General features: G+C 34.7%; 22 protein-coding genes and 2 long non-coding RNA genes across 32 annotated transcripts; 9 read left to right on the top strand and 15 right to left on the bottom strand.

The window, feature by feature from the left end:
* Window positions 1-12,041: 12,041 nt before the first annotated feature.
* On the bottom strand, window positions 12,042-16,904 carry LOC135844736 (uncharacterized). The gene is made up of 2 exons (XM_065363062.1): window positions 16,669-16,904; window positions 12,042-13,632 (listed from the first exon to the last, which is right to left on the bottom strand). Exon 2 carries the CDS (start codon window positions 13,621-13,623, stop codon window positions 12,064-12,066), a length of 1,560 nt encoding a protein of 519 aa, XP_065219134.1. The 5' UTR covers window positions 13,624-13,632; window positions 16,669-16,904; the 3' UTR covers window positions 12,042-12,063.
* Window positions 16,905-21,263: 4,359 nt separating this feature from the next.
* LOC135843990 (uncharacterized) lies at window positions 21,264-28,064 on the bottom strand. Its single transcript, XM_065362063.1, has 2 exons — window positions 27,930-28,064; window positions 21,264-23,649 (listed from the first exon to the last, which is right to left on the bottom strand). The coding sequence occupies exons 1-2, from the start codon at window positions 27,930-27,932 to the stop codon at window positions 21,625-21,627; spliced, it is 2,028 nt and encodes a 675-aa protein (XP_065218135.1). The 5' UTR covers window positions 27,933-28,064; the 3' UTR covers window positions 21,264-21,624.
* A 579-nt stretch (window positions 28,065-28,643) lies between these two features.
* LOC135843991 (uncharacterized) lies at window positions 28,644-33,500 on the bottom strand. Its single transcript, XM_065362064.1, has 2 exons — window positions 33,367-33,500; window positions 28,644-30,672 (listed from the first exon to the last, which is right to left on the bottom strand). The coding sequence occupies exon 2, from the start codon at window positions 30,655-30,657 to the stop codon at window positions 28,645-28,647; it is 2,013 nt and encodes a 670-aa protein (XP_065218136.1). The 5' UTR covers window positions 30,658-30,672; window positions 33,367-33,500; the 3' UTR covers window position 28,644.
* Window positions 33,501-43,928: 10,428 nt separating this feature from the next.
* Window positions 43,929-66,306, bottom strand: LOC135842536 (uncharacterized). Of its 3 annotated transcripts, none has more exons than XM_065360037.1 (2): window positions 65,933-66,306; window positions 43,929-46,110 (listed from the first exon to the last, which is right to left on the bottom strand). In XM_065360037.1, the coding sequence occupies exon 2, from the start codon at window positions 46,098-46,100 to the stop codon at window positions 44,235-44,237; it is 1,866 nt and encodes a 621-aa protein (XP_065216109.1). In that variant the 5' UTR covers window positions 46,101-46,110; window positions 65,933-66,306; the 3' UTR covers window positions 43,929-44,234. The 3 variants fall into 3 exon arrangements, with proteins under 3 accessions (XP_065216109.1, XP_065216108.1, XP_065216110.1); XM_065360036.1 differs by lacking the exon at window positions 43,929-46,110 and adding an exon at window positions 55,340-57,623 and having other exon boundaries at window positions 65,933-66,293; XM_065360038.1 differs by lacking the exon at window positions 43,929-46,110 and adding an exon at window positions 60,252-62,326 and having other exon boundaries at window positions 65,933-66,259.
* Window positions 66,307-68,359: 2,053 nt separating this feature from the next.
* On the bottom strand, window positions 68,360-86,565 carry LOC135845319 (uncharacterized). The gene is made up of 2 exons (XM_065363804.1): window positions 86,430-86,565; window positions 68,360-70,381 (listed from the first exon to the last, which is right to left on the bottom strand). Exons 1-2 carry the CDS (start codon window positions 86,483-86,485, stop codon window positions 68,575-68,577), a joined length of 1,863 nt encoding a protein of 620 aa, XP_065219876.1. The 5' UTR covers window positions 86,486-86,565; the 3' UTR covers window positions 68,360-68,574.
* Window positions 72,167-83,306, top strand: LOC135843104 (uncharacterized). Its single transcript, XM_065360853.1, has 2 exons — window positions 72,167-74,118; window positions 80,903-83,306. Exons 1-2 carry the CDS (start codon window positions 74,104-74,106, stop codon window positions 82,670-82,672), a joined length of 1,785 nt encoding a protein of 594 aa, XP_065216925.1. The 5' UTR covers window positions 72,167-74,103; the 3' UTR covers window positions 82,673-83,306.
* An 8,117-nt stretch (window positions 86,566-94,682) lies between the features above and the next one.
* Window positions 94,683-106,408, bottom strand: LOC135842438 (uncharacterized). 3 transcript variants are annotated; one of them, XM_065359902.1, is made up of 2 exons: window positions 105,992-106,177; window positions 94,683-96,778 (listed from the first exon to the last, which is right to left on the bottom strand). In XM_065359902.1, exon 2 carries the CDS (start codon window positions 96,766-96,768, stop codon window positions 94,873-94,875), a length of 1,896 nt encoding a protein of 631 aa, XP_065215974.1. In that variant the 5' UTR covers window positions 96,769-96,778; window positions 105,992-106,177; the 3' UTR covers window positions 94,683-94,872. The 3 variants fall into 3 exon arrangements, with proteins under 3 accessions (XP_065215974.1, XP_065215973.1, XP_065215972.1); XM_065359901.1 differs by lacking the exon at window positions 105,992-106,177 and adding an exon at window positions 97,415-97,734; XM_065359900.1 differs by lacking the exon at window positions 94,683-96,778 and adding an exon at window positions 100,034-103,080 and having other exon boundaries at window positions 105,992-106,408.
* A 1,639-nt stretch (window positions 106,409-108,047) lies between these two features.
* LOC135842440 (uncharacterized) lies at window positions 108,048-159,637 on the bottom strand. Of its 3 annotated transcripts, none has more exons than XM_065359903.1 (2): window positions 159,129-159,637; window positions 108,048-110,126 (listed from the first exon to the last, which is right to left on the bottom strand). In XM_065359903.1, the coding sequence occupies exon 2, from the start codon at window positions 110,114-110,116 to the stop codon at window positions 108,239-108,241; it is 1,878 nt and encodes a 625-aa protein (XP_065215975.1). In that variant the 5' UTR covers window positions 110,117-110,126; window positions 159,129-159,637; the 3' UTR covers window positions 108,048-108,238. The 3 variants fall into 3 exon arrangements, with proteins under 3 accessions (XP_065215975.1, XP_065215977.1, XP_065215976.1); XM_065359905.1 differs by lacking the exon at window positions 108,048-110,126 and adding an exon at window positions 121,826-123,718; XM_065359904.1 differs by lacking the exon at window positions 108,048-110,126 and adding an exon at window positions 132,214-135,143.
* LOC135845118 (uncharacterized) lies at window positions 113,530-114,114 on the top strand. Its single transcript, XM_065363582.1, has one exon. It carries the CDS (start codon window positions 113,530-113,532, stop codon window positions 114,112-114,114), a length of 585 nt encoding a protein of 194 aa, XP_065219654.1.
* LOC135842441 (uncharacterized) lies at window positions 123,732-130,571 on the bottom strand. Its single transcript, XM_065359907.1, has 2 exons — window positions 130,284-130,571; window positions 123,732-128,374 (listed from the first exon to the last, which is right to left on the bottom strand). Exon 2 carries the CDS (start codon window positions 128,362-128,364, stop codon window positions 126,556-126,558), a length of 1,809 nt encoding a protein of 602 aa, XP_065215979.1. The 5' UTR covers window positions 128,365-128,374; window positions 130,284-130,571; the 3' UTR covers window positions 123,732-126,555.
* Window positions 138,621-143,298, bottom strand: LOC135844805 (uncharacterized). The gene is made up of 2 exons (XM_065363161.1): window positions 143,060-143,298; window positions 138,621-140,747 (listed from the first exon to the last, which is right to left on the bottom strand). The coding sequence occupies exon 2, from the start codon at window positions 140,735-140,737 to the stop codon at window positions 138,845-138,847; it is 1,893 nt and encodes a 630-aa protein (XP_065219233.1). The 5' UTR covers window positions 140,738-140,747; window positions 143,060-143,298; the 3' UTR covers window positions 138,621-138,844.
* On the bottom strand, window positions 143,868-147,599 carry LOC135844977 (uncharacterized). The gene is made up of 2 exons (XM_065363393.1): window positions 146,992-147,599; window positions 143,868-146,061 (listed from the first exon to the last, which is right to left on the bottom strand). Exon 2 carries the CDS (start codon window positions 146,049-146,051, stop codon window positions 144,171-144,173), a length of 1,881 nt encoding a protein of 626 aa, XP_065219465.1. The 5' UTR covers window positions 146,052-146,061; window positions 146,992-147,599; the 3' UTR covers window positions 143,868-144,170.
* Window positions 148,764-151,975, bottom strand: LOC135844548 (uncharacterized). The gene is made up of 2 exons (XR_010558562.1): window positions 151,587-151,975; window positions 148,764-149,927 (listed from the first exon to the last, which is right to left on the bottom strand). It is a non-coding gene; the product is annotated as an uncharacterized LOC135844548 (long non-coding RNA).
* A 116-nt stretch (window positions 159,638-159,753) lies between the features above and the next one.
* Window positions 159,754-161,528, bottom strand: LOC135842442 (protein snakeskin-like). The gene is made up of 3 exons (XM_065359908.1): window positions 161,272-161,528; window positions 160,737-160,943; window positions 159,754-160,194 (listed from the first exon to the last, which is right to left on the bottom strand). The coding sequence occupies exons 1-3, from the start codon at window positions 161,320-161,322 to the stop codon at window positions 159,970-159,972; spliced, it is 483 nt and encodes a 160-aa protein (XP_065215980.1). The 5' UTR covers window positions 161,323-161,528; the 3' UTR covers window positions 159,754-159,969.
* Window positions 161,529-163,550: 2,022 nt separating this feature from the next.
* Window positions 163,551-167,058, top strand: LOC135843071 (uncharacterized). The gene is made up of 3 exons (XM_065360817.1): window positions 163,551-163,709; window positions 163,816-164,922; window positions 165,159-167,058. The coding sequence occupies exons 2-3, from the start codon at window positions 163,848-163,850 to the stop codon at window positions 166,994-166,996; spliced, it is 2,913 nt and encodes a 970-aa protein (XP_065216889.1). The 5' UTR covers window positions 163,551-163,709; window positions 163,816-163,847; the 3' UTR covers window positions 166,997-167,058.
* Window positions 167,059-173,004: 5,946 nt separating this feature from the next.
* On the bottom strand, window positions 173,005-186,880 carry LOC135845772 (mitochondrial 2-oxoglutarate/malate carrier protein). Its single transcript, XM_065364597.1, has 5 exons — window positions 186,417-186,880; window positions 186,086-186,322; window positions 185,706-186,010; window positions 185,516-185,615; window positions 173,005-174,278 (listed from the first exon to the last, which is right to left on the bottom strand). The coding sequence occupies exons 1-5, from the start codon at window positions 186,470-186,472 to the stop codon at window positions 174,047-174,049; spliced, it is 930 nt and encodes a 309-aa protein (XP_065220669.1). The 5' UTR covers window positions 186,473-186,880; the 3' UTR covers window positions 173,005-174,046.
* Window positions 186,881-187,310: 430 nt separating this feature from the next.
* fl(2)d (female lethal d) lies at window positions 187,311-189,018 on the bottom strand. Of its 2 annotated transcripts, XM_065364596.1 has the most exons (6): window positions 188,580-189,018; window positions 188,383-188,501; window positions 188,131-188,309; window positions 187,900-188,054; window positions 187,790-187,831; window positions 187,311-187,672 (listed from the first exon to the last, which is right to left on the bottom strand). In XM_065364596.1, exons 1-6 carry the CDS (start codon window positions 188,851-188,853, stop codon window positions 187,401-187,403), a joined length of 1,041 nt encoding a protein of 346 aa, XP_065220668.1. In that variant the 5' UTR covers window positions 188,854-189,018; the 3' UTR covers window positions 187,311-187,400. The 2 variants fall into 2 exon arrangements, with proteins under 2 accessions (XP_065220668.1, XP_065220667.1); XM_065364595.1 differs by having other exon boundaries at window positions 187,311-187,831; window positions 188,580-189,016.
* Window positions 189,019-189,169: 151 nt separating this feature from the next.
* LOC135845770 (protein transport protein Sec31A-like) lies at window positions 189,170-195,100 on the top strand. The gene is made up of 22 exons (XM_065364593.1): window positions 189,170-189,376; window positions 189,561-189,782; window positions 189,855-190,062; window positions 190,129-190,264; window positions 190,338-190,435; window positions 190,504-190,658; window positions 190,728-190,833; window positions 190,899-191,057; window positions 191,148-191,261; window positions 191,328-191,603; window positions 191,675-191,749; window positions 191,820-191,852; window positions 191,941-192,013; window positions 192,085-192,239; window positions 192,309-192,459; window positions 192,542-192,849; window positions 192,919-193,035; window positions 193,120-193,957; window positions 194,026-194,192; window positions 194,268-194,588; window positions 194,663-194,734; window positions 194,804-195,100. The coding sequence occupies exons 2-22, from the start codon at window positions 189,574-189,576 to the stop codon at window positions 194,987-194,989; spliced, it is 3,957 nt and encodes a 1,318-aa protein (XP_065220665.1). The 5' UTR covers window positions 189,170-189,376; window positions 189,561-189,573; the 3' UTR covers window positions 194,990-195,100.
* Window positions 195,101-195,637: 537 nt separating this feature from the next.
* Window positions 195,638-197,810, top strand: CSN4 (COP9 signalosome subunit 4). The gene is made up of 8 exons (XM_065360564.1): window positions 195,638-195,898; window positions 195,963-196,042; window positions 196,133-196,251; window positions 196,322-196,458; window positions 196,530-196,644; window positions 196,713-197,073; window positions 197,144-197,344; window positions 197,422-197,810. The coding sequence occupies exons 1-8, from the start codon at window positions 195,816-195,818 to the stop codon at window positions 197,559-197,561; spliced, it is 1,236 nt and encodes a 411-aa protein (XP_065216636.1). The 5' UTR covers window positions 195,638-195,815; the 3' UTR covers window positions 197,562-197,810.
* Window positions 197,811-198,025: 215 nt separating this feature from the next.
* On the bottom strand, window positions 198,026-200,101 carry LOC135842888 (cyclin-K-like). Of its 2 annotated transcripts, none has more exons than XM_065360566.1 (7): window positions 199,892-200,101; window positions 199,514-199,755; window positions 199,293-199,424; window positions 199,114-199,219; window positions 198,975-199,041; window positions 198,730-198,902; window positions 198,026-198,652 (listed from the first exon to the last, which is right to left on the bottom strand). In XM_065360566.1, the coding sequence occupies exons 2-7, from the start codon at window positions 199,730-199,732 to the stop codon at window positions 198,192-198,194; spliced, it is 1,158 nt and encodes a 385-aa protein (XP_065216638.1). In that variant the 5' UTR covers window positions 199,733-199,755; window positions 199,892-200,101; the 3' UTR covers window positions 198,026-198,191. The 2 variants fall into 2 exon arrangements, with proteins under 2 accessions (XP_065216638.1, XP_065216637.1); XM_065360565.1 differs by having other exon boundaries at window positions 199,848-200,100.
* A 508-nt stretch (window positions 200,102-200,609) lies between these two features.
* LOC135845540 (uncharacterized) lies at window positions 200,610-201,454 on the top strand. The gene is made up of 3 exons (XR_010558771.1): window positions 200,610-200,794; window positions 200,889-201,071; window positions 201,151-201,454. It is a non-coding gene; the product is annotated as an uncharacterized LOC135845540 (long non-coding RNA).
* A 10,290-nt stretch (window positions 201,455-211,744) lies between these two features.
* Window positions 211,745-214,203, top strand: LOC135842577 (corepressor interacting with RBPJ 1-like). Its single transcript, XM_065360098.1, has 5 exons — window positions 211,745-211,948; window positions 212,583-212,677; window positions 212,765-213,024; window positions 213,145-213,394; window positions 213,717-214,203. Exons 1-5 carry the CDS (start codon window positions 211,877-211,879, stop codon window positions 213,799-213,801), a joined length of 762 nt encoding a protein of 253 aa, XP_065216170.1. The 5' UTR covers window positions 211,745-211,876; the 3' UTR covers window positions 213,802-214,203.
* Window positions 214,204-226,031: 11,828 nt separating this feature from the next.
* Window positions 226,032-231,915, top strand: LOC135843289 (uncharacterized). The gene is made up of 2 exons (XM_065361119.1): window positions 226,032-226,241; window positions 229,366-231,915. The coding sequence occupies exon 2, from the start codon at window positions 229,376-229,378 to the stop codon at window positions 231,260-231,262; it is 1,887 nt and encodes a 628-aa protein (XP_065217191.1). The 5' UTR covers window positions 226,032-226,241; window positions 229,366-229,375; the 3' UTR covers window positions 231,263-231,915.
* A 520-nt stretch (window positions 231,916-232,435) lies between these two features.
* Window positions 232,436-238,482, top strand: LOC135843290 (uncharacterized). Its single transcript, XM_065361120.1, has 7 exons — window positions 232,436-232,613; window positions 232,711-232,988; window positions 233,081-233,143; window positions 236,712-236,825; window positions 236,925-237,092; window positions 237,216-237,665; window positions 237,753-238,482. The coding sequence occupies exons 1-7, from the start codon at window positions 232,541-232,543 to the stop codon at window positions 238,323-238,325; spliced, it is 1,719 nt and encodes a 572-aa protein (XP_065217192.1). The 5' UTR covers window positions 232,436-232,540; the 3' UTR covers window positions 238,326-238,482.
* Window positions 238,483-245,884: the final 7,402 nt, after the last annotated feature.

The following is a 245,884-nucleotide window of genomic DNA, read 5'->3' as shown; positions in this document are numbered from 1 at the left end:
TTTTGATTGATTTTTACATCTTGAATTTTGGTGGTGATTTTTTTCCAAAATAATTTTCCCATGATTTGCTCTGAATTTTGATGATTTTTTTCGCCTGAATTTTTGCCGAATTTTATCACCTTGAATTCTCGTGATTTTTTCATAAAAATTTTCCCTTGAGGTTTTGTGATTTTATTGCTGGAATAGTCGGGATTTCTCTTTATTTCGGTTCGATGGTGTTTTTTTAATTTTGTGGATTTTTTTCTTTGCCGATTTGGTGAGTTTTCTTTTGAATTTTTGTAGATTTTTTCCTATTCTGACGGGTATGATATTTTTTAATTTTTGCGAGTTCTCTTTTTTCAAGTATTTCGATAATTTTCTCGGAATTTCCATTTTTTTTCTCTTTTCAAATTTTGGCAAAGTTTTTCCAGTTTTGATGGATTTTTTTTACTTTGAATTTTCACAATTCTATAGTTTTGTTCTAAATTGTGGTCATTTTTTTGCCTGAATTTTGACTGCATTTTTTTTATTATATTTTGTTGACTATTTGTTTTCTCTTCTGATCTTGGCCTTTGCTCTGCTTTCTGTTATGGTCATTTCCGGAATCCAATATTCTTTTCATGCTTTCTTTTTTTGCATTTTGATCTACGAGTAGGTTACTTTTGAAACGTAGATAGGTAATTATTTTTTTTAAATCTGAAGTGTACCTAATGTTTTGTGGCACTTTTTTTTACATTAACATTTTTTTTGGTTACTTTTTCCGGCTTTTTTAGTTACTAAAATTACTTTTTTTGAGAAAAATTTGAGTACAGTGCCTGTTTTTCCTTTCTGAAGCACGGTACATTTTTTCATATTCGAATTTTTAAAATGATTTTCACAAATTAGTATTTTCCCATATTCGGATTACAAACTCCCTTCCCCATCCCCTCACTATTCATTTTAATAAGTTTTCTGTTCTAAAATATGATTCTTCTTGTTTATAGAATTTTTTACAAATTTATTGTTTACATATTTATTTCTCAACACTCAAATAATTTTTTTCATCAATTGCTCGCTCTTGTCAAAATTTCTACAATTTTACAATTCACATTTTTGTGTTTAATTTTTTGAAATGATTCCGGATAAGATTAAATTTAGTTACGCACTCCCCTCCCCTTCTTTCAATTTTGCAACTTTTGTTTTCATCAGTTCAGATGTTTTCAGAACCAATATTATTTTCATGCTTCCTTTTTGCATTATTTTGTATCCTGTTTACTTTCGAAGTGCTGATAAAATGATTTGTATTCGAATTTTGATGATTTTTCTCTGGTTACTCAAGTTACTTTTTTTGAGAAAAATTTGAATACAATCCCTGGAAACTTCAAAGTCGATGCGAACTCTGACATGATTTTTCAATTTTGTAATATGGAGAGCTCCTGAGAACTACTATAAATGTTTAGCTCAGTTTAGTCGGACGCCGGAGAGTGGGATTAAATAAAAAGCAAAGCGCTCCTGTAAAACTAGTACACCTTGCTAGTAGACCTGGACTGATATCTTTAAACCCCCTCTCCCCCATCACAAAAACGTGTTTTCGAATCGAAGGTCAATTTTTGTCATGGATTTTGTCCTGGACGAACTCCAACGACCACTTATTATCTCGAGGTACATCTACCTAGCTACCTATACAATGTATTAAAATCTAGTTTTTCAATCGCAACCGTCACAAATGGCTTCGTCGAATATGATTTCATTAATTTTCATAATCTCGACGATAATTATCGGTTTTATTAATTGTGTTGAAATTGAATTCGGTCAAATCCAGCATCATCGGTATGGAGAATCAGAATTACAATGGAAGCACGATATTGCTTTTCCATTAAAGGCAGGCGATAAGCATTATTTTTTCGCTTTAACCAATAGAACTAATTGGTTCATTCGAGAATTGGCAGAAAATGGAAGTTCAGCTTTGGAAACTAGTCGAGGTAAGTGGAATAATACGTACGAACGAGTATTTCCGTTTACCATCGACCATAAACAATTCATTTTCGGCATCAGTGATCAAAAATATTGGTTCATCAGAGAAATATTACCAGGCGGATTGATGGGTAATACAGAGACGGCGAATGGGTATTGGAAATCTATACCTACAGTAATATTTCCATTTCATATCGGCGGCAAACATCACGTGTTCAGTTTGACAGGTACCAATTGGTTCATTAAGGAGTTGTTACCAAATGGTAAAATTGGTTCGGAGACAGATAGCGGATCGTGGAAATTTAAATGCTCCTTAGGATTTGCATTTTGGATAAAAGGTAGACAATATCTTTACGGTCTTAGTCAAAGATATTGGTTTATTCGGGAACTTTTATACGGTGGTAAAATGGGTAACCAGACCGCCGACGGGCACTGGGCATCGAGCCATCAATTTTATGCTCCATTCGGTATAGATGATAAATACTATTTTTACGCTGCGAGTGGAATTCGTGACAATTCGACATCTTGGTTCGTACAAGAATTATTGGGTAACAAGATGGGTACGGAGAAAGCGAAAGGTTCGTGGCCATTTCGTGGAACATTGCTGTTTACGTTTAATATCGATGGAAGACCATTTTTCTACGGAGAAAGGGTACGATATTATATATTCGAAAAAAAGGAAACAGAAGCATATTACAATTGGTTCGTCCAGGAAATAATACAAAAGCCCAGATTACCTATCATCGACTTGGCAACGTCTAAGAAAAATTATTGCGACGTAAAGAAAGTTTCAAGAAGTAAACGTCAAAATAACAGCACAACAATCAATACCGCAGAAGTAATCAGAGCCATCGAAGAGTATTTCTTTGCACTCGAAAACGACGTTACTAATACGTATCAAGGTTTGACTTACAATTTACCTCGTCAGCCCATAACATCGGTGGTAACTTTTCGTGCTTTCGCAGATGCTAATCATAACAGTAGTATTGATTTAACAGCCCTTATACGGGCTGAAATACATCAGCATCATATGCCTCCGCAAAGAGATTCGATTCCTCAAGAGGTACACGAACATTTACGACAAATGGACAGAGCAAATGACGATGAAGCAGGCCACCTTTTAGCATCGTCGTTAGGAGGTCCTAATGTACCGTTTAATTTCGCGCCTCAAAGTCCTACAGTGAATCGAGAGGTTAGGATATCAGGTAGTACAATACCTACACCTGGTTGGTACGCTGTAGAGGAAATGCTCCGAGATTACCTCATAGAATCGCCAGTAGGTGCTTACATACGCTGGGCTTTAGCGCCGATATATTCGCTATTGGAAAATGTGAATTCGCGAAGACCGACTACCTTTTTGATGACGGTACGATTCTACGATGCGCAAAATAATTTAGTCAACTGGAGAGGCGAAGGTGCTCTTCGTTACTATAATTTTCTCAATGCTCCGACAGAAGCGTGTAGAAATCCGAGTACTCATCCTTGGTGGAGTTGGTCACAATAAAATTAAAATTAAATTTTTTGAGCAAAATCAGAAGACTTAAGGTGATTTTTGGATTATTTATAATATTCCACCCGCCATCCAATAGGTAATCATTTTTCAAAAAATCAACTTTTTTAAAAAATATTCATAGGTAGGTACCTAACTACCTACAGTAAAATGATTGCGTAGTGCTTGATTTTAAGATTTTTTTTTCAAACATTGAGTAGGTATTATTTTCTTAAGAGTAGGTAGATACATACATATTTATAAAAGATCTCCAATGTCATATAAACTTGACAATTTTAATGGAATTTTATATTTTAAAGACTCTCGTGTAATCGAATATATACCTATCTAATCTATGTATTATTAGTAAGTCAAAACAGCACGGTGTATTTTCATTCGCTTAAATTGTTAATATTTTTTTGGCTCCGTGTGGCCAGCCCCGACCATGTGGGGGTGGGGGTCGAAAATAGTGCCAATCGTTTGTGCTTCGTTTGTGCACGTTTGTGCACTAATTACTTTCGTTTGTGCTCACCCCCTTCATGGCGTATTTGAAGGGAGCCTTGGTCGGGGCTGGGGACACGCAGCCCCGACCATGAGGGGGAGGGGGTTGAAATTAGTGTCAATCGTTTGTGCTTCGTTTGTGCACGTTTGTGCACCAATTGGTTTCGTTTGTGCTTGCTCCCCTACAAAGTGGAAATGGTCGGGGCTGGGGACACGCAGCCCCGACCATGAAGGGGAGGGGGTTGAAAATAGTACCAATCGTTTGTGCTTCGTTTGTGCACGTTTGTGCACCAATTGGTTTCGTTTGTGCTCGCTCCCCTACAAAGTTGAAATGGTCGGGGCTGGGGACATGCTAATAGGAGGAGCCCATAGGAAGGGCTTTAGAGGAATGAAAACCATACGCATCGTTTGTGCTTTTGATGCTGAGGATTGTGCACTCATCAAATTGACCCATTGCGTTCGTTTTGTTATACTTGTAATTAAAAGCGTAATTATTCTTGGTCGGGGCTGGGGACACGCAGCCCCGACCATGAGGGGGAGAGGGTCGAAAATAGTGCAAATCGTTTGTGCTTCGTTTGTGCACGTTTGTGCACCAATTGGTTTCGTTTGTGCTCACTCCCCTACAAAGTTGAAATGGAAGGGGGCTGGAGACACGGGGGTGAAATGGGAATTTTGAGAAAAATAACTATCAATGAGTAGGGTATCGCTTCCATATGATTCGATACCGCTGAGCACTAATATGACCTCAGATGTTCTGCTACACTTGCTTACCCCTCTCCAGAGCCCCTAAGCCCTCCTCAATTTTCACAATTTTCGAAATAAATTTATTTTGATGACATTGGTGTCGTTTTAATATGATTCGATACCGCCGATCACGAATATGACTTCAGATTTTCTGCTACAATCACCTAGTCTTCTCCAGAGCCCCTCAGCCTCCCTCTATTTTCACGATTTTTAAAGTAGTTATTTTGATGATGTTGGTTTCAGAAGACAAAATTTTCAAACCACTAATTAACTCAAAAAGAAGCTACATATTTGGAAGTTTCCAGACACTCAGTAAATGAGTAGAATCAAAAAACTGTTCTTGGATTTTGATGGCAATTGCCCAGGTGGACAGAAAACATGAACATACAATCGGGTCATTTTATCCAAAAACAGGTTGGGTGGGTGGGGACCGATGCAAAAAAATCAGGATAGGGTATTAAAAATAAGTTCTCTTTGAGGAGGGACTTTTTGCTCGTAATGAAGGATTGCATTGAATTTGGTTTATATAGTTCCACGAATTTTTTTCTTTGGAAGATTGTTTTTTTTTCAATTTTTGTACCATTTGCAAAGTGATCAAAAATTTACTTCTGTACTGATCTCCTGGAATACCTAAGCATGTATTTTGTTAAACACAAACATCTGAGGTCATATTCGTGCTCAGCGGTATCGAATCATATGAAAACGACACCAATGTCATCAAAAAAACTTTATTTCGAAAATTGTGAAAATTGAGGGAGGCTGAGGGGCTCTAGAGTGGGGTAGGTGAGTGTAGCAGAACATCTGAGGTCATATTCGTGCTCAGCGGTATCGAATCATATGGAAGCGATACCCTACTCATTGATAGTTATTTTTCTCAAAATTCCCATTTCACCCCCGTGTCTCCAGCCCCCTTCCATTTCAACTTTGTAGGGGAGTGAGCACAAACGAAACCAATTGGTGCACAAACGTGCACAAACGAAGCACAAACGATTTGCACTATTTTCGACCCTCTCCCCCTCATGGTCGGGGCTGCGTGTCCCCAGCCCCGACCAAGAATAATTACGCTTTTAATTACAAGTATAACAAAACGAACGCAATGGGTCAATTTGATGAGTGCACAATCCTCAGCATCAAAAGCACAAACGATGCGTATGGTTTTCATTCCTCTAAAGCCCTTCCTATGGGCTCCTCCTATTAGCATGTCCCCAGCCCCGACCATTTCAACTTTGTAGGGGAGCGAGCACAAACGAAACCAATTGGTGCACAAACGTGCACAAACGAAGCACAAACGATTGGCACTATTTTCAACCCCCTCCCCTTCATGGTCGGGGCTGCGTGTCCCCAGCCCCGACCATTTCCACTTTGTAGGGGAGCAAGCACAAACGAAACCAATTGGTGCACAAACGTGCACAAACGAAGCACAAACGATTGACACTAATTTCAACCCCCTCCCCCTCATGGTCGGGGCTGCGTGTCCCCAGCCCCGACCAAGGCTCCCTTCAAATACGCCATGAAGGGGGTGAGCACAAACGAAAGTAATTAGTGCACAAACGTGCACAAACGAAGCACAAACGATTGGCACTATTTTCGACCCCCACCCCCACATGGTCGGGGCTGGCCACACGGAGCTTATTTTTTTTAAACTTGGAATAAAATCATTTCGTATCAGTTTGATTCAATGCTGAAACAATTTTTTTTTCAGAGTGCGCACAATTCCCCTTGCTCTCTCCTACCACATTTTCAATTTTGTGTGTGAAATGCATCAACGAATAAAAATGAAGTACTTAAATATTTCCCAATTCGAATTCTTTCCATGAACAACGTTGAATCTGAACCGCCGTTGGATTGCATAATACAATACGTAAGTACATATAATTGAGGAGCTGAGAATCAAAACTCACATTTGCCAAAAAAAAAAAAAAATACGGTTTTATGGCAGATTTGGATATACCGTTTTACACTCTATAATGTGACATATTCGGTTTTTTTGGATCAAAGTCATTTTGGTGTGAAATTCCCTTTCAAAACCAAGGGTTAGAATCAAAACTTAGTTTTGTTTGCAAAATTCCATAGGGAAAAGTTTGATAACAAGCTGAATTCTGTTTCCCGGGGTTTTTTTGATACGCTGAACACGAATTTGGGGTGTCCAGGTGAATCCGGTGTACGCTTCCCCCTTTTTTGTGGACCTTAAGCCCCCAAATTTGTTTTTATGCGTTTAAGTCCGAAAATATGCAATATTATGCAAAATTTATGTTTTTTGGGTCGCAGAATAAGAATTTGACAATATTTTTTTTGTAGGGGTGGGGGATGAGGGGGTGAGGGGGGCGAGAAATTCAAAATTTGACTATAATGATGTGTGATATGTCGAAATGTATGTTTTTGAGGATGTAGATCACGAATTTGACAATATTTTTTTCGTAGGGGTCAATGGTGGGGGCTGAGGGGTGAAAATGGTTAAAAATTCAAAATTTGACTATAATGATGTGTGATATGTCGAAATGTATGTTTTCGTGGTTGTAGATCACGAATTTGACAATATTTTTTTCGTAGGGGTTAATGGTGGGGGATGAAGGGGGTGAAAAATTCAAAATTTGACCATAATGATGTGTGATATGTCGAAATGTATGTTTTTGAGGGTGTAGATCACGAATTTGACAATATTTTTTTCGTAGGGGTGAACTGTGGGGGATGAAGGGGGTGAAAACGGTGAACAATTCAAAATTTGACTATAATGATGTGTGATATGTCGAAATGTACCAAGTATAAATAATTCAACTGAAAGTGAGTAATTTTCATCAATTTACTCAATTTTAGTTGTTATAAAGTCATTATAGAGGTTTAATTTACGTTAAAACTCCGTGTTTTGCCTACTCTGCTACATAAATAGGAATAGAACAAATTTTTGCACGTAGATGCACGGGAAATCCAGGGGCTAATACTGAAGATAGTGTATTTCAAGATGTCATTTGCCATTTTTGCCCCCGAATGCCCCGGCGACCTCAACAGTCAATTATAGTGAAAAATCATGGTGAATTTTGTTTAAATGTTACAAATTTTTTCTTCCAGGGACTTTGACGGCTCTCCAATAGAAAATTCTCCATCCCCCATACTTCACCTTTTCTACACCTTCAAAAACATACATTTTGACATATCACACATCATTATGGTCAAATTTTGAATTTTTCATCCCCTTCATCCCCCACCATCAACCCCTACGAAAAAAATATTGTCAAATTCGTGATCTACAACCTCGAAAACATACATTTTGACATATCACACATCATTATGGTCAAATTTTGAATTTTTCACCGTTTTCACCCCCTTCATCCCCCACAATTCACCCCTACAAAAAAATATTGTCAAATTCGTGATCTACACCTTCAAAAACATACATTTCGACATATCACACATCATTATGGTCAAATTTTGAATTTTTCATCCCCTTCATCCCCCACCATCAACCCTTACGAAAAAAATATTGTCAAATTCGTGATCTACAACCTCGAAAACATACATTTTGACATATCACACATCATTATGGTCAAATTTTGAATTTTTCACCGTTTTCACCCCCTTCATCCCCCCCAATTCACCCCTACGAAAAAAATATTGTCAAATTCGTGATCTACACCCTCAAAAACATACATTTCGACATATCACACATCACTATAGTCAAATTTTGAATTTCTCGCCCCCTCGCCCCCTCATCCCCCACCCCTACAAAAAAAATATTGTCAAATTCGTATTCTTCGACCCAAAAAACATGAATTTTGAATAAAATTGCATATTTTCGGACTCAAACGCAAAAAAACAAATTTGGGGGCTTAAGGTCCACAAAAAAGGGGGAAGCGTACACCGGATTCACCTGGACACTCCAAATTCGTGTTCAGCGTATCAAAAAACCCCCGAGTACCAAAATTCAGCTTGTTATCAAACTTTTCCCTATCGTCGTAATTAAAACAGTGAAAAAAAATTTGATCGCAAATCTTGGAGTCAAAACTCACATTTGCCATTCTTTGTCTGGATATTAAAGCAGAAGGGAGCTAGGTGAAAATCAGCCAACACACGGAATCGTGTGCTAGTAGCGCTATCTAATGATTCATTTTGGTATTATAAGTTTTTTCAACTGGCAACACTACTAACTCAGTTTTTCGCGTTTTTCTCAAAATCGTTTATGGTGGCAAATGTGAGTTTTGATTCTCAGCTCCTCAATTCCAGGTTCACTGTAGGGTCATTCCATGTCAACTCAACCAACATTTTTGAGTCATGTCTTTCGATTTCGCTCAAATTTTTTTTACAATATATATCCATCCAGTCACTTGGTCCCAGCCTCCTCAGGGGGCGGGGGGGGGCTTCCATTATTTTCACATTGTCTCATGGTACTCAACTTTAACAGCCCATTTCTCCAAAACTATGATACTTTGATCAAAACTGATAGTACAGTTCGAAAGGGCATTGCATTTACAACTTTTTTAGCATTTTGAAACTTTCAAAAAATGAAAGTTGAACTTTCAAATTGAATGTTAAAATTTCAAAATGGCGCTGTAAGTGGGAGCTACCATTTAAAATTTTGAAAAAATTTCCATAGATGTACCTTTTGATGCTTTTTCGAAATATTCAATTTTCGAGATGGGATCTCTTAATGGAGGGGAGCACCCCCACCCACAATTTGGGGCAAAACTTTCGAAAGAAAATCTGGGGCATGTGATACATCGAATTCTATGTTTTTGGTGACGCTGAACACGAATATGACGTCAGATTTTTGATAGGACACCACCCATGGCCCCCAGCACCTCCCCAAAGGGGGTAAAAGTTCAAAAGTGTTTTGTACGTGCGACACATAGAATAGTATGTTTTTGGTGACGCTGAACACAAATATGACGTCAGATTTTTGATTGGACACATCCACGGCCCCCAGCACCTCCCCAAAGGGGGTAACCCCCAAAAAAAGGATTAGGTACATTCATTTGACACATGAAATAGTATGTTTTCGATATCGCTGAACACGAATATAGCCATAGTTTTTTACAATCGACCTCACCCATGGCTCCTAGAACCTCCCTCAATAGGTAAAAGTCCAAAAAAATTGTTGGAGGCCGTGGATGGGGTCCTATCAAAAATCTGACGTCATATTCGTGTTCAGCGTCACCAAAAACATAGAATTCAATATATCACATGCCCCAGATTTTCTTTCGAAAGTTTCGCCCAAAATTGGCGGTGGGGTGCTTCCCCTCCATTAAAAGATCCCATCTCGAAAATTGAATATTTCAAAAAAGCATCAAAAGTACACATCTATGGAAATTTTTTCAAAATTTTAAATGGTAGCTCCAGTCCAAATTTCATTTTTTGAAAATTTCAAAATGCTTAAAAAGTTGTAAATGCAATGCCCTTTCGAACTGTGCTATCAGTTTTGATCAAAGTATCATAGTTTTGGAGGAATGGACTGCTGAAGTTGAGTACCTCGAGACAATGTGAAAATAATAGACCCCCCCACCCGCCCCCTGAGGGGGATTGGACAGCACATTTTTGAAACTTGCAATTCTCACCAAATTTCATCAAATGAAGTTGGAAAGCGGAAATTCATTCTGCAAACTAATTTTAATACGCTATGAAGTCGACTGTAAGTAGATTTCAAGCCGCTTTGTAGTCTTCAGCGAGTTTTTGGAAATTGCTGGAGCCTCCAGTAAATTTTTGAAACTTGCAGTTTCTACAAAATTTCATCAAAATGAAGTTGAAAAGCCGAAAGTTGATTCGGATAGATTTTGTGGCATTTTTTGAAAAACAGAAGTTTCTAAAAATCTGCTGGAGGGTCCAAAACGGATTGAAACTGCCTGCGATCCACCTCAGAGTAATGTAAAAAAATGGGGTGTCTCTGGACGGGGTGGTCGGTTAGGCGCCCCTCACGGATGCACGAAATGGGCATCTCAAAATTTTTATCCCCTTCCCTTTAAGAATCTTTCTCGACCTGTTTTTTTTCAGGTTCGGATACTTACTTGAATGTAAAGCGCTAGTGCAATTGATTTTTGCTTTTGTCTTTTTATTCAATTTCACGAAAATTAGTCAACCTGATAGGAACAAAACTAAATACTTATAGGTGTTTTTTTTGGGGGGGGGGCTTCAAATTTGCTAACTATGTAAAAAAAAAAAACAATTTTCCCGATAAAATGACGAGTTTTTAAAGTGAAATAAAAGACGAAATGATAATTTTGGCAATTGATATGATTCACATTATTATGGTATAGTACCTAAGTAAGTATAAAAAATTGTTATTTTCCATTTTGAATTTTTTAAGCTTCAAATATGGTATTTTTTTAGTTTAAGAAAGAGATAGAAATTGGTTCGAGCGAAACGAGGGCAAATTTGAAAAAAAAAAACACAGAGGTCCAAGTCAACCGAGAGCAAAAAATTTTAAAAATATTTATTTTGAGAGGTAAAAAACAATGTGTTTTTGTGATGACTTCATTTTTTTGACAACATAATTTTAAAATTTGAATGTACCTACTTGATTAAAAATTTCGATTTTTAATTAAAAGGAAAAGCAAACTGACCCAAGCGATGCAAGGGCAAAAGTTTGCAAAAATTTATGTTTTAAAGAAAGTGAAAATGGTATATTTTTTTGGATTTAAAAATGGCTTCAGCGCCCCCTTCGTGTCTTGGAACTCTCCTGCGATCGCCAGGTAACATTATATAAACCAGTCCGCCCAGCTGATTCGCTACCAAAAGGTTTTTTTTAAGCATGAAATCTCCTTTGCATTTTTTATACTGATTTTTTAATTTTTTTAAAAATGGAGGAAATGCTTCCCAACTACTTTAAGGTCGGCGAGTCCAAACCCGCTGTCCATTAGGAACGTAGGCTCTTCCTTCATCAAAAAGTCGAATTTCAAGTGCTCAATTGAAGTAGGTACCTACTACCTACCTAGACGATTTTTGAAAAATCGAATGACTCATTCTCTACGAAAAAATAAAAATCGAAGAAAACTGCGATAGGAGTTGAAATCTGGCCTACTTACTTCCGGTACTTCGATTCAAATTTCATGAAACAGTTTAAAAATCGGCCTTAAAATAGTTTTTTTTTAAAACAAATTTGTTTACATTTTCAAAAAATTTGTCATGAATCCAAAAATGAACGTTAGACCCTGAAATTTTGGTTACCGAGGTTTTAGGACACGTTCTTTCGATTTATTTTGGTTTCATTCAAATCGGAGAGCGCCAGTTCAAAAAGTTTCCTTGTCAGCATCAAACACTTAAATTTGGTTTGTACTTATCTACAAAGCAGTCAAATTCTCATCTCTTCTTTTTTCTAATTTTCAAAACAAATAAAAATTTAATTGCTGGAGTAGAATAGACCTGTATGTATAGCAAGCAAATTGCGAAATTTTCTCAAAAAACATTATATTTCAGCTAAAAATACAACCTGTAAATATCATTCGCAAAAAACGTATAAGTCTTCGAGGCCGGAACCGATTATTACGTCGATTAGCATTCACCCTATTGCGGAATTCTCTAAATTCGCTTATTCCAATATCCAATTTTCTTATACATTCTGCTTGATATTCGCGCCATTCTTCTTCCGGACATTTGGGTTTTTTTCGTGGAAAATAATACTCCACCACTCGACGCTGAACATCGAGATTTTTCTTCCTTTCTTTATAGCAGAATGTTAAGTAATCGTCCAACTCGTAGTAGCATCTTTTCTTAATCAACTCCAGACAATATTCCCTAATGAATTCAAACTCACCCATTGTGTGCTCTTTAAAATGATCTATTTCTTTCGGATCCATGCACATTTCCATCAAATCTTTCAAATAAATCGGACGACTGCCTCGAATCAACAGATTCCAATTTTTCTTCCAGAACTCATTCCTCATCTGGCGACTGGCATCGGAGATTATTCTCTTGATGAATCTTAAATCACGAGGAAGTTTTCTGAAATTCGATCCGTAATAATCGAATAATTCGGAATCGTTGAGAATATCACGTAAACAGGATTGTTTCAGTCGAGGTGGACACCGGTTCCATATTTCGATAGATGTGGAGACTAATTCTTCATCCATTGGTTGCTTGTATTCAGCTTCGAAGGTTAAAACCCAGCGAATAAGTTCCTCGAAGTGAGCCTTGTTTATTCGGTCCTTCACATAGGTCCAGGTTTCAAGAGCAATATGCTGACTATCCGGACAACACAGCAGATCGATCATGATATCGCAGCCGAATTCGCAAATCACGTACTCTAAGCGAGTCTGATCCAATAAAGGCAGCAGTTTCCTCGTATAGAAGCAACTTTTATGAGATATGATCGTCGATATGACTAGTCTTTGTTGATCCGGCTGTCTGGCCTGATTGAAGAAATACTCGATCGCGGACCAACGATCGACTTGATGATTTTTTACAATACTACTGGGTTCTAATCGGGCATCTCGAGATCCGCGAAGCGACTGTTCCCAGTAATACAGCATAGGATCTTCATCGTACGAGTACCTAGCCCAGAATATTTCAGGAGGCAAGGTGCTTCTGATTTCTCGTACGTTTTCGGCTAAACAGTAAACGCAAGCGATTCGATATTTATTAAGGGGCGATAACCTAGGCCATGTTAACATATCGCGAGCGGTTGAAATATCGTTGATGGTTCCATCGATGTTCCAAATGAGTCGGTCGAAGTATTTCTTCAATACGTCGAATACGATGCTTTGCCAGCAGAAGATCCGACAGCGGATATAATGCAGCCATTTCTTTAATTGAGAGCGAATCGCGACGATATCTTGATCGATCGAATCGGCCAGCATTTGCGGTATTGGTAGCCTGTTGTCGAATTTGAACGGCGATGGTTTATCGAAAAAGGTGCGCTCGAACGAGCCATCGATGATTTTATCTTTCCACAGGTGTTTGGTTATGGAGATGGAAGTGATCTTTTTCAAAGATGGTGGGCTGGAGTGAAACACCAGGGGGTTTATTGAAGCCATTGGGTTGATCTGAAAATTCAAAAAATAAAGTAAATTAATGATATGAAAAGTTTGAGGAACTTGGTGCTAAGAAACGTCCTCCCTCTTTAAGTTAATAGGTAGATAGGTAATTGGTAAATTCAAGTTTTTCAAATTATTTTTTTTGTTTTTTCAAAATAGGTAATTTTTTTCCTTTTATTTTCCAACATGGTAACTTTTTGAACGCACATCAAGCTAAATTGAGAGAGCACGTCTTAAAACCTCATTAATCCGAATTTCAGGTGCGCTAAAGTTCATTTTTGGATTTTTGGAAAATTTTTGAAAATTTTTAAAAATTCAAAAAATGCTCTTAAGGACAATCTGTTCAAATTTTTAATGAAAATATATAAATTTTTGAGCAAGGTGAACCATTATTGTCAATAGGGAGTTCTTCAATTCAACTGCTTAGTGGTTTTGGGTCATTCTGGAGCCTCCAGCGATTTTTTGATTTTCTCCAGAAATTTTAAATCGCCCTAGAGAGGGAAAAAATTACCATCAGCTTACGTTTGGTTGATGCTTGTGGGGCATCCTATTGGAAATTTCAAGTGGTTACTAAAAAATTCCAAGAGTGTGAGTTTGAAAGTAAATTTTCTCTTTACAATTTTGTAAATTCCAGAAAAAGTGAAAAAATTCAATTGTCAGAAAAGGTACACACCGAGCAGGATTTTCGACAAGATATTGTCTGATGGATCTACCTGATCACCTGACCCCCCCCCCAAACCTCAATTCGATCTTTTTGAAGTCTCCAGCTGGCTTTCAAATCTCACTGGAAGTCTACAAGGACCAAAAATGAACTTTGGCATCTACCACTTTGGTCAGTATTTACTGGACATCTTCTTGATCTTTTTAGGAGGCCACTGAGCGAATTCCAGGAGTGTGAGTTCAAAACTGTACTTTTGAGTTTTGACCAATTTTGTACCTTCCAGATTTGACTCGAAAACAATCTTAATTTGACCTTTTTGGAGCCTCAAGCGAGTTTTCAGATTTTTCCAGTAATTTCAAATCGCTCTCGAAGAGTCAAAAATCAACTTTGGCACCTATACCCTTGATCAGGGCTTAAAGGACACCCTCTCAACAGTTTTCGTTTCACAGTTACATTCTTCGACATTTTTTTTTTCACTTTTTCTGGAACTTAGCGATTTCAGTTTTTTTGTCAAAATTGTCGAGAAATGCATTTTTTTTGTTTGCTAAAATAACGATAAAAAGTACATACCTACCTTGACTTTTTTTTTGGTCAAAATTGTCAAAACCTCCCATTTCTTGTCAACAAATTTTAGAAAGTCTCATTTTTTGTCAACATTGACGAGGAGTTCAAAATGATGGCCAAAATTGCCTACAATAAGTAGTTTCATTTTTTGGCTAAAGTGTCCAATATCTGTTCAGTTTGATATTTTGTAAAAATTTCAAAAAGTCCTACTTTTTGTCAAAATTTCCAAGAAACTCCTGTTTTTATGGCAAAACATCGAAAAACTGTACATTTTTGCCTAAACTGCCCAACAAGAGGGAACCTTACCAGTGTGCAATTACCTATTTGACCCGATTTTTTCAAAAGAAAGAGCTATGGACCATTGGGGTAATCCACCACGAAATTTATTACAGCCCAACTACCAAAAAAAAAAAAAAAAAAAAAAACAGAACATTATAAATTGAAAGTTTTAGTTTTTATTAATTTTTAAAAAGGTTGAACTAGGTATTTTAATATCTACTTTTTAATAAAGAAGCGAAATTTTTCGGTAATTTTTGGGAACAAAGTAAGAATTTTTGCAAGTTTTGACAGAAAAAAAATTGGGTAAAAATCCAGATTCCTACAATAACAAAAAGAAGGGCTTTTTTACAATTCATGGCAAAACGTGTTTTAAAAAACAGTGACTTCTTGGAATTTTTTGCAAAAACCGTTAATTTTTAGCAAGTTTGTTAAAAGTCGAGAATATTTGAGAATTTTTGGTAAAAAAGCGAGACATTCTGGATGATTTGTCGAAAAACAAGAGTAAAAATCTTTGGTAATATTGCTACATAAGAAGCAAGAATTTCAGTCAAAAAGCAAGACATTTATTTGACAATTTCAACGAGAAGCAGATATTTTTGAGAAATATCGGTAAACAATTTTTTTTTTCAAATAGTAAAACTTTTTGGCAGTTTTTAGATAAGTAAAAAGATTTTTAGATATTTTTTAGAAATTTGAGCATTTACAACTTTTGGAAACGTCTGAAACTCGACCTTTAACCAGAAAAGATGATTTCCGAAGATATCTTGGAATTAAAAAAATCTTCCAAAATTACTATTTTGTTGCAGTTTGGATATTGTTGGCGAGAGAGGGGGGGGTATCTTAGAATAGGTCAACAATTTATACGGAGAAATTTTATTTCAGAGGTAACCAACATTTTGGCCTCGTCTTGACTACATTTCAGTTATTATCCGATTTCATCATCCTATATAGCGGAGGTTTTTTCATTCAAATACATACAACTATGTAGTTAGACCTTGGAATTGAGTTGTTGTATGCAGTTGTTTTTTTTTTTTTTAATAAACAAAATTCAAAATTTGAACATTTACTCATTTGTAGTAAAACAGTAAAAGTATCGTATCTCTCTTTAACTCACAACTCAAACCTTAGCGATTTTGAATATTGCAAAAACACCAAAAAATTGAAAACACCATGCATGACGTGACTCTTTGTTATAAAGTTTTAGGAATATGAAACGTTCTAATTTATATGTAAAGTACATCTATTTTTTGAGGAAGACTTCTCACTACCTCTCAATCTTGAGTTAGAAAGAGATGTATATACAAATCATTAAAATAATTATAGGTAGTGTGACATTTTAATTTCTGCTAAAATTAGATTTATTTTGACCTGAACAGACAATAAATTAATAAGTACAGAAGAGGCCTGATTGGATCTGGTCAGATCAAATAAGATGAAAGATATGTTCGGATTTGATCTATGATCTCATCCAACTTTCTCATAAATAATTTTTCTAGTTTTCATTTCAGTAATGATGTACCTAAGTAATGCTTCTGACTTACCTAGGTATATGTATCTACTCGCTGGAGAAATAATCAATAAATAAAATTCACAAATCACAAATGTATTTCACGAACTATTTGATACTGATGAAAATGAAATACAACCATTATAAAAACGCATGAAAAATAAAACGTTAAGCCTAAAAGTTACAGGACAAGTTGTCGAATAATTAGGTAGGTAAGGTACATATCGATAACAAACGCTGTCACCATACGATAGGTTAGGTTTTGTTGTTTCTTCTAACCTAAATGCATCTCCCCTTCCATAAATCGTAGTGATTACTCACATTCGTTTCGTTGGTTCGTTCTGTTCTAAGAATGTCTGAAAACAAATGATTTCGATAAGAATGGGTGTTTTCAAAAATAGTACAAAGTCTCATTTACTCGTACTCATTCTCAGAACAAACACAACACATTGTAAAAACGCAAGTAGGTATATTGGATTTGGCCAGATACATTACACGAGTTCTACATAAATGCGAATGCTGTATGCTAAAATAAACTACGAGTACAACTACTTGTGGGAGGGGGAGGAGGGGAGGAGGTGTCAACCAAAAATTTACCTACTTATATGAGAAAAGAATAGGTACCAATTTTGCCGAATAAAAGCCTCAAACATGGAATTCTTTCATTTTGTAGGGGAGAAACAAATTAGGCAAAGAGAACCGAGGTCAAAAGCGTTTGAAAATTTGTATTTTAATAGATGAAAGAATAATGTTTTTTTATGCGAGGATTTTGATTTTTTTGGCTTCAAAGTTCTAAAATTTGAATGATTTTTTTTAGAAATTTTATTTTTAAAAAAAGACCCAAAGGAATGGAGGGCAAAATCTCCCGAAATTGTCACAGTTGTCAACTTTGTAAGGTGAGTGATTCACCCCCTTCCCACTACCTCAGTCTCGCCTCTCTGACTAAGCACACTCAAACCAACTTGATCTATGGAATCATTGTCTGCAGTTGACCATTCACAGTTTCAATATCATTATTGACCGAGAAAATGGTTCACCTGGATTCGAAAAACATTGATCTAGCCTGATTACTTCCCCAAACATCTGTAGTATTTGAGAGAGGCTCTCAAGAGATTGAAGAAGGAGCTGAAAAGTCAAAAAACCCTCATCGATTTAGGCATACGTCTTAAGAATTCAGTTCTGCTGGTTCAAATCCTATGTTAATGTGTAAATCATGTTGAAGTGTGTAGCCTAGCTGTTGATGTTGTTATTTGTTTGGAACTAGAAAACTCAGTAGTGTGGCGGAGGCTCCAGAGTAGCTCAAAACAATCGCCAATTGATTGGGAAGATGAAAAAATGATAAAAATGAACAATAAAATTCAAATTTCTGCTTCTCATAACTTAAGCTTAATGATGAATTTGTCAAATTTGTGGATGACGATTTTTTCATTTTTTTTTCAAAAAAGATCACTGGAGAAAATTGTGAGTTCCACTCAGTAAACTGATTTTTAAAATTAGTTCTAAAATCAATAGAAAAAGCCACGATGAGAGTAAAATCTGAATTTTTAAGAAATCAATTAATTTTTTTATTCCATTTTATGACAGTTTTTTCTCAACTGAAATCCAAAAATCCGCTGGAGGCTCCATAACAAATCAGACCACCACCAATTGATCTCAGAGGGTGAAAGTGAGGTACCTATAAACCAAATTTTACCTTTCCTTTTCAATTTGGTCAAGTTTTGATTTTTTCATCGAAAATATGGTTAGGTACAAGCTTAACATTTTAAATAATTTTCAAAAATTTGCCAAAAATCGAAAAATGAAAATTATTAGCTGAAATTTGGCCTGATGATGTTAGAATGTCTTTCGAATTCACGCAGGCTGATCCAAAAATGATCGTCCTACTTCATGTGAGGTGTCACGTGCCAAGATCCCACTTCAGAAATGGGCAGCTTTCAATCCACTGGAAAATTATTGAGTCGGATCAGATCTGAACATTCTATGGATCCAATTTGACCTTATGTCGGACCAAAGTTTATATTTTGATCGGATTAGACCTCTTGGACCGGATTGATCAGACTAGCATATTAGATTTAACTTGAACTAATCACTTCAGAAATCAGATCAGATTGGAACAGACCAGATCAGAATATTGACTGACCTGATCAAACTTGATTGACTGAATCGGCCCCGATCTGATCAGATCCACACATTCCCCAGATCCATATTATAGATCTGATCACAGCTCATCAAATAAGAGTTTTTCATCGTATTAGATCTGTTCAGACCCGATAAAATTCAATCATTTTACTCCGAAAAATTTCGTATCCAGCACAAAAATTATTAACCGTTGAAGAAAAATGTGTCTGTTTTTTTTTTTAATCAAAATACCTAAATGCATGCCCAACAGCGAGCCAAACAGCAGGTATACTTAATATCAATATCTAAAAGCGGCATTCTCATTAATAAAAATTCGCAATTGAATATTGATAAGATAACGAAACGAATCTTGTATGAATGAAGATAAATTAAGCAGGAACGCGTGAAAATTATTTATAAATTACGAAGCTATTACAGAGTGTAAAAATTATCAGCATGGATGATGAGTCATGATTACGATATTGAAAATATGTAGTTGGAATGTAGTGTGATTATTCCGGTCGATTATAATTAGAAAAATAAAGAGAAATACTCATTTTTTAAAAAGAATTAGGTATCAACAGTTTTTCCCACAATTTTATGGGAGAAATGGGAAGCGGTATAGCAATAAAATGAATTCGTTAAAAACGCTTCTTCAAAACTGGAGCTTCAAAAAGGGTACTTTGGGGGAAGGGGATGTAAAAATTCATTTTTTTAATACATATTAAAATCCCATTTTGAAAAAGCCTTTTAAAAGTAAGAGGACATTTTCGTCCCAAAGAATTAGTTTAAATCATAAATTCTCGAAAATTTTTCAAAATTCGGATCATAAAATAGAAATTGCTTGAACATTTTTTGAAAAAAAAATCATTGGCAAAATCTCATTGACAGTGAGAGAGGGCAGATTGCCTCCACTGCCGAAGGTAGTGCATATATTATGAACCCCTTATATTGAAAATATTGGTAACGTCTGAAATACTTTAGAAATAGGCTAAGTACATTTATACAGTTGCGATGTACTCGCGCATATAGGGCTGCGCACCCTTCTTAGTTTAAAGGGTTCGCGGCGCCTTTGACATTTATAGCCCAAGATAGGGATTTTGGGCATAAATAAAGAAAGTCACATAAATTCACCAATTTATGTGTAAGTGAATGTACTTAGCAAGTGCGTGATTGGTCCACCACATTTGGGGGTGGGAGATTGACCATTTTACGCTGCTTTTATAATACTGATCTTCGCATCCAAGAATTTTACTTTTGGTTCGATATTCGCGATAGTTGGTTCTTAAGTCAATGTTAACAAAAGATACCATGGACGCGCTCCTTTATAGGGGAGGCCATGGTATAGTCCTTCAATTTATGCCATCTCGCGCATGGTTAATACTAATGAATAATCCTAGATTAATCGATCTTCCATCGATTAATAACGAGTGTACCTTTTTGGTGTTGGGGAATGCACCCGGGCATATCCTCATTACGCAAAGTGCTACAAGTGCCTCTTTTGGTTAAGTTCCATCGACGCCCTTAAGTATTAGGTGGGCTATAGAAGAGATGGAAAACATGTACAGTTAAAGTAAGTGGTGCTTGCACCTACTTCGTTTATTATTAAGCTTTTTTCCCATAGAAGTGCAAACCTTGGTGTCGAACTCTATGGTGACCAAATCATGTGCTTTTCGCGTAAATATTATTTATGTGTCTATTTTCGCCTATCCTATTTGTTGTGTCTGATAGGGTAAAATCTTATTATTAGGATTAATGTCTCTTTCTCAATGACCCACATCTTGTATATATGTTGGGGTCATTCTTATGTTTAAATTCATCTGGTTACTTACTCTCTATCAAAATTATAAATTATTAACTTTCGATGAATTTATGTACAAAAATGTAAATATACTTAGTAAGCATCAAAGTGTCTTGTTTATTACGTATATTCTTTTAAATGATGTATAGGGCAGATAGAACAAACTACCGCCCGTCTGAGCTATCTAGGTATTGGCAAATATTCCCCGCCTAAGGAATATTTCAAAAATTAACCACCAATGATAATAATTACCACCATTATCACCCTCAGGTAGTGATTCTGATCTCCCCTATATCAACAGTTCCGAATTTTTGATACTTTTTATTCGTAATTTTGAAAAAATGGAAAATGACTTCAGAATGAATAGGTACTTACCTGTTTCTATTTTTTTTTCTATTTCAAATTGTACAAAAAATGTCATCTCAATGTCCAAAGATTTATAGAGGAGACTGAAAATTTAACCCTAGCCATGGGATATGGCATAAAAATGACCCAAATTATAACTTTCCACCAGAAATTTTCTCAAATTTCGAATTTCTTTTGGAAAAAATATAGAAACCTATCAATTAAAAAATGTAAAAAATTCGCCAAAAATTAAAACATACACTTCAGTACTTACTTGAAATTGGACCCGGGGATAGAATTTTGGACACTTTCGAATTTTTTTCTGCCACATTTGGGATGCTTCTCCAATGGAGGAATGAATTAAGCCCTTCATTTTCAATTATATTGGTACCTATTGTATTCATATGGTGGATATAAAGAAAACTAATCTGGATCTGTCGTTAATAAATTTTTTATTACTATCAATACACGAGCTAAACAAAACATTATGTAGGGTATAAAATTAAATTATCAGCTTCATATTAATTCAAAAAACACAAACAGGAACATCGTACAACTTTCTAATCATTCATCTAGGAAATTACATAAATATTTATTTTAGCAAATTAAATTGAATCACATTAGGAAAAAATAGGGCCAGACGAGACATAAAAAAAGCCCACCTTTTTTGACTCATTAGTTTACCTTCTCAGTTGTCTACTTTTTTTAGACTCACCAAGCGTTCAGTTAAATACCCATTTTTGAAAAAATATTTCGAAAAAAAGAACTCAAACTGAACAAATTCAACTTATGATCATCTTCAACTCGTCGAGAGGAATTCCGAACAGGTTTACCAACTTTTGCAACATATTGCGACATCAATTCATCAAATCTCAAAATTGACTCTTCGTCACCATCAACAAAACACCATTTTTTCAACTTTTGAGCAAACTTTACATCATGATCGAATCGATACTTCAATTTAGACCCCCTCCACAGTACTAATAATTCGAGAAAAGAACGAGAAAACTGGCGTTTCACATCATTCAATTCATCGCCATTTTTGAACACCATTTCCACGATTTTCACCACATCATCAAAACCATCACGAACATCCGAATAATACTCGTGTTTAATATTGGCAGCGAAATTCGATATAAATATTTGTTTCATCTTCGTTGCCGAAGATAAATCATTTTCAAAAGCTTGGTCTATAAATTTACTCAAATTATCCCAATGATTGATTAGAACCTTCATAGACAAATAATTATACCGAGTCCATTCCTCTTTCAGCAGCTCTTGTTTGAACTTTCGAGCTGCAAAATCATCGAGCGAAAATATTTCCAAAATTTGGTTCAATTTTTCAAATTCCTGTTCCAGAAATAGAATCCGACAATGTGTTCTCATCGTTGGAGATTCCATGATTAATTTTTTGAACTCTGATCTATCATCGGAGTTTGGTAAGCATACGTTGAGTAACATATTCAAGGAACGAGGATCGCACCAGTAGATATTAATGTGGGGTTTACCGAAAATCAATTTTTTTCTATCAGACAAGGGCATAGTTTGAAAAAATTTGTACAAGAATTCTGATACCATAGGCAAATTGTAACTCGCTAAAAAGAATTTTTCAACGAATTCGTCAGATTTGGTCCGAACGACAAAGTTTCTTTGATGATCATAGGCTGTATCCCATATTTTATTCAATGAATTAATTGCATTTTCATTTTCCTGCAACAGATCACTTACGATTTTAGCGAATTGTTCCAAAGTCATTTCATCTCGAGACTTTCTCCATGCCCAAAAAGCACATTGAGACGAAGTGGGGTATATCGAGAAAAATACGACGATGGTTTCAGCCTTTTGGAACAATAAATCATTTTGTTGTTTGGAAGACATCGCGGAAATTATTTTTTCCAAAATAACGCAGTTACGTTCACTTCCATTTCGTAAAAGACACCAAGAAATCCAATTACCGGCGATTCTAACTTGATCTTCATCGTCATTTAACTGATTCCAGAAATATTCGTTGGCGAAGGTGATATTGTATTTGAATTTCATGGCAATGGCGAGTTTCAGTGAAGCATAGCTTTCATCTGAGATTTTACTCAGGTCATTTTTAAGATAACAAATCCAACGTGAACGGATTGGATCCGTATTAAAATCCGCTTCTGAAATAAATTCCAACGATAACGAATCCAAAGAAACTTTCTTGATCTCATCTTCCATGAAGTATTCACACATGACAAGAAATTTCTGCATTTCAGTCAATCTACTGGTATTCAATACTTTTTGGACGGTTTTTCGATGATCGATTTCACCATTCATTGACCAAACACACCAGTTCGGATTGATACCAAGGATTTGATATTTACGTCTGAGTGGTATACCAGGAGGAAACATCAAAGACTGAAATTGCAACGCCCAATCCTGCAACTCTTCACCGAGCTTTTTTAGGCAAGTTTTCAACATGTGGTCAATACACCGAGGAGTTCTCAAGTATCCTACCAATTCTTCGGCGTGTTTCTCGTAATGAAAATTGAAGCTGAAGATGCTGAAGGAAGGATCAACTTGTTTTGGTTTTTTTTCTTCAAGTACGAGGTGGTCGAGGTGTTTCGAAAAATAGCTTTCTAGTATTGTCCCAGCGACTCGGTATGAAGCTATTTCTTGCAAGCTTGGTACATTGTAATGGTATACGAAACGATCTTCGTGACTCTGGACGGTTTCATTTTTGCAGTGTGTTTGTTTAGGAGTCATCTTGCCCGGGGTAATCTGAAATTTGAAATGTTTTTCGATTATTCGAGATATTCAACAATTTGTTTGATTATTTTTGAATAGTTTTGAGTACAAAATCGAGTTTTCTTTTCAAGAAGTTTAAAAATTACGAGTAGGGTATCTCTCAATTTTTGAGCTCGAAATCTATTTTAAAAATGCTCAAAAACAATGTTGCCAAAATTATTTTCTAAAATAGGTACCTACCGAAAATTATCGTCCAATTTTGAGCTCAAAATTCTTCAAAAATGCTCAAAAAAATTCTGACGAGATTTTTTAATTTTCTCTCAAAATTTAGGTATAAGAGTCTATTTTGATTGGTTGCATGTCTCATTTTCAAAAATTCCAAAAATCATCTCCCTATTTTTGGCTCAAAAATTTCTCAAAAATGCATCAGGTATTTTTATTAGGATCGATCGTCAAAAAAAAAAGTCGGTTGACTTTAACCAAATTCAGCAGAGAGACCGAGACAGAGACCTTTATCTTGAGTTGAAAATTACTCAGAAAAAAATGCTACTAAGTGCCCTTATGGAGGGGAGATATAAGACCTCAAAGAGGGGTTTTAAAAAAAATAATCGTGTTTTTTCGATCTAGTAGTCCTTACCCATCCTGTTTTTTGAAAAAAAAAGTTGCACAGTTTCAAATGAGTAGGTATTTGAGATTCTACGATGATCTGTGCTATCGTCGTCGAAAACCAGGACCACTTTCAGGGTTCTACTGAGCGGTTTAACCCCCCCTTCCAATCTTTTTGGTACAAAACTGTTGAAAAGGCTTGAAAATCAGTGGTCATTTGGTTACTTTTTGGATTTTTGTATTTTTGAATTTTTTATTTTGCATTAGTTATGCCAAAATTCTGAATGATATTATTCCTGAAACAAAGAATGGAAAGCTAGCTGAAAGCTATAAGCTAAAAGCCGGGGATGTTTGGGGTTTTTGAAAGCCAAAAGCTAGCCAAAAGATTTATTTATTCAGCTTTCTTTCAGCTTTTTTGCAAATTCATTTAGTTCAATTTCATTTTTTTGAGTTATTTTTCGATTTTCACATTTTACTTTTCTCCTCTTTTTTTAGTTTTTTGATTTTTTTTCGTTGTGGTTGTGAATTTCCATTTTCCTTTTATTCGCCTCATTAGAAAATATTTAAAAATCCAAAAGCTAAAAGCCAAAATCTAAAAACTAAAAGCCAAAGGATTTTTGGAAGCTAAAAGCTAGCCGTTGAAAAGCCAATATCTAAAGCCAAAAGTTTCATCTTTCAGCTTTCCATCACTGCCTGAAACTGGAGACATATTTTGGAACGCAGTGGTGCCAACAACTTCACAAATTCGAGTAAAATTGCCAAAAACTTCTGTATCTATGGTCGAAAAAAACTCATAAAATGGTTTCAACTTTTTGAAATTGGGAATAGGTAATAATTAAGTTCGAAGTTTCAAAATATTTTCTCAGTTTCAGGAATGATATTTTTCAAAATTTTGGCACAATTTTTCGAAACACGAATTTACTTAATCAAAAATAAGCGATTGGCCAAGTTTCAACCTCTCATAGATTGACGCAAAATCTCAATTAGGTACTTAGAGTGTACTTGAGGGGCTTCGTGGAAAAGGGGCCTTAATAATTTTTTTTCACCGATTTTTACAAGTTCAAATGGACTTGATAATTTTTCCTACAAGCAAACATTTTCCAATTATGTTTTTTTTTCATGGAAGAACATTTCAATATCACTGAATAGTGAATATGGTGAAATTAATGCACAAAATTTTTTTCAATACATTCAAAATTGTAGAAGAAAAAAAAAACAAAAAAAAATTGACCAAGACCCCTTTTCCATGGAACCCCTCACTTTCATTTCGGACTGGACCATTTTCCCCAAAACAGGTTGAGTATGGGGTAAGTACAACGAAAAACCCACTATTTTTTCGAAAATGCCCCCTCTGTGAGGTCTCATATCTCCCCTGCAGGGGCACCTGCCGGACTAAAAAAATTTCTGAGTGACTTTAAACTCAAAGTCAAGGTCTCCGCTGAATTTGGTGAAAATTCGCTGACTTTTTTTCCTCAAGGTGATCATGATCCACCCTAAGGTATACTTTTTAAAATAAATAAAATTTCAATGGAATAATAAATTAATTAAAATAAGAACCTAATTAAAAGTTATAGAAATAAATTAATAGAAATTTTCAAAAATATTTATCAATATTTTTTCTTTTGGTATTAAGATTTTAGAATAATTAAAAATTCATGATTATTTTTGAAAATTTTGAAAGACGAATTTTTCAAATTAGATTTTTTTCGATCAATGGGATTACCTAGGTAGTTGCTGTTGTCAAATTTTACAAAATACATATACAGGGTGTTCTAGCTGGTGAGTCGATGTCAAAACTTCAGATTTGGGTATAACCAGGTACGACTTGAACAAATAAAACGTTATAGGTATGCCCATTTTTAAAACTTGAGAGGCGACCAAGCTTTGAAAAAAAATTGCGAAAAACGTATTTTTGATCTTGGAAATGGGTATTATTTTGGAAAATGAACAAATTTTGTTATTACGAATTTTTGTTCAACTTTAAAATTGAAGAGCTCTATTCCAAAGTGGGTTAAGTCTTTTTTAAAAAATGCACGTTTTACGGAGATTTTTACTTCAAAAGTGAGTTAAGTCATCGATTTTTCAAAGTGATTTTTTCAACAAGCAATTGTTCTATGTCCAAAGAAAGGAAATGTGCACCGACCTTTCGAAACAGAACAAATTTTAGCAACAAAAATTTAAACGAATTTTTTGGTGAAAAAAATGACTTATTAACTCACTTTGGAATAGAGCTCTTCAATTGAAGGGGGTAGAAATATTTTGAAAGAAAAAATTGAGAAAAACGTGTTTTTGACGTTGGGAATGGGCAGCACTTTGGAAAATGAACAAATTTTGTTATTATGAATTTTTGCCTAATTTTGAAATTGAAGGGGGTCAGAAATATTTTAAAAGAAACAAATATTTCTGGGCCTTTCAATCTCACGAGTACCTATAAAATTTCTCGTGAGTAATGAAACAAAATGTCGAGAAGCACCACTCATCTACGAGCTTTCCAGGAACCTATTCGTATTCCAAAGTTCCTAATAATAAAATGATTCACAAACGGACATCTGATGAATGAAAGCTCGAATACAGGCAACGATACTCGCTTACCAAGTAATTTGTTGTAATAATTCATCGATTATGGGTTTTAAATCTAAGATCAAGCTGTATATATAAAAAAAACATTCATCTAGCCCGGTGAAATACTTGGCTGAAAAAATGGTTGAACCCAGACATACCAATAATTGTGAACAAAGGTTTTTTTGGCGAATATTGTCTGGAAAAGTGTGGTGAACAACATACTAAAATCCCTAGTTCCTACTCCTGAAGTTAACCCCCTCTCCCCTCTCCCACAGTGGATCAAAGCCCCCCCCCCATCTGTTTTTTTTTCAAAACCTTCTGAAATACCTATCAACTTGTGAGTAAAATGAGCTCAGTGATCATTTCATCTCCTCTCAAATACCTATCAAATGAGCTATCAGCCAACTCCCTAGCCTCAAGGGGGGTGGTGCTAAGACCCCTCAAAGTGACGTGATTTTAACCTGTTCTAATTGAATATTGATCAAATAAAGTCAAACTTGGGGAATGGGATTCTTTTGAGACCTAGAGTTGACCCTTGGAGTGGGGAGGGTCAAATTTGAAAATTACAGAAAGGTCATTTTTTGGAGGGGTATAATATGGTCCCAAATGAATGAAAAGAGTTCAAAATCATATCAATTGTCAGTACCCCCATTGTGATCAGCATATCCAAATTTTAGCTTTCTAGGTCATCCCCACTCCTTTTAAGGAGGAAAAACCCGAAAAATAGGGGTAAAATAATAGGTTCATAATAATTAGTATGAAGGTACCTGCTTACTAGGTACCAGTAAAGTTCCGAGATTTTTTTTTTGTTTTTTGAAGATGAATTTCGTTTTTAGGCTTTTACTGAAAAAAATCCTCCTCAAAATGCAGCTAAGCATATTTTATATTGCAATACATCGATATCAATACAATAGGTATTTTTGAAAAAATGATAAATTAATCAGCATAAATAGGTATAAAAAAGGAACAAGAAAAGTTCATAAAAGAAAGAAAAAAATAAATAAAAATATACGCAGCGATATTATACAAAAAAACAGTTGAATAATTAGGTAGGTAGGTAACTTAAATTAAGTTTTAAAATGAGTAGGTAAAAATAAAAATTCGCTTCCAAATTACTAGATAGGTATGTAGGTAAATCAACTCACCATCTATGTACAAAGAATCGATGAAAATCCTGCATGAACGATACGCCTAAATCTTCGTTACAAGTAAATAAGTAGGTAGGTACCTGGGTTAAAGAATCACACCAGGGAACAAACGTTATTACGAACAAATTCGCGATGAATAAAACCAACTTCTTTCTAACTAATACAGTTCGCAATAAGTATGTAATATAAAAAATTACAACTAAGTACATTCATGTTATGAAAGTTATGACTAAGTCAATGAGCACCAGAAAGAGCGGCTTTGCCCGTGTATTTCTTCCGCGAATAGGAAGACGTATTTTCCAAAATTATTAACACATGAACATCGTTTTGAATGGGCATACGGATGCTCAATTCATTATCTCAAATCGCTATAATCGGTTGTGTTGTGTTGATAAGAGCATGAATAAGAATTCGCCAAAACATGTGCCTATATGCCTAATTGCCTACCGAAATCCACTACTTGGTCATAAAATCATCGTATGTTTATTATTAATCAGTGAATTTTTAGTCATGTGGTTAAACAAACCGTACATGAAAAGGTTTTAAAAGTTTAGGAATTTAAAAATTTCACTTTCGATACCCAAAAGTCTCTTTCTTATTAACACGAGGGCCACTCGAGTTGTCCAGATAGGTACTTACGATTTTAAACGAAAGTTGAATAATATAATTCGAAATGTACCTACTTTATTTACTTACATACATTATGTACTTATCAATTTTCGGAAAAAATCTTCACAGAAAAGAAAAAATCATTGCTACGAGTACGAATTCTATCAAATACAATATCACGTGATACTTGCTGGTTTCCATCGCTTGTATCCACCTCATCGTCATCATAATTACTCGAACACCATTTCATAAACTTCTGGTTGAACATTTGCTCGTTAACACCTCCCTTCGTCCTTTCTAATAATCTGTGAAACGAATTAGAAAACAGACCTTTCACATTGTTCAGTTCATCATTCGAGAATACCTTTTCTACGATTTTCTGTAGATTATCGAAACCATCTCGAACCATGAAGTAATCCAGTAGATCGATGTTGGCGGCCAAAGTTGAAAGAAACTGTTGTTTCACTTTTAACCCAGCTGAAGAATCACTTTTAAAAGCTTCGTCGATAAAATTGCACATCTGATTCCATTCGCAGCTGAAAATATCGCGAGATAAAATAATATACTTCCAATTAGTCGATACATCCTGGAGTAACTCTCGTTTAAATATTTGAGCAGCGTTTGCATCGTGTGAAAAATAAAATTCCAATTTCTGATTCAATTTTTCGAAACATCGACGACGAAATAAATCTTCGCAAGAATTCCTCACGTAACCAGAATCGATTGCCGAATGTTTGAACTTCAATTGATCTTCAAAACAGGGCAAACACAAATTCACTAAAAAGCTCCAGCAATCAGGATCGCAATTAGAATAAGGAAACTGATCTACTCTTTCGAAAATCACGTTTTTTCGCTCCTCTGTCGATATCAGCCGAAGAAATCTGTCAAAAAATTCCAAAACTGATGGGAAATGATAATCTCCCAACAGTAACCTATCGATAAATTCTTCCGAGTGGGTATTCACCGCGAAGTTTTTCTGAGAACTCGAAGCTGTATCCCAAATCTTGTTCAATAAACAGGCTGACGGTGCGGTTTTAGTTTCAGTCAACAATTCGCCAAGGAAATCGGAAAATGGCTCCACCTCCATCTGATCTTTAGAATTTCTCCATGCCCAAAATGCACATTGCCAAGCGTTGGAATAAATTGAGAAATAAATCGCAATCGTGTATGAAATTTGAGAGGTCAAATAGGTTTGCTGAGCCAGAGACATTTTGGAAATAATTTTCTCCAAAATCACACAATCACGTTTGTGTTCGCTATCCAGACATATTCTAGTGATCCAATCGATAACGATCCTTACTTGATCGTCATTAGGTAAACGACTCAGAAAATATTCTTTGCTGAATCGAGAAAAATGTTGAAAATTCGACGCAATAAAGAGATCCGAAGGAAGGTTATTTTCAGCTGGAATTTTATCCTGTTTATTTTTTAGATAACAAATCCAATAGAAAAGAATATGATCTTGATTGTTATTCACCTGTTCAATGAATCCTTCCGGAAGTAAATTCAACGAAAATAATTTGATCTCGTCTTCCATGCAATATTCACTCATGATGAAAAATTTCTGTGCTGCAGTAAAATCTTCATCATTTAGCATATTTCTCGCAGTCCTTTGATAATCAATTTCACCATTCATAAGCCAAACACACCAAGTAGGATCAATATGATGGATTCGATACTCGCGTCTGAATAATGCACCAGGAGGAAACAGCAGATCTCGAAAATGTTCAACCCAGTCTTTCAATTCTTGATTAACTAGTTTGAGGAAATGCTTGAGCACGTTTTTAATACGAGCAGAAGTTTCTAAATCATCCACTAATTTTTCGATGTTCCGAATGTAATCAGGATCGAGGCCAAGGGCTTGACGAAAAAAACCATCGTGTTTGTTTTTCCTTTTGTAAAACGTATCAAGTCCAAAATGCTGAGGTGAACAATTGATTTTACTAGTGTCTTGCTCTTTGAACGCCCTGTACTTTGAGATGTAGGCATACCATATTGCACGAGATACTCGATAGGACGTGATTTCTTTTAGGCTTGGTGTATTATAAATGTAAACAAAACGATCTTGATTGCTTTCAAACGGGATATTTTCTTGAAGAAAATGATTATCAATCATTTCGAGTGATCTGATCTGAAATTTAAAATATCTCAATTTCAGAAAACTGGCACAGAGCAGAATCATAAATGTATGCAGGGGAAAATGATTGGATCTGAACAGGTCTGCACAGATCTAATCTTATCGACACGGATCTGATCAATCAAGTTTATCCAATCAGGCCTCGCCCCTATTGCATCTGATCATGGTCTGAACAGATTCGATCCGATCAAAAGCCTTCCTTATTGGATCTGATTTGATCTGAATAGATCTAGTCTGATCAAAACTCTGATCCGGTTGGACCTACTCAGCGTAGATCTGACCAGATCTGGCTAAATACCTGCGGTCTTGAGCGGACCAGATCAGATCTGATCAGATTCGGGCACCCCACCGCTCCCCCTATCCAACTACATCTAGACGGATCGGATCGGATATTTTCAGATTTGATCAGATCCGCTCATTTCCTCTTCAGTGAATCTGATCTGTTGTGATCAATCAGGTCTAATCAGATTTATTTAAATCTGGTCGGATTTAATTGAATTTAAAGAATACCTACCCACTTGGATTTGATCAGATCTACTTTGATCTGATCAGATCCGGTCAGGTCTCTTCTATTGGATCTGATCAAGTTTGAACACATTAGTCTGAACAAACCTCGATTCAACTACAGTGGATTCCATTCGACCAAACAAAATCTAATCAGATCAGATCAGATCAAAGTTTTAATTAAATCACATCTCACATCTGTTCAAACTGAGTCAGATCCAGTACTTAGAGGAGATCAGATTAGATTTGACCAAAGCTGGAAAGGCCTGATCTGATTAGATCAGACCCAATCAGATCCGGGCATTTAACGAATCCATTTTTATCTGACTTACCTATTTTAATCAGATCTGAGTTTGTTCTGATGTTCAGATCTGATCAGATCAGATTCAATTCTTTTCTCCTAGAAAGAAGAAACCCATAGAATGAACTTTCAGTAGAGGAGAGAAGAAAGGTTTCCCTGTTCTTCCCTTCACCTCAAATTCTGAGCTGGGTTATATATTATTTTTTTTTTTTTAACCATTTTCACCAATCGGATTTTGAAACCGGTCATTAATTTGCAACCAGTTATCGAAAATTACTTAAAAATTGGAAATAGAGAAAAAAACTTGGAGTAAAAGTTGTGGAGCGTGAAAAATCACACAATCTTGTCTAATCATATTTTGAAACCGGTTCATTGGTTCGCATTTAGCAGCCAGTTTTTGACAATCACCTAAACATTGAAGATAGAGAAAAAAGCTTGAAACAAAAGTTGTAGTGGGTGAAATATTGAACTATTTTCACCAATCGGATTTTGAAACTGGTTCATTAATTCACAGCTTGTTATTGAAAGTTAACTGGTTGCGTGCGAATTCATTATAGCCAGTTTCAAAATCCGATTGGTGAAAATATTTCAATATTTCACCCTCTACAACTTTTGTTTCAAGCTTTTTTCTCTATCTTCAATGTTCAGGTGATTGTCAAAAACTGGTTGCTAAATGCGAACCAATGAACCGGTTTCAAAAGATGATTACAAACAGAATTGTGTAATTTTTCACGTCTCACAAATTATTGTTTCAAGCTTTTTTCTCCATTTCCCATTTTAAGGTGATTTTTAAAATTTCGATAACTGGTTGTAAATTAAAGAACCAGTTTCAAAATCCAATCAGCGAAAATATTTCAATTTTTCACGCTTCATGCTTCACAAAAGCTTTTTTCTCTATCTTCAATTTTTAGGTGGTTGTCAAAAACTGGTTGCTAAATGCGAACAAAACCAATAAACTGGTTTCAAAATGTGAGTAGACAGAATTGCGTAATTTTTCACGCTCTACAACTTTGGTTTAAGCTTTTTTCTGCATCTTCAGTTTTTAGGTGATTGTCAAAAACTGGCTGCTAAATGTGAACCAATGAACCGGTTTCAAAATATGATTAGGCAGAATTGTGTAGAGGTAATTTTTCACGTCCCGCAAATTTTGTTCTGCGCTTTTTTCTCTATCTCCCATTTTTAGGTGATTTTTGATAACTGGTTGTAAATTGATGAACTGGTTGCAAAATGCGAACCAAACCAATAAACCGGTTTTAAAATGTGATTAGACAGAACTGCGTAATTTTTCACGGCCCACAATTTTTATTTCAAGATTTTTTCTCTTTCTTCAATTTTTAGGTGATTGTCAAAAACTGGTTGCTAAATACGAACCAAACCAATAAACCGGTTTCAAAATGTGATTAGACAGAATTGTGTAATTTTTCACGCTCCATAACTTTTATTTCAAGTTTTTTTCTCTGTCTATAATTTTCAAGTATTTTTTGATAACTGGTTGCAAATTAATGAACCGGTTTTAAAAAATGCATATCACATTTTCGCCGCCTTAGTGTGTAGAGTACATTCCGCCAATAAAAACCGGTTTGGATTTTTTTACCAAACCTGTTTTTCAATTTTGTGGACACCCTGAGCATGGGCCCGAAATTTTCATGGTCGCTTTTGAAAGTCCTCATTTTTTGCTACCCAATACCACTTCATTCATCTCGTCAACTCTTTCCATTTAGAAATCCAGCTGATTTAATTTTTGGTTGAGGTGTACCTATTCATCTTACAGGTCGGATAAAAGCAATCTCAATGTTGATAATAAAATGCTAGGTACTTATTAACATTGAAAAAAAAAGGTAGGCACGAGTACAATATATAACATTACAAATAAATTTACCTACTTGTCACTGAAAAAGCGAAGTAATCCTTCAAAGTTGATGTTATAATGTCATATCACCACAATATACCTACGAGTACACATCTAAATATCAAAAAACTAACCTAGATTGGTATGCATGAGCAAACGAACACCACAGTTTCAACTCATATACCATAAAGCACTCCCATAGGCATTTGTAGGTACGTGGTACGTGCTACTTACATATTATGGCTGTCGGTCATATAGGGAAATAATATGTAAGTATTCAATCATATTAACAGTCTTATCTAAAATACCAATCATCACGTACTTTGCAACTGATCAGATTGCGTAAAATTCATCGGTAGACTATTAAACTTATTAGTCAACGCATGGAGAGGACTGTGGAGAAAAATTCTTGTTCACACGAAATGTGTCAAGTTACAGAATAAATACCTACCCGTTATTTCATCCCAAAAAATGGACATAGGCAGAATTCCAGCGAACTTGATCATTTTTTTGTGATACTTACGATGGGAAATTACAACGAGAATAAAATCGGTCAACTCTAATAAAAGAGGTGCCTTAATTTATTCAAGTAGGTCAGGCTTATTTTCCATGAAAAAATCGAACAAAGAAATTGAGAAAGAAAGCCAAAATTTGATTGTATCCTATTTTTGACCTTCAGAACAACTGATTGGTGACAGTTTTCAGGTGGTAAGCTTACAGCAGATTTTGGTTTTAGGAAAATAAAATTATACTGTACCTGCAAACTTGAATTAACTGTTTTTGTAACATTTCTCCCAAAGTAGGATTAAAATTAAGAATCCTGAAAAAGTTTGCAATTTTCAAAATTTGACTTTTCATGATGATGAATCCAGAATAGTATTTTTGGAAACCTTTTATCTTACTTATTTTTCGAAAAATGGCAAAAAATTCAAGAAGAACTGCTTACTTCATAAATTCTATTATACGTACGTAGAATATTTACCCAAAAGATGTAGTGGAAAGTAAGAAAATATATCAGCATAAACAAAGTATATCTTCAACTATCTACGTATGTACATATCATTAACAAGTTTGGGAAGCCCTACACTTTTCCAACGCGTAAACCGATTGATAGCCGGAAAATTTATCGCTTAAATATCCGGCTCATCATCATCATCGCGAAAAAATGATGTTTCAGGACATCCGGAGAAAGTACAGCTTGACAAAAAAAATTCTGGTTAGTCACCATTTCACGTAATATTATAATTCTTTGAAAAGGAGAACAGAATGAAGGCGATTTTCCAGTAAAAAGGGGTGAAGTGATCTCATTATAAAAAAGTGTGCAGTAAAATCGGACAACATTTTGAAAAAAATGGAAATGTACATAATTATGTTGTTTGAGATAAAATGCCCAAAAAATGGGTTATTAACATGCATCGAACACGTTCATAGGTGTTAAAGTTCCTAAAACAGTGTTGGAAACCGGTTCTATTCAATATAGAAAGCCAAAAAGAGGCTTCATACTAAATTTCAGGTTTCCAAGTCTACTTGGTAAAATTTTAATTTTTTTTCATTTTTTGGTCTAAATTTGATTTTTGAAAATTCACCAAAACTCGAAAAATGCACTTGACTAGAATCAACTTTATTGAAAGTATAACGAGTGTAGAAAGTACAAATCGTACACACGAAAAAATATTACACCTAAAGATAAGAAAAAGGAACCTAGTTAACCTATTTTAATTGGCTCGTACCACACGAACCTAACACATTTGTCATACTGCTGGCAAATTCTCCACAGATAACTTTTAAGAATATTTTCTAAACTACGAGGAATTTTTAAGCAGCTTATTAATTGCTGAGAAAGCTCGTCGTACGAATCTTTCAGATTAGAACTGGAGTTCTCGAGACTATTCGTTAAAGAAGGCGATTCGGGCGAAGGACGAATACCTTGATATTTCGAGAAATTACAGCGCCATATTGTTCGAGCTATTTCATACAATGCTATGTCTTCCAAGCTTGGCACATCGTGGAAATATACAAAACTATCTTCATCGTGACTCTCGACAAAGTTATTTTTCTCATTTGTACGATTAGCATACATCTTGAATGATCTACAATTTTAAATAAATCTTTATTAGTTGAGAATTTTTAGCAAGAATTGTAAAAATGTGCCCGAAGGTAAGCCAATTTGTAATCAGATTTGGAAAATTTTTTTTCCAAAATGGATCGACCCTGCAGTCAAATGAACTTAATTTTATTTATACAAAATTGGTATAAAAAAGAGGTAAATATCGTGGGGGTTTTTGATTTTGAAAAATTATCACCACCCCTCCCCCTCCATTTTGGGTTTTGAATTTTATACAATTTCGAGCCAGTTTGCTCCAGAATTTTAAAGTTTCTCCAGAAGGCGTGGAAATTGATTTGTCCAGATATAAAAATCGAGTGCTGACACCTCGAGAGGCTCCCCTGTTTTTATCCCATTTCTCCCTTCAAATTTCAAAAATTTTGCACTTGGCTCTCTACTTAAATTTGTATTAATTCATTAAATATCGAAATTTTCTCCGCTTTGGAAACATGCGGACTTTTTTTTCGTCAAAAATTTCCAAAAAATTCAGCTTTTAACAAATTTTTTTTTAATTTTAAAATATCATTGCAATTGTGTTGTAATGTGAAATTTTATTTACATTGGTACACTCACCATTCACTCAATAAATAATGTATCTATCAATTTTCCAAAAATCTTGATTGAATAACACTGGAGGTAGGACTAAATTTTCGCTGAAAAACTCAACACTTGAGAACAAAATTGAATCACTAAGCAAAACTTATAAGTATTTATGAAACTTTCAAAATTCGGCAAATGATTACAGCCCCATTGTACGTATTGTCGCTTGAAAACACCGAACATTAGTTGCAATGATTCACCAAAAACAGTAAAATTATCATAGAGACAACTGGCTTATCCGCTGAAAAAATGATACGGTGCAACGTAAACGGTTCCTGTTATAATTAATCGAAAATGCGAAATAAAATTCCCATCACTAATTTTCAACAAAGTTGTCCATCATTACCACGAAATAGGCAAATAGGTACATTGCATATGTAGGTATGCAAAAAAAAAAACCCTCTACGAGTATTGCATTGTTTATATTGGTCGGTGATGTGTAGGTCTGGGCTTGAAAAAAATTGGCTCAAAATAAACAACATGTCGCGGCCATTTTGGAGTTTCCAGTCCGATTTTGGAAATAAGTTTATGTCATTTCTAATGACTCTTGTAATAAATATACAATACATGTACCTATTTCTCAGGGTTTTACTTCTTATTATCATAAATGCACATTGTATAACTTACAACTAGTACAAAACTTCTTAAGTACCTACACATACACCATATATAGGTAGGTACCTACATAGTAACGTATTCTACCCCTCATTTCCCTTCCTATTTCCAGCTATTTTTCCACCGCTTGTTCTTACCTATATTTGTCTTCACTGTTTCGATTGAAATTGTAAAAATTTGCCAGTTTGCAATCATACGTACCTAAGTTTTTTGAATTTTAAAAAATTTAAAAATAAGCTCTTACGCTACATCAAAAAGTGCAAAAAAAATATTTGGGATTTTTTCTCAATTCAGGATTTTTTACACAGTGGTTTGAAAGTTTGAAAGTAGATTTCGAGGTTGTTGTTTTGATCAACAATTTTTTTAAATTCACGTCCATTGCCCTCTACCTCTAGTACTTTGCTCCATCCTCATGAAAAGTTTCATGTTGATCAATTGAAAACTGCTAGAGATAATGTAAGCCCCCAGAAAAACACATAGATAAGTACATAAGTATGTTCGCAGATACGTTTCACATCCCTGTGTATACGGATAGTAAAATCGATTATACCCTGACAAATTATCATTAGGGACTTAGGGAGCCTATTCAACTCATACACAAGCTAACATTATACTACGGCATTTGCTTGATCAGCGAAGTTGTCGTCTAAATCGAATACCACTGCTGAAACTTGGGATGAAACTTGTTATCGTCAGAATTCAAGAAAGATTCAAATCCAGTCGTACTGAAAATCAATGCCGTAGTAGGCTCAAAACGTCCTATTAACTGACAATGGTAACGAGAAAACAGCTTTTTTACAGTTCTCAATTCTTTGCCCGAAAACATCATTTCAACAATTTTCACTAGATCATCAAAACCATCACCAAGAATTCTGAACATCTCTGGGTAAACAATGGTGGCAGCAAAAGCTTCAATGAACCGTTTCTTCACGTTCAACGCAAATCCTAAGTCAGGTTCGAAAATTTCGTCGATAAATGTGCTGAATGCATTCCATCTATTGATATCGGTGATAAAAGTAATAAAATTCATATGCACACGTCGTCGTGTAGATTCCTCCTTCAGAAATGTTTGTTTGAACACTCGCCATGTATCTGGTGAAATAAAACATAATAATTGATCAACTTCGTAAAAACTTAACTCTAGGAGTGCGCGGTGTAGAGTCCATCTGAAGTCCGGAGAATCGGCCATCATTTTTCTAAATTTCAATTGGTCATCAGTGCATGGCAATAAGATATCTATAATAGGAGCATCACACTGATAAACAATATCGTGTTCCACTTTGCTGTAAATCCATTTTTTTCTCTCCTCCAAGGGCATAAGATTTAAAAATTTCTCCAAGAATGGTAAACAGGGACAACAAAGAGACTCGCAAATGAAATTGTCTGAATTTGTTTGAATCGCATGATTTCTTTGATAATCGGAAGCAGTATCCCAAATCTCACATAATGAAAACGTAAACGTAGAGGTATTGACCAAATAACCGTAATACCTGCCTTTTTCTAGTATTTGAATGATAAGCTCGGTGAATCGATCCGCAGTCATTTGATCTTTGGAATTTCTCCATGCCCACAGAGCAATTTGCGGTGAATCAGAGAAAAGGGCAAAAGCAATTATGATCATGTCCCACATTTCAGACAACAAACATTGTTGTTGGTACCACGACATTTTAGAAAGAATTCGTGCCAAAAAAATGTGGCGAATCCAAATACGATATCCATCCATCTCACGAATTTCACCACTAAAAATTCTTGCTAGACTTTCGTCATTCAAACGATTCGCGAAGTATTCTGCGACAAAGGAACTGTGAAAATAATTCGCAGCCATGTTGTAGTCCACTGAATCGGTATTTTCAACGGGTATTTTGTGGAGTTCGTTTTTAAGGTAACAAATCCAATAGAAACAAACACTGCACTTGAAAAAATCCACGTTTGAAATGATTTCCGGAGGAATCGAATCCAATGGAAATGTTTTGATTTCGTCTTCCGTGCAGAATTCGGTCATGAAGAAAAATTTTTGATACTCAGTCAGACCACCGACTTCGAGCATATTTTTCATGCTTTTTCGAAAATCAATTTCACCATTCCAAGACCAAACACACCAATTCGGATCATTATGGTGGATTTCATAATCGCTTGTAATACATTGGTGCTTCTCTGCGATTTCATATAGATGATTTCCCCAACATAAAGTCTGTCGGTTAATATTTCTTAAGGAATTTCTAAGTATCTTTTCAATAGCAGCAGGAACTTTCAAATGCTGTATCAGATGTAAAGAGCCATCCAAAAAACCATCTACACAACGGCAGCAGAACTTATTGATACAATGACAATAACAATAACTTCGTTGCCCAGAGATCCCACTCCCAGGTACAATGGGAGCATTAGTGTCGTGGAGCCATATCGCTTTAGTTACCGCATGAGACGCCATTTCTTGCAAACTAGGCACTTGATGCCGGCACACAAAACGATCTTCCTGATTGTCAATGCTATTTCTCCTGAACGTTTGATTGGCGGACATATTGAATGATCTGTAAGTCAAAAAAGTGTCATTATTTAGGACATATGTCGAAATGGGCCGAATATAATCAGCAATAAGTGATTTCAGTTTCAATAAAAATAGGCAGGAGGAGAAAAATAAAAATTTTGTGTCAAAATTGAATTCAGCGATTCAAAAATCAATCGAAAAAAATCAGGCGACGCGGTAGCGTTGCCCCCCGCCCTCCCACGGTTTCAAGCGCGTCATGAAACGCGTTCAACCGTAGGCGGCTCAACGCACACGGAGTTATATTCTGTAACTATTTCGTAATGCAATTCCGGGAGTTTTCAAACGTAATTTTCTCAAATCAGGCGACGCGGTAGCGTTGCCCCCCGCCCTCCCACGGTTTCAAGCGCGTCATGAAACGCGTTCAACCGTAGGCGGCTCAACGCACACGGAGTTATATCCTGTAACTATTTCGTAATGCAATTCCGGGAGTTTTCAAACGTAATTTTCTCAAAAACTAAGCGTTTATTTAAAAAAACGCAAATACAGTTTTTCTTATTTTTCAAAGACCTTTCAGAATATATAAGAATAATTTTTGTACGATGAAAATTCGCGAAGTTTCAAGTACCCTGTTTTTTGTCATTTTGGGTAAAATTCTTCTTCAAGTTCCACTTAAAGTTAGAAGGATTGGCCGAACCAATTTCGATGAAATTTGGAATATAGCTTTGATTTGCCAACCATTACTGACTAAAAGCAAAAAATTGTAAAATTTTTGAAAATTGACCCTGCACCCCCCCTTTTTGGGCCCCAAAAATTCTCGAAATTGACCCAAAATATCAAAAGGCACTTCTCCACCACAAACTTGATGTTCATGCAAAAATTGAGCTTTGTAGCCCAATTACATCAAGCTTGAGTGGAGTCTAAAGATGCTGAAAAATGACAAATTTTGAAAAAATGAGCAGTATATTTATCCGAAGCACAACCAAACCAAAGCTGGGATAGATGTACGTACATCAAAAGGCACATCTACGATGTTGAAAGTACATTTGAACAAAATTTCAGCGTGATTTGTGCCCTATTCGAAGCTGTAGCTTTGTCTAAAGAAACAATAAATTTATAATACTAATTTTCGCCATTTTTGATTCTTTAGACAAAGCTATAGCTTCGAATACGGCATGAATTACGCTGAAATTTTGTTCAAATATACTTTGAACATCATAGAAGTGCCTTTTAATATTTTCAAATTGATATGAGCTTTCATTCATGCGCAATAATAATTATTATTGCACATAAACGTTCAATATCAAAATGTCCGTTAAGTTTAAAGCACAACACGTGTTGCCGTTACAACGTGAGCGTTGTATGCAGTTGAAATGCGCCGTTCTCTAAGCAGCCCAAGTGGTTGCTTGGTTTAAGCAGCGGCTCGCCATGCAGAAGGCCTGGGTTCGAACCCCATCCGAACCTAAATTTTTTTTCAATTTTTCAAGTTGATTTTTTCAAAGCAATTTTTATTTTTCATGTTTAATTTATAAAAATAAATTGTGAAATCAAAAACATACGGCTCATCACAAAACAACGTTGTTTTTCACTTCTGACTTCTAAAATAAATTTTCTTTTGCCCTAGCTTGGCTTGGACCTCTTGTGTTTTTTTTTCAAAGTCTAAGTACATTAAAAAAATTCCATTACTTAAATTTTTTAAAAATATTTGAAACAAATAAGATACACTTTTCACTTGAAAAAATATTGTTTTTTCACTTCACGAAATAACGTTTTGCCCTCCCTTTGCTCAGGTTTGTTTGGTTTTCATTTTCAAATTTAAATTTTTAAAAACCTGACATTTAAAATTCCAAAGTTTTGAAGCCAAAAAAATGAACAAAGTTCTGAAAAACACATCGTTTTTCACCTCTTGTATTTTTTTCACTCGCTTCACTCAGCTATTTTTTATCCATTTTCCATTTTGAAACTTCAAAAAATTCAAAAAGGAAAATAACAATTTTTTAATAGGTATTAAATAGGTAGGTAATTATCAATTAGTGAACTTGTCATTTCATCTTTCATTTCAGTTTAAAAATTTGTATCCTCTATTCATCATTTTATTTGACAAAATTGAAATTTTTTCTTTTACTGGTTGGCGAATTTTTGGTGGCCACCCCCCCTTCCATCATCCTTGAAACCCCACTGGTTTTATTCCAGTCAGTTCAATGAAAAATGTCCGGTAATCTTTCCACTATCTGCATGCTACTGCCTACAATGCTATTTTTCATTCATCAGATTAATCACTTCATCACAATCACAACATACCTACATAGAAAAAAAAATACTGATATCCTCCAAAAAAACTCTTCAAAAAAGAATTACACCCCGCCCTCTCCACGATTCCTAATGAACCTACTCCATGAACAAAAATTAAAGCTAACTTGACCATCATCATTCAAACGATTCCAGAAGTATTCAGCGGTAAACATATATTGGGGATAACGCATAGCCATGGTAAAGTCCACCGAATTGGTATTTTCAACGGGTATCTTGTGGAGTTCGTTTTTAATGTAACAAATCCAATAGAAACAATTGCTGCAGTTGGTACAATCAACGTTTGAAATAATTTCTGGAGAAAGCGAATCCAATGAAAATGTTTTGATTTCGTCTTCCATGCAGAATTCGGCCATGAAGTAAAATTTTTGATACTCAGTCAGACCACCGACTTCTAGCATCTTTTTCATACTTTTTTGAAAATCAATTTCACCATTCCAATACCAAACGTACCAATTCGGATCAATATGGCGGATTCGGATTTCAAAATCTGTCGTAAGGTGCCATTGGTGATCCTCTGCGGTTGCACGTAGATAATTTTCCCAAGATAAAGCCTGTCGGATAATATTTCTTAGAGAATTTTTGAGTATCTCTTCAATACGACTAGGAAGTTTCAAATATTTTATGAGATGTTGAGATCTTCTGAGAAAAGCATCTTCATTATCGCGATCGAACTTGTGAGCCTTTGTACTCGTATCATGGAGCCATATAGTTTTAGTTACCGCATGCGACGCCATTTCTTGCAAACTAGGCACTTGATACTGGTACACAAAACGGTCTTCCTGGCTGTCAATGTTACTTGTGCTGTGTGTTTGATTGGCGGACATATTGATCTGTAAATCGAAAAAGTGTCATTATTTAGGATATCTGACGAAATATTCCCCCCTAATGGGCTATATAGAATAATAAAGAATCAAAGTTTCGACCAGAAGGGGCAGCAGGAGAAAAAGCAAAATTTGCTGTCGAAAGTCAAAACTGAATTTATGAGACCCAAAAATCACTTGAAAAAATGATTTATTTTTCCTCATTTTTACACAATCGCAATAGTTGCATATTTTATTTTCAAATTATGTGGAAAAAACTACCTACACTGAAAAAATTGAGAAGTTTTCTGAAAAATTCAATCTTTAGAAATAGCCTACGCGTGCGTATTTTTGTAACTACATCTTTGTGTGAAAGAATATGTAGGTACCAGAACATTTTAGGTAGGTACCTATGTTCTCCTAAAAAAATTTTTTAAAGAAAAATGAATCCAAAGTTTGCAAAGAAAATATTTCTTCCAGCTTCAGTGAATTCGTTTCAAATCATGTGATATATCGAATTGTATGTTTTTGGCTACGCTGAACACGAATATGACATCAGTTTTTGATTGGACCCAGGCCATGGCCCCTAGCACCTCCTAAATTGGGTAAATGTTCAAAAAAGTATTTTTTTTGTTGTTGCGAAACATGAAATATGTACCTAGTATGTTTTTGGTGACGCTGAACACGAATATGACGTCAGATTTTTGATTGGACCTCAATGACCTCATATATGGAAATAATTACCTATTTGTTGGGCTTTTACTCATTTGGGGAGTTTTTGGGGGTCATGGGTGAGGTCGATTCAAAAAACTAAGGCTATATTCGTGTTCAGCGATATCAAAAACATACTATTTTCACGTGTCACACGAATGAAACCATTTTTTTGACTTTAACCCCCTTTGTGGAGATGCTGGAGGATGTGGATGATGTGGATGAGGTCCAATCAAAAATCTGACGTCATATTCGTGTTCATCGTCACCAAAAACATACTATTTCATGTGTCGCACGAACAAAACACTTTCTTGAACTTTTACCCCATTTGGGAAGGATCTGGGGGCCTTAGATGGGGTCCAATCAAAAATATGATGTCATATTCGTGTTCAGCATCACCAAAAACATACAATTCCATATATCACACGCCCCAGATTTTTTTTTTGAAAGATTTGTCCAAATTTGGGAGGGGGGTGCTCCCTATCCATTAAAATATCCCATCTCGAAAATTGCAGAATATTTCGAAAAAGCATCAAAAGGTACACCTATGGAAATTTTTTCAGAATTTTAAATAGTATAGCTCCCACTTTCAGCGTTGTTTTTTTGAAATTTGAACTTTCAATTTGAAAGTTCAACTTTCGACTTTTGAAAATTTCAAAATGATTGAAAAGTTCAAAATGCAATGCCCTTTCGAACTGTGAAATCAGTTTTGATCAAAGCATCATAGCTTTGGAGAAATGCGCTACTGAAGTTGCGTACCTCGAGACAATGTGAAAATAATGAACACTCCCCTCCCCCATCCGCCCACTGAGGGGAATGGGACCAAACTGATTGCGGGTTTCTTACTTATTTGGATGGGTAGATATTGTAAAAAAAAATTTTGAGCGAAATCGAAAATTGACATGGAATGACCCTAACACAGATCTAGAGGTACATACTTATAAATAAACTCATAGGATTAAATTCATAAATTCAACTAAAATGAAAAATTTTATTCCTGAAAAAAATACATCGAGATAAGCACACTTTTAAAATTAAAAAAATATTTATTTGGTAAAAAATATCTAATATCTATAGAATAACAACTGGTTTGATTTAAGATGTTAACTGTTCAAAATGAAAAAATTAAAACCCTCCGATTACAAATGAACTGCCGATCGTCTTAGCCTATTTTCATTTCAGCAGTTTACCTACTCATTATAAAATTCGAAAATTTCTTATGTAGGTATAATGAGCGTGAGTACAAAATTTAACATAACACGATGCTTGATTGCTGATCACTGATCAGCTAAGTCATCATCTATCGAACACCATTGCTGAAACTTCGAATGAAATTCATCAAGGTCAGACTTTGGAATGATACCTTCAGTACTTCTCGTAGAAGTCTCACATCGTGCTAATAACTCACGACGATAACCAGAAAACAAACTTTTCACAATTCTCAGTTCATTGTTCGAAAACACCATCTCAACAATTTTCATCAGATCATCGAAACCACGCTTAAAAGTTGCAAAATACTTAGGGTCAGCCATGGAGGCAGCCGAATTTGTAATGAGCTGTTGCTTCACCTTCAACGCCACTATTGAGTCAAATTCGAAAAGTTCGTCAATAAATGTGCTCATTTTATTCCATTTCTTAGTATTGGTGATACATTGTTTGAACATCCCGCATGAATCAGGACCAGAAAACACCATCAAAAAGTCTTGTTTGTATTCTCGAACTACATTTGTATCTGGCGAAATAGCGACTTTTAATAATTTATCAAGATCGTCAAAAAGTAAACATTCGAATGAGGTAGATAAATTCTCATTGAAAGCCTTAGAACCAGCCATTAATTTTCTAAATGTCAAACGGTCATCAGGGCATGGCAAAAAGATATCTATAGCAGCAGCATCACACCGAAAAACAATAGACGTATAGTCTTTCAGTTCATTGAAAATCCATTTTTTTCTATCCTCCAGTGATATGCGTTGTAAAAATTTATTCAAGAATTCTAAACAACTATGTTCAATAGCATTGCTAATGATACGGTCTCGGTCTGACTTCGTTCGATTTCTCCGATTAGTATCCCAAAACTTCGCATGATTTCTCTGATAATCAAAAGCAGTATCCCAAATCTCACACAATAAAACCTCATTAAACATAAAAATTGTTTTCTCATCATAATCCCCATTAAGTATTTCACTAATAAGCTCGAAGAATCGTTCTGCAGTCATCTCATTTTTAGCGTTACTCCATGCCCATAGAACGCATTGCGACGAACAAGGAAAACCAGCAAAAGCGATTATGATCATGTCAGCCATTTCAGACAACAAATGTCGTTGCTGATGCCACGACATTTTCGAAATAACCCGATGCAAAAGGGCGCAGTACATCAGACGAGTGGCTAGACAATTTTCTCCAGAAATCCAATCCTTAACAACTCTAACTTGATCATCATCATTCAAACGATTCCAGAAGTATTCAGCTCTAAAGGTATAATCAGAATAACTTATAGCCATAGTAAAGTCCACCGAATTGGTATCTTCAACGGGTATTTTGTGGAGTTCGTTTTTAAGGTAACAAATCCAATAGAAACAAACTTCGCACTTGAAATACTCCATCTTTGAAATGATTTCCGTAGGAAGCGAATCCAATGAAAATGTTTTGATTTCGTCTTCCATGCAGAATTCGGCCATGAAGAAAAACTTTTGATACTCAGTCAGACCACCGACTTCTAGCATCTTTTTCATGCTTTTTCGATAATCAATTTCACCATTCCAAGACCAAACACACCAATTCGGATCAATATGGCGAATTTCATAATCACTTGTAAGGAAGTAGTGTTCATCTGCGGTTTTATGTAGACATTCTCCCCAAAATAAAGCCTGTCGGTTAATATTTCTTAAGGAATTTCTGAGTATCTCTTCAATACAACCAGGTAGATTTAAATATTTTATGAGATGTTGAGAGCCCTCGAGAGAAGCATCTTCATGATCTTCATCAGCGCGATCGAATTTGGGGGTATTTGTATCATGCAGCCATATGGCTTTAGTTACCACATGCGAGGCCATTTCTTGCAAACTAGGCACTTGATACTGGTACACAAAACGATCTTCCTGACTGTCAATGTTACCTCTGCTGTGTGTGTGATTGGCGGACATATTGAATGATCTGTAAATCAAAAAAGGGTCATCATTTAGGATACCTGGCGAAATATTCCCCTTTAGTGTTCCAAGTACAATAATATATTTAAAAAATCAAAGTTTTGACTAGAAGAGGCAGCAGGAAAAAAAGCAAAATTTGCTGTCGAAAGTCAAAACTGAATTTAGCAATCCAAAAATCACTTGAAAAAAGAATTTATTCTTCCTCATTTTTACACAATCGCAATTAGTTGCACAATTTAGTAGGTAGTTATAATTTCATTTTCATCTTCAAACCAAATGGTGAGGGCCCACATAAGGATCTATTGCACCCCCCCACCCACCAATGATCCTGCGGGGCAACTGTTTTCTTAAAGAGGGAGTCTTAACTTAAGGAACATTTCTAGCCCTTGTACTCAAAAAAAAGTGGCCCTACATACAAAATGGCGGCCATTTTGATTGACATGTCAGCCGAAATCGCATATTCAGGCAAAGGCAAAGGTTGATCGAAAGAGCAGGTAAAAATTCATTACCTGTCAAATTTTCAGATACCAAGGTGCCGTTATCAATTTTTGGTGAATTTTTGAAAATAAAATTAAGGTCAAAAATGAGGAGAAAAAATCAAAATTTTACCAAATTGACCCAGAAAGCTGAAATTTGGGATATACCCTATTTTTGACCGGCCAAATCGATTGGAAACAGTTTCAAATCTATTTGAGTAGTTCTGGAGCCTCCTCCAGCAGATTTTTGAAACTTGAAATTTCCACAAAATGTCATCAAATGGAGTTGTAAAGCCGAACTCCGTTTGATGATATTTTGTAGAAAATTCAAGTTTCAAAAATCTACCGCAGGCTCCAGTAATGTCTAAAAAGTCGCTAGAAGCTCTAAAACGACTTGAAATCCACCTGCAGTCGACTTCGTAGCGTATTGAGATTAGTTTGCAGAATGAATTTTCGCTTTCCAGCTCAATTTGATGAAATTTTGAGGAAATTTCAAGTTTCAAAAATCTGCTGGAGGCTCCAGAACTACTCAAAATGGTTTGAAACAGTTTCCAATCAATTTGGCCGATCGAGAATAGGGTATATCCCAAATTTCAGTTTTCTAGGTCAATTTGGTATAAAATTATGATTTTTTCCCCTTATTTTTGACCTAGGTTAATTTAATTTTCAAAAATTCGCCAAAAATCAAAGAAGGCACTTGAGCACTCGAAATTTTGACAGGTGGAAACTTGGAGCATGAAAACGTGCAGTATAATTTCGAAGTGACCCCCCCCCCCCCTCCACCCGAATTACGGGTAAGAATAAACAGAATAGTAAAATTAGGTACATTATTTTTGGATTCCTGACTTTCACATTTACCCTATCTACAGGATATACAACATGCTACCAGTTGCAATGTGAACTGGTGTGACATTTTTTCAACTCTATACCAGCTACTGACGAGTAGCGAGAATTTACAGTACGGGTACAGTAGTTACCTGCTGTTAGCGAGTACAGTTTTCAGCTCTAGTACCTACTAAAGCCCAGAACGATGGTGATAGTTGTTACAACGACATCGCCAAAAACTGTTAACGATACTGTTGGCAACAAATTTTTCTTATCAGCGTATTATTCATATAGTTTTCTAACAAGTTTATTTGAAACAATGTCGTTAATAAAACTGTTGCTATCGCCATTGTTTTTGGATACTGACTCACACACAGACACACTGGTGCTCATATAAGCATGCGCAACCATTCATGCATTCATACAGGGTGCCCAGAAATATCGAGCACCCGTAAAAAATTTTCTACTAAAATACTTTGGTTGGTCACAGTGAATGATAATAATGATAGTACATGATTGGTTGTTGGACTGGAGAGATAACATTCCACCAATCATATGCATCTATTTCACGTTGCCAACCTATATTTTTAATGAAAAACTTTCTTAGGGGTGCTCGATATTTCTGGGCACCCTGTACAACAGATAAGGATTTCTTTGCTGATGCGTAAGCAATACCAAAATAATCGTTTTATGAAAAGTGATTGTAACAACTAACAGGTTTGGGTTTTATTTGACGATACCGATTGCCAACAGTTAACAGTTTTAAGCAATGCTGAAACTGTTACAATGACATCACCAATGCCATCGTTCCAGGCTTTAGTACCTACCTATTAGAGCTGAAAATGGTTACGCTACCCGCTAACCGGTATCTCGTTAAAATACCGGCTAAACCCGCTAGCGGTTGCATCGGGTTGATTCGGATATAGATAGTAGCGTATAGTGAGTACAACCCGAACGTTTTCGCACTTGGTCTGCGCACGCACCCCAAAATTTGATAATGCGTAAGTGGGAGGAGTTACACTTCGACACCTGTCGTTCGTATATGTGTGATTGACATTTGACATTATTGATGACAATGATGATGTCATGCCGGTACACCGGCTACGCATTCAATGCGCAGTTATATCTGAACCGGTGCGACATTTTTTGAACTCGCTACCCGCTACTAGCGAGTAGCGAGAATTTACAATACGGATACGATAGTTACCCGCTGTCAGCGAGTACCGTTTTCAGCTCTACTACCTATAAACCAAATTTCAGATTTTTTTCACTCACGCGATTACTCGAACAAAATTTTCATTTTTGTTCAAATATAATCGATGGAAAAATTTTTGAATTCAAACAGGCACGAAAATATTTTCAAAATGTGCACCCATAGTTAGTTGGAAGGACCAAAAATATGGCAGATCCAAATTTATGGGTGCTGAATTTCATTTTCACCATTTATATACCTACCTACAGCGTTTACCAGTTATCATCAATTGATCAGAGAGGTAGAAAATGAAGGTAAACACCAAATTTCAACTTTTATACGTTGGTTTGACGAAATTTTAAATTTTTTCATGAGAAGTGGGTGAATCCAAGGAAGATCGACGAGAGGGAGGAAGCGATCGGAGATGTTAACAACAAACTCACCAGCCAACTCTCCCTGTAAGACCCTGAAAGAAACGATCAGATACGCTAGATACCGGCTAATATAGATGGACATAAACGCTATCTCCTGTAAAGGAGTGCGACTACGACGACGACGACGGGTGTTTGAACATTTCAAAAGTCGTCAAAAGTCGAAAACTAAATATCAGCACCCAAGATTTTTGCAAAAGATGTATTTTGGGACCCTCTGTCGATTCCCCTTTTTTCGGTTCATCAAAAATTTTTATAATGATTAGGATATGTATTTTCCTTGTAAATATGATTTAAAAAAAAAAAATGAAATTTAAAACTTGAACACTTCGATTTTTTGCAGAGATAGACTGATAAAAGTTTACAGGGCATTTTAGGTACCTATGTCCTCCTAAAAAACGTTTTTTAAAAATAAAAATTAATCCAGAGTTTGCAAAGAAAATATTTCTTCCTGCACCTTTAGTGAATTCATTAAAATTCAAAGAAGGAACTTAGCCATTAACAAGGGAAGTGTTATCCCAAACCCAAGCCGACACAAAAACTAAGAAGTTTTAAACTGGACTAAAAGGAATCTGGAAAGGACCCCAAAATACACCACTAGTAAACATTTCAAGAGCTGAAAGCCTGAAATTCCATTTTTCTACTTTTAGTGAATCTTAATAAATTCAAATTAGGCCATTTTTCAAAAAAAAAAAAAAAAAAATCACGGTGGTTTAAAATCATTCTGATGGAGGCTCCAGCAAATTTTTGGACCAAAAAAATCATTGGAAAAATTTTTGGATTTGAGCCAACAGAACCGGATTTTGAAAAGAGCCTTAAATCGTGAAAATATGAAATGCTTTGTAAAATTTCAAAAGAACTCCATTTGATGACATTTAGTTGAAATTTCAAGTTTCAAAAATCCTCCACAGGCTCCAGTAATTTCTAAAAAGTCGCTGGAAGCTCCACAACGACTTGAAATCCGCTTGCAGTTGACTTCGTAGCGTATTGAAATTAATTTGCAGAATGAATTTCGGCTTCCCAATTCCACTTGATGAATATTTGTGGGAATTTCAAGTTTCAAAAATCTGCTGGAGGCTCCAGAACTGCACAAAATGGTTTGAAACAGTTTCCAATCAATTTGACCGGTCAAAAATAGGATATATCCCAAATTTCAGCTTTCTAGGTCAATTTGGTAAAATTTTGATTTTTCCTTATTTTCGACCTGAATTTAATTTTCAAAAATTCGCCACAAATCGAAAAAGGCACTCGAGCACTCGAAATTTTGATAGGTGAAAACTTGGAGCATGAAAGCGTGCTGTATAATTTTGAATGTGACGCCCCCCCCCCAACTCGGTTGAGAATGAACAGAATTGTAAAATTAGAACTATTTAAAAATGATTTTGAAGCCTCTTTCAGTTATCAAAATGTGACAAGATTTCTTGAGAAATTCGAATAAGTATTTCATCGAAAATGTATTTTGAGAAAATAATTCTTTGTTACCGTGATTGAAAAAAAGTTTGCACCAAAATGTATGACAAAACGTATATTTACTCGTATAGCCAGGTATTCAATGAAGAAGTCAAATTAAAAATGCATATTAAAGCACATCAGTACAGAATTAAACATAAGATTATGTATCTAGGAATAAGTAAGCTTACGCGGTGGGTTATTCTTGATTAAAATCCAAAATCGATTCAACAAGCTCAATTTCTTGCCTTCTGCCCAAAACAGCTTATTTTTAAATTTTTATTGCAAATAAATAACGTACTGAAGGAACAAAATTCAAATCAAACTAATAAATAAGACATAAGTACATAGATAGATGGGCATAACGCAGATCCATAAACTCAATCATAGATTAAATTCAAAATTCAACTACATACATAAAATAAAAAATTTTATTTCTAAAAAAATAGGTACATTTAATCGAGAGATACATAATTTTAAAATATAAAAATATCTAAGGGTGAACAATGGTGGCAGCCAACGCTGTAAAGAAACTGTTGCTTCACCTCCAACGCCGAGGGTTTTTGAGGTGATGATTGGGAGGGGGGAGGGAATGAGATGAAAAAATAAAATCATGTGTACTTTTTCTTGATTTTTTTCAACTTGAATATTTTAGCTAATATTCTCATTTTGAGGGGGTTTAAAAATTACAAAGTCAACTAAAAAAAATTGCCGATTTTTTTTAAATTGAACAATTTGACAAAATTGAAATGAGTGTAAGTATTAGATTTGAAAAATGTTGAGTATTTAAATTTATACTTAACTAAAAAATAATGTAGGTACTCGTAGGTACACTAAATTGAGCCAAATAAGTTACCTGAATAAATAGGCATGGAGCGACGCACTAACTTTATCAAATGTTGGAATTTTCGGGGAAATTTGACCACGTAAATCCTAAATTGTCTGCTTTCGTCGGAAGCGTTGAAAAATTAGACGCATAATAAACGGCGTAGAAACTGGCCCAGAAAACCAATTTTCACCGGGATTTTCCTCGATCCCCCTTATGGACCATCCATCTCTGATTGCATGATTTCTTTGATAATCAGAAGCAGTATCCCAAATCTCACACAACGAAAATCTAAATGTAGAAGATGTAACGTGATATTTATATTTCTGATTCAATTCAAAAATAAGATCGGTAAATCGTTCTGGAGTCATCTCATCTTTAGAATTTTTCCATGCCCACAGAGCGCATTGCGATGAATGAGAGCAAACAGAAATGATTATGATTTTGAAGGAATTCTCAGACAACAAACGTTGTTGGTGATGCCATGAAATTTTAGATAGAACCCGTTCCAAAAAAGGGCAGCACCTCAAATAATCGCGTGGCCAATATGTAGAATTCCAATGGTCAGCAACTCTAACTTTATCAGCATCACTCAAACGATTCCAGAAGTATTCAGTCGTGAACGTGTAATTAGAATACTGCATAGCCATTGTAATGTCTACCGAACCAGTATCTCCAAGGGGGATTTTGTGAAGTTCATTTTTAAGATAACAAATCCAATAGAAACAAACTTTGCACTTGAAGTTGGAAAAATCTATTTTTGAAATGATTTTCGGAGGAAGCGAATTCAATGAAAATGTTTTGATTTCGTCCTCCATGCACAAATCAGCCATGAAGAAAAATTTTTGAAACTCAGTAAGACCACCGACTTCTAGCATCTTTTTCATGCTTTTTTGAAAATCAATTTCACCATTCCAAGACCAAACACACCAATTCGGATCAATATGACGGATTTTGTAATCACTTGTGAGATATTGGTGGTTCACTGCGGTTTTATGTAGATAATCTCCCCAAGAACAAGCCTGTCGGTTAATGTTTCTCAGGGAATTTCTGAGTACATCTTCAATACAACCAGGAACTTTCAAATGCTGTATCAGATGTAGAGAGCGTTCGAGAAAATCACCATAATTAACGGCGTAGAACTTATGCGTACAATTACAACTTTGTTCTACTTCTACAATGTGGGCATCTGTATCGTGGAGCCATATGGCTTTAGATACCGCATGCGCCGCCATTTCTTGCAAACTAGGCACTTGATACTGGAACACAAAATGATCATCTTCCTGACTTTCAATGTTATGTAGTTCTCCTACATATGCTTGATCGGCAGACATACCTATTGAATGATCTGCAAATCAAAAAAGTATCGTTATTTAGATCATCTTGCGAAATATTCCCCCTTAATGGGCTGAGTGAAGAAATCTCATTTTCAATTACAAGAGACAGGAGAACATGCAAAAATTTTGGATCAAAACCGAATTCAGCCACCTAAAAATTACTCGAATAAAATAATTTATTCTTCCTCATTTTTACACAGTTGCAGCAGAATCGCATATCGTGCGTAGTAAGGTATGTAAGGGATTAAATTCAAAATTCAACAAAAATGAAAAATTTTATTCCTGAAAAAAATAAATTGAGAGACACATAATTTCAAAATAAAAAAATATTTATTCAGTAAAAAATAGATATTTAATGGCAACTAGTTTGATCTGTTAAAAACTTGAAAGTTGAAAATAAAAAAATGAAAACTTCCTGATTACAGATGAACTGCCAATCGCCTTATTTTCATTTCAGCAGTTCATCAATTACAAAATTCAACAATTTCTTATACGTTCGAAGGGCTCCATGAAAAAGGGGCCTTGGTCATTTTTTTTCACAATTTTGACTTGATATAATTATTAAACAGTTTTTTTTATCAATTTCACCATATTCAGTGATATTGAAGTGTTCTTCCATGAAAAAAAAAACACGAATTGGGAGCATCCAGCGATTTTTTGAAAATTACTGGAGCTTCCAGTAGATTTTGGAAACTTTAAATTTCCTAAAAATTTCATCAAACGGAGATGGAAAGTCAAAATTCATTCTGCAAACTAATTTTAATACGCTACGAAGTCGTCTGCTGGTGGATTTCCTCCAGCCACTTTTTGAGAGGTCGTGTGGAGTTTTTTAGAAAATTTAAATTTCCAAGAAGTAGCTGGAAGATTCAGAACCATTTGAAACCACCATGTAGTCGATTTCATATCGTATTGAAATTAGTTTTCGAAGTTAATTTCAGCTTGCCAACTCCATTTGGTAAAATGTTGCGGGAATTTAAAGTTTCAAAAATCTACTGGAGGCTCCAGTAATTTTTAAAAAGTCGCTGGAGGCTCCAAAATGATTTGAACCCACTTGAAGTCGTCTTCAGAGGGTGTTAAAATTGGAGTGTAGAGTGAATTTCAGCTTTCCATCTCCATTTGATAAAATTTTGTGAAAATTTAAAGTTTCAAAAATCTGATGGAGGCTTCAAAACGACTTGAAATCCTCCAGCATTTGACTTTGTAGCGTATTGAAATTAGTTTGTAGAATAAATTTCAGCTTTCCAACTCCATTTTGGTGAAATTTTGTGGGAATTTCGAGTTTCAAAAATCTGCTGGAGGCTCCAGAACTGCTCAAAACGGTTTGAAACAGTTTCCAATCGATTTGGCAGGTCGAAAATAGGGTGTATCCCAAATTTCAGCTTTCTTGGTCAATTTGGTAAATTTTTGATTTTTTCTGTTCATTTTTGGCCTAAATTTGATTTTAAAAAATTCACCAAAAATAGAAAAACGCACTTTACCTCTTGAAATTTTGACAGGTGATGAATTTTTGCTTGATCTTTCGATCTACCTTTGTACAGTTTGAAAAATTTTGAGGAAGTCCTATGTTGGAACGCAAAATCTGCGATTTCGGCTGACCTGTCAATCAAAATGGCCGCCATTTTGTAAGTAGGGCCACTTTTTTTTGAGTACAAGGGCTAGAAATGTTCCTTGGGACTTCCACTTTCAGAAAAAAGTTGCCCCGGAGGATAGACAGGGGGGTGCAATTTATCCTTAAGTGGGCTCCTCGACTATTTGTTCCTACTTTTGAAAATGTCTAACAAGCGAGGTATCGAATGTAGTAGCCCAACTCCAAATTTTCAGCTGCTGAAGTTGATATTTCGATTTTTCACTTTTCACATTGCAATTCTGAAAAAATTAACCAACAATCAAAAAATCGCCATGGACGACTGAAATATCAACTTCAGCAGCTGCAAATTTCACCATGAGCTAGACCTACCATGTGTAATAAAATGCCCAAATAATATGGGAGATTTAGGCATGCGACTTGCACCGACTAAGTATTTGAGAAATTGCTCTGAAAAATTGAAATATGGACTTTAACGCCAGAAAATTTGGGGTTAGGCTGTTCGATGTTCTCTATCAAATGGTGCAAGAATCGTTGAAATCGACGAATGTCACCTGGGGCACCTCTCTTGTAAGATGAAAAAAATTCTTTCTTTGTTAATAAATTCATATAGGTATGTAGATAGCAGTAAGTAGGTAACCGTTTACTTATTAAAATTATACATTTTCAAAAAATTCTGTCCTTGCTTCGCTCATGGTACCTTTGTTTTTCTTTTTCTGAATTGGTCTGTCTAAAAATTTATTACCTATTCAACTTCAAAAAATGTTTAATAAACCAAAAAAAAAAACCGTACACTTAACACTATTCCCGGGTTCAAATTTTTACAAGCTTTCGTCATCGTTTGGCTTCGACCATTTGATTTTCTTTCATTCCAAAATTATTCAAATTTTAAAATGTTGGAGCCACAAAAATGAATCCTTCACAAAAAAAAACATTGTTTTTTTACCTCTCGAAATACAAATTTTCAAAAGCTTTTGTCCAATTGAATAATTCTCTTCCCCTCGAGGTATAAGTATTAAGTAAGCTTAGGCAATGGCTGGCGAGTTATTTCTATGTAGATTAAAATCTAAAATCGATTCAATAAGCTCAAATTCCTGCTTTCAACCCAAAAGAAATTCGTTTTAAATTTTTATTGCAAATGAATACAGTTGTGAAGGAAAGGACTTCGAATAAAACTAATACATAGGTAGGTAGGTAGGTACACACTACACACTATACAGATCTATTAGGAACCACATAGATTACATTTAAAATTTAACTAAAGCAAAAAAATTTATTCCTGAATGCGTCGAGAGAAACAATTTATTAAAATAAAAAATTAGGCCCAAGTATAGGTACTTGATCTAATAACAACTCTGGTTTTATTCATTAGCTGTTCAGAATGAAAAAAATCAAAACCTCTAATATTATTACAGATGAACTGTCAATCGGTACATTATTTCTATTTTCATTTCAGCAGTTTACTATAATTATTACAAAATTCAATAATCTCTTAAAATATGTATAGGTATGTATAGTGACTAATGAGCGAACAGTTGCTGATCAGCTAGGTCGTCATCTATCGAACACCATTGCTGAAAGCTCGAATGAAATACAGTGTCAAACTTCACAGTAATTTCAACAATAGTCGTAGCATCCTCACAACGTGCACGTAACTGGCGATGATAACCAGAAAACAAACGTTTCACAGTTCTCAGTTCATTGTTCGAAAACGTCATTTCAACAATTTTCACTAAATTATCGAAACCCATCTTGAAACTGTCGAACTTCCAAGGCTCAACAATGGTGACAGCCACAGCTGTAATGAACTGTTGCTTCACCTTCAACGCTAATACTGAATCAGATTCGAAAATTTCGTCAATAAATGTGCTCAATCTGTTCCATCTGTTGATATCGGTAATAAATGATGTGAACCTACATCGAGTAGATTCCTCCATCAACAATTCTTGTTTGAGTACTCGAACTACACTTGTATCTGGTGAAACGTAACATTTGAATAATTCATCAATTTTATCAAAATGTAATTGAATGAGTGAGCATTGTAAAATCAGTCTAAAGTTTTCAGAATCGGCTACAAATTTTCTAAATGTCAGTTGGTCATCAGAACGTGGCAAAAAAATATCTATAATGCCAGCCTCACGCAAATAAACAATGTAACTATCACTTCTGTTGAAAATCCATGTTTTTCTATCCTCCAAGGGCATAAGATGTAAAAATTTGTGTAAGAATGGTAAACAACGATGCTGAAGAGACTCGCAAATGATATAGTCCGAGTTTGTTTGAATCGCATAATTTCTCTGATAATCAGAAGCAGTATCCCAAATCTCACATAACGAAATCGTTAATGTAGAAGCTGTTTCCCAATGGTCGTAATATTTACGAAGCAGTTGATTGATAAGCTCAATGAATCGTTTTGCAGTGATCTTATCTTTGGAATTTCTCCATGCCCACAGAGCACATTGCGATGTAGAAGGAGAACCAGCTAAAGTGATTATGATTTTGATTTCGAAGTTCCTTCCAGACAACAGACGTTGTTGCTGTTGCCACGACATTTTAGAAAGAACGCATTGCAAAAGAGTGTAGTACCTCAAACAAACGTCTGGCTCATTTTCTTTAAGGATCCAATCCCTCGCAATTGTAATTTGATCATCGTCATTCGAACGATTCCAGAAGTATTCAGTGGTAAACGTATAATTAGAATAAAACGCAGCCATGGTCAAGTTCACCGAACCGTGATTTCCTACAGGTATTTTACGGAGTTCGTTTTTAAGGTAACAAATCCAATAGAAACAAGCTCCGCAGCAGCTAACATAACCCACTTTTGAAATGATTCCGGGGGGAAGCGAATCCAATGAGAATGTTTTGATTTCATCTTCCATGCAGAATTCAGCCATAAAGAAAAATTTTTGATACTCAGTCAGATCACCGAATTCCAGCATCTTTTTCATGCTTTTTCGAAAATCAATTTCACCATTCCAAGACCAAACACACCAATTCGGATCAATATGGCGGATTTCATAATCACTTGTAATATATTGGTGCTTCATTGTAGTTTCACGTAGATAATCTCCCCAAGATAAAGCCTGTTGGTTAATGTTTCTTAGGAAATTTCTGAGCATATCTTCAATACAACTAGGAACTTTCAAATGCTGTATCAGATTTAGAGAGCGTTTCAGAAAAAAATCGCGATCTTCGGAATAGAACTTATCGATACAATAACAATAACTTTGTTCCTCTTTGACAATGTGGGCATCTGTATCGTGGAGCCATATCGCTTTAGTTACCGCATGTGACGCTATTTCTTGCAAACTAGGCACTTGATACCAGTACACAAAACGATCTTCTTGATTGTCGATGTTATTTCTGCTGTTTGTTTGATTGGCGGACATATCGAATGATCTGCAAGTCAAAAAAGTGTCACTATTTTAGGACATCTGGCGAAATATTCTCCCTTAATGGTCTGAGTAAAATAAATAATACAAAAATCACAGTTTAAATCAGAAGAGGCAGGAGGGAAAAAGCAAAATTTGGCGTCGAAACCGAATTTAGCGACCCAAAAATCACCTGCAAAAAAAATATCTCTACCAACTTGTGTGAATTTATTTCAAAGAAGGAATTTAGCCAGACCTAGCTACAGTCCTATACTAACAATAAGGTAAGTACCTATCCCAATCCCGAACCGACACAAAAAGTTTCCAACCAGACAAAAGGTAACCTTGAGAGGATCCCAAAATACACCGCCAATGAAAATTGGAAGAACCGAAATTCAATTTTTAGTAAATTAAAAAAAAAATTAAATTCACCTAGTCCATTTTTTATGAAAAAAAAATCAAAATTCGATGAAATTGGCGCAAAATGCTTATGTAAATTTGCTTTCCCTCTTTATCAATCTCACGAGTCGATTGATGTTGGTTTTGAACAGGGCCTAAGGCAAATTTCATGTTGGATTCCATTTCTAAAGCAGGTAAAAGCCATATTGAAGTTTTTGAGAGGAAGGAAGTGGTTTCGACTGAAAATTTGTCGAATGATGTGGGAGAAAAAATCAATTTAGCTAACTAATATCATAATTTTCATAATATTCAATATAACTCATGAAATGAAAAATTCATTTTATTTTTAAAATATTTGGAGGCCTTACTAAATGTGAAATTTGTTTATTCTAAAAAGAGAATCAAATTGACCCAAGGCAAGCAAGGGCGTGAGCCTTTGAAAATTTTCAATTCGAGATGCCCAAAAACTTGTTTTTTTTTACATATAAAGCGAGAAGTTTATTTTTTGATCTTAAAAATTTTTAAATTGAAATTTTTTTGTTAGGAAGTCAATTTTGAAAAAGAGAAGAGAAACCGTCTTGAGTGAAGTAAGAGTGAAAGCTTTTGAAAATTTGTGTTTTGAAAGGCATAATAACAATGTTTTTTTATGCAAGGACAAACATTTTTTTTGGTTTTGAAATTTTAAAATTTTAAAAATATGTTTTTTTTTTGAAAGAAGTTAATTTTTAATTACCACAGTGATTTACCAAAAAAATACCTGTAATTTATGTACTAAGAAATAATCTGTAATTTACTAAGAAATTAGTAGTTCACCGAGAAATTACCAGTGATTCGCCAAGAAATTACCAGTTATTTACCGAGAATTTACCAGTAATTCGACGAGAATTTACCAGTAATTCGCCGAGAAATTACCAGAAATTTACCGAGAAATTACCAGAAATTTACCGAGAAATTACCAGAAATTTACCGAGAAATTACCAGAAATTTACCGAGAAATTACCAGAAATTTACTGAGAAATTACCAGAAATTTACAGAGAAATTACCAGTAATTTACCCAGAAATTACCAGTAATTTACCCAGAAATTACCAGTAATTTACCCAGAAATTACCAGTAATTTACCCAGAAATTACCAGTAATTTACCCAGAAATTACCAGTAATTTACCCAGAAATTACCAGTAATTTACCCAGAAATTACCAGTAATTTACCAAAAATTATCAATTTCAATAATTTACTGAGAAATTATCAGTAATGTAATTCAGTTCTAATTCACCAAAAAAATCATCAGTAATTTACCAAAAAATTACCTGTAATTTACCATGAAAGTTACCAGTAATTTACCGTCAAAATTACCACCAATTAACAAAAAAAAAAATCACCAATAATTTACCAAAAAAATACCAGTAATTTACCATAAAAATAACCTGCAATTTACCAAAAATTACCATTTACCATTTATTTACTATGAATGATCAGTAATTTACCAATAATTACCAGCAGTTTGCCAGAATACCAGTACCAGTACCCAAATTGCTAAACTTCACCAGTAATTCAAAATCATAGGTATATCATAATGCTTACTTTCTAAATTTTGGAAATTGATCAAATCTTTTTCTGTCAAAAGTCATACAAGATATCGCAATTATTTTCGCTCAGAAGTTGCACAAAATATTGTCGATGTCACTGACCAGTGACAAGAAAGAAGGCAAGTGACAATTTGCCTCGGGCCTGATTTTTAAAAAAAAATCGTCAACTTCACTTTTAAACAAAAAATGAAAACTTACATTTCATTTTTGAAGAAAGTATGAAAATGTTATTTTTGGATAGAAAATGTAACCTTCATTTAAAATCTATTATCTAAGCTTTGCTTGCAAAAAAAAGTCACTTGTGAAAAACTCCTCTGCAAGAGGAAAACCTAGCTCAAAAATTGTTTGACGCGAAACAAAATTTGTTCTTGACCTAAAAACTTCAAACTTCTCACTTGGGAAACCTTCTCCTTGAAAAACTTCTTTTGAAGAAACTTCTGTAATAAACTTTTCTTTTGAAAACGAATTCGTCTTTTTTTTTGGTGGGGGATCTTTGACATCGATTTTTGAGGAAAAAAAAACATGTACCTATTTGCTTCAGAGGAGGGATGAGTTTAAAAATTCTCAGGAGGCTCGAATTTTTTGTCCCTGACCCTCGTTGGCTCTCACTTTCAGCGACACTGAATATTGTACTTAGTATAACAGATGATAAAATTTATTTAAACGCATGTAAGAATTGAGCATTATTTTATTTCATGTTTCATGTTTTCAAGATTGATGATCACAAAATGATTAAATTTCTAGGAAAAAGTTCTATTAAAACTAATACGAGCTACATACATGGATGAATAAAACCTTACCTACTACAACTTGAAAAAAATGTAGGTAATATAATATTATTTATGTACAAATGAACAGATTCATAAATGGTATCTACACAGAGAACAAACGCAAACAACTCAAAAAAGGTTCACAAAGTTTAAAGTAAATTACGCAACCCTAAGTTTTTTAGAACTCAAAATCAATTCTTCATCATCGTCCACCAAAGTGTCCAAACACCACTGCATAGCTTTCGAGTTGAACGTTTCGTGATCAGATTTCACAAAAGGACACTCTACCAACCGGCGAAAATAATCAGAATACGAGCGTTTCAAATCTTTCAGCTCATCATTCGCGAATACCGTTTCAACGACTTTCGTAAGATTATCAAAACCACTCCGAAGATTAGAGTAATTTTTAGCAACAACGATAGAAGAAGCTAACATCGATATAATTCTCTGTTTCGCCTTCAGCGCTGAAATCAAATCTTCGTCGAAAGTTTCACCAATAAAATTACTCGATTCGTTCCACCTCTCGATATTCGTAATGAGACCAATATCTTCAACGCGTAGAGTCGATTCCTCTTTTAGAAACTCTCGTTTGAATATTTGAACAGCTTTCGCATCGGATGAAAAACAAAATTTCAATTTTTCGTTCAATATTTCAAACTTTTGATTGACGAATAAATGTTGTAAATGTTTTCGAAATTTAGGAGATTCGATGAGAGATTTTTTCAACGTTGATTGGTCATCGGAGCGTGGTAAACAAGCGTCTAGTAAAGGATTCAGCAAATGAGGATCACACTGATGAATGGCACTTCGATCGAATATTTTGAAAATCAATGGTTTTCTTTCGTCTTCGGGTATAAGATGCAGAAATGTTCTCGAGAACTCGAATTGGTCATTGTAAGGGAATTCATCAAAGAACTCGTCTAACTTGGTCTGGATCACGTGATCTTTTTTATCATTGGAGGCAGTATTCCAAACCTCGTTCAAGACAAACGTCGACTGTTCAGATCTACTTTCGTACATCAGAACACTGACAAGTTCGGTAAATCGTTCCATGTCCATTTGATGTTTAGAACTTCTCCAAGCCCACAGAGCACATCGAGATGAATGGGAATACAGAGCGAAATAGATGACGATCGTGTCGGATATTTCCGACAACAGACGTTGTTGTTGATCCAAACTCATCGAAGAAATAATTCGTTCCAGGATAATGCAGTCACCGCGACGTCCTTCTTGATAAGCCAGATGAATCCAATCTTTAGCCATTGTTACTTGATCATCGTCGTTTAAACGATTCCAGAAAAATTCGTTGACGAATCGATTATTCTCGGTGAAATTCATAGCCATGGCGAGGTCTGCTGAAGAATGATTATTGCCGATCAGCATCTTGTGCAGTTCATTTTTCAGAAAACAAATCCAATAGAAACAAACGTGATGGCGATGTTTCAGTTCTGAGATGAACTCTGCTGGAAGCAAATGTAACGGAAATTTTTTGATTTCATCTTCGACGCAATATTCGCACATTATGAGGAATTTCAGCGATACGGGTAAATTATTGGTTTCTAGAATCTTTCTGGCACTTTCTCGATAGTCGACTTCTCCATTCATCGTCCAAACACACCATTTCGGATCGACGTGACGAATATCGTACCGTCCTCTCAAGAATTTACAGCGGAAGAATACGCGACGAATATGGCCTACCCAATCTGTCGTCTCTTGGCAAACTTTTCTCAAGATTTTATACATGCTGTTTTCTATGCTACGGGGGCCTTTCAAATTCTGTATGAGTTGTTGAGCGTGTTGTTGGAATTCACTTTCGAGACGGGAGTTGGTGCAGCGCCACATTGATATAATTACTCCATTCAACGCTATTTCTTGCAAACTAGGCATGTCGTAGAGGCATATGAAGTCTGCAACTTCATGCTGCTCGGCGAGATTATTTTGTTCGACTGGTTGATTGGCGGACATCTTGAATGATCTGTAATTGGAAATGACTTCGTTACTTGGGATGTGGGTACGGAAAAGATGTTAAAAATAGACAGCAGTAGGTAAGAAGATTTTTTTTTCAAAAATCATTGAAATGAAAATCACCATGCCCGAACAAATTTGTTAAAATCGCAAAAAATTCCAAATTTAATCGTCACTGAAAAAATTTATTTCAAATCGCCACAAAAAATTCAAGAATTCAACACTAAAAACTCATCAAAAATCGAAAATCATCTCGGAAAAATTCATAAAAGATCCACGAAAAATTACTGACAAAAAAATCATTTAAAATCACCACAGAAAAGTTTTTTACTAAATCAAAAATAGAATTCCAAGTCACTGCCGAAAAATGTATTCTGAAAATCACCAAGAGAAGAATACTTACGTCAAAAATTTCTACAAGAAAATCATCACTCTGGAATTATCACGAAAAATTCCAAAGTACTCGTAATTCGATGAAAAGCATTATTTGAAAACACGAAAAAAAATTATAATCACCCCAAAAAGCTTTAGTAGAACTAAACACCGAATCTCATCTGAAAACCAAAATTCCAAAATTATCGTGGAAAAATTATGTCCCTTCAAATCATCTAGAGGAACTTTGAAAATTCTGAACTGAGTAAACAAAATGGAATTTTAATATCACCACTGGTCCAAAATCACCAAAATATAAAACTAATCAAAAATTATCAGGCAGCATAGGTATGTATAAAAATTTATTTGAAATCACAGAAAAATCAAAAATTAAATCACCACCGAAACACTCTTCAAAAAATTATTCAGTATAAAAAAATGTACTTTATATGAACAATCTCAAACAAAACCTCCATCGAAAAATTTATTCTAAATCATCACGAAAAAAAGTGAGGACCTTAATTTGAATTGAAATTATCACAACAAAATTCATTCAGAAAAATTTCGACAAAAGAATCCAAAAATTTTAAATCAAAACTTTTTTGAGCACTTTTGAAGAATCTTGAGCAAAAAATTTGGTCATGATTTTGGGTATTTTTGAATTCCAAAATTTTCTCTGAACTTGCTCTAAACACAAACTGGAGAAGTGATTTAAAAAAATTTTCGAAAAAGAGACATAACTTTTCAAAATGGAGAACAGTTTTAGTAGACGATCAAAATTTCTATCAAAACTGTTTTCGAGCATTTTTGAAAAATTTTGCTTCTAGTTTGAATAATTTTCCAAAAATGTTAAAGAAGTAATATGCACTTTATCAAAGTAGGTTAAAATAATTACGATAAAATCAGTGAGTTGAAATTTAAGCATTTCCAAAAATGTACCTACATAAACTTGAAGAAAATTTATGAGTAATGAATGAGATAGGTACATTGAATCCATATAAATCTTGACCCAAGTTTGGGCTCAAAATTCTTCAAAGAAGCTCAAAAAAATTCGATAGAAATTCTTAACTCTGCCAAAATTTTGACTCATTTTGAAAGGACTCTCACGGCATATTTTTCCAAATTCCAAAAACCATGATCCTATTTTGTGTTTGAAATTTTACAAAAATCTTTTTTAAAAAATTTCATTATCAAAGGTATTTGAGTTTATTGTTAAATTTCAACCCTCTTTAATTGGCCACATCACACTTTTTCAAAAATCTCAAAAACCATGACCCAATTTTGGGCTAAAATTTTCAAGTGCTCAAAAAAAGTTCAAGTTGAAATTTTTGTGTTTTTTGCGAAATTTTAAACTATTTTGATATATTACTTATAAATGATGATAATTTTTCCAAAAACCTCCAAAATCAAGAGCCAGATTCGGGCTCAAGGCTCAAAACTTATTGAAAAATGCTTTAAAAACATTTTCGTCGAAATATTTGAGTTTCTCGCTTAATTTCAACTCACATCAATAGGTCACATGACACTTTTAAAATCATGACTCAATTTTGGACTTGAATTTTTTCAAAAGTGCTCAAAAATTTGAGTCGAAATTTTTGTGTTTTTCGCGAAATTTTAAGCCATTTTGATATGTCATGTGATCATAATTTTTCCAAAAATCTCCAAAATTATGAGGCAAATTCCGGCTCAAGGCTCAAAACTTTCAAAAAAATACTCTAAAAACATTTTCGTCGAAATATTTGAGTTTCTCGCGAAATTTCAAATCACTTTAATAGGTCACATGACACTTTTTCAAAAATTCAGAAAATCATGACCCTATTTTGAGCTTAAATTTTTTCAAAAGTGCTCAAAAAAAGTTTGAGTCAAAACTGTTGTGTTTTTCGCGAAATTTTAAACCATTTTGATACAAGTCACATCACACTTTTTCCGAAAATCTCTAAAGCTATGAACCAAATTAGGGCTAACGATGAAATATTTGAGTTTCTCGCAAAATTTTAACCCACTTTAAAAGGTCACGTACATGACACTTCTTCGAAAATGCAAAAAATCATGACCCAATTTTGGGCTCAAAACTTTTCAAAAATGCTGAAAAAACTTCATCGTTGAAATATTTGCGAGTTTCTTACGAAATTTTATCACATTTTAACAGGTGACACGACACTTTCTCAAAAATTCCAAAAATCATGACTCAACTTTGGGCTTGACTTAAATTTCTTTGAAAATGTTCAAAAAACTTTCAAGTTGAAATATTCGAGTTTCTAGCAAAATTTTAGTCTATTTTGGTAGTTCGAGTGACATTTTTTTCAAAAATCCATAATTTTGTGGCCCGATCGATTTAAAAAATTGGGGATTTTTAGGCTCTATTTCCCTATTGTGCCACAGCGAAAATCTAAAATAGGTCAATTTTGATATTTTAGGCCTATCTATCAGAAGCAACTAAATTGAATTTCTTGGACTGTAAAAATGTCAGTAAAATTTGATTTTTAGAGCACTCTTTGCCATGTTATGCCACTGAATAATTAAGAGCAGAATACGTAAAGAAAAAAAAACACATTTTAGGCTACAAGGAATTGAAAAAATGGAAGGGTCCTGATGTCAATCACAAATGGTTAAACAATTCATAGAAGGTCGGAATGATTCCGAGCTAAAATTAATTTCACTAGTTCATCGATTACCGAAAGAAGCTTTGGGACTTGGGAGTCCGAGACTAAAAAAACAAATTATCAACTCGTCTTCTTCGTTGCAAATAATGTCAATATTCATCTCAATTTTTGCTACAACATGCACACGGATGCTGTTAAACTGACCTAAACGTTTATCATAGTCATGAAATTGAAATAAATCTAATTCTGTTCGGTCGTTCGTTTGAGGTTTGATCTTCGTTCAATTTTATTCGTTATTATGAATTTGAATGTTATGATGCATTTTAGAAGATGCAACAGATTATATGAGATTGGTACTTTCAATAAATACTTCGCAATTGATTGTACTGATGGAGGAAAGTTGCATGTTATTCTTGAGTTTGAAGTAGAATATATTCAGACACGACGTTGAATCATACAATTCGATTTTCAGATTTTATTCCAATGGTTGAGTGAAGACTGATTAGATAGATATAATGATAACACATTTTATAAATAATTGAAACGAAGTAATATTATCTACGCTTATTTCTGCCACAGAGTTTTGTAATATTGTAATCATTGCATTCATAATACATATTATAATTAGGTAATTTACTCACCAATCACGGGCTGAATATCGAATCAAATCTCAATGAATCTACGAGTATTAGACTAGGAGTTACGACTGAATTAGACTTATGCCGGTAATATGCATTTGTTGAAAAAATACCACAACAAGACAGTCAATTATGTTACAAAACGAACTCTTCCATAAGGCACAAATCAAACGAAAACTGATCGAAACAACACAACACAACTTTCTTAATTTCAGTTCGATGCATTCGATGCACCAAAATTCTCCCTAAATTTAAAAATAACAGATTTATAACGGAGAGCAAAAGAAATGGAATTTATTTGCCATATTCGAATTTCTTATCAACGTACAAAAACGATAACACCAACAGGTTATGGATACTTTCGCGCCCACCAGGTTCGCTAGCATCGCGTGACGTATAAGAGGTGATCACAATGCAAGAAAAGTGTTTTGCAATACGAAAATGTTCACAATTTTATTAAGTATTTTTATTCTTTTCAAAATGGTTTTTTCATTTCAACGATATTTTGAGCAATTTTTCAAAGTTTTTCTCAATTTTGTTCTGTCAACAGTCAATTACTGGAAAGAAAAAAGATTTTTTCACATTTTTATCCAAAAAGTGAGATGATTTTTTTTGCAGCTTTATGGCAATAAAAAATAAATCAAGACTTTTTTTTGGAAATTTTGACATTAGAGTGAGAATGTTTAGTGATTACTAGCAGAAAAGCGAGATTTCAACAATTTATAAATTTAAGCATAACACAGAGCTAATTTGAAAATTCTTTAATATTTTTTTACAATTTTTTTTGGGAAAATTGAAACCTTGTGTAAAAGAGCAACATTTTTGACTCGATTTTTAGCAAAAAAGTGAAACATTTTAGAAATGTTCAACAGAAAAGTGAGACTTTTTGTAGTTTTTGTTGATTTTTCATATTATTAGCCTTGAAAATTCCAAGTTTTAAAAATTTGACTCCATAAAAAAAACCGTAACCGTAACCCAAATTAACCGAAAAAATTCCATCAAAAATCTGTAACCGTAACCTTTATTCATCTATCAATTTTTACCAAAACTGTAACGGAAATAATCAACATGGAAAAAAAAATGTAACCTTTAACCGTAATCAAAATTTTTTCATTAAGGTTAGCATTCCTGGCTTTGTCTTGTCTCGGTCTTGCTCAAAAAATTTTAGTGCTGGTTGGGAAAATCTCGTCTACGAGATGAAAAAATCTCACGAGAGGATCCGGAAAAAACAAGGCGGAAGGTTATTTGAATTGAATTTTAAAATCCTGATAAGATTTAACGCAAACAGCGCGACAGTATTAAAAACATGTTAATAGATTTGCATACCCAGTTCGCCGTAAATACAGAAGATTCAAAACACAACGAGATCATACTCTGCACTAATCTGATCCAATAATAAATTATGTTCTGCGATTCGATTTGATTTTTTTTTTACAAGTTTCTTACGAAATAACCAACTTCGCAATACTTCAAACTTTGAAGGTCTGTTATCTCACAGGAGGGAAATAGCATTACACAGTTTTTTCGTTTTTCTCGAAAAAGAATAAGTTGGGGTGAATTATGAGAATTTTAAGAAAAAACATTAAGGTTAGGCTTACAAGTTATCTCCAACTCGACAAAAATTTACACTCTCTGGTAATTTTGACAAAAAACAGGAATTTTTAGATAATTTTGGCAAAACCAGGATTTTTTGGGCAATCTTGGTATAAAGAAGATTATTTGACAATTTTGGCAAAACTTGGCCTTTTTTTGGCAATTTTACCAGAAATGGACACTTCTTGACTACTTTGCCAAAAATTGACGCTTTTTCACATTTTTTTCAAAAATTGTTAGGTAATCTTGGGTTTGAACAAATTTGCCAAAAAAAAAAAAAAAAAATGAAACAAAACTTTATAAGCAAGTTTTGCAAAAGTCAGGACCTTAAATTGACAATTTTTGAACAAAAAGAGGACTTCTCGACCAGATTGGGTTTGGACAAATTTGCCCCAAAAAAATGAAACGAAACTTTATAAGCAAGTTTTCCGAAAGTCAGACCTTAAATTAACAATTTTTGGACAAAAAGAGGACTTCTCGAACAGATAAAGCAAAAATAGGGCATGATTATTCGCATACCTGGTTCTTTTATTTGACAAAATTCTTTCTGACTTTTCCAGAAATATTTCTTTCAATTTTTCCACAAAATGTACATTTTTGATGTTTCAAATAGACCAAATAGAGGTAATTGAGAAACAAAATGTTTCAAAAGAAGCAATTTGCAAATTTTCAACCGCTCATAAGTGGTTTTGCATTGAGCCCCTTTTCGCGAAACAGGATGAGGAAGTATTCCGAAGAAAAAAATTTGTGAACTTGGCTCTTCTTCAATATTCATCATCATCACCTAGGTTTAGGTAATTCAAAAAAATCATTCGAAAGCGTAAAAAAATGATTTAATCTTCTTTCAGTAACAATAAATTGAACAAAATATTATGCTTATACATTGAAAGTCAAATTGAATTAAAATTATTGACAAGTTTTTAAAAACGTACCTATAACGAATTAAGTATACTGTAGCAAATCAACGTCTCAACGTCCATGAGTCTGGCAAGAAATCTAGCGGATTTTGATTCCATAGTACATACTCTCTAATTTACGTCCAACGAGAAAATCTAGCGGATTTTGGCGGATTTTCGGAGTCCATAGGTAAGAAATTGTGAAATGGCTATGGGAACACCGATTCCTACCTTAAAAATAATGAGCTTGACACAGCAAAAGAAGCTGAACGAACGTTTCACTTTTTTCAACTCTTCGCCTACGAATACCATCTCAATAACTTTCCCGCAATCATGGAAACGATCTAAACGGCCTAAGTTTTGGACGACAGAGGGGACCATCATTTTTACTACGAACTTTCGCTTCACCTCCAATCCTGAGGTAAAATCGTTTTCAAAAATTTCGTCGATAAATTCGCTGAATTTATTCCATCTATTGAAGTTGCAAATCAGATCAATTTCAGAAGAGTGTTCTGTTAATTCATTTTGCAGGAACTCTTTTACGAATACTTGAACTGCCCTTGTATCATAAGAACAATAAAATTTTATTTTTTTAATGAATTTTTCATACTCTTGATCATGGATGAACGAACGGTGTAAATATTCTTTGAAATAGTGGGACTGCATTACGATTTTTTTCAGCGCCAATTGGTCCTCGAAGCGCGGCAAAAATGAGTTCACTAGAAAGTTGAACGATTCAGAACTACATTCGTGAAAACGAGGACTTTCAGCTGCCTTGAAAATTAGTCTTTTTCTCCTATTTGAAGAGAAATTATGAAGTAATTTGCTCACAAATTCTAGAAGGTTGGGGTTGCGAAGACAAAAGTCAATGCATGAGCACACCTGGGATCGGCAGTGAATCAGGAAATTTCTTTGATAATTAGAAGCAGTATCCCAAATCTCAGTCAATGAAGACATCAATGCAGGATTATGTTTACTTCGAAACAATAGCTCACCGATAATCATAGAAAACGTTCTCACTGTGACGTCATTTTTAGAACGTCTCCAAATGCAAAGCACATGTCGCGGAGAATTGGAACACACGAGGGAAAAAAATATTCCCATATCAGACGCAAACAAATGTTGTCGCTGATTGTAAGTCATTTTAGAAATTATTTGCCCAAAAAGTGCGTTAGTGCAAGTGACGTAATATCGGCCATATTTCTGTTTTTCTTCGCTTTGGTAAGCTAGAAGAATCCATTTTATGGCAACTGCTACCTGCTTACCGTCATCTAAAAAGCTCCAAAAGTATTCGTTGATGAACCGATCACGAATATTGAAATTCTCTGCCATGGCGCGGATTCCTGTCACTACACACAGTTCATTTCTAAGGTAACAAATCCAATAGAAAAACACCCAGCCGTTGGAACGGGTCACATTTGCGTAAAATTCTGCCGGAAGCGAATGCAACGAAAACTTATTCATTTCGTCTTCCATGCAATAGGCGCTCATAATGATAAATTTGTGCACATTTGTCAAACAGTCTACTTGTAGCATGTTTTTGGCGGTTTTTATACAGTTGATTTCACGATTCGTCGACCAAACCAACCAATTCGGATCAATGCAAGGAATTTCATAATGATACTTGGAAAATTTCTTGGGAAATTCCATGTAAAATAAAAAATGTTCTGCCCATCGTTTAATACTTCGGTCAACTTCCTGTAGGTCATTTTGGAGTGTTTCTTTAATGCACCTAGGCACATGCAAATCCTTCATCAGCTGTACAGAACGGTATTGACGAGAACTATCTTGCGCATTATCAAGATGGAACTTCTCCAAACCACTGCAGTATATTCCTCGAGCTACTTCATACGATGCTATTTCTTCCAAGTTTGGTACATCGTAAAGATTAACATAAAGATCGTCGCTGCAGTCGACACTGCAGTTTCCTTCGTGTGTTAGATTAGTGGACATCCTGCGTGATCTGTAATTTAAAATAAAATGATTGTTGTGATTTTCAAAAGCCTAGAATTGTGATAAAACGCCTGAAATTTAGTCGCCTCTGAACAATACATGCATTTATTCACTATCGAGCTGGTCTTATGATAGGGATCGTAGAAAAAAATTCCAGAAGATTTCGATCAGAGACATTTGGGCGAACCTTTAAAAAAATTTCAGTTCCTCGTACCTATCTCGATGCTACACATCTCCCCATACAATACCTATGTACCAACCCAAAAGTTTTCGGCGCAAATTCATTATCCACCCTTCTTATCCACTAAAGATTTTTAAAATTTTGTTTTTTTCACACTTAGGTACCTGCTTAATTCATTTTTGGAATTTGATTTTGAAAATTTGGTGGTTTCTAAATTTTATCTTTACATTGAAATGAGATGCTTACATCATCTTTTCTCCTTTGAATTCCGATATGAAATTTTCAACAATGTTTCAACATTTTCACAAAAAAAAATGTTCATTTTAACCAGAACGAAAATTTTCTCCAAGAAATCCAGAAGCTTGATATGTTTTGGTCGAATTATTCAGTTTTTTACTAACAAAGGAACTACCCAACTATTTTTTTTTACCATGATTTACCATCAATTTGATGTTAATGCGTGAGTAAATCGTTTAAACCACGTAACCCAGTATTATGTTGGAAGATGAATTTACACTCATACAGCAGTTGTATTGAAAAAATTACCATTTTTCCCCAATAGTCCAGTCAAATAGGGATTTCGCCTGGAATAAATTGGGGAAATTTTTTTTTACGCCAAAATGCTCAGGATAGTGTCCTAAATGACATATTAAAACCCACCCTGAATCCGCTCGGTGCTTCGCTTCCCAGACCCACATTTGTGCCCACTAAAACAGTTTTTTGTAATTTTCTCCCCCGCATTGCATTTTAGCGAAAAATATGTAATGCATAAAAGAATCTACGTCAAATTTCCGATCTAATGACGTATCAACTTTCCTTGTAGGTTCAAGGGGGGTGGGACCACAACCATTCAAAAAAAGGGGGTTTCCTGAAAAATACATGAAGGATATAGGCGCCTATGGGGGTCGAAATGGTCCCCGAAAGCGTTCGAGTTGATATCAGCATGGAAGGTGGGTACGATGGAGAAACTTGCGCGTAAAAAATTTCAGATCCACACCCCCTCCTCTTTTTGGGGACCCCCCCCCTTTCTGAAATTTCAATAACACTTTTCTCAGTCCCATTTCTACGGATTTTGAAAATTTTTCTGGGAGTTATGTATATCCTTAGTAGGTATTCCCACAAAAATTTTCAACCCCCTCCCCTCATATTTACCCCTCAAAACGCCGTTTTTTTTCATTTTTTTATGCCTATTAACAATCAAGATTGCGAGGTACAATTTTATACACATGTTTTTTGGATGTATTTTTGACCCCCAAACATCATGTACTTCTTTCGAAGTTTTTGCTTTGGTGCGCCGTGCTGAAAAGCTGAAAAAATGTGTCTCTGGGGGGCGTGGGGGTGATTTTTGAATTTTGTGAAACATGAATATCAATGAGTAGGGTGTCGTTTTCTTATGATTCGATACCGCTGAGCACAAATATGACGTCAGATTTTGTTTTACACTCACACAGCCCCTCTGAACCCCTCAGCCCCCACCTTAATTTTAAAGATTTTAAAAATAAACTTACTTCGATGATTTTCGTGTCGTTTTCTTACGATTCGATACCACTGAGCACGGATATGAGATCAGATTTTTTTTACACCCACACGGCCCCTCCGGACCCCTCAGATTGTAGCATAGGTCATGTTAATTTGCCTGAATTTATTTGGGTAGATTAACCTATCTACATATTGTTCAATGATTCTGGGCTTAAGTGATGAGAGTGGGGAAAAGTTGAACTTATGGACGTTAGGTAAGTCCTACCTAACGTAGTAGGTATCTTTAATAATTTGAATGATGTTTAGTACGTACGTTTTGAAGTGTTACGCGATCGTGTTGTAATTAATCCTTTTTCTTTCTATGTTTTTATTTTTCTAATAATGTTTCGAGTAAGAATAAAATGAATTAGTTTCGAGTGTTAAATTTGTTTGAATTTTCGATAATGATTTCGTGTTTTAATTCGATTGAATCGGTTTTAATTATGGAAGAGTAGACCTGTGTCACGTAAGCCAGTAATGGCGGTGCTTAGGCACACGCCTAGATAATGGTGTGAATTTAGGGAAAATTCTTCTTAGATAGGGCTTCTATATAGTCATGGAAATTGACTCAGTCTTAGTTTATTAAATCAAAATTGTCAAGGTAATGTCAGGTTTAGAAACTAATAATTAGATATATCAGGTATGATATTTTATTAGCTCTTAGAAATTTAGATAATCGAGTAAACGATTCAAATTTATAATGTGTCTAACATCGTAATTATTCCTATGAATAATATTTTATGATCGAATAAATACCTATCACCTAAAAGAGGTTACGATCTCACCTTATGCTTTTGAAACTTTGATAGGTATTTACCTATTTGTATATAGTCCCTTTTTTCTAACCTTTTTCGATAATAGGAAATAAATTACTCTCATGTTTAGACATTTTAATTATCTGGAGTATAGGCAGGTTCCTTTATGTTACTTTCCTGTAGAATTACCCACTTATCCTATTTAGTTATACCAGTCTAACTCCTTACCTACCTATTTGGACACGCCAAGCTTTCCCCAAAAAATGATTCCTTATTAAAATTATTTAATCCTATACCACAGATAATTAAAATTGGCGCCCAACGTGGGGCACAAGTTTGTGTCAATTTAAGTAGGTAAGACCTACCTAAAAGAAAAATTTTCCAATTTTGAAAATTTTGTGTCAAAATTGAAATTCGAGAAATTTCGAATAATTTGGATTTTTTATTGAGTAAAATAATGAGAAGAATTTATTTCCATGGCCATAAGTAATCTTATTTCATTTGTGAGCCTTCTGTCTCCAGTTGAAACTGGATAGAAAAATTTCCGCCTGTAACCATGTATCGAGTAGGTAGATACATGGGTTACGTAGATTCGTGTTAAGAAGGTTTTTTCTAGCAAGCACACTGTCAATTGTACCTACTTACGAGCATGAAAATGCGTAAACGAAATAAATGTACTTGTCTAGGTAAAGGTATAACGTATCGAATGAAATTGCATCTAAAAAGACCTTGAAATATGTGTAAATATGTTTGTGTTAGTAGATAATTAGGCCAACTAAATTCTCTCCTCCCCCCAAACGTTTTCGATTGCTTTCGAGCATTCGAGTACAAACTAGCTATAAGATTATAAGAAGTACAGTTTGAGTTGAAAAAAAAAAAAAATATGAAAAAAAAAGATAAAAATAGCTTCGAGAGATCGAATAGAAAAAGAGTTCCTAGAAAAACCAAACTGCTAGAGTATCTATTGTATTCGTGTACTGCGCATATCCTTATCAGAACTTGTTCACGTTGTGTTCTGCTGCGTAGGTTAAGGCAACAGTATTGTAATATCTTTCATTGCGTATGTTTCTGTGTTTCGAATGCTTTTAGTGCGAATTTTTACTTTTTCTTTTTGAGCAATTAATTGATGAATTTGTTCGATTATTTCTTGTAATTGTTTTAAGCTCTAATTTGTAAAGCTTTCGAGTGTGAAGTGCGTAAGAAAGAGTGTCGGCCTGTATTCGAGTTCCTGGTTATTGTTCCAGTCATACTACTTTGTTTATTCGTTTGGCATATAAAATGGACGCTCCGAAGGTATGATAGGTTTCTAGGAGACCTTAATAAAAATATTACGTGTATTATTATTATCATTAGTTTTCTATGTGTATTATATGAATATTCGAAGGTTAAATAAGTGTCGAAATTTCCTATGTAATAGGATGGCGCCCAACGTTCGAGTATTTTTGATCCACTATACATATTATTCAATCTTCGAGTATGTAGGTATATGTTATTGTTTGTTGTTTTAGATTATTAGGGTTTGTATTACTTTGTTAGATGTTCCTTGACAATTTGTAGGGCTTTAGGGTCTAGTTAGGGATCGTTAGGGAATTAGTTAGGGTTTATTCACACCATTGTCGTGCTGGCTTCGTGAGTTTCGCATTCTGAAGAAATCTTTCATAGTGTCGAGTAATTCACGCGAAGAATTAGTACAAGATTCGATTTCAACTGATCGATTAGTTCCTGATACTTCGATTATTGATCCAGCGAATCAAGTTCCTGATTTTAGTCGATTTTCACCCGATTACGACGAGTTATCATCAACGGCTGTTTTCGTGACTCCTAAAAAGTCACACAGAAGGTGGTCGAGAAGTTTGCCAGACCTATTGGTTGTTTCTCCCAACGAACTCGAAAAACAGTTGGTTGAGAAACTTAATCCCAAACCTTCTTTGAATATAAAGCTTCATCGTTTGCGTAGTTTGCAACATCCAGTTGGTTTCTATAAAGAGACTAGATTTCGTAAACGTATAAAACCTACGCACGATTCAACAAACGACGACGTTGCTCCAGTGAAATTTAGCGACTCATTAATTGACGATTTAAACGAAGTTTTCAACGCTTCCATATTTTCATCTCATCATTCGTTTACTGAATCCGAAGAATCAGCGAATCCATCTCGAGAACGTCGCATATCGATTGATTCAGATAAAATCTCAAGTTGTTCAACTATTCGTCGATCTTCGAGTGAATCAAATATTTCAACTGTATCGATTAATGAATTGAAGGTTTCTTATCATCGTTCACCTTCAAAGGTTTCACCGAAGAAGTCACCTGTAAAAGTCGATAAAATGGATCCTTCAAACATGACTGTCGACGATATTAAAAAATTAATGGCTGATCATGAAAAGGCTACCAGAGAAATGATGGATTGGAAAAAAAGGGCTAGAGAAGCTGAGGAATTCAATGGTACTCGCTTCGAAGATGCTGATGCTACTGGAGGTAACCAAAATGTAACTCAAAACACTACATTTGTTGGCATATCTCCAGCACAAATGAATGCCATAATGACGAAACAATCTGAGTCAATGGCTAAAATGTTCGAGAAATATGGCCCTAAATCTCGTCCTAATTTCGACAATTCTCCTCAAGAATCGTGTATTGAGATTCCTCAACGTCATTTTAATCTCAATGCAGCAGCTGATGAATTCGAATATCACATTCCTGGTTCATTATCGTTAATTAAAATCGATCCAGTGGTATTTCGAACTAATGGCGATGGTTCCGAAGGAAAAGGATTCAATCTTCAACAGATTCTCGATAATACAAGATTGAAATCCTGGGAAGGAGCTGAAGATCATCGAGTAGCCGAAGAATTCGTAGTTGAATTTGAAAAGGAGATGCGACCGTACGTGAAAAATAATAAAAATTACAACATTCTCTTTTCAAATAAACTCGAAGGTGTGGAACTCGTTAATTTCCAAAATCAAATGGATTTGGATGCTCCTTGGCATGAAAATGCTAAAAAATTTATAAAAGAATTTTCGAATAACAACGTGTATACTTCCGATAATACATGTTTGTTTAAAGACAAGAAAAATCCGAATCAGAGTGTAACCGACTTTGTTACATTTTGGTTAAAACGTATGCGTTGGAATCCCTGTGCACCGTCTATATGGGTTGCTGAAATGATTGTCGAAAAAATCAAGCCTTTTGGTTATGAATTTAGAGAAGTATTTAAGGAAAGTAAACCTGAAGATTCGATTGAGAATTTAATTGCTCGAATAACCAAAATGGAACAAGCTGGCTCGAGAGATATCGAAAGAAGAGATATTAGTGCGTCATCATATTATCATCAACATATGAAATCTCTTATCGACAAGTCTTCGAAGAAAAAGAATAAAAGCGATAATAAATCTTTTTCGTCGTCCGGTTCCAGTGGTTATCAAAAGCCTAAAATAAATTCGAATAATTCCAACAATTCGAATAATAATCGTACAGCTCAACAAAATCTTCTTCTGAAAAAGTTCAAACCAGGTCAGCTGTTTAAAAAGACGATAAATCCGAAAGATCCTAACAGTGCTGATATGAAAAAGATTGCTAGTATTGAAGAAGTAAATTTAACCGAAAATGTTGAAATTTATATGCTGACTGACAAAGGTGAATTTGAAAAAGTCGATCCTTCTAACGAAGAAGAAGAACAAAGTAATGAAGAAGAAGAAGAAGATATTATCACCGTTCGATTATGTGATTTAAACATGTAGAGGGAAATACTGATGGTCGTAGTATTCCCTCCACCGATCGAAAACCGACCGCTAAAATTATTTCGAAAAAAGGCGATCCGATCAAAAAACCAATTGTTCCAGAAACCCCGCCAGTCATCAAAGAAAAATTGTACATTATGGGTGGAAGAATCGCATATATCGGTAATCGAGCTGCACTACAGTTTATGAAATATGTTTGTTTTGATACTTCAAAAGACGAATATATTTTGTGTCAAGATAGCCTCACAGTTCCTCAAATCAATAAAATACTTGAAGAAAAAACGTTCGATATTCCATCAACAGTTGATACTGCGTTGCTGTCTGTTGGTTTGCAAGAATCTGTCTGGACTAAAAAATTCGATAGTTCAGCATTTCATCACCATTTGAAAAAATTAGTCATCAATCTTCGAGATAAATACCATTTCAAAAAGATAATTTTTATGCTGACCGTTCCATTACGAGGTCGCGAAGAAGACCTTGAATATTGGAAAACGCTTCAAGAAGTTAATAGCAAGCTTTTCTATATCGGTCATAAAGAAGAAGGTTGTCGGTTTTGGAACATATTCTCATTTTTCGTTCAACGCAATGAATTATGGCCAAATGAGAAAAAATGGTATGTTTATACTTACGAAGAGGATATTCTGTATCAAGTTAAACAGAATTTATACGAACTGAATAAAACGAATTCAAAAGAAATCAACTGTGTTTATTGGAGTAACGCATGTTTCCAAAAACTCCAATGGGAAATGATAAAATTCTTCCGAAGTCAATGTCAAATCGATACCAAATTCGAATTCGAGAAAGACCTTGAAGTGAAACATATTCAACAACGAGAAGAACATTTAAGTGGCAGCTTATATGGTCACGTTGACGAACCTGTGATATTCAATCTAAATCACAGTGTCATCGAAGTTCTGAATCCAGTCGATATCGAGTATGTGAATAAGGACGTTTCACCTAAAATCACACTCGAGTTTGGCAAAGTAAAAATTGATGCCTTGATCGACGGAGGATGTTCTCACGTGTTAATTCAAGAAAATGCATACGAACGCATTCTAGCTGAACATCCTGAACTTCGAAAAAGCGAGGTTAAAGCTGAAGGTATGGGAAAACAATTTTCCTTAGCCGCTGGTAAATCACATCCGAAAATTACCAAAATGTCATATGTTACCTTCAGTTTTCCAACTCAAAAACCTCGTAAAAGTGTTTTTCATATCCAGCTTTTCGTTGTGAAAGATCTTAATGCTGAATTAATCGTTGGTCGAAATCTTCAACGTGAGTTTAAAATGGTAACTCATATGGCTGAAAATCGTATTCAAGTTCGAGATCCATCTAACGATACTACGTTCGACGTTTTCTTCAAAGATAGCGAAAAAAATCCACATCGATTCGAGCTGAAAAAAGATCCAAAGCAGAAAGATCCAGTCGAAGTAAAATATATCACCGCGATGAAAACCGAAGAAATTTTCTCCATCAGCGAAAATCAAGAATACGTCATCGATGGTGAATTGATGCTTCGAGTCGACGAAACGGTTCAGGATATCAATATTCCTGATCCTGAAAAAGGTGAGTTAAAAAATAGTATTCACGATAATATTGAAATATTCGAAGATAGGATAGGGTTGTGTAATATGTACACGCACACTCTGGTATTCAAAGGTGGAGTTCTGCCTCCTCCTGAGAAAATTTGGGTAAAAACACGTCCTATTCCTCATCGCTACGAAGATGGTGTATTCAAAATTATTCGACAATGGATCAAAGATGGTAAAATTGTTCAACGACAGTCACCATATAAACTGGGTCTAGTATTCGTTGACAAAGGTGGAGGAAAGGTCAGAATTTGTATCGATGGTCGACCTTTGAACGAATACATTTTACGTCATTCTACTGAAGTACCTAATATCTCGAATATGCGATACAAATTTCGAGATATGAAATGGTTCACGATTTTCGATTTTAATTGTGGCTTTCTTCAAATTGGTCTCGATGAAAATCAACAAATTGTATTAAGTTTTGTTGTCGATGGTATCCCTTTTGTAATGACAGTAGTTGGTTTCGGTACCGAAGATTCATTGGCTGCATTTGTGTACGCTCTGCTGCTTGTATTGAAAGGTTGCGAACACTTCACTGGAGTGTACGTTGATGACGTCGTTGTTTTCTCGAGAACGCTCAAAGAACACTTAGAGCATATTCGAATATTTATGGAGAAAGTTAAAAAGGCTGGAATGACACTCAATTTAAAGAAAACACAATGGTGTAAGAACAAAATCAATTACCTAGGAATGGTGTTTTCTGAAGAAGGAGTTACCGCTGATCCAGCTAAAATCCAACCAATTTTGGATTTCCAAAAGCCAATGGAACTCCGAGGAATGCAACAATTCCTCGGAATGTTCCAGTACTATCGAGCTTATATGTCGAATATCAGTGCTCTCTGCGAATCCTTGTACGCTATGACTTCGAGTAAAGCTGATTTTGTTTGGACTAAAGAAAGAGAACTTTGTTTCGAAGAATTAAAGCAAGAATTAGCTCGAGAAACGATGTTGGTATATCCCGATTTCGATAAACCTTTTTATTTATACTCAGATGCTTCGACTAAAGCCATCGGTGGAGTTGTAATGCAAGAACAAGAAAAAAATGAAAAAACGTTTATGATGCCAATTGCATTTACATCTCGAGTATTAAAAGGTTATGAAAAGTCTTATTCGATAATGGAGTTAGAATTGCTCGCTATTGTACATTTATTGGCGAAAAACTACTATCTCCTCGCTGGTAATAAAGTTCATTTGTATACAGATAATATAGCTGTTACCTATCTCAAGAAAAATGACTTATTACCGAATCGAATTATCAAGTGGCTTCTCTATTTAGATAATTTTCGAATCGATATCAGACACATTGCAGGTTGTGAGAATTCTATTGCAGATTTTCTCTCTCGATATACGTTTCAAATTACTGAGAATGATAAAAACTTCACGATTTTTCTCTTTAATTATTTACCACCAAAATGCCTTTATACAGAGTTTCGACGATTTCGAGCTTTGCAAGATAAAGATGACCAAATCAGAATGTGGATGAGTCGTGAGCCATATCAAACGTTACTCGATGAAAAATCGAACTTGATTATGATTCAAAATCGTAATGATCGAATATGGCGAATTTATGTGCCATTAAAACTTCGAAAAGATATTATCCATCACTATCATCACGAATATGGACATGTTGGTATCACGAAACTCATCAAAATCGTTCGTAGACATTTCGATTGGCCAGGTCTGACAGTCCAAGTTCATCAATTCGTTGCTGAATGTATACCGTGTCAAATCTCATCACGTTCATCATCGAGATTATATGGTCCAATCACACCTATTGTGTCTGAACGTTTTAATCAGATACTATGCATCGATAGTTTCGGTCCAATACCACCAAGTACTGGAGGTTGTGATTCAGTATTTGTTATCGAAGATCACTTTACCAAATATGTTCGATTGTATGCTGTCAAAGTAGTCACTTCTGAAAATTTGATAAAGAAAGTCGAAAGTTGGATCACAGAATTTGGAAAACCTGAAATGATTTTATCTGATAATGGTAGCCAATTTAGTTCTCGATATTGGCGAAATTACTGGAGATTTCAAAATATCATATTACGCTATACATCTCGTTACACTCCAAATTCGAATCCTGCTGAACGAATTATGGCTACGATTGGTTCCAGTATGCGAAAATATATCAGTCGCAAGCAGAAATCTTGGGCCAGAATTTTACCATCAGTTGAGAAAAAACTAAATTATACCGAAAGTTTAGTTACTGGATGTATTCCATTCGAAGTGGTAAAAAAGACAGTGGTTCCAGATCCCTTAATAGATATCATCAAGAAAAGACATGTTCCACCTAATATCGAAAAAATCGTCGCTGATAATCACAAGAAGGATCGTGATCGAAAAATAGAATATTTCAAGAAATATTTTAAACCAGTTCGATTAAAAGCTGGTGAATTGGTTTTCGTTAAAAATCGAGTTCTTTCTAGTAAAGAGAAAGGAATATCAGCGAAATTATCTGACTGTTGGAAAGGTCCTTACAAGGTTATCGTCGAAAAGAAACCAAACGTGTATGAACTTGAAGAATGTGACAATCCAGAACACGTCATAAGCGAGAATATCAAGCATTTGAAAAAGTATAATGCGAGCACAGACACTCAAACTTTTAGGGAAAAAGTCTTAAGCCTTCTCGTCGAAATGTCTGCTAGTCTAGTCTCTTAGTTACTGATATGTAATATTGTATATTTCGATATTCGAGTAGTAATTAACCTAGAATTGTGTTGTATTTTTCTTTTGTTTTAGATCCACAATAATCGATTCTATTCCAAGTGTAGCGACTGTCACGTTCACTTCATCAAGAACGAATTTATTCCCGATGATCGAGTGTTTATGTGTACCCCCCAGTCTGCTGAATTGGATATTATCATCGAGCGAAAAGACCAGAAATTATTTCCATTTATTGGATTCAACTACGAATGCCCGATCCGTCATCGAATTAACGTTCAAGTCGAGTCATTGAGTTTTTCGGAAGCTTTGAAAAAAGCTGCGTTCGAGTTTTTGCTCAATAAAGTCCGTCTATACGTTAACGAATTTCTGACGTTGACTTTTGGCTGCGACTATTTACTCGATGAATTTAAGCCAACCACATTCGACCGTTCGCTGATTCGTTCCTTTTCAACTTTCGTACCTAATGAATTGTTGATCATACCGAATATGGACGAATTTATCTCCTGCGCATTCAACGATTTACCGATTTCTATCAGACCCGAGAATCCAGAAGTTCCTGAAAGATCATCTATTTCGAATTCGAATTCTGAGTCTTCGAGCATCGAAAATCAGTTGAAGTCATCTTTAAAGAAATCAAAATCGAAGACGGATGACGACGTACAATTTGGAAAAAAGAAACCAGCTGCGAAAACACCGGCGGTAGACTCGAATGTAAAAAAGAACGTCTCTTTTGGTGCGAATATGAATCTTTCGTTGAATTCAGGCGCTTCGACTTCCAAGCAATCTCTCGCTTCTCCGGACACGTCGGTACCAAATGCGAAAAAATCTGCCACCATCGAACCTCTATTTAAGCCGATTCCTGCTAACGCCATTCAAGTCGCTTCGGAATTTTTGATAGACGAAGATAGAATTCCCATTAATCGTATTCACGCCTTCATTCCATACCATTACGAAGGAGAATCTTTAAGAATAAATTTCGATTGTCCGGTGAGCGCTTTTCAAAATTTATATATCGAAATTTGGCGCGGTCTAAACAGAGGCATATACCAACAATTCCAAATCATTGAGCCGATGATCGAAAGTTACAACCGACGTCAAACCTACGAAATACCGAGGATCGAGACAGAGGCTAATGCGTGGAAAAACCACTTGAACCTCGTGAGAAACACCTTTGAAAATGATTCACATGACGCTCGATATTTGTACGGACCGATTTGGACTTATATAAGTTTACGAGATGCTTTAGCATGGCCATTTACCATCTTGGGCAAAGTGCGAAATCAACCGATCGAAGTAATTTACGATTCCCGGTTACAGCATTCTCTCGTGTCGAATTCGGTGGTCAGTTACTTGACTTGGTCGAATCCAGGGTTGATCACAAAACAAGCACTCGAAGCGGAGACGGTGATTTATATTCCTTGGCGTGACGATTTTCGAGTAAAAAGTAATTTTTCAGTATATTTTCCGATTACTCTCAACCCTGGAATGCCAGGATACGAAAATGACGAGCATATCGTCAACTGCTACGTTACCGAACTGCAACCTTATCGAATTTCTGGTGAAGTTAAAGGTACCATTATTCTCGGACGGAATTTTACATCGAATATTATCAAATACGATGATAATAAGGTCGAATTTACGCTCAAAGGTACGCGAACAAATCCTACTCCTCGAATAGTCCGTTGCAAGAAGATGTTGCCATTGATTCGAGTAGATGGCATCTTAAACACACTTCGAATAATGTCACCTGATCAACTTCGAGCAGAATTCGAACACATACTCCTCTACATTCGAGCGAAAAAGACGAAGGATGGAGTGGACGACGGTCGCTACGACGGTAAATAGGTTTCGTTCCTTTTTCGGGTTTATACAATGTTATTGTTTCTTTTTCGAGTATTTTTTGTATTTTTTGTATTTTTCTTTTTGTTTTTTCTACCGATTTTGACTATGTACCCGATTATGACGTTTTTTCTCGATTGTGACCTTTTTTGTATTTGTAATTTTTGTTTAAATCAGCAGCTGTGATTTATGATCTTTTTATTTTATAATTTTCGAGTTTTTTTTTTTATCTTTAAATTTTTATCAAATTTTTGTACTTGTCTTTCGAAGATATTTTTAATTTGAAAATTTTCCAAGGTACAACTTTTTCCCAATCTCCTCACTTCAGTTTGCCAGGGGAGAATTTTATGTAGCATAGGTCATGTTAATTTGCCTGAATTTATTTGGGTAGATTAACCTATCTACATATTGTTCAATGATTCTGGGCTTAAGTGATGAGAGTGGGGAAAAGTTGAACTTATGGACGTTAGGTAAGTCCTACCTAACGTAGTAGGTATCTTTAATAATTTGAATGATGTTTAGTACGTACGTTTTGAAGTGTTACGCGATCGTGTTGTAATTAATCCTTTTTCTTTCTATGTTTTTATTTTTCTAATAATGTTTCGAGTAAGAATAAAATGAATTAGTTTCGAGTGTTAAATTTGTTTGAATTTTCGATAATGATTTCGTGTTTTAATTCGATTGAATCGGTTTTAATTATGGAAGAGTAGACCTGTGTCACGTAAGCCAGTAATGGCGGTGCTTAGGCACACGCCTAGATAATGGTGTGAATTTAGGGAAAATTCTTCTTAGATAGGGCTTCTATATAGTCATGGAAATTGACTCAGTCTTAGTTTATTAAATCAAAATTGTCAAGGTAATGTCAGGTTTAGAAACTAATAATTAGATATATCAGGTATGATATTTTATTAGCTCTTAGAAATTTAGATAATCGAGTAAACGATTCAAATTTATAATGTGTCTAACATCGTAATTATTCCTATGAATAATATTTTATGATCGAATAAATACCTATCACCTAAAAGAGGTTACGATCTCACCTTATGCTTTTGAAACTTTGATAGGTATTTACCTATTTGTATATAGTCCCTTTTTTCTAACCTTTTTCGATAATAGGAAATAAATTACTCTCATGTTTAGACATTTTAATTATCTGGAGTATAGGCAGGTTCCTTTATGTTACTTTCCTGTAGAATTACCCACTTATCCTATTTAGTTATACCAGTCTAACTCCTTACCTACCTATTTGGACACGCCAAGCTTTCCCCAAAAAATGATTCCTTATTAAAATTATTTAATCCTATACCACAAGATGCCAGGGCTGACTATTTAACCCCCCCCCCAAAAAAAAATTGAAAAAAAATGTCTGAACAATTTTCTTATAAGGTAAGTAAACATCTTGCGTATCATGTAAGTTAACATTGGATAAGGTCTAATCGAATAACACCCCCTCTCCCCCAACAAAACAGTTGAAATTTTTTCTGCAAAATCGTATTACCTAATACGATAGTAAATTTCATCTTGAGTATCATGCAAGTTTATTTTCATTGATCTGTTGATTCTGTGACTTCGAGGTCATCATCAGTGTCTTCTTCTGAAACTTTAGACGGAAGGGGGGAGGGGTGTTAAACTCACAGGCCTTTGTATCCCATGGAGACACTGGAACCTATATTAAAACACAGTATGATGCGGAAGACGTTGTTGAAACTACATAATTATTTCACTTTGAAAATAACCTGGTATAAAATCTTTAAAATTAAGGTGGGGGCTGAGGGGTTCAGAGGGGCTGTGTGAGTGTAAAACAAAATCTGACGTCATATTTGTGCTCAGCGGTATCGAATCATAAGAAAACGACACCCTACTCATTGATATTCATGTTTCACAAAATTCAAAAATCACCCCCACGCCCCCCAGAGACACATTTTTTCAGCTTTTCAGCACGGCGCACCAAAGCAAAAACTTCGAAAGAAGTACATGATGTTTGGGGGTCAAAAATACATCCAAAAAACATGTGTATAAAATTGTACCTCGCAATCTTGATTGTTAATAGGCATAAAAAAATGAAAAAAAACGGCGTTTTGAGGGGTAAATATGAGGGGAGGGGGTTGAAAATTTTTGTGGGAATACCTACTAAGGATATACATAACTCCCAGAAAAATTTTCAAAATCCGTAGAAATGGGACTGAGAAAAGTGTTATTGAAATTTCAGAAAGGGGGGGGGGTCCCCAAAAAGAGGAGGGGGTGTGGATCTGAAATTTTTTACGCGCAAGTTTCTCCATCGTACCCACCTTCCATGCTGATATCAACTCGAACGCTTTCGGGGACCATTTCGACCCCCATAGGCGCCTATATCCTTTATGTATTTTTCAGGAAACCCCCTTTTTTTGAATGGTTGTGGTCCCACCCCCCTTGAACCTACAAGGAAAGTTGATACGTCATTAGATCGGAAATTTGACGTAGATTCTTTTATGCATTACATATTTTTCGCTAAAATGCAATGCGGGGGAGAAAATTACAAAAAACTGTTTTAGGGGGCACAAATGTGGGTCTGGGAGGCGAAGCACCGAGCGGATTCAGGGTGGGTTTTAATATGTCATTTAGGACACTATCCTGAGCATTTTGGCGCAAAAAAAATTTTCCCCTAATTTATTCCAGGTTGAGTTCTCATATGAGCTAATTTGACTGGACTACAAGAACAAAAACTGGGGGAAAAATGGGAAAATTGAATATATTTTTTTTTTTTTTCAACTGAAAATATATGGAGAAGACAGTATAATGAAAGTACATACCTATTTGAGATTCTGCGTCGATCTATGCTTTTGCCTTCAAAATCCAAGGCCACTTTTGGGGTACGTTCTACTGAGCGATTGAAAATTTGCAAATCATTATTTAGGGGGGGGGGGATATTAGTTGTTGGTGTTTTGAAAATATTTTCTTCGCAAATGTTTCGCTCTAATGACGAAAAAATATTGAATAATATATTTCTGAAACTAATATTTTGGAACGCAGTGATGCCAATATTTTAGGTTTCAAAAAATTGAAAAAAATTGGCAATAACGATTAAAATTAATAGCATTGAATGGACGCTGAATCTCAAATAACTTCATTTGGGACTGGGTCGTCATTTTTCTCAAAACTAATTAGGTACTTACAGGGGCTACAGTGAAAAGAATCCCATTTCCCTTTAGGGGCACTTCCGGAGTTGACATTTTTCTGTACAACTTTCAACTCAAAATGACAATTTTTTTGAAATTGGTAAAAATCCCAGTTTTTTCCTTTTTTTTGCGATCCACCCAATCTAATACATAGGTTGGTATACCTATTATGTTTTCAATGTACATACGAGTATGTACCTACTTGGTAACTCACATAAAAAAAAACCTTTCTGATAGTTTTGAGTTAGATACCATGTACTTGAAATGTACTTTTAATTCAAGAAAACCTCGATTAAGAAGTTGCATGGCCATAATGAAGCATTTTTCACAAAAAAAATATAATTTTTGGGCAACCCCTCTTCCCAATGGGGAGTTGGTGAGTTGATTCCCAAAATGAAAAAAGTGTACGAATTGATTCCCACCTTTTCTTTTCAAGTGTACGAATTGAGTTATCCAGGAGACACCACGAGGAGGTTGGCTGGGTGGTCGTCTCCCAAAAAAATTTTCGCTATAAAACTTTTAGAAAAAAAGAACATGAGAGGGATGGATATACCTAAATGTAATAAAATTAACTAAACGCTTGTAATGGGCAGAAACTTGAAACATACCTTAACTGAGAAACTAACTCCAACGACGTGATCTCCTTCTTGCTGTATCGATTCATGGTTTTTTAAATAAAATCGAGCTTCTCAGTTTTCTGTTTTTTGTGGGCCCCGCAGTTGATGAGTTTTTTTTGCTCTGTCTCTAAAAAAATGAAAAAAGAAGAAAAAAGATGTAAAGTATATTATATTCATTTCCAAATCTTAAAAAAGCTCTCAAAAATCAGTGTTTCAAGAGGTATAAAAATGATTTTTTTTCTGCGCGTGTTGAATGAATGGAATTTATTATTTTTCTTCAAAATTTAAAAATTCATTTTTTTTTCAAAAAATACCACAAATTTATACTTACTATGAACAGTATCGAATCTCGAAGTCGAACAAATCTTAAATCAAGTCTTCCAAAAAAAAAACACAATAATGAAAGTGAACCGTAAAATTATAGTAAGCTAAAGACTCAAATAAATGCAAGCACGACGTGTTAATGTAGCACCAGACAGATCTTCCTCCTCTTCGTTAAAAATGCATCAAAGACTACACTACTATTGCAAACACACCATCATCTTATCATGTATCGGCGACGACTTCTAATGTAATCGGAATAATTTAAACACATTTCTCACATCAACCACATTGTGTTGAAATAACGATGAATCAAACTGAGACAAAGGATCAGAAACTAGTTCCTCCATTCAAAGTCCTTAGATTAGTTTGTATACCATGGACTGCTGGTTCGTATCAATTTAACCTTGGTTCTAGGGGAAAATCGTAAAAGTAAGCCAGATTTTCAAAGTCCATTCACGAAATGCGGTGTTTGTTGACTGATAACGTGGTTATATTTGTTCGCGCCAAAATCATTACCTATTCTAATAGGTACATATCTATTCTGAAATAAAATTTGTCTAATTATTCTTATTGTGTTTAAATATGAAAATATTGAGCAAAATGAATCGTATCAATCATAATTTATGAAGGACAGCTAAGTCAGATTCGTAAAGGATGTATAAGTACATGAATTTTTTTTTATACGTAATTCTATGGATTTAGTTAGTTGTAAAATATATAAGCGAATTATTCATTCATTTAGTGTATTATACGACAACCATGAATTATTATTCATGATACAGAAAATTCACAAGTTCACAGCACCAAAAAAATATCATCTAACCCATGATTTTGTTGTTTGGATTTTCAAAGTTCACATTTACACTTTGAGAAGATTTATCAATGTTTCCACTCTTGAGGTGTCCCTCCCAAAATCGGCTCAAATGTGGATAAACTCGTTAAACAGGTCGATTATAATACATAACTCGATTTTGAGCTGTCCAACTTCATATTCACGCTTTCTGGAGCATATTCAAAATTCTGGAGAAATTAAAAAATCGCGCTAGAGGCTCCGGAATGGCTGGAAATGGTGAAATTTGAATTTGAGGAATTAATACATATTGTTTTTTTTTTCGCAAAACAATACGGATATCGCTACGAACAACGACTCAAATTTTAAAAACTCATTCTGTTTTTTGTTTTAGGGTGTAAACTATCGATTACGCCCATTTTTAACCCAAACACAAAAAAAAATAAGTCAAAAAAAGTTGCTTAGTGTACCTAATTAATAATCAAGTATGAATTGCATTAAATTAAGTTCAATTGTCCTAAATGAATGGGTTTTCACCCAAAGCGCTGGCGTTTACCGTTCAAAAGTAATTAAAGCTCAAAGTTGTCAAATTCAGTGATGTGGAGTAAAGAGAATTGAACTTCAGCTTTGTCTGCCCGGAAAAATTTCGCGAAACCATGTTAATAGATTTGCATACCCAGTTCGCCGTAAATACAGAAGATTCACAACCAACGAAATCTACTCTGCACCAATCCGATCCTATAATTGAAATAAAACGCAGGTACAAGTTTTTCAAACTATAGATAATTTTTATTAAATTTTTACGTACACTTCACATTGACAAATCGAAGAATAAAATTACCTCCCGATATCGTTCATCAAACACCACTCGACGAATTTCCCATTAACATACGAGTATTTAAATACCGATTAATACGATCACGATTACGATCATAAGAATGCAACAACTGCTCAATATCATCAAAAGGAGAAGTTTGGCCAGTATGGGGGTTAGTATTATTATACCGATTAATACGATCACGATTACGATCATAAGAAAGCAATGTCTGCTCAATAGCATCGAAAGGATGAAAAAACAAACGTTTCACTTTTTTCAACTCATCATCGTCAACAAATATCATTTCAACAACTTTCACAATATTATCGGAACAATCACGAAGGGCTTTCTGGCATTCACGATAGTTGTTGATAGAGACGGCTATCTCTGATACGTACTTTTGCTTTACCATCAGTCTCGAGGCAAGATCGTTTACAAAAGTTTCGTCGATAAATTCGCTGAATTTATTCCATTTATTGATGTTGGTAATGGGACCAACTCCACAACAGTGCCGTGCTCTTAATTCTTTTTTCAGGAACTGTTCTTTGAATACTTGAGCAGCGCTTGCATCGTAAGAACAATAAAATTTTATTTGTTCAGTGAATTTTTCATACTCTTGATCACAAATTAGCCAATGATGCAAATATGCTTTGAAATAGTGAGACTGTTTTACAAATTTTTTCAGCGCCAATTGGTCCTCGATGTGAGGCAAACATGAGTTCACTAAACAGTTGAACGATTCGGGACTACACTGGTAAAAAAACAGGCTATTAGCTAGCTTCAAAATCAGTTCTTTTCTCTCAATTGAAGAGAACTGATGAAGCACTTTGCTCAAAAATTCTAGAATGTGGGGCCGGTCGGGGTGGCCAATACAGGAATGAATGAATGAGTTCAGCCAGTCTTCAACGTAAATCAAACCGTTTCTTTGGTAATCAGAAGCAGTATCCCAAATCTCAACCAACGAAGACATCCATCCAGCAGTATGTATACTACGAAACACCAGTTCGTTGATAATCGAAGCAAACTCCCACACTTTGATGTGATTTTTAGAACGTCTCCAAATGCAAAGTACATATCGTGGAGAATTGGAATACACGATGGAACAATATATTCCCGTACCAGTCTTCGCAAACAAACGTTGTCGCTGATTGCAATTCATTTTAGAAATTATCTGCCCGAAAAATACGCAAGTGCAAGTGGTGTAATATCGGCCATATTTCCGTTTCTCTTCGTTGTTGTCTGCAGCTAGAGAAATCAAATAATCGGCAACTGCTACCTGATCATCGTCATCTAAAAGGCTCCAAAAGTATTGGTTGATGAACCGATCACAAATATTGAAAGCCTCTGCGATGGCGCGGGATCCTTCCACTTCAAGCAGTTCATTTCTAAATCTAAGGTAACAAATCCAATAGTAAAACACCCAGCCGTTGGAAGAATTCACATCTGCGTAAAATTCTGCCGGCAACGAATCCAACGAAAACTTATTCATTTCGTCCTCCATGCAATAGGCGCTCATAATGATAAATTTGTGCACATTTGTCAAACAGTCGACTTGTAGCAAGTTTGCGGCGGTTTTTAGACAGTCGATTTCACCATTCGTCGACCAAACCAACCAGTTTGGATCAATGCTAGGAATTTCATAATGATATTTGGAAACTCTCTTTGGAAATTTCATGAAATGTAAAAAATGTTCTGCAAATCGTTTAATACTTCGGTCAACTTCTCGTAGGTCATTTTGGAGTGTATCTTTAATGCAACTAGGAATATTCAAATCCTTTATCAGCTGTACAGAACGGTCTAGACAAGAAGTATCTTGCGCATTGTCAAGCTGGAACTTCTCCAAACCATTGCACCATATTCCTCGAGCTACTTCACGCGATGCTATTTCTTTTAAGTTTGGTACATCGTAAATATAAACATAAGGATCGTTGCTGCCATCGAAAATGAAATTTCCTTCGGCTTCGTGTGTTTGATTAGTAGACATCATGAGTGATCTGTAATTTAAAATAAAATTATTGTTGTGGTTTTTGGAAGCCCGTACAGTTGGAGGCAAACTTGAAATTTAGTCGCTTTTTACAAATTTTGATTCGCAGAATAACATAATATTCACAATCTCATCTTATAAGCTTAATAAGTAGGGATCGTAGAAAAAAGTTTCAGAAGAATTAGATCTAATTTCATAAAGAGTTGTCATAAATTTTAAAACGCCATTTCATGGGGATATGAGAAAAGGGAGATTAAATATTTTAAATAAAGGAAATTCCCCTCAATGTATGTATTAGTCCGGCATATGACAATAGGGGTAATTGCACCCCCCCCCCCCCCCGCCAATCCTCCGGGACAACGTTTTTCTTAAGGGGAACATCCTAAAGAACATTTTAAAGCAAACTTGCCCAAAAAAATGTTGGCCTTACTTACAAAATGGCGGCCATTTTGATTGACAGGTCAGCAGAAATCGCAGATTTTGCGTTTCAACATAGGACTTGCACGAAATTTTTCAAACCTTACAAAAGTAGATCGAAAGATCATGCAAAAATTTATCACCTGTCAAAATTTCAAGTGCTAAAGTGCGTTTTTAGATTTTTGGTGCACTTCTGAAAATCCAATTTAGGCCAAAAATGAGGGGAAAAATCAAAATTTTACCAAATAGACCAAGAAAGCTGAAATTTGGGACATACCCTATTTTCGACATGCCAAATCGATTGGAAACGGTTTCAACCCGTTTTGAGCAGTTCTGGAGTCTCCAGCAGATTTTTGAAACTCGAAATTCCCACAAAATTCCATCTAATTGGAGTTGTAAAGCTGAAATTTATTCTAAAAACTAATTTCAATACGCTACGAAGTACTGCAGGTAAGTTTCAAGTCATTTTAGAGCCTCCAGCGACTTTTTTAAAATTCCTGAAGCCTCCAGCAGATTTTTGATACTATGAATTTTCACAAAATTTCATCAAATGGAGATGGAAAGCTGAAATTTACTCTACACTCCAATTTTAACACCCTTTAAAGACGACTTCAGGTGGGTTCAAGTCATTTTAGAGCCTCCAGCGGCTTTTTTGAAAATTACGGGTGCCTCCAGTAGATTTTTGAAACTTGAAATTCCCGCTACATTAATTTATCAAATGGAGTTGGCAAGCTGAAACTCACTTCGCAGACTATATGGTGGTTTCAAAAGGTTCTGAAGCTTCCAGATACTTTTAGGAAATTTCAATTTTCCAAAAAAACGCCATATAACCTTTCAAAAAGTCGCTGGAGACTCCAAAACGACTTGAAATCCACCAGCAGTCAACTTCGTAGCATATTGAAATTAGTTTGCAGAATAAATTTCTACTCTGCATCTCAGTTTGATGAAATTTTGTAGAAATTTCAAGTTTCAAAAATCTACTGGAGGTTTCAGTAATTTTCAAAATAGTCGCTGGAGGCTCTAAAATGACTTGAACCCACCTGAAGTCGTCTTTAGAGGGTGTTAAAATTGGAGTGTAGAGTAAATTTCAGCTTTCCATCTACATTTGATGGAATTTTGTGGGAATTTCGAGTTTCAAAAATCTGCTGGAGGCTCCAGAACTGCTCAAAACGGGTTGAAACCGTTTTCAATCGATTTGGCATGTCGAAAATAGGGTATATCCCAAATTTCAGCTTTCTTGGTCAATTTGGTAAAATTTTGATTTTTTTCCCTCATTTTTGTCCTAAATTGGATTTTCAAAAATTCACTAAAAATCGAAAAACGCTCTTTAGCACTTGAAATTTTGACAGGTGATAAATTTTTGCATGATCTTTCGATCTACTTTTGTAAGGTTTGAAAAATTTCGTGCAAGTCCTATGTTGAAACGCAAAATCTGCGATTTCTGCTGACCTGTCAATCAAAATGGCCGCCATTTTGTAAGTAAGGCCAACTTTTTTTTGGAAAGTTTGCTTTAAAATGTTCCTTAGGATGTCCCCTTTAAGAAAAAAGTTGTCCCGGAGGATCGGCGAGGGGGGGGGTGCAATACTCCTATTGTCATATGCCGGACTATACGTAGATGTCCACTAGGGCGGGTCGAAAAAAATCGTAGGTCTCAGAATTTTCTGAAATTCACATATGTGGTTCCTTTTGAGTTGAAACCACCCCAAAAAAATTTTTAGCCCCCCACGGCACCATGGGGCTGAGCCACGTGGCCTCAAAGTGGGGCCATTTTAGCTAAAAATTCACGTTTTTCAGGTTTAAAGCTCCAAAATCGATTTTTAAAATTTACGGCTAGCACTCAATTTGTAGAGTTTGAGATGCTGAATCTCCCTGTGGAGTTCATTTTTTTTTTCGGTGGTCGCTTACGTCGGCATAAATTCGTTGAAAGTATGAAAATTGCTGATTTTAAGGTGCCAGGAAAACTTTTCTGCGAATTTATGCCCAAATGGTGTTTTGTAGGAAGACATATCAATGTAGTAAGTTGTATATGTAGTCGAGGGGTTAAATTTAGAATCATCAATATGCCCTCAGATCGCTGATAGGGTACATGATTCGACTTTTGTACAACATTTTAGGATTTCATCAATTTGAAAATTTCATCAGATTGCTTCTACCTACTTTTTTCATGTTTTCAAAAAAATTTTCATTTCATTTTTTAAAAATTCAATTTTGAATGAGATATGTATCTTGGAAGTACACAAAACCTTTTTTGAAAAATGTGAAAATCATATTTTTTCATTTTATCCAAAACTAAAATTTTTCCTGATTCAGAAACGTAAATTTTTTTGTCACAAATTTCAGTTTTTTTACCAATTTTTTTCATGAATTTCGAAATTCTAGAATAAAATTTTTCGAAATTGAAAACTTAGCAATATTTATTAGATCTTATCTTACTTACGCCAATTTTATTGTACCTAATGTAAAAATTGTTCCTCGTCAAGTCGAAGTTTGAGAAAAGCGGAATGAAATGTTGAATGTAAATTTTTTCTTGCAAAATTTTAAAAAATATTGGAAAAAGATAAGCTAATTATTTGATGAAATTTGTTCTAATTTTGTATGAAATGTGATCGAAGTGCATAAATCATATAAAATGTCATAAAATCCTATAGGCCTTTAAGGCTTCTTCACTTGTCATTAAATTTTTCACATTTTTCAAAAGTTTGAGAAAAAAGATGGCCACAAAAGACCGAGCTCATACATGTGATCTTCATCATTCTAGTATTTTGGTGTAATTTTATTCATTATCATCAGAAAATTAAGTATTATCGTGTTCAATTTCTAAAATGTATCGATTTCATGATAGATTGAATAATATCTCAAAAATAAAGTAGGTAGATTTCAAGCGAACGATAAGTACTCAATTTTCGATAATTTCTGCGATCTGGGTTTCGTAACATTTTCAAAAATATTCTCACCAACATCAAAAATGTCAATCACAAGTATAGATATGATTCTAATAGGTACTTAGCAATAAAAATACGAGTACAATGAGTACATAGTAGATATTGTCAATACAATCATAAATTTACTCACCATGAACTGTATGAATCTCGAAATCGAATAAATCGTCAGTCACGTCTTCCAAATTCCAAAAAAAAAATTTTTTTTAATTTTAAAAAATAAAGTGAACCAGGTATCCACGATACTTGAAAGCTAATGTACGACTCAAACAAATGCAAGCACGTGTTATTGTACCACCAGACAGGTGTTTGTTAGAAATGCATCAAAAGTAGCTATAGCTACACTACCTTTGCAAACACACCTTCATCCTTCGTGTTATTAATGATTGATGATGAAGTCCAAGCAATCATCCGGAACAAATAAAACGCATAGAAACTACCTATTTTTCATGTTCTTCTAAATAAACATAGTTAGATTCAAAAAAAAAAAAATGTAGCCCTACCTACTTGGCAAATATTTATTCAATTTTTTTTTAAATTATAAGAATAAAGGTAAAAAATTTGACTCACATGAAAAATGTTTTAGTTACTAAATTTTTGAAAGCTCTTGCTCTCGCTTTGCTCATTTGTGCGAATTTGTCACGAAAAAATCTAATCCAGAAAAATCAATTTTCCAAAGTTGAAAATAATGTTGTTTTTTTTTTACTGCAGGATTAAACAATTTTCAAAGTTTTTGCCCTTACTTTGCTCTGGCTACTTCACTTTTTTTCTAAAATTGTTTCTAAAAACTACAGCAATAAGTTCAGAAAAATCAATTTCGCGCATCAAAAAAAAAAAAAAAAATCAACTTGGATTAGAACATTTCAAAAATTTATGCTCTCGCTTTGTTCGGGCCAATTTTCTAAAATTGAAATGTTTAAAAAGTTTTCATTCAAATTTGAAACTATTAAACCCAGAAAAATAAATCCATAAATAAAAATTTTTCAATCAATTTATTCATTTATTTCAATTTTTTTTATAATTCAGTACCTATCTACATATTTCTTTACATTACCAACCTAATTAAATTTATATTTATCGAAAAAGATCATTTTTCAATCACAGTTCACATACTAACTTAATTTTTATTCATTGGGTTAACCTAGTTTACAATTACATTTCATTTATTCATTTTTTGTTTTTTTTAATCCGACACACCACCGTTTAAGCTTCAATTTGAACTCTTTGTCAATATTCGCGAAGGCATGTCTTGACTTATACTCGTAAAATGCACCGTAAAAGGCACGTTTCTCATCTCTTAATTCATCGTTGTCCTCGAACACCATTTCGAAAATTTTCACTAGATCATCAAAACCACGCCGGAGATCGAGGTAATATTGCGGTTCGGTCACTACGGTGTTGCTCTGAATAGTAACTAAGGTTACAGCTACAGAAGATACGATTCTTTGCTTCACCTGCGATGTCCTTGCTAAGTCGTAATCGAAAGCTTCGTCGATATAGTTACAAAACTCGTTCCACAAATTGAAATTTGTAACGAGGCGAATTCCATCATAAAAATAATCCTGGTCTACGTGCGTCAGGTACAAACGTTTGTATTCACGAGCAGCGTTAATATCATTCAAAAAGTACGATTTCAATTCTTCGTCTAACTTTTTCAGATTTCGATTGCAATACATCCGTTCCAAATGTTTTAAGAATCTGAAAGAATCAATACCTAATTTCATTACAGTCAGATGGTCATCGTCACAGCCCGGCGAAGCACTATCGAGCATACGATTCAACAAAGATTCATCGTACAGTGAGATGACGCCTTGAATATTGTTCTTCAGCATCAAGTTTCTTCTCTCGTTGATCAATCCATCAATCATTAGTGAGCCGGGAATGTCAAGGATGTCACGAATGAAGGTGTTAATGAACTCTTTCGACATATTGGCAATAAAATAATTTCTCTGATGATCGGAAGCAGTCTGCCAAAACTCAACCAACGTACATGTTTTAATATCGCTGAATATCAGATTGCAAAATAGCTCGATGAATTGTTCTGCGGGCATATTGTCTTTCAAGTGTTTCCATATCCAAAGAGCAAGTCGCGGTGAATCATGACACGAAATAAAGTCAAGAATAATTTGGTCGATCTGATCGTTCATTTCAGAAAGCAAACGCTGTTGCTGATACCACGACATTTCCGAAACGATTTGGTCAAGTAACATGTACTCGGAAGGATGTCCATGACGAATCCAAGCAGCAACAACTGTCACTTGATCATCATCGCTTAAACGATACCAGAAAAAAAGATTACTGAATCTATAATAATCATATTCTTCCACGGGACAATAATCGTAATTAATTATGATATCACGCGTCCGTGACATGTCGACATCTGCCAAAGTGGGATTTTCCAACGGCATTTTGTGCAGTTCATTTTTAAGATAACGAATCCAGTAGAAACAAGAACGGTGAGTGGCGAAATCTACTTCGTCGATGAATTCAGAAGGCAGCAAGTCCAAAGAAAACTTTTTGATCATGTCGTCGAAACAATATTCGCACATGATGAGAAATTTCTGCAAATCGCTCAAATCGCCCATCTCTATGATTTTCTTCGCACTATCTTCGTACTCGATTCCGCCATTCGCTCTCCAAACGCACCATCTTGGGTCAATGCCACGAATTTCATGACTTCCCCTCAGGCATTCGTAGTTAAATACTATTTGAAGAAGATGCACCACCCAATCTCTAATCCGTTTACGAATACTTTTCAAGGAATTATCCAGCTTTTCTTCAACACTACGAGGAACTTTCAGATCGTTTATCATCTGTTTTGTCTGCTGCTGCTGGTATCCATATTCGTCACAGTACTCGAGAAGATCGCTTAACGGGATAACATTCGATTCTTCTTTCTTGATAGGGTGATACGTTGATAGATTGCTGTGCCATATTGATCGAGCTATTTCATCTGCCGCTAGTGCTTGCAAGCTTACTGGTACGTCGAAGTATACAAAGCGATCTTCGTGATTCTCGACGACGGGGTCATTGGCCTCGTGTATTCGGCGATTGGCCATCTTGAGTGATCTGTAATTCAAAATATTTTCGTTATAAGAAACGTAGGTACAAAGAAACCAAAATGGTACAATTCAATGAATTATAAAACATGAACAAATTGACGAATTTGGTCCAAGTTCAGGTTGATCACCTTGATCACGTGTAACTCGGCTAATTTAATGATATAGGTATTGTGAGAAAAAAAATTGAACCAAACGACCATTTTTATAGGCGAGAAAAACGCGTTTCCGAATGGTTTTCTCGCCAAAGAACAGCGGCCACCTCTCAAAAAATTCTGAAAATGTTACCAACGTTGGTAAATACTTGAGAAAATATTTTTAAAATATGTTTGGCTTTTCCCCCAGATTTTAGTCCTTCCATCACATTGATTTAAAGTTTTCAAATTGGATTTTAAGGACGTCTTTGGATTTTTAAAAAAAATTGAAAAAAATCAGGGTTAAAATTGTCTGCAACGTGCTAATATTTTTTTTAAATCTATCAAAATACCCAGTTTTTTGGAAAAAATATGCGAAATATGTAAAAATGTATAGAACAAAAATTTTCCAGCGCAAACATCGTACCACGAAGGTTGTGTACCATAAGAACCATAATATTATTCCTTTTATGGATTTTAAAATTCTCGCTTAAATCGAAAAATTAACTTACGTAATAAAAAGACCATCCGCAACACTGTTAGTCCGTGGGTTGCGTATGTAATTAAAGCAGAGCTTGTAGTATGATAATAATCACAACACCAATTAACGTGGTAAAAAGGATACCTATAATATTCATCAACGAATAAACAAAGAGTTTTAAACAAAATGACAAACTAACGGTCTAGTCAAATTAAGCACAAAGTACATAGGTAACGACCACAATTACCTATGCACGTACACGCAAACATATACAATATACCTCAGCTAAACGACAGAAATATACTGAATAAAGAGAAGATAAAAACTCAACGCGGCAGGTTCAGAGCTCAGCAGCTGTACTTACCTAATCAGCTCAGCTGCGTGCGCATCAGTGAAGCATAGAAAGTTTCACTGCGGAAACTTTCCGGCGCAATCCTGCTCGCTACATTGCAAAAAACACGTTTTTCAGATAGACTGGTTAAGGGGGTGAGATGAGAGGTGGATTGTTGGGTCGAAAATTCTTTTTAGAGGTACCCAACAATAATATTACCTATATCATAATTTCTCAAATCTAAGAAGAGAGACATTTCATTATCTTACCCAGGAATACCCTTTCAACTTATTTTCGACACCATTTTTGTAAACTCATAAAAATCATAACTCAACCTTTTAAGCTCAAAATTCTTCAAAACTGAAGAAGAAAATCATGCAGATGCAGAAGTAGGTACCTATTTTGAATTTTTCATGAAGCTTTGATTCATTTTGCTTTTTGGATGTTTTGGAAAAAAGCACAAATTTCTCGACGATGTTAATTATTTGTATTCCTTGTTCCTTGACTACTTTCTGAGTTCTTTTGTAGAGACTGATTGTGCAGCATTTTCTGTCACATAGGTGATAGAAATTCGTTCTGCCTACAGCCAATATACTAAATATGTACAGGGTGCCCAGAAATATCGAGCACCCCTAAAAAAGTTTTCTACTAAAATACTTTGGTTGGTCACAGTGAATGATAATAATGATAGCACATGATTGGTTGTTGGACTGGAGAGATAACATTCCACCAATCATATGCACCTGTTTCACGTTGCCAACCTATATTTTTAATGAAAAACTTTCTTAGGGGTGCTTGATATTTCTGGGCACCCTGTAGTTCCATAACACGACCTCTAATTAGTTTAGTTCTCTTAGACTAACGAGTTGAAAGAGAACCGTGCGATAAACTAGTCATCTAACGACTCCCATTGCATAAACATTGGTATCAGAGCTGAAAACAGTTACGCTACCTGCTAACTGGTATCTGGTGAAAATACCGGCTAAACCCGCTAGTGGCTAGTATCGAGTTGATTCGAAGCCTATCTCTTTTCCAGAACACAGATTATACCAATTAGAGCTGATAACAGTACTCGCAGACAGCGGGTAGTTACTGTACCTGTATTGCAGATTCTCGCTTCTCACTAGTAGCTCATAGCGAGTTGAAAAAAATTCACGCCTGTTCACATTATAGTAATTTGTAGCGAGCGAGCACAACCAGATTGATTTTGAACTTAGTCTGCGCACGCATCCCAAAACTTGATAATGCGTAAGTGGGAGGAGTTATGCTTCGACACCTGTCGTTCATATGTGTGATTGACGTTTGACAGTGTTTGATGATGTCATGCCGGTACACCGGCAACACATTCAACTCGCTACATAAATTACTATAATGTGAACAGGTGTGAATTTTTTTCAACTCGCTATGAGCTACTAGTGAGAAGCGAGAATCTGCAATACAGGTACAGTAACTACCCGCTGTCTGCGAGTACTGTTTTCAGCTCTAATTGGTATAATCTGTGTTCTGGAAAAGAGATAGGCTTGTACCTATTCTCTTGTTTTTGTAAACTATGATTGTAAGATCTAATTGCATAAAACTGTTCCTGAGTTTGAAATATGAACTGGTTCCAGTGTTCCTGTGATCTATTTCGTAATAAACAAATGTTCCAGTTAGATAGATTGAGATCGTTTAGATGTACTCGGATCCATCAGTAACTACGTAATACTGTTTGGTATCCTTATTGAAAATCTCATTACGATGAGTAACATAGATGGACATTCCCTCATCCGTTTATTGTTCCCTCCCGAGGTGATGTGCTTAATTGCACTCCTTTTTGATATTTTAATGTCATCTCCCTTCCGTAATACTGTACTGGTCTACTGGTTCAGTAATAAACTACAGATTTATTTACCAATAAACGATACTAAGAGTAATTGAAGGATTTCTTTATTTTATAAGGTAATTGTCTCTATGTTGTGTATTACGTAAACAATTATCAGTGTCCGAAAAATAGGTAACAAGGCGGTGAATCGCCAGATACCAAAGCTCTTGAAGCTAGGTACTGCTCACTACCTCGAGTAAGTAGGTAGTGAGCCAATGTATTGGGTAAAGCACTCAGGTGCAAAATATGTCTCTACATTTTCGAATATTTTTACGTGAAATAATTTTCTTGAAAAAAAATTGTAGTTGTGGATTTTTGAGGCACACTGTCACTTAAGAGTTAAGAGCTGAGTGCAGGCCTGCAGAATTACACGACTTTGTATACTTAAATAATATAATTTATGCTCCAGTTTTAAAATAAAATTACCTAGATAAAAAAAAACAAAAGGTACGAGTTTTTCAACTGAGTAATTTTTATTCAATTCTTACGTACATTTCACATTGACAAATCAGCGGATAAAATTACTTCTCGATATCGTCCTTCGACCACCACTCGGCCAACTTTTGATTAAACATTTCATAATAAGGGTAAAGGCACCAAATATGGACCACTTTTTTTTTGAAGGATTGCCACTTAAAAACTATAGGAGGTAGAAACCTCCACAAAGCCTTAAAATGAAGTTCCATCCTTCCACTAACACTGTACAAAACTTCAGGGGTGAAGGTCAACTTTAAGTATGTTTTTTTTATTGTTGAGTGATGAGTGTCAAAATGACAGTTCGAAATTTTGGACGCCTAATATGGACCACCTATAAAATTTCAAAATAAACATATTTTCACATTTTTCAAAAGGTCATATTTATTTGTAGAAATGAACAAAAAAACTTATTCTAAGCAGTTCAGGTTAATTTTGAATATTTTTTTCAAATTGTTGAATGATGAGTGTCAAAATGACAGTTCAAAATTTTGGACACCTAATATGGACCACCTAAAGAATAATTTCAAAATAAACATATTTTTACATTTCAAAACATCATATTTATTAGTAGAAATGAACAAAAAGAAGTATTTCAAGCATTCCTCTTTTCAGTGGCTGTAAAAAATGAGTGAAAAATTCAATATCACAGGTGGTCCATATTAGCGCACCCCATAAAAAAAACTTTGCACCAAAAATTTCTGTACATACCCTCATTTTTAGCAAAAACTGATCACTCCAGCAGAAACTACATCCTTTTTTGATATTATAAACATCAATGACATTTAGAAAATTACACCACATATATATTTTAATAAAAGTTGAAACACGCTAAAAAAATTTTTCAATGTCTCAAAACAGTTTTTTGTAAATTTCTCAGCGAGTTTTGACTTTACAGTTGTAATTTTTGTCTCATTCGTTTTTTTGATGAAAAAAACATCAGAATATATGTTTTCCTGACAGATTGCGCTAATTACCAACGAGAACGGGCGCTGGTCCATATTGCGGACTGGTCCATAATTGGTGCCCTTACCCTTACTGGGTCACGCTCGTGAAGTCACGCCGCCAGCCCGAAGGAAACACAGAATAAGGATAACTACGATCATAATCATGAAAAGAAAAAAAGAGTATTAGCTCATAAGGAATAAAAAACGAACGTTTCACTTTTTTCAACTCTTCGTCTACAAATACAGTTTCAACAACTTTCACGAGATCATCGAAACGATCATAAAGGGTTTTGACATTTCTAGGGTTTTTGCAGGCAGAGGCGACCATCTTTGATATGAACTTTCGCTTCACCACCGATCTTGAGGTAGGGTCGTTTTCAAAAGTATCGTCGATAAATTCGCTGAATTTATTCCATTTATTGATGTTGGTAATGAGACCAATTTCACAAGTGGAGTGTGCTGTTAATTCTGTTTTCAGGAACTCTTCTTTGAATACTTGGACAGCGTTTGTATCATAAGAACAATAAAATTTAATTTTTCCAATGAATTTTTCATACTCTTGATCACGGATTACCAAATCATGTAAATATATTTTGAAACTGATAGACTGCATTACGAATTCTTTCAGTGCCAATTGGTCCTTCCAGTGCGGCAAACACGAGTTCACTAATAAGTTGAACGCTTCGGAACAACACTCGTGAAAAAAAAGGCTTCTAGCTACCTTGAAAATCAGTCTTTTTCTCTCATTTGAAGGCAACTGATGAAGTAATTTGCTCAGAAATTCTCGAAGGTAAGGGTTGTCATTGCCAAGACACAAGTCAATGTATGAGCACAGCCAGGATTGGTCGTGAATCAGGTAATTTCTTTGGGAATCAGTAGCAGTATCCCAAATCTCAGCTAATGCAGACATCAATAAAGGATAATCAGAAGTACAAAACGTAAGCGAATCGATAATGGAAGAAAATTGTGTAACTTCGATGTGATTTTTAATATTTCTCCAGATGCAAAGTGCACATCGCGGAGAATTGGAAAAGGACGTGAAGTCAAAAAATATGCTAATATGAGAACTTTCTGTAAACAAACGTTGTTGCTGATTGTAATTCATTTTAGAAATCGTTTGCTCGAAAAATACGCAAGTTGTGTTGCAATATGGACCATTTAGTATCCTACTCTGTTTGTAAGTTCGATGAATCCAATATTTGGCAATTGCTACCTGATCATCCTCGCTTAAAAGGCTCCAGAAGTAATCGTTAATGAACCGATCACGAATATTGAAATTCGCTGCCATAACGCGAATCTGCGCTGCCATGGCGGAGGATCCTGGCTTGAAATTCGCTGCCGTAGCTCGATTCATCGCTGCCACGGAGAGGGATCGTGGCACTTTACACAGTTCATTTCTAAGGTAACTAATCCAGTTGATGAACCGATCACGAATATTGAAATTCTCTGCCATGACGAAGTATTCTGGCACTTTACATAGTTCATTTCTAAGGTAACAAATCCAATAGAAAAACACCCAGCCGTTGGAACGTGTCACATTTGCATAAAAATCTACCGGAAGCCAATCCAACGAAAAATTTTTCATTTCGTCCTCCATGCAATAGGCGCTCATAATGATGAATTTATGCACATTTGTCAAGCAGTCGACTTGTAGCATGTTTTTGGCGGTTTTTCTACAGTCGATTTCACCATTCGTCGACCAAACCAACCAGTTTGGATCGATGCTAGGAATATCGTAACGATGCTTGGAAAATTTCTTGGGAAATTTCATGTAAAATAATAAATGTTCTGCCCATTGTTTAATACTTCGGCCAACTTCTCGTAGGTCATTTCGGAGCATACCTTTAATGCATTTAGGAATATTCAAATCCGCTATCAGTTGTACAGAACGCTCCTTATGAGAACTATCTTGCTTATTGTCAAGCTGGAACTTCTCCAAACCACTGCACCATATCCCTCGAGCTACTTCATGCGATGCTAATTCTTTTAGGTTTGGTACATTGTAAAGATAGACAAAAGGATCGTTGCTGTCATCGACAATGCGGATTCCTTCGTGTGTTCGATTAGTGGACATCTTGAGCGATCTGTAATTTAAAATAAAATGATTGTTGTGGTTTTCAAAACCCTAGAGTTGGGAGAAAACTTGAAATCTAGTCGCTTATTTTCACCGATTTCGATTCACAGAACAAAAAGATGTTTGGGTCGATACCTTATTATCATGCAGAAAAAGTTTACGCTCATGGGAGTATCTCGATGGTACTCATCTCCCATACGGCAAGTACCTATGTACCAAACCCAACAGCTCTCTGCGCGAATTCAGTATTATCCACCCTTTTTATCCACTAAAGACTTTTGAAATTTTGATTTTTTTTAGTACTTACAAGGGAACCTCTTGAGGTGCCACACTCCGATTTGAACGGGACCTCGATTTTTGAAAATAGCATAGTCTAAAACCCCCAAAACCAAATTTTCAGCTGCCCAAGTTCATTTTTCGATTTTTGGCGAATTTTTAAAAATTCAAAATTGACTGTTTTTTGTGATTTATGCTTTTTTTTAAAAGTACGTACTTGATCAGTAAAAATGGTCAAAATAAGTCCCAAAACTAATATTAATTACCCAAATCCAAATTATACCATTTCCAGCCATTCTGGAGCCTCCAGCGCAATTTCAATTTCTCCAGAACTTTGAATTTGATCCAGAAGGCGTGAATATGAAGTTGGGCAGCTAAAAATCGAGTTATGTATTATACTCGACCTCTTTAACGAGTTTATCTACAGTTGAGCCGATTTTGAGAGTGATACCTCAAGAGTGGTTTTTTGAGGTGTCACTCTCGCTCCAAAACAGCTGGAAATGGTAGAATTTGCGCTCCGGGGGTTAGTTCTTGAAGAAATACAGCGATTCCCACAAATTTCTAAAATTCCTCATGAACGGTTATCTTTTGATTTTTTGGATTTTATAATTTTGAAAAAAGCTGGCCAAAAAACCACTCTTGAGGTGTCATTCCCAAAATCGGCTCAAATGTAGATCAACTCGTTAAACAGGTCGAGTGTAATATACAACTCGATTTTTAGCTGCCCAACTGCATATTCACGCCTTCTGGAGCAAATTCAAAATCCTGGAGAAATTGAAAAATCGCGCTGGAGGCTCCAGAATGGCGAAAAATTGTGAAATTTGGATTTGGGGGCTTAGTTTTGGACAAAATACAGCGATTCGAGTGAATTTCAAAAATTTCCACACAAACATGAAACTTTTGATTTTTTGGATTTTTTAATTTTGAAAAAAGCTGGTCAAAAAACCACCCTTGAGGTGTCATTTCCATAATCGGCTCAAATGTAAATCAACTAGTCAACTAGTTAAACAGGTCGAGTATAATACACAACTCGATTTTTAGCTGCCCAACTTCATATTCATGTCTTCTGGAGCAAATTCAAAATTCTGGAGAAATTGAAAAATCGCGCTGGAGGCTCCAGAATGGCTGGAAATGGTAAAATTTGGATTTGGGTTATTAATATTAGTTTTGGGACTTATTTTGACCATTTTTACTGATCAAGTACGTTCTTTTTTTTTAAAAAAAAGCATAAATCGCCAAAAACAGTCAATTTTGAATTTTCAAAAATTCGCCAAAAATCGAAAAATGAACTTGGGCAGCTGAAAATTTGGTTTTTGGGGGTTTTAGACTATGCTCTTTCCAAAAATCACGGTCCCGTTCAAATCGAAGTGTGATACTCATGAGGTTTCCTTGTTAGGTGCCTACCTATACCTCTTATTCATTTTTGGAATTTGATTTTGAAAATTATGGTGGTTTCTAAATTTTATCTTCACATTGAAATGCGATGCTTACATCCCCTTGTCTTCCTTGAATTCCAAAATGAAATTTTCAACAATGTTTCAACATTTTCACACACTAATTTTCATTTTATCTAAAACAGAAATTTTCCCAATAAATTCAGAAGCGTGGAATGTTTTGGTCAAAGAATTCAGTTTTTTACTTTATTTTTCTGAATTTTGAAATTCTAGAATACAATTTTTTGAAATTGAAAACTATGCAATATTTATTTGATCTAATCTTATACCAATTTTAAATTGTGCTTAAGTAGTGTATAGATTATGTCTCGTCAAGTCGAAGTTGTCAAAAAAATTAGAAAAGTGGAATAAAATGTTGGCTCTGCAATTTTTATCAGCTAGGGTGTGTAACAAAAGTCACAGACAAAAAATCATAACTTTTTTATTACCTATTTTTCACATTTTTACCACAATGAAAATACCCCCTCCCCCCAAAATAAAATTAAATATCAATTGTCGTGTCTCTCAAACCCAGTAAATACGTATAATATTGCCTCAGGGCCGTACCGAAGTCGTTTTTCATGGGAGAGGAGGACATAAAAATACCAACTCGTGAATGTTTTACCTTGAAATTTCCATCTTAAAATTCTTGAAGAATGAAACATACTCGTACAGGCAACAAAACTATAAAAAAAAATTGTTTTTTTTGTGTGACGAGTTATTTTGTAAGAAGATTAGGTATCATTTTGCTTCAAAATTTTAAAATTCGAATAATTTTTTTTTAAAATTCAAAATTGAATGCAAAAAGCAAACAGGCCCTAATAAAGCGAGGGCAAAAGCTCCCGAAAATTAGTAGGTATTCCAAGAGGTATAAAAATGTTTTTTTTTGTGTGTGTGATAAATGAAGAAATTTATTATTTTTTGCTTCAAAATTTTAAAATTCATTTTTTATTTTTTCATTTTTGGGCTTTTTAAAATTTTTTAAGTGTGTTTCGACGAGCAAAATTCATAACTTTTTAATGACTTTTAATGTTTTTTATGACCGTTAGACACCCTTTTTATTCACTTTGATATTATCGAAAACTATCAAGTATCGAGTTGAATTTCTAAAATGTATTGAATTCATGATAGACCGACTATCTCAAAAATAAACTAGGTATTAAAAGCAAGCGATATTACGAGTAGCAATAAAAATAACACAAATTTACTTACCATGAACAGTATGAATCTCGAAGTCGAATAAATTTTCAATCAAGTCTTCTAAAAAAATGCACAATATACTTAATGAAAGTGAACCGTAAAATTAGTAAGTTAAAAAGACTCAAATAAATGCAAGCACGACGTACACTACTATCGCAAACACACCATCATCTCATCAAGGATCGGCGACGACTTCCAAAAGTACGAGTATTCACCCGGAACAATTGAAACACATTTCTCACATCAACCACATTGTGTTGAAATAACGATGACTCAAACTGAGACAAAGGATCAGAAACTAGTTCCTGCATTCAAAGTCCTTAGGTTAGTTTGTACCATGGATTGCTGGTTCTTATCAATTTAAACTTGGTTATAGGGGATACTATAGGTACCGAAGCCAGATTTTCAAAGTCCATTCGCGAAATGCGGTGTTTGTTGACTGATAACATACTTGGTTAAATTGGTCGCTCCAGAATCATTATTCTAATACCTATTTGTATTCTGAAATAAAATTAATAGCACGTTGACTTTAACGGCTCAGTAAAAGAGAAAAACATTAATAAATATTTGAGTGGACGAACATGAAAAGCAATTTCCTATCACTTTTTGTGTAGCAATTTAAAAATTTCCAAAAGTGTTCGTCCAAGCAAACATGTGCATACTTGAAAAATATTTATTCAATTTTTTTTTTTTTAATCATAAGAGTAAAGGTAGAAAAGTTGACTCGCATCAAAAATGTTTTTAATTAGGTACATACTAAATTTTTAAAATTTTTGAAAGCTTTTTCTCTCGTTTTGCTCAATATGGGCGAATTTGCTATCCTTTTCTAAATTTGAAATTTCTGAAAATTATTTATAAATCCAGAAAAATAAATTTCCTACGTTCAAAATAATTTTTTTTTACTGCAGAATTAAACAATTTTCAAAGCTTTTGCCCACGCTTTGCTCTGGCTAATTCACTTTTTTTTAAAAATTGTTTCTAAAAACTTTTCACTAAAATATAAACAGTAGTAAGTCCAGAAAAATAAAAAAAAGTGTTTCCCCCTCTTGGATTAGAAAATTTCAAAAGTTTCTGCTCTCGCTGTTCGAGCGAATTTTCTAAAATTGAAATGTTTGAAAAGTTTTCATTCAAATTTGAAATATTAAATCCAGAAAAATAATACCAAAACTTATCACAGCCATTGAAAGCTAAAAAGGGCATAGTCCAATTAGCATTTTACCACATTTTGATGGGAGAAAAGAGTGATAAAAATTGATAAAATTTTTCAAAGCAATTTTATTAATTTTACCTAATTTTTATTTTTATTTTTATTTTTTTTTCGCTATCATTTTCTAAAAGTCCAATTAGCACCAGATTTTGATGGGAGAAAATGATGATAAAAATTAATATCTAATATACAATTATACAGGGGTAGGCATAAGTTAGTATTCCGATTTGCATAAACAAAAAAGTTGATCAGAAAAATATCTTTATTTTGGAACAATAATCATTTTTCAAGTTCTGTTTGGTGATTCTGGTGGTTGAAGGTCTCCTCTTTCACGTCGCGTGGTCAAAAATCGCCTAAAATGAATTGTTGACTGCTCAATTTTAATTTAGAGCTGATTATACAGGTCCGAATTTTCGTGTTTTTCAACATTAACATTGATTTTACGAGGAAAGTATGCATCCTATGAAAAAAATGCAATAAAGGAAATTGTAGAGCATAAAATTTCCTTTCTGCTCAGAGCTGGTTATTTTTTTGTAGGATGCTTTGTTAAAAAGCTATTTGCGAAAAACAGAGATGTATGGGACTTTTAAAAAGGTTCTTTCTTGCTGAGAAAACCTATGGCGAGGTTGTGCCATTTCTAAGTTTTTTTTACGAAAAATGAGACGAAAAATAAAGCAATAACCTCTCGCATGCACGACTGAAGTGACACTGAACACTATCGAGGTCATTTGCCCCATCACCATGGCAACGCGCCCACCAACACCCACGCAGTAGACAATTAGGAGCGCGCGCGCGTAATTTTTCGATAGCGAATACTAACTTATGCCTACCCCTGTACATACATAAATAAAATTTTTTAAATCAATTTATTCATTTTATCTGATTTTTATTTTCATTTTTTTAAAATTCAGTTTCCATTTTTTACATTAAACGTACCTAATTAGATTTATATTTGTCAAACAAGATCATTTTTCAATCACAATTCACATAGGCCTAATTTAATTTTTACTCATTGGGTTAACCTAGTTTACATTCATTTATTAAGTTTTTTTTTATAATTCGACACACCACCGTATCAGCTTCAAGTTGAACTCCATGTCAATATTTGCAAAGGCATGTCTTGACTTATAGTCGTAAAATGCACCGTAAAAGGCCCGTTTCTGATATTTTAATTCATCGTTGTCCTCGAACACCATTTCGAAAATTTTCACTAGATCATCAAAACCACGCCGGAGATCGAGGTAATATTGCGCCTCGGGCACTATGCTGTTGCTCTGAAGAGTAACTAAGGTTATAGCTACAGAAGATACGATGGTTTTCTTGACCTGCGATGTCCTTACCAAGTCGTAATCGAAAGCTTCGTCGACATAGTTACAAAACTCGTTCCACAAATTGAAATTTGTAACGAGGCGAATTCCATCATAAAAATAATTCGGATCTGCTTGCGTCAGGTACAAACGTTTGTATTCACGAGCAGCGTTAATATCATTCAAAAAGTACGATTTCAATTCTTTGTCTAACTTTTTCAGATCCCGATAGCAATATATCCGTTCCAAATGTTTTAAGAATCTGAAAGAGTCGATACCTAATTTGATTACAGTCAGATGGTCATCGTCACAGCCCGACGAAGCACTATCGAGCATTCGATTCAACAAAGATTCATCGTACAGTGAGGTGACGCCTTGAATGCTGTTCTTCAGCATCACGTTTCTTCTCTCATTCATCAATCCTTCGATTAGTGAGCCGCAGTTGTCAAGGTTGTCACGAATAAAACTGTTGATGAACTCTTTCGACATCTTGGCGATGAAATAATTTCTCTGATGATCAGAAGCAGTCTGCCAAAACTCAACCAACGTACATGTTTTAATATCGCTGAATATCAGATTGCAAAATAGCTCGATGAATTGTTCTGCGGGTATCTTGTCTTTCAAGTGTTTCCATATCCAAAGTACAAATCGCGGCGAATCATGACACGAAATAAAGTCAAGAATAATTCGGTCGATCTGGTCGTTCATTTCAGAAAGCAAACGCTGTTGATGATACCATGACATTTCCGAAACAATTTGGTCAAGTAACAAGTGTTCGGAAAGAAGTCCTCGACGAATCCAAGCCCCAAGAACTCTAACTTGATCATCATCGCTTAAACGATCCAAGAAAAACATATTACTGAATCTATAATAATCATATTCTGCCTCGGGACAATTCTCGTAATTAATTAAGTTATTACGTATCCGTGACTCATCGATATCTGCCAAAGTGGGATTTTCAAACGGCATTTTATGCAGTTCATTTCTAAGGTAAGAAATCCAATAGAAACAAGAACGATGAGTGGAAAAATCTACTTCGTCGATGAATTCAGAAGGCAGCAAGTCCAAAGAAAACTTTTTGATCTCGTCGTCGATACAATATTCGCACATGATGACAAATTTCTGCAAATTGCTCAAATTGCTCATCTTTATGATTTTCCTCGCACTATCTTTATAATAGATTCGGCCATTCGGTGACCAAACGCACAATTTTGGGTCAATGTCACGAATTTCGTGACGTCCCCTAAGGCATTCGTAGTTAAATACTATTTGAAGAAGATGCACCACCCAATCTCTAATCTCATTACGAATATTTTTCAAGGAATTATCCAGCTTTTCTTCAACACTACGAGGAACTTTCAGATCGTTTATCATCTGTTTTGTCTGCTGCTGATGGTATCCGTAATCGTCACAGTACTCAAGAAGATCACTAAACGGAATTACATTCGATTCTTCTTTCTTGATAGGATGATATGTTGATAGATTGCTGTGCCATATTGATCGAGCTAATTCATCTGCCGCTAGTGCTTGCAAGCTTAATGGTGCGTCAACGATGTATACAAAGCGATCTTCGTGATTCTCGACGATGGGGTCATTGGCCTCGTGTATTCGGCGATTGGCCATCTTGAGTGATCTGTAATTCAAAATATTTTCGTTATAAGAAACGTATGAACAAAGAAACCAAAATGGAACAATTCAATGAATTATAAAACATGAACAAATTGACGAATATGGTCCAAATTCAGGCTAATCACCTTGATCGCGTAATTCGGCTAATTTAATGATATATTGTGAGAAAGAAATCGAACCAAATGACCATTTTTATAGGCGAGAAAAACCCGATTCAAAATAGTTAAAATGGTTTTTTGGCCAAAAAGCAGCCTTTCAAAAAATTCTGAAAAAATTACCAACGTTACAAAATACTTGGAAAAATATTTTTAAAATATGTTTGGCTTCCATCTTCAAATTTTGATCTTCCAATCACATTGATTTAAAATTTTCAAATTATTGGATTTTAAGGTCGTTTTTGGGTCAAAAAAAAAATGAAAAAAATCAGGGTTAAAATTGTATCACAGTAATTTTAGCAAAATTTTTAGTCGAACCTCGGAAAAATTAGGGGAAGGCTGAATTTCACATTATTTGTTCAGATTGGTCTCTAAAACAATCCATCAAAAGTTGCACCCCGCAACTTGCCGGCTACCACCGCAAGAGGTCATTAACCTTTGCCGATACAGGTTTTTCGGCTGTATCGCCGACATGAAAGGTCTGAGAGGGAAAATGTTCAAACAAAAATTGTTCTACGCTAATTTTACTACCAGCATGACCAGTTCAGCTTTTCCCAAAATGGAGATTTCACCCTTAGGTAGATACTAAGGAGGGGGTAAAGTTGTCAATTTTATGAAAATTGTTTTTAAAAATAAAAATCGACAATTTGAAACATGAACTTGATTCACGGTAGACCCGAAAATATTTTGACCATAGTTGCACATTGCAACTTGTCTGCCAACCCCCCGCAAGAGGTCATTAACCTTTGTCAATCTACGTTTTTCGGCTACATCGCCGAAATTAAGGGTCGGAGATAAGTGATTGAACTAAAATTTATACCTAGAAGGATGAAATTTGGGATATATGCTATTTTCAACCTGCCAAATCGATTAGAAACTGTTTCAAACCATTTTGAGCAGTTTTGGATCCTCCAGCAGATTTTTGAAACTTGAAATTTCCACAAAATTTCGTCCAAAGCAGTTGCAAAGCTAAAATTCATTCCGTAAACTAATTTGAACACGCTAGGGAGTTGACTGTAAGTAGATTTCAAGTCGTTTTGCAGCCTCCAGTGACTTTTTGGAAATTACTGGAGCCTCCAGCAGATATTTCAATGCTTGAAATTTCCATAAAAATTTATACCAAACAGAGTTGGAAATCCAAAATTCACTCTGTACTCCAATTTTAATACGCTATCAAGTGGACTGCAGGTTGGTTCAAGTCATTTTAGAGCCTCCAGTGACTTTTCGAAAATTCCTAGAGTCTCCAACAGATTTTAGAAGCGTAAAATTTCATAAAAAGCAGTTGGAAAGCTAAAATTCACTCTGTAAACTAATTTTAATACACTATGAAGTCGACCACCGGTAGATTTCAAGTCGTTTTGGAGCATCCAGCGACTTTGTGGAAATTACCGGAGCCTCCGGTAGATTTTTCAATGCTCAAAATTTCCATAAAATTTTACCAAACAGAGGCACCCCATTTTTGACATTACTCTGATCTGGATCGCAGGTATTTTTGATCCGTTTTGGAGCCTCCAGCAGATTTTTAGAAACTTCTGTTTTTCAAAAAATGTCACAAAATCTATCCGAATCAACTTTCAGCTTTCCAACTCCATTTGATGAAATTTTATAGAAATTGCAAGTTTCAAAAATCACCTGGAGGCTCCAAGAATTTTCAAAAAGTCGCTGGTGGCCACAAAATTACTTAAACCCACCAGCAGTCGACTTAATAGCGTGTATAAATTGGATTGCAGCGTTAATTTCCGCTTCCCAACCTCATTTGATGAAATTTTGTGGGGTTTCAAGTTTCAAAAATGTGCTGGAGGCTCCAGAATTGCTCAAAATGGTTTGAAATCGTTTCCAATCGATTTGGCAGGTCGAAAATAGCGTATATCCCAAATTTCAGATTTCTAGGTTAATTTGGTAAAATTTTGTTTTTTTTTCTCATTTCTGGCCTAAATTTGATTTTTAAGAATTCACCAAAAATCGAAAAATAATATATTTTAACTGAACTGGTCATGCTTATAGGAAATTTTACGCAGAATAATTTTAGTTCAATCACTTTTTTCCCTCCAACCACCCTTCATTTCGGCGATATAGCAGAAAAACGTAGATTGACAAAGGTTAATGACCTCTTGCGGGAGTGGCAGACAAGTTGCAATGTGCAACTATGGTGAAAATATTTTCAGGTCTACCGTGAATCGAGTTCACGTTTTAAATTGTCGATTTTCATTTTTTAAAAACAATTTTCATAAAATTGACAACTGTACCCCCTCCTTAGTAAGGGCGAAATCTCCATTTTGGGAAATGCTGAACTGGTCATGCTGGTAGTAAATTTAGCGTAGAACAATTTTCCTAGTTCATGGAGGTTATAGTATTATGATGCACGTATTTTGCTGTGTTCATAGCAGCACATATGCATAAGAAACGATTTACAATAAATTTACCTATTCGAGTGTTTTTATTTGTAAACAATTAAAATACTGCGCATCGGGAATGTAAATAGTGAATGTGAACTATGATGGGTATGAACGATGGTGATCCCATGTACAACCAGCTAACAGCTATGTACAGTGACACTGTGATACAGAATAAACTTCACCAAAAACAGTTAGAAGAACAGCAGAGGCAAATAAACCACTTACGAGAAGTAGTAGATCACTATCAAGCCAAGTCAAAAGAGAATGAAAACCATCTCAGTGAACAAACATCATCAACAGACGAGTCAGAGGAAAATCATAGCAATATGACAATAGACAGCATTAAATATACGCTTACAGTGAAAAATTCAAAAAGAAACGTATTCCACCTATTTACGTAAGTGAAATTAAAAATATTACTGAATTTACTGCAATGTTGGAAAGCATGGAAGAGTGTGAAACCCCTACAATGCAAACCCTCTCTAATGGAGATGTTAAAATAGCATGCTCAAATGAGCAAAGCTTTAGAGCAGTGTATAGGGCACTGGAGGCTATAAGGAAGAATCCTAGTCACAAAATGTATGGAATTGGGCACCATACATATCAGTTGAAACAAGATAAACCCTATCAGGTAGTTATAAGAGGGCTACACCCCTCCACTTCACCGGAGGATATCAAATTAGCATTGATTAAAATCAGACATGATGCCATTAATGTCACCAATGTAATTATTAAAAAAACAGAGGTGAAAAAAGATGTATCTGGAGAAATTGTGAGTAAGAAATCATATAAGGTGGCATTACCACTCTTTTATGTATATCTCAGCCCAAAAGAAAACAACAAGACCATTTATGAAATGGGGTCCTTGTTGCACACTAAAGTGAAGGTAGAACCTCCAGCAAAAAAGAGGGAGCTACCTCAATGTAAAAACTGCCAGCAGGTTGGTCATACCAAAACATACTGTACAAGGAAACCCAAATGCGTTAAGTGTGGATTAGACCATGAAACAAAGCAATGTAGGAAGAAGAAAGAAAACCCAGCCAAGTGTGCCAATTGTGATGGTGATCATACAGCCAACTGGAGAGGGTGTCCAGTATATCATTATCATTATCAAGCAAAAATTGCTGCTATATCTAAACCGAAGATGACAGTAATTGATCGTGTCAAGCAAAGGACCACTCAAAACCAGGAGCAGATAACAACTCAGAAACCTGAACAAGCCAAAATTGTCAAAAGAAACCTTCCAAAGAATAACATGGATGAATTGGATGAACCATTGGAACTAGAAGAGCAGGCGAGCTTGAAAGACATTTGGGAACTGCTTAAAAAATGGATAAAAGAATTTCTCAAGTTGAAAACACACAAAACAAGATCAAAGCAAAGAAACATCCATCAGTTAAAACCTCACGACTTAGTCATAGATATTATAAAAAATAAATAGAGTACTCTCACTGGAGAGATACTTTATAAAATAGCAGAGTATACTCTCACTGGAGAGAACCCTGCACATGTCATGTAACTAACTTGTTCAAAGTCAGAAATATTACTTATTTAAGGTCTCCTTAAGATTGTAATGAACCTTGTTAAATAAAATTGAAAAAAAAAAAACATTTTTCCTCTTGGACACTTCATGTTGGCGATACACCGAAAAACCTGTATTGGCAAAGGTTAATGACCTCTAGGGAGGGTAGCCGGCAAGTTGCAGGGTGCAACTTTTGATGGGTTGTTTTAGAGACCAATCTGAACAAATAATGTGAAATTCAGCTTTCCTCTAATTTTTCCGAGGTTCTGCTAAAAAGTTTGCTAAAATGACTATACCTACTTTCTTCTGGCAATTTTGGCAAGCACAGAATCGTTTGACAATTTATAGATAAAACTAGACCTTTTTTTTTTTTTGCAAGTTTAAGGAATATGAACACTTTTTGACAATTATTTTGAAAAAAATTGACGTTTTTTCACAATTTCCCTCAAAAACTGACAATTTTTTGGTTTGTACAATTTTGAAAAAAAAAAACAAAACCTTGTAAGCAAAGTTTCGCAAAAAAACAGGATAACTTTTGTTTGACAATTTTGGAACAAAAAGAGGACTTCTTAAACGGATAAGGCAAAAATCAATTATTTTTGGATGAAAAAATTATGGCCTTACAACATTATCATTCCTTTCAAAATGATTTTTTACTCAAAGCGCTATTGTTTATCGTTCAAAGGTAATTAAAGCTCAAAGTTGTGAAAACCTTGTGATGTGGAGTAAAAAATTTAATTTTAGCTTTCGTTTATGATTAAGAGATGAAAAAATCCTACGAGATGATCTGGAAAAAACACGGTGGAAGGTGGAGGGTTATTTAAATTTCGAATTGAATTCTAAAACCCTGATAAGGTTTAGCGCAAACAACACGTCTGTGTTAAAAACATGTTAATAGATTTGCATACCCAGTTCGCCGTAAATACAGAAGATTCACAAACACCACGAGATCTACTCTGCACCAATCCGATCCTATAAAATAAAATAAAACACAGGAACAAGTTTTTCAAACTATGGATAATTTTTATTAAATTTTTACGTACACTTCACATTTACAAATCGAAGAATAAAATTACCTCGGCGATATCGTTCATCGACCACCACTCGGCGAATTCCCCATTAACATATTATAACGCCGATTAATACGATCACGATTACGATCATAAGCTAGCAACAACTGATCAATATCACCAAAAGGAGAGCTGTGAGGGCACAGCCCCCTGCCCTCGGAACGAGTAGTGGGGGTTAGTATTATAATACCGATTAATAAGATCACGATTACGATCATAAGCAAGCAACATCTGATTAATAACATCAAAAGGATGAAAAAACAAACGTTTTACTTTTTTCAACTCATCATCATCGTCAACAAATATCATTTCAACAATTTTCACGAGATCGTCGAAACAGTCATTATTAAGTGCTTTATGCCATTCAGGGTCTTCGTTGACAGAGGTGGCTATCTCTTTTACGAACTTTTTCTTTACCATCAATCTTGAAGTAAGATCGTTTTCGAAAGTTTCGTCGATAAATTTGCTGAGCTTATTCCATTTATTGATGTTGGTAACGAGACCAACGTCACCACAGTGAGGAGCTAGTCCTTTTTTCAGCAACTTTTCTTTGAATTCTTGGACAGCGCTTGCATCGTAAGAACAATAAAATTGTATTATTTCAGTGAATTTTTCAAACTCTTGATCACAGATTAGAACCTGATGCAAATATAACATGAAACCGAATGAATGTTTTACTAATTTTTTCAGCGCCAAATGGTCCTCGAAGTCCGGCAAACATGAGTTCACTAAATGGTTGAACGATTCGGGACTACACTGGCAAAAATACGGGCTATCAGCTATCTTGAAAATCAGTTTTTTTCTCTTATTTGGAGAGAAGTGATCGATTAGTATATTGCACAAAAATTCTAGAACGTAGGGCCGGTAGGTGTTCTGAAGACAATAATAAATGAATGAGTTCAACCAGTATTCGAGGTAAATGAGGCAGTCTCTTAGTTGATCAGGAGCAGTATCCCAAACCTCAGTCAATGAAGACATCCATGCATCGGTATGTATACTACGAAACGTTAGTTCAACGATAATCGAAGCAAACTCGTACACTTTGACTTGATTTTTATAACGTCTCCAAATGCAAAGTACATATTGCAGGGAATTGGAGCACATGAGAGAGACAAATATTCCCGTACCGTTAATCGCAAACAAACGTCGTCGCTGATTGCGAGTCATTTTAGATATTATTTTCCCAAAAAATGTGCAAATGCAAGTGGTGTAATATCGGCTATATTTGCGTTTCTCTTCGGCGCGATCAACTAGACTAATCAAATAATCGGCAACTGCTACCTGATCATCGTCACCTAAAAGGCTCCAAAAGTATTCGTTGATGAACCGATCACGAATACTGAAAGTCTCTGCTATGGTGCGGGATCCTGACACTTCATACCGTTCATTTCTAAATCTAAGGTAGCAAATCCAATAGTGAAACACCCAACCGTTGGAAGAATCCAAATCTACGTAAAATTCTGCCGGCAGCGAATCCAACGAAAACTTATTCATTTCGTCCTCCATGCAATAGACACTCATAATGATAAATTTGTGCACATTTGTCAAACTGTCTACTTGTAACATGTTTTTGGCGGTTTTTAGACAGTCGATTTCACCATTCGTCGACCAAACTAACCAGCTAGGATCGATGCTAGGAATATCGTAATGATACTTGGAAAATTTCTTGGGAAATTCCATGTAATATAAAATATCTTCTGCCCATCGTTTAATAATTCGGCCAACTTCGCGTAGGTCATTTTGGAGTTCCTCTTTAATGCGACTAGGAATATTTAAATCCTTCATCAGAGGTTCAGTACGCTCCTGATGAGAACTATCTTGCTCATTATCAAGCTGGAACTTGTCCAAACCACTGCTCCATATTCCTCGAGCTACTTCATACGATGCTATTTCTCTCAAGTTTGGTACATTGTAAAGATAAAGAAAAGGTTCATTGCTGCCATCGACAATGCAATTTCCTTCGTGTGTTTGATTAGTGGACATCTTGAGTGATCTGTAATTTAAAATAAAATTATTGTTGCGGTTTTAAGAAGCCTACATCAGTTGGAGGAAAACTTAAAATTTAGTCGCTTTTCACTAATTTTGATTCGCAGAATAATGAGATAATATTCACAATCTCATCTTATAATAGAGATCGCAGAAAAAAAAACGTCTAAATTTAAAAACGCCATCTTATGGGGATATGAGAAAAGGGAGATTGAATATTTTAAATAAAGGAAATTCCCCTCAAGATGTAGGTTTCCAGAACGAAAAAATCGTCTCTCATAGAACTGGGATTTTTTAAAAAAATTTTTGTAATTTCAGAAAAAAAAGGATACTTTAAACGAGGGAGTGGCCTCGAAAGGTCAGAAACTTTCCACGGAAGTTTCTCGATGGTATTCATCTCGCATAAAAGTACCACTCTGAATCCGGAAAGCTCTCGGTCTCGGTGCAAATTCAGTATCCACATTTTTGAAATTTGATTTCGAAAATTTGGCGATTTCTAAATTTTTATCTTTGAGTTGAAATGAGATGCTTATTACATCTCTTTTTCTCTTTCTAATTCCAAAATGAAATTTCAAAAATTTTTTGACATTTTCACACACAAATTTTTTATTTTATCCAAAACCAAAATTTTTCCCAATTCGGAAAGGTAAACTTTTTTGTCACAAATTTCAATTTTTCACCAATTTTCAAATTTTGACCAATTTTGTTCGTAATTAAAAATTTCCAAAAAATTTTGTTGTTTCTTGTGAAAAACAACGTGTTTATTTGGCAGTTCAGGAATTTTGAAGCCCAAAAATACGTCTATTAAATTATTTCGATGAAAATACGAACAAAAAATGGGTGGAAGGGAATTGCGAACTTATTTTTTCGTAATTAATAATTTTTTCTGGCCACTATAGCTTTAATATTAGATCAAAAGAAATTCTAAGAAATGACCTGTGTGGTAGGAAAGTAAAAAAAGTAGGACCGCTGTATCCATTTTTGTAGCCTATCAAATGATTTAAAACTTTGAAAAAAAAATCAATCAGTGCATGGATAAATAATTCTACGAGTAGGTAATTAAATTAATAAAATTTGGTCTAATTTTGCATAAAATGTGTTCGAAGTGTAAAATCATATAGAATTTCATCAAATCCTTTTTCATATGTCCATTACTTAAGGCTTCTTCACTTGTCATTAAATTTTTGACATTTTTAAAATAGAATGAATATCTCAAAAATAAAGTAGGTATCAAGTGAACGATACTCAATTTTCGATCATTTCTGCGATCTGTGTTTCGTAATATTTTCAAAAATAATCTCACCAACACGCCAATTCAATTAGATATATGATTCTATAATATGTACTTACAATTGGGAACCTCTTGAGGTGTCACACTACAATTTGAACGGGACCGCAATTTTTAGAAATGGCCTAGTCTAAAACCCCCAAAACCAAATTTTCAGCTGCCCAAAATCATTTTTCGAGAATTTTTGAAAATTCAAATTGACTGTTTTTGGCGATGCTTTTTTAAAAAAAGTACGTACTTGATCAATAAAAATAGTTAAAATAAGACCCAAAACTAATATTAATTACCCAAATCCAAATTTCACAATTTCCAGCTATTCTGGAGCCTCCAGCGCGATTTTTCAATTTCTCCAGAATTTTGAATTTGCTTTAGAAAGCGTGAATATGCAGTTGGGCAGCTAAAAATCGAGTTGTGTATTACACACTCGACCTGTTTAACGAGTTTATCCACATTTGAGCCGATTTTGAGAGTGACACCTCAAAAGTGGATTTTTGACCAGCTTTTTTAAAAATTAAAAAATCCAAAAAATCAAAAGATAACCGTTTGTGAGGAAATTTTTGAAATTCGCGCGAATCGCTGTATTTCTTCAAGAACTAACCCCCGGAGCGCAAATTCTACCATTTCCAGCCGTTTTGGAGCGAGAGTGACACCTCAAAAAACCACTCTTTGAGGTGTCACTTTCAGAATCGGCTCAAATGTGGATAGAGTAAGTGGTAGTAAAATGGACCACCTAAGCCTTTTTTGAGATTACTCTTCACCAAATTGACCATTTTTGGTCATCGAGGGCTTAAATGATAAGATACATGTGTCTAGTTTAATAATATTTAATAAAACTACCTCACAATTTATATACAGGTGGAGCAAATTTCATGTTAGCGAAGGTATCAAAAAAGGGGGTCTGACTTTGTGGGGTAGTAAAATGGACCACAGCAAAAAACACCTTAAAAAACGCATGAAAACACTTAAATGGTAGAACAATAGAGCACCTTAGCTTTTTTTATTTTTGTGATTACTTTTCACCAAATTGACCATTTTTGGTCATCGAGGGCTTAAATGATAGGTAAATATGCCTAGTTTAAGAAGATTGAATCAAATTACTTCGCAATTGCCTAAATCAAATCAAAAAATAGGAATTATTGTTGTGGTCCATTTTACTACCTCACAAAGTATGACAGATACAAATACATTACAGATGAATTTCATTATGAAAGCTCGAGCCAAAAAAATATGTCCAATAGATGAAAATAACGCTGAAAGTATGTACTACTTAACTCAAGTTATCGTTCAGCAAGAAATAAATTACAAAAAATACAATCTGCATTCCAATCAAAATGTTTAATTTTTTACCGAAAATGAGAAATTCACACATTTCAATCAAACTGCCTCATCACTTCGAAAGTCGGAAATAATGAGTGATGGTCACCTAAAATGAAGTATCAGGTACAAATAACACCAGTTTCTGTCATTTCTCACCAGGTTGCGCTAGTGGATATCACTGAAACTACTGGTGGTCCATTTTACTACCATGGTCCATTTTACTTCCACTTACTCTAAACTCGTTAAACAGGTCGAGTGTAATACACAACTCGATTTTTAGCTGCCCAACTTCATATTCACGCCTTCTGGAGCAAATTCAAAATTCTGGAGAAATTGAAAAATCACGCTGGAGGCTCCAGAATGGCTGGAAATGGCGAAATTTGGATTTGGGTAATTAATATCAGTTTTGGGACTTATTTTAACTATTTTTATTGATCAAGTACGTACTTTTTTTAAAAAAGCATCGCCAAAAACAGTCAATTTGAATTTTCAAAAATTCTCGAAAAATGAACTTAGGCTGCTGAAAATTTGGTTTTGGGGGTTTTAGACTAGGTTCTTTCCAAAAATCGTGGTCTCGTTCAAATCGGAGTGTGACACCTCAAGAGGTTTCCTTGTTAGCAGTAAAAATACGTAGGTAGGTATTACAATACAATCATAATTTTACTCACCATGAACAGCATGAATCTCGAAGTCAAATAAATCGTCAGTCAAGTCTTTCAAAAGAAATGCACAAAAAATAAAGTGAACCGCGAATTTACGATATTAGTAAGCTAACGTACGACTCAAACAAATGCAAACACGTGTTAATGTACCACCAGACAGGTGTTTGTTAGAAATGCATCAAAAGTTGCTATAGCTACGCTACCTTTGCACACACACCTTCATATTATCATTTATCAATGATCGATGATGACTTCTGAGCATTCATCCGGAACATATAAAACACACTTCTTCCTTCATTCAACCATCATTGTGTTGAAATAACAATTACTGGGAAAGGATTACAAAGGGTCTGTCTGTCTGTCTGTAGTGGTAGGTATTATTACTCTTGTTTTTTTCAGTTGCATGTGGATATTTGAATAGGTATATTGAAATTATTGTTCATGTTCATCAAAATAAACATAGATTCCAAAAAAAAAAAAAGGTAACAACACTAATTGGTTTTGTATGATTGGCTGAAAAGCCACCCCAACAGAAGATACCATGGCTTAGTATAGAACAGAAAACCATCAGTACATTATATTTGAGTAGACGAACATGAATAGTAGCAATAATTTTCTACCACTTTTTGAACAGTAGATTAAAAATTTTCAAAAAAGTTCGGTCAAGCGAACATCTACTCGGCAAATACGAGTATTTATTCAATTTTTTTTTTTTAATCATAAGAGTAAAGGTAGAAAATTTGACTCACATCAAAAATGTTCTAGTTACCTACTAAATTTTTAAAAACTCTTGCTGTCGCTTTGCTCAATTAGGCCTTAAATTTACTATCCGTTTCTAAATTTAAAATTTCTGAACAGTATTTACCTAAATCCAGAAAAATCAATTTCCAACAAGTTTTTGCCCTCACTTTGCTCTGGATAGTTCACTTTTTTTCTAAAATTGTTTCTAAAAACTTTTCACTGAAATCTAAACAGTTGTAAGTCCAAAAAAAATCAATTTTGCGCATCAAAAAAAACTTTTTTCCTCTTGGATTAGAAAATTTCAAGAATTTCTGCTCTCGTTTTGTTCGGACCAATTTTCTAAAATTGAAATGTTTAAAAAGTTGTCATTCGAATTTGAAATATTAGGTAAATCCAAAAAAATAAATCCATAAAATAAAATTTTTTAAATCATTTTATTCATCTTTTTACAATTCAATTTCTATTTCTTCACATTATACATACGTATTACATAATTAAATTTATATTTTTTATCAAATATAATATCATTTTTCAATCACAGCTCACATAACTTAATTTCTACTCACTGGGTTAAAACCTAGTTTACATTTCATTTAGGTATAAATTTTTTTTTTTTTAATCCGACACACCACCGTTTAAGCTTCAATTTGAACTCGTGGTCAATATTCACAAAGGCATGTTTCGACTTATAGTTGCGAAATGCACTGTAAAAGTCACGTTTCTCACCTCTTAGTTCATTGTTGTCCTCGAACACCATTTCGAAAATTTGCACTAGATCATCAAAACCATGCTGGAGATCGAGGTAATATTGCGGTTCGGCCACTTCGCTGTGGGCCTGTTGTGTAAATAAGTCTTCAGCTAAAGCAGATAAGATGGTTTTCTTCACATGCGATGTGCCTGTCAAGTCATAATCGCAAGCTTCGTCGAGATGTTTACAAAACTCGTTCCACAAATTGAAATTTGTAACGAGGCGAATTGTGGCAATATTACAGTTCGGTTCTACTCGCGTCAGGTACAGTCGTTTGTATTCACGAGCAGCGTTATCATCATTCAAAAAGTACGATTTCAATTCGTCGTCTAACTTTTCTGGATATTGATAGCAATGTGTAAGTTCTAAATGTTTAAAAAATCTGATAGAGTCGATAATTGATTTGATTACAGTTAAATGGTCATCACAGTCCGGCGAAGTACTACCATCAAACATATTATTCAACAAAGATTTATCGTACAGGTTTCTTCTCTCATTCATTAATCCACCTATTAGCGAGCGGCTGAAGACATAGTTTTCACGAATAAATCTGTAAATGAACTCTATCGACATATTGGCAATAAAATAATTTCTCTGATGATCAGAAGCAGTCTGCCAAATCTCGACCAACGTACATGTTGCAATTTCGCTAAATATCAGTTCGCAAAACATCTTGATGAATCGTTCTGCGGACGTCTTGTCTTTCAAGTGTTTCCATATCCAAACAGCAAATCGTGGTGAATTCAAATGCGTAATAAAGTTGAGAACATTTTGTTCGGTCATTTCAGAAAGCAAACGCTGTTGCTGATACCACGACATTTCCGAAACGATTTGGTCAAGTAACATGTACTCGGAAGGAAGTTCTCGACGAATCCAAGCGCTAACAACTCTCACTTGATCATCATCGTTTAAACGATGCCAGAAAAAAACATTACTGAATCTATAATAATCATAATGATCCTCGGGATAATACAGCTCGTAACCAAAAAAGGTATTACGTTTCCGTGACTTTTTGAGATCTGCCAAAATGGGATTTTCAAACCGCTTTTTACGCGGTTTATTTTTAAGGTAACGAATCCAATAGAAACAAGAACGGTGAGTGGTAAACTCTACTTTGTCGATGAATTCAGAAGGCAGCAAGTCCAAAGAAAACTTCTCGATCTCGTCGTCGAAACAATATTCGCACATGATGAGGAATTTCTGCAGATCGCTCAAATTGCCCATCTCTATGATTTTCCTCGCGCTATGTTCATAATCGATTCGGCCATTCGCTCTCCAAACGCACCATCTTGGATCAACGCCACGAATTTCGTGACGATTCCTCAGGCATTCGTAGTTAAATACTATCTGAAGAAGATGCACCACCCAATCTCTAATCTGTTTACGAACACTTTTCAAGGAATTTTCCAGCTTTTCTACAACACTACGAGGAAGTTTCAGATAGTTTACCATCCGTTTTGTCTGATGTTGCTGGTATCCCTGTTCGTCGCAGTGCTCGAGAAGATCGTGTAACCAGATAACATTCGGTTCTTCCTTTTTGATAGGGTGATACGTTGTCAGATTGCTGTGCCATATTGATCGAGCTATTTCATCTGCCGCTAGTTCTTGCAAACTTAATGGTGCGTCGTTGATGTATACAAAGCGGTCTTCGTGATTCTCGACGATGGGGTCATTGGCCTCGTGTATTCTGCGATTGGCCATCTTGATTGATCTGTAATATGAAAATATTTTCGTTATAGGAAATGTTTAAGAAATCAATATGGAACAATTCAATTTTTCAAATAAAAATTATAAAACATGAATAAATTTACGAATTTGGTCCAAGTTCAGGTTGATGATGTAATTGGGAGAATTTAATGATAATTTGCGAGGAAAAAAATTTACCAAAATTACCATTTTTTTAGGTGAAAAAACACGTTTTAAAATGGTTTTTCGGCTAAAGAACAGCGGCCACCTCTCAAAAAATTCTGAGAAAATTACGGACGTTAGAAAAGTACTTGGAAAAATATTTTAAAAAGATGTTTGGCTTTCCCCCCCCCAGATTTTGGTTCCCCCATCACATTGATTTAAAGTTTTCAAATTAACTTATTGGATTTCGAGGTCATTTTTGGGTTAAAAAAAATTGAAAAAAAATCAAGGTCGAAACTGTCTGCAACGTGCTAATTTTTATTTTTAAAAACCTATCAAAATACCCTTTTTTTTGGCAAAAATATGCGAAATATGTGAAAATGTATGTAACAAAAATTATTTTCCAGCACAAACATCTTACCATGAAGGTTTTGAACTACGAGGACCAACTTCTTTTTATGGATTTCAAAATCCTCGCTCAAATTGAAAAAATAACTTACCTACTTAGTTACTAAGGAGTAGAACAGCGAGAAACTTTTTTTTTTCGCAAGAAACACGTTTTTCAGATAGACTGGTCAAGAGGGGGTCGAAGGTGAGAGATGCGGGGTGGAATGTTGGGTCAAAAATTCTTTTTAGAGGTACCCAACGATGAACCATCATAATTTCCCAAATCTAGGTACAGATATGTACATTTAACTATCTTACCCAGACCCCTTTCAATTTATTCTTGACACCATTTTTGAAAACTCATAAATAATTACTTAATTCAAGCTCAAAACTCTTCAAACTGCTTAGAAAAAAATCATGCAAATGCAGGAGTATTTTGAATCTTTCTTAAAGCTTTGATTTATTTTGCTTTTTGGATGTTTTGGCAAAAAAGCACACATTTCTCGACACTTTCGAGAAATTAAATTACGACCATTTGAATATTTTAGCGAAAAACTATTTTCCGAGAATTTTGACGAAAAAACATTAGGCCTACAACTTTTATTCAACTTGACAAAAATTGACACTATCTGACAATTTTGACATAAAATGGAATTTTTAGATAGGTACCTACTTAATTTTGGCAAGAACAGGTTTTCTTCGGGCAATCTTGGCAAGAACAGAATTGTTTGACAATTTAGACAAAACATGGCTTTTTTTTTAGCAAGTTTAATAAAAGTGGACACTTTTTGACAATTTTGACAAAAATTGACGCCTTTTCACATTTTTCTCCAAAAATTGTTTTGGATTGTACAAATTTGAAAAAAAATCTTGTAAGAAAGTTTTGCAAAAAAACAGGATGACTTTTATTTGACAATTTTGGAATAAAAAGAGCACTTTTTAAACGGATAAGGCAAAAATTGATAATTTTTGGATGAAACAATTATGTAGGTACTTACAACTTTTTAGAATTATCGTGCCCCAAAAAAAAGAACTGGCAATCAACAAAAGGCAATGATTATTCGCATATACTTGGTTTATTTTATTGTCAAAATTCTTGCTGACTTTACCAGAAAGTTGAAATTCTATAAAATTGAAAAATTGACTGAGGCTCCACCTTGAGGTAATTTCACATTAATTAGTCTACAGGGTGTCTGGTAAGTGGATGTCAAAACTTCAGATTTGGATATAACCGGGTACTACTTGAAAAAAACGTTTAAAAAAATTGCGAAAAACGTATTTTTAACCTTGGGAATGGGTGGTAGTACTTTGGAAAATAAACAAATTTTGTCATTATGAATTTTTGCTCAACTTTGAAATTGAAAGGGCTAGAAACATTTTAAAAGAAAAAATTGAGAAAAACATGTTTTTGACCTTGGGAATGGGATACTAAAATATTCCTCCTGTTTCAGTAATGATATTTTTTGATGTTTCAAAATGCAAAATAGGTACCTAATTGAGAAGCAAAACGTTTCAAAATAAGCGATTTGCAAATTTTCAACTGCTCAAAAGTGGTTTTGCATTAGGGCTTTTTTCGCGAAGGAGGACGCGGAAGTATTCCAACGAAAGAAAAAAATGTGAGCCAGGCTCTTATTCATCACGCACCTACTACAAAAAAATCATTCTGAAGCGTTGAAAAAATTATTTACTTAATCTTTTTTCAGTAACAAATTGAACAAATGCACATGAAAAAGCAAAAAGATTAGAATTATTGACAAATTATTAAAAACGTTATGAATTATACTGTAGCAAATCAACGTCTCAAATATTATCCATAAGCAAAAATAACTTACCTACCTAATCAATCTTAAAAAATTGAAATTGAAAAAAAAAAGAGAATACCAGAAATGCCATCAATGTTAATTTACGTGTATTTCTTGACTACCTTTTGAGTTCTTTTAAATATTTTCAATGTAAAATAATTTTCTAGAAAAAAAATTGTAGGTGTGGGACTGTGGGTTTTTAAGACGCTCTGTCGCTTATAAGCAGAGTGCAGGCCTGCAGAATTCTCGATATCGTTCTTCGACCACCTGTTGCTATTTTAACTTATTTTCCGCCGTTTTTGGCGGAGTTACTGACTGGAATCCGCTGACATTTTCAGTTATAGCGGACAGCGGATATCTTGGCGAATTTCGTTCTTTCTTTTTTTTTTCTCGCTCTTTTATACACAAATATTGTTCGACTTTGAAAGTATGAATTTTATTTTATACCATAAAAATTACATTTTCCGTTTTTTAGAGTAGATATTCAGGCTGCTCTTTTTTCCATTCTGCGTCAATCAGTCAAATATGGCGGGAAATCTAGCGGACGCGGAAATCGTGCAATGGCTCTGGTACCACAAAGTATTACCTTCGAAATCATGATCTTGACACAGCAAAAGTAGCTGAACGAACGTTTCACTTTTTTCAATTCATCGTATACACATACCATTTCAACAACTTTCCCGTAATCATCTAAACGCTCATAATGGGCTTCAAAATAGTTAGGAAATTGGTTCCTAAAGGCGGCCGCCATCTTTGATAAGAATTTTTTCTTCACTTCCAATCCTGAGATAAGATCGTTTTCAAAAGTTCCGTCGATAAATTCACTGAATTTGTACCATTTATTGAAGTTGGTAATTAGACCAATGTCACAAGAATGTGCTGTTAATTCTTTTTTCAGGAACTCTTCTTTGAATACTTGGACAGCACTTGCATCATAAGAACAATAAAATTTTATTTTTCCAATGAATTTTTCGTACTCTTGATCACGGATTAACAAACGATATAAATATTCCTTGAAATGGTGAGACTGCATTACAAATTCTTTCAGCGCCAATTGGTCCTCGAAGTGCGGCAAAAATGAGTTCACTAAATAGTTGAACGATTCGGGACCACATTCGTGAAAACGGGGGCTTTCAGCTACCTTGAAAATCAGTCGTTTTCTACCATTTGAAGAGAAATTATGAAGTAATTTGCTCACAAATTCTAGAAGGTTGGGGCTGCGAAGACAAAAATCAATGTATGAGCAAACCCGGGATTGGCGGCGAATCAGGTATTTTCTATGGGAAGTAGAAGCAGAATCCCAAATCTTAGCCAATGAAGACATCAATGCGGGATTATGTTTACTACGAAACAAAAGTTCACCGATAATCGTAGAAAACTCTGTCACCGTGACGTGATTTTTAGAATGTCTCCAAATTCGAAGTACTTGTCGTGGAGAATTGGAACACACGAGGGAAAAATATATTCCCATATTAGCCTCAAACAAATGTAGTCGCTGATTGGAAGTCATTTTGGAAATTATTTGCCCAAAAAGTACGCGAGTGCAAGTGGCGTAATATCGGCCATATTTCTGTTTCTCTTCGCTTTGGTAAGCTAGACGAATCAAATCATTGGCAACTGCTACCTGATCATCGTCATCTAAAAGGCTCCAAAAGTACTCGTAGATGAACCGATCACGAATATTGAAATTCTCTGCTATGGTGCGGTATTCTAGCTCTTCACACGGTTCGTTTCTAAGGTAACGAATCCAATAGAAAAACACCCAGCCATTGGAAGAATCCACATCTGCGTAAAATTCTGCCTGCAGCGAATCCAACGAAAAATTTTTCATTTCGTCCTCCATGCAATAGACGCTCATAATGATAAATTTATGCACATTTGTCAAGCAGTCGACTTGCAGCATGTTTTTAGCAGTTTTTCTGCAGTCGATTTCACCATTAGTCGACCAAACCAACCAGTTTGGATCAATGCTAGGAATATCATAATGATACTTGGAAAATTTCTTGGGAAATTCCATGTAAAATAAAATATCTTCTGCCCAATGTTCAATACTTCGGCTAACTTCCCGTAGGTCATTTCGGACCATATCTTTAATGCATCTAGGAATATTCAAATCCTCTATCAGTTGTACAGAACGCTCCTGATGATAACCATCTTGCTCATTGTCATGCTGGAACTTGTCCAAACCACTGCACCATATTCCTCGAGCTACTTCATGTGATGCTAATTCTTTTAGGTTTGGTACACTGTAAAGATAAACATAAGGATCGTCGCTGCCATCGACAATGCGGTCTCCTTCATGTGTCTGATTATTGGACATCTTGAGTGATCTGTAATTAAAAATAAAATGATTGTTCGTAGCTTTCAGAAACCTAGAGTTGGGAGAAAACTAGAAATGTAGTCGTTTTTCACTGATTTCAATCCACAGAATAATTACATGGTCATTCCACGTTAATTGGACCAAGAAGTGGTAGGTGGGTTCGGATCTCAGCCCTCTAGCCCTTTATTAAAGGCTGCTATGGGGTGTCAAAGTTTTCAGTGAACCTAAAATATCATCCATTTCAGCGGTGAATTACTCGATAACCGCGATACCTACCAAAATGGAATATTTTCACATAGTTAGGGGTTTTGAAAGGCTTTTTGGTGATATCATAAAAATTCGAAAAGATTCAAAAAATGAACGAATTTTTATTTTTTTGTTGTGAGTGTAATTGTCATCAACTTTTTCATGAAACACGTCAGAAAGTGGTCGAAATATGACAACTGAATAAATTTAAACTTTTTTTGATGCTTGAAATTGAAAATTGAATTTTTTCGAATTTTGATTTTTTTGTGAGGAGTTTATTTCATCGAGTGAAAGGGGTTTTTCAACTTTTTCAACAAATATGTAAAAATAGGGGTCAAATGGGTCAACTTCACCTATCAAAACTTTGTTTCCTGTTTTAAATAAAAAAATCGCATTTTTTCGCAAACTTTCAATTAAAATCAACTTTGCAACATGGTACAATCCCAATTTTTTAATATGTTGTTCAGCGTGAAAAGTTGCCCGTAATATACTTTTTCCAGAATTTTTGTGAGTCGGAACGATATGAAAACTACGTTTTGAAACATTTTGAGCTAACTTTTTGTACGAAAAAAAGTGGCAACACTGATTTTTATGATATCACTAAAAAGTCTTTCAAAACCCCTAACTATTGGAAAAAGTTCTATTTTGGTAGGTATCACAGTTATCGAGTAATCCACTGCTGACATGGATAATATTCAAGTTCACTGAAAATTTTGACACCCCTTGGCTGCCTTTAAAAATGGGCTAGAGGGCTGCGATTTGCGCCATTGGTCATCCCTTCGGAAGGTCTTTCCACGGGAAAAATTTCGGAAAAATTTCAAAAAAATCGCTGAACCCCCTACCACTTCTTGGTCCAATTGACGTGGATGACCCTACATTTATTCACTAGCTAATCTTAAAATAGGGATCGTAGAAAAAAATTCCAGAAGATTTAGATGAAATTTCATAAAGAGACTTTTGGACGAACCTTAATATCATGTAGAAAAAATTTTAGTCCATATGGTGCCTTTGGAAGAATGCTTTCTCCCCTCCACCTAATTCAGAGACGTAGAATTTTTTGCAAAAAATATCAATTTTTTACCACTTTTTTTCTGAATTTTGAAATTTTAAAATGAAATTTTGTGAAATCGAAAACTAGACGATATTTATTTGATCGCACGTTTGTGCTACCTCATTACAGTTTTATTGCACTAAGGTAATGTAAAAATTATACCGAGTTTAGTCGAAGTTGTGAAAAGTTGGGTTTAAATTTTTCCTTTGTAAGTCTTGAAAAAAATTTATAAGAAAACTGGCAAAATTTTCTCGAAAATTTTCATTAAGTTGATCTGTTAAGTGTTATTTCCGTCTGAATCTAAATTTTTTGAAAAGAATGAAACAAAAAGAGCTAGGTAACTTTGAGTCGGAGCTGAAAAAAAATATCGTCTTGTAAATTCATCCAAATTGACTGCTTATGTAGACGAGTTTTTTAAAGTCCAGTTCATACTACCTACTTAAGTAATTTAGATAAATCTATTTTTAGAAGTCAAAATTTTGCATAAAATTAGATACAATTTGATATTATGTACGTAGGTAAGATAATATGATTCTATATGCTTACTAGTTAGTTAGCAATAAAAATGCATACAGCTACCTATACAGAGGTACCTATTTAATACAATCACAAATTTACTCACCAAGAACAGTATGAATTTCGAAATCGAATAAATCGTCAGTCAAATCTTCCAAAAAAATAGTGAACCACGAAATTAGAAAGCTAGCAGGACACTCAAATAAACGCGAGCACCACAATGTACCACTAGACAGGTCTTCATTCCTCTTCGTTAAAAATGCATCAAAAGGCTACACTAGGTACTATTGCAAACACACTATCATCTTAACAAGGATCGACGACGACGTCGTCGTGTTCTAAGCATTCACACGGAATATAATTGAAACACATTTCTCATACCAACCACATCGTGTTCAAATAAAGAATTACTGAAACTGAAACAAAGGATCAGAAACTAGTTCTTGTATTCAAAGTCCATCCCTTAAGTTAGTTTGTATGGACTGCTGGTTCTTATCAATATAACGTTGGTTAATTATATGGGAAAATCCTGTAGGTACCTCAGCCAAATTTCCAAAGTCCATTCATCGAAATGCGGTGTTTGTTGACTGATAACCTGGTTATGGAAGTTATTGTACTGTAAAAATTTGGACCCTCTTGGTCAATTTGGAGGGGCTGCAGGCTTTCCTAAAAGGTAAAAAACACATGAAATAACCCATAAATCCTCATTTCTGGCCCTGGAGAGAGGTTAAATGGGGTTGGAGTTGGAAAGTTGCAACTTGTAGACTCTTCAGAAACATCCTCATCATAAGGCTCATATTGTACTGTAAAAATTTGGACTCTCTAGGTCAATTTAAAAGGGGCTACATGTTTTTTTTTAAAACACTCAAAAAACTTGTAAAATAAATAGGTAGGTAACCCGAAAATCCACCATTTTGACCCTGGAGAGAGGTCAAGGTCAAAATGAAGTTGGAAGGTTAAAACTTTACAAAAGTACTCAAATGGTACACTCCCGTTCCGTTGTATGCTTGAAATTTGGGCACCCAAGGTCACTTTTAGGGGAGGAGGGGTCAGTTTTTTACACCTTGAATGGAGTGAGGATGACCTAGGAAGCTAAAATTTCAATACGTTGATCACAGTGGGGGTACTGACCAATGGTATGATTTTGAACCCTTTTCATCCATTTAGGTCCATACTATACTCCTATAAAAAAATGACCTTCCTCCAATTTTCAATTTTGACCCTCGCCACTCCAAGGATCAACTCTAGTTTCTAAAAGAACTTCATTGCCCAATTTTGATCTCATTTCATCCGTTAGAACAATTTCCAGATTAAAAAAGTGAAAATCGAGTTTATAATGACGCAGACACGCATACCAAAAACCATCCAGTTAGCTCAACTCATCGAGAAGTATCAAAACTTTTGACTTTGACCCCCCCCCACTCCACTCTTTTTTCCAAAGTCAGTCCATACTGCAAACACGGCAATAGCTATCATTATCATTAGTAATCAAACATTTTTTTTACTAAAAATGATTGTTTTTCAGTGTAGATTTTTTTTTCAAATCACAGTCACCTAAGGTCATGAATGGTCACAAATGGTCACAGAAGATCATGACCGTCGCGAAAAATGCGATCACAATCGCCAGGTCATGTGTCATGTAACGTCAAGATACGTCACATGTCACGATAATTTATCGTGCTCGGTCACGTCACGCATGGATATTTTACGTGAATGTCACGAACGCCTTGCCAACCCTGAATTTATCTCTAGCTTTAAGAAACCAAAGAAATTGTATACGTTTTTGGATGTTTATAAGTATAGCCTACATACTAAAATATCACCCCCCCCCCTCCAAGTTTCAGGATTGATATTTTTTTATTTTCAATATGCAAAATAGATAATTGAGAAGAAAAACGTTTCAAAATAGGCGATTTGCTCGACTGCTCAAAAGTGGTTTTTCATTGGGCCCTTTTTCGCTTTCGCAAAACAGGATGAGGAATTATTCCAAGTAAAAAAAATTGGTGAGCTTGGCTCTTATTTATCACGCACCTAATTCAGAAAAAAAAAAACGTTTTGAAGCGTAAAAAAATTATTTAATTTTCTTTCAAGTAATATCTAACAACACTAGGCAACGGCATATTTGTTTTCAGGTTGAAAATGGGCTTAATCGATAGTTTAGACCCTAAAACAAAAAACAGAGTGGGGTTTTTCAATTTGAGTTGTTTTTGTAGACAGGAGAGGTGATCAAAGTTGCAAAAATGGCCGTTTTTGCCCTATTTCACGAGTTTGTGGCGACATCAGTATTATGTTTCAAAAAAAACTAAGGTCATATTCGGATTCTACGTACTTTTTTAAGTAAACATCTTTACCGGATTTTTGATTTTCGAACATTTAAGCGCATACGGAAGATTTTCGTTTGTAACACGAGATTTTTACTGCACGAGAGCCTCGCCCGCGCGAACACGGTTCCGCGCCACGATTACATCGTGGAGTAACGCCAGCGTCGCGCGCTCCGAGTTTTAAAATATGTTACAAACAAAAATCTCCCGTATGCGCTTGAAACTTCGAAAATCAAAAATCCGGTAAAGATGTTTACTTAAAAAAGTGCGTAGAATCCGAATATGACCTTGTTTTTTTTTGAAACCTAATACTTATGTCGCCACAAACTCGTGAAATAGGGTAAAAACGGGCATTTTTGCAACTTTGATCATCTCTCCTGACTACAAAAACTCTGTTTTTTGTTTTAGGGTCTAAACTATCGATTAAGCCCATTTTCAACCCGAAAACAAAAAAAAGGTCAAAAATTGTTGCCTAGTGCAATTGAACAAATACTTACATCGAAAGGTAAATTGGAATTAAAACTATTGACAATGTTTTTATAAACGTAATGAATTATAGGTATACTGTAGCAAAAATTAACGTCTTAAATTACTCGTATTAGCCTTGAGTCATATTCACAAGCAAAAATAACTTCATCGATTTCAAAAAATTGAAAATTAAAAAAAAGAATAGGTACCAGAAATAGAGAAATACCATAAATGCTGATTATTTTTATATTCCTTGACCACCTTTTGAGTTCTTTTAAATATTTTCTATAAGTAATAGACATCATGCTCTTGTATACAATCGCCGCAGCCGTCTCCAATTACGCAAAGTGTTCTCGATGTTATCGTCCTTCGAACACCACTTGGCACACTTTTGATTGAGATATTTCATAATACGGATTTGTACGATCATAACCGTGACAAAACATAAGGAGCCGACTGAAGGTTTCACATTTTTCAACTCTCGGTCTGCAAACACCGATTCATCCACAACTTTCACAAAATCAACGAGTTGAACATGAGAAAGGGGTCGAAAATTTTTAGAGTTTTCGAAGGAGGTTATCAACTTTTTTACGAACTCTTGCTTCACTACCAGTCTTGAGGTAAGATTGTTTTCAAAAGTTTCGTCGATGAATTCGCTGAATTTTTTCCATTTATTGAAGTTGGTAATCAGACCGAGACCAACGTCACTACAGTGTGGTATAAGCCTAGATATTTCTTTCAGGAACTTTTTTTTGAGTACTTGGACAGCGCTTGCATCATAAGAACAATAAAATTTTACTTTTTCAATGAATTTTTCGAAATCTTGATCTCGGATTAACAAACTATATAAATATTTTTTGAAATGGTGAGACTGCATTACAAATTCTTTCAGCGCCAATTGGTCCTCGAAGTTGGGCAAAAATGAGTTCACTAAATAGTTGAACGATTCGGGACTACATTCGTGAAAACGGGGGCTTTCAGCTACCTTGAAAATCAGTCCTTTTCTCTCATTTGAAGAGAAATGATCGAGTAATTTGTTCACAAATTTTAGAAGGTTGGGGTTGCGAAGACAAAAGTCAATGTATGAACACACCCGGGATCGGCGGCGAATCAGATAATTTCTTTGGGAATCAGAAGCAGTATCCCAAATCTCAGTCAATGAAGATATCAATACAGGATTATGTTTACTACGAAACAATAGTTCGCCGATAATTATGGAAAAATTTTTCTCTGTAACGTCATTTTTAGAACGTCTCCAAATGCGAAGTACATGTCCTGGAGAATTGGAACACACGAGGGAAAAATATATTCCCATATTAGCCGCAAGCAAACGTTGTCGCTGATTGCAAGTCATTTTAGCAATTATTCGGCCAAAAAGTACGCGAGTGCAAGTGGCGTAATATCGGCCATATTTCTGTTTCTCTTTGCTTTGGTAAGATACACAAATCAATAAATGTGTAGCAACTGCTACCTGATCATCGGCATTCAAAAGACTCCAAAAGTATTCGTTGATGAACCGATCACGAATATTGAAATTCTCTGCCATGGCGCGATATCCTAGCTCTTCACCCGATTCATTTCTAAGGTAACAAATCCAATAGAAAAACACCCAGCCGTTGGAATGTCTCACATTTGCATAAAATTTTGCCGGAAGCGAATCCAACGAAAAATTTTTCATTTCGTCCTCCATGCAATAGGCGCTCATAATGATAAATTTCTGCACATTTGTCAAACAGTCGGCTTGTAGCATGTTTTTGGCGGTTTTCAGACAGTCGATTTCACCATTCGTCGACCAAACCAACCAGTTTGGATCGATGTTAGGAATATCATAATGATATTTGGAAAATGTCTTGGGAAATTTCATGTAGAATAAAAAATGATCTGCCCATTGTTTCATACTTCGGTCAACTTCCTGTAGGTCATTTTGGAGTGTATTTTTAATACACCCAGGAATATTCAAATCCTTCATCAGCTGTACACAACGGTCTTGATGAGAACTATATTGCTCATTGTAAAGATGGAACTTCTCCAAAACACTGCACCATATTCCTCTAGCTACTTCATGTGATGCTAATTCTTTTAGATTTGGTACAGTGTGAAAATAAACATAAGGATCGTTGCTGCCATCGACAATGCGGTTTTCTTCGTGTGGTTGTTTAGAGGACATCTTGAGTAATCTGTAAGTAATTAAAAATAAAATGATTGTTGTGGTTTTCAGAAAGCTAAGAGTTGGAAGAAAACTTGAAATTTAGTCGCTTTTAACTGATTTCGATTCACGGAACAATCACATTTTTAACTATCTAAATTTTATAATAGAGATCGTAGAAAAAAATTCCAGAAGATTTGGATGAAATTTCATAAAGAGACGTTTGGTCAAACCTTAATATTATACAGAAAAATTTTGAGTCCATGGTGCCTCCGAAAGAGAGCTCCCCCCCCCCCACTTAATTCAGAAACAAAGATTTTTTCATCAAAAATTTCAGTTTGATATGAGGAAATATGCCTTCATTGCCTTAGCGATGATTAAATTAATCATCACCCTAGAGATGATTAATAGAATAAGTAACTCCCTTAGAACTGCAAGTAAGGTAATGTGTTAACTCCTACTACATTGCTACTCCTACTACGTCGCTATAATGTAATCGCGCGCAGCAAACGCATTGAACGCATCGAACGAATCGAAAGATGCACCCGAAAATACTATATAAAGTGTTGCGGACGCGAGCCAAACCATCTTTGGACTCAGCAATCCGGAAAGCTGGTTCTTTGGTCAAAAAGTGACTTTATGTTGATGCGAGTAGGTATACGAGGTCCCCCTTTGTGGGACATTCAGCCCCTTTTTCTCAGATATTGCCCACCCTTAGTGGTTAAAATGTTTCTCGTTTTCGTGACTTAAATAATTGATCGAATTTAATCGCGTTCTCAATGGGTATTCTCCGATCCTGCTAGCCATCTGAAATACTTCTCGTCTGAAAGGGTACTTCGTGTAATACATTTCTGCCGCTGCTGACTATTATTGGGGTCAGCCACCGAAAAAGGCAGAAAACGTGGACAGTATGTGTGCTTGGTGAGTAAGTCACCATTTATTCCGAAATTGTAAACAGTTTCAAAGGTATGTAATTACCGCCTTTTATCCATTAAAGTATATTGATTATAGTCTAATTCATTAACGCGAGTCGTAAAGTAGAAGCCAGAGCTTTTATTTATTATAAAATGACCCTATAGTTATTTTATACTCTATGACCTTTTGATGTGTATTTATATTATTATTTCTGACTAACAATAAACATATTATCACTTTTGTGTAAATATTATGGGTTTTATTGGTGGTCAGAGATTATTGCTGTGAAGGGTAGATGGTATGACTGAAACCTCTCCAAGTATTGAGCTATCCTGGGCAAGGTAAATGTTCCCTACCTAAGGGAATATTTCTTAACTCAATTACGTAAACAGGAATTCAGGTAATTTCCCTCTTACCAAGTTATGCCAAATCTCACTCTATCAAGTTTTTTGTCTTTTTTTTGAATTTTTAAATTTTAAAATGAAATTTTGCGAAATTGAAAACTAGACGATATTTATGTGATCTTGTACCTACCTACCTTATGCCAATTTTATTGTGCTAAGGTAATTTAAAAATTATGCTTCGTTTAGTCAAAGTTGTGAAAAAATGGAATGAAATGTTCAGTCCAAATTTTTTGTTTGTGAGTCTCGAAAAAAAAAATTTAAAAAGTTGTCAAAATTTTATTGCAAACCATTATATTTTGGTCTGAATCTCAATTTTTTTTTTGAAAAGAATGAAGCAAAGAGCTAGGTAACTCTGAGTCGGAGCTGAAAAAAAATTTCATTGCCTTGTAAATTCATCCAAATTTACTGCTTAGATGATTTTTTCAAAGTCCAGATCATACTACTTCATTTAGATAAAATTATATTTAGTTAGAGGTCAAAATTTTGCATAAAATTAGGTACATACCTATAATTTGATATAGGTAAGATATGATTCTAATACGTACTTCCTAGTTAGCTAGCAATAAAAATACATATGTACATATCTAGGTAGCCTATTTCAAGACAGATGCAAATTTCCTCATCATGGACAGTACGAAATTCGAAATAGAATAAATCGTCAGTCAAATCTTCCAAAAAAAAAAAGTGAACCACGAAATTAGTTTAAGCTAACATGGCACTCAAATAAACACGAGCACGACGTTTTAATATACCACCAGACAGGTCTTCCTCTTAGTTAAAAATGGATCAAAAGACTACACTACGATTGCAAACACACAATCATCTTATCAAGGATAATTCAAAAAAAAATTTTCATACCAACCACATTGTATTGAAATATCGATTACTGAAACTGAAACAAAGGATCAGAAACTAGTTCCTGCATTCAAAGTCCTTATACGAGTATGTAGGTTAATTTGTACCATGGACTGCTGGTTCTTATCGATTTAACGTAGTAGGGAAAATCGTGTAGATAGTAACCCAAATTTTCAATTGCCATTCAACGAAATGCGATGTTTGTTGACTGATAACGTGATTATGGAAATGGCCTAGGTCAACAACAAAATCTCACCTATTTCGCAATAACAGGGTGAGGAATTATTCCAAAGAAAAAAGTTCGTGAGCTTGACTCTCATATTGAAATTATTTGTTTAAATTTGTTGAGTAGGTATATGAATTTGTGAATTGACTTTTTTATTTTCATTAATTCGAAAAAAAATTATTTTGTAAAATGAACTTTTTTAGTTTCACTACTTTTGGTTTTACTGGGGGTTTTAAAAATTTATTCAAAATTTATTTACTTAATTATTCATTTATTTGTTGATATTTTGATCCATCAAAATTTCAATTTTATTTTTAAATTTTATTATCATACCCATTCAGAATTTTATTGTGTACCTACTTATTGATTTTTTCAAGAATTAGATTGAAAAAGATAAGTTACCGATAGGTAGGTACGATTTTAATCGTTTTCAAACGATTTCTAATTTACGAGTAGATACCTATTTTCATAAACGTAAAATTATGTACATATAACGTTGGAGTGAAAAAATGAAAAAAAAAATGAATAAAAATACCTATGTTTTTTTCTTAACAGTCACCTACTTTTTTTAATTTTTAAAATGAAGTTTTTCAGTGATACTCAAGTATCAATATTCATTAATTTTTTTTGTTTCAGTCAGCGGCATAGGTATTTTTTAAAAATTTCCAAATTAAATTATTATTGAAATTATAATTGGCGGGGGGGGGGAGAGGTTGAAATTCAGATGACTGCTTACAATGATTGTTTTAAAAATTAAGGATTTTTGAATTCAGTTAAAAAATTTTTGTTTTTTAGAACTTTCTGCTTGGATTTCTTTGATAATTTGGTTTAAAATATTTAAGACAACAATCAATTATTTTTAGATGAAAAAATTATGGACTTATAACTTATCAGAATTAGCGTGGCCCCAAAAAAGAACTGACGAGTGGGTAACAAAAGGCATGATTAGGTATTTTCAGAATAAGCGTTTTATAAACTTTCAATACTTCAACCGCTCAAAAGTGGTTTTGCATTGGGCCCTTTTTCACAAAACAGGACGAGGAATAATTCCAAGTAAACAAAAAATTGTGAGCTTGGCTCTTATTTATCACGCACCTACTTCAATAAAAAAAAAAAAACCATTCTGAAGAGTAAAAAAATTATTCAACTTTCTTTCAGTATCTAAGAATTGAACAAATAGGTACTTAAGTACATGGAAAGGTAAATTGAATTAAAATTATTGACAAGTTTTTAAAAACATTAACAAGCAAAAATAACTTCATCGATTTTGAAAAATTGAAAATTAAAAAAAAAGAATATGTACCAGAAATAGTAAAATACCATCAATGCTGATTATTTGTGTATGCTTCTATAATGGGCAATAAACATTGTGATCTTGTAGAATTGCCGGAACCATCTCCAATTACGCAAAGTATTCTCGATATCGCCCTTCGACCACCTTTCTGTATACTTTCGGTTGAAATATTTCATAATAAAGATATTTACGTTCATAACCATGACAAAGCACAAGGAGCCGAACGAAGGTTTAACTTTTTTAAACTCTTCGTCTACAAATACCAATTCCACAATTTTCACGTAATCAGCGAGTTGATCATGAGTACGGGGTCGAAAATTTTTAAAGCTTTTGAACGAGGCGGTTATCAACTTTCTAATGAACTCTTGCTTCACTACCAGTCTCGAGGTAAGATCGTTTTCAAAAGTTTCGTCGATAAATTCACTGAATTTATTCCATTTACTAAAGTTGAAAATGAGACCAATGTCACTACATTTTGGTATAAATATTTCTTTCAGCAACTTTTCTTTGAATACTTGGATAGCGCTTGCATCATAAGAACAATAAAATTTTATTTTTTCAATGAATTTTTCATACTCTTGATCACGGATTAACAAACGATATAAATATTCTTTGAAATGGTGAGACTGCTTCACAAATTCTTTCAGCGCCAATTGGTCCTCGAAGTGCGGCAAAAATGAGTTCACTAAATAGTTGAACGATTCGGAACTACATTCGTGAAACCGAGGGCTTTTAGCTACCTTGAAAATCAGCTCTTTTCTCTCTTCTGAAGGGAAATGATGGAGTAATTTTCTCACAAATTCTAGAAGGTTGGGGCTGCGAAGACAAAAATTAATGCATGAGCAGAAGTACGCCTGGGATCGGTGGCGAATCAGGTAATTTCTTTGGGAATCAGAAGCGGTATCCCAAATCTCAGTCAATGAAAACATCAATGCAGGATTATGTTTACTACGAAACAATAGTTCGCCTATAATTATAACAAAATCCATCTCTGTAACGTCATCTTTAGAACGTCTCCAAATGTGAAGTACATGTCGTGGAGATGATGAATTGGAACACAACACGAGGGAAAAATATATTCCCATATTAGTCGCAAGCAAACTTTGACGCTGATCGCAAGTCATTTTAGCAATTATTCGCCCAAAAAATAGGCGAGTGCAAGTGGCGTAATATCGCTCATCTTTCTGTTTCACTTTGATTCCGTAATCTAGAAAAATCAAATGTATAACAACTGCTACCTTATCATCGGTATGATTCAAAAGGCTCCAAAAGTATTCGTTGATATTGTAATTCTCTGCCATGGCGCGGTATCCTGGCTCTTCACCCGGTTCATTTCTAAGGTAACAAATCCAATAGAAAAACACCCAGCCGTTGGAAATGTTGAAATGTTTCACATTTCCATAAAATTCTGCCGGCAACGAATCCAACGAAAAATTTTTCATTTCGTCCTCCATGCAATAGGCGCTCATAATGATAAATTTATGCACATTTGCCAAACAGTCGACTTTTAGCATGTTTTTGGCGGTTTTTATACAGTCGATTTCACCATTCGTCGACCAAACCAACCAGTTTGGATCGATGCTAGGAATACCATAATAATATTTGGAAAATCTCTGGGCAAATCCCATATAAAATAAAAAATGTTTTGCCCATCGTTTAATACTTCGGACAACTTCCCGTAGGTAATTTTCGAGTACATCTTTCATGCAACTAGGAATATTCAAGTCCTTTATCAGCTGTACAGAACGGTCTAGACGAGAGCTATCTTGCGCATTGTCAAGCTGGAACTTCTTCAAACCACTGCACCATATTCCTCGAGCTACTTCATACGATGCTATTTTTTTCAAGTTTGGTACATTGTAAAGATAAACATAAGGATCGATGCTGCCATCGACAATGCGGTTTTCTTCATGTGGTTGTTTAGAGGACATCTTGAGTGATCTGTAAGTAATTAAAAATAAAATGATTGTTGTGGTTTTCAGAAGCCTAGAGTTGGAAGATAACTTGAAATTTAGTCGCTTTTCCATGTCAACTCAATCAAAAAAAGGCGATTTTGAAAGTCATGTCTTTCGATTTCGCTCAGTTTTTTTTACAATATCTAACGATCTAGTAGGTAAGAAACCCACAATCAGTTTGGTCCCAGCCCCCTCAGGGGATGGGTGGGGGGCTTCCATTATTTTCACATTGTCTCGAGGTACTTATCTTCAGCAGCCCATTCCTCCAAAACTATGATACTTTGATCAAAACTGATTTAGAACTTTTTAAGCATTTTGAAATTTTCAAAAGTTAAAAGTTGAACTTTCAAACTGAAAGTTCAAATTTCAAAATGGCACTGTAAGTGGGAGCTATCATTTAAAATTTTGAAAAAATTTCCATAGATGTACCTTTTGATGCTTTTTCGAAATATTCGAGAAGGGATCTCTCAATTGAAGAGGAGCACCCCCACCCCAATTTTGGGCGAAACTTTCGAAAGAAAATTTGGGGCATATTGTGATATATTGAATTCTATATTTTTGGTGAAGCTGAACACACATATGACGTCAGATTTTTGATTTGACCCCATCGACGGCCCACAATAAAATTTTTTGGACTTTTACCTATGGGGGGGGGGGGGGGGTTCTGGGGGCAATGGGTGAAGTCGATTTGAAAAACTATGGCTAAATTCGTGTTCAGCGATATCGAATACATACTATTTCATGTATCACACGAATTTAACCATTTTTTTTTTTTTTTTAGGTTAGCCCCTTTGAGAAGGTGCTGGGGGCTGTGGACTGGTCCAATCAAAAATCTGACGTCATATTCGTCTTCAGCGTCACCAAAAACATACTATTCCATGTGTCGCACGAACAAAACACTTTTTTGAACTTTTACCCCCTTTGGGGAGGTGCTGGGGGCCGTGGATGGAGTCCAATCAAAAATATAACGTCATATTCGCGTTCAGCGTCATCAAAAACATACATTTCGATATATCACATGCCCCGGATTTTCTATTGAAAGTTCTGCCCCAAATTGGTGGTGGGGGTGCTTCCCTCCATTGAAAGATCCCATCTCGAAACTAGAATATTTCGAAAAAGCATCAAAAGGTACATCATGGAAATTTTTTCAAAATCTTAAATGGTAGCTCCCACTTACAGCGCCATTTTGAAATTTGAACTTTCAATTTGAAAGTTCAACTTTCAACTTTTGAAAATTTCAAAATGCTTAAAAAGTTGTAAATGCAATGCCCTTTCGAATTGTGAAATTAGTTACGATCAAAGTATCATAGTTTTGGAGGGATGCGCTGCTGAAGTTGAGTACCTTGAGGCAATGTGAAAATAATGGAAGGCCCCCCACCCATCCCCTGAGGCGGCTGGGACCAAACTGATTGCGGGTTTCTTACTTACTGGGTGGGTAGATATTGTAAAAAAAATTTGAGCGAAATCGAAGGACATGACTCAAAAACGTTGGTTGAGTTGAGGTGGAATGACCCAATAGGGAATGTAGAAAAAAATTCCAGAACATTTGGATCATATTTCATAAAGAGACGTTTGTGTCGAGCCTCAATATCATACAGAAAAAATTTCAGCCCATATGGTGCCTCCGGAAGAGAGCTTCTTTTCCTACCTACTCCTGATTCAGAAACGTAGATTTTTTAATTAAAAATTTCAGTTTTTTATTAACTTTTTTTATGAATTTCGAAATTTTAAAATGAAATTTTGCGAAATTGAAAACTAGGCGATATTTATGTGATCTTGTACCTACCTTATGCCAATTTTATGGTGCTAAGGTAATGTAAAAATTATGCCTCGTTTTAGTCGAAGTTGTGAAAAAAATGGAATGAAATGTTGGGTCTAAATTTTTTCTTTGTGAGTCTTGAAAATTTTTTTTCAAAAAGTTGACAAAATTTCATTGCAAATTTTCATTAAGGTGATCTGTTATGACGGTCTGCATCTCATTTTTTTTTTTTTTTTTTTGAAAAGAATGAAGCAAAGAGCTAGGTAACTCTGAGTTGGAGCTTAAAAAATATCTCATTGCCTTGTAAATTCATCCAAATTGACTGCTTAGATAATTTTTTTAAAGTCCAGATCATACTACTTCATTTAGATAAAATTATATTTAGTTGGATTGGAGGTCAAAATTTTGCATAAAATTAGGCATAATTTGATATAGGTAAGACATGATTCTAATAGGTACTTCTTAGTTAGCTACGAGTAGCAATAAAAATACATACCTACCTAGGTAACCTATTTTAATACAATCACAAATTTACTCACCATGAACAATATGAATTTCGAAATCGAATAAATCGTCAGTCAAATCTTCCAAAAAAAAAAAAAAGTGAACCACGAAATTAGTTTAAGCTAACATGGCACTCAAATAAACACGAGCACGACGTTTTAATGTACCACCAGACAGGTCTTCCTCTTAGTTAAAAATGCTTCAAATGACTATACACTACACGATTACAAACACACGACACAATCATCTTATCAAGCATCAACGACGACGTCTTCTAAGCAATACGCCCAGAATACTTGAAACACATTTCTCATATCAACCACATTGTATTGAAATAACGATTACTGATAAACTGAAACAAAGGATCAGAAACTACTTCTAGCATTCAAAGTCCTTATAAGTAGGTTAATTTGTACCATGGACTGCTGGTTCTTATCGATTTAAAACGTTGGTTTCTGACTTTTCCAGAAAGTCGAAATTCTCTGGTTCTCTCAATTTTCCCATAAACTAGAATAAATTAGTAAAGATAATTTTTGGCCTTTCCAAAGCAATTAAAAATTCCCAGAAAAAGCTGGAAAATTGACTGAGGCTCCACCTTGAGGTAATCTCGCATTAATTACCTACCTTAGTCAAAACATCGAAAGATACAAATAGGTATATGGTTTTTGAAAGTGAGGAAATATTTTGGAATAAAGCGTTTTGCAAATTTTCAACCGCTCGAAAGTGGTTTTGCATTGGGTCCTTTTTCGCAAAACAGGACGACGAATAATTCCAAGTAAAAAAAATTTGTGAACTTGGTTCTTTTTTATCACGCGCCTAGTTCAAAAAAAAACATTCTAAAGTGTAAAAAAATTTATTTAATCCCTTTTTAATATCTAACAATTGAACAAGTATAATTACATGGAAAGGTAAATTGAATTAAAATTATTGGCAAATTTTTAAAAACGTGATGAATTAGGTATACCTAACTGCTGTAGCAAATCAACGTCTTAAATTAGCTTCAAGTCATATTCACAAGCAAAAATGACTTCATCGATTTTGAAAAATTGAAAATTTAAAAAAAAGAATACCAGAAATAGTGAAATACCGATCAATGTTGATTATTTTCATATTCCTTGACCAGTTTTTGAGTTCTTTTAAACATTTTTATGTGAAATAATTTTCTATAGACATCATGCTCTTGCACCATCGTCGTAGCTGTCTGCATTTACGCCTATAGTTCTCGATATCGTCCTTCGAACACTTTTCGGCATAGTTTTGATTAAAATATTCCATAATAAGGATAGTTACCTTCATACCCATGACAGAGCACAAGGAGCTGCACGAAGGTTCCACTTTTTTCAACTCTTCGTCTACAAATACCATTTCAAGAACTTTCACGTAATCAACGAGTTCATCATGACGACGGGGTTCAAAAATTTTTAAGTTTTTGACAGAGGCCCATATTATCTCCGATATGAACCCTTTCTTCACCACCAGTCTTGAGGTAAGATCGTTTTCAAAAGTTTCGTCGATAAATTCGCTGAATTTTTTCCATTTACTGATGTTGGTAAGGAGACTAACGTCACTAGAGTGTGGTATTACTATTTCTTTCAGCAACTTTTCTTTGAATACTTGGACAGCGCTTGCATCATCGGAACAAAAAAATGTTATTTTTTCAATGAATTTTTCATACTCTTGATCACGGATTAACAAACGATATAAATATTCTTTGAAATGGCCAGACTGCATTACGAATTCTTTCAGCGCCAATTGGTCCTCGAAGTTGGGCAAAAATGAGTTCACTAAATAGTTGAACGATTCGGAACTACATTCGTGAAAACGAGGCCTTTCAGCTACCTTGAAAATCAGCCCTTTTCTCTCATTTGAAGGGAAATGATGAAGTAATTTTCTCACAAATTCTAGAAGGTTGGGGCCGCTGCGAAGACAAAAATCAATGTATGAGCACAACTGTACTAATTGGTCGTGAATTAGGTAATTTCTCTGGGAATCAGAAGCAGTATCCCAAATCTCAGTCAATGAAGATATCAATACAGGATTATGTTTACTACGAAACAATAGCTCGCCGATAATTATAGAAAACTTTCTCTCTGTAACGTCATTTTTAGAACGTCTCCAAATGGGAAGTAGATGTCGTGAAGAATTGGAGTACACGAGGGAAAAATATATTCCCATATTAGCCTCAACTAAGCGTTGTCGCTGATAGCGAGTCATTTTAGCAATTATTTGCCCAAAAAATAGGCGAGTGCAGGTGGCGTAATATCGGTCATATTTCTGTTTCTCTTTGCTTCGGTAAGCTAGAGAAATCAAATGTATGGCAACAGCTACCTGATCATCGGTATCTAAAAGGCTCCAAAAGTATTCGTTGATGAACCGATCACGAATATTGAAATTCTCTGCCATGGCTCGGTAACGATGTAGCTCTTCACCCGGTTCATTTCTAAGGTAACAAATCCAATAGTGAAACACCCAGCCGTTGTAACGATGCACATTTGCATAAAAATCTGCCGGAAGCGAATCCAACGAAAACTTATTCATTTCGTCCTCCATGCAATAGGCGCTCATAATGATAAATTTGTGCACATTTGTCAAACAGTCGACTTGTAGCATGTTTTTGGCGGTTTTTAGACAGTCGATTTCACCATTCATCGACCAAACCAACCAGTTTGGATCGATGCTAGGAATATCATAATGATATTTGGAAAATGTCTTGGGAAATTTCATATAGAATAAAAAATGCTTTGCCCATCGTTTAATACTTCGGACAACTTCCCGTAGGTAATTTTGGAGTACATCTTTAATGCAAATAGGAATATTCAAGTTCTTTATCAGCTGTACAGAACGGTCTAGACGAGAACTATCTTGCGCATTGTCAAGCTGGAACGTCTCCAAACCACTGCACCACATTCTTCGAGCTACTTCATATGCTACTATTTCTTCCAAGTATGGTACATTGTAAAGATAAACATAAGGATCGTTGCTGCTATCGACAATGCGGCTTCTTTTAAGTGTTTGATTAACGGACATCTTGAGTGATCTGTAATTTAAAATAAAATGATTGGTGTGGTTTTCAGAAGCCTAGAGTTGTAACTAAGTACTAAGAAAACTTGAAATTTAGTCGCTTTTTGGTGATTTCGATTCACAGAACAATCACATTTTTAACTAGCAACTTTTATAATAAAGAGCGTAGAAAAAAAATCCAGAAAATTGAAGAAGATCGAATTTCACAAAGAGACTTTTGGGTCGAACCTCATCATACAGAAAAATTTCAGTCCATATGGTGCCTCTGGAAGAGAGCTTCCTCTTCTCCATCTAAGTATTTTTTCCATTTCTTCAATGAAAAAATTCGCAAAGGAATCAAAAATGCAGACTTAATATCTCCTATTAAGAATATGATGAAGTTAGTATAGAAATTGATGCGAGGGCTGGATCTTCACATTGAAACGAGATGCTTACATCTCGTTTTTCTCCTTCAAATTCCAAAATGAAATTTCAACAAATTTTCAACATTTTCACACCCAAATTTTCATTTAATCCAAAAAAAAATTTCCAGTTTAGAAGCGTAGAATTTTTTTGTCAAAAATTTCAGTTTTTACCAATGAATATAAATTTTTCCTTCGCGAGTCTTGAAAAAAAATGTTAAAAAATTGGCAATATTTTATCGCGAATTTCCATTAAGTTGGTCTGTTATTTCCGTCTGCATCACAATTTTTTTTTTTTGAAAAGAATCAAGCAAAGGGGTAGGTAACTCTTGGTCGAAGCTGAAAAAAAGATTCCTTCCCTAAATCCAGATCATATAGTACCTACTTAATTTAGATAAAATTATAATTTATGTGGAGGTCAAAACTTTGCATAAAAATAGATATATGTAATTTGATGTAGGTAAGATATGATAGTAATAAAAATACATACCTACGTATGTACCTTACCTAGGTATTTAAATACATATAATCACAAATATACTCACCATGAACAGTAGCTATGAACTTCGAAATTGAATGAATCTTCAGCCAAATCTTCCAAAAAAAATGCACAAAAAATAAAGTGAACCACGAAATTATAGTAAACTAACACGAGACTCAAATAAACGCGAGCACGACGTTTTGATGTACCACTAGCCAGGCCTTCTTCTTGGTTAAAAATGCATCAAATCGATACACTACCATTGCAAACACACCATCATCTTATCAAGGATCAACGACGACGTCTTCTAAGCATTCCGCCCAGAATACTTGAAAAACATTTCTCATATCAACCACATTGTATCGAAATAACGATTACTGAAACTGAAACAAAGGATCAGAAACTAGTTCCTGCATTCAAAGTCCTTATGTAGGTTAATTTGTACCATGCGCTGCTGGTTCTTATCGATTAAACATTGGTTATATGGGAAAATCGTGTAAGCCAAATTTTCACAGTCTATTCAACGAAATGCGGCGTTTGTTGATTGATAACGTGGTTATGGAAATGGCCTAGGTCAACAAGAAATCTCACCTTTTTCGCAAGACAGGATAAGGAATTATTCCAAGAAAAAAATTCGTGAGCTTGACTCTCATATTGAAATTATTTGTTTAAATTTGTTGAGCAGGTAACTACTAGGTACATAAATTTGTGGATTGATTTTTTTATTTTCATTAATTCGAAAAAAATGAAATTTGAAAAATTTCTGAATTTAGTTTCACAATTTTTGGTTTTACTGGGATTTTTAAAAAAGGTATTCAAAATTTATTTAGGTACTTATATTGTTCATTCATTTGTTGATATTTTGATCCATCAAAATTTCAATTTTATGATTATTCCCATTCAGAATTTTTAAATTATTGTGTACCTACCTCAACCTACCTAAGTATTGATTTTTAAAAAAATTAGATTGAAAATAAATTTTAAAAATAATTGGTTGCAAAAAATAAGTTACTGATAGGGTAAAATTTTGGTGGTTTTCAAACGATCTGAAATTTATTAACTATTATTTCAAACGAAAATTATGTCTCACGTTGGAATAAAAATTACAAAAAAAAAAAAAAAATGTTTTCCTGAACGGTTGCGTTACTTACTTTTTAAAATTTTTAAAATGAAGTTTTTCAGTGATACTCAAGTATTAATATTTATTAATTTGTTTTTGTTTCAAAGTCAGCATATTTTTAAAAAAATGCCAATTTAAATAATATTATTGAAATTATAATGGGGGGAGAGGTTCAAATTCAGGTGACTGCTTACAATGATTGTTTTAAAAATTAAGAATTTCTGAATTCAGTTTCAAAATTCTTGTTTTTAAGAACTATTCTGATTGGATTTTTTTGATAATAGAGGACTTCTTCAAAACATCGAAAGATAGGTATGGTTTTTGAAAGTCAGGAAATATTTTGGAATACAGAGGTACCAATTCTTTGGCCATTACCTCTAGTTTCAAGAAACCAAAGTAATTTTATAAGTTTTTGGATGTTTTTATTCTCTATATCGAAATTGGCAATAATGACCGAAAAAAATTAGCACCACTAGGTGTAGGTACATATTAAAATATCCCCCCCCCCTCCCAACTGTTTCAGAAATGATATTTTTTGATGTTCCAATACGAAAAATAGGTAATTGAGAAGCAAATCGTTATTTGCAAATTTTCAACCGCTCAAAAGTGATTTTGCATTGGGTCTTTTTTCGCAAAACACGATGAGGAATTATTCCAAGTAAAAAACTTTGTGTGCTTGCCTCTTATTCATCACACACCTACTTCAAAAAAATACATTCTGAAGCGTAAAAAAATTATTTAATATTTTTTCAGTAACAATTTGAACAAATCTTACATGGAAAGGCTAATTGAATTAAAATTATTGACAAGTTTTTAAAAACGTTATGAATTATACTGTAGCAAATCAATGTCTCCAATTAAAGCCTCAAATCTTATCCATAAGCAAAAATAACTTACCTATTAATCAATTTTGAAAAATTTTAAATTAAAAAAAAAGTACCAGAAATATCATCTATGTCAATTTACATGAATGTATTTCTTGACTATCTTTTGAGTTCTTTTAAATACTTTTATGTGAAATAATTTTCTAAGTAGAAAGAACTTTACACCAGTGCAGTCCCGATTTACGCACATAGTTCTCGATATCGTCCTTCGACCACCACTCGGCACACTTTCGGTTCACATATTTCATAATACGGATATTCACCTTCATAATCATGACGGAGCACAAGGAGCTGAACGTAGGTTTATCTTGTTTCAACACTTCGTCTACAAATACCATTTCAAGAACTTTCAAGTAATCAACGAGTTGATCATGAGTACGGGGTTTCAAATTTGTAAAGTTTGTGAAATAGGCGGATACTACCTTCGATATCAACTCTTTTTTCACCACCAAACTTGAGGTACGATCGTTTTCAAAAGTTTCGTCGATACATTTGCTGAAATTATTCCATTTATTGAAGTTGAAAATGAGACCAATGTCACTAGAGTGTCGTGGTATTAATACTTCTTTCAAGAACTGTTGTTTGAATACTTGGATAACGCTTGCATCATAAGCGCAATAAAATTTTATTTTTCCAATGAATTTTTCATACTCTTGATCACGGATTAATAAACGATATAAATATTCTTCGAAATGGTGAGAATGCATTACTACGAATTCTTTCAGCGCCAATTGGTTCTCGAAGTGCGGCAAACACGTGTTCACTAATAAGTTGAACGATTCAGAACTACACTCGTGAAACAAAGGGCTCTCAGCTACCTTGAAAATCAGTTTTTTTCTCTCATTTGCAGACAATTGATGAAGTATGCGAGCTACTTCATGATATGCTATTTCTTTCAAATTTGGTACATTGTGAAGATGAACATGGGGATCGTTGCTGCAGCCTGCGACAATGCGGTGTGCTTCGTGTGTTCGATTAGTGGACATCTTGAGTGATCTGTAATTTAGAATAAAAATGATTGTTGTGGTTTTCAGATGCCTATAGTCGAGTTAGGAGAAACTCAAAATCATTCATATCTATTCACTTGCTTATCTTATAATTGGGATCGTAGAAAACAATTCCAATTACATTAAAGATTTTACAAATACGGAATCTTGTTCAGCAACGTACGCTGATTTCAACAAGGAAGCTTTTTAGTTTTTTTTTTCTAGTTTCATTAGATCAGAAGAAATTTCAAGAAATGAACTTGGGGGAATAAAAAAATGTAGGACCTTTGCTCCTATTTAGATGAAGATATGTTCTACGAGCATTTAAATAAAATTGATGAAAAATTTGGTCTAATTTTGTACGAAATGTTACTGAATTGCATCATATAGGTATGTAATCATAATATAAAATTTCATCAAATCCTTTCTCATATGCCCTGTAAGGCTTCTTCACTTGTCATTAAATTTGAGTAAAAAAGAAGGCCACGATGATCGAGCTCATACATGTGACATGATAATCTTCATCATTTGAGTATTTTAGTGCAATTGAAGGGCGGTTTTCCAAAAGTGGATAAGTCAACTTTTTTGAAAATTGAGTTTTTCACGCCATTGTGTTCTATAGGTCGTATCTCACCTATTTAATGCCTAACCTACCCACAATACCTATTTATCTACGCACAATCCAGCTTTTCTGTAAGTTGCGGATTGCAATCGTTTTTCCAAAACGCGATAAGTCATAATTACTTCGTTTTCGTTACTTTTATAGCCAAAATAGAGCTGCCAATATGGTTTTTTTAATAGGTAGTACTGTAATATGTACTATATTTTCGTTTTTATTTTATTGCCAAAATGCAGATAATTTTTTTTTAAATGATAGTGCTGTAGATAAATACTTAATTTTTGTCAATTTTATCGCCAAAATGGAGGTAGCCTAAACATTTTTTTTTTCAATCAAAAATTTTTTTTTCGTAAATTTATTGCCAAAATAGTGGTAAGATTTTTTTTAAATCAAAAATCTTTTTTTTCAATTTATAGTGTTGTAATAGGTACTTAATTTTTGTTTAAAATACAGGTAAAATTTTTTGTAATCAATTTTTTTGGTCATATACTTTTGTATTGTGAATTAGAGTTGACTTACATCGATTTGCAACACTGGTTCTATCATATAAATGAAAACATGAAAAATCGTTTTTCCAAAAAGCGATAAGTCAGTTTACTTTTTCTGTCGCAGAAGCGCTGCAAGCTTGAGTTACATCACAAAACCAACACGTACGTGTTGAGGTAGATCCAATACAACATGCAGGATAGGTGGCATACTCCAAGTGCATCGCGCCTTGGAATGGGCACTAAAAACATCATTTATCTCGAAATCATAATTTTTGACTTATCGCTTTTTGGAAAACCGCCCTTCAATTTTATTCACATTGATATTATCGCAAAACTATAATCGAGTTCAAGTTCTAAAAAATGTATTGAATTCGTGATAAATTGACTACCTATTTCGAAAATAAAGTAGGTAGGTAAGCGACCGATACTCAATTTTTGTTCATTTCTGCGATCTGGGTTTTATGACATTTTCAAAAACCAATCACACCTACACTTTCAAGATATGATTCTAATACTACATATTAATTACGAGTAGCAATAAAAATAACACAAATTTACTTACCACGAACAGTATGAATCTTGAAGTTGAATAAATCGTCGGTCAAATCTTCCAAAAAAAAATTGCACAAAAAAGAAAGTGAACCACGAAATTAGTATAAGCTAACACGATGACTCAAATAAACGCGAGTACGAGCGACGTGTTAATGGGCCACCAGTCAGGTCTTCCTCTTCGTTATAAATGCATCAAAACACTACAACACTAGGTAGAGGTACCTTCTTTGCAAACATACCATCGTCTTATCAAGGATCGGCGACGACTTTTAAGCATTACTCACTCGGAACAATTGGAATTTGAAACACATTTCTCACATCAACCCATATTGTGTTGAAATAGCACGATGACTAAAACAAAGGCTCAGAAAATATCTCCTACATTCAAAGTCCTCACAATTAGTATGTACTATGGACGGGTTCTTATCAAGTTAACGTTGATTATTATGAGAAAATCGTATAAGCCAAATTTTTAAAGTCTACCTATTCAACGAAATGCGACGTTTGTTGACTGGTTATGGAAATGGCCTAGGTCAACGAAGAATCTCATTTTTTTTTCGCAAAACAGAATTCTGAAGCGTAAACAAAATTATGTAATCTTCTTTCATTAGATTAACAGGTGAACATTTACTTACAAAGGAAGGCAAATTAATTAAAAGTGCAACGATTAAATTAAAATTATTGACATGTTTTGAAACGTTATGATTATGAATAAAATACTGTAAGTATATAGCAAATCAACGCCTCAAATTACTCTCACGTTTTATCCACAAGCAAAAATAACTACATCAATTTTTCAAAATTTAAAATTTAAAAAGAGAATAGCTGGGTAGGTACCTACCAAAAATACTATCAATGTTAATTTGCATTCCTCGACCATCTTTTGAGTTTTTAAAAATATTTTCATGTAAAATAATTTTCTAGAAACAAAGGTTGTATGAATTTTTGAGACACAACTATCACTTGTGAGCAGAGTGCTGACATGCAGAATACCTAACAAGAGTTGTCAATGATAGGTACCTATACACACAGGGGGTCTGGTGAGTGGATGTCAAAAAGCTTCAGATTTGGATACAACCGGGTACGACTCGTATTATGAACAAGTTGCCTATCTTTGAAGTTTAGGGACAACGGAGTTTTGAAAAAAATTGCGAAAATTGGAAATGGGCAGTACTTCGGAAAATGAAAAAATTTTGTCTATATGAATTTTTGCCCACCTTTGAAATTGAAGGAGTCAGAGGTCAGATATATTTTAAAAAGAAAATATCAGAAAGAAAACCAAATATTTCTGGCTCCTTCAATTTCAAAATTGAGCTAATCAAAATTATTTTGCATTAATGTTTTTGGAAAATTTTTTCAAAAAAAGTCTGAGAAAGAAACATATTTTTTTAGGTTAAAAATATTTTAGATCATTCCTATAACTTTTATTTTTTATTGTTTACTTTTTATTTTTCAATTTGAGTGATTTCGTTGAATTTAAGTATTTTAAAATAGGTACCTCGCAAATTATTTTCCGTTTGTTTTTCATTGCTTTTGTTTTTTTTTATTTATTTTTTACAACTTTTAGTGAGCTTAGTGGATTTTGTTTGAAAATGGAAAATACAAAATAGGTAGATTACTAGATTCCTTATACGTATGTTCTTTGAAAAAAAAAAAAAAAAAAAAACTAGACAGGTAATACTTAATCTTAAATTTTTAAAAAAAATTAAATGTATTTTTCTTAGGGTGTTTATAATTGCAAGATGATTATACCTACCCGCCAACAGATGGGTTTAGACCCTCCCTAATAAACCAAATGAGGGTAATTTTATTCAATTTTTACGTACTTATACTGAACATTATGACCAGGGCTCGGATTTTTATGCTGGAGCATATTTTCTGTATGCATGGAGGATAGGGAATTTTTCAATTATCTCCACGATTCATGAAATTTCAAGTAAAATGAGCCTAATTTGTTAGAGAATATTTTGGCATATTTCACCATAAAAGCATATAAAAGCATATTTTGGTATTTTTTAGGGAATATTTTGCGTTTTTAGAGCATATTTTACGTTTTTAGCGGTTTTTTAGGGAATATTTTGCTCAATTTCAGATTTTTGCATCAAATTAGCATTTTGATATTTTTCATTTTGTCTCCGAAAAATTTGTGAAACTGGCAATTGCTCTCTTGTACCTACTAATTTTTTTTTGTTCATTTTATTTGTTTTTTATTCCTTTAATAATGGAAGTAGAATTACCTTTTCGTAATTTTAAAACGCTCTTTTTTCCATTTTTGTTCCTGAATTCTTGGTATTACATAACAATATTAGTAAAATCGTATAGGAATTGATTTTTCCTGTAAAACAATACCCATATCGTTAGGGAATATTTTTACTTTTTAGAGCATATTTTGGAATTTTTTAGGGAATATTTAAGCGCATATTTTGGATTTTTTAGGGAAAGAATATCCGAGCCCTGATTATGACAAATCAGAGGATAAATGATAAAATTACTTTTCGATATCGTCCATCGACCACCACTCGGTCAACTTTCGATTAAAAATATTATAATAACGATTAAAACGTTCGTACTTATGACGAGAAAGCCAAGAAGGCGGCTCAAAAGGATGAAAAAACAAACGTTTCACTTTTTTCAACTCGTCGTCGACAACGAATATCATTTCAACAACTTTCACAAGATCATCGAAACATTCACAAAGAGTTTCATAACTTTCAGGGCCATCGTAGATATCGGCAGCTATCTTTGATACGACCTTTTGCTTTACCATCAATCTTGAGGTAAGATCGTTTTCAAAAGTTTGGTCGATAAATTCGCTGAATTTATTCCATTTATTGATGTCCGTAATGAGATCAATTTCAAAAGCGTGTTCTGTTAATTCATTCATCAGGAACTCTTCTTTGAATACTTGGACAGCGCTTGCATCGTAAGAACAATAAAATTTAATTTTTTCAACGAACTTTTCAAACTCTTGATCACAGATTAACAAATTATATAAATAGTCTTTGAAATGACCAGACTGCATTACGTATTCTTTCCACGTTAATTGGTCCTCGGAGTCCGGCAAACATAAATTCGCTATAAAGTCGACCGATTCGGAACTACACTCGAAAAAAAAAGGGCATTTAGTTACTTCAAAAATCAGTTTTTTTCTCTCATTTGAAGAGAACAGATGAAGTACTTTACTCAAAAATTCTAGAAGACAGGGATTATCGAGACAAAACTGAATGCACACGTTCAACCAGCTCAACCACGTTTCATCGTGAATCAGGCGATTTTTTAGGGAATCAGAAGCAGTATCCCAAATCTCAGCCAATAAAGACATCCATGCAGCAGTATGTCTACTACGAAACATTAGTTCACCGATAATCGCAGAAAATGGTGTAAATTTGATGAGATTTCTAGATTGTTTCCAAATGTAAAGCGCACATCGCGGAGAATTGAAATACATGAGGAAAAAAAATATTCCCGTATCAGCCGTTAAATCAAGTTCTTGATGATTGCAAGTCATTTTAGAAATGGTTTTCTCAAAAACTACGCAAGAGCAAGTGGTATAATATCCGTCATTTTTCTCTCTCTCTCTAAGTAAACTCGATGCGAGTAAGTAAGCTTGTTGGCGATTAATGCATGCTCAAGGTCACTTAAAAAGCTCCAGAAGTAATCGTTGACGAACCGATCACGAATATTGAAATCCTCTGCCTCAGCGAGGTAATAATTTGGCACTTTACACAGTTCATTTCTAAGGTAACAAATCCAATAGAAAAACACCCAGCCGTTGGAAGAATCCACATCTGCGTAAAATTCTGCCGGAAGTGAATCCAACGAAAACTTTTTCATTTCGTCTTCCATGCAATAGACGCTCATAATGATAAATTTATGAACATTTGTCAAGCAGTCGACACGTAGCATGTTTTTGGCGGTTTTTCTACAATCGATTTCACCATTCGTCGACCAAAGCAACCAGTTTGGATCGATGCTAGGAATATCGTAATGATGCTTGGAAAATTTCTTGGGAAATTCCATGTAATATAAAAAATGCCGTGTCCATTGTGTAATGTTTCGGTCAACTTCCCGCAGGTAACTTTCGAGCATATCTTTAATGCAATTAGGAATATTCAGATCCTTTATCAGTTGTATAGAACGCTCCTTATGAGAACTATCTTGCTCATTGTCAAGCTGGAATTTGCCCAAACCACTGCACCATATTCCTCGACCTACTTCATATGATGCTAATTCTTTTAGGTTTGGTACGTTGTAAAGATTAACACAAGCATCGATGCTGCCATCGACAACGCAATTTGCCTCGTGTTTTTGATTAGTGGACATCTTGAGTGATCTGTAATTTGAAATAAAATGATTGTTGGGGTTTTTGAATGCATCAGTTGGAGGAAAACTTGTTGTGCTTTCGGTATTGCATTGTGCTTTACTGCTTTTGATATGGTGTTGTGCTTTCAGGCTTTTGGTGTTCGGTGCTATCGGAGTATCGGTAACTATAGTGTTGTGCTAATGCTTGCGGTATTGTTGTGGTTTCAGGCTTTCAGTATTGCATTGTGCTTTCTGGCTTTCAGAATTGCGTTGTGCTCGTAATTTTAGAAAAAATGGATATCTCAACAACAAGGAGGGGGCGAAACGTCAGCAACTTTCCACATGGAAGTTTCTCAATGGTATGTATCAAAACTCACCCTTCTTATGCACCAATAAGGCCTTCAACATTTTCACATAATTTACAAATTTTCATTTTATCCAAAACAACAATTTTTCCTGATTCAGAACCGTAGAATTTTTTGTCAAAAATCTCAGTTTTTTACCCAGCTTTTTTTCTGAATTTTGAAATTCTAAAATAAAATTTTTCGAAATCAAATGCTTCGCGATATTTATGTATTTGATCTTATCTTATGCCAATTTTATTGTACGTGCTCAATGTCATTGATTTTTAATGAACTCATCACACAAAAAAAATCAAAATTCGAAAAGATTAAAAAAATAAACGAATTTTAAATTATTTGCCATGAGTGTAATTTTATCAACTTTTTCATGAAATACGTCAGAAAGAGGTCAAAATAAGACAACTGAACAAATTTCTACTTTTTTGATGCTTGGAATTGAAAATTGAATTTTTTTGAATTTTGATTTTTTTGTGATGGATTCATTTCATCGAGTGAAAGGGGTTTTTCAACTTTTTCAACGGATATGTAGAAATAGGGGTCAAATGGACCAACTTCACTAGTCAAAACTTTTTTTCGTGTTTTAAATAAAAAAAATCGCATTTTTTCCCGCAAACTTTCAATTTTTTTAATCGATTTTACGAAATAATTCCATCCCGATTTTTCAATATGTTGTTCAGTATGAAAAGTTGTCCATAATACACTTTTTCTGAATTTTTGAGAGTCGGAACTATATGAAAACTACGTTTTGAAACTTTTCTAGCTAATTTTTCGTATATAAAAAAAAGTGGCAACACTGATTTTTATGATATCACCAAAAAGCCTTTCAAACCCCCTAATTATTGGAAATAGTTCCATTTTGGTAGGTATCGCGGTTATCGAGTAATCCATTGCTGAAATGGATGATATTTCAAGTTCACTGAAAACTTTGACACCCCCTAGCAGCCTTTGAAAAAGAGCTAGAGAACTGCGATTTACGCCATTTGTCATTCCTTCAAATGATCTTTCCACAGGAAAAATTTCAAAAAAATCGCCGACCCCCCCCCCCCTTGGTTGAATTGACGAGGAATAACTCAGTAATGAAAAAATAAGACAAGCGAAATGAAATGTCGAGTATAAATTTTTCCTTTGCGAGTTCTAAAAAAATGTCAAGGAAAATAGTAAAAATTTTATCAAAAATTGTCATCAACTTGACCGATTGTTTTCATCTGTCTCTATATCTCAAAATTTTCGAAAAGAATCAAACAAAGAGCTAGGTATAGTTAACTCTGTCTAAGGAATTACCTCAACTGTTAGTCACTGACCAGGATAATACTTCGCCTACTTGTTAGATTCTGGCATAATTTTTCAAGACGAACAAAAAAAAAGGTTCTTTGGCATAATAAATTGCCTATCAACCGTATTTTACGAATAGAGTAATTACTTACATTTTTTGTAGGTACAAATACATAAGTTTCTCAAAATTTTCAAAAGTTGAATTTTTGTCAGTTTTGAAAGTATACCTGACTAAATTCTTGGTTAACTGATCAAGATGAGCAAAAAATGTTATTTCGTGATGTACTTAGTCTAACTTTGGAATTGAAAAAGTTGGAAACAGTAGTTTATAGAAATTTTGTGACATCCTTGAAAATTGATTTGCCTGTAGAGCCTTCAATTACTCCAGAGGTAGACTATAATGTGAGAGAACCTTTCTTGTTAGTATTGAAAAGTTGTACCAGAAACCACAGTCAAAAATGTTTTTTTCTTACAGAATGCGTACACCATTGCCCTTTTAATTTCCAGACCAACCAAATACGGCGCGAGTGTTTCCCCTTGAGGACCTTAATATAGGCAACCGTTCGAACAGATTGGCGACTAACTTATGAGGTTAGATACTTCCTGGAGGCTGGATACTTCCCTATTGACTCCTATTAACTGAATTTATTTTGCTTTGCTTAATCAAGATAATTATAATTATGTTTCATCTGTGAAGGTTCAATTATAATACCTCGATAAAATTGCACCAATTTGGAATGATTTTATCTAGGTAAATGTGTAAAAATTCTAGAGACAAGACCAATTTGCCAGTTGCCTACATAAATGATTATGTAAAATTTTGACAAAATAATTCGATCTGTGCCTGTGCGCATACATTATACTATAATTCTACTTCAGTTAGGGCTTAGGGCCCTATAGTTTCACCTTCACTCAGGTTCAATCGGTCGGCCATCTTTGGTGCAAAATAAATGTAAACAAACAAGGTTTCAGCCAATCACAGCACAGCTGTCCGCCAAGTGAGGTCACTGTGACGACGTGACGTGTGACGTTACATTATCAGCTATTTTGTTTGTTTACATTTATTTTGCACCAAAGATGGCCAACCGATTTCACCCGATAAAATTTGGTTTAATTTTGTATGAAATAATTGAAATTCGATCAAATAATTGCATAATAATACATATAAAATTTTACCAAATCCTTTATCTTTTTTCCATGAGCCCTTTAAGGCTTCTTCACTTGTCATTATATTTCTGACTTCTGACATTATTTTCAAAAAAGTTTGAGCAAAAAAGAGGGCCCCACAAAAGACCGTGCTCATACATGTGATCTTCATCGTCATTCGAGTATTTTATACAGTGCGATTTTATTCACTTTGATATTACTACAAAACTATCAAGCATCGTGTCCAATGTCTAAAATGTACCGATTGAATTCATTTCATAATAGATTGACTATCTCTAAAATAAAGTAGATATCAAGCGAACGATACTCAATTTTTGATCATTTCTACGATCTATGTTTCACAAATATTTTCAAAAATAATTTCACCAACACCACAAGCACAAGTGATATGATTCTAACTTAATACTCAATTACGAGTATAGCAATAAAAATAACACAAATTTACTCACCATGAACAGTATAAATCTCGAAGTCGAATAAATCGTAAGTCAAGTCTTCCAAAAAAACGCACAATGATGAAAGTAAACACACAATTTGAAAGCGAACCACTAAATTAGTAAGCTCACATAAGATTCAAATAAACGCAAACACGTGTTAAAATGTACCACGAGACAGGTCTTCCTTAGAAACGCTTCATCAACAGACTGAAAAACAACATTCTTATCGATCGAAGACGACTTCCGCTAGCATTCAACCGGAACAAAAGAAACACATCTCCCTTCTACCACAATTGCGTTGAAATAACGATGACTCAAACAAAGGATCAGAAACCGGTTCTTGTATTCAAGTTAGGTAAAGGGTACGTGAGTTTGTACAACATTACGATGGTGAAATATCTAGACAACTACGAAGTACGAAGTCGAAATTTTAAATATCAAGACACTGCAAAATAGCAAATGTGTTGCTGAACAAACCAATGTGGTCATTCATTTCTTCAGTTACATATGGGTACCTAGCTACCTACATATTTGAATGTATTGGTCCATTGGAAAGTACTCTGGTTTAAATCTAAATAAACGCAGATTCCAAAAAAAAGAAAAAAAATAGTGGAGAAACATATTAGGAGCGAAGGCAGAGAGGTTCAAAATCTTGTTTAATTAATAATAATAATAAAAGGGTTGTTTTGAAGAAAAATTGTTTAAAAAAATTATTAAAATTGGTCAAAAAAATGAACACCAGATTGACAAATTACAATATGTACTACTGTAAAATAATTTTTTTTAAAAATGAATAGTTGAAAAACGAACACATTAAGAGTAGGTATAGCTTAAATTTAGATAGGGAAGAATTTCAGTAATCTCCGTATTCTCTAAAGAAATGTATACAAGATAAAACCGAATCCATCAGGTAGATTGCTCCACTTATTACACATAAAATTCCGACTGTAATTCCAATTCCTTTCTCTGATGTCACTGTCTTGAATTTATGCTCAGGCTGATAACCGATCCAGTAATGAAGAGCAATTCCTCCCACAGCTATGAATAAAACGGTGCCGAAAATGTTCATTATGACGTCCTGAAAAATACACAAATTAATAATAAGTACATATAATTATTATGATTTGAATGGCATATGATTATAATCATTTGAAGAGCTCTATTCCAAAGTGGGTTAAGTCATTTTTAAAAAAAGCACGTTTTACAGCGATTTTTACTTTAAAAGTGGGTGAAGTCACCGATTTTTCAAAGTACATTTTTCAGCAAACAATTGTTCTATGTCCAAAGAAAGGAAAAGTGCACCGACCTTTGGAAACAGAACAAATTTTAGCAACAAAAATTTTAAACGCATTTTTTGAGAAAAAAATGACTTAACCCACTTTGGAATAGAGCTCTTCATTTCATCAGCTTGTGAAAGAATTAAAGTCATTTATAGATTAGGCATAGCGATGATTCATTTGGAAAAACATTAAACCATTTCAGGAAATCGCCAGAGTCTTGAAGATTCAATTCACGATCACGATCGGGAAGAACTCGAATGATACAATATTTACCTACATTAAATAGATCATCGATGGCTGACGTAAGTTGAAAACTATTTGAGTAGGTATAAAAACTCACCACAAGGGTTTTTTTCTGTTGAGTTGTACCGAATGCGTAAGAAATTAAAATGACACTAGTATAGATGAAGAATCCAACTAACACCCCGGATGCGATAATCTCAGCATCCGGGTTTTTCTCTTCATTTAAGTTCCACGTCCCGCCGATGCCCAAAAATTCGCCGCCATAGCCTTTGCGATACAGAATTAAAATTATGAGATTTAAAACCTGTAAACAAATGTTTTATTTATTTATTTATTTATTTATTTTTAATAATAATGGATGGAAAATAGGTAGTTCTTACACTAATATCAACTCTTCAAAAATTGACGGAAAATCTCACAATATTTTTTATTTTACCTATTTTAAAAGATGCTCCAGCAAATCGATTCTATAGTTAAGTATTTAAAAAGTTACCAAAACTACGAGCATCACATTGAGTAAGAGGAAAAAACTCAACGAGGAAGTCTCCATTCCACATATGTTTGAATAATTGTGCTTTGTTCTGCACACATCAATAATATAGTGAATTAATTAAATATGCATTTTCACTTACAATTTTAACGACCTTCAAGACGATCGTCGCGATCGTAGTCATCTCAGGCATGATGGCTGGAATTTATTTAATCAAAATCTTCGAAACAAATACGATTATTATAATTCCAAACCGAACAAAGTGGCACACAACAGACTGGCATAAAAAACGTATGACTTAATGATTCAAGACATTCCACAAATTTAAACACCAACAAGTGCCCACCTATATTTTTTCATTGCTGTTTGAATTGACTGATAAGCTTTACTCACTGTGCAAACATTCAAAAAAAACCTCCAATTTCGTAATGACAAAATTATACCTACGTATACGCAAAATTAATCATAGGTACGCGCTCTTCGAGAGGTATCTATAGGTAGGTACTTAGATTAGATAAGAAGACTTCCGCTTACGAGTTCACCCATCTAGGTAAGGTACCTACGTAACGAGGAATGTCATATTGCTTTCGTTGTTTTATTGGGAAACGTAATAATTCGCCAAAAAAAATTCATTCCATGTCGCACCTACTTTTAAGCTTACATACGTATGATTCTTTTCGAAAATCAGCTGGTACCTAAGTAAGTATTTTGAATTCAGTCATCAAAATTAGAATCTACAACAAGTATGAGGCCCAGAACCAGGTCGAGGTGTATTGAACTATTGGGCAGTATTGTTAGTCCAGTAAAAGTGGACAACGATGACGGTAGAAAACATCGAATGTTGATTGTGCCAGACAACATACTGCCTTCGAGTCTGTATCTGCTACTGAGAGATCATTTTAGGACGGATAATTCAATCCAAGACCACTTCTAGGATTCTACTGAGCGATTAGGATTGAAAATTCGCAAATCGTTCTTTCTTGAATAATTCAGTATAGGTACCTATTTTTTTCTCAAATCTTACGCATCAGTTTCGCTCAAACATCGAAAGATTTCGTTTCTGAAATCACCGAGGGAATATTTTGTAACAATGGTTCCAATTTTTTGATCATCACATGTATTGCCAATTCCAAAAAAATGAACAAATTTGATAATATTTAGGCTATTTTTCTAGATTTTTTTGAAATTGGAAATAATGACCAAAAATTTGGCACTATTGCGTTCCAAAACATTTCCCCAGTTTCAAAAATTATAAATTCTTCCCAAGTAAGGGCTATTTCTATTGGACTTTTGGTGAAACTAAGAAAATGTGGTCTGCTTCAACTCGAAGCTTTCTCTCATTTTCTTTCTCTGCGAATGATAGGCATTCGAAATAAATTCATCGCTAGTTATAGTCTGAACAAGAAAGTGTTATTTTTTTGCCATCTTATTGTCTCTTTTCCTTCTACATATCAATTTTTAATGTCACATTTTCTTTCTTTTTTCTCTCTCTCTCCAAGAAATAAGAATTATATTTAGAATAAAATGAAATGAATTAATAACCGCAAAAAAGGCCCACTTTCGCCATCACTCAATTTAACTCGTAAAAAAATACGTGTCTGATTGTCACCTTCAACTTTTTTTTATCATTTTTATTTTCCTGCATTATTACATTTTTTTCAAAGATTATTGTAATGATACCCGAAGTTTGCGAATTTCGTATTTTTCCTCCTGCGAATTTCAAATAAACTTGAATGCAAACGTTGAAACAGAGCGTTTCTCTTGTTATTTTAATTCAATTTTTTTCAAGTATGTAGCTTTTGTCAATTTTTGTTTTTTATTTGTATTAATTTTTTTAGATTTTTTTTTCAAAGCTACGATAACGTAAAAACGAATTCAAGAGTGAGCTCCTGCATCATCCAGAATTGTTCAGTTTGAATTTTCGTCTTCTTTTTCATTTTTATTTCGTCTTAGGTACAAATTAGAAATTTAGAACATTTTAGAACTCGTAATAAACACATAGAAGATTCAAGTCAAGAACAGAAATGATGAAACAATAGACTGAAAATAATTGTAGATGTACTAATAGGTATTGTGGTATATTCTTTATGGGTGGAAAATGGAAATTAGATGTACTTATTTTATTTCAGAATTTGAATCACATTTTTAATCATTTTTTCTTAAAAAAAAGTCAGAAAGAGGAACCGCCGGAACCGGATTTTTTTCTTTTTTTTCTGCAATAGAATTTTCCCAAGAGTTATTTTATTACAGAAATGAATTTGTGGAACACTCATCCTCTCATTTGACTGAAACAAATTGAAAAAAAAATGGGAGAATACGAGCGAAATTATAAAAAAATTTGTTTTTCGAAATAAAAATGGTTTGAAAATTTTTCTCATTCAGAACCGATAACCGAATCCATCAATCCGAATTCGTGGGTTTTGGTTTCTGTTTAGTTTCTGTGATTTTGAATTCTGATTTTGATAACAACTTCGAGTACCATGGTGATAAGGATTTCCGCCGCCGATATTTTAATTAAAAGTTGAATTTAAATTGAGATTGAACTGAAGTAAAGCCATAAACAGCTGAATGCTACCGAACGTAAGTTTCAATAATACCTTATTTAACTTTCGAATGCTCTACTGTCAGTTGCAACCTGCTGAAAGTCTGAGTATTTAATCGAGTCGATAATGTGTTTACCTTACAGGATCGTGCATTTGAGATAAATTAACGAGTACAATGTCCATATACGGAGACAGCGATCAATACGCAGACAGCGACGATGGCAGTATTCACAATAGCAGGAGGTTTAGCAGTGAAGCTGAAGCGTCGCCGTCGCCGTCGCCTTCATTGCAGTCGGATGCATCTGTATCGCCTCCATTGCGGTCGCCTGCATCGCCTTATAGATCGAATACTCCTAGATATTTACGTAATTCGTTCGACGATTCGAGTTACTCGCACGATGAAGAAATGTCGAAACTCATTGTCAAAATCAACGATCCACCTGATCCGGTGACCGAATCATTCGGCGATCTGTTTTCAAAACCGCTGACAAAGATTTCTTGTCATTATATCACCATAAAAGTTGATACGGAGGTTTACGAGTCAAACCGGATACAATTAGCTTTGAAGTCAGACTACTTCGAAAAACTACTAACAGCAGACTTCAACGAAAAAGACTCGAAAAGCGTAGAAATCCATACAATTGACAGCGGTACATTTTCCATTGTACACGATATGATAACGAAGGATACAGAACTGCGAACCGTTTTAAATCTGGATAACTACGCAACGTTATTATGGGCGATGGATTACCTGCAAATGGAAATAGATCTGAAAGTATTTCGTCGCTATCTGTACGAATATCTACAAATACCTACGCCGCTGTTCCCGAATGTATGGAAATTACTCGACTATATCGCGGCGAATCAGAATTTTAAATACTTGTTGCCTACGTTTTACCAGTATTTTTCCATCCATTTGGGCGAAGTAGCCGACTGCGAAGAGATTCTATCTTTACCGGTGACTCAGCTGGTTAAAATCATTACTAGAAATGTGCTATCGGTGGTTGAAAAAGAAAAGCATTCGATTAGTCTACTTTGTGCTAGATGGATTACTCACGATATGGTTAACAGGTTATCGAGTATTTTCACTTTGGTCAATGCTGTTAGGTGCAGATACGGGCTCTCTTTCAGAGTAAATGGCGAAAATGTAAACATACAGCATTTACACGATGTCGGCGAAGAACTGAAATTAACATCGGTGCTTAAATACTTTAACGTTTTGTTCGATTATCACGGAGAAATTGCTTACAGTGAGTAGATCGTTATTTGCTGAGGGTTTATTTTGTTAGAACTATGTTTTCAGAAATCTAAATTGAAAATCCCCTAAGTGAACAAGAGTAAAGAGGAGAATTGATCAATTTTATATTAGTTTTTGATATTTCGTTCGAACGAGTGGCAAATAATACTCGAATAATTAGTTTTCTATCTTCGTACGTGATATTTTCAGTACATTCGAGAATATAATTATTTTTTATTTCGTTTATAGCCAAAGAAGAATCGATCAAGGAGGAGAAATCGCAGCACGTATGGGCCGATGATGAACGTGAGTCATTGCCAATGAGAACCCGTCCATTGAAACGAAAAAGGAGATCGGATCGTTCGTCAGAAGACAGCTCTAGCTCGAGGGAACCGTCTGTAGATAAATCTAAAACTCCTCCGACAGCGATCAGCGTTATTAATAAAATCGACGAAAACACCAAATGGACGACATTTCTACAAAACGGTCATTTCTACGATGTTACTGCGAAAGTCGAAGGAAAAAGCTTTAAACTTCATTTGTGCAAATTGAAATCACTATCCGGATATTTCGCTCGTCTTTCTTCGCAAATTTTCGACAAAGATACCGAACACTTACTCGACGAAATTGATCAAGCAACTTTCAATATGATAATCGATTACATTTACTTCAACACTGAGATTCGCTTGAAATCTAAAAATGTCTTACGTATATTGAAAGCTAGCGCTGTTTTGGAAGTCGACGAGATAATCGAAGAATGCGAAGAATATATACAGAGAGCGAAACGCAGACTATCCGCGTCTTTTATGGAATTAGTGGATTTCTGTTGCGGAAAGAACCGTTTGAAAAAAATATATACGACTTTGTGCGATTATTTGGTCGACTCGTGGCCCGAAGCGGTAGACATGCCTTCATTTGGCTCGATTTCGTACGAAACGTTAGAAAGTATACTGAATTTCGGCGATTTAGAAATCGACCAGGAAAGGGAAATATTGAAATTTTGTTCGAGATGGATCGTTCACGATGTCAACAATCGATTCAAACTAATACCTCGAATCGCTTCGGCGATTAATCGTAATTACATGACTATCTACGACTGTGATAAAATGGAAATCGCCGCCGATTCCAGGATGGATTACTCAGAGTCGTACGTTCGGTTTAAATTGAAAGAGATATTAATCGCAACGTCGTTAGTTCCTCTCAGTGTAACTGCGAAGAAACCCTGGAAATTTGATAAAAGTCAATTATTCATTTCGATGGAAGAGGATAACCTGAACGAAATAGTTATTCTAGACACTAAAATGAATAGTATCGCGTCGATTGCTATGATGAAAGCTCGCGACCAAGATGACTACATGAAATTAATTCCATCGGCTGCCATCGTCAACGATGATATATTTATCTATCGTGCCATCGGATTCATTCCTTATTTCAATGTTTACAACAGGGTGTCGAAAAAATGTTACTCTTTGGCAGCAAGTTACCGAATGCGCGATAGTCACGGTACGTTGTTGAATTGCAACAATCAAGTGTATTACTGTTGCAATAACAGTTGCATAGTACATTATTCGTTCGAATTGAATCGCTGGGTGCGACTCGTCAAATGTGACTACAATAAAAAAGTAATAACGCACTTGAGCGATGGCAAATCGCTTTACAGGGTACGTCGAGGTGTTCTATTTCCGAACAACGTCGTTATTGAAGAGTATAATTTCAAGCGCAACAAATGGACTGTGTTACCAAATCTGCACTTTGAAATGGACACGACTGTGAATCGACGTTTATTAAGACAAGTAATTGTGAGCGGTGCTCTTGCTATTGTTTCGCCTTTGGCGATACATTTATTTGATAGATCTACTAGAATGTGGAGCGCAATACCAACTATTTCTCTCGCTCCTAGCAGTAGAGATTCGATGAAAACGGTTTTTGTCGATGTTGAAAATGATAAAATGTACTTGACGACGAACGAAGCAATTTATTCTGTTTCTTTGAAAATTGCCACATCTGGAGCATTGGTGCCGTTTAAACGAATCTCTGGTGTTAGCGAACCTTTTTTCTTCCAGCCTGTTCACGCTATTCCTTCGTAGGAACTTTTTTATGTTTATATTATTTTTTTCTGAATGTGTTCAATAAACGTTATTATTTTTAATTTGTTGTTGTTGAGAAAAATGTGTTTAACGTCTTGACGCAATTCTATTCAAATTGGAAAGACATTCGAAATTTTTTTGTGATTTAATCCATTTGTTTTGTAAGTAAATGATTTTAATTTTTTAAATACGAAATTGGCTAGGAAACTTTTCCAAATTCTTTTGTAACTCATTTCAAAATATTCTACAAATCGAAAAAAGCATCATCTGAATCCCTTCCAAATTAAGAAATCCCTTTGGCCTTTTTCCTAAATCCAAAGATTGATCAAATTATTAATAGGTACCTACTACCTACAATTGAAAAAAAATCAAGTCTAAGGTGAAAGCGTTGTAGATCTTGATTTTTGAGCCAAAATATAATTCGTTCCTCAGAAGTTAAAAAATGTACAATACCTTACATGGCATTTAAGCTCATTTTGAAATTTTTTCCTCTGTTCTAGGAAAGCGTCTGTTGATCTAGAAATCAGTTATTAAACATCAAATACGATCATCTCGAAAACACCCTTCAATTCCTCAGGTTCTATAGGCCACTGAGCTCAAATTTTTGACTGATTACTCTTCCTTCTGACTCAAAAGCCATGCAATCGATTTTGAAAAAAATTAACATTCTAACAGCACAAACGTTTGCGTCAAAATTTTGAAAAAATCTTAACCGAAGAAGTAAAAAAAGGTTATTGTCTTATTGTTATTGATTCGATGATGCTGAGAGTTTGAATATTGGATCATTTTTTAATCCGACACTGTCGACAAACCCTTCCCTCTGCATGGTAACTTTCGTTTTTTTACGCTCCCACACGCAGCAGTTGTTGGTTTTTGAAAAAAAATAATTCCACATTTTTTATTGTCCATTTTTGATGAAAACCTTTCTAACCTCATAAAAAGGTCATCATCATTTAATCGTATCACCCCGCGCGGGGGTATCGTGACCATTCCAAAATTACGTAATCCTGCGGGTAATCGTGCGCCATTGCTCCTTATCTTGCGCGCTTCTCACGCATTCGGCAAAGCTGCAGCCAGTCGCTTTGCGAATAGAGTCAGTCCATCGGGTCGAAGATCGTCCTCTGGTTCTTGCTCCTTCGACTCTGCCTTGCACAAAAATCGCCTCCATGGCATCTGCTCTCGTCAGCCGCCCGAAGTACTTAAGTATCCGACCAAGAACCACTGCAGACAGTCGTTTGCTCACTCCAATTTCTTGAAGTATTGAGGCGTTCGTTCTCTTGGCCGTCCAAGGAACTCTGAGCAGCCGCCTCCAGCACCACATTTCCATCGCGTCGATCCGTCTCCGATCACCTTCGCGAATGGTCCAAGTCTCCGACGCGTACAGGAAGACAGAAAAGACCAGCGCGTTGACGAGTCGAATCTTAAGCCACTTGCTGATCGCCGAATCGCTCCATATTCGCTTCAAACGAGTCATCGCAGTTTTGGTGAGTTGACAACGGTGCCGGATTTCAGCTTCGCATCCGCCTGTGTTCTCGATGACAGATCCAAGGTAGGAGAATCTCTTGACGACTTCGATTCCTCCAACGTCCTGGATCTCTGGCAAGTTGTTGGCCAGTCTGTCAATCACCATCATCTTTGTTTTCGTCGTGTTGATGAGTAGGCCATATTTTGCGCTGACTTCCTCCAGGCACTTGAGCAGCACTGACATGAACTCGATACTTGAGGCCACCAGAGTGGTGTCATCAGCGTATCGGAGGTTGGTGATCCGTCGGCCACCTAGGTACCTATTAAAAATTGAAGCCCATAAACGTTTTTTTTTTAATTTCAATTTTCCCATAAAAATCCTTCGAAATAAAAACCAATTTTTAAAAGAAAACCTCCGTTGACTGGGCTCTCCGAAACAATGTTGACTTTCTTTCACGAAAAAAATCTAAAAAAATTGAAATAATGAACTGAGACTTATAAAAATTTCTTGACATTTTTTTCTGATCAAATCCATTTTTCACAACCTTATTTTCAAGATAAAACCTCCTTCAGGCTTTCAAATAATGTTTTTAAACTTGAAAAAAAAACTGAAAAAATGGAAGTCTGTAAACATTTTTTGAAAATTCTCTCTTTCTAGTCGAAACCCTTCTAAATACCTCCCAATTTCAAAAGAAAATTCCCTCGGTTCCCCGAATAAGTTTGCCTCCGTTTTTATGGAATCCAAAGTTTGAAAAAATGAAATAAAAAAATTAAAGTTTGAGAATACAATTTTTGTTGTTGAAAATTCTATTTTTCTGGTCAAAACCATTCTAAATAACCCTCTCTTTCAAAAGAAACGCTCGCTCGGTCCCCAAATAATCTTGCTTTCCTAATGTCTTTCGATTTCGCTCAATTTTTTTTTACAATATCTTACTCATCCAGTAAGTAAGAAACCCGCAATCAGTTTGGCCCCAGCCCCTTCAGAGGGCGGGTGGGGGGGCTTCCATTATTTTCACATTGTCTCGAGGTACTCAACTTCAACAGCGCATTTCTCCAAAACTATCATACTTTGATCAAAACTAATTTCACAGTTCGAAAGGGTATCAAATTTTGAACTTTTTAAGCATTTTGAAATTTTCAAAATTTGAAAGTTGAACTTTCAAATTGAAAGTTTAAATTTCAAAATGGCACTGTAAGTGGGAGCTACCATTTAAAATTCTTAAAAATTTCCATAGATGTGCTTTTTGATGCTTTTTTGAAATATTCAAGTTTCAAGATGGGATCTCTTGATAGAAGGGGAGCACTCCCCATCCCCAATTTTGGGAAAAACTTTCAAAAAAAATCTGGGGCATGTGATATATCGAATTGTATGTTTTTGGTAACGCTGAACACGAATATGACGTTAGATTTTCGATTGGATGCCATCCACGGCCCCCAGCACCTCCACAAATGCGGTAAAAGTTCAAAATAGGTTTTTTTTCGTGCGACACATCATATAACATGTTTTTGGTGACGCTGAACACGAATATGACGTCAGATTTTTGGTTGGACCCCATCCACGACCTCCAGCAAATTTTTTGGACTTTTACCAATTGAGGGAGATTCTGGGAGCCATGGGTGAGGTCAATTTGAAAAACTAAGGCTATATTCGTATTTAGCGATATCGAAAACATGCTATTTCATGTGTCACACGATTGAAACCATTTTTTTTTAGGACCCCCCTTGGGGAGGTACTGGGGGCTGTGAATGGATCCAATCAAAAATATGACGTCGTATTCATGCTCAGCGTTACCAAAAACATACAATTCGATATATCACATGCCCCAGATTTTTTTCGAAAGTTTTGCTCAAAATTGGGGTTGGTGGTGCTCCCCCCCCCCTATCAAGATATCCCATCTTGAAACTTGAATATGTCAAAAAAAGCATCAAATGGTACATCTATGGAAATTTTTTCAGAATTTTAAATGGTAGCTCCCACTTACAGCGCCATTTTGAAATTTGAACTTTGAAATTTTCGCTTTAAAAGTTCAAAATTCAATAATCTTTCGAACTGTGAAATTAGTTTTGATCAAAGTATCATAGTTTTGGAGGAATACGCTGCTAAAGTTGAGTACTTCGAGAAAATGTGAAGATAATGGACCCCCCCCCCCCCCACCCACCCCTAAAATTTGAGCGAAATCGAAAGTCATGACTCATAAACGTTGGTCGAATTGACATGGAATCACCCTTTCATAAATGCCTCCGAACTTGGAGAAAATTTTTTTTTAAATGGAGGTCCGAAGAATTCTTTGGAAAATTTTACCTTTCTGATCAGAAAGTCTATGAAAAATTTTCGATTTTTTTTCTGATCAAAACCATTCTAAATACCCTCATTTCTAACAGAAAACTTCCCTTGGTCCTCCAAAATAGTCCCTTTTTTAGAGGGTCTCAGATTAAGATAACCAAAAAAAATTGAAGTACATATGTAAAAATTTTGAAAATTCTTCATTTCTGGTCAAAATTTTTCTAAATCCTTGACTCTTTCCTTAAAAAAAAACCTATCTTTCGATTGATCTCGATCCCCCAAACAATTAATGTTGGCTTCATTTTGTACAGGCCTCCAAATTATAAAAAAATATCAAAATATTCAAATTGAATTAAATTATTAGTTCTTGAATAATTTTCAATCTTTGTATCAGAATATTTCTACAGGGTGTTCCGAGAATCGTCTACCAAAATCAAAATTCAACTGTAGATAGTCCTCGAGGAGACGAACAAAAAACGTTATTATTACTGATTGCCTACCTTGTGAATTGAAGGTGCCGCGTACTTCGCAAAAATCTAGATTTACTCATTTTTGAAAAAAATCATCAAAAATATTAAGGAAATGTTTGAATCATTCAAATGATGCCCATAACTCATAGTACTCGAGTACACGAACAAAAAATATTATTATGACATATTGCTTAGGTATCTTCAAAATTGATGGGGCAAACTTGATTCAAAATTTCCAAATTTGTAGTGCCCTAGATTTTGAAAATTTCATATTTTCAAATTGTGTTGGCACCTTCAATTTTGAAAATAGGCAATTTTTCATAATAACTTTTTTTGTTTGTCCACTCAAATCTATGAGTTAGTGTCACTGAAATGATCCGAACATTTTCTCATTTTTGGGGAAATTCAAAATTGGTACATTTCTGGCCAAAAATTGTGCAACTTCTTCAATTCACAGATCGTAAGAAAATGTCTGCTTCATTGAAATGACTTCAGTAATCCATAGTGCTCAAATGGACGAACAAAAAAAGTTATTATGAGGAATTGCCTATCTTCAAAATTGAAGGCGCCAACACAATTTGAAAATTTCAAATTTGAATTTGAAGCATCCCAAATTTAGAAATTTTGAATCAAGGTTGCCCCTTCAATGTTGAAGATGGACAATCTGTCATAATAATATTTTTTGTTCGTCTACTCGAGTACTATGGGTTATGGGCATCATTTGAATGATTCAAACGTTTCCGTATTTTTGATGATTTTTTCAAAATTAGTAAATTTCGATTTTTACGAAGTACGCGGCACCTTCAATTCACAAGGTAGGCAATCAGTAATAATAACGTTTTTTGTTCGTCTCCTCGAGGACTATCTACAGTTGAATTTTGATTTTGGCAGACGATTCTCGGAACACCCTGTATAAAAACTCATTCAAAAAAAATCGCTGATCCAAACCATGTTGATAACCTGAATTTATTGCAGCCCTTTCAAGTTGAAAAAATCAAAAAAGTGAATCAAAGTCAAGAATAAAGTAAAAACCTCCCTCGGTTTTTAAAATTGTGTTGATCCAAGATCCACAATATGAAGGAGCTACCTTGAAATAATTCAATCATTTGAAAATAATTGACAAAAGAAATTACCTACCTATTTAAAAATGAACCGATTGCTCGCGAAGGATAAATTTTCATCCGGGGGGGGGGGGTAATTTTGATGAAAATGTATTAAATCCAACGAGAACATAAAAATGTCAATTTTTGATTTTTTTTCATGTTTTGGGAGCGACCAACCTGGTCAAATTCTATTTTTTGATTTTCACTCCTCGGAATCTGTTAGTCCTTCACATTTTTTTTTTTTTTGAAAATTTATTGTTGGATAATAAGCACAAACATCAATTTTGAGTACCGTAAAAAAAAAAAAAAAAAAAAAAAAAATGGTAGAATGACATTTTTAAATCCATTTCCGTTAACGTTATCACATACCTGTGAAAAAGTCAATATCAATGCATTATTCATAATTATAGATGGTGACGTTATGCGTATTTATCCAACGTGGAATACTCTAACCCTTCTAAAGATAAATAAGATAAAAAAGAACAGAAACAAACAAATCAACCCTCTAATACTGTATAACTATTTGCGTAAGATGAACCAGTCCAGATAGGTACCATTTTCTACGCATTTCCATTCCTCCATCAGTCTTATTTTACATCCTAATCTTACACAATTCGATCATTTGGCCGCAACAACGTCGCCAGTTTACGAGCACTTTTGTGATTTTAAAACGATAACGAAATCAAAAAAAAACTCGTAAAATATTTGATTAGAACATTACAATAACATCATACAAGGTAAACCTTACGAATAAAACGCAGTACATTCTACACATACATACACCTAAGATTTAAAAAAAAAAAAATCCACCATATTCGACTAGTCAACAAAGAAAAAAATAAAAGAAAAAAGAAACTCCAATTTTAAAAACAATAAGAAACCTAAGTAACATTTACAACAAGAGAAATAAAGAAACAAAAAATCATAACACAATACCAATAATAATATTATAAATATAGCGATCGTAGAAAAAGCTTAAGTTATTGTCGTTTATAAAATAAGGTAACTCGTATGAGCTCACTTCACAGAAACAAAAACAAAAACCTTAACTAAACTTAAAAATTCACACGAACGCTTCGTCCAAGTCGTAATTAATATAGTCGTCTCTTAAGTACGTACATACAAAATTATGTATAACCTATTTAGCTAATTAAGCGATTAAATTTGCTGCGAAAAAGCATACACGATATGAATATTAAGCACCTTCTCGTTTCAATTATACTCGTATTGTTTTTTTTTCTTTTCTTCAACACGTCTACGTCTCAGTTTCAGAAATGGTTAGGCAGTATAACTTTTTTAAATAACGAATGGCTTAAGTTTAAACAAAACATGATAATTGACATCCTCTATTCAAAAGCGTCTCAACAGACTACACGTAATATATCGATATATCAAGTTACAAGTAGATAATCTGTAAAAATTACACATACGTAAGCATTTTTAAATACTGAAATTATATAAAATGGTAAATAAGATGTAAATATAGGGTATTGGTAAGTTAATCTGGCAACTTTTCAAAATTTCATTCGATACTTTTTTTCTCCGCAATATTTTTTTCACTTTGCAACAGCCAGTGTTACAATATGGTAGATACTAATTTACAATTATTAGATATCGTTAACAATTTACCCGAGATCACAGATAATCAAGTATTTATTCTTAATGATAACGGACGCCAGATGATAGGAAAATTCCTTCATTTCTTTTTGATTTGCTGCATTCTGTAAAATTACAAGCCACTTCCTCGGCCGGTTTTGTCGCCCAGTACGAATTTATAATACGAACCGGTTAATTGTTCTAGAATTATGAAAGTAAGTACTGTATGAGGTCCTAGACGAGCGTAGTACGGAGTGAAGCCCTTCCACAAGGCGAATACACCTTCGTTTTTGAGGATCTTTTTCAATACGTCTACGGTACCGGTGTATTCTGGTTTGCCGTCGATTATCTTCATGTTTTGTATTCTGTAATTAAAGTAAAAAACAATGATAAAATGACGACAATGGAACGTAGAAGTAGGTATACATATAAATTGGCACGAGAAACGAGTTAGAACGAGTTTTGGTTTTGCTTTGAAAGAAATAAGGAAAATAAACAAATAGGTAAGGTATAGTATTCAGTATTTTACTTCGAAATAAAAAATTGGGAAGAAAATAAGTTCAAAATTCGAGAAACGAAATCGAATTCGAAAACCTCATTTGCTTCCTTTGTTAGTGTTTGATAAATTTACAAGAAATTATTCCAGTGAATTGTCTGTGATTTTTTGGACATGTACAGGACTTACAGACAATTTTGACACAAAACAGAACCTTTAGACAATTTCGACCAAAAAAAAAAGAACTTTTGGACAATTTTGACAGAAAAGAGAATTTTTTGACAATTTTTACCAGAAAAAAAGGACTTTTGGATAGTTTTGACAACACGCAAGATTTATAGACAATTTTGACAAAAATGACAACTTTTCGACAATATTTACAAAAAACAGACTTTATTAGACCATTTTGACAACAATCGACACTTTCTGACAATCTTGAAAAATTTAGACAAAAAGCAGACTTTATTATGTAGACAATTTTGACAACAATTGAAATTTTTTGACAATTTTGGTGAAAAAAAGGACTTTTGAACAGTTTTGACATAAAACAGAACTTTTGGATAATTTTGACAGAAAAGAGAATTTTTTGACAATTTTGACCAAAAAAAAGAACTTTTGGACAGTTTTGACAAAACGCAGGATTTTTAGACAATTTTTCATCAATATTGACCAAAAACGTGACTTTTGAAAAATTTAGACAAAAAACAGACTTTATGGACAATTTTGACAACAATTGACAATTTTTGACAATTTTGGTAAAAAAAAGTAGGTACTTTTAAACAGTTTTGACATAAAACAGAACTTTTGTACAATTTTGACCAAAAAAATGATTTTTTTGACTATTTTTACCAAAAAATAAAAGGACTTTTGGACAGTTTTGACAAAAAAACAGGATTTCTAGACAATTTTGACAAAAATGACAACTTTTCAACAATATTTACCAATAACATGACTTTTGAAAAATTTAAACAAAAAACAGACTTTATAGACAATTTTGACAACAATCGTCACTTTCTGACAATTTTGATACAAAAAGGACTTTTGGACAGTTTAGACATTAAACAAAACTTTTGGACAAGTTTGATAGAAAAGAGAATTTTTTTTGACAATTTTGACCCAAAAAAAGGATTTTTGGACACTTTTGACAAAACGCAGGATTTTTAGACCATTTTGACTAAAATGACAACTTTTCAACAATATTGACCAAAAACATGACTTTAATGGACAATTTAGACAAAAAACAGACTTTATAAACAATTTTGACAACATTGACACTTTCTGACAATTTTGGTACAAAAAGAACTTTTGCACAGTTTTGACATGAAACAGAACTTTTGGACAATTTTGTCAGATAAGAGAATTTTTTTGACAATTTTGGCCAAAAAAAGAACTTTTTAACAGTTTTGACAAAACGCAGGATTTTTAGACAATTTTCAGTGATGGAAAACTGAAACTGAAACTAAAACTGAAACTGGTTAAAAACTTGAACTGAAATGGAGAAACTGAAACTAAAACTGAAACTAGAACTGAAATGAGAAAAACTTAAACTGAAAACTGAAAACTTGAACTGAAAAAAATAAAACTGAAACTAAAAACTGAAAACTTGAACTGAAAAAAATGAAACTGAAACTGAAAACTAAAAACTTGAACTGAAATGTAAAAGTTTTGCCATTCACTGAATTTTGTTGACAAAATCATCAATCTATTCTCAAAATTCTTATTTTTTTCAAGAATTTTTGCCCTCGCTTCGCTCGGGCCAATTTGAATCTTTTCTTTCCAAGTTTCCGTAACAGTCAGAGTTTTAAAAAAAAACATTGATAAAAATGAAATTTAGAAAAAGTTGAAATCAGAAAAACAGAATGGCGAATTCTCTAATTAAAATTGATATTGTTCTACTTTTTGGACTACAAATTATCCAATCTTTTGCCCTCGCTTTGCATGGGTCAATTTGATACTCTTCTCAGAGTTACAATTTCATTCACATTGTCCCGAGGTACTCAACTTCAGCAGCCCATTCCTCCAAAACTATGATACTTTGATCAAAACTGATTTCACAGTTGAAAGGGCATTGAATTTTGAATTTTTTAAGTATGTTGAAATTTTCAAAAGTTGAAAGTTGAACTTCCAATTTGAAAGTTAAAATTTCAAAATGGCGCTGTAAGTGGGAGCTACCATTTAAAATTTTGAAAAAATTTCCATAGATGTACATTTTGATACTTTTTCGGAATATTTAGGTTTCGAGATGGCACTCGTTGACGGAGGGGGAGCACCCCCACCCCCAATTTTGGGTGAAACGTTCGAAAATAAATCTGGGCAATGTGATATATCGAATTGTATGTTTTCGGCGACGCTGAACATGAATATGACGTCAGATTTTTGATTTGACCCGTCCACGGCCCCCTGCACCTACCCAAAGCGGGTAACCCAAAAAAAAATGGTAACATTCGTGTGACACATGAAATACATAGTATGTTTTCGATATCGCTGAACACGAATATAGCCATAGTTTTTTAAATCGACCCCACCTATGGCCCCCAGAACCTCCCCCAACACGTAAAAGTCCAAAAAAATTGTTGGGGGGCGTGGATGAGGCCCAATCAAAAATCTGACGTCATATTCGTGTTCAGCGTCACCAAAAACATATTATTCCATGTGTCGCATGAACAAAAGACTTTTTTGAACTTTTACCCGCTTTGGGGAGGTGCTGGGGGCCGTGGATGGGGTCCTATCGAAAATTTAACGTCATATTCGTGTTCATCGTCGCCAAAAACATACAATTCGATATATCACATTGCCCAGATTTATTTTCGAACGTTTCACCCAAAATTGGGGGTGGGGGTGCTCCCCCTCCGTCAACGAGTGCCATCTCGAAACCTAAATATTCCGAAAAAGTATCAAAATGTACATCTATGGAAATTTTTTTCAAAATTTTAAATGGTAGCTCCCACTTACAAGTGACTTACAGCACCATTTTGAAATTTGAACTTTCAAATTGAAAGTTCAAATTTCAATTTTTGAAAATTTCAAAATGCTTCAAAAGTTCAGAATTCAATGCGCTTTCGAACTGTGAAATCAGTTTTGATCAAAGTATCATAGTTTTGGAGGAATGGGCTGCTGAAGTTGAGTACCTCGAGACAATGTGAAAATAATGGAAGCCCCCCCACCCGCCCCCCCGAGGGGGCTGGGGCCAAACTGATTGCGGCTTTCTTACTTACTGGGTGGGTAGATATTGTAAAAAAAAGTTGAGCGAAATCGAAAAAGACATGACTTTCAAAATCGCCTTTTTTTGGTTGAGTTGACATGGAATGACCCACTTGTAAGTAGGTGTACAAAAAATGCAAATTTTTCACTATTTCTGAACAGAACAGAACCACTGGATTTTCAAAGTTTTTTGATACTATACAGTGCTCACTGCTCAGCATGTTAATTAAAATTTTGGTTATTGTGGCAAAATAACAATTTTTTGTCGGCAAAAGGACAATGCGATCTTCCTCCCAAGTACCCATAGCATAACTTGTATTTTCTTCGGCCCCCCAGGCCCGGATTTTCTCTGCAAAGCCCTGCATATTTATTCATAATTTTTGAGTTTGAAATGTTTGAATTTGAAATTTGAAGTTTTTGTTGCCAAGTACTGTAGCAAATTAGATTAGTGTATGAAAAAATTCATGAAAGAAAATAATTTTTTTTTCATTTCCTTTTGAACTTCAAGAAAAATTTTGAAAAATGAAAACTGAAACTGAAATAGAAAACTGAAATGAAAACTTGAACTGAAAAAAGAAAAACTGAAAACTGAAACTAAAAACTTGAACTGAAAAAAGTAAAACTGAAACTTAAAACTAAAAACTTGAACTGAAAAAAATAAAACTGAAACTAAAAACTAAAAACTTGAACTGAAAAAAATAAAACTGAAACTAAAAACTAAAAACTTGAACTGAAATGAAAAAGTTTTGCCATCACTGACAATTTTGACAAAAATGACAACTTTTCAACAACATTGACATTGACCAAAAACATGACTTTTGAAAAATTTAGACAAAAAACTGACTTTAAGTTTTAGACAATTCTGAGAAAAATATGCTTTTTAGACAATTTTTACACCAATTAAACCTTTCTGACAATTTCAGTAAAAAAAAGAACTTTTGGACAGTTTTGACATAAAACAGAACTGTTGGACAATTTTGTCAAATAAGAGGATTTTTTGACAATTTTTACCAAAAAAAAAAAGAACTTTTGGACAGTTTTGACAAAACACAGGATTTTTAGACAATTTGGACAAAAATGAAAATGAAAACTTTTCAACAATATTGACAAAAATCAAGGCTTTTAGGCAATTTTGACAACAAATTAGACCTTTAAATAATTCTGACAAGTAGTGGAACTTCCTGGCAATTTCGGTAAAAAAAAAGGACTTTTTCGGAATTTTGACAAAGAAGAGAATTTTTTGATAATTTTGACCGAAGAAACGACTTTTGGACACCGACAGTTTTGACAAAACGCAAGACTTTTAGACAATTTTGACAAAAATTACAACTTTTTAACAATAATGACAAAAAACATGACTTTAATGGACAATGTTGATAAAAATCATGGCTTTTGGGCAACTTAAGGGTATTCTTTACACCGTTATCACTAAGTGCGGTTTCTGGTTGCATACCAGTTTTTCCTTAACATGTATGTTTACATTTGATGATTTACTTCGCGAACGACCAAAAATCACGAACTGCAGAGGTGCATTTTCTTTTTCTATTCATTCAGAATCAGACAATGGTGCATACTACGCAACCCACTGTTAACAATACCCATCCCTCTTCACTCCACACTTGCATAGTTTTTTAAAACTGTCTCAGCTTCTTGTTGTGTAGTACACTAGGCTTACAATTAGTGTGATACATTCGAGAATGACTTTTACGTTACTGTACTGTATACACCCTACCTACCCGTACCTACAGACCTACACCCTGCTGTGTATTTTTATACCTTTTCTCTCAGTTTTTTTTTCCACAAGTACATATTATAGATACCTATAGTGAGTAAGACTACAGTAAGCTGAATCAGTAAAAGAAGAGAGGACAATCATACTCATGCGAAATATTGAATTTTTTAGGGTGATTCTGATGGGACTTTTCACACTGTTCTCGAGAATGAGAAAAATGATAAAAAAGTTCCACTTCATAAACATTTTCCGCAAAACCAATTTTCTGATTGAAAATTTTTTCTCATTTTTTATTCTTTTTTAGGGTGAAAAATGCTACACGATCAAAACATTTTTTAATGTTTGGGTCAATATTTTTTTAGAAGACAAGGGGCTTCACATGTTTTTCAAATTTTGTTTCCAGTTGCGTAATAAAGACCTATTGAATTTTTGCGAATTTTGTTGATAAAATTTGAGAATAATGAGAGAAATTTTTCAATATTTCACTAAAGTTTGCCAATTTTTTGTCAGTGATCGTGTTCTAAGATGTCGCTTTTTTGATGGAAGTGTGCTAAACCAAAATAACTCAAACCAACAGGTTACAGGTGCCATTGAAAATCACCAAAATTATCAAAACTGTGCAGTCCTCTGAAAACGTTTGTTTTGCCCTGCATGAGGTCTCGGATTTCGAGAAAAACTTTATATTCAAAAATGGGGGAAAAATTTAAAAGTTTACCAAATAGACCTAGAAAGCTGACATTTGGAATATACCCTATTTTTGACCTGCCAAATCGATTGGAAACTGTTTCAGACCGTTTAGAGTAGTTCTGGAGCCTCCAGATTTTTGAAATGAAATTCCCACACATTAAAATGGAGTTGGATTTTGGAAACTTCAATTTTTTTTAAAATGCCACAAAATCTGTGTAAATTTCGGTTTTCCAACTCCATTTGGTAAAATTTTATTGAAATTTCAAGTTTAAAAAATCTGCTGGAGATTCTAGGAATAATTTTCAAAAAGTCTCGGGAGGCTCCAAAATGACTTGAACCCACCTGAAGTCGTCTTCGAAGAGTGCTAAAATTAGCTATTGCAGAGTAAATTTCCGCTTTTCATCTCTATTTGATGAAACTTTGTGAAAATTTTAATACTGGAGGCTCCAGTAACTTTCAAAAAGTCGCTGGAGACTCTAAAATGACTTGAAACCGCTGAACCGTAAGATGTACAAATAAATAAATTAAAAAAAAAAAGTTTGCAGAATGAATTTCGTCTTTCCAACACCATTTCATGTAATTTTGTGGGAATTTCAAGTTTTAAAAATCTTCTGGAGGCTCCAGAACTACTCTAAACGGTCTGAAACAGTTTCCAATCGATTTGGCAGCGGTCAAAAATAGGATATATTCCAAATGTCAGCTTTCTAGGTCAGTTTGGCGAGATTTTAATTTTTTCCCTCATTTTTGGCCTAAATTTGATTTTCAAAAATTCACCAAGAATCGAAAAAGGCACTTAAGCACTTGAAATTTTGTCAGTTCCTCAGGACTCCCCCTTAAAAAAAAAAGTTCTTGGAGGATAGGCTGGGGGCTGCAACTGATCCTTATGCGAGTCCACCGACTAATAAGTAAGTACTTCTTATATGACCAGCTTCGTGTTTTATTGCAGTTGAATGTTCTTTTCAGACGTGCCAATTTTCCTCAAAGAGAGGAAATTTTTCAAAATATGCATTGTGATTTTTTACTTCTACTACTACTTCCACCTCTTTTCAAAAAGAACTGCCCCAGTTCTAAAAGATAGTATACTTGAGATTCTGAGTGGCGTCGATCAATGATCAAGGTCGCCATTGTTCTCAAAATCCAAGACCTCTTTTAGAGTTCTACAGAGTGGTTAAAAATTCTAAATTTGAAAATTGTTTCTTCCCAAATATTTTGAATTAAGGCAAAACATCGAAAGATATGGGGGAATATTTTGGAATTCAGTTGTGTCAATTTTTCGATCATTATTGCCAATTTCATAAACTCGAAAAATTTGTATCAATTTTAACCAATTTGTCATTAAACTAAAATACTAAATATTAGAAACTAGTACTAAAATAATTTCAATTTACTGATGAAAAAAATGAAATTTTACTAAGTAGGTAATACTAGGTACTAGGTAGGTACATGACATTCGTATCAGATAAATTTCGTGGGTGAAACTCGAGTATTGAAAAGAAAACCAAACAGGCTATAATACGTGAACTGAGAGCTTAAGCTTTTAAGAATTCATAATTCAAGAAGTAAAAACATAATTTTTGACGATCAGGAAAGTCTATTTTTCAAAATTTGATACTTATTCTTAAAAAATTGAACAAGAACAAGCTTCTGAAATTTCATACTTCAAGAAGTAAAACAAAATTTTGACAATAGGAAAAAAACTCCAACTTTTCTCAACGTTGACTATTGAGTTGATATTAAGGAACGTTTTTTCTATTTTTTATTTTTGAAAAAGAAAATTTTCCATAATTTGTTAGTTTTCTAATTTCTTCAAATTTTACCACCCTCCCTCCCATCATCAAATTTACCACTGTAGGCGGGCGCCTTGCCTTGCCTTGCCTTGCCTATTGAATTAGAAAACTAAATCGACACCCAGTACTAGTAACCTCAGAAGATGTCGGAAGAAGTAAAACCGGTTTAAATACGTAAAATCTGTGAAGAACGAAACTACCCTTCTTCATAACGTCCAACACCCACACACACCCTCTATATTTTTTAGGCTGAACTGTTACTTGGAATGTCTCATGTCCCGCCACCCGCTCCCATCCATCAGAGTACAGAACTTATACACCTGATTACTCCGCAAGTTTCAACTTTTTGAACATTTTTTTTTCACAGTATGGTTCAAAAAAATGAGATCTAGCCGAGTACGTCGCTACATTTTTGATATAAGCCTCCAGTTGCCTGCTTGGCTACTCGCAAGTTACTGTGTTTTCATAGCTATTTTTTGAGAAAAAAAATTGATAATTTCGAAAAATCGCTACGTACTCGGCTAGATAAAAGAATAAACGTCATATTAAAACAAACTCCATTGAAATCGGTCAAAAATTCACGGAGTAATCAGGTGCATAAGTTGAGCATTTTTCTCGAGCTGAAACAACTGATAACTAGTGGTAAAGAATACCCTTAAATAAATATAAAACTTTTTGACAAATTAATTGATAAAAAATTAGACATTAATAATTTTGACAAAAAGTGGTACTTTCTGAAAATTTTGGTTAAAAAAAGGGGGAGGGGTGTCATTATTTGGCTGTTTTGAAAAAAACAGAGTTTTCACTTTTCAGACAGAAAAAGCAAAAGTCCATATTTTTTTCTGTATATTTTGACAAAAATGTAGGAATTTCTCAGCAATTTCGTCAAAAAATAAGACTTTTTCTTTCTGGAAAATGTTGATATTAAATTAGAACTTATTGACAATTTTGAGGAAATTCAACTTTTTTACAATTTTTCATTTCACGTAGAAAAAATTAAGACTTTTTGACAATTGAAAAAAACGAACAAGATCATGATTTGGAAATTTTGAAAAACAGGGGTTTTCAGGCAGCTGAGACAAGAATCAGTATTTATCTGCGTGACTTTTTTTTGGCAATTCTGCCAAAAATGAAACTTTTGTAGGTACAATTTTTGGAAAAAATGTCACTTTTTTGACAATTTTTGCAAAGAATAAAATTAAAAAAAAAAAAAAACTTGGACCCTCTGGGAATTTTTGCAAAGAATGGGGCTTCCGATCATTTTTACAAAAAAACATGATTTTTTGACAATTTTGGCAAAAATTAGGGCTCTATTTTGTTGAACAATTAATGCAAAAATCAGCACTTCTGGATGTTTTAGGCATTCTGTTGGCAAAATAGCAAGGTTTTCTTGGCAATTTAGATACAAAAAAACCACAACAACCATGAATGATTAATGATCATTTTTTCAGGTCGAGTGTGTCATAAATAACTAAATTTTTCAAATTTTTTGACGATTGCAGTTTTGTAAGTATTTTACGCAATTATTGTTCAATTCAACAAAATTGCACAAGGAAAAGAAAAGAGAATATATAGGAATGTCCATCACTTGAAATTTGAGCCCATGAAATTTGTACTTGCCAGTTGCCAGATACACAAAAATCCTCCCAGCCCTTCCGTTTCTTCCGAGAATTCGAAGCCTCGAACATCTTTGTATAATTTACGCTGATTTAGGAATAACTAAGTTTAAAATAAAGTACTCAGGGGTGCCAAAGAAGGTCACATTAGGTATTGAAACCATGAAAGAAAATTTAAGACCCGCGGTAACCCTCACGATCGATCTTATTTCTTGAATGAAAATTCAACAGAAAAATAATTCTAAAATCGAGGAATATTTTTCAGAAAAAACGAACCGAAGGTTTTCGGTGAACGCGGGAAAAATAGTATGTATACTCAACTTATTTAAACACAGAAACCTATTGACATAATACTTTGATAAAAACTAGATAAGAGCTACCGGTCGCAAGTGGGGTTCCTTTCATTCATTGTTGGACCCTATACCTGTACCTATTTTTATCTTATGAATCACGCAATACCTGTTAGGTATATGTACCTACTACCTATACCTCGATAATTTTATACAATTTCAGAGTAGGTAAAACTTGGTTTTCTTTCTACATAGGTTCCTCAAAATCATCGTTGAATTTCTCTAGTCCATCAGACCGAAACCGCTACTAACCTATGACAATTTCGAAATACCTTATTTCAAAGGCACCGGCAGTTTTTCGAACCTTTCAAAACAATCCTTCACGTAAAAGAAGTGAACCATACCAAATATGAACCAATTACAGTAATTCATAAAATCTCAAATACATAATAAGTATTGCAGTCCAATAAAAAACAACGTAGCCTACAAATTTTCGCTACTAATAAAATTTCATTACGTAGAATATGGGTTCAGTTTTAATAACTTCGATTTAATTATTCGACGGTTTTATGAGACTGTTGTACACGATGACGTAAAACTCGATATTGTAATTGACAGCTCCTCAACTCTATACTGCTCGTTATCGCGTAAATCCAGCCATATACTCACTCGTCAATTGTCTATTTAAAATTTCATCAACTATGTCTCAAAAACAGCGATAAAAAAAATACACGAACACGTGAAAGCTAAGCCGATCTAAAGAGTAGGTATAAAGACTAAATTCCAAAGCCTTGGGAAAATTGTACGGATCGATGTATCAAACGATCCATTAAGTCTTCTACTTACATTTATCAATTATTATCAATTAAGAATAAAAATTAAGCGATTTATTCGCTGGCGTTTTCCTCTTCTTTCACCGTTTTATGCAAGAGAGGTTCGGTATTTCATCAATTAAAATTCTGAATTTATACGACTATAATAAATTCCATTAATTAACTAAGTAGGTATATTCGTATAACGATAAAAATACTCAATCGAGTAATTTTCCAAAAAAGCTGAACAGTACCTAATATTGAAAAAAAAAAAAATGAATATAGGTATTCTATTCACGAACGAGGAAACTAATTAAATCAGGCGGTAGGTTGTCGATATCGAAAAATTTGTCATTGCCAATTACTTTCACGAATTCGATCGTCGCACTTTCTTAATTTTCTCATTCATTAAACATCTCGAGGCTCGCTGCTCGCTTATCGATAAAAGTAAATTTCAGTAGGTCGTTCTCGTTATCGTAAATACACAGAATACACACTCGTGAAATACTCAACCAAAGACATAATATAATTAGGTAGATGAAATTTTAAAATAGATAATTCGAGACGAGTTTACGATGCGGATAATCTTTCAAATGACATTATCACTTTCAGAAGTGTGCTTCTGCTTCTTTTATCTAAGATAAAAACGGAATAAAAAAAGGTTACTTTCAGAGGTCGCGGTCGCGAATCGTATTTAAAATAAATTTCCCATTTTATACAGGCGAATTTTTTCTCTTTTCATCTTTGTCATCGTCGAAATAATGGAATATCTACGCCGTTCGATTAATAACTCGAACACGTTTACCAAGGTTACGAAGGGGGGAATTAAACGTTAAACTGGTTCGTTTTTCTTACATACAATAACTATGCTGGCCTGTCTCTGTACGTTATGTGTAGAAGTACGATGAATTTACTACGATAATTACTCGCAATAATAAACGAAAATATTCGTTTGATTTCGAGTTACTTATATGTATCTACCTCGTTTTAGCGATATCGACCGGCATCGAAGCAGCAGTTGTAATCAAACCAGAAATCATACTGCTGGTGAAATGGCACATGATATTATCCTTGAAGTATCCTGATGAAAACAGACAAAAATACACGATCAAATTTACGCTAGATTCGACCTTAACCTTCGTAAATCGATCATCATTGACGGTCAACTCACCAGTACTCATAAGGAACTCTTTAGCTTGAGAATAGGAAGCTAGCTGAGCACCGTTGACGACCATTGATCGACCCATCGTAGGAATAGCACCTCTCCAAAGTTGGAACACACCCTCTTGTTTGGTTATTTTGGTCAATGCGTCAACGACACTTTTATAGTTTCTTCGTTCAGCTTCCGGTAGTCGTCCATCTGCTGTCATTCGAACCAATGCAACTTCGGCCGGAGTACCAACGAAAGCACCGCACATACCAGCCAACATTCCTAGGCCTGCTTTTACAGCAAAGTTGGGTGATTTTTGGCCATCTCTGAGAACATTCGTAATGATTAGAATGGGAACGAAGATGTGTAAGTTTCGATTACTGAGTATTTATTCAATTTACCCGGTGCATTTAGCGAATAACCAGGTATACATTCCGAGACGAGTCGTCGTATACGTAGCCTGACGCAATAATCCAGCAGAGAGACCGTTGTACATGGCGAAAAATCCTTCATTTTTTATGATCGCTCTTATCATATGGAAACTAGTCTTGTATTCTTTTTGTTTGCCACCAGCTCCGCTCAGCTGCATACGATTTTTGACCAAATCTAATGGTTGTACGACACAGGTAGCTCCCATTCTGTAAACCGTACAGTGAATTAATTTCAAATTTTTTATCAACGAATCTAGAATCATGGTGTTCTTATCACATGCTTATAGGAGGATTTACTTACCCAGATAATCCACCGAAGGCGAATTTCAAATAATTAGGTATCTGTTGTTCGCTCATTTTAATGCATTAATATTACTCCAACAGCTGAAGGAATTTTAAAAATATGAGTGAAATTGTAACAAACGAACGAACCAAATAACAACCAAGTACGCCGACTCGAGACGAGTGAACTATGAGTATGATAAAAATTATATCAACACAGTACACAGGCGCATCGAACTCGAACCCACGAGTAGAAAGGGTATTCGGGGAATGTTGACCTTCGTCGTAACATAAATGTCGACGTTGTTCTGCTGGAGTTAAATGACGTAATTTTTCGTTCTCTTCTCAACATGAAAGTTATTATCGTATATTTCATTACACTGTAAACAACTGAAAGATCTTTCTTCGCGAAAATAAAACGTACAAAGGTCACCAGCTACTGCCAAATACGATCTCATCTGTGTTAATAGTCGAACATCAACTGAGAATTAATATGCGGAATATTTGCTCAGTTTATGTACTCTTTTATCAGGTTTTTTAATTGAACAAGTATTCGATTTAAAAGATGAACAAATAGGTGTATCAGTTTTACATCAGATGATTTGAAAAAAATTCAATAATTTTCTTTGAGCGTTTTTAATTTTCTACAAGGAAGGTTATCGAACGATTAATCGCCTCGGTTCGTTTTACACGATAAATAAACAATCTACGTAAAATATTTACATTCGTTCCCATTCCATTTCTGATACCGGTTTTCTTAGCTACCGGAAAACAAGAAAATTAAGAGAAAAAACATGACTTAGCTAAAAAAAAAAAAGATGGAAAGCGAATTTTATGAATATTTATGGCAAAAAGTATATCAACACTCAGAGTTAGGAGATGAAACCGATGAGGAGAAAAAAATAATAGAAAATACGTAGGTAAATTATACTGTATGTACAATAAATCACAACAATATGGTAATCATGAAATACAAAGAGAATGAGATCGTCTCGCCTAGGCTTCACTCATCCGGTTCCTTTTTAACTTTCTCTTGATATTCGGGACTGAGATTCATACGTTTTTGTTTCTTAAGAGGTACAGTTTTAACATCATCGGCATTTCTTTTATTCTTATAATCCGACTCGCTCTCCTGTTTGATTTCATCGATGTTCAACATCGTATCGTATTCTTCTTCCGGATTAACTTTTAAAATCAGGCAGGCTGAATCGTTAGAAGATTCGTCCTCTTGATTGAAAGATTGTTCGGTCTTGGACTTCTTTTCGGTATCGTTTTCTGAAACGTTACCATTCAAGAGATTCTTCAGTTCTATATTTTTAGAATTCAAATCGGCGATTTTCTCTTTGGATTTCTTCAGTTCTTGTTGTAAGTAGTAAATCGTACCTTGCATACCTTCAACATCTTCGTCGAGATCTTGCAGCAGTTCGTCCAGTTCTGTACAAGATTGAATGAATTAAACGAAGATAGGGGTTTAAATACAAAATCGAACGAGTGAAACGTACCGTATTGGGATTTTTTAACCTCTTCGCTGAAGCTTTTTTGAAGAGCTAGTTCGCCTTCTAATTTAGCTACTCGGCCGCTTGAGATCATTTTTCCTAGTTCTTCGTTTTCTTGATGTAGCAGCCTGCATTTAGCCATCAGTCTCTTACCAGTGTTACTGAAATAAAAATAATCGGATTAGGTCGTAATCAACGAGAAATATTTGAATACGAGTCAGCAGTGAAATTATATACCTGTCCGGAGTAAATTTCCAAGCATTTAATTCATTTTGAGTTTCTTCCAAACTAGCTTTTGTAGCGCTCAATTCGTTTTTGAGTTTTTGAATTATGATATTTACAGCCGGATCTAGCAGACTTGATTTCAACGTTGTGAGCGACGTTATCTGAGACGCTTTTAGTTCACTTATTTGACTCTGAAAAACCAATGTATTGAATTAATATCTACATAATGGAAGCTGTTAAATTTAGAATTTATTGATAACGTACGGCGAATTCTTGGATTTCTTGCTCTTTCATAGCCAACTTCCTCAACAGGACTTTTTCTCTGTAGGAAGGATCGCGTTGTTTTTGATAATCGGCAGTATTTTTCAACGAAAGTATTTCAGCTTCGAAAATGAAAATTAAGAGTTAGAATCTACGCGCAAATTAGCAAAAAAAAAAAAAAGAACAGAGAGGAGATTTACCTTCAAAATTTGCTAATTTAGTTTCAACGCTGTTGATATAAGTAATACTGTTTTTGTACACGTCCATAAGTTCTTCTTTAGTCATATTGTTCAATGTTTCTTCGTCGTGAATTAGTTCGATGCCTCTGTTTTCGAAAGGCTCTTTGATAACTTCGTTTGTGGGCGATTCAGAGGGTTTTTCGGTGTTTTGAGGTTCTTCTTTGACGACAGCCGGAGAAGTATCTTCTATCGGCGGTGGGACCGTTTCGGTCGTTTCAGAAGTATCCACGGCCATTGAAGTAGACAATGAACGAATACAGTGTATCTTTATAATAAATAGTCACGATAAAATGAGTCGAAACTCGAACAAATGGAATATTAATTAAATTAAACAATCGCTTCGACAAAAATTCTGAAAAATTTCGCTATCACATTTTTGATTACAGAAAACCGCAAAACGACACATGAACAGTAACTGGATAGTAACATTTTGAACCTATTTTTCAACCAACCTTCTGAAAAAATGTGTCGTTTCGATCAAATGTCACGAATTGAGTTGTTTTCAAATTTTCATTTCTTATCATTTCATTCCATTATCACTTTTTTCACTTTTTTTTTTTCATTTCCGGTATTTTTATCTCGAAAAAATTTCAAAATTTCATTCATAAATTGTCATATAAATGGGAACACTACTCCGTCACTTGGCCAGCTCGGTGTTATTTTTAATCGACTTTCATGATTCCACGTAGGAAGTTTCAGGTTGGAAATAACTTCGGTTATCACTGAAGTTGGTGGTGCCTCAGCTAATAAAAAAAAGGGTAAAAGTTCATTTATAATTGTTATTTTAGTACATTGACGATTTTTATAATTATTTATCATTCGATTACGTAACAATAACTCGTTCTAGTTCACTTTGATATGACCGATTGAGCCCACTTATTGTGTGATAACACTGCCAAGTTGTAACATATCTGACGTAGTGTTTTTTATACCAATTTACAGGTGTGACTGCAAAATGACAAAAAAGGAGATTGCGAAAACAGTACCGGTACATTTAGCATGGTCGCCTAAAAGTCAATATCCTATAAGTTTGGCAGCTGGAACTGCAGCTCAACAATTAGATGCTTCGTTCAGTACCTCAGCATGTATCGAATTATATGAAGCCGATTTGAGCGGTCCTTCTGTCGATTTAAATGTTGTATGTGCTTATAAATCAGATCACAGGTAGGATTTTTATACTGAGAAAGTGTTTTGTTTATAACAGAATCGCACAATATTGATTATAATTTGCTCTAGATTTCATAAACTTATCTGGGCCAATGAATCTGACAAGAGTATCATCGCCGGAGGTTGTGATTCTGGCGTATTATCCATCTACGATGCTAATCAACTCGCTGAACGACAAGTAATTGATGATACAAGACTTGCTACCGAAGAAGATGGGTTAATTGCTTGTTTGAAGGCTCATTCCGGAGCAGTTCGAGCTTTGGATTTTACTTTACAGGTTCGTGTTTTTCTGCGAAGTTTTCATTTTGTAATGTGGGTTTCTAATCGATGACTTGTTTTATAGAAGAATCTTTTAGCTACCGGAGCATCGGCATCTGAGATATTCATTTGGGACTTGAATAGAGAATTCGTTCCTATACAACAACTCGCAGCTACTGAGCATCTCGAGGATATTGCATCGTTATCGAGTAACAAACAAGGTAACAGTGGTTTCAACGAGGTCGATGAGAGTGAAATTCGTCTGAAAATTAATCTGATCAATTGTGTTTCCAGTGCAACATATCATCGCTACAGCTTTCGCAACCCAGTGTTTGGTTTGGGATCTTAGAATATCCAAGTCAATTATTAAATTGTCTGATCCTTCGTCTAATGTGAGTCATTTTTATGGATCTCGATTTAAATTGAAATGTTCAGCATTTATGATCATTTTCACATTTAGATACGATGGAAAGATATAAAATGGAATCCACAGACCGGATCGCAGTATACTACGCAGCTTTGCTTAGCTTCCGAAGAAGATCAGTATCCAGTTATTCAAATGTGGGATCTTAGATCAGCCACGTCACCGATGAAATTATTCCAAGGACATGAAAGGTACTTGAAATTCGATTTGGTATTGTCTTCTTCGAACAACGCTTTAACCAATCAATTTTTTTTCGACAGGGGTGTGTTATCTCTAGATTGGAGCGACGCTGATCCAGATCTTTTGATGAGCAGCGGTAAAGATAACAAATTACTGTTATGGAACTTGAACACTACCTCATCAGCGGTAATATTGCTTTGTTTCTTGCTGTCTGTGCCCTTGATCGAGACTGATTCTTAATAAATTCGCAGGCGGCAGAAGTAATTCGAGAAATTCCATTAGCAACTGAATGGAATTTCGAAGTGAACTGGTGTCCCAGAAATCCTTCTTTAATTTCAAGCTCCAGCAGCAGTGGTCTTGCTACGGTTTTGGCTTGGCCGAGTGATCAGTCTCAAGAACCAACAAATATGGTAATTTCAATCAGCTCAACGACGAGAGGTATTCTCTTCCATTCATAAATATTTTTTTTAGATCGCTGATTCGTTTATATTTTTTTTTAGATCGCTGATTCGTTTCCTGGCGCAAGCCAATACCAACAACCAGCTCAGCCAGCTCAAATAACTTCAAACAAGGCACCCAAATGGCTAAAGAAAACATCCGGAGTTTGTTTTGGAGTAAGTGCTTTATTTTTAAAAACCATTCGTATTTGTGGCGTTCTCTAAAAATATATTTTTTTTCAGTTTGGAGGTAAATTGTTGAGTTTTGAGAACCAAAGTGCAGCTGTACAGATTCTTCAAGTGGTCACCGAACCAAATTTAGTTGAAAAATTCAAAGAACTGGAACAAGTTCTGGAGGAAGGCGATGTATATGCTCACTGCATGAAAAAACATGAAACTACCGATGATCCTGAAGAGAAAAACTTATGGAATTTTATATCTGGGCAATTTTACGGTGATAATTTCAAACAACATATGTACTCATTGCTGGGTATTTCAAAACCAACGTTGAAAGAAAAGGTAAACAAATTTTCTCTTTGAAAAATGTTTGAATTTGTTTCAAGTTTTGAATTATGTCTTTCTGTCATCAGCTCGGCGCTTTGAATATTAATAACTTGGGCTCTGATGAGTTGCCCTGTGATCCTTCGTCCAATATATCTCATATTGTGAGTAATTATTTTTTTTTAATGTTGAATTCCAAATATTCTTCATCTCATTTACATTTTTCTGTCACAGGGACCTGCTGAAGATATTTTCAATACCATAGCTGTGAGTATTGAACCCACAAAAATGATAAATTCACCCAAAAATGGTTCAAAATTTCACTATTTCAAACGTAATGTTTTTTTTTTTTCAGGCTCAGCAAGACTCTGTCTCTAATTCAACACCAATAAGTAAGCCATCGCCATTGAAAATCCCTGAAAATAACGGTAATTTTAATCGTGATTCTTTGACTTTCGACTTCATTCGAATTTTAATGAATTATTCGAATAATTTACAGACGTGGAAAGTGCCATTAGCGACGCTTTGCTGCTCGGTGATCTGGAACTAGCAGTGGATTTATGTCTAAGAGAAGACAAAATAGCTGATGCATTTGTGATAGCCATGTCTGGAGGTCCGGAATTAATTGCTAAAGCTCAAGCGAAATATTTCGAGGTAATTGAGTACAACGAGCGTAAAAAATTCATTTTTCAATGGAAAATTTTAATTTATTCTTTTGCTTAGAAAACTGAGGACCCTTTGGTTGCGTTAATATCAACCATTGCAACCGAGGACTGGTTCAATATCGTCGATACTTGTGATTTATCAAGCTGGAAACAAATCCTGGTTGCTCTACTGACCTATACGAATGGTGGCGAATTCAGAGTTTTATGTGGTAAACCTTAATTCCTTCCACTTTTAAATTACATACGTAAGATTTGGATTATTCAGAATTTTTTTTTGTTTGCGGATTTTAGAATCCTTAGGATCGAGATTATTCGCCACTGAAGACGAGTCATTGAAAAAGAACGCTGTGATATGTTTTATTTTCGCTGGAAATGTGAATAAATTGATCGAAGCTTGGCAAAAAACGAAGTCAAAATTACCTCCGGATCCTCAAGAATTGGTAGAACTAGGCTTTGTGATGAGGGAAGCTCTGAAAGCTCGAAATATCGAAGTGCCTATTTACGGAACTCTTTCTCAGGTTTTATTGCGTTATGCGGAGGTTTTAGCATCTGAGGGATTTTTAACCGAAGCTTATTCTTATTTAGGAGAATCAAATGAGGTATTTTGCTACTCGATTTTTGATATAAATTGATGAGAAGTCGAAAGTATAATCTTATAATTTTCTTAGGAAAGTGTTCAGGAGTTGAAAGAAAGGCTGATGATCGCTTTAGGTTTGAAAAATATCCAACAGAGTGTTTCTTATGGTCAAACAAACGTATATTCCAATGCTCAAGAACGACCTAGAGTAATTTTTCATTTTTTTTGTTTTTTTGTTTCTACACATTCTCTTCGCAACAGTTTACTTACCCAAAATATATATTCTTTTCAGACTTCTACTCCAGAGCCGTACGGTGCCAGAATGAATTCGCTATCAAGTTACGGAAATCATTCGAAACCAGCAATAAACCCATACAATCAAGTTACCAATAATCGACCATCTCCGGTACCTCCGATGATGGCTACGCAAACCCCTCCAATGTTCCCTGCTCCTAATCAAATACCTAATTCAGCTTCTTCAACGCCCATGTCAAATCACAATCCATTCGCTCCGATGTCTCAGTACCCACCGCAACCTAATCCGGCTCCAAGATCTGATCTATTTACTCCTCCAACAGCTCCGATGTCTCAGTATCCACTACAATCCAATTCAGCACCAGAACCTAAGCGGTATGATCCTCCCACACCTCGAATGATACCCGCAAATCATGCTCCTGTACCAAGAGTCAATTCGCAACCTTCTCCTGCCTCGTATATACCTCCTCCAGTGGCCACTTCGACTCAAAACAACTTTTTCAATCCATCATCTGGCTCGCAATACAACCAGTTTAATAATACCGCCGCAATACCTCCGTCTGGAACGGCTCAGATGCTTGGAAGAACACTGACTCCAACTCCTCCCCCTCCTCAATCGTCTCAAGTACCATATTCTCGTCAGAATGCCGAAAATGTGACCCAGAGTAGAACGAAATATGTGCTGGATCCTTCGGTGAAAGGAGGCGGTTTTGGAAATAATGCTCCATCGATGGCGCCGCCCATTACCCAGCAACCGATGATGAATCCGGTGCCACCGTTCGCCAATCAAAATCCGTCTAATTTTTATCCCCAATCGAATCAAAACAATTTTTATCCGCCAACACCGCAAACGAATATGAATCCGTATATTCCAAGTACGTTGTTGAAAATTAATTCGAATAAAATTAGCGTAATATTGTGAAGTAAATGAGAACTTGTGTAGATTCGCAGGCACCAGGATCAATACCCCCGCCGCAACGAATGCAATCAGAAATTCCCAACGTGTTACCAATGCAAACAGGAGCCGATGGCTGGAACGGTGCTCCTGCTCCGCCTTTGGGTGCCCCCAAACAAATCCCAGACCAAACAGCTTACCAGTTTCATAATCAAGTGAGTTAGGTTTTCAAGTCCATTTACTCAAAATAACTATACGATCTTATGAATGGTGACTAAATTTCCTCACAGGTTGGGCACGTCAACCCGAATTCTACGTATGGATCTGCTTTTCCGGAAGGAAATCTCAACAATAGACCTCCTTCGGCATCAAACGTATACCAACCAAATACCGCAATCAATTCTGGCCAACATTGGAACCAGACGAATCACGCAGAAGGCCAACAGGCCCCAAATCATCATAATAACATCACAATTATGCCCGGAGGGCCTCAAAAGCAACGAATTGAAAATATACCTTTACCTAAGCCTCCTTTACCCGAGCAGCACGTTATAATACAAAACATATTGGAAAATTTACGTAACCTATGTGTCGACAAGACTGCCAATCTTGTAGGTATTCTTGATTATTTCAGTTCTGCGTTTCCATTCGAATCGTGCTAATGAGATTTTTTTCATTTTTTCAGCAAATGAAACGTAAATTGGACGATACAAGTCGAAAATTGGAAACTCTCTACGATGCAATTCGTGATTCAAGGGTATATTTATTAAATTATCGAACTTTTCCCCTCATTGGACAATATTTTAAATACTCGTTTGAATTTTAGCTATCAGCGAAAACTCTACAAGGACTACATGACATTGTTAAAGCTATTGAAAATGGAAATTACCCAGAATGTCTTTCATTACATACCCAATTGGTATCCGGACCTGATTTTTCGGCTATTGCTAGTTTCATGCCCGGGATCAAGGTTTTAGTGCAATCTGCGATGCAACTAGGTGTTAATTTATGAATAAGGGAAATGAGGTTATAAATAGTGTTCATAAATATTGTTTTTAGGATAAATTTTGCTTTTGTTGGTGAATTATTTATTACGTAATATATCAATTTTCTATTTATTTAATATGTATTTTCAATTCTCTAATGTACTTAACTCAAATTCGGCTTCTGAAGAAATCTGAAAAATGAAAAGCTTATAGTGACTGCTCAAGATTTTCAGTCAAAATTTGAACGTAGATACTAGATAGAATTGAAATTTGTCAAAGAGTTCTACTTCTATCGTCCATGAAGTAGAATGTTTTTATTTTATATTTTTCTCCTTGTTTCACATTTCAGAGTTTCAGTTCTACGAGTACGAATTCTCAAAAGTCAAAGCTCAAAATTATGATGAAAGCAAGAGCAAGAAACCAGGCAAACCCAAAATGAAAATTTACCGACAAACGTACATGCAGAATGTTTAGTTTTTCATGTTTTTGAAAATTTGATCTTCGAGAATATTGGATTAATTAAATTCATAATGAAAAGCTATTGCAGTTTTCGAGAGAAACTTGAGGAAAATGTTAAAAATCTCACAAATAAATTCAAAATATTCTTCACAACAGAGCGCAGCACTATAAACTGCATATTGCACAAGCGCATGCGCAGTAACGTTTTCTTCAAATATGATAACGCTTTTACAAAATCAGCGTCATTGCATGAAATATTTTTCAAAAAAATGAAATAAATTGCGTTAAATTTCGATGAGTATAATTTTATTAATTAAATTACGTTTTAATACCCATCGCCTAGTTGCTATTTAATAACCTAGTTCCTATTTTATCGCGAATTCTGTACGCATAATGGCCATAACACCGAGTGCTGTGCGACAGCAGGTAACTCAATTATCAAATTACACCGGATCGCATAAAGATCAAGTCGAGAAGTAAGTTAATTTGTTTCAAGAACACCCAAACTCGATCGATATTAACGTAATATTCATATTACAGATACAGAACGATCCTTCAGAGTATTCTAAAATCACCTCCCAGCGATATAGCCGAAGCGTTGAAAATATTCATCGAAGCTAGTAAGAATTTCATGTTCGATAAGCATCGTTCTCTGATTCTTACGTATCGTGCACGTTTTTAATAGTAAACTAACCCTTATAATATTTCAGTTGTCAACGAAAATGTCAGCCTTGTGATTTCTCGTCAAATTCTCACCGATATTACCAACCACTTGACCGAACTGAACGACGAATTATCCAAAGAAATATCTCATTTTACATTGGAAAAAGTAAGAATAACGTATCCTACGGTAGTATCAACGTGCATGTCGATATTATTAACGAATCGGTTTAATTTAGGTTCAACCACGTGTGATATCGTTCGAAGAGCAAGTAGCAGCGATCAGGCAACATTTATCCAATATCTACGAACGTGAACAAAATTGGCGAGAAGCAGCCTGCGTTCTTGTTGGAATACCCCTGGAAACAGGACAAAAGTAAATACGATCGGTGACTCGTGCAAAAAAAACAGTGTGCATTTTTTTCAACATATTTTACATGTTTACAGACAATATACCGTGAATTATAAGCTAGAAACGTATATGAAAATAGCTCGTTTGTATTTAGAAGACGATGATCCGATTCAAGCTGAAGCGTTTATAAATCGAGCATCTCATTTACAAGTAAACATTTTCCATTTCTTTTGTTTTTGTTTTCTGGCAACATTTGGTCTTATTCGATTATTTTACAGGCTGATTCAGACGATGAAAAGTTACAAGTTTACTACAAAGTATGCTACGCTCGAGTGCTCGATTACCGACGTAAATTCATCGAAGCTGCTCAACGCTACAACGAGCTTTCCTACAGAACCATTATACACGAAGAAGAACGCATGACCGCCCTTCGAAATGCTCTCATTTGCACCATTTTGGCATCAGCTGGACAGCAAAGAAGTCGTATGTTAGCCACGTTGTTTAAAGACGAACGATGCCAACAACTACCAGCGTTCTCGATCCTCGAAAAAATGTACTTAGATCGTATTATTCGACGTTTCGAGCTCGAAGAATTCGCTTCCATGTTGTTACCACATCAGAAAGCGGTTACCGGAGATGGTTAGCTCTCACTGCGTGGATTATTTTTCCCCAATGTTTCGTTCACTAAATGATGAATTTATGTTGTTAGGTTCCACTATACTCGAACGTGCTGTGATCGAACACAACCTCTTATCCGCCAGTAAACTCTACAACAATGTTACTTTCGAAGAACTCGGAGCGTTACTCGAAATAGCCCCCAGTAAAGCAGAAAAAATCGCTAGCCAGATGATCACCGAAGGTAGGATGAACGGATTCATCGATCAGATCTTGGCTATTGTTCATTTTGAAAGTAAGTTCATCCTTGATAACGATTCGATCTTATATTTTGTCGCATTTCCTAACGATATTTCAATATTTTGTTCGCAGCTCGCGATGTTTTACCAACGTGGGACAAGCAAATCGAATCGTTGTGTTATCACGTCAATCAGGTTATCGATTTAATGTCCAACCAACCGGTAATTCGTGACTGGATGAATAAACATTTGAATGATCAAATGATGTATTAAAATTAGATGCTGAATTGCGCGAATTCTAACGCATCAACATTCAATATGTTTATTCTTGTGAAAATTCATCGGTAACCATCGGAATAGTGAAATTATGAATTATTCGATGCTCAGAATTACATCTTCGATTCGGATAATTCACCTGTCTCGCAGCGTTGAATTAATTTTCTTAAGTATCTCTCGATAAGGTATTTTTATCCTTCTTTTTTCGTTCGTATTCATTTGTATAAATAAAATAACATTTTCGTACGTTCGGTGTTGTTTCCTCGTGTTAATTCATCTTCTCATCGATTGTATTCACTAGGCGAATTTATTTTGAAAATATTAGTTCCAAAAATAGCTCATTGAAGTATCATTTAAACACGATTCGATTCATATTTTGGTATCAGAACTTGTCACTCCAGTTTCGACCAGTTCACTACCATCGATCAATTATACCAGAACTCGAATAAGTCAAATCAAAATTATTAAATAAACATATATTAATTCAAGATCACATTAAAACGTACATCAGTTCAAAAATGTACACGGAGAAAAAAAACGACAAATATCAACGAATCCACGTACCAGGTATTTTCAAGAAATACACACACGAATTAAATAGTCAAACGTGGAGTCGCGAAACAACGTTTAATATCTATTATTATAAAGGTAACGATATGGTTGAGCAGTCCCATCATGACTAGGCAGTATATTCATCGGCGGCATATTGGGCAATGCAGGTGGCGGTACGTTGACGTTGAATAATTGCGGCGGTGGATGTACCATGGCCGAACTGGGTATGTAAATGTTATTCATAGCGCTCACATTCGGAATCGGATTGGTCAACGGAGGAGGTAACACCGTTATTGGTGCCATTGCGGTCAAAGGTTCCGGCGGAGGATGAGTCGGAATCATGATCGAATTCGGCCGAGGCATCGACGGTTCCATAGGTGGCGGTGGTGGAGGAGGAGAAGGAACACTTGGACTATCACTAACTTTAACGGCAGCAGATTTCTTCTGAATATGAGACGTATTCGTTGGCGGCGCAGAAGACGCCGAACTCGCCGGTTTCTTCTCAGAATAGTAATCTAAGGCTTGATGACATATATCTGCGAAATTCCAAACATACCGAGAGTTACCATTGGCCGGCTAATAATGATTTTCATAGAAGATTTACAATACGAACCTTCCAGTAATTCGACGGTGACTCCGTTTACGAACTTTTCCCACCATTCTGTACGAGATGAAGATTTGCTGGACCAATTGCTTACATCGAATTTCTTCATTTTAGCAGCTAAATGCAACATCGCGATCGCTATCACTTCCGGTTCCCATTGTAAACACAACGTTGTACATAAACTAGAAGAAACAAAATAATGTGAAATGTAATTTGTACGTACACGAGAAACACGCTGGATTTCAAACACGTACCTGTCATTGATGAAACAGAACGCCATTTCAAACACAGCCGTCATTTTCTGTTGTTCACTACATACACCTGGATAGAAAACGATGAGTAAAATACGTCTTTAAAGTAAATAAATATTGCATAGATTGACTTGAATTGAACCTTTCAGTGATTTCATATAGTTTAATAAGAAAGTATGCGGGTTTTCGACTTGCAAATCGAACTTGATCGACTGAAGTAGGATCCTTTCCAAGACGAGTAATTCTTCCTGAAATACAATAAACGAAGATTAATATCATTTTACTATCACATCGTTAGATTTAAGAGAATAAACGAAGTACCTTCGGATCTTCGCCAAATTTAGCGAATTCTTCAGCCGGTAATTTTTTCTCAGCCCATTTGATAATATCTCTGGCTTTCTTCGGCGTTTCTTCAACTTTACCGGCGAGAAATAAAGCGCAACAAGCCGTCAACTGAAAACAAACCGCGAGTTTACCATCAATTATGGTTTTCAAACAACGGTCAGAAACTGCCACGAATCATTATTTTTACGAGTACTCACGTATTTCGGAAACGCGTTGAAGGAATGGACCATGTAAAATCTATGAAAGTATACCACTCCGGTAGCCACGGTTTGGTGACCGAGTTTCATCTCTGTACCAGTTTCAATTATAAATCGTGCACCTTCTCCTCTGTATTGGCACTCCAAATCATAATCAATACCATCTCTGGATGAAGGCGTAGTTCTCAATTCTTTCTTATCGTAATACCACCAAGGCATTTTTGCAATATTTGTACTTCAGTCTGAAGAAATACGAAAACAAATTATAATTCAGACAGCTGTATTAACTGATGTATTCAAAGTATCCGATATGAAAACGTCAAAAAAATGTTACCTGTTGATGAATACCTAGAGTTGAAGGTGTTTTATGATACTTACAACGTAATCAGTACACATTTAAAAATTAACGCACAGTATAAAATATCACGAATGGTATAACAACAATGAAACATTAAAACGTTATTAAACGATTTTACCACATTTATTTGCAAAAAATGTCATAAAAACATTAATATTTTCTTTAAAAAAACTTCCAAAAAGAAAAATAAAATATGAAGACGTGAAGAAGTGATAACCAAGGAAAGGGCTCGTCGGACACGAGGGGATCGAGAGCCTCGAGAGCACGTTGGATGCATCTACGCATGCGCAAACGCAAAACCAATGATGACGTCATCACAACATAGGCGTCTCAAGACAGCAAAGTGCCCAGTGAGGACATTTTTGTTTTTTAATTATTTTTTTTTTAAATAATATTTTCTTTTCATTTCCTATTTTTTTAAAGGGATGAAATTTCCAGGAGTTTACATTTTGAAAACTTGTGGAAACTTTCCAAAAAGTTACTAGAAATCAAAATAATATAATAAGGTAGACGGTACATAGATCATACTCCTTACCTACTGGCTACTTTGGAAAAAAAATGCCATTTTGAAATTGAAAAGGTAATTCATCAAAATCAAAACCAAAAGTAGGTACCTAGGTAGTAGGGTATCAACTGTATCAACCTTTGACACCTTTGAGGCTTTGACTATGATAAAATGGACCGAGCTAGGCGGCAAAACCTCGCCGTTGAGAGGTCCTTATCAACTTTGAAATTTTTCTTCTTTTTCTTACAAAACAATTTTTGAAATTTATCAATACCTATTTTGCAGAAAAGTTAATTAATTTTTGATGAAATTTGCAGTCAAAAGTACCTCTAGGCCTATAATATTTGTAACTAACAAATGTGGTGAGTTAAGATACCAAAAATGTTGAGCAAAAATATCACCAACGTTTCTCTGAATCGTAAGTAGGTATAATTCCAATTGGAAGTTTACCTATGCCAATGAGAGTACGCTTAACTATAACGTTAATTATGCTGTCCTTGTTGTGTATTTAGAGTTCATTCGTAATTTTTCGGCTGTATCGTTACCTGAGAGTCATCTCCTGTTGAAAAAAACATGCCGAAATTTCGCAGAAAAAGAACTGAAGCCAATCGCCCAGAAGTTGGATAAAGAACATTTATTCCCCAAAGAACAAGTATCTGCTTTAATAATTAACATCTTTGATTCGTTTTCTATAGGTATATTGTGCCCTTCAATGGTCATATTCTTCTACTGAACGTATTCGTTTTAAAAATTCACGATTTTAAAATGTTTCAGAGATGCTCGTATCACTGAATTTTTTGGTGGGCCCAATTATCTTCAATTACTCGCCATTGCTGAGGAAACCGCCAAAGAATATGGTTACATTACAAGGATATTTTGTATTATTGGTGCTGATGATTATTATTTGTATTTTTATTCTTTCATTTTGTTATGGTTATGATTATGAAATTACGTATTAGGTACCTACGTAATGATATTTTTCGTTTAATCGAAGTGAAAATTTGTAGTACCTATTTAAATTTTCCTGTGTGAGAGCGCTAAGATCAAATTTATAATTTTTTTCAATAAATTAAATTACCTATTACATAATTAGTTTTTAATTTCAAATAACGTAGCCGGTAAGGCCAAGGCTTGGAACAACCATCCATAATTAAAACCAGAGTTCGAATTCGAACGTGAAAATCGGGTTTAAAAGCCGGACTTTTACTTAGTTTCAGCAAGAAAATTGAAAATCAAATGATAAATTTCGAGTTCGACGTAACATTCGGAAATTGGAATTCGAATGTTGGAATGGATTAGTTGAGATCGAGCTTTCATCATCTTATCTACTACACCTACATTATTTAATTTGAAATAAATATGAAAGCCGAAAGGCAGGAAAGCAATAAAAGCATTTTCTTCCAATAACACTATTTCTTCTAAAAGAAGTAGAACATCAATTTGTAACGTAGGTACCTAATTTCTTCTGCTTTTCTTAAAGCAGTTACCTATCACCGTAATTGTTTCAAAATATGAATTTAGATTTCGAAATGTGAAACATGTGCAGATTTTCTCTTCGTTTTGATCGTTAACTACCTATACATATTCTCGTGCATCTGAAACTCTCTCATCTCACTTCTTTTTGAAACATTAAAATGCCTAATTATCTGATAATTTTTCTGCACAGACATGAAAGATTTTATTCATCTATTAAAGATAACTTTCCGATGCAATTCAAGACGATGGTCATTGATGATTGTATCTTTAGATATGTACCTATTACTATTAGAATTTGAAAGTGTCTACCTGTAGGAATACAATCGTGGGTAACTTTTCGTGAAATTCAAGATTTCCATTTTGTCAGGTACTCGATGATGTGAATTTTAATTTCTTCATAGTGAGTATTAAAACGTTGGATTACGAACGATAGCAATTTAATGCTTACTCATCCATTCTATAAAGTTTATTTTAGGTTTATTCTACGGAATCTGCACCTCTGCAGTACGTACTGATAACGAAAAGACAAGAGTTTTATTCCTCAAACCGCGTCAAAAAACATTATTCTCATCATACAAAAGCTGAAAAATGCATTTCCCACTTCCATAAATAATTCTATATTCATTTATTACGATCAATTTTCCATTTCTAAATGAAAAACGAAGAAAAACACAAGTTTTCGTTACGTTTTGAATTTCTGTTTACTTTATCAAACCCACCACGCAGCGCGCACCCGCGTTCAACGCAGTAAGGTGTTTTCATGTTTTGTGTTACTCCGCCATTTTTATTTCAGTCGTTGGGAAAACATTCTTACGTTTCGCACAATATGTACGTTAATTTGATTAATTAATACGATATTTCGGATTTATATTCGTTAAAATAGTTCGTAAATTCGATTTCAAATAATATTACGCTCGATTATTCGGTAATATCGTCGTGAACGTGTTGTTTTCTCGGAACTATGTTTTTGCAATTGTGATCGAGTCGTTGACTAGCATTTTGAATCAGTTAGCTTTTCTAGTCGCGACTTGCATCGTACGTCTCCGAGTTTTCCGTTAGTAATTCGAGTTATTCGCGATATTATGTTAATATTTTACGCTAATTGTTCGCAGTTTAATGCCTCGAAGTGAACTAAAGTAATGTACGATTCGGTTTTTTCTCTTTGCTGGTGTTTTTGATTGAAAAAGTGCGTAAAGGTATTCGTTTGCAGCTGCGACGGTTTGTCTCTCATGATTGTGTTTTCCGGCGCCCAGTGGTCTACCAGTTCAAAGCTGTTTCACGATTATTTACAGATTTTCTTCGTTTAATTGGTGAGTTCTTATTTAAATTATTACGCAAATGTATCCAAATAAAATAATACTTATTCGATGCTTGAATATTGTGCGTGTTGTTCGTATACCGGTATACCTATTCTAATTCTATTCAAAATTTCCGGTGTGTTTGATGATTTCGTACGGTTTGTATTCGAATGAATTTTCTTCGTGTTCTCTCTGGTTTTGAGCAAATTGCCAAATTCTAACGGTTTTTCTTCCTTTCTAATCTGACGTTGGTCTGTTCGTTGATTCAAAATTTTCGTACGTAATTATAATACGAGTAGGTATTCGTGTTCCTGTATCTAAGATATGCGTTATTTTCTCGTTCGTTGTAGAGTGCTACAGGTCGTTGATGTGATTTTCTCGCAAGTCGTTACTCGTTTGGGGTAGATTCCGGCGTGTTTACAATGAAACCGTAACCTTACGTACGTTTCTCTACTCTCTTTCATTTTATTGAGTTAATTTCAACGTCGTTTTCTTTTCTAATCTAATACTGTTGTTTCTGTATTCAAAATTTACGTACCTAAATGAATTAATTACGTATCATATTCGCGTTCGTCTACGGTCCAATTTCGATATCTGTGTAACGAAAATAATCACAGTTGTGGTCGGTTTATCCTCGCAGATTAGGTATAGTGGATTTTTTCTGTCTGTGTTACTGGACATTTTACATATCGTATGGCTTATTTTGCTTAATATTGTTTCGCATATACCTACACGATGAAGTTTCGAAATTGTTCTTTGTTTATTTTGTGGTTTCGTTACAACCCCTCCTCCCTTAAAGTCTGGTTACGATCGAGAATGGTGATATTTCACTTCGTATTTACGGCAAACTAAATCTGCAATTTATCTAACGTCTTTTTTCGAAACGATTCATATTTACGGCGAACCCGGTAGGCAACTTATTTTACATAATTTTTTGATTTTTTTTACGAGGAATTGAATTTGAATTTTATTTTTACTAAATTATTTTTCGTGCGCTTTTTTATTTTATTGATCCAAAGATCAATTGTAACTTTGTAATTGCATTTTTCACTTGTATTTTAACGAATGGAAATGGACAATATGGTTTTACTTTCCAATTTCTTCTTCATATTTTACGTTTTATTTTTTGGTAGAATTTCATCATCAATTAGAAATTTACGTATTCTTTGTTTGATTTACAGATAATTAATTCACACGCTGCACTGCCGCAGATGCTCGATTTTCAGCAACATGAACGAGTAGTACTTGATGGAAAGAAAACTTTGCAGCATAGGTATTATTGAAATATAGTTTGCAAATTGTTAGAATGATTCTCTCGCTGCGTAGACAGTATTTCGAGGATCGTATTAACTACTTTAGAATTCAAGGTACGAAGTAAAACAAATACTTAGATGTATTTTCCCATAATATGAAATAATCACATTATTTAAATTAGGTTTTTTTTACGAATAGATAATCTTCTGTAGGATGGATTGAATTTCAATTTTATTTTTGTTTTTTTAATTCATTGATCCAAAGATCAATTGTAACTTTGTAATTGCATTTTTCACTTGTATTTTAATGAATGGAAATGGACAATATGGTTTCACTTTCAATTTCTTCTTCATATTTTAGGTTTACGTAGTATATTTTTTGGTAGAATTTCATTATTGATTCGAAATTTACGTATTATTTGTTTAATTTACAGATCCTATTCAATTTACACGCTGCCAATGATGCTTGATTTTCAGCAACATGAAAACTCGTATTTAATGGAAAGAAAAGTCTGCAGCATATGATTGAAACATAGTTTACAAATCGTCAGAATGATTCTCTCGCTACGTAGACAGTATTTCGTGGATCGTATTGACAACTTTAGAATTTAAGGTACGAAGTAAAACAAATACTTAGATGTATTTTCCAATAATATGAAATAATCACGTTATCTAAATTACCTAGGTACATCCCAATCATAATTTCATTATTATAGTAGATTATTTCAGAGAGCTCTAGGAAAAGAAAATTTCTTATTTTACGTCTTGAAATATGTGTTCATTTAAGTTTTGATCTTCTTCTTCCCTGTAATTCTATCTTTTTCGATTCTTCTCCTTCATTTTTTATTTCTCACGATAGGTTATTATGAGAGATCAATTAAAGTCACCTTTTACAACACGAACACTTTTATTATTCACGAAAAATTAAAATTACAAATACATTAAAATGAGACGCGTTTCGGTCGTCGTAGCGACCATTATCAATCACGAATGAGATGAAAACTGCGAGATACATTGTAGAAGATGTGTAGATGCGTTGAAAAATTATCTAAGGGAGGGAGGGGGGGGGCGATAACAAATTTAACATGGTCAATGATATTTCACCGAACAGCATTATCGATTCTCTGCTTCCTATTTTAAATCAACCCCTACCCAGCCTACCTCGGTCATAATTTACGTCGTATTTTCGTCTTGTTCTTGTTATCGCCCCCCCCCCTCCCTCCCTTAGATAATTTTTCAACGCATCTACACATCTTCTACAATGTATCTCGCAGTTTTCATCTCATTCGTGATTGATAATGGTCGCTACGACGACCGAAACGCGTCTCATTTTAATGTATTTGTAATTTTAATTTTTCGTGAATAATAAAAGTGTTCGTGTTGTAAAAGGTGACTTTAATTGATTATAAAATGTGCGAAAAAGGAGAAAAACACTACATTCAAATTATTATGAGAGATGTTTCAGTATTAAGTACACGACGATCGATCAATTTAGTACCTAATAATTATCTATATGCATTATACTCAAGTTAAGTAGGCTACACTAGTTGATAATACAATGAAAAATATATTTTATCGTAATAATGTATCATTTTTAGGAGATGTTTCCCATCAACTGACATTCTCAAGCTGAATTACTGATCAGGACTCCTGGAAAATTCAAATATGTATTATGTATCGTGTTATTGAAAAATATTTCAAGATACCGATCAAGGTAAACCATACTTTCATTCTTATAAAATATGAGCATAAAATAGTACCTACATATAATGCATTTTTAATACTCATTAAATTAAATAAAGTACTAAATAATTTTTTTTTATACGTAGGTTCGCATCGAAGCAAGTTCCAACTGCACAAAGAATTATTTTCACTCAGAATCACTCAGAGATCTGAACGTATATGAATTCAACTTCAACGTTTTAAAGTACCTACGATTACTTAGAAAGCTGTGAAATGTAATAATTTGGCAAGTACCCTGCTCATTTGATAGAATTATGATTTACGAGATACATTTTAAGACAAATTCAACAATCGTCGGTGAGTGTTTTTTTTTTTTTAATATTTTATTGAAATTGCGAGATGGTAAACATATGAGCTTGGGGGAAAAAATGATAAATTTTAAAATGATGTAAAGTATACCTGGGAGTTGTTTGAACAATGAGTAACATATCGAATAGTCACCGGTTTACATGAGATTGAATTTATGCTGTTGAAGTGTCGACAAATGTCCAAATTTTTGTTACCAATGTATGTATAACTATGTAGTTAGGCCTACACGTAGTTCAAGTTGAATATGATTTGATTTTGATGTGAACCCTCCATCCCTTGTCAATCTATTTTATGTGGCGCAATACTTTTCAGGAAATTTTGACAGATTGACACTGATGAAAAGTGTTTCCTCTCCTACCTACGTACATACGTATAATTTTATTTTCATGAGCTTCCTTTTTTTTTTTTTTTTTTTAATATTAGAAAAATGGACATTATTAACTAATGGCAGTATTTTTTTTACCAATGCACTTATCTACACGTAGTTTAAGTTGAATACGATTTGATTTTGATTAACCCTCTCTCCATAAAGCAAGATCTGATGAACGTATCAGAAAGTCATTTTTGAAAGTTTGATTGTTACAATTTTAGTAATGTACCTACCTAATTCATTGTTTTTGTTTTTTTTTTTTCAAAGTCATGACAAAATATCAGCAAATTAACAAACTTTTTTCTATATACCTTTTTCTGAAGTTATCAAAAGTCAACCTCACGTTTTTCCTCAATCTACTTGTCTGTCTTTCGAGTTCCGTCCTCGGTTGGTACCACCACGCTTGGAAAACCTGCACGACCATGTCATGCTCGGCTTTCATGCCCGGGCTGCTCTGTTCCGTCTGTTAGGTCCGCTTGAACGGGCTGTCTGCTCAGCCCCACAGTGGTAACTGAGCGAAATTTAGGTGAGGAAAAAGTGAAATACTGATTTTAATTTTAAAATACCTTCTAGTAACATGATTTTGGTGTTGAGAGATGCAAAATTTTATACTTTTTCAAAATTTGTTGCAACTAATGAGATTTATATGTATTACAAAATTACTTATTCAAGTAGGCTGACTTTTTTCCTCCTAAGTTTAGCGAACAGGTTCCACTGTGGGACTGGCAGTTGTCCATGGCGGTTTTTACTTCCATGGCCTTGTCGGGTCCGTCGAGTAGGTTCGGCTGCTCTGTTCATCAGCTCGGCTCCATGCTTGCTCCGACTACATGGTACGGCTAACCTACTGGGATGCTCGGTCCACCGGCATGTCGCAACTTGACACAATACCTTAAAGTCTCATCCTCTCCTAAGAAAAGTTTGAAATATGGATATTTTTTCAAAACGGTGAACAGAACAGTAAACATTTCAAAAAATTGGTTTCATCATTGATTGATTGCACGATTAAATTAATTAGTCAAAAAAAAAGGAATAAAAATCGTATTCAACTAAAACAACTCTAAAATGAAAATTAAATTGGTTGCTTTTTGCTCTATGGGTTGTTGGACTGTGGTGTCGGTTACACTCTTTCTGGTAGTGATTTCAGCCGAGATTACTTGGGGGGAGATGTGCCATTGTGGGTGGGCGTGGCGGGGTGTTGTGGCCACAAGGGTCTTTAGGGTCTCCAGGCTCCCTGTGGCGGTTGGGAAACTATGGTATGTTCTACATAGCCTGCAACTTGCAACTCGCAACTCGCAACTTTGGTTATTGATTGGCTGAAATTGCCCAGCAATTTGAATCAAAATCTTTTGATTAAGTTGCAGGTTGCGAGTTGCAAGTTGCAGGCTATGTAGAACAGCCATATTTTTCTCGATGGTAGGACTGCAGAGTGGGCTCTTGGTGTTGCAATGCTTTGTTGCGTTTGCTTGCGGTGATATGTTGAACTCTGGGTATGATTTGTTGTCGTTGCTGCTCGGGGGTTGTGTTCCTGTGCACCACAGCCTCGATAGCGCATTAGGTTAATATTATATGTATTTACTTAGAGTTTTATCCTATATTATTAAGTTAAAATACTTGTTTTTTTTTCAATATTTTGTCACATTGGTCCTTCCACTTCATCATTTTTCAATTTTTGGATTTTTTTTTTGGAAAACGAAAATCTTGTGTGCATTTTTACTGGATTATTTAATAAGTATTACAAAATTTCAAGTGGGAAGGAAATTAGGTTTCACGTTCAAAATTTGTAGAAGTTTGAAGTTTTTTGATCGAGTGAGTCTGCAAAAAATTGGTGAAATTTTTGGAAGGTGGCTCGAATTACCTCTTCACTGGATTCGGCACAGCTTGGTATAAGTAATTCGGGCCCTCGGCTGTTTCCATACAAAGGTGTCTAGGTTTTTTCGTCCGCTGTCTTCTAAAAAATTCTCTAATTTTGAAACAGGCTCACGAAATCAATAAACTGATGAACTTGGAGAAAAATTGGAATGAATTTTGGGAAAGGGCAAAGTTGAGCAATGGTTTGCATTCAAAATGCATCATATTTTATGTTTATGGTTTTTAAATTTTTGATTCACAAAAATCCCTCTTTTCGTTGATGAATTTGAAAAATCGGGTTTATTTTAAAAATATGTATAATCTACATACTCGTAATATAGTTGGTACTTTTCAAGGACTTCTTTTTGTTTGGGATCTATTTTTGTTTCAGGTATATCAACTACCTACCTATCTGTCCATCTCTTGTCAAAATGAGTTATTCTCATCTCGCCGTTCTCGTGTTCACAATAAGCTATGTGAAACATGTGTAAGGAAAATTTCGAATAGAAAATTTTATCGAAGAAGTATCTATGTACATCTATGTAAGTATGTATGCCTATTTGTCATTTTGATTTTTTCCTCTCTTTCATCTGATTGATATCTGCATTAATTAAAGTCATTTCCACAGATTAGAACACACGTACTCATAAAACTTCGTCGAATGGTTTTGTTCATCTCAAAATGTGAATTCATTCGTAGTGTAGCTCAAGTCAGAACAAAGGTGCAGCCTGATTGGACTTCCGAGATGAATGGTAAGTTCCAAGAATTGGGATACAATGAATTTTTTCAATGCACTAATTTATGAAATGTATTTACGTCTGGTTCATTGTAATCTTATGTGTTTTTTTTAATGATCGTTTCTTAGGGAAGAATATTTTAAAAGCGTGAAAATTCGGATCTCGTATTCAAAATGACAAATATTCGTCACCTACCATCGATACGAGTAAAGTTCTTCTGTGAAAATATATTGATCGTACTCTAGGTACCTATATTGAATACATTATAATGTACCTAATTATTTTCATTTTGTAAAAATGTTAATATTGTTAAGTATTTTAATTTGAAAATTTATTTTGTAATTCATTTTGTCATGTCCAAATAATTTTGAGTGCAAACCTATGCATGTAATGTAGTACCTACATAGATCAACTTGTAAGAGTATCCGGATGCTTGAGTAGATTTAAGCAATAGGTTAAGTTAGTGATGATTGTACCTAGTACGTATTTATATCAATTAGGTAGGTACCGATGTATTCACGATTGTTTTCATTATCTACCTATTTTCATGTCATGTTTATTGTAATTGCATAATGTTTTACTAATGGTTTTTTGACAGCACAATTATGAAGCTTCGTAGATCATGTAGATCTATTGATGGCAGAAAGGTAAGTGGATATTGAGTTACATTTGAATACGCGTGTTCGTTTTTTCGAAATTTGATTGAAAACGTTAAATGATCAATGTTCTTTTTTTGATATTGAACGGTTTTGGATATTGACGCTCTGATGAAAAATATTTTTTAGTACCTATAAACTCCAACATCTCTTCCAAATTTGTACAAAAATAATTTTTATAAAATTCATTCATTCATTTTTAAATAAATAAGAAAAGTACATATTTGAATGATAATTAAAGAGCGAAAGATATTTATATACTGAAATGTCAAACTATCTATTGATGTGATCGAAATCGAGAATTTTTAACCAAACTTCTCTGCTGAACTATGAGCATTAACGTTATTCATTCGTATTTTAGGATGATTTACGAATGTGTTGGGAAGGGTACCTCGAGACAATAATTGGTAAAATAATGTAGAAGAATTATCGAACGCTACCGCTGGTAGATAATATTTAGATACGTTTTTGAAAATGGTCAATAAAAACTTACTTCATCGAGTTGACGATGCCTACCTGGCTACCTACCAATGAAGAAGCTAATCAAGAATTCAGATCTACAGTTGATTGAAAACGTAACGTGGACAAAGACAGGTACCTAGGTAAAAAATTTAGCATTAAGGTTTTCCATTTTCACCCTTCTCCCTGAAAATTTAATACTGTATTCGGTGATATGATATTGAAAACCCAATTTTTTTAGATGTTTTAAATTTTGATTTTCTAAAGTTTTGGGTTTTATAATTAAAAGGCAGATATTATCTATTATAAACCTCTTACTGGCAATAAAATGACAGATTAATTGTCATTTTAATTTTATTTTTCAAAAAATGGCTTCACCCTTCACCCGGTATATTTTTAAAATAAATCTTTGAAAATAAAGTCGGTTCTGGTTTTCAAATATAGGTACCTAGTTTGAAATGTTTTTTCTGGTTCCAAAAGTTATAACATTCAAGTTATATTTTCATTTGATTTACCTACACAAAAAATGAATGAAAGCTAACTTATTCGAGATCGCCGATTCTACTGTGAGATCTGATGCTTCCTTGAGCTTATTCGGGGGCCTATAACGTTCACCACGGAACGGTTCTAGGTGGCCTTCACCTATTCGCCTTCCCCAAAAACCTCCTAAAACCAAATTTCGGCTGGATTCGCGACTTTTGCTCAAAAAAATGCATATTGAACTAATTTAAGTAATAAGTAACCCTATGCATTTTTTTTTAAATTTCTAAAATTGAAATAAATTGAATCAAATGTGTTTATCGAATAATTCGTGGTCGCCGAGTCTGAAATCTGAATCTTGTGTCCATTTCCATTAATTTAGTTGGAGCATTAGTCGCTGCTCCAGTGCAAAATTTGTAATTTAAACACCACGAATCAAATTCGAATTGCAAAATGAACTTCATTTTCGAGCTCAGCCACCTCAAATTAGCCAGAAAACGTCATGAAAAATACCAAATTTAATTACGTTTCAGACCAATATTTCAAATTACCGTTCCTAAATCCTGAATCATAAATTAAAAAAAAAAAAATTTGAAGTCCTGTTTACGCGAAAACTATGTAGGCCGCGCGCATGTTGCGCGCATGCGCATAGCGAGGGCACATTGCTGTCTCGAGACACTTGTCAACGTGAACCAATGACGTCACCGACCAATGAACAACAAACAACAAACAACTTCCCGATTTCATCATTATTCATTATCACTTCGTTGTTCGTTCACTTCTGTTCTATTTGTCTTGCGAATGCTGTAAAGTTCGGTTAATTTTCTATTATAATTAATTTATTACTGTTGTAATCAGAAATCTTTTAAAAATGGGCAAAGGTTTTAATAATTACATGTGTAAAAAGTTTTTCCATCCTGCTTCGCGAGATAATCTCAAAAGGGTAAGTGATAACAATTGAAAAATATCCATAACTACGTTACTCCACGTTGTTGTAGATTATTGTAGATATTTAATAATTTCTGCGTATATTTGCACTTGAAGTGCAATCCTGGCGTAAAATAAAGTAGAAATTCAATCACTATTCATTACCGAAGTATTGTCGAGTTCCGCTTGATATGCATAGTTAATGAACTCTGTGCAACCATTTTGATATTTTCAACGTTGAATTATTCGCTATATCGTGGATTATTTATCATCTTACTTAACCATAGTGAGATGAAACGATCGAAAACTCGAATAATTATAATTATACATCACGATAACTGAGAAAACCATGGGAAAATAAAATGGGATACAGTTTGTTTTGATGTGATAACACGTTGAAAAAATTCCAAATTTTCGTATAAACAGCTGCACGTGGGCTGCAGTGATTTGAAGAATTCTAAAACGATAACGAACGTAGAAAACAACGATAAGAGCGTCTTTTTTCGATGAAATTATTTCGTATTTTCCTTTCCTGGGTTCCACTTTGTATTTGATGTTCAAGAATGCTTTGTTTTGTTTTATAATAATAAATGTTAGATTGAATATTGTAACTCTCTATAACTCGAATTTTCGATGCATTTTTTCTTCAGGTATGGATGGCCGAACAGAAAACCGAAGCTTATAAAAAGAAACAAGAAGAACTACGTGTCCAATATGAGAAAGAGCAAGATTTATACAACAACAAGTACGTTTCGATATTCCTTCCAGCATTAATACTTAGTATTACGATGTAAAGATTGCATTAACTAACCTACTCTTGTTTATTTCGTAGAGCGTTGTTATGGAAAGATAGTAAAGAAAAGCTCACGCTCAACTTCATGTACGAAGCTCCTCCAGGTTTAGTTAAGGAGAAAACTAAAGACGATCTCGAGGAAAAAGAAGACGACACCAAGTTCGAATGGCAGAGAAAATTCAATGCTCCTCGTGAAGATTATTGTAAAGGAGATGCTGAAATCAGAGATCAACCGTTCGGTATTCGAGTCAGGAATGTTCGCTGTATCAAATGTCATAATTGGGGTCATTTGAATACCGGTAAGATATAAAACCTATTTGTTAAATTATAATTTTGCATTTAATTTTTATTACGTTTGTTGTAATTCTGCGTACGTTATTTATTACGAGCATATTACTAACAGTATTGTTTCGTTACAGACAAAGAATGTCCTTTATTCAACAAATCGGCCGACGATTTCGATAATCCTGCTGCTACTCGTACTGATCCTACAGTTCTTGCTAAACAAATGGCCGAAGAAGGATTACTAATGAAGAGGAGTATCACTTCCGAACAAAAACAAAACAGCATTGTGATGAATATTGGCAAAGGTGGCTGGTCCAGAGGTTACGAAAAAGAAGTGGAATTCTTGAAAACATTGGATGCTGATGAGCAGCTTAAAATCTTGAAGTGAGTATATGACTCATTTCAGTTTGAAAATCAGTTTTTTTTTTAAAAATTGGTTGTTCGAGCTCAGTATTTTTCTTTTGAGAACTGAATTGAATTCGAACTTGTTCTTTATCCGATAGTAAAACCGTTGAATTGTATACTGAAATTCTGTATTCAAATTACGAGATGCATTAAAAATATGTATTACTTGCACATAATATTTGATGTTCCTCTCTTAGAATTGAACTGAGCATTCGAACAACCGTACCATTTTCTGATTTTATTACGAATTAATATTATAAATTCGATCGATTCTAATGTTTCTTTAATTTTATCGTTTCAGAGCATTGAAAAAGCTGATCAAGAAGAAAGAAAAAGGTGTCGATGTGAAGAAGAAACTGAAACGTGTCGTAAAATCGTCGAAATGATATGGTTAGAATATATCATCTTGTTATATTAAATTCAGTGAATTTGTTGTACGGTGTACGAAAATGTAAATATCTAATCTACCATGCATATGGCTAGAATATAAGGAATGTTTTATACAATATACTATACAAAGTAATTATTTGTATCATGTATTGTAACCATCAACCAGTTACGAAGTCGTTGAAGTGATACGGCTAGAATGATTATTATTATTAATATACATATTTAAGAAATTTATTGTACGATGTGCTTCACCTTAATGTAAATTTTTGTTAGAATATTTTGTACGTGTTATATTTTTGATTAATTTATCATACTATGTATTTGTATTATATTAATACGAAGTAATTGTTTTTCTATTGTATGCATTTGTTTGAAATAATACACGTTTACGATGAAAATGTGTTGTTCTTTCGGTAATTATTTTAATTTTGATCAAAATCTTCATTCTTCGATGATGTTTTCAAAATTGTACAGACTTTACGGTTCGATTTCAAAAACATTGAAACTCATTGTTTAATTCAAGAAGATCATCCGGTGGACTATTCGGAATAAGAATTGAAAAACTTCAGAAACTCATTGCGATGTGGTCATCGAAACGGTAAGTGGATAATGTACCTACTACCAATAATTGAAATTTTCGTGAGACACTTCTAACTTTTTCAAAATTTAAACATCGATGGGACATCAAAACTTATGTCATAAATCATAATTGTGATGAATGGTGATTTGATGTTTGATAATGACTAATGAGTACGAATTGTGAGCTTTTGAGAGCTTTTTAGGATGTACGAACAATCGTCGTAGGGTTATTCCAACACGAACCTCGTACGCCCTATTTGCTTTTCATTGAGGCAAAAATCTTAATTTTTAAAACCCGACTGTGGCGCTATCTGTACTTTAAAAAGTAAAATAACTGCTTAAAAGAGAACAAATTTTGAAAAATGAATGGGCAGCGCTCAGGGTTGTTGCGATTCGAATCGCGTAAAGAATCGCCAATAGAACCGCGGAGCCGCGGTTCCGAGCCGCGGCTCTTTCGCGATTCTCTCGCTACGAGAATCGCAAAACACAATTTTGCGGTTCTCTGCATTTGCGGCTCCCAAATTTTCAAGATTTTGCCGAATAAATGTGAAATTTCACAGTTGACTTCTTCAATTTTTCCCCTAATAGTCCGACATATGACAATAGGAGTAATTGCACTCCCCCTGCTGATCCTCCCGGACAACTTTTTTTTTTCCTTACAGGGGACATCCCAAGGAACATTTTAAAGCAAACTTGCCAAAAAAAAGTTGGCCTTACTTACAAAATGGCGACCATTTTGATTGACAGGTCAGCCGAAATCGCAGATTTTGCGTTTCAACAAAGGACTTGCACGAACTTTTTCAAACCTTATAAGAGTAGATCGAAAGATCATGCAAAAATTTATCACCTGTCAAAATTTCAAGCGCTAAAGTGCGTTTTTTGATTTTTGGTGAATTTTTGAAAATCAAATTTTTAGGCCAAAAATGAGGGGAAAAATCAAAATTTTACCAAATTGACCAAGAAAGCTGAAATTTGGGATATACCCTATTTTCGACATGCCAAATAAATTGGAAATGGTTTCAATACGTTTTGAGCAGTTCTGGAGCCTCCAGCAGATTTTTGAAGCTCGAAATTCTCACAAAATTCCATCGAATTGGAGTTGTAAAGCTAAAATGTATTCCAAAAACTAATTTCAATACGCTACAAAGTACTGCAGGTGAATTTCAAGTCGTTTTGGAGCCTCCAGCGACTTTTTGAAAATTCCTGAAACCTCCAGCAGATTTGTTAAACTTTAAATTTTCACAAAATTTCATCAAATGGAGATGGAAAGCTGAAATTTACTGTACACTCCAATTTTAACACCCACTGAAGACGACTTCAGGTGTGTTCAAGTAATTTTAGGCCCTCCAGCGACTTTTTTTGAAAATTACTGGAGCCTCCAGCAGATTTTTGAAACTTTAAATTTTCACAAAATTTCATCAAATGGAGATGGAAAGCTGACATTTACTCTACACTCCAATTTTAACACCCTCTGAGCTACTTTTAGGAAATTTCAATTTTCCAAAAAAACGACATACAACCTTTCAGGCTTTCAAAGAGTTGCTGAAGGCTCCAAAACGACTTGAAATTCACCATCAGTCAACTTCGTAGCGTATTGAAATCAGTTTGTAGAATGAATTTCGACTGTCCATCTTGGTTTGATGAAATTTTGGGGAAATTTCAAGTTTCAAAAATCTACTGGAGGCTCCAATAATTTTCAAGAAATGCGTTGGAGGCTCTAAAATGACTTGAAATTCACCTGCAGTACTTCGTAGCGTATTGAAATTAGTTTTTAGAATACATTTTAGCTTTACAACTCCAATTTGATGGAGTTTTGTGAGAATTTCGAGTTTCAAAAATCTGCTGGAGGCTCCAGAACTGCTCAAAACGTGTTGAAACCGTTTCCAATCGATTTGGCATGTCAAAAATGGGGTATATCCCAAATTTCAGCTTTTTTGGTCAATTTGGTAAAATTTTGATTTTTTCCCTCATTTTTGGCCTAAATTCGATTTTCAAAAATTCACCAAAAATCGAAAAACCCACTTTAGCACTTGAAATTTTGACAAGTGATAAATTTTTGCATGATCTTTCGATCTACCTTTATAAAGTTTGAAAAAGTTATTGCAAGTCCTATGTTAAAACGCAAAATCTGCGATTTCGGCTGACCTGTCAATCAAAATGGCCGTTATTCTGTAAGTAAGACCAACTTTTTTTTGGCAAGTTTGCTTTAAAATGTTCCTTAGGATTAGGATGTCCTCTTTAAGAAAAAAGTTGTCGCGGAGGATCGGCGGGGGGGGGGGTGCAATTACTCCTATTGTCATATGCGGGACTACAAGTAGTGTAGGTTTAAAACTAAAAAGTAAAGTGATTTTTTTTTCGTTGCTTTGCTCAATATTGGTCTGATTTCAAAATTTAAAAAAAATGGGAACCGCAAATGAGAACCGAGAGTAGAACCGCGATTCCTATGCATAAAGAACCGCAAACAAACGATTCTATTACAAAAATCATATGAATCGCAATTTGAGAACCGCGATTCTTTTAGCCTGAGAATCGCAACATCTCTGGCAGCGCTGCAGATGGCAAAACATGGAACTTCTTTTGTACACGCAGAAAAAGAGTTTTAAAATACATTTTTCTACATCCAAATCAGGTTTACAAAAGAGCTTCTCATTTTCACCGCCTGAAGCGCTGCATCGTAAATTTTCAACTTTTGAATATTATTTTGTGAGCTTTAGGGAGCTTTTCACGATGTACGAAGCTACGAAGTATCGTTGGAGAGGTTTTTTGACACGGAGAATCCGTTTCCGGTGGTGGTTTTGACCAAAAGCTCAAAGTTTCCGAGATAATGAAGCTTTTTACACAAAAGTTGAACTTTCGGGTGTAAAAGTGCGACATCGAATAAAATAAATGAGCTTTTCGTGATCAGCGATGCTCAATTAGTAATAGTCGACGCATCGTACACCCTATTAGCTTTTCGTTGAGTCAAAAATTTCAATTTTTGAAAGTTCATATTTGCACCTTGAATTTTAAGGTATGCAACCCAAACGATACGCCAAACTAATTTTTTGAATTTATTTTGCGAGCTTTAGGGAGCTTTTTACGATGTACGAAGTGTCGTTGGAGGGGTTTCTCAATACGGAGAATTCATTCTTGATGTTGGTTCTGCCAAAAAGCTCAAAGTTTCCAAGATAATGAAGCTTTTTACCAAAAAAGTTGAACTTTCAGGTGTAAAAGCGCAACTTCGAATAAAATACATGAGCTTTTCGTGATCAGCGATGTTTAATTAGTAATAATCGACCTCTCGTACGCCCTATTAGCTTTTCATTAAGGCAAAAAGCTCTGTTTTCAAAAATCCAGGTTGAAAAAAATTATAAAATTAGTGCTAGATATGCGCTTGGCGCTATCTATCGGGATATTTTGAAACTACGTCGAAATTGAACAATAGGGGTTTTCGAGTGTTCTTTTCGACGTAGTTCCGAAATATTTAGAAAGATATCGCCACGTGCATATCTAGCATTCATTTCGTGATATTTTAACCAAGTTTTATGGAAACACAGAACAAAGTTTCTATTTTATTTCGATAGATGGCGTTGCGTGTCCATTGAAAATTGGAACCAGATCTTTGCACATTTATTTACTTTTTCATCCAATAGATGGCGTTTAGTCCAGGAAAATTAGACCAAAAAAAGGGGTCATAGGGAAAATTGAGGTAGCAAGCTGAATTTTGGTATACTGGTTCATTTTTGTGTGCTGAACACGAATCCGATGAGTCCCCGCGCGTCCCTGGTGAGCGTTCTCCCCTATTGTGGATCTAAGCCCCCCCAAAATCAGTTTTTTGCGATTTTCTCCGCCGCATTGCATTTTAGCGAAAATATGTGAATAGGTAAAATAATCTACGTCAAATTCCCGATCTAGTGATATATCAACTTTCCTTCTACCCCCAAGGGGGGTGGAGCTAGGACCGTTCAAATGAGAGGTGGTTTCTAAAATGCTATTGACGCTGGGGAGGGGTGAAATTTCTCCCGACAGCGTTCGGGTTGATACTAGCATGGAAGGTGGGTACCATAGAGAAACTTCCACTTGAAAAATTTCAGATCCCCACCCCTTCCCCTTTTTGGGGGACCCCCCCTTTTCTGAAATTTCAATAATACTTTTCTCAGCTCCATTTCAACCGATTTTGAAAATTTTTCTGGAAGTTATGTATAACCTTAGTAGGTATCCCCAAAAAATTTTTTAACCCCCTCCCCCATATTTACCCCTCAAAATGACGTTTTTTTCATTTTTTATGCCTATTAACAGTCAAGATTACGAGGTACAATTTTGGAAACACGTTTTTGGATGTATTTTCGGCCCCCAAACATCATATACTTTTTTTTTTAGAAATTTTTGCTTTGGTGCGCCGTGGTGAAAAATTGGAAGAATGTGTTTTGGGGGGTAGGGGGTGAAATGGGAATTTTGAAAAAAATAACTATCAATGAGTAGGGTATCGTTTTCATATGATTCGATACCGCTGAGCACGAATATGACTTCAGATTTTCTGCTATAATCGCCTAGCCCTCTCCACAGCCCCTCAGCCCCCCTCAATTTTCACGATTTTCGAAATATAGTTATTTTGATGATGTTGGTGTCGTTTTCATATGATTCGATACCGCCGAGCACGAATATGGCTTCAGATTTTCTGCTACCCTCACGTACCCCTCTCCAGTGATGAGTTGATTTGGGGTTCACCCCCTCCACCCTCCCCCTTCATGAAATCATTATTTCCATTAGGTACACGAGTGAAAAAAGGGCGATCGTATGTGTTATGAAATAAATTTGTATTATGACTATTACAGATTAACACACTCGATCATTATCCTCCCCCTTTGGTGGATCCCTGCCCCCTGAATGATTTTTTAGTTATATCTCATTCAGTTTTATTGCTATGGAACAATTACATAAGTTCATCGTCATTGTATATAAAATTTCTCGTAGAATGAGCTACAGCACATGGCTCCCCCTCGGGGGGGGGGTGGACCCTCATATTTTTTTCTTGTGATTTTTATGTACGTAGTCATTGAATTATAAAATACATACTCATACATACTCAAGTTACAGTTATCATGAATAATTATTATGCCACATATGCTCAGCATACCTATACAGTCAAGTACACATACAGATTTGTTACGTTTTCTGCGTGGAAAAAAATCAATGGTCCACCCCCCTCAAGGGGGAGCCATGTGCTGTAGCTTATTCTACGAGAAATTTTATGTAAAATAACAATGAACTTATGTAATTTTCCCATAGCAATGAAACCAACATCATCAAAATAACTTTTATTTCGAAAATCGTGAAAATTGAGGGAGGCTGAGGGGCTCTGGAGAGGGGTAGGTGAGTGTAGCAGAAAATCTGAGGTCATATTCGTGCTCAGCGGTATCGAATCATATGAAAACGACACCAACATCATCAAAATAACTATATTTCGAAAATCGTGAAAATTGAGGGGGGCTGAGGGGCTGTGGAGAGGGCTAGGCGATTATAGCAGAAAATCTGAAGTCATATTCGTGCTCAGCGGTATCGAATCATATGAAAACGATACCCTACTCATTGATAGTTATTTTTTTCAAAATTCCCATTTCACCCCCTACCCCCCAAAACACATTCTTCCAATTTTTCACCACGGCGCACCAAAGCAAAAATTTCTAAAAAAAAAAGTATATGATGTTTGGGGGCCGAAAATACATCCAAAAACGTGTTTCCAAAATTGTACCTCGTAATCTTGACTGTTAATAGGCATAAAAAATGAAAAAAACGTCATTTTGAGGGGTAAATATGGGGGAGGGGGTTAAAAAATTTTTTGGGGATACCTACTAAGGTTATACATAACTTCCAGAAAAATTTTCAAAATCGGTTGAAATGGAGCTGAGAAAAGTATTATTGAAATTTCAGAAAAGGGGGGGTCCCCCAAAAAGGGGAAGGGGTGGGGATCTGAAATTTTTCAAGTGGAAGTTTCTCTATGGTACCCACCTTCCATGCTAGTATCAACCCGAACGCTGTCGGGAGAAATTTCACCCCTCCCCAGCGTCAATAGCATTTTAGAAACCACCTCTCATTTGAACGGTCCTAGCTCCACCCCCCTTGGGGGTAGAAGGAAAGTTGATATATCACTAGATCGGGAATTTGACGTAGATTATTTTACCTATTCACATATTTTCGCTAAAATGCAATGCGGCGGAGAAAATCGCAAAAAACTGATTTTGGGGGCTTAGATCCACAATAGGGGAGAACGCTCACCAGGGACGCGCGGGGACTCATCGGATTCGTGTTCAGCACACAAAAATGAACCAGTATACCAAAATTCAGCTTGCTACCTCAATTTTCCCTATGGAATGTTATTTTTCCTGGACTAGTTGAGATTGTTTGAAATTTCGGATTCACGTTGAAGAAGTTGCCTACCTTGCACCTATTTTCACGAGTCAGGAGTGTTTTTTTTTTTTACTATTTTCATGAAAAACAGCGCAGAAAATCGATCCTACTAGTTACTAGAATGAAATTGCATACTTACTCGCATCTTCGTAGGAAATCTTCTTAATTTTTTAGAAATTTCGATTCAATGATTAATTGATCATCCTGAAATATACTATTTTGGCTTAGCCGCTTCATCATTTCATACGATCTTATTGTTTGTTCATTATTAAATTTATTGTCAGTAATAGGTCGTTTTCGCAATTTGATAAAAAAAATTCAAACAATTTATTTTTAATTGGAAATATTATTGTGATGGATTCTAAAATTTGAAAAACTTACCGAAATATAATCTTAAAAATAATTTATTTATCTAAGTACTTACATACAAATAATAAAATATTCACATTAGAATACCATAAATGCTTTCTAGTGTCTAGTACAATTTGTTCAGCAGATGGAATAACGTTCAATAAGCATTTAATTCCACCTATAAAATTATTACTATTAATGCGATTGGAATTCGTACTCGATTTTTCACAACAAAACTTATAGCTTTTCGACGCTTCAGTATTTTTTTTTTTTTTTTTTTTGAATAGAGAAACGCTTCTGGACCACTGTCTACATTTTGATATCTTGCTAAAGCTCCCAATTGATTATTTATTGCTTCTCTTCATGCAGTCGTTTGTTGTAGTTTCGTTACAGGACCTGAAATTTCCACACGATATTTAAAAACGATATAAAAAATACACTATACCTACGTACAAATATCTATCTACATACTAAAAATTCAACCACTCAACTCGGCATTCACTCATTTCAGAAAAGGTATAAATTCTCGACATTTTCCTCCCCCTTTTCTCCTCATAATAACAGCCAAACCACATACAATACAATATACACCACTGAAGAGTCATCCTGCAAAAGGGTGATAATTCTATCAAAATGTTATTAGATGACCGTTTGATTTTTTTTTCATTTCATATACTTACAATTCGAAAGAATCGGATTATTTGTTCAATTCATTACGAAAACTGCTTCGATAAAGAAGAAAAAAAAGGGTCCATATTACCCCTTCGCGTCATTTAGGCGCCACCGCAACGACCATAGCATATCGTCATTTCGATACATCGAAAATCTAAAAAATAGGAATGAATGAGCTCGCATTCGACGAATTTAATAAAAATGGTACATAGAAATGACGGAAAAATAGATGAAAAAAACCACTAAGCGTATTTTCGGGGACTGTTTTTTTTTATCGTCATAGACATTTAGGCTATATACAATAGTGTGCTTAATAACTTCGACTCTTACAGAGTAGGTAAGTAAGTACCTAATTTGAAATTTCTGGAAAAAATTGTAATCTCGCCGGAGGTCTCAGAATAACCTAACATTGCAATATTTATGAAAAGAGCGAGTGGGGAGGAGTGAAACACAGTAATGAATCATTATTTTAACTAGTTCATTTCGTTTGAAATAAATAATAGTTAATTGGGTATGGAAAAGTTGAAAAATCTCTACAAAAACCGGTTTTCTAAATTTATTAAATTAAAAAAAAAATAAACTTTAGGTAGCTCTTAAAATTTTGGTTACATTGTGAATTCTTTATTTTAAAAAAAAACAATAAGTTCAAAAGCTTATTCACCATGTTTTTTTCAAATTTTTGTTTAATAAATTTAGAAAAATGATAATTAAGTATAATTGTTTTTAAATGAAATGAAATTAAAAACAATTACATAATAAATGAAATATTTACCTATTTAAAAAATAAAAAAATAAAAAAATAAAAATTTCAACAAAAATCCCGAACATTTTAATTGAAAAAGTAAAAAATTCTTCTATAATAATGAAACTCAATTCGGACATTAATAATTTTTGTAAAATATTCACTCGATGATATCATCAACAATTTTTCTTTTTTCTTCGAGAAGTAAAGCCAAGATGTAGAAAATTGGAATCTTCAAAAATTAGAAAAATAACTCAATGACTCAAAATTTTGACAAAATAATCAAAAGTTACTTTTAGTAACATTAATAATAACTTACGAAAAATATAATCAAGTACGAGCCTCATTTCTCTCTACTTGAAAGGCTCTTATAAGGTTGATAAAAATGAATTTTTCTGATTGGTTATTCTGTTAGTGAGGGTTATGTGGTAGAGTATTCCAGATTTCTCCTCCAAAATTTGTTTACTTCAATAGCGACTTCAATTTTGAAGCCCATATACCTCTGGTGAGAGCACCAAAGTATTGAATTTGATTTTGTTCATAGTGAAGTGATTTAGAATAATTTTTGTACGGTAAATTTGATATGAATTTTTTCACGTGATTTAGAATATTTACCTATATTTTTTTGATGATTAATTTTCATTGTATTTTTAATAAATAATTTTTTCATGATATGTAATTGTTTTGAGTTTGATTCCAAACTTTTTTTGTAATTTCAAATGAATTTACTTGCGATTATTTTTAATGCATTTTTTCACGATCATTTCAACTACATACTTTTTTTTGGTAGTAATTCTGATCGAATTTTTTTGATGACTTTTATGCGTTATTTCATTATAGAGTAATCTCAATTTTTTTTTAAATTATTGGGGAAAAAATTAATATTTTTGTGTTTGATTTCAAATGAGTTTATTAGAGTTAGTTGAATTTAACGCATTTTTATTTGAAGAGGAGGGCGGATTCATTTTTAGTGACGAATGAAAGTTCAATGTTGTTTTCAAATGAGTTTTTTAGTGCTGAATTTGAAGTTTTAATAAATTTTTTTGTGACGATTTCAAAAATTTTCGGTGGAAATTCATAGTTTAGAATTCTTTTATGATTTGAAATCAATTTTTTGTAGTAATTTTCGATGGATATTTTTTTTCTTTTTTTTAAAAAAATAAATTTTCTACTGATAGAATTTTATTTTTTCAGTTTGAAAATTCTTTGCGATTTCAAATAAATTATTTCATAGTGATTTTTTAGTGTTGAATTCTATTTGCAAGTAGCTAAAGTTGATTTTTTGCTGTTGATTAAGGTACAAGAAATACATTTTTTTTTTACGGTGATCTGGAATAAATCTTGGGTGGCGATTTTTCATTTTTTTTCGTGATCTCAAAAAAATTATTCTATACCTGTGCTTTAGTTAGATTTTGGCCTTCTTCGTCGTCAATTATGCCATTCCTAATAATTTGTATAGGAAACCAGGAGAAAAGACGAGGAATATGGCTGTTTTATCGACGAGTGTAAGTAGGTATAAGTAATAAATTACATAATCGAGCTGAAATTTGAACCCTTTTGTGTGGCATATAAATCGAGTATATTTATCGACAAAGTATTAGCCTCGCAGATCTTTGAGCCACGTTTAATTTACACATCACGCATGCTGGCTTTCAATTATACACCTATCTACGATATCTCGCTAAAATTCGGTCCCACCAAGTCTCGCAGACATTCGCAAAGTTCACCCAAGACTCGATTCCGGCATCGCTCATCGGTCTTGCCAGTTCCCTGTAATTATTACAGGAGTACCTATTTTTCCACACGATGGGTAGGTATATGGTAAATTTCGGTGAATTTCGACACAATAAGATACTCTCTCGTTTGATACCGAGGTTGAATTAAATTGGCGCCGTTTTATCTATACCCATCTGCGCGACGGATAATTTCACCCTGGCTGGATAAGTTGCTTAGGTATTATTTTGCACATCAAAGGAAACTTTATCACCTTTTGTATGTACTACACAGAACTAAGTATTATGCTGTCGAGTAGAATCCTCTCACACAGTGTTGTTGTGTATTTGCTACATACGAGTACCTATGTATAATATGTGTATTGGAGAATGGCACGAATTATAGACCACGTTCCATTTATTCGCCACATATAGGTAAGCAGGGTAGATAGGTACACGACTTATAAATACTATATGATTGTGCGAGTTTTACTACCCTCTGCCTCTATCCCTGCTAAAGCACGTAGCAGAAGTGACGTCACAGGAAATGTCGAACCGTGTCTTGAATTTTAATCGTACTCGATGCCTCTATACTTTGGTAAACTTTGATCGAGTTTCAGCAGCATTTATTTTGGCACACTCTTATCTTCTGCACAGAGCTCAGACTGAGAGAACCGAAGGCAGGGCAGTGTTTGCACAAATTAACAAATGAACCAGAAAAAAAATAAGTATCCGTCCGCGTCCTAAGACCATCCTCCATATCCATCCCTTGTATATGTACATACAATAAACGACCATTATTATTCTTTTGATCGTTGTACAAATAATCGCCGCCGCCGCCGTTGACGATGTTTCTATTTCCCAGTATTTTGGTATGGTACTGTTTTGGGGGTAAAATGAAAAAGGGCATCGGATCGAAATGGCCTTATGAGAAAAAACACACTCGTCGAGTTCGTTTCACCTTATTTCAACGTTATATTATGGTTATTTTTAGCGTAATTTTTTTTCCTCCAAAATTGCGACGATCTGTTTCGATGGTGATGGCTCGAGGGCGTCTCTCATTCGCGTTGTTAATGGTCTTTTATCTATACAGCAGGCAATAGACATCGATGGTTGTAGGCTGCATTTGCAGAGTAATTTGCCATATACCTATGGGTAATTGGTAAGTATGTGTGTGCTGCCTTCATCGTTGGTAGCATTTTGTGTGTGTGGCCTTTGAACAGAGGTGCATATTACGTATAGGTTAGGTAGGTGTAGTGCTATTGCTATATGCGGCGTTAATGAAGCCCGGTTGACAGATTTTAATTATATTGTGGCGATTTCACAGAGAGAATCTGAAGCCTGAAGGCAGATTATATCCGGATACGTATCGTGAACTCGACTGATTTATAATTAAAAACGGTAGGGCTGGGTGAGCTAGGGTTAATTGCAGATGATACAGCGTACAGGGTGCCCGGTAAATTCCGATCTGTGTTTTTTATTTTTTTATTTAATCCTTCGAAATCTTTTCTATGGGTAGTAATAAACTAGACAGATGCATCAGTAACAGCGTGTGTAACTCATTTTTTTTTTAAATCACTAGGTATTTCAAAACGTGCCCAAAACTGTTGCTATCGTCGTGAAAAACTTATGATAAAATCGCGATAGCACATTCACAGCAACCCACGGACTTGAAGTACTTGTAAAATTACACAGAGGATCTTAGTAAAAATAAATTAAATTAAGTACTGAAAGATTTAGCCTAATCGATATTTCGTCGAGTTGTGTAGATATTCTCTCTTATCAAATTTTCGTCTAATGTCGAATCAGTGCTCATAGTTGATTATGAAGATACAAATAGGTACTAAATATGCCCGTAAGTGTGCGAAAATGTTTGAAATGTTGATCGATTTGTAAGCAAGGTTCCAATTCTTTGTTTATATTGGTACTCAGTCTCCCACCATTGAACAGTGATTTAATACTTTAAAAAGGATTTTGAGTTCAACTATAGATGGTAAGTAAGAGCTATACTACTCGTAATTCAATCATGATAAAAAAAAGAGTATTATTGACCAAATATGTACCTATTCACCAGTTTTTAAAAATCACCTAAAACGTCTAAATCCGATACCAATTTTCAACTTGAGTAAGGATTCTTGAAAAAGAACGCTCCATTTCTTCGTCAACATCAAAATTCCAAGGCGAAGAGTTGAACTCGCCAGTTTCACTCTTGACTTTTCTGAGGATAGAGATTGAAGAGTTCAATTCATTACTCTTTTTGAAAATAAGTAGGGTTTGAATTTATTCAAGCCAGAATTTCTTGGGGTCAAAATGTATCTCACAAAGAGAATTACTAAAAATAAAAAATATAAAAAAACAAATTCTGCAAGAAGAGAGAATAAAATAGGGAAAACTTTGTACCAAGCTTGACTGAAGAAATGAGAAAAACAGAATTTTATTAGCAATTTTAGCAAAAAATAGGACAATTTACGGCGATGCAGATAGAATACTTACTTATACAGGACGTCTTTTCAACGACACATTAAGCAAAAACAGGTTTGTTCAAAAATTTTGGTAAAAAAATACCTACGACACATGCAAACAAGTTTGCCAAAAAAAAAGCAACCTTTCTGAAAATTTTTGCAAAACACACGACTTTCAATTTGGTGATCTTGGAAAATATGTAAATCACTTCAGACAATCAAGAACAATTCCAAAGACTACTTTTTGGATTTTTTGGACAAAAAAACAAGGAATTTTTAAAAAAATTTTGACTACAACTCTTTTTTACAGAAATAAAAACAACACTTTTTTTCCCCAAATTAGGAAAGAAGCAGAATTTTTGAAACTTTTCTTTTGTCAAAAAACAGGATTTTTTGAAGATATTTTGCCAAAAAAGCGGGGTTGTTGAAGCTTTTTTGGCAGAAAAACAAGATTTTTTGACCAAAAAAAACAGAACTTTTTTGACAAAAAAACAAGGATTTTTTGAAAAAACACGTTTTTTTTAAACCAAAAAACCTGGATTTTTATTTTTAAAAAATAGGATTTTTTGACCAAAAAAAAACAGGACTTTCCTGACGAAAAACCCAGGATTTTTTGACGAAAAACACGATTTTTTTATCAAAAAAATAATTTTTTAAACCAAAAAACCAGGATTTTTATTATTAAAAAACAGGATTCTTTGACCAGAAACAGGATTTTTTGACCAAAAAAAACAGGACTTTCCTGACAAAAAACACGATTTTTTTTACCAAAAAAATGATTTTTTTTTACCAAAAAAATGATTTTTTTACCAAAAAAATGATTTTCTTTTACCAAAAAAATGATTTTCTTTTACCAAAAAAATGATTTTTTAAACCAAAAAACAAAGAATTTTTTACCAAAAAACAAAGAATTTTTTACCAAAAAACAAAGAATTTTTACCAAAAAACCAGTATTTTTATTATCAAAAAACAGGATTCTTTGACCAAAAAATGGGACCTTTTTGCCAAACAACAGGATTTTTTGACAAAAAAATGGAACTTTTTTTTAAACCAAAAAACAGGACATTTTTGACAAAAAAACATGAATTTTTTACCAAGAAAAAACCAGGACTTTTTGACCAAGAAACCAGGAGTTTATGACAAAAAAGAAGGTTTTTTGGACAAAAAACGCGATTTTTAAACCAAAAAACCAAGATTTTTCTAATTAGAAAACCAGGATTTTTATTATCAAAAGAACAGGATTCTTAGATCAAAAAAAGGATTGTTTTTATTGACCAAAAAACGGGACCTTTTTGACAAACAACAGGACTTTTTTGACAAAAAAATGGAACTTTTCATTTACCAAAAAATGGGACTTTTTTGACCAAGAAAAAATCAGGACCTTTTGACCAAAAAACAGGACTTTGTGACCAAAAAACAGGACTTTTTGACACAAAAAACAGGATTTTTTTGACCAAAAAAGCAAGATTTTTTTAAACAAAAAAAAGCAAAATTTTTTTAAACAAAAAAAAGCAAAATTTTTTTAAACAAAAAAAAGCAAAATTTTTTTGTCAAAAAAATATATTTTTGAGAAATACAACAGGGTCTTTTAAGACAGCTAAAGCAAGAGTAAATACTTTTTTTGGATGTTTACATATCAACAAAAATTAAAAATTTTTGACAATTTTGGAAGAATACAGGACTTATTTTTAAAAGTAAACTAATTGATGCAAAAAGCAGAATTTTCTGACATTTTTGTCAAAAAGTGATACATTTTCTTAATAACTGATGATGAAAGTTGCACATCCCCTTCACCTCTCAATTCTATATTTTCAATTGTTATCATATTCCCCCATCACCTCCACCTCTTTTGAATATGATGCATTCAAAGGCAATTTTCTTGTTTAAAAAATTGTTGGGACTTTTTTTCCTCAAATTTTGGACCGTTTTTCATTTTTATTCAAAATAATCCAAAAAATTTGAGGAAATTGAAAAAAATTTACGATTTGGAATGGATTATATATTTTTTTCAGAACTTCAGCAGACAACTTTTGATTTTGCAAAAAGTCTCAAAAAATCGCCAATTCAAAAGCTGGTTTCTAAACATCTAAAAAAGATACGTGATCCATCAAAAATCGCTTATTTTTCCTCAATTTCCTTTACTTTTTTGCCATAATACATACACAAATACGAGTATTTCCCACAAAAAATTCATCTTCCGAAAATCGATTTTTTTTTTTTTTAAAACAACATGTAAGTGAAAGGCTACGATGAGAAATTCTGATTAGAAAGGAGAGCGAGTTCTGCGCCAGGAGTGAAAAATTTGACCTTCAATTGCCTCAGAACAAAAAAGAAAGGAAAAACGGAGTTCGTTCTTCTATCCCTAATGCTTGAAAAAAAATAATCTCAAAGTTGAAAATATGTTGCTACCAGTTCCCATTGCTCCCTTTGATAATCATGATCGCAATCTAATCCCTTTTGAGTTACTTAGAACACTTAACTTTTGTGAGAGGAACTTTCAAAAAAAAAAAAAATTGAGTGAAATTGGGAAGTTTGTTTTCAATTTTGGTTCTACTTTGACATGGAAACAGTCACCCATATTGAATATTTATGAATTTTTTCAAGTCAAATTTTTAAACAATATCCTAACACTTTGCCTCTTCTTCCACATTCCAGATAACTCAAAATGCGCCCACAACACTGGCTGTTGCTCATCACCTATCTGGCCACAGCACCTTACTCACATCAGTCACAATCTCGACACCCATACATCGACCTTGTCGAAAACCCTTACTTCGTCGACAAAAGCAATCTGCTCATTAGAATATTCGGAGAATTCGCCTACTCTCACATTTACCTCACATGCCCAAATCACTTCGGCAGCACATCCAATCTCAACATGATCGACTTATTCGCTAATATCGAGCTAGACTCCTCATATCGACCAATCAACTACACGAAGACTAAATCTTACCAGATTTTCAATCAGTCCGCGTTCGGTCAATTTGAAATGTATCGAAACATACTCGAATCTCATTTGGCTCAACATCCAGTCATATACATCGACTTGGGGGTAAACTTACCAAAGAATTTCAGCATTCAAAGCATGATTAAGTATCTGCTAAATGCCATGCAGAAAGCATATAAAAGATACGAGTGGCTTTTCGGTTTACCTCAAGAACGTCTGAATTGTGGTCCAAATCGAACAATTAGTCAAGAAGATGTGGATTTTGGTCAAAGAGTGCTCAATAAAAGAATCAACCAAGGAGGTATTGAAAACAGCTTGAAGATTTTATGCAGAGTACTGCACAAGTATTTTGATCGAAAAGTGGTCATATTGATCAATTCCTTGGATCACGCTTTGAGCCATGCTCTATTTTACTCCAGAGCTGAGGTTAAAAGTGATACGGAAATGTTCGACGCTTTCGAGATACTCAACAGAATGGTCTCGAACGCGATTCGCTTTTTACCCTATACTATGAGCTTTATGACTGGCCTATGGCATGCTCAAATCGATGCTAATTATTTAGGCAACGTTGCTCACCATAATTTCCTCGAGTGGCACAGATTAGTCAGGTATTTCGGGTTCACCGAAGAAGAAGTCGATCGCTTACTCGTCAATAACGGTTGTAAGATGCCCGAACGAAATGGAGTCGTCAGCTATTACAATGGGCACAGGATGGTGGACGGTGAAACAAAGCTTTTCTCACCATACTCCATCACTCAATACCTCGAGCACAGAGTGAAAAACTCGGAACTATATCAAGCTAGCCTCAAACCATACTTCTTTGGCAATAATGAGACCACAGCGATACTGAAATTTCTTCCAATACCTGTCTTCAGACATTATCTGGTCTCTTTAGTCAACCGAATCCCTATTAAGTTCGTTCCAATCCTCCATTTTGAAAGGGTCCACTTCGAGCATTACTTCCACCTACGTAATAATAATTTCACCTGTGCGATCGGGTATCGAGAATCGTTCGCTAAACATTTACTGCTGACAATGGTTTTAAAAATGGGCTACCTGTGTTATAATCGAGATCGCGATTTCATCTTACCCAATACCGAAATCGAGAACTATCTCGCTAACGCTTTGAACACATTCTACGAGCCAGAAAGTGCCACCTTTTCGGAAATAGGAGCCTTGATCTACGCAATTATAAGTTCAACCGATCAGGATCAAAGGACCGCTCAAATCTACGATTTGCAATCCAAATTAACCCTCCTGTTCGGCAGACTTTCGACTATCTACGATTACACCAGGATCTCCGAGCTGGAGTACAGGTTCGTGATGTTTAAATCAATAAAGAAGCACCAGAAGGATTCCAATGATAAAGGAAACGTATGGACTAGTGGCAATCAGCTGGATAGTATGATTGTGACGTCTAGGATTACTGATGCAACCTCGGCAGGGGTTTTGCAAATTAGTTGCGATACTAGCGCTGTGGATACGTTGGGTAAAGTGATGAAGAATATTAGACCCAGAGTCAGTAAAGCGCCAATTACGTATTTTGGTATCCATGTAGATGAACAAGTGAATGTGAAAATCGAAACGAGCACTATTCAAGGATGAAAAAACTCAGTATTTGACGATGCGAAAGGGTATCTACTCCCAGCCCCCAGGTATAAAATAGGCGAAATGGCCATGTTGCCAGATTTGGGAAATTATATGGTGGATCACTGTTGGGTACCTCCAAAAACATTTCGAGCGGAATTTCCGCCCCTCAACTCAGAACATTTTTTTGCAATGTTGAGCAACATTTTTTTGCAATGTTGAGCAACATTTTTTTTGCAATGTTGAGCAACATTTCTTTGCAATGTTGAGCAACATTTCTGTGCAATGTTGAGCAACATTTCTGTGCAATGTTGAGCAACATTTCTGTGCAATGTTGAGCAACATTTCTGTGCAATGTTGAGCAACATTTCTGTGCAATGTTGAGCAACATTTCTGTGCAATGTTGAGCAACATTTCTGTGCAACGTTGAGCAACATTTCTTTGCAACGTTGAGCAACATTTCTTGCAATGTTGAGCAACATTTCTTGCAATGTTGCTCAACTTAATTTTTTGCAATGTTGTGCAACATTATTTTTTGCAATGATGAGCAACATTTTTCTTGCAATGTTGAGCAACATTTTTTGCAATGCTAACCCTTCAACCCGAAGCTGTGGCGGTTCAAAGTTTTCTGTTTTCAATTTTACCCCCACCTTTATGATGAAGAATTTTGACCACGTGGTACCAGAATGTTCTTCCCACTACTCATGGATATTATTTTCCCACTATACTGTCCAGGGGGGAGGGCTGAGGGGCGTAAATTAAGCTCGAACATTTTTTTTGGACGTACCCAACAATAATCCATCATAATTTTCGAAATCTGGAAAAAGTGTCATTTCGTCTATTTTACTTCACCTGGGAAAACCCTTCTTTTAATCGCAGTTTTGGGATTTTTTTCAATTGTGGGAAGGATTTTTGTCCATTTGAATAAGGAAACTATTTATTTATAGTATTATTAATTTTTTATTGCGTGTGTCTACGAAGCAGTCTAGATTTTAGATAGTTACCTAAGGTTTTTTTTTCATAAAAAACAATGTTCCGATGATGTGTATTTTATTAAATTAAATTTTAATACGAAACTTCTTATCTACAATACTACTCTGTATAGTATTTCAAGATGTTCATCTGTGATGATAACGAGTTTTCCGATGATGATGGCATTCATTCGTAATTTTTAATCAAAAACACCAGACGATGTCGATAAACCAAAAATTATATTTCAAAATCAATATGGCCTAATTTCAATTCACTCGCAGTCTTTCAGTGAATAAAGTCCTACTTTCAATATCCAAAATAATTATGCAGTATTTATCAGTATTAATCGTAGTTTTTTGGCATATTTTTTGTGTCGACCAAAGTAGATCAGAAAATGGTAGGTGAATACGAGTAGGTACCTAATAACTACCTACCTATATAATGATTTCATTAAATACGAGTAAGTTTTAAAAAATTCAACGACACTATTACAGCGTTAATTTTCAATCTAAGAACCAAGAGTCTCGTAGACCCGAGACATTTCAAGCAAACCCCCAGCACTCCTCCCATTTTCACCGCTTGTTTAGCATCGACACCTGCAGAAAAACTATTCAATGAAAAAGTTTCCATCACTCAGAACAGCGTGTTTTTGAGAGACATTCACAAAGAACACGAAAATCCGAAATATATTTCGCTGGATGTTTGTAATGAAACGGCGAAGCCTGCGACGGTCTACAATTCGAGGAAAGATGAGTATTCGATTGGTTATGAGGTGAGTGCATCGGGGTTTTTATCGAGTTTATGCATTTTACCATTCAAATGGACCTACTCGACTACTCGTATTACATGCTCACTTGTTTTCAGCTGTATTACGAAGAAGGAAAAATCACAATGGGTGAAAGTGAAGATTATGAGAGCTTGGGACCGGTAAGTGCTGTCAGCACATTTGATAGAACAAAATTTTTTCTCTCAGCAGACAATTAGGGAAATTTCAAGCATCACAATTAGGTAATTCTAAACTTTGAACAAAAAAAAAACACAAAAAAAACGAGGAAGTGGAATTCAACAGAAATTTCAAACTGTCACAAAATCAATTCAAAATTGTCTAAAAATCCATTGAATAAAATTTTCTTAAAATTTATACCATTGTGAAGTGATTCTGTAAAATTGTAGAGATAATTTGAAAATCCAATCAAATTTGTCAAAAAATTTAATCCAGATCGGAGCGAAATCAAATAGGATTCAAAAAGAAATTTAAAATTATCAAAAAAATTAATCAAAAATGATTGTACATAATTGAGGAGGTGGATAGCAAAACGCAATAACTCCATTTTTGTTTTTTTTTTGGGAAATTAGGAAAAATTGTCAGGAGGGGAAGGGTGGGGGGTCGAGTTCCGAAATTGGTGTCAAATGAAAGGGGAAGGTGCCACAAATAAAATTTCCACTCAATTTCAAAATTTCGGTCACCTGGGTAAGCACAGTGAGGAAAAGAAAAAAAAGTTATTGCGTTTTGAACGCAAAATTTTTTTTTGGTGTTTTTCTGCAAAAAAACGTATTTTTTATTTGAAAAAATTGAAAAATTATAGAAAAAAACTTATGTTCAATCGAGAATTTTCAATAAAAAACAATTAAAAAACTAGAATGTGAAATTCAAACAATTCCTGTGTGTGATATGGCATTCAGAGAGTGACAACGAAAGCACCATTTTTTTAAGTAACTCCTACCCAACGATTTTCAGTACCCACCCGATGAAAAAAAACAGTGTTACCACATCTGCGCAACTGAAATGTATAAAAAGTAGTGGAGTTATTGCGTTTTGCAAACAAAATCTCATTTTTTAATGCATTTAGCTCTAAAATCAGACTTGTTTTCCTCGATTGCGCTATGATATTCAACTGATGGACAAAATCTGACACCGGGAATGGATTCCTCGTTGAATTTTACGTAAGGATAGATATATCAAACTCAATTTTCGTAATTTTGGAGTTATTGCGTTTTGCTATCCACCTCCTCATATTATGTAGGTACCTATAGTCATCCAATTGTGAAAAAAAGACAGAAATCTCATCAAGCTTTTTTATAAACTAAATTAAAAGTCAGGATGAAATTGATTCAGATTCAGAACAGAGTTAAGATTTATTAGAAAATCAATTCAAAATTGTTTAGTCATCCAAAAGTTGTCCAAAACCCAAAAGTCCAACCAAAACCATTTGGGAATTGGTCTAACTGTCTAATAATATTGAGAAGCGAACCTAAAATTTTACGAGTAGGTACAAAAAAAATGACAATCCAATGAAGCTTTTCAAAATACTGAGTTTAAAAATTGCGGCGGTATAAATAAATCTATTCTACGAATAATTTAAAATCGTCACAAATTCAATCTAAAATTGTTTAGTCATGTGATAGTTGTCAAAAAATGCAATTTAAATTAGCTTGAAATTGATTCTGTAACACTGTGAATTTATACGAAAAATTTAAAACAAAAACCCGATTTAAGATCGACTTGCAATTTCGAAGAAAAAAATTTAATCGAGCTCGTCGGAGAATCGCATTCAATCTCAGAATGAACTGATATTTATCTACCTAAAAAAAAAATTAAAAATGTGTAATCAATGTAATCATCAAACTTGAAAGTTTTGAAAAATGCATTCGGAATCGTTCTAAAATGGATTCTAGAACATAGTGAATTTATCCCAAAATTTAAATTAATACAAAAAAATCGATTGAAAATCGAATTGTGATGTTTTAAAAACATCATAAAGATATAGACAAGTTGATACAAAAATGAAATAAAAATTCAGAATAAAATTAGTTTCGACCAAAAAAAAAAAAAAAACAAAATCATCAGAAAATTAATTCAAAAATGAATAAATAAAAAATAACTTGAAACGGTCAGAAAATCAACTCAAAAATTGTGCAGTTATTCAGAATTGTCCATACATCCATCCAAATTTGTCTCGAAATTGATCCCATAACGTCATCAACTTAAGTAGGTATCCTTAATTCTAATTCTATAAAAAAAAGATTGAAAAACTGATTGTGATTTTTTTAAAATCTGATTCTGATTCTTTTTGAAAAAAATGTGATCGTGATTTTTTTTGAAAAAATTTGATGGTAAGTAATTTTTTAAAAAATCGGATAGTAATTTTTTTGAAAATATTTGATAAAGCTTGTGTAGAGGGGACTTTGGACTCCAAGTTACCCAACTCAAGTGATCTTATGTAAAATTGCAAAAACAAAAAAAAATCTACAATCTAATCAAGCTCGTCAGGAAATTTAATCAAAATCGAGGTAAGATTGATTTAGGTCCTAAAAAGAATTCAAAATCGTCAGAAAAATCAATTAATAATTGTCTAAAGATCAAAAAGTTGTCCATAAATTTACTCAAAATTGTCCTGAAATTGATTCCATAACATTGCAAACATCTTAGAATACTTTTTATAAAACCTAAACATCAAACCGTGGTTACAAACAAAAATCTAATCAAGCCTAGAAATTAAATGAGAATTAACGATGAAATTGATTCAGATTCAGAAAAAAAATCAAAATCACCAGAAAATCAATTCAAAACTGCATAATCATCCAAACGTTGTCTTGAAGTGCATTCAAAATCATCTGCAATGTAAAATGATCGTAAAGTTTGTAAAAAAAAAAAAAAAAAAAACACTTGGAAAACCAATTAAGTTTGTCAAGAAATTAAGCTTCATTCGAGGAGAAATCGATCAATTCAAAAATGAGTTCTAAAACCTCAATTCCTTATAAAATCAATTCAAACCATCGAATCATCCAAAAGTTGTCTAAAAATTCATTCAATTTACTTATTCCCGTAAGATTGTGTCCAAAGTTATGAAAAAAATCAAATTGAAATCGAAAATCAATCCCAAAAAGATCCCGAAACCCCAATCGAGCTTGACAAGAAATCGGATCAAGATCAGAATGAAATCGATTTGGATTTGAAATGGAATTCAAAAACATCAGAAGATCAATTCATAGTAAAATTATGCAGTCATCCAAAAAGTTGTCTCAAAAAGTAATCAAAATTATTTTGAAATTTATCCAGAAACTGAGGAAAAAAATCAACTAAAAAAAATCAAAAAAAAACACGAAAATCTGATTAACTTTTTCGATGAATTGAATTAAACTTAAGATGGATTAATTGATTCAGAATAAAAAGAGAATTCGAAATCATCAGAAAATTAATTCAAACTTATCTAATTATCAAAACAGCTGTCTAAAAATCCATCCAGAATCATCTGGGAATTTCAGCACCTGAAATTATTCGCTGGTGTGTTTTTTTTTGGGGGGGGGGGGTTCCTCATTCGACCCCCTTCTGTATACGGTTCAAGACTTTGCGGGCCGGTTGGGATGCTTTTCTTGTTAGTGTGTAGGTATTGCTGCACGATGAATAAAATCAATCATTAATCAATAATTCTGATCATCATTTGAATCTTAATTACCTACCTACTATGTAGATAATCTTTCATGAATCACACAGGTACACACTGATGACAATACATTCAGTCGTAAACTACAACGAGATTTATTTGCAACAAAATTGAACACTTTTAGACAAACCAAATTCAAGCTCGTCAATGGATCTTCTACATGGGTAGGTCTAGGTATTATACATAACTCGACTCATTTTTTTATGATATGGACCTCAACTCATCACAAAACATTCCTTCTGCTTCTTTGTGCTCATATGTAGATTTTTCATTGGATACCCGTTTTGTCAATTTCGTCCTCATCAAACAACCGAAAACGTATCTACTTCAAAGACGTTGAAACAGTTAAAACTACAACAGATCATCTAGTAGATAAATGCGAAGATTACAACACTAATACGAGTGAAAATGTCGATTTTTTCTACTCAGAGGTAAATGCTGAGAAGTTTAAAATATAAACGAGAAAGTTAACATAAGAACACAATCTGGTCTTGAGAGAAAATTAATCCATCTTTCAACATATTACCTAATACCTACTTTGTTTCTCATTTCAGGAAAACCAAATTGCAAGTTTGAAGGATATTTCAACCGAAGCACTTGAATCGAAAAACGATTCTAAAAATACTACATTATCACCTGAATCGAAAAACGATACTAAAAATACTACGTTATCACCTGAATCGGAAAACAATACTGAAAATACTACATTATCACCTGAATCGAAAAATGATACTATAAATACTACATTATCACCCGAATCGAAAAACGATACTGAAAATACTACATCATCACCTGAATCCAAAAACGATACTAAAAATACTACATTACCTTGTGGAAACCCTTACGGTTGCTTGGAAAAACGACAAATAATACCTTTATGGTATTTTAATTCGAGCTCAGCCAAATTAGCAAGTTGCACTGGCGCTAATTTTGTCCCAATTTGGAAAACTATCGCGAATGGACAGCTGATCAAAGTTGATCAATATATCTACGCGTTAACTCGAGTAAGAAACATTATTTTTTCATTTTCTTTTAATTACCACACCTAAATCAATAAACTCAACTCGATTGTTTTCCACTCATATTCGCAGTACGTAATAAATCAACTAAAAGGAGACGGAGAAATATTCTTCGGCGTCTCCGGCATACTAAAGATGAACAAAACGATCAACAACAACGAATCTCAACCGCAAGAAATACATTTATCCGACTCCAATAACCAATCATTCGTACCGGTCCCCAAAATAATCTACCGAATCGTCCATTGCGCCGTATGCGTTTGGGAAAAAGCAGCCATCATCATTCACAACGATCCCACTGCTTCAGATTCTGATAGACTTTGTCCAGAAAGCACCGAACTCAAAGGCTGGGAAAAGATACAAAACAACAATTCTGCAACTGGACTAACGTACGTCTGTCGTGTCACCAGGAGAATCGATGATGCGTTAGGATCGCGATCTTGCAAAAATGCAGAATTCTTCGAAGCAGGAGGGCTTAATTTGAATGATTTTCCATACGAGTGGCAACAAGACAAACAAGAACAAATGCAAATGGATTACAATTGGATACCTGGCAAAATAGAGCAACATGCGGATGTCAGGTTTCGTGTGAATAAAGAATGCGATACTTTGTTCGATACGACATATTGTATGCCTAGCTATTAAAATTTTCAACTTTTTTCCAATTGGAAAATTATGCGAGGAAAACTGCGGGCAAAAATTTCTTGAATTGGGTCGAAACTGGAAAGAATGGCGATGAGGTGAAAAAAACTGGTTTGATGTTTTTTCCGATCCATTTTTCAAATAAATTGTCATAATTTAATACCTCTCATTTTTTTTTTTTTTGAAAATTTTACCCTGGTACCTGTTGGTTGGTCAGTGTGTTGTGTACAGCTACAAGGCTAAAGGTACAGGTTATTTTATACTATTACATTAATGAAAGGAGGTTGGATTTTTGTAAATCTGAGAGTAAGACTGAATGGTTTTGACCTATTTCTGGTAGAGTTTTAGGTAGGTTTAGTGAATTTCTTAAATTGACAGATATGATCTTGACATGTAAGATGTGGGAGATCGTTAGTTGGACTTTCCATGTAGAGCATATTATAGGGGATTCTTTTTTGAAGAGATAGCGAGTCGGGTGAGGAAGGTGTGGCCTATACATACGTCATACATGGCATAAGGCAACGGCCTGCTTTCTGGACAAATCTTGAATGTTGGTCAGGGTTGGGCATTTATGCATAAAATAGCCTATTATATGTACATTTTGGTGTAGAATATGTAAAATTTCATGTGAATATGTAAAATGAGTAGAAAGCGTAGAATGTGTAGAATAGACAGTAAAATGCGTAGAATGCAACAATAACTACTCCATTCTTATTTGTTATACTCTAAAAATTAAGGATCATGATGCTTCGAGTGATTATTTTCCGTTGTCTTTCTTTTTTTAGGTACTCATTGTTTCATTTTTTGAAACCATTACAGTCATCAAATCCAGTGATGGCAAAACTTTTGTGTTTCAGTTTTTCCAGTTTCAGTTCTAGAGTTTGACCATCAAAAGCAGACCATTCTAGTTTCGTTGCCTAGTGTCAGCTCTATTTAAACTGGTGCACTAGCAATTCCAGTGATGCAAGCGACTCCGCCCATCCTCTATATAATCACATGAAAATTATTTAGTTAACCCTTTGCTATTATCCTTCTCCTTCTAAAGAGGAGTAAAATCGTTTTTGATTCATCTGTGTACATTGACCTGTTCTTTTTCCCCTCATCTCTTACCTGTTGAAGGACCACTCACCTGCCAGCTTCCAGTCAACATTTTACAATGTAATTTGTAGGACTGAGAGTAAAGCCTATTGTGAGGACCCTTGTTTTTGGGCACCGTGTTGTTCGCGTCTTACCAGCGGTCTTCTTTTGATGTACAGACTCTACATAGTTCAACTTTTTTCCTCATCAAATTTGTAATATTTTGGAAATTTATTGGAAAAAATTGACTACCAAAAATCATATTTTTTTTTTAGTTTCAGTTCTCAGTTTTTAATTTTAGTTTCAGTTTTCTGTCGCTGATCAGATCGGATGAATTAATTCAAGTTTCTACGTTTTTTCAATTTACTGTTCTATTTTTTTCACCTGATTAGGTATTTAAGTTTTTAACACTTTTTCAAATTTTCAAACATAAAATGATGGAAAGAAATTAAACTTTTTCAAAAAAAAAAATCACCTGCTCCTTTATTTTACGTATTTTACCTGGATTTCGGGCTATTCTACACCTGCTATTCTACGCGTAGAATGTCCATGTATTCTACATGGTGTAGCTGTTATTCTATGGCACAGCCCTGATGGCGGTGTGACTTAGGCTGGGAATTAACTGTGAACATATGGCTTCCATCACATCTGACACATGGATCGGTGTCTCTGGTAAGGGTGAAATCTTTAGAATCTGTGCAATTTAGTTAATCAGGTGGCGTGCACAACCAATGTAGCAGGAACCAACAAGAATCCCATGTTGGCATATTCGGCTGCTAATTCGGGCCCTCCTTGGTTCCCACTTACTGTTTCATTTCCCAAAATTCTTGAGTGGGCCGGAATCCAGGCCCAGGCTATGATAACATCCATGTCACATTGGAGAGATGAGATTTCTGAGGCAATTGGATGTTGCTTAGACTTAGATAAGTAGTGTTGAGAGACAGAATTTAGTAAATCTGTGAAGATCACAACTTTGTTGAGTCTGCTCTCAATTTCCATGTTTAAAGATGTAAGTATAGCGTGTAGTTCACAAGAAATAATACTGAATAAGCACTGAACAACCACAATGATCCACGGATTTCGAATTTTCGACCCTTCAAGTGTAAAATGAAATGAAATCATTATACTTACTGAGCAATAAAGTTATTGATAACTTGAGTGTTGAGTTGGAGAGAGTTCAAGTAATAATGTATCAAATGAGAAAATATTTTTCTTGGTTTTTGTAGGATTTTCTGGATAGAATGGGGGAAGAGGATATAGCTGAATGGAGTTTAGAATGGAAGAGGCTTTATGGAGATATGAGTCATAAGCATATGGGAGATGGGGATCAATTTTTGAGCCTATGGCGAGAGAGAGACAGTCAATAGTTTTAAGGTGAATGAAAAATTTGGAAAGGATGACATTTTCAATCACCCAATATTCAAATGTCAAAATTGTGGAGTCAAAAGGTGGACTCGTCATAAAAAACATAATTTTTCATCGCTCAGAATACAAATTTTTGAAAACTTTTGCCCTCGCTCTGTTTGGACTCCCGGTGTTTTTTTTTTCAAAATTGAATTTTTAAAAAATACACCACTTTCGAATTAAAAAAAAAATGTTTATGAGTCAAAAAACACCGGTTTCACCTGAATAATGTTACTTCCCAAAACAAGCTTTTGCCCTCACTCAGAGCTCATACTTGGTCACTGTAAGTTACTCAAGTTACTAAAAGTAACTTTTGGTTACTTTTTCTAAAATTTTGGTTACTAAGTTACTTTTGAAAAAAAAAAATTCCAAAATTCAATTTTTGCATACTTACAAGGAAGTGAATAATTTGCTAATTGTATTGTTTGTAGTCAAAGTCTACTTTTCTGCCAAAAATAGCTAAAAATCTCACCTATTTGTCATAATTTCCAAATGGCCCTGTTTCTTGCCAAAAATTGCCACTTTTTCGCAAAAAAAATTCAAGAAGTATCCATTCGCCTTCCTAAAAATTACCTAAAAACCCCACCTTTTTGCCTAAAAAAATGTCAATGACTAAGAATTTTCCCATTTTTAAGGAATATTGCGAAAAAGATTCATTTTTCTGGCCAATAATTGCTGAAAATTTGCGCTTTTCACCATAAATAGTCAGTCTAGCGTTTTGCTTAAAACTGTCAAAATTCTTGGTTTTTTGTAAAAAATTCCAAAAAGTTTCATTTTTTCTCAAAAATTGTTCAAAAGCCTGGCGAAAAAGGTGAAAAAACTACATTCAATACATTTCAATTCGTATGTACTTATTGTGTTTTTTTTTTGGTGATTTTTTTTTTCTGCAATAAAACATTTTGCTCGTATTTTGTCACTTTTTTATTACTTTTCAATTACTTTTTGATTAATTTTCTGAGCCTTTTCAGTATCAAAATTACTTTTTTGGCGAAAAATTGAGAATGAGCTTTGCCCTCGCTTCATTCGGGTCTGTGTACATAGGTACATACTTTTCATTTTCAAAAATTTCAAATTATTAAAAACTCATCATTCGAATTCTAAAAATTTTGGGATCAAAAGAAATAGGTAAATAAATTTTTTCAAACATTGTTTTTACCTCTAGAAATCCGAAGTTTTGAAAGCTTTTACTCTTGCTTCGCTGGCGTCAATTCTTATCTCTAACCGAACAAAAAAATTCCAGTTTGAAACTTCCATAAATTCAAAAATGAAAATAACAATTTTTTAATGAAACTAATTTAATGTGAGTATTATTATGATTTGGTAAAATTAGCATTTTATTTCTCATGCCAGAGAGCAAACTTTCAGTCAGACCCCGCCCCCCTCTTCCTCCCTCCATTCCACTCCTCTGAAAAAAAAACTTCAGTCATTTTCGCAAAAGTAAATAAGTACCTATAAAAGTTGAAAAATTAACTGAAAAAAAAACAGTAGATAAGAGAAATATTCAGGGGGGTGAGGGCCCCATTCGTGCATCCACCAGAAGCCTCCAACCAACTCAGTCCACGCCTGTTCGATATAATTGGAAAATTTCTCACCCCCTCCTTCCTCTCCCAAAAAAAAAACTGATCACCATAATTTCGAATCTCGCTCGACTTCAAACGAGAATCCTCTTCCTGCGGAAATTCGCAACCGCACGGAACCTACAAAGGAATCGCGGTTCCAGTACAGATATAGAGTATAGCCTAAGGGCATTAGCAACCCTGCACCACATCGTGCTTTTCAAAATGCCCTAAACAGAGGCAAAGAGAGGACGATTACGCGGCTACACGCCTATACATACAAGTACATACAAACACATTACAAAAGTTGAAAATCTACTACAGGGATACTGTTTCAATCGATGAAATCTCTAATTGCTCACTGTACAGTACTCGTAGTTGTTGTAGATATAGCAAACTGAGACTAAGACTGAGACAGAAACAGTGGAATTGAGAGAAAGAAGGCGAGAGAGTCGAATCTCGCGAGACTTTAAAAACTTTCTATTATTTCAATGATGGAACTCGCGCTACTACCTACTACATACTACTCCGCCGAAGAAAAATACACGAGTACCACTGAGGTAAGTAAGTACTGTAAATCTCGACGCGATTACGCTTCGGTAAGCTAATTTTATACGTAAAAATTTCTACATCTTGTAAAAAAACTTTTTTAATTTAGATTTCACTTCGTCGTCGCTGTAAGCTACAAAAGAGTCGAGAAAGATGGAAATTCTTACACAATTATCTGAACGCAGTGCGGAGCGGTGCTTCGTCGTCTCTTTATTATTATTATGACTGAGTTCGAGTATCTTCATTCTGCAGCATAATACTTGAGTACATAAAGTCATTCGAGAGTTAGAACCAGATAAACACCTAAAATTTCCGTCAAATCAATTACATTCATCTCGAGAGACAAGACGAGAGAAAGGTGTACAAATCATCGAGACAAAAGGTCTATAATCGGCCTGAGACGACTTTGGCGGAAGGGGAATGAAGGGTGAGATTAGGATACCGAATGTACCCCTTCTTGCTGAATCATGGCAAAAATCCTCTTTAGAAAAATATCGAATTTTCTATTTTCCAAACGCATTTCTTCGCTAATTCGCTCTTTTTTGGATGGATTTTCACGAAAAATAAAGGCTATTGCGAGAAGGAAGTGTTCGAGAATTGAAGAAAGGATAGCTTCGATTTTCAATTTTGTTATCGGTATGAAAATGTCTTCGAAATTTATATCAGTGGAACATGTAAGTATCTTGAAAAAATAGGAGTGACTTGGAAATATTTTGATGAAAGGGTACTTTACCTACTCCCGGGTAAAATAGGTGAAATGCCCCTGTCCTCGGATTTTTGAAATTTTCATGAAACATTGTTAGATAGGGTTACCTAAAAGAAATTTGTGGACCCAAAAATTTTCCCCTCACCCCACCTCCCTTAACCACAAGAGGAGAAATGAGTCTAGTCACATGAATTTTTTCAAAAAATTTTGGTCTCCCAGGCGGGGGGGGGGGGGATATTTACAAAACAAAATTTGATACATGTCATATCTCCAAACCTTATTCAAGCGCACAAAATTTTTTTTCTTCTAAAAATAATTATGCACCTGCATGAGTACTACCATTGAAATCATTTTTTCAAATTTTTCCACCAGGTGGGTCACAATAGAAAATCATAACAACTTCTTGAAAACCCCTTTTTGAGCTCATGGGCATCCCCTCCTTAATCTTGGGGTGAAAGAAAATTGACAATATGGGTATCGTTATCATATGAATTGAACCCGCTGCACACGAATATATGTACAATTAAATTTGCAGTTGAACACTCCTAAGGGCCACAATGGGGAAGAAAGGTTGCCCAAAAATTGAAATATTCCCGAAAAAAACACGGGTTTTTCGTCATTATGGGCAAGGGGGTGGGGTGAGGGGAAAATCTTCGGGTTTTTAATTTTTTCAAAGGTACTCAACAAAGTTCCATCAAAATTTCAAAAATCCGAGGACAGTGGCATTTTACCAACTTTATTTGGGAGTTAACATTGACTCGTGTGTCTGAACGCACGTTGAATCTCTGCCTTTCCGACCTCTCGAGGTCATTGACCCACTATCTGGCTTCTTAAGGCCGTCTGTCTCCATGTCTGGCCCCGTAAGGTCATTGACCTGTGTGTCTGGGTTCTTAAAATCACTGATCTACCAGTCTAGTCTCTCATGCTAGTCTGTCAGCCGGTTTGTCATCCAAGGTCATCGACCCGTCTGTCTGGTTTCTCAAGATCACCTGTCCCCTTAAAAACATTAACCCGCATATTTGGCCTCTTAACTTAAGGTCACTGACCTACCCTTCTAGCCCCCCATGGTTGTCTGTCTGGCCTCTCGAGGTCATTGACCCGTAGGTCAGGATTCTGAAGGTCGTCATGCCTCCTTGTTGAGCCCTTCAAAGGTATTGACCCACATGTCTGACCCCTTAAGGTTACTGATCTATCCATCTAGCCTCTCACGGTTGTCTGTCTGGCCTCCTCGAGGTCATTGATCCGTATGTCTGGATTCTCAAGGTCGTCATGCTCCTTTGTTAAGCCCTTTAAAGTTATTGGCCCACGTGGCTGACCTCTAAAGGTCACTGACCTACCTGTCTAGTCTCTCACAACCGTCTGTCTGGCCCCTCAAGGTCATTGATCCACGTGTTTGGATTTATAAGATCACTCACTTACTTAATCTAGCTTCTCACATGGTCGTCTGCCTGCCTGTCTGGCTTCCCAAGGTCGTCTGTTTGTCTGTGCGACCTCTTGAGGCCATTGACCCGTCTGTATGATTTCTTGAGGTCACTGGCCTACCTCTCATGGTAGTATGGCTGGCCTCTCAAGGTCACTGACACATCCAGTGAAGATTTCAAAAATGTGTTATTTTTTTCAAGTTAGATATCAAAAGCCTGAATTTTTTTTGTTTTTAAAATTCTGATCAAATACAGTAGAATTAGATAAATGCTCTGAACATTGGTATTTTTTTTTCAAGTTTCTCAAAATAATCTTCAGACTAAAAATTCTAAAAACACAAAAAAAATCTTTTGATACTGAAAAATTTTTAGAATAAAAAATCTTGAAACTAAAAAACTCAACTTGGAAATTTAGAGACGAAAAAAATCTCCAAATCAAGACCAAGAAATTACCAAATTGAAAAATTTTCATGAAAACTAAAACTCACTCACAAAGAAACTTAGTGCATTTTACTCAAAATGCCAGACATTAAATTTACTTAAGTATGTCAAAGTTTCTAAATGTCAGACAAAAAACATGATAAGAAATCTCTAAATATTTGAAATTGATCGAAAGATTTCTCTAAATTTTCACAAGTCTCACAAAATACCGAAAAATCATTTTTCACGCTGACATAATTTTATGTAGTTGCAATCTAATTGAGTAATTGACTTTTCTTTTCTGGGTTCTCAAAAGTCAGAGTTGATATCTTAAAGTTCAGTTGAGTGTAAATCGAAGTGACAAAAGTTGATAATTTTTACGAAGTTTCTCAAAGTCTCGTCAACAAAAAAATCTCCAAACCTTGGAGA

This window comes from Planococcus citri, chromosome 4 (genome assembly GCF_950023065.1).
Source record: "Planococcus citri chromosome 4, ihPlaCitr1.1, whole genome shotgun sequence".
NCBI lineage: Eukaryota > Metazoa > Arthropoda > Insecta > Hemiptera > Pseudococcidae > Planococcus > Planococcus citri.
Note: the sequence above shows the minus strand (reverse complement) of the source record. Positions and strands in the feature narration are given on the sequence as shown.

Bases quoted from the DNA above. Each gene is read 5' to 3' on its own strand.
- LOC135842438 (XM_065359900.1), bottom strand. From the start codon at position 103,070: ATGTCCACTAATCGAACACACGAAGGAATCCGCATTGTCGATGACAGC.
- LOC135845770 (XM_065364593.1), top strand. From the start codon at position 189,574: ATGACAAAAAAGGAGATTGCGAAAACAGTACCGGTACATTTAGCATGG. The intron at 189,783-189,854 runs GTAGGATTTTTA...AATTTGCTCTAG, and splicing joins GCTTATAAATCAGATCACAG to ATTTCATAAACTTATCTGGG. The intron at 191,604-191,674 runs GTAAACAAATTT...TTCTGTCATCAG, and splicing joins AACCAACGTTGAAAGAAAAG to CTCGGCGCTTTGAATATTAA.
- LOC135842440 (XM_065359903.1), bottom strand. From the start codon at position 110,116: ATGGCCAATCGCCGAATACACGAGGCCAATGACCCCATCGTCGAGAAT.
- LOC135845319 (XM_065363804.1), bottom strand. From the start codon at position 86,485: ATGAATCGATACAGCAAGAAGGAGATCACGTCGTTGGAGTTAGTTTCT. The intron at 70,382-86,429 runs GTATGTTTCAAG...TTTAAATTACAG, and splicing joins GAGTTAGTTTCTCAGTTAAG to ATCACGCAGGATGTCCACTA.
- LOC135843289 (XM_065361119.1), top strand. From the start codon at position 229,376: ATGCGCCCACAACACTGGCTGTTGCTCATCACCTATCTGGCCACAGCA.
- LOC135845118 (XM_065363582.1), top strand. From the start codon at position 113,530: ATGGGGTCCTTGTTGCACACTAAAGTGAAGGTAGAACCTCCAGCAAAA.
- LOC135843290 (XM_065361120.1), top strand. From the start codon at position 232,541: ATGCAGTATTTATCAGTATTAATCGTAGTTTTTTGGCATATTTTTTGT. The intron at 233,144-236,711 runs GTAAGTGCTGTC...TGAATCACACAG, and splicing joins ATTATGAGAGCTTGGGACCG to GTACACACTGATGACAATAC. The intron at 236,826-236,924 runs GTAGGTCTAGGT...GCTCATATGTAG, and splicing joins TCAATGGATCTTCTACATGG to ATTTTTCATTGGATACCCGT.
- LOC135845772 (XM_065364597.1), bottom strand. From the start codon at position 186,472: ATGAGCGAACAACAGATACCTAATTATTTGAAATTCGCCTTCGGTGGA. The intron at 186,011-186,085 runs GTAAATTGAATA...GAATGTTCTCAG, and splicing joins TTATTCGCTAAATGCACCGG to AGATGGCCAAAAATCACCCA. The intron at 185,616-185,705 runs GTGAGTTGACCG...TGTTTTCATCAG, and splicing joins AGAGTTCCTTATGAGTACTG to GATACTTCAAGGATAATATC.
- LOC135842536 (XM_065360036.1), bottom strand. From the start codon at position 57,613: ATGTCCGCCAATCAAACAAACAGCAGAAATAACATCGACAATCAAGAA.
- LOC135844736 (XM_065363062.1), bottom strand. From the start codon at position 13,623: ATGGCTTCAATAAACCCCCTGGTGTTTCACTCCAGCCCACCATCTTTG.
- LOC135844805 (XM_065363161.1), bottom strand. From the start codon at position 140,737: ATGTCCTCTAAACAACCACATGAAGAAAACCGCATTGTCGATGGCAGC.
- LOC135843071 (XM_065360817.1), top strand. From the start codon at position 163,848: ATGTCCATATACGGAGACAGCGATCAATACGCAGACAGCGACGATGGC. The intron at 164,923-165,158 runs GTGAGTAGATCG...TTTCGTTTATAG, and splicing joins TCACGGAGAAATTGCTTACA to CCAAAGAAGAATCGATCAAG.
- LOC135844977 (XM_065363393.1), bottom strand. From the start codon at position 146,051: ATGTCCGTTAATCAAACACTTAAAAGAAGCCGCATTGTCGATAGCAGC.
- CSN4 (XM_065360564.1), top strand. From the start codon at position 195,816: ATGGCCATAACACCGAGTGCTGTGCGACAGCAGGTAACTCAATTATCA. The intron at 196,043-196,132 runs GTAAGAATTTCA...ATAATATTTCAG, and splicing joins GAAAATATTCATCGAAGCTA to TTGTCAACGAAAATGTCAGC. The intron at 197,345-197,421 runs GTAAGTTCATCC...TTTTGTTCGCAG, and splicing joins GGCTATTGTTCATTTTGAAA to CTCGCGATGTTTTACCAACG.
- LOC135842441 (XM_065359907.1), bottom strand. From the start codon at position 128,364: ATGTCCAATAATCAGACACATGAAGGAGACCGCATTGTCGATGGCAGC.
- LOC135842442 (XM_065359908.1), bottom strand. From the start codon at position 161,322: ATGCCTGAGATGACTACGATCGCGACGATCGTCTTGAAGGTCGTTAAA. The intron at 160,944-161,271 runs GTAAGTGAAAAT...ATTTGTTTACAG, and splicing joins TCTTGAAGGTCGTTAAAATT to GTTTTAAATCTCATAATTTT. The intron at 160,195-160,736 runs GTGAGTTTTTAT...TGTATTTTTCAG, and splicing joins AACAGAAAAAAACCCTTGTG to GACGTCATAATGAACATTTT.
- LOC135842888 (XM_065360566.1), bottom strand. From the start codon at position 199,732: ATGCCTTGGTGGTATTACGATAAGAAAGAATTGAGAACTACGCCTTCA. The intron at 199,425-199,513 runs GTGAGTACTCGT...GTTTGTTTTCAG, and splicing joins TCAACGCGTTTCCGAAATAC to TTGACGGCTTGTTGCGCTTT. The intron at 198,903-198,974 runs GTACGTGTTTGA...TGTTTCTTCTAG, and splicing joins TTCTGTTTCATCAATGACAG to TTTATGTACAACGTTGTGTT.
- LOC135842577 (XM_065360098.1), top strand. From the start codon at position 211,877: ATGGGCAAAGGTTTTAATAATTACATGTGTAAAAAGTTTTTCCATCCT. The intron at 211,949-212,582 runs GTAAGTGATAAC...TTTTTTCTTCAG, and splicing joins CGCGAGATAATCTCAAAAGG to GTATGGATGGCCGAACAGAA. The intron at 213,395-213,716 runs GTGAGTATATGA...TTATCGTTTCAG, and splicing joins GAGCAGCTTAAAATCTTGAA to AGCATTGAAAAAGCTGATCA.
- LOC135843991 (XM_065362064.1), bottom strand. From the start codon at position 30,657: ATGATTGATAATCATTTTCTTCAAGAAAATATCCCGTTTGAAAGCAAT.